Raw genomic sequence first — 288,358 nt, 5'->3', positions numbered from 1 at the left:
ACGTTCATACTAAATTTTTTTTTTGCTAAAAATAAGTGTGCATGCATTTTTATACGTCATTTGAATTACCGCGACATGACAATGACGATCGTTTGTTTTAATCAACACGGTGCTTCCGTTAAGATGATTTTGATATTACAGCTATGCATCATACAAACATTACAGAACACAATTAATATACAGTCTTTTAAATGTTCCCTGTAAACGATATGAGACAAAACAGAAATATTGAAATCAGGATATTAGAATTTGGCTTAAAATATCGATTTGCCATATAGTAAGTTACTCAAAGAATAGAGAGAGACAACTCTGAGACTATTACTCCCATGGTACTTTCAGATATTGATTTTTATTTAATTTTACCCATAAAATATGGTGCTGTATCAGTCAAATATATTTCAAATTTTTTAGAAATAAATATGAAAAATAAATAGGAAAGTGGGCGGAGTCAAAACTCATATTTATTTAAAGGGACTTCTTTCGCCATTTCGTTTGAAAAATTGGATAAATACAAAACAACGTTTTGTTGAATATTGTTTTGAAATCTATCTAGAATGATAGAAAATGGTCTAACTAAGAAAATAAATCCTAACACCAATATCTTTAATTCAGTCATTAACGCTGTACAGACGTAATAAAGAGTTGTTTACGTGACGTCACAATGTAGCGCCAAAAATCGCGTGCAAAACAAGACGCAATTATATATTACTGCGCAATGTACAATTGCAGTTGCGTAGCAAGCAAGGGGGTTCGTAACCATTTTTCTTTGATAATGAAATTAAATAAAAATGTTATTTTTTCGTTTATCGTGAAATATGGTATATATTTTCACTCAACATGATAAAATGCTACATATTTTCACTCGCCGTCCCGTCTCGTAAAAATATGTGGCATTTTATCATGTTTCGGGAGAACATATTCCATATTTTACTCAAACGAAAAAATATCCTCTTAATATTTTGTCTATCAAGCTTTTCTTTGAAACAAAATCAACAACAAAAATCATAACAGCAACAAAACAAATAAACAAACACAACAAAAAACCCAAACAAACAAAAAAAGAAATAAAAAAAATTAAAAAACAACAACAACAACAAAAAAACCCCAAAAGAACAACATAAAAAAGTTACGCAGCTTGTTGTCTAACTTGCTGAATAAATAAAGATAATACTCATCACTATATAAGACTACACATTGAATTTGTAATGACGATGTTATTTTCTCTTTGTGAATGTTAATCATTTATCGGTCGGGAATCGAATGAACACTGCTTTGTTCATATATTTCAGAAGGACATAAGATATAATTTCGAGGCTTAATTCAAAATATTCAAGCAATTTATATCTAGGAAAATGTTACTGTTATTTTTTTCTAAATTGGGAAACCGTGTTTTAATTCTGGTATTTGATTCTATAACTATGGAGCTGTGGTTTATAACTTCATTGGATTATGTCGTCAAACGTTGTTAAAAGAGGCTTGCCATTAGCCTGTATCCTTTTGTACCTATATTGAAATAATCGATTCATGGGATTCATTTTATTTACATTGTTTCGTTAAACAGGAACGTATAGGGACTAAGAGTGCTGTCAGTGACACTCCTACAATAGTTACACTCCCAATTAATAGTTGTACTACTGCCGTTTCAAAGCGGTACCGTCTGTGTTACATATTCTGCATGGCGGCACGTTTTTTGATGCTCTATCGTGATCACTGTCGACAGCAGAAAGTATTTCGATTCCTATGACCGTCATTTCCTTTTGTGCTCCTCTTCTTCTCCTTACATCCCACTCTCTCTATCAGTCCTGATGCTTTTACATATTATATTATGTTGACTTGAAACAGTTTTTAGTTTGGTTTGGTGCCGTGTTTGGTGCCCTGGCAGTGTGGCTGTGTTATGTCAGGGGCTGCATTCTATGGCCTGTCTTGTTTATCATCGTTCTCATATTGTTTACTGTAAAATAGAGCAAAACAGAATCCCTAAAGAAAGTCCAACACAACACAATTGAAAATGGTGCAGGCTCGGTTTGATTGAGCCTGTAAACATTTGAGCTTAAAATATACTTTTATATCTTTGGCTTCTTATGTTTTATATAGGGAATGTGTCAAGCATTTCATTTTGATAACAGGTTTCAAATACCAAACAATATGTCGACTGCATCCCTTACAAATGTTATTTGTTCCTATGCATTTTCCAAATAGAAAGTGTTTTTTTTACAACAAAACTGCTTAAAATATTCCTTCTTTGAATTTTGATTAAAATCAAAATATAACTTTTTGTTAATGGTACGAAAAATGTATATATAAACAGCAACAAATAAACTACATTCTCTATTCATCCCAAAATTGTCCATACTGAAATAAAACCGTATTTATGTAAATGTAATGTGTTTATTCGTTTGATTTAGAGATTTGCTTTATCTGTAGTATAATATGGAACATGCTTGTATAAGCAATTCAAGAGAAATGAAGATACTAGTTAGTAGGTATATTTTACATTGCCTTTCACAAATTGAATACAAAAATAAAACAGTTGATATAATTCCCGGCTATATGTTTCTAATAACTAGACTTCCTTACCATTTTTAGTTTCCTTTCGAAAGATATCAAAAGTCTAAAGATCAGTGTCGCATTCATAAATATTATGTTAGGTATATAGTGATATACTCATATAAGCTACGAGGGCATTTTTCTCATACACAGTACATTTTATCTAAATAAGTTATGTATAGCAAAAAAAATTCGTTGCTTTGTTTCAAAATAATGTGTGCAATGAAGTGCTTTATACTGCTTTAAACTGCTACAAAATGATATTGAATGCAAAGCAAAAGCAACATCTTTATAGAAAAAAGAAAATAATGAATATGTATATATATTAATTGACCAAATATTAAGTAATGACAGCGTCATAAAACGATGATAAAAGACCTGTTACTTCCTCAAAGGGGAGGAAGGTTTTTTTCATTGACATAATATAAATTATATTGTATTACATTATAACAATATGATCTGTAAACACTTTTTTTTCTAAAGAATTATCGAATTATGATTAAAGGTCTAAAAAGATATTCTCATAATAATAAATAGAATCAATACAAATTATAAAATAAATCGTATGCAAAATCAAGTCGAACAAACATTCATAAATCATTAATGTTGTTTATGACAAACGAAATAGTACAATAGTATATCTTTAAAAAATAACTAAATGCATGTCTCATTTAAGCAACATGTTTACAATAGATTTGATAATACTGAGTTTATGAATAAAAGAGGCCTTTACCAAAAGATAAAGATAAACCGTCGCCGACGGTGACGCCAACGCTGAAAAATGATTAATTTTTGTTTTCGAAATGTAAAAACAGGAAATTAATCACTACGCATGGTTTAAATTAAGCTGTTTAATTCACCTTCGTTTTCTTGTTACAAAGAATATTATCATTTTATCGACTGCTGTCTAAACTCAATATTATTACAGAACTACATGACATTTTTCGAAAAATATACATGTCAAATTTCCCGAAAAAAAATCCTTTGTGTAATAGTATTTCCCTTATACAATTAAAAAGGTGATTTAAACTAAAAAACCTGAAATTGTTGAAACATGGACATTGATTACAAGTTACAGAGAATGCGAAATACAAAACGACTTATGAAAGATTTTACCTCACTTAAAAATAATGACCAGATGATTGTGAATGCATATCATATCATATCATATCACAATTAATTTCACACTGCTACTTAATTCGCTCATTACCGATGTCTAACTTTCTATATAATTTAATTCCTTTTATGAGATATTAATCAACCTCTGCCTTCACTAAATATTGATCAATGGATATAACGTAACGTAATGCTGTATCAAAAAGTCAGTTCCCGATTTCAAATTTAAGATAATATTGACAATATCCTTTTCAATAGGAAACATTACATAAGAACCGGATTTTAAATGTTCTGATAATCCAAGTTACTATTCATCTACATAAGTAATAAACAATATAGGGGTGCTTTCCTCCTTTATCGATATTATATTGTTAGTATTTTGTCATTTAACAATAAAACTGCAGAACAAATATTTCTTCATTGTCTCTAATTTGGCTGGTTATTGAAAATATGTTATTTGTTATAGCAATAGTTATCGCTTAGAGTTACGCCAAAATATGGTTAAACTAATGGCTGAAAATAACACACTATTTAAGGTTTTAATGGCAATTATTATTTAAACTAAAGCCTTTCAAGAAAATCCTGATATTGAAGAAACACGATTTCTAAAGGACAATTTTTAAAATGGAATTGAAAGACATTTATGTTTCCCCTAGCGGAAGATCTGTGTAAATCATTATGAATTCCTGAGACTTACTTAAACACATGTTCATCAAATGATCTACGTTTTTTAAATTTGCAGGTATCTTAAATCAATTTGCAATTTTACTTAATACGGTAAAGATATCTCCCTTTTTATCATAATCGGATTTTGTTCTATATGGCAGTAGTAAAATTATTTTTATATTGTCATATTATTCATGAGATTTGAAAAAAAGATGATTAGAAAATATTTCAAATTTAAACTAAATTAAAAATTTAAGTTGATTGTAAGCCGGTGCTTGTGAGCTTGATATATTTTTTAATATTTTTATGATCTCAATAGCTCACACCTCAGTTTCTTAAAACTGTTTATTTACATTTTGTTTTACTTAAAGTTTTTAATATTCATTTATTTATTCAAAAATAAACTTTTAAGCAGACAACAAATCTTTCAGAAATGTATATTCATATTATTTTCAAAGAAGGAGCGTTTTATTGGATGTTAACCATCATATAGACAATATAACACCCTTGCGCAATCCTAAATCAATAATAGATTTAAGTAACTGAACAATAAATCTAACATAAATATGTTATACGAAGGTTCTGCTAAAAGGCATTCCTTGCACTTTCCTTATTCAATAAAATAAGAATGAGAATAACTTAAAGAGCTTTACTATATAAAACTGAAACATTTTCCGCATTAAATACGGAAACAATTTGAAACACCAAAAGTATTTGATATGACAGCAAAACAACAGTGCTTATGCTTGTGTTGTTTTTAGGCCTATATAGATCCAAACGTTTTATTTTGTTAACAGACAGTTTGTTCTTCATAAATCATAACTAGAAAGGAATAAGAAAATGATGAACATGTAAATATTTAAGGTAAATATTGTTTGAGACTACAGAAACTATTTCATGTAATCGAAAGTCAAAACATAGGAAATTTTGAAGAACAAACTAGTATGTTTAAACAATCACGAAAAAGACAAAGTAGATAAAAAAGGAGAAAATCAATAAGAACATCATCATAATAGCATTGCAGAGCATAGGCTTCGAACCTATGAGTGCAAATCATTAAAAGCTACAGTGACGTTGATTTACCAACCGAGCCACATAAGTGGTACAAATTTCATTAGAATTAAAAAATATATAGTTGCTGGCACTTCCAATCAAGGATGATATGCAGACTTACCCTTTGATGGCCTTTCCCAAGTACAGTTAAGACCAAGATTTCACCCCAGGACAATATATGACACAAGTTCCTATTATATAAACATGTGTAAACATGTGTTATATCTTAAATTATGTCTGACATGACCAGGCACTTGAGTAGAACCGCCGAATTTGAAGGCTTGCTAGAAAACATCCTCATATGCATGTGCCCTTTGTCCCTGACAGAGTTTTAATTCACCAGCCTCCACAGTATATAAAAAGATCAAGCCATAATATACTTAAACTTTCAAAACTTCGATAATGTACAGAAATATACTTATTTGGTTAACAATTCATAAGTTTTTATAGCACCTATATAAGTCGGTGATGCGGCGTGGTAGCGGTCTTTCTCCAACAGAAAAATCAAAGACAGTAGCACTCATTTTTCAAAATATTGAATTTTTAATTTTATCTAGCTTAACCGAATAATTACCACAACCATACACCTAAAACAGATTAATTGCATTTGCTGCTGAAAGCTTACCTATATTCTAGGCTGTTACAATGTGGGAGCTTTTCGTCTTCATGGCTAGAAACAGAATTCTTGACTGGTGCTTATAAATCTTTGGAATTGTTTAAAATTTAAAATTCGCTAAGTAAGCAAACTAAAACCAAATAAATTGTTGACCATCAGCATTTCATTTCGTTAACGGCGCTGGCGTTTATATGATATGTAATGAGTGTCAATTTCTTCATGTGGAACTTAAATTTCGCATTTAATTTGTTTGAGCACTCGTGCCTTACGTAATTAACAGTATCAGATTATCGTATTTGCGTAAGGCATATTCTTACATCACATTATGTGGCCGAAAGCGGGATATACATGAAACATTTTCTTATATTCGTATCAATTGTTCATTTACGAGTCATGACAATATTCACAGAAGTGTAAACAAATGACGACACTTTTTCTAATTATTTTTTGTGTTGGTATAAAAAAAAATTATCCGCCCTTTCTACATTATTATATTGCATGGTTATATTATACCATTTTACCATGTACAACAAATAAAGACTACCCATTGTGTGAGCTGTTTGATATTATATTGACTATGATAATTTTTATGAACCATATGAGAGATAATAAATATTCCACTGCGATTTGAAACATTTATGTCATAAGGAATGCAAAATTCATAAAAATACTTTACTAAATGCCGGCCGACTTTAAAATAAAGAGACTTTAGCCAAAACATAAGTCAAAACACTATGATTTATCACTATATGATTACAAAGTACCAGATATGAACCATAATAGATTCACTTGTTTCAGTTTTTAACATATAACATCATTGCTCTCCCTGGACCTTCTTGAAAGTTAAAAAATGAGAATAAAGATCAACAAGGCAAAGGGAAAGACAATTTAATATTTTAGATAGAAACTTATTGTATGAATGGGAATGTAATGTTAACTGTCTAATTGGAGTCAGATCCAAAGCAATTGTACACTATAATGCAATTTGAAGAAAACAATGCAATGTTGTATTGGCTGAGATCAACTTAAAGCATCATTTTATGCCGTCCAACATTTCTTATTTAGAAGAAAAACGTGTTTTGTTTTTCAGCGTGTTAATGAAACAAGAAATATATTCGTATACTGTTCAAACTCCAATGACTTTGAAATAAAAATGTTCATACTAATAGCTACAATTATCATATCAGACCATATCATATCATATAATATAGTAGTATTTAATATCATACCGTATCATATCATATCACACCATGAGATATTGTTATGCTATCCTTATCAAAAACATTTCAAATGTTCACAAGACAAAAATGCAATAAAATAAATATATGTATGGCTTGAAGCATTCGACTTACAATTAGATATATCCCTTGAAAACATCTGGCATGCTTATTGCTTTAGTTTAACGAACAAGAAAGTTATATAAAAAATTTATTGGGTTTTATTTCAAACCAAATCATAATTGTTTATTAAATGCTAATTTAAATTTAATTTGTAATGTTTCATTAATCATGAAATACTCCCACTCTTACGTAAAAATAAACATATTTTACATTTGTTTTGCAAATAAACTAATTTTAATTTTTTTAAATATAATTATGGAAAACTGTGAAATGTTCAGTCTTTTGTGAAATCTAATACTTCTTTCTTCACAAAAAAGTCACTGTTCTGAAATAAACGATTAGACAAACAATGGATTTGGCATTATAATGACTTGCTTAATATGTTATGCTTTGTTACAATCCGTTCTGCAGTACAACGAGTTTTGCAACGAAGTTATTGCAAAACTCCTGCTGATGACATTATTGTGTTGAAATTGTCTCAAAACCAGTTTTGCAATAAAAACGAGTTTTTTAATAAAATATCCAAATACAGCTTTTATATTTAGATTATATCGAGGCAAAATTATATAATATTCTAACATAAGACTAAGAATGTAATAGTTCAATAGTAAAAAAAAACAAACAATTGTTTCTGTTTTAAAAAACGCTATGTTTCTTTGCAAATAATATATTTTTTTTATAATGATTTAATGCTGAATTCAGCATCTCTTATTACCATGGTGGCGCATAGATGTTTGCAGTTGGTGGTGCGCGCTGAACGAGTGTAATTATTAGGTACTATAGACATGATCATTGTTATGGAGATGGTACCAATAGACACCACTCATACAGGGCTTGTCTGTCCGTGTCCTACGCTTCACAAATACTTACTGGAAAGTTCACAATAGAAGATCCAGTGTAATAATATTGAGTACTTCGTCTATACATATAACCTGTTACACTCTCTCTAACCATTGATAAATAGAAATTCAGTTATAACTAAATACCAAACATTGTATAAACCTTCTCGATCCAATAGTTTAAAGGTGGTCATACAGCTCTCGCTCGCCTTAGAGAATTAATGTTACTGGGAGAATATCATAGATATTTATATGGTAAATTACAATATACAGATGATTCTGTCGACACCTAGTTCTTTTCGTGATTCATAAAAGCTAGGTATTTATTACAAAATAGTATTTTACTACTGCCTTCTAATGTGCAAATCAATGATAAATAATATAATCTTTGATGTAAGTATTATCAATATTTTTTTAAGAAATTCAATATGAACTTACAAAAAATTGCATAACTTTGCGCTTAAATGCAATAATCTTTGACTTTTATGTTTGAATCGAATAAGAAATTACGTTAAATATTATACATGTGAAACTGATATGTAAACTGGATAAAACAATGGAACAACTAAATCTATTCAAACTGAAAAAATACACTAACGTTCATGTTTCACGTTTTTTTCCCTCTAAATTTTTGTGAACAATGTAAACGTCATTTAAATTATCGCGAAAAGTTAATGGAGATTGATTGTTTTAATGAACACGGTGCTTCCATTAAGATGCTTTTGTTATCACAGCAATACATCATACAACAAATAATATACAGCAATGCATATACCGTTTTAAAAGTGTGCTCTGAAGGTGAAACAATACAAAAGAATAAACTAGAACTCCGCGAGTCGGATGTGTCGCCTTGTGAACAATATAGTTTAGGAGAAATGGCCAGGACAAAAATGAAATATGAAAATTAACAAAGGGCAATAACTCAAAAAATAAGAAAAGCAGAGCAGCAGTTTCTGTGCACTGCACTTTTTATTACTAAGATCTATCATCCTATGATGTTTAAAGTCCATAGCTCTAAAAATTATTTAGAAATGGTCTGGACAAAAATAAAGTATGAAAATAAATAAAGGGTAATAACTCAAAAATAAGAAGTGCAGAGTACCGGTTCGGTCACACTGCACTTTTTCTTAATGAGATATATCAACCTATGAAGTTCAAAGACCATAGCTTTTATACTTTAGGAGAAAAGGCCTTGACAAAAATAAAGTCTGAAAATAAACAAGGGCAATAACGAAAAAAAAACAAAGAAATGAAAAGTACCAGTTTTTGTGCACTGCATTTCTTCTTAATGAGATCTAGCATCCTTGAAGTTTCATGTCCATAGCTTCTATACTTTAGGAGGAATGGCCCGGACAATGATAAAGTATGAAAAGTAATAAAGGGCAAACACTCAAAAAAAAAAAAAAGAAATGCAGAGTACAGGTTCTTGTGCACTGCACTTCTTCCCAATAAGATCTATTATCCTATGAAGTTTCAAGTCCATAGCTTTAATACTTTAGGAGAAATGGCCCAGACAAAAATAAAGTATGAAGATAAACAAAGGGCAATAAGTCAAAAAAAAAGGAATGCAGAGTACCGGTTTTTGTGCAATGCACTTTTTCTTAATGAGATCTATCATCCTTTGAAGTTTCAAATACATAGCTTTTATACTTTAGGAGAAATTGCCCGGACAAAAGTAAAGTATGAACATTAACAAAGGGCAATAACTCAAAAATTAAGAAGTGCAGAGTACCGGTTCTTATGCACTGCACTTTGGGTCATTATAAGAAGCATGCATACTAAGTTTGAAGTAAATCCGATTTATAATGACTGACTTATGCTCCGGACAAGCTTAAGGGCACGCCGACAACGACGCCGACACCGCCGACAAAAGTAACTCCTATATGTCGCCTTTTTTAAGGCGACACAAAAAAGAAAAAGAAAGAATAAAAAAAAGGACTAACTAAAAGAAATCACAGTATGAATGTAAGTTTGCAATATCGATACACAATATAATACTTGTGAAATGTTTATTCTTTAAGAATAGTGACTACTCTATTACTCCCAGGGTACTTTTCGGATATTGATTGATATTTTATCATAGTTGCTTTTATATGAAAAAAGAAAACAACATGACTTGTTGTCTAATATTCTATGTTTTATTTTGGATAAATATACAATTTATCACTGTAGAAGACAATGGTTACAAACGAGATTTTTCAAGATGATAGTTTTCCTTAACAACAGATAAAACTAAATGAACAGGAATAGATCAACACTGCTTTTTGCATATACTTAAGCATGACTATCAAAACAGTACTTCGAGGGAAGATTCAAAACACTTAAATAAATAAGCAGTATATCGCTCCTGGAAAATGTTACTGTTATCGTTAAACAATTTAGGAAATAATATTTTAACAATTTAGGAAAATGTGTTTTAATACTTATTAAATATTTGATTCTGTAAAGTATAAGCAAGGTAAAATTATATGAATCTGTGGTTTTATATCTTCATAGGATCATAGGTCATAGTAATTCCTCTTTTGGCGTCACCAGAATTAGCAACGATGCTAGATCCTCATCATTCTTAGGTATACCGCATGCTTAGTGTTTGACGCTACGGTTTCATGTGACGGGAGATGTGAAAGACTCTATGATGGACGGTTCTTAAAGCATTGGATACTGTATTGTTTTCATTTTCGTCTTCTGTCTTGCTTTGTTGAGCATGTATAGATGATTGTTTTGCAGCTCTGATTCCATTGATTAAGACATCGAAAACTTTTGACATTGTCATGAGCTTGTTTCCTTTTATATCGTTTTCAAATTCACGAGATTCATTTTTTATGCTGTTTCGTCTAAACAGAAACGTGTATGGACTCAGAGTGAGGTTAATGGAGCGCCAACAACCATTTAAAATCCCAAGTAATGGTTTTACTTCTTCCGTTTCAAATTGATATCCTTCTTTCTATCACTTCACAGGTGTGTGACTGACTTGTGTACTGTTATATGTTCTGTTTTGTAAAAGCTATGTGATGCTTTATTTTGTTCACTGTCGTCTGCGTAAGTATTTCGTTTCCAAGTTTACAAATCACCCTCATTTCTCTTTAATGCCTTACATCCAACATTCTCCCTTAAATTCCTTGATCAGCCTTTTTGCTTTCATATATAATATTATTTTTCTTAAAGGGATACTCAGGCAAATTTATGACAAAAATATCAAAGTTATCATAAGTACTCAAATCACGCTAAAATGACATTTGTAAAAGTCCCAGCAGGAATTTCTGTAAAAATTCTATATATTTTCTATATATTTTGGGTCTGAAGTGTAAATATATCTATATGTGTTGAACGAATTTAAAACGCCGACATACTCACCGAGTAGTTTTAAAACTAGTGATGTGACTTGAACAAGCCCTGGAAGTAACAATAACAGATATTACGGATATAGTATGATTGAAACAAACCTAAATCAATCATTTGACATGTTCTTTAACGTTCCCAGATATCACTGTGACAACTATTATGACATCTTAACGCTCTAACCTGACCCACGTGGGTCAGGTTAGGAAACCACCATTATATTCTTTATAAGAAGAAAAGTTTTGTTACGGTGACTGCCTAGCGTATTCATTTTGAGGACATTTACAGATAAATGAATGAAAAATTCAAAACGAAGAAGTGAAAATTTTGCCTGTATATCCCTTTAAAGTCCATGCCCATGCCCTTCATTATTCCGTACTTCAGTACTCTTCTCGGTTCATTGTCAATGGGTTTTCTTATGTCGGGACAGCATTATGGGAGCGTCACCTTGCCTTGTTTGAAAAATATACAAGATTAATATTATTAATATTTCAAACATTCTGACAAATGTAATTTTATACCTTTGGCTTCTTATGCTTTATATCAGGAACGTGTCAAGCATTTCATTTTGATAACAGGCTTCAGATTCCATATAACTATGTCAATTTGTTCCGTTACAAAAATCATTTATTCCTATAAGCTTTAAAAAGTGTATAATATTTGTAACAAAACTACTAAGGCCAATATTTTTTTATTAAATGTTTTACGGGACATTTTTAAAAAAAATTGGGTCGGGGGGATAAATAAAAATAAAACAAAATTCAATTTTTTCAGTCGACCACAAAATAAAAATAAAATGACAAAAGAGGTTAAAAAATTTTATTTTCAAACATTTTTTTAACACTCCAAAAACAGATTTTTTTGTTCATAAAATCAATGATTTTATAGTTTTGAAGTATTTCTGGCATGATTTTAAACAAAATAATTGAAAAAAAATGTTTTAAGTCACTTTTGCTTTTGTTTTTAGTAAATATTTAATGTTGATCTAGTTTTTATTAGTTTTGTCTTTTCACATTGAGGGCAAACATGCCACACAACCCAAAATTCATTGTTTAGTCCCTTCATTTCAAGAGTATCCAAACAAGGTCGTATTGCCACTCTCAAACTTTACTGACACAAACTTGCAACCAGGTAGAACCACCAACCTATTATAAGCTTACTGATAGTTTCCTCACAGGAATCCAAATTAAGTTCCTGATAGGATTCTAATCCACAACACCACACAGGGAGAGTGATTTAAAGTCAGAAACCTAAACCATTCACTGAGGTACAAACATAATATTGTACAATGTCAGTTTCACAAGGTAAATAGGATCAACAACTTCAAATTATCTGTAAGAGAGTAAGTTCTGTATGTGCAAAAAAAAGACATTTCTGAAAATTATTCATATTTCAAATGATTAGTTTAATGAATGCCACTGATAGTTTATAAAATCAAATGGCGTACATTGTTACAAAATAAGAATTTATTAAAGGCAATTTTTTTACAGAAATGTCAAAGAGGACTTATGCTCATAATCTTATATTTAAAAACAAGCCAATTTTCTCAATATTTATCTAGTAAAAAACTTCTAAAAAATACACATAACTACCTGTCATGATTAAACCTTATAAATGTTATAGATGACTGTGTCTAATTATAAACAAGCCTTGTATTTCAACAAGAAACAACAACAACAAAAATCTATCTACCAAACAACTTTCAGGAATTTATTATTTTCCTATAATAAATTAATCAATTGTTTTCAAAGATTCATAATAAAAAAATTTCACTATCAATTTACTAATGATAAATCTACAATGCAAGTAGAACTCGTATGAGTCGAATTCAATTACTCAATTTTCTCGATATGTCGAAGTAAAATGTAAGTCCAGATTTTCCCCTTATATTTCTATATAAAAACCTATACATGAGTCTAAATTTTATTGTGTCGAAGTTTTCTCATGGTCCATGGTAAATCGAGTAATATTTCATTTTGACACCTTAGTCGATCAACGGCTTTGATCCCGTGTCCATTTAATTTTTTTACAACTGTTCTGACAGGGAAGATAATTCAAATCAACTTATGCAATGGATGTTAATTACCAGTCGTGCTTTCTAACAGCTTTGCAGGCTATCATGTGTGATAAAATTCTCTTAATATTTATTGCTCATATTGCCATAGAACTTTGTATTGAAAACAAGTTTCGAAAAAAAAGTGAACTTCCGTGACCCGGTGTCGCATGATATTCACACGGGTCAATTTATTACAACCTTGTAAAGTTATTGCCCTTTCCTTTTGTTACGCCTTTTGTAACAAGCTTGTTAACGTCAAAGGGCCTTACTTTTGTCATTTGTTTTAACCAAGTTCCTTTGCTTTACCGAGGTTCTACAGTTAAGTACCGTTAATAACTACAGTAAAGTGTACCATACTGAGTAACTTTTAATTTTGACAGAAGTGGGTAAGAGAGGTCGGAGGGCAAAATGAAAATACAAGTTCTTAAATGAACTTTTATTTTTATTTGATTTTCTCTAAAAATACGGTCGGCGGTCCCGTAAAACATTTTATAAAAAAATGTTGGCCTAAAGCATTTTAATGTTCAATCATATCTACCTTGAATCTAAGGTAAATAAATAAAATATAAAAATACCAGTATAAATGCACGGTAAATCAGGTTACCGGCTATATGTTCTAATAACTGGACATCCTTGGGCATTTATAGTTTTCTTTCAAAAGAAATCATAAGTTCTAGACTAGTGTCACATTCATAAATGTCATATTTTAATGTACTCATATAAGCAATGAATGCATAATTTCAAAATTTATGTTCTTATTATAGCACAAAAAGGGGTTTTTGATTGGTGTCAAAATGATGTGTGCAATAAGGTGTTTAAATAGCAAAAAGTATGATAGACATTAATTTAGATAATTTGACTTTAGAAAAGGGAAATCATGGAATACCGGTATTTGCATTGAATGCAAAATGTGTAAATTGGCCAATTGACTAAATTGTTTAGTTATGATGAGCGTCATATTGCATTTACTTCATTTAAGAGAAATTAGATTTTTTCTTATTCTAGTAAGTTCAGAGACATTCAAGCAACTGTATTGTATATAAATATTGATTAGTATGAACAAGGTTTACTCTAATAAAACAAAACATCAAATAATGATGTCGAAAAATCTTCCACAAACCATCAATATATTTTTTTCCACAAACCATCAATGTATTTCATGACACAATAAAAGCAAAAAAGTACACACGTGTATCATTAACTAAATACTAAAGTAGATAGCATGTTTCTGGTAAACATGTTGACAATGGACTTGGTAATACTGATTTAAGGAATGGGAAAACAAATTGTTTACAAGCTAATGGAAAAATGTAAAAAAAAATGAAATATTACAATGCTAAAACATTTGAGACTTTGAAAGTATCACTTAATATGTGTATTTTAATTCAGCAATTACCGTTTTGAACCGTGACATTTAGAGCAAATAGTCTTGGAAAATTATCTCTCAAGGAAATGACACTAAAGTACTATTTTGTAAGCGTTCTCAGAGATTCATTTCCAATCATTATAATGTGACAAAATTATTATAATATAATAAATACCTGTTTAAAATATCAACAGTAGAGAAAAGAATATGAGCGGCATATGGATATTTGGTCAACATCAATAAGCATGAACTGAGAAAACGTGTTCAATTCTACTCTTATAGTCATAATATGACTTATTAGAAAGTCATAATATGACTATGTACAGACTCAATCAAACCGAGTCTGCAATTTTCTTGTAATTTTGTTGTGATTAATGCTTCCGAGGGATCACTTTGTTTCCAGATTTTTATTAGAATGGCAAGACTGACAATTAACTAAGTGAATATCTGAAGGCTAAGCAATTCCTTTTTTGGCTGGGTTTCAATTTACACAAACACAGTAGTTGTCACATGTAGACTTTCATCTTTACTGATGAAAGAAGACCTAAATGCCCGTCCATGAATCTTTTAAGGCAAGAGCCGGCACCCGAGTAAAACTTCTGGCGTAAGTCGGATAGTTTTCTCACATGAATGAATCTAGCGACAAAGGGCAGAATGTTTTAGTCAGAATCCTCGGTATAACTATCTTATTCTAATCAGCGCAAAACACAATGCAAGTATTGCAAACTCGGAAATGTTAAGCTTTTAGTTAAATTTCAATCTGTTTATGATCAAAATACGTTATTTTGCTGATTAAGCACTTTGCACTACATTTTCATGGAATTTGTCATAAAATCTAACTGTTGTAAAATTGATTTTGGATTTAAATGTTATCGTTTTTTCATGATGAACGGATTTTCTAAAAAAAAAAACACTCTAGGACAGTTGAAAAAAGATAGAGAACGGGCATGGAACTTTACGCTTGGATCTTGTTTTGCACTTAATTCACCGATGTTTTCACCTCTTTCATTTGAAACTGAAAATTCACATCTTGATCGATTGCTGTCTAATCTCAATGAAAATATTAGAACTACATGGAAGTTTTAAAAGAATAAATGGCAAATTTCCCCCTAAAAAACATTCTTTGTGTAATACTCCGTCCCTTGTGTATTAAAGATGATTAAACTGAAAATGTTGAACAATGAATCCTGATTACAAGCTGCAGAGAATGTGCAAAACGATTTATGTAAGACTGGGAGAATACTCAACATTTATTTCTGTGCCACTAGGACATTATGTCCAGATGATCGTGAATGCCTAGCATATAATAATTAAATTCAAAATGTTATTTTCATTTTTCGTAACTTATATCTTATTTTGTAAATGGTTGCATTTATTTTATGATATAAATTAACCTTTGCCTCCACTCAAATTAAATCAAAGGATATAACGTAACGTAATGGATACATTTGAAGGTTTAAATTACCTTTCGGCTTTTATCATGTGTTGTATATCGTAATAATGGACTAGAAACATGTCATTTAAATACAATAGCGGTGTATGAAATAATTTGAAATAAGGTATACACTAAATAATTTGTACACAATACGCCTAAAATTGCCCGGCTGTATGGAAAATGAGTAACGGAAACCGGTTTCGGAAACTGTAACAGTACACCATAAAGAAAAAAAGAAAAAAAAAGAGAAAACAATTACAATGTTCTTGTTTGGGGTCCTCCTGGGCTCCTTGCCACAGGCCCTTGTTGCTGCATCGTGTTGGGGTTGCCTTCACTGAACGCCACCTTTCTAAAATTCTAAATTTTACCAGTTCATGTTAAATGTCGAATCCTGCTTAAGCCGGTGCTAGGGGGCGTGGACGGTAGTTTGCATTTGACAGTACCGTCCATGAACAGGCTCAATCAAACCGAGCCTGCAACATTTTCAATTGTGCCGTGTTGGGCTTTCTTTAGGGATTCTTATTTCTATCTATTATCGCCACATCAGCGTTGTTTGTGCCGTGTGGAGGCTGTAAAAAGTCGCCCCGTACATTCAATCAGGTATGTTATATTTCCGATCCTTAAAGATCGTTCAGCACGACATTATTGTTGTGCTTGTGGTTTTTTCGTTCTTTCTATTTGGCATCTTTCTTGTTGGGTGGTTCCAGTATTCCTCACTTGAATACTGTTGAATCACCCTTAGGATATGTGGCCTGCTTTTTAAATGTGTCCTTTTGACGTCATATCTGTGAATTGCAGGCTTCATAACCTCTGAACCCCTTTCAAAATTCCATTTTATTTAGTTCCACCCATTCTCGTTTAGGGCACACGCATTTTTACTTGGGGACCATATGCCACTTTTCATGGAATGGCACTCACGTGTCACATTGAAGGTTCCATGATAACGGCCATAATTATGAACACATCTGCGGATGTTTCAAAATTCTAAATTTTACCAGTTCATGTTAAATGTTGAAAACTGCTTAAACCGGTGCTAGGGGCGTGGACGGTAGTTTGCACTTGACAGTACCGTCAATATACTCAATATACCCGATACTCTCATATACGCACTAAAAAGAAACATGCACAATATCAACCAGAGCTCCCTCGCTTGCAATACATCGGGTCTTGATTTGTTTACAATGACATTATACGAACGGTATTTGCGCGGACATTTAAAATGCTGTCAATCATTATCTGTTAGACATATGCATTGACAGTAACACAAAACTTGACTTTTGTTTGTATTGTACGCATGGTATATTACAAAGTGACATGAAAGATCCATAATACTCTTAAACAACACTGTATAAAATCTATAAACGACTAGAATCGCCACTTTAAGTGTGTATACTGCATAAGTTAAAATGCATTCTTGTGACATTTAGACAAAAAAGTGGATGTTACATCTTTTAGTATAAAAACTTGTGTTTATTCTCAGACGTTTCTAGGGAAACATGAAAAATATCAACAATGTCCTGGTTTATTACAACATCATAATTTAAAAGTTAATTTAAGTATTCCGTCAGAGTATACTGCTACGTGTGCTTCCAGTTACAAGCATAATATAATGATATATATTTTTTCTTGAACAAATAGGACGAAACTGCTCGGATAAAGGCATTTAAATGTTTATCTCTTGAGGCACATTATAATACTGAAAAGAAGAATTCCAAAAGAGCGCACAAAAAAACGGCAAAATTAAAATGTTGCAAGCTCGATTTGGTTGGCAAAATTTAAAAAAAAATGAATAAAATTATACCTCAGAATTGTAGATGTTTCTTTAATATGAGTTGAATAAATTAAACATGTAAATGGCTATAGAGCATGTTTATTATCTGACGAAAGTATCACTTAATATAAACTATTTTTCATTAAAGTACCAAAATGATATTTTCAATACAAAATACTTATCAAAATAAACACTACAACTGTACTAATTGGAAAAAGCAGGAGCAAAATACTCATAGTTAAGTTAACAAAAATATATTTTAGTTCGATTGTGTTGGAAGCTATAAGCTCGAATCCGTTCCTAGAACTGACCAGTATGATAAAGGTAAATAAAAGCTATTTTGGAAACTATGACGGGTCATCAAATTAGAGAAAAATACAGCAACAATAAAAACAACAAAAACATAAATAAAGCATACATATAAGCATATCTGGGCCATAATGGACCTATTATTCCTGCGATGACTATGTCATTTCTTTCATTTGTTTCTGGTAGTAAACGTTAATTTACATTCTAAGGCGGAGAAGCGTAGACAAAGACATGGCGTAAATTAGGCGCCATAACACTGACTTCTTTATTTTGTAGGACTGAGAAAGATGCATTGCTTCTCCAGTAATTCAGGCATGACAATACTGGAAAGATATCAATAATATGTATATATACATGTATTAATTGTTTTTAGACGATTGGTATACAAACCGGCTATTTGTCTTGCTTATTTGCAGCACGCATAAAGTATCTTTATTTCTCTTTGAAACATACTAAAAATTGAGATAACATTCACAGTTACTAACACATACAAAGTAAAACAGGTTATAGAACGTGTATTCAGTTACTTATAAATATGAAAGCATTGTTTAAAACTCTAAGCATCTGTTCACAGAGGCCAGTATCATGGCAATATTGTATTGTACTAAAATAATACGTGTTCAAAATGTCAAAAGGAATATACATTTATTAATTTATTAATTTAATAAAATAATACAACATCAGAAAACCCTTTAAATAGACATTGATATCGGAATGTAAATTTAAACCCATCAAATATATTGAATCTAAAGGCCTTTTTAGTACAAGGTGGTCTCCTTAGATATAAAGCATGACATTTATGTCCCAATGTTGTTTCTTTATAATATAAATCAATAAAAATAATCTTAGAAATAAAAAGAGTCCAAAGTAAAATCTGGCTGATAAGATATGGAGGTTTAAAAAGAAATATGTCAAAAAGTAAACTATAGGCGGATAATTGGATTACTTGTACTCGTTAACAATCATATCGTAGTCACGTGACTTCCTCTTTTACAGATACGTCTAAACGTTCTGTTGAAACCAATGATTATTTTATATTTTTCTGTTACATTTCCTACATGTTGAATCATTATCATGTAAAATTTTCTTAATTATCATTAAAACAATACTCCAATTAAGACGTATCTAAAACCTATGCGAGAAAGTTTATATTCATAAAAAATGCATAAATGGCAAAATAAATAGATAAAACATATATTTCAAAATAAAGAAAATAGAATAACCGAACAAAAAGAAACCAAAAAACAACAACAAAAAACGCAAAAAAAAGAAACAAACAAAAACAAAGATCAAGTAAATTTGAACACAAAAGACCTGTACTTTGTCTTGTAATTTGTCGGACATATACTGATTTTACAGATGAGCAAATATATGATAAGATCATGCATGGTCTGTACTGTTGGTTATAAAGTCAGTGCATATTTTGACATTCTCCCTAAAGTGATGAATTAGACGGGAATTGAATAGTTCAGCAAATCAAACAGTCATTATCGTGTGATACAATTTTATGTACATACATTTTTGTACAAAAAGCTTTGTTCGTTTCATGAAAATTTCGCTTTGTCCTACCCTTTTATGGCAGTAATTTCAAAAACAAAAAGAGGTTGGGAAAAAAAACATATTCACTTTTCTTCTACACGTCCAATGATATGCTGATGACCCCAAGTGTTACTAGTATTCAATTTCAGAACTCTAGTCTTAATATCTTGGCCTAATACTGAACGTTTTAAAACATAGAAGTAAGATATGTTAAAACCGTTACAGTTTTGCGTTATTAAAAATTATTTTATATCAACCATAATATACATTTTCTTATAATTTAGTACTATGCTTTATTATAAAATAATCGACTAGTGAGCCATTGAATGTGATGTGATATTCTCCGTGCAATGTCATATTGACCGGGCTGATATATAAATACTGTTCTATTATTCAGCCTAAGATAAAAGAAATTACACGCAAAATGTAACGCCACGTATAAAATCAATCGATTTAACATTGCGGTGTGAATTCAACCAATTATTGTGGACTAATTTTTGAATCGAGAAATATACCATAAAGAAAGAAAATGCAACAAGTTTAAATAGTTTTTGCTGTATTGTTAATTGCTTAATGAGTCTGATCCCATTTTAGATAAAAAAAAATCAGGCATAGTTCCTCAGGGCAAATAATCTCGAGGTTGAACTCGCCTAGGAACCGTAACGGTGATAAACGTCAAATGACCCTAATTTACTGAATATAAAACAATAGAAAACAAAGGCTATGTTTTATATGTTCATTGCTTGCCAATATCTCTTAAAAGCGAACAAATAAATTTCATCCCGACACGTTCCTGTCATTAGCAACTTAAACTTAAATTAATTTACAATAAACGCTTTGTTTTTGTGTTAAGCGAAATGATGTTAAAATGTGTTTAAAGTAAATTTGGCTAATAAATATAGTACTAGATATCTTTGCCGATGTAAGGAAACTTCCGCGTTCCAAATATTGTAATGTATTGCTTAAAAGGAGGAAATTCGGTATGAAAAATGGACCTTTCACTAAATCTCTAAAACCATAGCAATTGATGTTAAAGAATGGTTTGATTTGAAGGCTTTATTCACTTTTCACAATTTTTCCGTGCAAAGTGTGACATGTACTACAATACATGGATCTTTAATAAGGATTAATTATATTTGTATGAAAGGAATTGACATAATATGTCGTCATTGTCTTATATCTTATGCAATTACGTGGATTCACTTCGTGCCAGACGCTCTTGTGTGATAAAGTGTGTTCACATTATATTTCATTACAGTAGTAAAACCTCTGAAATGATTGTTCCTTCCAGGAATTCTGCAACAATGTCCTGACATTGAGGATAAAATGTTCTCGTACTTTAATTCATCAGCGAATTATAAGTCCCTTACGATCACCTTTTTCATATGAAGTAATTGAGATAAAGGAAATATGACTATAAACGCTATTTATTACATACATTACTTAATAAGCAAAGAAAAGGTAAAATATTAACAGATATTTTATTTACCAGCTACACACTAAATGTTAAGAAATATGAATATAGTGGTACTATTCTAAACCCATGGTTATTAATAGTTATAATTATTAATGAACGATTACAACATAAATGCTTCAAAAAAGAAAGGAATTTAAATAAAAACTATTAAACATGAAGTTGATATAACATCTCGTAGTACAACTGTCATTATGGAAAAAGATCCACACTTTAAAAAAAATGGTTTTCTACGTCTACCAATTTCCATTAAATATAGAGTAAGAAAATGTTCCCGATCCCCTTCGTCATTACATCAATTTTCCACAATTTTCTTGAAATCGATACGCTGCTTCCATTAAGATGTATTTATTTTAGAACCGATAATATCATGTCAAAGAGAACATCAAACAATTATGGTTCTGTCTTTAAATTGTGTTTTTACTGCAATTGAAGACAAAAGGATAATTATGTTTGGCACTGTAATTGTAAACATTTAAATATAAAGAAAGTATTCAACCGGAATTGTCTGAAGCCAGTGTACTGAAGATTGAATAATTTTCTCATATTTAACCGTTAAACTTGAAATTGAAAAGAACAGAAAACGAATGTTGAAAATTCATCACTGAAACCATAGCATTTAACACTGATGTCAACTGGTTTTATGAAATCAAGAAATATACTTCGTATGAGATGATTTAATTATTTCTAGATATCGTCAGAAGTTAAACTCTGTAATTTCTTTTATATATAACTCGAAGACATCAATATGCAAGACCAAAATATTTTAAATGTTTACTTGAAACATATGAGATCGTCTGTATGTTCTTGTCACTAATATTCGTACACATGATGGTCTATATTGAATAGATAGAAATAACCAGGACGAAAGAATTCCCAAGTTTAAAAAAAGCATATCTCGATCGCAGAACAGCGAACTGTCTGTTTTTCAGGCCAAACATGTATAATTATATAAGAGATGCAATAGAAGAAATTTAAAAAAGTATACTTTTATTGACATGAGATAAAACAAAAGAAAACACCTATTACAGTGTTAACTAAACCATTTCTTGCTAGGTAACTAACTGAGAATGTTTCAATTATAAAAGTGGTGCTGCTCTGCCTCCATATCTTGGGAACAATCGGAACGTTTTCGGCTATTGTCTATAATAACTTCGAAGTTAATATAGATTGCAAAATGTTATACTACGTTGTTTCACATGTAAACAGACACAGGGAGCGTAATCTTTGATCATGTAAAACGAATAAATATATTTGACATCCGAAGAAAAATAAGGTCTGTTTTGGTACAATTATGATTGGAAATATGTCTGACAACCATTTTTAATTTAAATATGTCCACTCATGTACAATTTTAAACAAATCCAATGTAATGTCAACAGGTTAGCATTTTTTACTTTCAGTTTTTACAACCACAATAATAAATATATAAGTAATACATTGTATGAGTTCACTTATTTCAGGTGGATTTTACTTGATATATTGGAAATAACCTTGTCAACAAATACCTATTTGTTTACATGTTTAGTTTTTTAGCATAGGTCAGAAATACCGTATCCATTCTTTGTATTCATACTATTGTGTTCGAGGTCCTTATCCGGAAAGGGCCGAAAAGTAGCGATTGATCTCGGGAATTGCTGAGATTAAATAATATCAAAGCCAGCCATTCTCCTGACATCATGTGAAAAATGAAGAATATATATTCTCCATAGAACAATTTTATATTATCATATATATCCTTGTTCGACATGTACATGTAGCTCTATGTATTGCTTCAAACTCTATAAAAAAAAGAAAACGGAAATACGAACGCTAAAACCGGAAAAAATGAAATTAAAAATGTTGCCGGCTCGGCTTGATTGAGCCAGTTCATTGACGATATTTAAAATGTTAAGTTGTGAATGTAGACCATTTAATCTTTTTAAAACATAATTATTTTCTTTTACTTAAAGCATAATTATGTTCATCAATCTATAAAATGCAATTAGTCAATTTGTATGTCTCTATAATATATGTTGCATTCATTTACTGAAAGTTACACTGATTTACTGAGAAACTGTTTCCAGCACAAGTGTCTATATAATCATAATTCCAGGCATAAACACAATACAAATAAGACGTTACCATCTAGATAAAGGTACATTATCTAAAACGTTTTATGTTGTGAAGCAGCTTTTTTATAAAACTTTCCTGAATTGAGTGCGCTAATGACAATTAATAATAAATCATAATTACACAGACTGCTCAATTTCTGGTTGATATTCTGATGGAAGTGTTTGGCCATCCATTTTTTATTTTGAATAAAATCTTATCTGACCACTCGTGCATCTCGCAAAGTTTAAGTCTACAAACCTAAAATGGTAGCTCTAATGTGATAATTAATATATCAAAATGTAATGGATAATGCAAAATATGTGTTCAATATATGAATAGAGCTTGTGTTAAAACTTGTCTTATATACAATGTATTTATAACAACTGAAAAGAGTGTTTTAAATGAACTATATATTTGATATGACTACATGAAAATGGTACCCAATTGTATATCTAAAAAAAGTATATCATTCTATCGTCCAGCAGTTTTTAGTTTTAGATTTGAGTCGGTGTTATTCAGTTTAAGACAGCACTTATCTACGTACACCCTTTATGTTTTAAAATATTTCATGCAGTTGATCTCATTAAATGTCTTTTATAAAACAGATATATCGTACTGATTGGAGGTTTTTTGTATAACATACTGTTGCATTTCATATACAAAAACAAACATTGTGATACATACATGATGCAACGCAAGATTAAACAAAACGTTATGTTTCTTAGATAAACGCCTTAAAGCATTTCATATCGAATAAAGAAGTCTTTACCTAGAACATGTCTCAATTTAACAAGCTACATGCTTAATAAAGCAACGTATACTTTACAATCAACCAATAGATATATATATCTGCTAATATAAAAAGTTAATAAACACTCATTGTGTATGAGTCATACCTAAAATATGATAAACAAGATCAACAAGGAAAGGCGGCGTTCAATGAACGCAAACCCAATACGACCCAGCAACAAGAACCAGTGGCAACCATAAATTTAAAAAAAGCATGAAATTTAACAATTTAATTTAAGGTTCAATATGGTGCATTAGTTATTGACAAGCGTTACTTCTTTCTCATTGAATACATCATGGAGATAATATCTGCTTCATTGACCTAAAATTTAAGTGATGCAATTCCTTTGTAATAAGAGGCATTAATCTGGCGAGACTAAATGCCATACTGTACCATGCCAACAATTGTCAAAACAAGCTAAATTAATTTGTCCTTTTTAATGATAATGTTCCCTCTCGGAAAATATTCGAACCTTGAAATTAATAGGATGTTGTCTGATATACTTTATATTTCATGAAACCATCTAGAACATCTATTTAGTCGTATAATTCTAATCGGCGACTAATTAAATTCTACAGTTGTAAATATAAGATTCAATTTACTATTCTGGCTTTCGCATATTGAAAAATGTTGTTTAGATAACATTGAATATTTTTCAGTTTGATTTTTTCATTTTGAATTGTTGTAACTCACATGCTTGAGTTTTTCACTGCTATTTGATAAGCAATGATTTTTAGTTTTTATATTATCATTCATAAAAATGATTTATACTTAAAGGTGCATGTAATTTTCGAAATTTGTTTGGGATATTAATAACAATGTACACTATGTTGCAACAAGTACTGTTTAAACAAAGAAAATGCGAATATTTCATGTTCAGTTCCATCTTGTGGAAGATAATACTTGAGCTTTTTGTTCAATGAATATTTCCATTGGAAAAAAAATTTAAATGTTTAGTAAAGTTTTTATTTATTTTTGTTTACAGGCTCTCTGCTTTTACTTAGAATACAGAAAATTAGCACATTATTAGAGTTGCAAATGTATCAGCACTGAATATTTTCAAAAATAATTTTCAAAATTGGTTACACGACTTTGTTTTATGCTACTTAAATGTGTATATTTATTAACTTATTGATATTTTATGTTGATCCCTTATGAAAACGTTTGTTTCCATATAGTTATTCGAATTGACGAAGTGAAACCTCTCGTCGCGTGTTTATAAAAAGAAATCGGCATGATCACACTGCAATTTTCGATAGAACACGAGTCATTCATATTATTGTTATTCACCTCCAAAATTGTGACGTAAATCAGTCAGGTAGATCAAATGTTTTATTAGTATAGACCATTATGTGCAAGTCATTTGCCTAAAATGTACGCGCCAAGCTCTGCTGCAATTGATGATCATAATTAGGTAATATTTCCCTTGGTAGGGTATGCTCTAATAATGTTTTAAATGTACAAGACACAAAAGAATATATCTCATTAAAATTGAAAGATCTTAGGAAAAAAAGTTTGATATTATGGTCTGAAATGTAAGCAGGATCAATAAAAATCGAGATTGTTTACGAGTCTTGGATTGAAAAATGCTATATTGTTCTTTGCACAATTAAAAAAATGAGAATTTTAATTATACGTCCGGAAACTAGTTAACAATTTGGTGGTACCCATAAAGAGAAATATTAAATTACAGTGAATATGACATTTTATTCAAGTTAATACTGAATGTTTTAAACGAGTTGTATAACATTATTAATTATATGCTTTATGTGGTTTATAAAAATATATCAGTGAAATAAAAACTGATAATTTCACTGTTTTAAACAACGAAAGTATCGATTTGATAATTTCACTGTTTTGAATATTTGAGCCCGTTACGTTGTTTCAGTGAAATAAAAGCGTTAACAGTACTGGAAACCAACTGAATGACGTGACGTCGTAAATGAAGGCACGTTGTTATATTATTTGGCGCCCTTTTCATTTAGTACTAGGTAAAAATGTCTTTTTAAACGTTTCTTTGCATATAATAAGAAGTAAATTTGTTTTGTTTAATGTAAGATCGAAATATATTTCACCTCGTGAACACCAAAAGTTCATATTTCACTCGTGGCTGCGCCACCCGTGAAATATACCTTTTTGTGCTTACTCGGCGAAATATATTCTTACACTGAACTAAACAAATATCCTTTATATGACGCGAGCCTCTATAATACTCTATTTATCACATATTCAAGACATAGACTGTTAAAAAGTTCACTCTACGTGTCAAATTCTCTCATGTGTAAAACATAAATATATCGTTAGATTAAAATTAACAGTTGAATCAAAATATTTATCGATTTTCGCCTACCATAATTAATTTGATAATTATTTATTTATGACACATGTATTTATAAATGATATATTTTTTTTGAAAACTCCCACTGATTAAATCTCACAAAATACATACAAATGTATAACTTATTACGCAAAGGCGAAAAACTATAATCTTTAGGCTAGGATTTCCAAACTAGCATATTTTATGGGTTATTTTGATAACAAAATTTGAAAATAATATGAAAGACAATATGGGTTAAATGTTAAGTATAATTGAATATTAAGATTAATCACGTAAATGATATGCATATGATCATAGTAATTATAAAAAAATATGACATGGAAATGAAATTTTGTAATTCCTTATGCACATATATCAATTCAAATTCAATGTGAATGAATGTTCAAGACTATTATTCTTTTGGAAATTCAGATAGATATAAATGTTACATAAAATGTTTTACTAGCATAAAACTTTATGATAATGTAAACATTATCTAAAACATGTCGGATGTCGAACGTGCACTTTTCACTTTGCTATGTTTTGGTACATTTTATCACTAAGAGAGCAATTTTTCTATAGCTTATATAATAAAAAGAACAATAAATCAGTCACAACACTTGTACTTCGAATATCTAAAAATTACATGTCGGCCTGTTTTGCCAAGATCGATGGCAGATGTATCGTTTATCACATCAAGTAATGCCCTTATAATAACAAAATGGTTTTAAACATAACTCTACATTTATCTTGAAATGAAACACACTCAATAAATACTATCTTCGAGACAAAAAGTCTCGCATTCCGTTTCTCTTTATTTTTATTTTATATTGACAGACACTTAAGCCTAAAAACTCCATCGAACCAAAGAGTTTATGTCAAGTGTTTCTTTTTTTGACATATGTAATGAAATAATAATGATAATTCTAGTAGTAATTACCTTTTTATGTGATCACTCATGTGTAATTGAATGTTTCATTGATCTATATCTCTTTGACTCCAACTAGATATATTACATATTGTGGTTTCTTGAGCATGAAGCAATAAAGCGGTCAGATGCGATACATGTTAGAATTTAAAAATGTAACTATAGTTGATTGTGAGTGATAAGTATATTCGAGGGTTTAAATATCAGAATATATATCAAATGTTTATTAAAAATTGCGTTAAGGCTTATGTTGCCGTTAGTATTTGTTTTGTTTCTATTTTACTCCTTGTCACAATTAACGGTTTCGTCATGTGATGAGCATGTGAGATGCTTTAAAGCAATGGTTAAACCTTCTAAACATATGTTTTCTTTCCTTTCGAGAAGAAGTCGTTTTCATTTTAAAAGGTTTTATGTTCCATTAAGTGGACTTACTTTATTAATGACTAGTTTTATTCGCAAAGTCTTGTCAGTTATATATCATTTAGATGTTTGTGTTTTACTTGCTTTAAGGCCCATGAAGCACCAGAAATGTATTTTGTTACCATTATTAAAACGCTAATCTTGTTAACAAATCCCTTAACAATCTGTTGTCTGATTTATTCTCGCATACAAACCACACAACTTTTAGATCACACACTCAACTTTATACTGGTTTGAATATGCCATCCAAGTATTTTTGGTCAGTATCCAGCTAACAAACAGTACATACAACTATAATTGCTTTATATTTTATGTATTTCCGAAAAAAATAACCCTCTTGATTCAAGGAAATATCATGTAAATGGTCATTTTATGTTTTCTGAACTTTCTAGTGATAACGAATGTAACAGTTATCAAGCTAATTTAAGAGCGAGAAATGAACCTTATATCACTTTAATTTTGATGAAAGTGTTGGGTTTGTATTTACAAAAGGAAAAGAAAAAGAAAGCAACTTTTAAACTCATGACATATATTTTATGGATGTAATAACGCTCTTTTTTCATAAAAAATACCAAAAAAATGTCACAATTTATACATTTTTGTATTACATAAACAAAATTAATTAATTTAACGCAAATCCACTTTACATGTTTTCACATTGAATTGTAAAAAATAATCTTAAAGCTGACACACAAATAACCGGCAATAAATTTGTCAAGATTTCATATATTTACAAGCAATGGTGCCATTTACAATAGCCTTGTCAGTATAATCTCCATCAGGAGCAAACAATTACCGTTTCACTGGTATATTCTGATTTACTCGACAATACAAGATCTTGGTAGATCAATAGAACATTTTATATCACTTATCTCATGTATCTTAACACAGGCTGTCATGATTTAGGAAATATATATATGGTGCACAAGTGAGATATATATACATGTAACACATTTTCAAAAAAACGAGTGTAGTACTATTTTAGTTTAAAGATCTCCTTTGTATATATAATCATTTAGTTATACATAGTTTGAAATATTCAGAATCATAAACTGTTGTTATATTGATATTTTGTACGACCGGTGTCCACCTTTCAAATTCATTACTTCGTAATGTTTAAATAAATATTAAAATAAGGATCAGAGCACTGTAGAATACACACAATTTCGATGATAGGTTCAAATATTTTATGTGTTGTAAAACGGACGGCATAAGTTAAATACGCGAGCTAACAAATACAAATGTTATTACTATAGAATATATGAAAACAGTAAATATTACCCCATTTGAGAATCTATTTGGCAGTAAGAAACGCTCATGGATAGCCCATGTTTACTTTAAAATACCGTTGATGAGTATACATTCAGGCACGCTAACAAACAGATGCATTCGAAAGTTTAACAGAATTGTATTGCAGAAACTAGTATATTATTTTAGGTGTGAAATTAGGAATATAGCTGCTTGCTCATATATTTAGTACAAAACATTCAAACCTGGGAACACACATAAAATAAATGAGAGACCGGACGTGGTTGTTATTGGAAAATAGTTTATATTTGGAGATTAATGTGTTATACTCCTATTATATAAATAAAGGGTTGTCAAAATGTCAAACATTTATTTACAGGCAGGGTGATCGTTATTCGGAGATGGTCTCTGAGACATTTTTGACAGTATATTTAACCTCTACCAATGAAAACACAAACGGCGGAAAGTGTTGCTTGTCTTGTATTTCCATTTAATTAATAATAGAATATCTAATGAACATTTTGAATTTTGCTAAATGTAGAGAATCATCATTTACGAGTATTATCTAATCGTTTACATGTATATAACACTATTATGCAGAGGTTTATTTATTAAAGCAAGACAATTATATAGAGGATATTTGTTTAGTTCAGTGTAAGATCGGAATATATTTCACCGAGTGAGCACCAAACGTTATATTTCACGAGTGGCGCAGCCACGAGTGAAATATGAACTTTTGGTGTTCACAAGGTGAAATATATTTCGATCTTACACTAAACTAAACAAATTTTCTTTTTATTACATGCAAAGAAACGTTTTAAAAAGACATTAAACCTAATACTGAATGAAAAGCGCGCCAAATAATAATACAACGTGACGTCATTTACGACGTCACGTCATTAAGTTGGTACCCAGTACTGTGCACGCTGGTATTTCACTGAAACAACGTAAGGGGCTTAAATTCAAAACGGTGAAATTATCAAAGTGGTAATTTCACTGTTTGAAACAGTGAAATTACCAGTTTTATATCCTGATATATTTCTATAAACCACCGAAAAGCATGTAATAAAACTGTAACACTTGTATAATTCCTAATATACCAAATATTATGTAACAATTATATGTGGACTTTTAACACAAGCCCTAAAAATGTCAGAAACCGGAATAAGTAGGGTTACATAGATGTTACAAGATTGTTACATAGTTGTTACATCATTGTTACATATGTTGCGAGAGTTGGGAGTGAAATGGAAAGTTCATATAGAATTGTTACAAATGTTACAGATGTGAACTGTTTTCATAGGAATATCAATATGTATATAATTATATATTTAAATTCAATAACTGATGTAACTATGTCTATCAAGGCTGTGTAATTTGAGTAAACGCTTCATCTCTAGAATTAATTGTTATCAATGCTACTAGTAATGTCCTTTTCATTCAGTGTGTTAGCATTTTATTTTTTTCTTTCTTTTAAATTGCTACACCGTTATCTTTTCTTTAGCCGTATTACCTGCAATATTCAATTAACAAATATATTTTGCAGGTGTTATGGCTACTTTTATGTGTAACCATTTGTTCCGTCAGCTTCATTTAACACCTGCCTGACATGTTCTTATTGGAAAATAGCTTTCTATATTAACAATGCCTCTATTATCTTTGAAGTTTTGTCTTATGAATGATCCTAGAAGAAGTAATATTACAATCATATTAGTGAAAAAAATCTAGCAATTATGAAGTAGCGGTATTTGTTACGTTGCCGTCTGTGTTTATATCATTAACAGTGAAACGAAAGGTATTGTTGTATTCTACAAGCGTCATACAATACTTAAACAGAAAATCATGAAACAAAAATAAACATTGCCCGAAGGAGAAACACTTTGATCATGCCCTGACTGAGTAAACATTCACATTTAATTTGTCAAGGTTTGATTCATATGCCATTTATATGTATAGTAGTGTGTTGCCGTTCTTATTTGAAATAAAAGCAATTATTGAGTATGTGTCCGAATACTTTTAAATCAAAATGCAGAGAATTTAGAATTGCAGACATTCAGTTGGAATCTATCCAAATCTGACACAACATCAACATGTCCGTCAGAACAGAACATTAATGCAGATGCGTGTTTCTATAGTTATAAAGCTTGTGGAGTAATATTTGATATTGAGAATTCCAGATAAGATAAGATAAGATATGCAACAGAGTGAATAATTTGCGTGTTGAAAATGAGCTCTTAAAAGTTTTCATTAAATTTAATTAAAGTATCGATTTTATCGGTATCATATTTCGACTTTTTTTGTATTTTACAATATCAATATGTATTTATTGTATCGTTGTTATATTTCAAATTTTGCGTATTTTGATAATCTGAGAATATTTGTTATGAAAGGTTCTTTTGTATGTGTTAAATTATAAGTATAATATTTTGTTAAACAACTCATACATTAGTGCGAGCCGTACCTGGGTCACGACTCTGCCTCTTTATATGATACCAGTACTGGTTTGTTCAAGAAAGCGGTCTCGACAGTGTTAAATATAAAGCGCAAATAATTGTTTTGTAAGCGAGTTTGAATAGAATATGATTAAACTAAACTTTACTATATACAAGCTGCTCATTTTATAAATATTATATATGATAGACGATTGATTAATTACTTAACGAGGAGTAAGCTACAGATATTCATAATGTTACAAATGTACTATCAAGGAATCTTCATACCGGCAACACAGATGAAATATACAAAAGATGAATAAAAATTACTATAGTTGGTGACTTTAAATTACCACCAGGAATTCAAGTGTAAGGGCATACATAAAGCATTGTGTGATGATTTCCTCATTACAAAAACCTCAGAAATGCATAAGTAGACATCTAGTAAGAGAGCAATTTAATGTAATAGCATTACTCATGTCACCTATTTTTGCTCCTCGAAGGGGCGCCTTGTCCGTCTGGAGCATAACTTGAAAGCCCTTTTTTAATAGCAAGCTCATTTACATACTTTTTTCATGACTGCCAGTTTGGCTCATTGTTATATTCCACATTTTGTTTCTTCTGTTTTTGCTTTCGTGTAAGATGAAAGATGTGATTGAAATATTCAAAATCAATACACTATGATGTTATTTTACTCTCAATCACCATCATCGTCTCAAATAAAAAGATGAGATCGGTCCCATAGGAGGCAATAAACCATTTTTAGAATTGGTAAATTTTAGAATCATTATTAAAACAAATGGGGTTTAATATCAAAAATACAATGAATTTCGAGAACGTTCAGTGCATTAGAAGTACATTCATTGTGCGATACACTGTTTGAGATGTAGTGTAAATATCATGTTTCAACACAGAATTATTTTTAAACCTCTTTTTGAGATAACAAATATTTTATGATCCTGCGAGTGTTTTTCTGTGACATTTACACTCTCTGAGTGTGTAACGTTTATTTTTCAGAGAAGAGAATTTTGTTGTTTAGAAGTGAATTTTGTTGATTTGTTGAAGTTTGTGAATTTAATTGTGGTGATCGCAATTGATCTGGGCTCATTGGTTGTATTTATTTGTTTTTAGTTGTCGCATTATATTTAGTTGTCGAGTTATATTTGTTGGGTAGGATAAATTTGGTTAATATTGGTCGAGTTGTTTTCAGTGATTTTTTCTTGTAAAGATTATAATAATGATGCTTTGATTTTGAAGATATTTGGGAATTTTGGTTGTTCTGATTTAACTTCTTGTCTGATGCTGATTATTTTGTGTGAAGTTAATACCTTTGGTTAAATGTTAGATGTCTATATTGTATCTTAAGAGTTGTAAAATAATTCATTGTGTGTTCTTCATTTTGTACAGTAGCGATTTGATTGTATTGTTTGATCATAACGTCACCTCAGTGCAATAACGTAATAAGTGCTTCTAAATTTAATAACAGTTATTCAGTTATTGAACTGAGGTGACGAATTAAGCTGTTTACAGCTTGGACCCGCTATGTATTTAGTATTGTTTCGTAAATAAAGAGTTTTTATAAGTGGTTAATGAATGATCTGTGTTTGTGTTGCGGTAAATAATGACCAAAATTTGTTGGTTTAATGTATATATGGAGTTGAGAGTGAAACATGAAGTGGACAATTTCTCCATTGAACAATTTAATATTATCATATATCCTTGTTCAACATATACATGTAGCTCTATGTATTGCAGTAAAGCGGAGCATGCCGGTGATGGGTACAACTAAGGAGGGTACAGATACCTCCTGTAAAGTTTGGTTAAAACCCCACCAGTAGTTTGACCTGTGAAGGCCGGACAATATTTTCCTATTTTTAGCTATAGCGGCCATTTTGTGCAGCGAAGGGAAACGTGTCGGTGGTGTGCACAACTAGGGATGGTACTGATCACTGCTGTAAAGTTTGGTTGAAATCCCACCAATAGTTTGACCTGTAAAAGCCGGACAAAATAAATGTGGACGGACAGACAGGCGGCGAAGGCAACAACAATATGTCTCCCAAATATTTTGGGAGACATAATAAGATAAAGGTACATTATCTTAATAGTTTTATATTCTGAAGCATTTTTTATTTTGGATAAAACTGTCCCGAATCGAGTGCCTAAATCACAACTTTTTATAAATAAATACTGGTCAAATCCAAAATAAAAAAAAAATAGTTTAAGACAGCACTAAACTACATACACCAATTATGTTTGTATATTTCATGCACTAGGTTTCATTAAATTTATTTTAAAAAAACAGATATATCATACTGATTGGAGGTTATTTGTATAACTTACTGTTGCCTTTCATATACAAATACAACATTTTGATACATACAAGATGCAACGCAAGAATAAACAAAACGTTATATTTCTAAGATTAACGCCCTAAAGCTTTGATTATCGAATAAAAGTCTTTTACTAGAACATGTCTTAATTGAACGAGCTACATGTTTGAATGTAGTAAAATAAAGTTATTAATATACTAACGTATACTTTACAACCAACCAAAATTAACATATCTACGGTGGCACAAAGGTGGCATGTGTGTATTTTTATTTACCTCGTGGCCATAAGATACTATATCGTGGCCATACTATTTCGTGGCCACGAGTTATTAAGTACTGGCCACGAGATAGATTAGTCGTGGCCACGAGATACTATGTCGTGGCACGAGTTACTAAGTCGTGGCCACAAGATAACTAAGTCGTGGCCACGAGATACTATGTCGTGGTCACTAGTTACTAAGTCGTAGCCACGAGATACTATGTCGTGGCCACGAGTTACTAAGTCGTGGCCACGAGATATTTTGTCGTGGCCACGAATTACTAAGTCGTGGTCACGAGATAGCTAAGTCCACACATAAGAGTTCACACATGTCACCTTTGTGCCACCGTACATATCTTCTGATATAAATAGTTAATAAACACTCATTGTGCACGAGTCATACCTAAACCATAAATGAAATAAACATGAAATTTCACAATTTAATTGGAGATTTGATATGGTGCATTAGTTATTGACAAGCGTTACTTCTTACTCATTGAATAAATCATATATGCTTCATCGACCTAAACTTTAAGTTAGGCAATCACTGTGTAATAAAAGGCATTAATCTAGCGATACTTTATACCATACTGTACCATGCCAACAGTTGTCAAAACAAAAACAACATTTCTTTATCTTATAAATGATAATGTTCCCTCTCGGAAGATATTTGAACCTTGAAATTAGTTGGATGTTGTCTGGTATACTTTATATTTTCAGGAAATCGTCTGGGACATCTTTTTAGTCGTATCATTAGAGTCGATTGGATGTGTTGATTGACTATTTAAATTCTACAATTGAAAATATCAATTCATTTTACTCTTCTGGCTTTCACATATGAAAAATGTTGTTTAAATAGTATTGAATATTTTTCAGTTTTATTTTTTTTTTCATTTTCAATTGTTGTTACTTTTAATTGGAAAAAGACATGCTTTAGTTTTTCACTTATATTTGATAAGCAATGTAATTTTTAGTTTTTATACATGTATTATCATCCTAAAATAATTTATACTCAAAGGTGAAGGCAATGTTAGAAACTTGTTTGGCATATTAAAGGGAGACACAGGCAAACTTTTCATTTCTTTGTTTTAAATTTTTCATTCATTAACCTGTAAATGTCTTCAAAATGAAAACACTTTGCAGTCACAGGAACAAAACTGTTCTCCCTATAAAGAATAAAATGGTGGTTTCCTAACCTGACCTACGCTGGTCAGGTTAGGGCGTTAAGATTTCACAATAGCTGTCACAATGAAAACTGGAAACGTTAGAGGACATGTCAAATGAATGATTTAGGTTTGTTTCAATCATACTTTATCCACCATATCTGTTATTGTAAGTTCCAGGGTTTGTTCAAGTCACATGACCTGTTTTAGAACTACTCGGCGATTTTGTCAGCGTCTAAATTTAATTCAACATATATAAAGTTGTTTTTTTGTGCTTCAAACCCAAAATATATAAATGTCATTTAAGCGTGATTCGAGTACATAACTTAATTTTGATATTTTGTCACCAATTTGCCTGAGTATCCCTTAAATAACAATGTTTCGTGTTTAGCTCCATCTTTTTGAAGATCAACTTTGTGTTTCTTTTGAAAAACTAACACTTTAAAATGTTAAGTTTTTATTTATTTCTGTTTGCAGTCTCTCTGCTTTCAATTAGAACATGAGCGCATTATAAGAGTTGCAAATATATCAGCAATGAATATTCAAAAATAATTTCCAAAATTGGACACTAAACGTTGTTTTACGATACAATTTTTGTTCTTATATTTATTAACATGTAAGTAGTTTATGCTAATCTCTTATGAAACAGTTTGTTTCCATATATATATTCGAATTTATGAAGTAATAACGAATTGTGACGTGAAATAATCACTTAGATCAAAGGTAAGATAAGTACAGAAAATTCTGTGTTTTAACCGTTAACGCATGCAAATCATTTGGTTATAATGTACGCACCAAGCTCTTTTGCAATTGATAATCATAATGAGGCAATATTTCCCTTAGTAGGTTATGCTCTAATCATGTTTTTAATGTACAAAACAACAAAAGAATATATCTGACTAAGATTGTAAGATCGTAGAAACAAAAGATTGATATTATGGTGTGAAATGTAAGCAGAATCAATTAAATTCGATTATGTTTATGTGTCTGAAAATATGCTATGTTGTTCTTTGCACATCGGATGGTTACCAAGCAAATTCAGAAGGTGGATAAATATGCTACGCTATTGGAATAAATTAATGAACATGGACGACCAAAGACTACCTAAAAAAGTTTTCACTGCAGACTATAATATATTCCAAAGTAATTGGTCTAACGATATTAAACAAATAATGATATCGTTGGGTCTCAGTACCTATTTTACAGAAAAGAGACCAGTTGATTTAAAACTAGCAAATGAAAAAATATTAAGTCTGTTTAACGAACAATGGTATACCTCTGTACAAAATAGCCCAAAACTACGAACATATAAACTATTTAAAACAAATTTTAAAACCGAACAATACATAGTATTAAATTTAGAGAAGAATGAACGCTCGATGTTAGCACAGTTTCGGTGTGGGATTTTACCCTTAAGAGTAGAAACAGGACGTTTTATTGGTGAAAATGTAAACCAGAGAATATGTACATTCTGTGACCAAGAACAAATAGAAAATGAAACTCATTTTCTCGTAGAATGCACAAAATATGATAATATAAGACAGCAAGTGTTCGAAGATTTATTGTCAGATCCATCCTATATTAATAAAAATAAAGAAGATAGACTGAACTTTTTAGTAAATGAAAATGCTAGAAAAACAGCAAAATATATTGTGAAAGCTTTTATGTTTAGACGAAGCCTTATATACTCATAGCGATTTGCACAGAACATATATGTGTGTATCACTTATATTTAATTCCATCAATTACTCATATATCTAATTTCTTAATTTACTTGATAATTATGAAAGTGAAAATATACTATTCTATGTACATCGTCCATATATTTGAAATTGAACTTGTACAATATTTGAGAACTATACATAGATACTGTATTAAATGTCAACAGTGACTAATAGGCCCATGAGGCCGGGTGTTTTAAATACCTCTATTAAAATATTTGTATATGATTATATTGTAAATAACACATGTCACTTTAATAAACAATTTACTTACTTACTTTCTTGCACAATTAAAAAACGAAATTTCTAATTATTGGCCGGAAACTTGTTAATTATTTGCTACGCATAAAGAGAAATATAAAATTACAGTGAGTATGGCATTTCATTCAACTACGTTTTACTTGTTATAGAACGCAATTGTTGAAGCAAAACAAAAGATAATTTTTAAGTGTAGGTTCAATACAGAATGTTTTGAACGAGTTGGTGCGAGCTTCTTTAATACTTCATTTTATGACATATCCTAAATTTAGACTGTTAAAAGTGGGGAAAATCATTTTTCACTGACGCGCCTATAGTGTTACGCTCATATTTAGCACCTCTTTACACTATGTTGTATAACAAAAATGACATCACAGGCAATGTTTCAAATTCATTTATGTGTTTAAATAATAATAATATATCGTTAAATTGAAGTTAACAGCTGAATGTGTTATCGATTTTCGTTAATCCCACATGGAAGATTGGGTAACCAAATGTGTAGCCTCAGTAAATAAAGACTTTACTTACTTTACTTACTAATCTTAATCAATTTAATAATTATTTATCAATGATACATGTATTAATAAATGATATATTTTTTGAAAACTTCCACTGATTACATCTCACAAAATACATACAAATGGACAATTTATTCTGCAAAAATAGATTTGTACCAAGGTTTAAAAACCCACTAATGCATGATGATTGTTTTTATTTTTTTTCTTTTCTAATTTTTTATCACATCATTTAACTATTGAATTAAGCAAAGTAGGATAAATATAATTATTTTCGGCTAGGATTTCAAAACTAGACTAATATATGGATTTTTTAAATAGGAAAATATTTAGAACTAATGTAAGAATATGGGTTAAAGGTGAAGTCAAATTGAATGATATTATCATTCACGTAAATGATATGCAACAGGTTCCTAAGAAGATGTATGTTAACAATTAGTTTTTTGGTGTCCTGTACTTTTCACTGTGCTATGTTTTGATGCATTTTGTCACTAAGAGAGCAATTTGTCCTTAGTTTAATACAAAAGAAGAATTCAGTCATAACACTTTTACACAAAACATCTCAAAATTACATGTAGGACTTTTTTGCCAAGATCGCAGATGTATCATTTATCACGTCAACTTATGCCCTTTAAATTACAATTATAATAGTTTTAAACATTACACTACATTCAACATAACTCATTAAATATTATCTTCGAGACAAAATTTATCGCATTCCGTTTTTTATTTGTTGTTGCTTATTTTGAAATGCCTGACACTTAAGCTTACAAAAAAACGTCGATCGAGTCTAATGTTTCTTTTACGACATATGTTATGAAATATAAAACAGCAACTTTAACTTTTTCTGTGATTACTCATGCATAATTGAATTTTGTTATCCCTTTGATCATTGAACTAAATCACTTTGGTTCAATCTAGTTATATTACAGATTGTGAGATCTTGGGCATGAAGCAATTAAACTGTAAGAGGCGACCAATTGTTAGAAGCTAGACTTGTTACTATAATAGAGTGTGAGTGATATGTATATAAGAGGGTTTTAATAACAGAAACAAAAGGAAAATTGTTTCACGTGAGTAGCATGTAACATGCTCTAAATCGAGTGTTTAAAACATGTTTGTCTCTCCTACCGAGATTTTTAGGCCCAATGTGCATTTAAGGTATTGGATGTATAATAAACACGTTTCCAAAAGGCATTAAAAACTTTATGTTGATAAACTGACATAAATGCAAAAACAGTTAACCATCTTGTTTGAAAAATATTGACAATTACAGTATACTTTTGTATCGGTTATATACATCAACAACAAAGGATATGTTTTTATTACCTGAAGAAATGTTTGTCTAGTTTCATATTTTTCTTAGTTGAAAAGAACTAGTAAAAAAGCATAGTTTTTAAATAACTACAAATAAAACCAATGACAAATGTCTATGAAAAGATTTGTTTGGGTTTATTGAGACAGGTACATGTACTTGTTATTTTACATCAAACAAGATGAGGGTGGGGTAAGAAAACCTGTTAGATTTGGCATATAAAATAGGAGGATCAAAAATTATTTAATAATTATTATTTTGATACAAATCTAGATCTATACATTTGTGAAAAATATAAATAACGTTTACCATGCCCATTTCAAATTATAATTCACAATTTTATAATTTAATCATTTTAAGTTGGTACACTAGTAAATTTCATACATTTCACAGTAAAAATATGCATACAACTTCAATTTCAGATTTTATATTAAAGATAAGAAAAAAAGATCAAAATCTGGTCAAACAAAAAGGAGACAAATACCCCCCTCCCCCCCCCCCCCAAAAAAAAGGTATATATATATAATTAAAAAATATATAAAAATGGCCTCTTGGGTTTACCCTATCAAAACTCAATGTCCTTACTGAAAATTATTACGCTGAAGGAAAGAAGAAGATTTTGCATTAGGCATCTAATACCTTACATCGACTTTGTTTGCCCCTGTGCCCTCTCCTGTTTGGTGTCCTGTTGGGCTCCTTTTCGGTGGTCCTGTGTTGATGGTGCCTTCATTGAATGCCCCCCTTCCTTGTTGGTCTTGTTTTCTTTTATATTTTTTATATTATTAATTTAATGTGTTTTATAAGCATAGTCAAATGAATAATATATCATTTAGATGTTTGTGTCTTACTTGTTTGAAAGCCTTTTAAGCACCAGAAATGCTTTGTTTATTTCTAAGATAATGTTCTAGTTTCCCAATAGTCACTCTGGAGATAAACATCTAACATGCTCTAACTCCTATATGTAATTATCATAAAAAACACATAGTAACAGTTTGAAAAATGTATTCGATTCTGAAGCTAGAAGCTAATTTAACAGAGACAAATGAGCCTTATATTTACTTTAATTTTGATTGGTCGCACATGCTCGGGTTTTTATTTCCGCAAAAATACTCTAACAATCATGACATATTTTCGATGTAATTACGCTCATTTTGAATGAAAAATACAAAGAAAAATTGTTGCAACTTTTACATAAGTCAAAATTAATTAATTAAACGCGAATTCACTATTCACGTTTTCATCTTTAATTGAGAACACACAACAAGACAAAAAAAAACAAAAAAACAAAAACAGAAACTCAAAATAAACATAACATATTTTTCTATAGATGTAATAACGCTCTTTTTGAATAAAAAATATACAAGAGAAAATGTCACAACTTAAATTACATAGGACAAAATTAATTAATTTAAGGCGAATCCACCATACATGTTGTCATCTTAAAAAACTTCTTGAGAACTATCTTGAAGCTGAACAACACTGTAATCGACAATAAATTTGTCAAGATTTCATATATTTACAAGCAATGGTGCCATTTACAATAGCCTTGTCAGAATAATTTTCATGAAGAGCAAACAATTACCGTTTCACTGGTATATTCTGATTTACTCGACAATACAAGATCTTGGTAGATCAATAGAACATTTCATATGCCTTATCTTATGTATCTTAACACATAGTGTCATGATTTTAGGATATATTAGTATACACGTAAAATAATGATACATTTTCATAACAAAAAAGGTTTAATATTATTTTGGTTGAAAAAACTTCTTTATATATCTATCTTATGTGTAAAATCAATAATGATTCTATAAGGTTTTAGATCCTTGCTCATATATTTAGTACAATACAGTCAAACGTGTGAACATAGGTCATCAAAAAGGGAGACAGAACATGGTCGTATTTGGCAAATGGTTCTTACTTGGAGATAACTGTGTTATATTCAATCAATAAAGGGTTGTCGAAAAGTGACCTTTATTCACAGAGTGGATGATCTTCATTCAGAGATGGTCTCTCAGACATTTGACAGTATATTAAAACAGTATCTATGAAAAAAACAGACGACAAAAAAATGCTGATTGTCTTTAAATTCCATTTCATTATCACATAAATATCTAATGAACTTTTTGAATTTTGTTATATGAAGAGAATCATCATTTACGCGCAATATGTATGCTATCATATAACACTATTTTATGGAGAGTTTTATTGTATTTAATAAGACAATTAGAACGGTTCAAAGACATATACCTCTTGTTCGCTAATAGAATAAAATAATTCAAAGAATAAAATAAATCTCATCCGTAATAAAAATTAAGAAAACTGCAAGCCATTGTGGATTGTAAATCAAAACGATAAAAATGCGTCTTGCTTTCTATGACTTAATTAGAATCTATTTAAATACATTTTTAAATGTTTGAAAGAAATAATATAGGAAGAAAGGAAGCACGAAGTGTACAAAATGGGCTGAGTTTAATGAAACACTTGTCATTAGTTACAACAGTAACACTAAGTACCACAAACGTAATGCTTGTAAATTCACTAACATTTCTAACAAGTTTGCTTGAATTTACTTTTAGCTTTAATTACAGCTTCTGAAACTTAAGTAACAAAGCTGTAACAAATATGTTACAACCTTGTAAAATCTGTGTAACAAAACGATTTTATACCTTTGTAAAGCTTGTGCTGTAACACGTGTACATTTGTAACAATTATGTATAACATTTTCATTTGAATCCATATTCCCGTTATATTTTTGACAATGCTATAACAACTACGTAACAACCTTGTAACATCTATGTAACCCTTCTTATTCCAAGTTTTGACCTTTCACTCCCATTTCCCAAACACTTGTAACACTGCTGTAACAACCCTATTAATTCCGATTTCTGACAATTTTAGAGCACGTGCTGTAACAATTAATTGTTATCCATGTTATCAGTGACGTCCTTTTCAGTCAGTTTGTCAGTCAGCATTTTTTTTCTTTCTTTTTACTTGCTTCACAGTTATCCGTTCTTACCTGCAATATTCAATTAACAAATATATTTTGCAGGTGTTATGGCTATTTTCATGTGTAACCGTTTTTTCTGCCAGTCTCATTTATCACCTGCCTGACATGTTCTTATTGGAAAATAGTTTTCTATATTAACAATGCCTCTTTTATCTTTGAGGTTTTATCTTATAATTGATTCTAAAAGAAGTTACATTACAAACATATGGGTGAAAAAAACCTAGCAATTATAAAGAAACGGTGTTTGTTACGTAAACCTATAAGCACACCAATTGAACAAAGAAAATGTAATTTTGCCATGTACTAGAGGATGAATTTCATTTCATTATTGCGTGTACACATTACACTGAACTCAGGCGTCAGTATATAAATAGAATTTACTGGGTTTTTTCAAATTATATTAAATTTGTAGAGTTGATTAATACCACAAATGTAGTCAACATAAAGAAGTTAGCAGGTTATATTTACTATGCATTTGAAAAAAAGAACATTGCTGCTGTCAACAATTAAGTTATATGTTTAAATGTTAATGAAGAAATGCACACATGTTGTTATAATATTATTCTAACTACGTTTACGTACATGTTTGCTATAAATAGATGTTTTGTCTCTCTCTACATGTATGTTTAGTATAGAAATGAAATGAGATTGGTATAAATCTGTCATTGATATATGATTACCTACATCCCTTACAATATTGTTAACACCTATATAATCATATTTTTTCAACATTGAATGTTATATTGCTGCATGTGCATGGGCCATAAATGGCTTTTACTACTTATTAAAAGATATACATATCATTAAAAGTGAATGGAAAGCTATTGTTGTATTCTGCAAATGTCATATAATACTTAAACAGAACATAATGAAAAACAGAAATGAACATTGCCTGAAGTAAAGACACGTTGATCATGTCCTGAATGAGTAAACATTCAAATATAATTTGCCAAGGTTTAATTTATAAGCCATTTTGTATAGTAAGTGTGTTGCCGTTTTTATTTGAAATTAAAGCAATTTATTGAGTATCTGTCCAAATAATTTTGAATCAAAATGCAGAGTATTGAAAATTGCAGACATTCAGTTGGAATTTATCCAGAGCTGTCAGTATTGCATAACACCACATCAACATGTCCTTCAAAACAGAACATTAATTCAGATGCGTGTTTTCTATAGTTTAAAAGATTCTTTAACTCTTAAGTTTGAAGAGTAATGCTGAATATTTTATATTGAGAATTCCAGATCAGATAAGATATTCAAGACAGTGAATGACTTGCGTGTTGGAAAAAAATTTCGTTCCGTGAAGATCGTTCAGCGCGACATAATTGTTGTGTATACATGTTATGTGGTTTTTCTAGTTTCTTCTGTTTGATCTTTTTCAACTTAGGTGGTTCCAGTACTCCTACTGGAATACTGTATAACCACCCTTAGGATATGTTGCCTGCTTTTTAAATAGTCTTTTAATGTCTTGTCTGTGATATGCAGGCTTCATAACTTCAGATCCCCATTCAATATTCCATTTTATTTAGTTCTGCCAATTGTTTTCTCGTTTAGGGCACATGCATTCTTTTATTTTAGGATTATACGCCGCTTTTCATAGAATGGCACTACTGTGTCACATTGAAGGTTCCATGATAACGGCCGTATGAACACATCGGCGGGTGTTTCTAAATTAAATATTTCACCTTTTTCGTGTTTAAATGTTGAATTCTGCTACCGCCGGTGCTATGGGGCGTAAACTGTAACTTGCACTTACCAGAACAGTCCATGAACAGGCTCAATCAAACTGAGCCTGCAACATTTTCAATGTTGCTCTGTTGGGCTTTCTTTAGGGAATATGTTTTTCTCTATTTTTATACATGCAACACAGATTAAAGATGGTTCTGCAATAAACAAACAAAATAAATAAATAAATAAATAATAATAAAATACTTAAATATCTTCATTTATAGCAAATTATATTTTTACTTGTCTCGTAGCTTTTATAAACCTAGAGTTGGGAAATATGCCAGTCCCGTATGTCATTACTTCAATTTCTTTAAATTTTCTTTAAATTTACAGACTGCAACAATTTAGATGTAGTTATTTTAGAATCAATTTGTCATGTTTAAGATTATATTTGAAAATAATGGTCTTTTGAATTGGTCATCGCTGGAATTGACGACATGTGGGATATACTACATGACTGTATATATCACTTTAATTGTGAACATTAAAATACCACCAGAAACGGAAGTGTAAGGGCATAAACAATGCATTGCGTGATGATTTCGTCAATGAAAATACCTCAAAAATACGTAAATAAACAGCTCATAAGAGAGCAACTTACTGTAATAGCATTGTGTTTGCTTAATCGATTCGATTACGAAGGATATATCAAGTATAAATTTAAAAAATAGTATCAATTAATTAGGAAACATCTGGTAATCACGTTATATATGTTGATAAAGAATGAATTTTTTAGGAAATATATAAAGGGAATAATATCAAATATGAACATATTTTCACAGTTTAAGTTTTCTTAATAAGTAAAACTAGCATATTATGTAAAGTAAAAGTATATTATTTCCGATGGCATGCCATACCATTTATGTCTGTCTGTTGATCATCTAATAAATATGGGGCGTCCGTGGCCGAATGGTTAAGGTCGTTGACTTCAAACAACTTGCCCCTCACCGCTGTGGGTTCAAACCGACAGGGACTTTGGATTCTTTCATGTTAGGAAGCTATCCAGCTAGCTAACGGAACGTCTGTGGTTCTACTCGGGTGCCTGTTCGTGAATAATGCACGGAAGGGCACCCGAGGTCTTCCTCCACCAGTAAAGCTGGAACGTCGCGATATGACCTATACTGTGTCGATGTGAAGTAACCCCCCCCCCCAAAAAAAAAATCTAATAAATATCTACACTTTAAAAAGCCTTAACTGTCTTATAATTATAAACCTTAACGTTGTTATGTCCAAATTGCAATATATTGAGTCAACCTTTCCTAATTCAATGTGCACTCATGAATTTATTGTTGAACCACCCTGATCTATAGTCAACTGAACAATATATGATGCCAATATGTCTTCATATGATGTCAATATATCATTATACGATGTGAATTTTTGAATATAATATGTGGAACCATCCTTATAAAGTCAAAACAACTATATATTATGTCAATCTGTCCTTATATGATGTTAGTCTGTCATTATAAGATGTGAAGTTATGAATATATTATGTAGAACCATCTTTATATAGAGTCAGCAATAAATGATGTCAATGTTTGCTTATAATATGTCAATCTATCAATATACGATGTGTATTTTGCAGTATATTATGTGAAATCATCCATATATAGAGTCAATTACCAGTACATTATAAGGAATCATCCTTATATAGTGTCCACTTAGCAATATATGATGTAAACATGGTAAATGTGTCATTATATGATGACGATATTTCATTATACGATGTGCATTAATGAATATATTATGGGGAACCATCTTTATATAGAATTCTGAAAACTGTGATTATTCGATCTTAATTAATATAAGATGCAGCCTTTTGATTGGGCGCATGAGCGGAAATGAATAGTGCAATCATTGGACGCCCCTAAGCTTAGAGCAAAACTACACTATATTATAGTGTTTTCATCAATGATTGAAGACCAGAAAATAAAACTGATTTAGATCTGCCCCTTTTACATAGGATGTCAATTTCCATTATACGATGTAATTGAATATACATCTATATATTATGTCCCCTTTCTTAATAGAGTCAAAACACATCTATATATAATAGATAATCGTCTTTAATGAAGAGGATTAAACAAATATGATTATGCATAACTGTGACTGTATTATAATGTTTATGATATCAATAATTATATATTACTAATAAATGCAACATCGTATAATAATAAATTCACATCGTATAATGAAAGATTGAAATAATATATTGATAACTTGACTGTATATAATGATGCTACCACATAATTAATATACTCATAAATGCAAATCGTATAATAATAAATTCATTTCGTATAATGAAAGATTGACATAATATATTGATAAGTTGACTCTATATAAGGTTGCTTCCTCATAATATATGCATCAATGCACATCGTATAATGATTGGTCGACATCATAGGAAGACACATTGACATCATATATTGTTCCATATAATATTTTCATGAGAGAAAGAGTGACACAACAACGTTCATTTTTATAAGACAGTCAAGGGTTTCCATTCTACACAATTACTGTGCTTCATACTCAGTAACATGTCTAATACAATATGTGGGCGACTGTTTTATGTTATTTTCCTTGAAGCAATTTACAAATGATAAACATTCTTTATCTGGTTAATAAGTGTATGTTCTTGTGGTATGAATTTTCATTGAAATAAATTGTGTTTTATTGACGCAGACTGTAAAGATTCTGAGGCCTTCTTTACTTTGATATGACGATAATACTATTATTGCATAATATAAGCCATTTAGATTTGTTTTAGTATGATCAGAAGAAACAACTGTGTTTTGAAATCAACATAACGTGCATCTTTAAGTGACGAACTATGACATATTTCCATAACAAAAAATATTTTGCCCGACTAAATCATAATTATTAGCGTATAATCATGAATGAATTAAAGTGAAATCAACAAAATAACAATAAGTATCACCTAGTACAACATAATATATTTTTATTGAACACTTTCTCGTTTATATTAATGATTCAGTTTAGAAAATGAAGCCAGAATAATGATTCAGTCTCATTTTCTTATTCATGGTTCACTGACACAAAGGTTCACAAACTGACCCCATGAATCAATGCATAAACAAACATAATCTGTAAGTCACTTCTCCTGAGAAGAATACAGATAAAAGACTGGTACAATCTGTAATTAGACAACCCGTTGCATTGTATAGCCAAATTATGTCACCTGTTTCCCTTGATTAGGTCCACCTTAATGTGATGAACTCATCTAGTTATATTTCTAGTATAAATAGCATCTTTTTATTTAAACTCTTTGTGTTTCTTAAAATGGCTGACCAAACCGTTATAAGAAATGTCATCGACATAATACTTCAACAATGCTTCAGACTAGATTTGCTGAAAATTCATATATAAGATCATAAGAAAATAAACACATTTCTAAAAGTAGCTGTTCTAAGAGGCAGATCATATTTATTTGAGGAAACTGGTTAGGGAAAAATTTAGAATACAAAGTTTAGTGACTACTCGGCCATTGGTTCATGGGAAGACGGGTAAATATTTTTCAATTTTTGCTGTAGCAAGACCCTTGCAAGGGTCAATTGCAATTACTATAACCATCTTGACAGATGGTTGTCTATGAAAGCTTCAAAAATTGGTAATCGTCAAGCCATTGGCACAGTGGATGAAGCTGTTGAAAGGCCTTTGTGTTTTTACTACTGCTGAGTCCTGATTAGATACCAACTGGTGTAATGCGCAAATTGAAGGTTTTTTATCACAAGAATGCTACACACTAATATTAAAGTAAAACTGACCAGCAATTGCATGGAAAGAAGACCAATATTGACACAAGAGGACGAACGCCGGATCATCCTTTTATAATATTAACAGTCCACATTAAACTTTCGGGTCTGGTGAATTAAAAAGACTTATGACTTAAAGTGACAAATTAATAAAAAAACCTAACAAATAATAACAACAAATAAAAAAAACCAACAAAGAACAATAACACTTTTATTAAATAAGTTTCCAACAGTAGATGATGCAAATGAAACTTTAAAAAATAAATTTAAAACTTAGGCAAATTGACAAGGTACATAACTTATTAATAGCGTTTTTTCTTAATCAAAACATTTAATCATGAAATCATTCTTCTGCTTCAATGGTCTAAAACTTGGAGCAGACATGCCCTTTAAATATAAAGGTCTGGTATTGATCAAGTGAATCACAATATTTCCCATCAGCATATCAACGGTAGTCAAAACAAATTGCTTTTAATATATTCTTATAATTGGAGCTGTATTATATCGTATGACATATGATGCTTGAAATTAACTTGAAGTTTGAACTTGATAGAATAAGCGTCATAAGAGCTCTTTTGGGACTACGAGTATGCTAATACTATAGCACTGTCTTTTTAGTAAATGAATTGGCCATATCGAGATACAATATGAAACCAAGGGTTTATTTCATCACCAGGACTGAGGAAGCGACACTGTTTAAGTGTACTCTTATTGTAATCTAATCTTTTATGTCGTTTTGATGATGATTATGATTATTTTTAGAACACGGTAAGAATCATCATCTAATGTACGTTTTGCTTGTGAACCGTTTCACATGTAAGATATATTGTGTTAAAATTATTTTTAAGTGATAAACGAAAAGTAGTTTTACCTTATCAATCATAAGTATGAACAGAATAAGAAGATGTTTTGTGTCTCGACATTTCTGAACGTTCCCATTTCTTTAGAGAAATCCAATTTTGTTTTTATTTTTTGTCAGTTATTGTTAACAATATTGCCTTACATTTTTTATTACTTTGTATTTTTGAGTTCTTATATTTACCCCAGTATAATGGCGGCAAATTAATGAATAAAACTTGGAAAAGAGATATATTTAATATGTACACACAACAGGTAATATTATGTTAATAACAGATTGTTTTGCTCTTATATTTTCAAATTTTATAATTAAAATATGTATTAGAAGGACAATTGAAATGGAATCATTTGTTTCCTAGAATAAAAGACATCGTCCCATTTTATAAATTCTATAAAGATATATGTCAGAAAAATAATATTACAGACTCTTTCTAATATATTTGGTTAAGCAATTATTTAATGAGCATGTGTTTATACAATGGAAAATTAGTTCAATCTAAAAAACCCAGCAAATTATCAACAGTAAAGATGTCATTGTACTACATCTTTACAAGCAATGGTGCCATTTATAACAAACTTGTCAGAATAGATTCCAGTAAGAACCAAATATTACAGCTAAATCCTAATGGGAAGCGACATTACAAGATATTTTGGTGCCAAGTATCGTAATCAATAGAACATTTTGCTCTCATGTATTATCTCTTGCTTTCATGCAAAACTCTGTAAGATTAAGATATTACAGTAAATGAAATGTTATTCGTCAATTGGCATGTTCCGTGAACAATTGAATAATCGGGAAGTGTGTCGAAAGAAGTAATGCAATTTATAAAACTTTATTTTATGCGTTGATAAGCTGTTTAATGTATATTCGATAGTGCAATAACTTGTAATATCTACTTTAAGAACGTACACTAACGTGTTATCTTTGTCGGTAAGACATTTATAGAAATTAGACACAGATGCATCAATTTGAAAAAAAAAAGATCAAAATTCACTTACCACAGCTCCTCAACAGTAACCAGTCACATAGGAACATCGATACGGCACTAAGAAAGGTTACGAATAAAATGGTTTAAATAGAAAATATGCTTAAAATGTTGGTACCTTAGGAATCCAAAATGTTTTCTTTAATTGTCATATCAGTCCTCCAACTATTTATTTAACATAAGTCTAAACGCAATAAAGTATATTCTAAAAGTCAGCTAACTAATGTCTTAAACAAAATAGTCATCATTTTATATTTCTGTGCTGGGCTTTACACTGCAGAGGTCATAAAACGACTTTCCAGCTTTATTGGTGGGGTAACCACAGGTGCAAGACCCTGATGGGATTCGATCACGAAGCGGTAAGGGACAAGTGGTTCGAAGGGAATGTTCATGACCACTCGGCCACGAATACATCTCATTTGATATCTATTCAGGATACTGACGCAATTACTTTGTCCTTAATATTTTTATCAGGTAAATTACGCTGTTGTTACTGTTATTTTCTAAACATTATTCAGCCGTCTGGTTTTATCAAGCGCTTGACATATTTCTAATTGTAAAACTATTTCTACCATTAGTTTCTTTGAAGTTATGAAGATGATCTTAGAAAAGGTTATGGTTCAGGTAGTCAAGTGGCAACAATAAATTAAAACGGCAAATAATACTTTCTTCGGTAGCAACCTATGCCCAGAGCATTAACGGAGAAAGTAAATATATATATAAAGTACATGTAACATAAATCTCTGCTGAAACAGGTTAAGTCCTAATTTACATAAAAATCATGCGGTAGAAAAAAAACTCGAATTAAACAAATTTAAACAATCGACTTTAATGTTCCAAGGTTAAAGATTAATTGTATAGTTGATATGTATAGTTTTGCTTCGTTTAAGTGTTGGTATGACGATGTTTGAAACTTAAAGTACAGGAATAGTTCTATGACCAAAGGTTATTTATTATAACATAAATAAGTGAAAACTGTAGGTTATTTTTTTCGTACATACCTAAGGTATATGATAAATAAACTATAGAAATAATCTAGAGCAAAGATAAAAACAACACATCATACAAAACTTTGCACTCAATTTTAAATCAGTGATATTATCTGAAATTGTATTCTTTGTGCGTCAGATTTCCGCACAAAAACAAAGAGATAAAATTAAATAACTTGATGATTTTCTTTCCCAGTGGCCATTGAAAAGCACATAAAAGTTTTTTCACTACTCCAAATCAGAACGTTTGAAAAAATTTTTCTAAATGACAAGAATATCCCGTGGCGCTCATTAAAATTATATCTTTACGGTCACTGAGTTGAAGTGGATATATTAGCACTTGATTTTTTATTTGCCGTGGTGCTTGCATACACTAAAATGAAAGGTGTCAACTAAAACTTATATTTCTATTTCAAATTTAATACCATAAAGTCTTGGTAATAAATCTCAGACATTGGTTAATGTTTTATAAACTTAATGTTCAGAAATATTTCATATAGCGGTTTTGAAAAGCTAAGTATGATTATGAAGTATCAGTAAACCTGGTTTTGTATATTCAGCGATCTTAAGGAAAATCACCTTTAGTTGGACGGCTTTTACAGACTATATGTACGTGACTTAAGCACTGCATTATGCCCGGTCTTGTTTTGAATCCTCCTGGCCGCTTGTCCTTGTTGCTGGGTCGTGTGGGGTTGCATCGATCACTTTCCTGGCTTATCATATTTTAAAAGTTATCATATTTTAAAAGGAATAAAAATAAATCAGTAATTTTACATATCGATGTGTACATGCTCGCAGAAATTATCTTGGATAAACATATCTTGACTAACAAACTGAACGAAAATTTCAGCGTAAACGTAAAACTTTCAGCGTAAACGTACAACAGAAGATTAAATAAAGCAACAGATCATCGAACACCTTGTATTAAAGGCAACATACAAATAATGACATTTATTAATTGATGAAAAAATATACTTTATATTGTTCTACGAAAGACAGGCGAGACATTTTAACGTCATGAATTTCCAAACTCATTTTCATTAATTTACAATTTTAGCTTTTTAAGTTTTCAACATACTTCAACTGTTTTGCACTTTTAAACTTCACGAATGCAAAATTTCATCTTTACGTAGTTAAACTCGTGAATTCACGAAGTTGAAACCGTGAAGTTCAGAACGCGAATTCATGAAGTTGAATTCATGAAGTTGAAATTGTGAATTCGTGAAGTAGATCGTGAAGTTATAATATCGTGAATTCGTGAAGTTGGAACCTTGATATCATGGATTCTGTATGTTGTACAATGTAATCGTGAATTCAGTTGATCTTGTGAATTCGTGAAAATGAAACAGAGGTTTCAAGAAGTTGAAATGTCACCACCCTTTTATCGTAATAGACAATATTTTCTTTCTTTTTTACCAAATTTAAGACAATGTGTTCCCTTTCGAGTGTGTATTAGCGATTTTATTTTCTTACGTTTTCAGCATACATGATCGATTTTATCCCTGGTTATTTAGCAGCCCATTTACATGAATGTGTGTATCATATTCGACGATTATCGAAATACTAAATGTAGACATTTTAGTTTAATCTATTTAATTGATCTTGATGACGGGGATATTTTCAAGTGACACCTAGCTTTATCTTCGCTGAATTACTAGTAGCTATTTGAAAAAGGCTATTATTATTTACCGATATTTAAAAATGACAATTGTTCAGGATATAATATAAAAAAACTGTCTTAAACGTAAAAGAACAGCCCGTTTCACAAAGTCCCACACTTTCTATCATTTGATGAATGGATATTTATAGAAATCATTTTTATGGCAAAAGTTATTTTAATTTGTGTTTACTTTTACCTGAACAGTAACCATTGACTGAGCATAATGTCAATTCAATACGACAGTGTAAAAAATGCCAGGTGATCACTAATCGTGTATATATTTAAATCTTGCATAAAACAATTTTATATTGTATGGTCAAATTACGTTGGCATAAGGGGTCATCAGAAATATTTTATCTACCACATGCGCATGCAATAGCTACTACGAGCGCGCGCGTACATGTACGTAGTAGCTATCGTGTGCGCACTATATAGTAGCTATCGCGTGCGCACACAGTAACTATCGCTTGCGCATGTAATAGCTGCCGCGTGCGCACGTGATAGATAACATATTTCTGATGTCCTCTCTATGCCAACGTATCAAATTGATCGCAATGAAAAATCATTATAAATAACATGAAAACAAAACTTACACTTGTTGCAAACGTTTATTTTTAATTACAATAATATTTTATTTTTATCACCCGTATTGATCAGGTTTCGATTTACGTCTAACACAGAGAGTAATTCATTAATTTCTACATTCCCGGGAAGCTGTGGCACTTCAAATACTGACATTATACGGAATAGCACAAACATGCTCTGTGCAGAATCATCTAAGTTCAAAACGTCTTAAATTACTAGAACAATTTAGAACACTTTTGCTTTTATTTGTTTTTATGTTTGATGTTGCTTCAATGGAACTTATTTTCATTGCCGTTTATGAGCACACTTAAACAGCTTATTAATGTTTTCATTGCATTAAAGAATCTATTATTACATAATTCTACTCATGAAAGGGACTATTATGAAATGACATCATATCATTTTAGTGCAGCTAATTATTGTAACGACCATGAAAGAAAAACTTTTTTACAGAGACGAAACGAATGAGTGGTACAAACCCGTCTGGTGATAAACTAGTAGCAGCTTAATTATAGAGAAATTGAAGTTTACACTCATACGATCGTAAAGAAAGGTTTTACACTCTCATTTATTCAAAGCCCGTTAAATTTATGCTGTAAAGGCGTACCGTGACTTTAGAAATAAAAGTGATATAAATTTAAGAATATTTACAGTGAAAAAAGACGTTTTGTCGATAGTTTATGTAACATTTATACACTAATAAAAGTATAATTTGAAGATAAACAAAGAAATTTGTCGTGAAGAAAACATTCCTAACGTCGTTCTTAATATGTTCATTGTAAATTTAACGGATAGACTAATCTGCGATAACCAATTTAATTTTATTCAATTTCTTCCATATTTTGATGATGTTTTTTCATACATTTCTTCTTATTTTAGAATCACCAAGAAACACAATTTTAACTTTCTCATTTTATTAAAAATATTGAAATAGAAGACAATTTCCAATGTTTTTGAAAAATAAAACAACACATGTAGATTCTGGAATGGATAATGAAACACTTTAAAACTATTGAAATTACATATTGCCTAAACAGAAATTAGCCGAGGTCCTCTATAAAATATTTGATAAAATAATAAAGCTCTAGCTGTTAAGGCAAGACCTGACTCAAATACTTTAAAATATCTCATGTTTCAATAGTTCTTATCATGTGGGCTTTTTTAAGCAAATCCCCCAGTACAACCGCACTTTTACAGTTATATCTTCATGGTGAACTACCTCTCAAAATAGACCAGTCACAACATGTTGCACTTGTTTTTGAAGCTATTGCCTGCAAACGTATGTTTGTACTCCAGAATTTGCTGGGAAAAAAACCAAATACACGTATTTCTTATTCCGGAGTAAAATATTTGTAAACCACGTTAAAATGCACGGACGTTCACAAGAAACATCAGGTTCAAAGATATACTATTCTCAGATGCTATAATTTTAAATAATGTTTTTAATTCTACAAAGTCTCTTTGTAAATATCAGATAAATATTTTTTTACTTCACACAAAGTAGATATCTTATGTCTTAAACTCTACACACTATAGATGGACACAATAAGAATATATAGTGCCATTAAATACTGGCAGTTTTTTTCAAGAAGGGACTAACTTTACTTGACCTTTAATGGGTTATGCAGCTTCCCACACGCAGTTTGTACATTTTTATTAAAACTAAACATATTCAGAGAGAATTACATTGATATCATTTAATTTCTGGGATAAAAATATTTTACTCTAAGATGAGCTTAGTATATCTTTAATACATCCATTTTTACTCTAAGATGAGCATAGTATATCTTTAATATATCCATTTCATCTAATTCGTTATATTTAACGTGTTTTCACCTATTGTTACATTTTAATTTATTAAAAATGAATTTCATCCTTGTCAAAAATGTAATTATACATACGCATAATTTAATATCATTTATTAAACAGTAGAAAAAAAACCCATAATGTTACAACATTTTCAGCTGAGCTGTAAGGCGATTGTTCAATAATCTAAGCAGAAACTATAAGCAGTAGAAATATTTTCATTTACATCGTCATATCATTCTTGTTGTATAAAAAATGATAGGAAATTTTTATCTTAAGGTTAATAATAAAGTTACTGTAAAGAAATATTTGTGAAGACTTTAAAAAACTGCATTAATTAAAAAAAAACAATAAACTTAAAAATAATTATAGATTTCAACAAACTAACCTTATCAATATACAAAATGAATATTCGTCATGGTCAACATTAATTAACTTTAATTAATACTTACACAAAACATAACATGATCAAGAGAACAATAATCAAGAGCTGTTTATACCACAACAAACTCTCTTACTTATAAAATAAAACAATTCAAATTCAAGTGAAATAATATCAGCGAATGAACACATTATTTACAAATGAATGAAGTAATTCAAGTGTGTTGATTTGTTGTAGAAAGGAAACTTATGTTAACAAATAGACTTAAACGTCATAAAATCAATTACCATTGTTAAGATTGTATGATCTGTAAAAAAACTAAACAATTAGAATTATTCAAAACTGGACACGTTGCAGTCTGGATGAGTCAATTGTTGGTGTACATTGCAGCATTGTGTGTGTCTTTTTTTCTTCAAAAGAATCAACACTTAATATTTTTTTCTGTTACAGATCTATTCGAAAAAAAAAATCAACATAAGACATCGTTTGAATAGGAAAAGAAAGATATAACATATGGTAATTTTAGACGTAAATAATATGATTTGTGATATAATAACATATAAACGTATGTACTATTGATATTAATAAACAAGAGGACAAAAACAAACTATCCATAAGATACCATGCACTTGGTACACTTGCTTTAAGTCCAAATTCATAACATTTTTCTATCATGTGTTTTTCTTTAAATCTAAATAGTTAAAAACGGGAGGTTCTTATATACTTTACGGATGTAACATTGTTTTCCATGTACACTTTATACAAACAATGTCTTCTACTTACAAGTTAGGTCATTACATTCATTCATTCATCGTTGAAAATTGAAAAAAAAAAAAGAAAAACAAATGTTTGAAGAAATGATAATATTAAGATGTCTCATTTTGTAATGAAAAAATGAAGAGGTAATATTTAGATTTAAAATTAAATGGAAATAGATGGATAATTGTGACTGACGTATAATATAAATGAACCAATAAATGACAATAGATTTATGTTACTTGTAATACGGTAAGTCTTTTCAACTTAATATTTTAGATACATGATTCATCAGATGGTTGTATATGTTATACTGAAGCATGGTGTATAGAAATGTATGAATTGAACTAACGAACACTGACACAAAAATACCTTTGATGACAATGAACATGATTAAGATTTTATTGTATCAATCAGTAATATCATACGGAAAAAAGTCTATGCTCACTGGCCGTGTATTTCTCTCTTGGACATCATCCTCGCCAAGTCGAAATCAAATTGATTCATAAAACACAACAAAATAATCTTAAATGATATGCAATTCAGTTTTTACTGAATCCATTCACAGGTCAATTAATGCCATTTCAGACGTGTGTCTGTCTGCCAGCAGTCATTACTTCTCCTGAAGTCTTTTATCAAACTGAAACCACTTTTCAATACAAATCTCCATCCTTTTAAACCTAATCACGAAGGCACTGTGTAGCAAAAATTATCAACTATTATATCACATCTCCTTACTTCATCTCCAAACAAGGGCGATAATTGCAAATATAAGAACGAAAACAGCGTCTGCACGAGTCAATTTTGTTGCATTTTCAGGAACTGTGTTAAATTCACTTCTCTCACCATCTTGACCTTCATTTCCAGACACTGTAGGCAGAAATACAGAAAATACAAACATAATATTTGCATGTATCAAGAAGAAACTGTTATATTCTTTCCGGATAATTTATTCTTCGACCACACAGGGTTGTTGGTTATTTCAAAATAAAATCTTATCAAATAGTCACCCGTTTTTCACAAATGATTATTATCGATATTATCATAATCGATTACATTTTAATGAAAATCTTTTTTTAAACATTAACAATAATAATCCCACAGTTTTCGTTTCTGAAAAAAGGTTGAAGCTTTTTGTTTTAACTCTAATAATATTGATACCCTTACAAAGTCACATGATCAATATGAAAACTGCATTTATGGCTTTTTTGTGCTAGTTGTTCATGAAAATCGTGATTTACAGGCATAAAATTTGCTAATTTATTGCAACGGATTAAATATAATAGCAGAATAAAAAGCCTAAACTACTAAGAGCAATATATATATATGAATCTTCTAGCTTCATGAAAAATGGTGCACCTAGGATTATTTTACTTTTGATGGTACTTGCTATTATAAAAGTTCAAATCAATACCCTACGTGGGACGAAAACTGTTATTTTTCATACACCTTTTTTTCCTGAAATTTATCACTGCTTTATCATTATAGCATAGTTAAGGGAGAAGACAGTAATTTCATAAATACTGTAATAGGAATATAAATAGATTTTCAAAAAGTATAGCTTGGAAAGGAAGGCTTTTTCGTGCAGCTTATTTTCCCCCAACTATTTTGTCTATGTCTAGAATGTTTGATATTAAGCTTTTTATGGCTTTTAAGCTGTAATGTGAATGATGTAAAAAAGGTAGTAACTTACACCTCCTAGTTAAATTGTCTTTGTCAGCTGGAATAAAAAATAAGCAATGGTTTTAATTTATTAAATACGTTATTCGTTTCACTTAGTGAAGCTAAATCAGTAATCTACTTTCTGAAAGAAGATATTACATCATTTATTACTATAAATTTATTGATCAATATGACATTCTCACAGATTACTTCATGAATTTTTTATATACCTTATCGGCCCAATTAAAGTAGCAATAGAGAATACTTTTACAACCAGTAAAACTTTTGATAGTTTTCTGTAAATAAATAGGAATGTGATATGTTATATGTAGGCAGTAGTAATGTCACCAAGAAGTTCGACGTGTATCTATACAACTGCAAGGAGTTCATTGCATTTATCCTAGAAAAATAAGTGCTATATTTATCCTAGAAAAATAAATGTTTAAATTATACGATTATGTCCCCATAACCTCAATGATTTTAAACAAATTTGCAATTCTAAATAAATAAATCAACAGAAAATAAAATCTAGAGTTTAATTTAACAAAACAGAAAACAAAATTATCTAAAATATAATCTTACCATTTAAAACATGTACTTTTAAACTGTCAACTGTAAGGTCTGAACTTCTACACACATAATGTCCTTTGTCCTTAAGTTTACTATGGTCAATTATCAATTCACTTATGAAGTATTTGCCTTCAAATGATTCATGTTTTAATACTTCAACCCGGCCTTTCCATATAGGATTTGAAGGGTGTATTCGATTTCCTTCGTAGAACCAGTCCACAGCTTCCGGTGCACGACTTGCCCCAGTTGCGTTGCAAACCAAGTGGATTTTCTCCCCCTTGTTTACGAACTTCGTTCCAGATAGCTTCAACGCTGCGAAATGGAATGAAAATCCGTATAAAGCCATTTTGTAACCAACAATACAATTGTTTCTTGTACATTTTTGTAATTTGTAAAGTACATTGTTTTACACTTGTTAGAAATACCACAACCAAATGTTACTGAACATGTTAAAACGATTAATTTAAATATGATGTTTGATCAAAACGGAACAAATGAAAAAGTCGATTAACACATGACAAAACAATTGTTTTTTATTTAAACATGGACCTTTTTACTTCTTAAAGCAATTGTTTTGTTTTGTTTGATAGTATTTTGATTAAAAATATCTATGGTAAAAACAAAGCCGCGATCATCTCATAATAATATAAATAATATTATAAAAGAACCTCTTGAAATATTTCAACAGGTTACTGTGTTACCTATCTAGCTGAATGAAAAAGCTCTCTGAAAGGATACTCGTATGTGTAACAATATGCATCTTAAATAAATTATGAAAATAATAGATGCCATTTTATACTACTGTTGCTTACCTGCTAAAATCTTAACAGCGGAAACGATATTTTAATTCGAGATATTTTGAACATATGACACCAAATTAAATTTGACTTTAAAAGTTTTGGTAAATGTCTTCAATGTTACCTCATCGGTTTTCTATTTTGTCTGTTATTTATTTATCACACATAAAACACTTGTATATTTAAATAGGTTCTAGCTCTCTATATCAATATCAGTGAGAAAACCAATGTGAAGTGTCATAAAGGGTAAAGGTAAGGATACACAAATAAAGGTTTCCATCATGCTGTCGCTTGCTCAGATAGAAAACTAAGATACTATAAATTAATACATAAAAAATAAAATAGAAACAAACAATGTTGTAACAAAATGACACAAATAATAAATGAAAAAGACAGATTTCAATTCAATAAAAACATAAATGTTTGTTAATTTTGAAATAATCTATAATTCGATGAAAATCGAAGTTTATTTTCAGTATTGCACGTCGATCTCCTTGTTGACATGCACGCCAATGTGAAGAGGGGACGAGTATGTAGTACAACCGGCCTTCGGATTGTTTACACTATTCTGAATTCTCTCAATAAAGTATTCGCATTTGCAACAAAGAACATATGCTATCACAGTAGGCAATATATATGACACAATCAGGAAAGATGAATTTTTGGATTAGTATTGACAATGACTCTAATTTTGAATGTATGGATTCATAGACAAGATACATGTATCTATATTGCAATTACATCGCATTATATTTTAACAAAAGATGCAGAACACTTTGAAAAGAGTTAAATGATGCATTAAATGCAATGTTTTATCTCGTGCGAAGAGTTATAAAAGCACATATATATGATAAGAATGTGTTTTGTGACACCACCATTAAAAAGCACAACAATTATCAATCAAATACTTACCAGATCTTATCTGTGATCGGTCTGTAAAAAATCAAAGTGAAATTATTACCAAAAAAAACAACATTTAAGGGGCATTCGTACATCCCAGTAGCAACACACGGAAAACATCGAAAGTTGCTTCTCAAGCGAAGGAAAATAAATGTTTTAACAAATTACCACTTTGACTAAAAAGACAATTAAATTTTGTGATACGAATATATCACCACAGAAGTGTTGACGTGAACTACTCAAAAGTACAAAAAAGTTGTTAGAAGACAAAAGTCAATAAAATGTTCGAGAAAATGATGGTTGATTTAATATTTTTTCTTTTATGACTGTTTAAAATATATTTGTATCATAGTTTGGAGACCTTTCTGTTGAAAAAGTGTCAGAGTTAAATCGTATACATATACATGCACAGTGCGGTAACTGGAGTGCGGGTATCAGTTACCCGCACTCCAGATAATGCCCGTGGATTGGTTCATTTTTGCCGGGGTTTACATATTGTGACGGCAGAGAAAGGGAAAGGGGCAGAACTATCATATTCAAATGCTCGTTCATTGGTTATTTTTTTCTAGGGTTTCATATTATGACAACAGGGAACGTGTTGTCATGTTTGACTATGATACAAAAGAGAAAGAACACCAAAACACTCGGCAATCTGATTTATACTCGGGGGCTACGCCCCCTCGTACAAATCAGATAGCCTCGTGTTTCGGTGCTCTTTCTATTACTTATACACCATTTGTACTGGTGTGATAGAACATGATAAATACTGTAGCTAAATAACAAGACGCTTATGAAAACAAAAAATAAAATATATTAAGCATAAACTATAAAATAAACTATTTTATAACCTAATGTGCAGTATCTAAACTATAAACAAATGTAAACCCGTCTGAGCAAGCGGCATCTTCCATAAAATTGTTAGACACTAATTCCCAAGAATCTCCTGTTTCATAAAATTCTTTTGATCTTACATATTCTTTACTTCAAATCAGGAAACCATTTTTTTAAACTTAAATTTCTATAAAAGAACAGAAGCGTGTTGTCATTTACAATACCACATTGCTTGGACATATACAAAAATGATATTATATATACATACCTACTACATGGAGTGTGATATATTGAGCAATAAGGTGGTTTGAGGTGACCTGACATTCATATACTCCTGCATGTTGGGGTTTAACACTCTTGATTAATAAATCCCAACTACTACTGCTGTGGGTCATCGGTGAATGATCTACGGACATACCGTTGTCAGGTGAAAATGTCATTTCTCCAATTGTTAAAGGGTACTCCATGTTCATTCTCCGCCATACAACCTACAAGTTTTGCATGAACTTAACATTATATCATATTAATAGCAAACGTGATGATTCAAGCTTCATTATTTTTATTAGAGAATGTTTAAAACTACGTTTCAATACATATCATGTCTTATATTTTAATTCATTCGGCTTGACAATTTCTTCCTATACATTTATTAGGTATACTATGTAATGAAAATATACAAATTTAGATATAAATTGTTTTCACGCTACAAATAAGTCAGCTGATATATAGATATAGATATATAGATATTCGTAAAGTATAACAAGACTTACTAATAACTGACAATATTTAAAATACAACTTAGATAAATGTACAAAAAGTACAGTAAAATTTCTATAAACAACATAAAAAGTCAATTGTCTGGCTATTTGTTTCACTTGATTATCTACTGATTTTAATGGATATTTAAAGATCTCCTTTTTATTTTATATCAAAAACCTAATATGATCAGGCAAGGTTTTGAAGCGCACAATACTGTGTATCGTATGCTTTATTTGTATACAGATAAATTATCATTATTCATAAACGAGTGCACTGCTGCTACTTTGAATTAATTCTTAAACAAAATTCAAAAGTATGATAAGACATCGATTAAATCAGATTTCTAAAAAAATAAATTAGCAAGATTGTGTATTTGTCTTGTTCGGTACATAATATCGAACTACAAATAGCACGAAATACATTATTATATTAAATGGCACACACATAATGCACGAAGTTTAACATTGATATAAATTTTCACATTAAATACAACCGGAAGAAAAATTTGAAAATTGCCTTATTTTTTGTGACCATTCTCAATCTGTAAGCCGTGCTAGAGCAAGTTTTTATTTAAGCATTGGCAGGATATTAAAATTTTTCCTGCGAGTGTAAACATTTTGTTTTGCACAGCAAATGAATCATAAAAATACAAATACACACTAGGGATTCATCTAAATAATACGTGATAGTGCACATTGACACACGAACTAGGATATTGTAGAATACAAAACATCAAACTGTAGAACTATTTACATGAACTGCATACATGTATATATCATATTGTGTTGAATTTATTTTTCATGCTGTATATGTGCATTATATAATGGGTTTAAGTTTCGTGCTACTTACGCAAATCTAGCTAAATAAGGTTATACTGGATTTAAATATATACTTCTTTTAAAGGATTTAATAAAATATGTGTAAGGGTATTGAAATATTTTAAAAATGAAAATAGAAAAGTTAACTCACGCACGCGCAGGTTCCTGCTTTGCTTTTTTCACAATTATTAATATCGTTTTTACTGATGGTCCATGTTTACTTTAAAACTTAATTTGTGAATACAATATCGTATTAATATTATTGTACCATTCATTTGAACTTATTCTTATGGACAATGTCTGTTATCACGCTAGCTGGTTTGTTGAGTTATGACTTTGCAGTGCACAAAATGATAGATGATATTTGCATGTTTAATAAATGTTGTTGATACAACATCGATGATGACTTTAATTGACCATCGAGCTGTTTTAATGATTTAGGAGCAACGTATATAAGATTATGGATAAACCAGACATGTGTTGACTTACAACACAGTTCTCTCTAGATAACAAGAACTTCTTCACAACATGATCGGAAAATTATTTTATTGTTGCTTGTTGAACCATTAAAAAGTTAATTCATTTTTTCATGGACACTTCAACAGCAAGGTAAACATTATACACACCTGTTTTTATAATACACTTAGACTTTTTATTTATCTCAAAATATTCAATAATCCACAAGTAAAGCAATTGCCGCTCCGCCAGTATACAGCGCTTTCAACATATATTATCGTCACAAATCAGGGTACAAATTTATTTCTTCACTTTTAATGCATGCTATGAGTTTTCAATAAAATGATATAATATTGTGGGAGCGGATTTTGTCATGCATATGATAATATGTTTTGTCCAAGTGTAACTGCAAAGCTACTTACATATAAAACGTATGATGAGCAATGGTCAAACAGAAACAGTCTCCGCACTAACAAGACCATACATGAACATGAGTCGTAAATATTACACTCGACTACATGCAAGCAGCCTATTCGAACTTTCGTAATTTTAAAATAAAATTATTCAATAAAAGGAAAATTAGCTCCATAAAAATGCAACATTGCCATTTCCCCCAAGACTATTGTGATACCGGAATATATAATATGAAAATTTAATAATGAATATACATCTTAGTACAATATACAGACTGGTGTTGAAATAATTTTTAATTTGGCATTCAGGTATATAAGTTAAGCATTGCAATCATTTGACGACATATGTATATCATTATGTCCAAGCTGAATATCATTTTGAATTGGGAAATCAAACGAATTAGAACAATAAGGTTAATTTATATCTTAAACATAGCGGCAATATATACATGACAATTAAGAAATTCCATCTGTGTAAATAGGTTCGTACTTATTTCAATTTTAGAAGATGACAATTCACTAGCACAAAGTGATGTTACCAATGCTATATGTATGGTTATGCTCCTTTTTATATTGCGAACTAATTGATGATCTGTTGATATATCTTATTTCCTTTCCAAAACTATGACAATCTTTGCAATTAAGATACATATGAAGGACAGTAATATATTATCAGATGATTTATGCCAAAATAAATAACACTGAAATAATTTTGTGTAAAACGTTTCTGCAAATAAACTTATTTTCCAACAAGTTCTCATATGCTACTTGCTGAGATCAAAACATCGTCTAGTCTTGGTCGATATAATCTCTTTATCGGCTTTGAAAATAGTATATTTGTCTACATTTACTTATGTATATAAACACCAAAACTAGATAAAAACAACGTTTCTTTTTAATCTGAAGGAGTTTGTTTGGTTCAAAATCGTATATATACATATATTGAAACTTGAAACGAATTAATATGAATTGTTAATAAAGGTGATGTGACCAAAATAGACTTTGTTTTGACCTTACAAAAATAAAATACACAAGACAATACGTAGCCTACCACGTTTACCATTTTCGGTCCAAGATTCGCCACCCGACATTTTAATCTAGCAAGATCTCCTTCGTGGACCGTTATATTATTTTCGGTGTTAAGAAAGTATGGCTCACCGTCGGTTTTCGTGCTGTAACTTGTCCCTGAAAAATAATAGCACTTTGAATCGATTGCCGTTGAGAAGATATCAATAAGAAAGCTTATTAAGAAATTTAACAAATTGAAATAAAACGAATAGCAAAAACACAAAGGTCCCTGAAAACAAGAGCAATATAAAGTGATTGAAGGTAATGCTCTTTCTAAGATTATTATACATTTTAAGATTAGAGTTTGGGAAACGATAACAGAGCGATATTGAACGGTTTCAACATGAGTATGTATATAAACAGTAGATACGCACAGAGTATAGACTATATTTAAATAAAATATGAGGAACAAAAATAAAATTGGAAATAACACTGTAGTATTTAAATCTATAGGAAATCCAGTCAATATAAACTTCTACAAATTGTAAATAAAACACAAATCTATTCGATCAATAAAATCCGGGATGAAGTGAAACAATGTCTAGAGTTAATTTACTTTTAGCGTTTGGCAGTCTTAAACTTACTTAACAGTTGCTTGAAATAACATGTGGATGAGAAGATGATGATATTTAAATAGAATTTATTGAACATAAATAGATATATTAAAATGCTATTTTTTTTAATTGTTTATGGCCCATAACTATTTTTTTCAGTCAATTATTTTAACCAATTTTTTTATGATTTCAATTTACAAATATCATGATTTTTGGACAACAGACAAAATCACCGTCTTCAACAAAGAGGTATAAAACTGTGGCTTTATACCTAACTACTCATTAAGTACAAAATTTGATAAAATTATACAGTATTGGTTGGATAGAAACCAAATGGCATCTTTCATGCTCAAGATTTGGGCAACCGTTGTGTTTGGAAATCGTTTGCATAATTAAAAACGAGTGTTATAAGCGAGCAGATGAAAATTTGATAGTTTGTTGTACTGACCATTTCAAGTCATCAAGCAATTTCATACAATTTATTTATTTCTCATTTCATTCTTATATATGTAAGGAAATTTAAAAAGAATTGAAAAGCTAATTAACACATTTCCTTAAATACAAGGGATAAGAATTGAACTTCCGAAGAAAATATTGTTTTGTCATGAACATGTTTGAAAGAGATATTTAAAATGTGTTATGGTGGTATTTTTTTTAAAGGGTTAAATGTTTACATTGTTAAATTCCAAGAAGAGAAAGCATATCTCCTTAAACTATTTGCAATTGTCAGGAAATATACATTTATTCATACAATGTCGGTACAGAATATATTTTCGTCTAATTCTTAGCCAGTTATGTCTATTATGGTACATTCAATTTGATAGTTTATGCACACAAGAAACAAGGCAAATTATGCAATATACAGTTCACATAACGTATTTGTCTATTCACTGATCAAACGTCTAGTTAATGCAGACATAATGCAGACAATGCCGACTCTACATTTGGCAAAATTCTTGCTTTGCAGACATGCGTGAAGAAACAGAAAAAAAATACTGCAAATTATATGCGGTCATACTATTAAATCGTCTGAATATTTCGTCAAGAACAAATGTTACATTGTTACAGTCATTATCACATAAAATAAATAAGACAAACGACATAAAAATATGATTGCATATTTCATTCAAAATGAAACAAGAATTACAACACTATATTATACAAATATGGATTTTTTAGCTGTTGAATATGATGTGATATGTACTGAAAAAATTAATATTGACCGAGGCGATAGCCTCATATTCAACTGCTAAAAAGTACATATCTGTTTTATTATATAATTTATAAATAGCTTATATAGGGCTTATCACATCTGCCATTGCATACAACGGAAATCATTATTTTTCAGCTTGTCTACTGTTTCCATAATTTGGCCCTTTCCATTGGCATGCTAATCCCTATTTTTCTTAAAAATGAAAAACAGTAACTAAAATAGACTAATTTGACTCTTATGTACACCCAACTCAACGTTTCTTCAGAATAATAACAACAAACTTGGCGTGACGTCACGCCAAAGTCTCGCGTCTTTTAGGGATTTCCAGAAAGTCTATTTTTAGAAGAAAAACCAATCAGGGAAAGGCATTTCAAAGCTATTTATAGATTATATAATAAAAGCCTTTATTGAAACATAGCAAAGTTCATTAAATACAATTATTTTCTATTTTAAATCACTGACCATCCTCGACAATTGAATTTGTCAAGTATTAGCAATTTAACAACAATGCCACTGTTTCTGCCAGTGACATATTCTCACATACTGATACATATTACAAACAAATTAGGAACTAACAGTTTCTAATAGTGTTTCCATTAAAACTTCAAATGTTTTACATGAATATTGTAAATATTATATTCCAGAATGTTACTATTGACTTGTTCAAATTTATAAATCTCTTCATAATTGATTCTGTGTTCGTCAATTAATATATCCGTTAATTAATTTTCAGTAAAGATCAAAATTGTCCAAGTTTATAATTATAATTGAAATTAACAGCATTATATAAAAAACTAACAAATGATACTTATTAAGTATGACATGTATTTTGATTTGCCGAACTTTAAATACCAAATGCTGAATGCATTTTACGAGGAGCGGATTTAGTTTAACTAAAATAGTATTTATTTTACAAAAAGAAACCCATGACTTTAAAGATAATCCTTTATGCTTAGCGAGTATTTGAAGAAACTATATATATATATATATATCTAATAAAATTTAGAAAAAAATCTATAATTTGCCGTATAAAATAAAACACACTAATTTGAACTAACCGTAGCTTTCGGCCTTTCTCAGTGGCATTTATTATATATTTGTATGTACATTACATGCCGGTAAATAAGGCCAAAAATTACTGCAAGTTAGCGTTTTAAATAGTAGAATTTATATATGATATGAGAGGTCATAATAAATTCCCATTATATTATAAATCCTTTCAAAATAATCAAAACAGAACAGAAATTTTATTAAAGACTTAAGCATACAGCTCATCGTCATACATACAATAATACACACAAATCATATAAATTATAAATAAACTTTACAACAAATATTTGTCTAAATTCAACAGTTGAGAGTGATCTGAGTAAGCATGTTATTAAAGTACATATATCTTTCATAGGAATATTATGACGTTGTTATAATAATAACAAAAAAGATTTATAAGTTATTTAATTGGTCAGTTCTCTGCCTAAAGCATTTAATACAATAAATTGCAAGATTATGTAGAGTCTTTTTACATTTTGAATTTAGCAGTTCTATAAATTTAAACATACTAGGACGTGTATAGTAGAATCTAGGAATATATTTTCTCCTGTTTTCATGATAAAAAGGGCAAACTAAAACAAAGTGGAATTCGTCCTCGATATCATTTGAATTGCAAATTACACATTAACGACGATTCCTTTCAATATTGTTATGTCGACCAGTTTCAATATGCAGGTTGTGTGAATTTAGTCTTAATCTAGCAATAGCATTTCTGTATCTAGGAATATCAACAATAGTGAGGTATTCAGAACGATTAAAAATAGACTTAATATGTCTATACAAAAATAACGAACTGCATGTCTGAACATGGTATAAATACATCTATATTAACTGACTCTGGAAATTCCCAGACATCACAAAATCCGGCATTTAGTAATAAAACACGTATTTTCGACGACCAATTAACAGTAGCAGTATTATGAAAAATGTCTAGTCTTTAGTCTGTAACAATAGTTCTGATTATACAGTTTTCCATTTTTCGACCATAAAATTTTAAAAAATATTTAACAATTCGAACATATCTATTAATGTACAATGGGAATCTGCCCAGTTCTGCATACATAGATAATATATTTGTTGTTCGTTTTACATTAAACAACCATTTACAAAAATTTTTATGAACCCGCTCTAAATTCTCAGCCTTTAAAAAGCCCCAGACTTCGCAGCCATAATTCATTACTGACAATACGTAAGCATCAAACAAATTAAACATTATATTTACAGGTACATTCATACCACGTGTTAGCATCAAACAAATTAATTCATTGCCTTTATTCCATTCCCAGCCAAAGTTTTCGTTGCATCGTTAAACAAAAAAACAACCCCTAAATAATTGAAGGAACTAACAATTTCTATTTCTTTTCCAGCAAATGTCCATTTATAACAATCACTTATTCTACCACCCTTCCTAAAATAACAATTTAAGTTTTCTTCAATATTGACAATAAGATTCCATTTTTTACAATAAGTTTCTAAATTATTAAGTGAGTCTTGTAAACCTTCTTTTGTTTCAGAAAACAATACAGCATCGTCTGCAAACATTGATAAATACATAGATAATTGGTCCAGGGTAATACCTGCACTGCTACTTTGCTGTAGATGCATTTCTATATCATTCAAAACATGGAAAATAGTATCGGGGAAGTTATCTCCCCTTGCAAAAGTCCTAAGTTACATTCGAAAAAAATCTGATAGAGAATTCGTATGACTTACACATAACTTGACACTGTCATACATTGATCGTAAAATAACAAACAATTTGCCATCAAAGCCTGAGTTAATAAGCTTATACCATAAACAGCTTCTATCAATCAGGTCGTATGCCTTTTTATAATCAACAAAACAACACATTTAAAAGGATTTATTCTTCATCTGCTTTTCAATAAGTGAATTCAATATAAAAACAGCATCAACTGTGCTAAATCAACATAATTATGTAAATGCTTATAGTTTATTGCAGGTTGCAATGAGGCTATTAACCCGAAATATTTTTCGAATGGATATCTTTAAGAAACTATATTGTGTCTGTGAATAATCTTTATGGTTATGTTTCAAGACATGACGTGTTGTTAATAAGTCAAAATAGTTCAGTTTTAGCATGAATTCATCCTTAAATGTATGAATTTAAATATTTAGAAAATTTGATACCAATTTAAAACGCTAACTATTGCAAACTAAAATGTTGGAAATATTAAAATTATATTAATTTAAAAGACTTTCTTAAAATTTATGTTTCCATGACATGTAAAGTTTATGTTTTAGTGACAATTTTAATCGAGCATGACATGCAATCGTGGATGAAACCAACTGTGTATTGACTTTCAAGCATAAGTCATTTATTTAATAGAAAAGTTCTGACATTCAACTTCAGAATCATATTATTCAGCTGTAGCATTCCACCATGTGTCAGAACATTTTAAGATTAATTCATCTTTATGAATGCAATGCGATGTCGCAATATATCTACGAGTAAATCTTAATCATATCTGCTTGTAAGAGAAAAAGAAGTTAATAAGTTGTATACAAATATAGTAAAGATGCCTTACCATTATTTCCAAAGTTCCAAATATTTGTTATAGTTACATAAAGTGTATAAAGCTATACATCTGCTGCCTGTAGTTTACAAAATAATCATTTGAATTTTTAAAAATTATTATTCTAAAATACTTGTATGACATAAATATTTTTTTATTTTTTTTAATTTCCATCAAAGCGAATGACACATGCATTGAAACCAAACATTTATAACTGCACAAAAATTTAACTTATTAATTTACGTAAAATATTCATGTGTTTTAAATAACAGATACACTCTATGTTTCGAGAATCGGACATAAGAAAAAAGAAACAACATATTTTTACCGTTCATAATTTTTATATAAAATATTAAATAGAAATCATATAGCCTACATGTACCTTTTCACTAGTGAACATTTCATTTAGAATCATATATATTTCTATGGAGGGTGATTAAAATGTCTTGCATGATATTGTGTTAAATATATTCACATGAATGTTTAAAAAAAAAAACATAAAAGAAAAAAAAATGTTTGCGACAAGTCAACGTTTCACAAATTTGTCAACTGAATTATGTAAGTTTTAATATAGAAATCAACTCCAGTTTCAATTTAAAAATGTAATTATTTTATTTGAAAAATATACAACGTTTCGACTCAAAAGTCTTCATCAGGTATACTTTGTTTACAGGAAATGACGTCAACGTCATACGACGTCAAAATGTAATACATAATTTGGCGTAAAAATGTTATATGTAGGATCTTTATAAAAGATACAAAACACTGGTAAAGATGCAGTAAAAAGCAATGTAAAATAAGAAAACCAGCATAAACTACATATTGACATGAAATTAGTTTTAAGTCATATTAAGCAAAAAAAAAGAAAATACAATTTTTATAAAAAAAAAATAAATAAATAAAAAAAAAATAAAAAAAAAATAATTGGCAAAGATTATTAAAAGAAACTTCATGGATGTATAAGCTAGGTACAATTATTCCTGATGGCATGAATTCCAAAATACTTTATTAATTTTGTAGATTATAATTCTTCATTTAATACTTTTATTTTTTTATTTTTTTTTTTTTTTATTTATTTTTTTTTATTTATAAAAATTGTATTTTCTTTTTTTTTGCTTAATATGACTTAAAACTAATTTCATGTCAATATGTAGTTTATGCTGGTTTTCTTATTTTACATTGCTTTCAACTGAATTATGTAATACGATATATGTATATACATGTATACATCTTACTACATCATGCCTGTTTCTGATATAGGTCATAAACTATGTTAAATTAATAAAGATTATAGTGATGGTATAGTAAAGCCCCAGTCACATTAGAGGTCACAACCAGTGAAGACCAGTTCACGATCACCAGTGACCTCTGGTCGCGGACAATCTTTACAACGTCTTAAGACGGTCATCGGTGATCTTTGACAGTCGCAGGTTATCTTATTTAGGTCCCACGACCAATTTCAGTCGTAGAGAGGTTTTTGAGCTTGCACAACAACCTCCCTGCGACCAAACAGGTCGCAAGTGATCTTATAAGGTCTTAGGCTGTCGCACGATAATCGTTCGGAAGTGCGACAATCTTACGACAGTCTATACAAATTGCCACTAGTCACTGATAATATTGAGTAACCTTGAGTTATCGTGCGATGGTCGTAGGACAAGTTGTAGGTGATTGCATGAGAGGTCACGGGTAGTCGTAAGTAATCCCACACAATCTTGAGACCATCGTACGTTTGCTTATGACCTGTCGTGCGATTGTCAATGATGACTTGTCTTACGATAGTCGCAGAAGTAAATTTATCTGTGCAAAAATGGTTTTGGTCGCAGACAATCGCTGATGATTGTAAGTTTTACAAGTCGCCGGTGGTCGCAAGTAATCGTAAGCTCTAGTGTGACTGGGGTTTAACATAAATAGATATGTACCGACATAACTTTTTAATCATTAAGAAGCAATAGTCGATATTGTGTTGCAGTAAAACCTACTTGTAATAAAATAGATTCACTGCTATAAAAAATCATATGATACACTCATCTCTTGTCATCTCTTGTTCCAACATTGAAATTGCTTGTTAAGATTGGAATTTATTATTTCTTTCACAAGGAGTTCTTATCATTATAATACCCATCATTGCTTAATTTGAGTTGCAAATAAATTGAACTTGAATTTGATGTGTTCAGTACATTCAAGTGAGAAGAACTTCCTTGCTAATAAAATATATGTACAATGTACAATAACTAAGTATGCATTTTCATCAGTAGAATTAGAAATGTTATGCATCTTAATTAAATACTTAAGAAACATGAGCTTCGTATTTATCATACAAAACAGTAGTAAAGGTGTGTCACATTAAACACAAAAAGGTAGATCTTAAAATGGACACTATAATAAAACTTATATAACCACGCGTTTATTCCAAAACCCTCTCTTATATGTTAATAACAACGGATCATAAACAGTTAAGTTGTTAACGCTGTACATCTCTACAAGCAAAGGTGTCATTTATAACAGACCTGTCAAAATAGATTCCAGCGAGAACCAAACATTACAGCTAAGTCCTAATGGGAAGTGACATTACAAGATATTTGGGAGCCAACCATTGTAATCAATATTATACTTTGTTCTAATTTTCTCATAGAGCTATTTCTAAGACGACTTATAGATACTCGTATATACATGAAAAGGTAAAAAAAAACAGCTTCATGGGCCAGTAAACCTGGACCGGAAAATATACACTCATTTAGATTGATATATGAAACATGCTTGCTATTCTTGTTTTAATTATCTTAAAGCAGCTGTCTAATTACATAATATCCAAATAGTAATGAAATGACCCTATGTGCACGCAATTGTTGCTGGAATTTTACCTGTTTCCGCAAATGTTCATGATCTAAATAGACTAGAGATTACCAATATAACTTAAACAGTAAATGTACAGAAAGTTCTTATAATACCTTACTAAGTTAGCAAACAATCGTACAAATTGTACAAAGACGTAAATCGAATGCAAATAGGAAAGTACGGGAAAAACAATAAAAATTACCAACAATAATTGTCAAGTAATATTTCCAGTTTTTACGATAATTCAATAGTAAATTTGAAGAACAAAAAATTGCTTTCTGAAAGTAAAACAAGAGAAAATATTATCACTAATGTTTCAGCTGGGACTAACCTTCTTTTTCTTCCCCATTTGATAGAAAACCAAGAAACGATAAAATCAGATAAACGAATTAAACCGGTTTCCCATTGGACATGAGATGACAAATAAATGTTTTTCATGACTCCAAATTACATTTTTATACTTCTAGCAATTTCACTTAGTTGACTTTTCTGTCTGTATATATGTAGCAGTAATTACATGTGATAGGCGGACAACCATACGTGATTAAATTACTAGTTAGATTTATGCATACATCGAATGACATTCTTTGAACAAAAATATAATTTTATTAAGTACATGACCAACTATCACAGTACATGAACGTAGTTAATGCTAGTTTCCGAGTATGCATATTTGCATACAGTTCTATTATAACTCAAGTCGAAGAGACATATAAGTAAGGCTTTTATACAATGTGTGTTAAATAGTAAAATTCAATGCAAAAGCTACCTTTATAGCTCAAAGTTTACAATAAAAATCTTAAATATTAAAATGATATATAAAGCAACCAAAAGTGTCTTGTAAAACATTTAAACAAGTTAAAATATATAACAGATGTAATCTGTATTTAATATTATACATTTCTGTACAATCTGTGACGGTTTTAATACAATAAATCCTTAAATAACAGTTAATCTTTCACGAACATGAAATCGGAAACACGTGAGAGTCGAACTTGTAAAAATGCTTTCTGCAGACCTTGTACTCATATATTAATATTATATTTAATTATAAAATATGTAGTTTAGTGATTCAATTATTATCATTATAACAGCTCCACAATCATCCGACAGGATTTGACAGCAAATAATTCAAATGAGCCGTGCCATGACAAAACCAATGTAATGCGTTTGCGACCAGCATGGATCCAGGCCAGCCTGCGCATCCGCGCAGTCTGATCAGGATCCATGCTGTTCGCTATCAGTTTTCCTGCTTGTAATAGGGTATGTAAGCGAACAACATGGATCCTGATCCTGCGCTGGTCTGGAACCATGCTGGTCGCAAACCCACTATGTTGGTTTTGCCATGACGCGGCTCAAATGAGAGTGAGCCTCATATGAACCTCTAAATTGAGCACTAGTTAAAAGTCTTTGAGAATTTCCACTTATCCAGATGCACTATCACCCTCATATATGAAAGCCTCAGTAAGTCACTCACATGGTAGGTTTACAACTTTTTGAACATTCAAAGCTTTACTTAATTGAGAATATAGAGACGTATCTGTATTTCGTTCAAGCATGTATCATGTATGTCAAGTATGTCAAGTAAAGTTAAATAATTTGTATTCACATAAACATTTATTTATTGTCTATCAAATTAGTTTGATACGTTAATGAAATACATATTTTTTCCCATTTATTGATATATAATTTGTTTTAATAATGCACTTTACATACATTGTAAACATTATTAACTTGAACAATAATTAGGATGTACGAATGCCGTATGTGTGTTCTTTGAACTGTGCAATATACTTGTGTATCTGTTGATTTTCAATCATAACCCAGTGTCTTCATTCATCATGTCAGACATATTCTTTATTAAAAGTAGTTTTCTACATCATCATTATCACCATTGTCTTTGTAGTTATGGTTTATGAAACAGATCTTACAATTTTTACGGAACAAACTTACAGGTAAAAAACAAGTAATGGGTAATAAGTAATAGTTTTGCATAGCTAAGTGTGTTTATATCATTAGCTGTGAAAGCAAACCTGCTTCTGTACCGAGCTCACGTCATACCATATTGCAAAATTAACTAATTTTCTTTAGTTCGTTTTTTCTCTGACCTATTTTTTCTTTGTTTAAATTGAAAAAAAAATATTAAAGGATATTGAATAGCTTTTTAAAAAAAAAAGAAACAAGAAAGCAGAAATAGCTAATGAGTTAATTTCATACACAATTTAATAGGAAATTATCAGTTTTATAATTATAATAGTTATATATGTGTATGTATCGTAACACATAGTGCATAAAGTTCATGAACATATACGAACAGACGAGCATAAATGGTCAATTATTCAAGCATTTAGCTGATTAAACATCAAGTTATGAAATATTAAAAAGAAATAAATTGTTTTCCTTCTCATATTTTATTGTTAAAAGTATATGTTATTTAAAAATAGATAAAAGAACAATATATACAGTGTAAATAACCCATAAGTTTGTGGGTAACAGTATAGAACCATTTGAGGAGTAAACTGTTGCCCGAGATTTTGGCAATCTTTTTATCAGGGATGGTATTTGTACTGTTACAAACAGCTATGTCTTATTTATTTTAATACCCCGAACAAATAATGTAACGATCTGAAATTTTCAACTTAATCCAACTGTTAGAATTAACCAGAGTTACAATTAGACAACTTCCAAATCTTCAGAAGTACTCATTTAGCAAATGATAATATCTACCAGTCACAAACATACAATAAGCTGTGTTTCATTAGAAATCAAAACACAGTCGCATTTATACGGTTATGATCTACGAAATTTGATCCTGTCCAGAATATGATTTTTGACAATGTGCAATTAATATATCCTAAATCTGAATAGTACTGTAGATCTATCTAACACACGTTTCACGTTTCACTGATTAAAATCGTTAAATAATCCTTTGTTGCATGCTTTAATGGCCTGCATATTCTGTTTTGACACAAGTTTATCCCCATGCAATATAACTTCCGGTGAAAACGGATGTTTACTTTTTGACTAATCAACCAAAAGATATGTCAGACGCGAAAAGCACTCAAGGTTGAAAAAGTCTCTGACTGTCATAGCCACTCTGGTTATAGGCTGATTTGAATGGAACAAAAGAGGCCATTTTATTCTTTAGATAAACAACCTGACGAGAATTTTACTGTTAAGAAGTACTGTTATCTATGTAACAATACAAATTTCTTAATTACGTGGTACAATTGCATTAACAGTAAGAATAACTCCCATTGACCTATGGGAAATTAACATTTCAAAAATATGAAATAACATATCATAATTATTCAAATCTACATGATGTTTATTAAAGCAGACATTCCATTCCATCCATTTCTCTCAATATATTGACAGACATGTAACAATCTATCACTGGCTTGTGCTCATCTTTTTTCAAACAGCAAGAAAGACAATCCAGTCAGTTTTTATTTGCTTTAGTACGGTTCATACGTCTTAATAGTAAAACAAGAGAATTGCAATATAAACATTCCTTATCTGGTGCCAAAGTTATTATGTAAATACAAATCATCAAAAACTATGTCTCAAAAGCGCCATAGAGTTAATGACATTTGCGTGATGAAAAGCTTGTAGGGTTATGCTTTTAACAATGTATTCATTGTTTCTGTGAATTTTCAATTCTTGCTAGACTGAAAATAATATATTTTACTGCAATCGCATAATAAATTTGTTGTTTCCGAGTGTTTTTATATGACATGAAAACATTTATGTTAGACTTCTTTCAATAAAATTTGATGAGTTTCAGTGTTATATAGCAACACTTGAATGCGAGGTATTTGTAATCGTAATGGACATTTTAAGAGACAACAGCCCAGGGGCAATCGTCTAAAGGTATACAAACAACTAAATATTTTATCACATATTGACACATGTTAAACTTCACATTCGTTGTAAAGTGCACATGTTAAACTTCACATTCGTTGTAAAGTGCACTCTATTGACATTGAAATATAACATGACTATATGGGGAAAATAGAAGTTTTAAGGCATTTATTGTGAAAGATTTCATTAAGTACATATGACATAGCATGAATATTGTTTATATGATGTTCGGAGGGAAAATTGCTCGACGTTTTCATACTTTTGCGAACATATAGTACATTTGTAATTCTATATGGCTTTTTGAAATAAACAAAAAAATAAAAGTAGTTGTTTTACTATACTGTACATACTGTATAAGTTTCTTTATTATATCAACGCATAAGATGCAGTCATCACTATTTTATTTATCTGTCAGATAAAATCACTTCTTGTCATATACCAATTTTCACACAAAATCAGAGACTTACATGTGTACTTCAATGGAATGTTAAAACATTTCTTGACACAATTGTATGTAAATACGAACAAAACGAAATGGTATAAAATAGACGAACAAACTGACAAACACACTGACTATCTTATTTTTCTGTTTTGTGATTTTCTAGCTAAAGGTTGTACAAAACCACTGTTTACCACATGTGCTGATGACATTTTGGAATGGCATTTATTGTTCGCACAATAGCTGATGAATAATGTAGCAATAACATATAATCTTTGGCATTCGTTCTTATCCTAAATATATGAACTGTATTGTGACTTAAACTGTACCAATTGTGTGTTACGAACAGGCTATTTCACTTAAATAAGATTAATAGTTAATGCATTTATTTTTCGTCTGTCTTATATTTTATAGATACAACATACATTATCAAAATGCATAATATGTTTTAATGAAAGTCGTCGGAACGTGCGGCGGGGAATGTTTTAACTGTCCTGGTTTCTGAATTCCTCACTACACTGAAGAAGTTATAGGGTTCCGATTTTAATCAGTAAAAAGTCCAACTGATGAATATTTCGAAATAGATTCGGATGAAATAGAATAATATTTATTTTTGTTTTAAATATTACATTCCACAATATTTTATATTTGAAATATAAATTTTCAGAGAAAAGTGTCTAACGAGCTAAGTAAGAGCTAAGTACGAACACCTTGTTAACTTTAAATAAACACTCTATGGCAACATCTTTTATGGAAAAATGGTTTTTCCGCCACACATAGACTTATGAAAATTGTAAGAATATCGTGGCTAGTTGGATAATATAGGTTTTTGGCAAGAATACCGTAGAATTCAATAAACTTACACCGGCGTGACTTTAATTAATATCACCACATCCGGAGCTTACTTAAAACATTACAAATATTAACAAAAATCATCATAATTTGCGATTTGAAGAAGAAACAAAGAAGACAAATTGAAATTTGGTTCTGAAATGTCACGAGATACACAAACAGAATAACTCAGCAGCCATTATTATAGGCAGTCTGGTCAGATTTTAATCAACTTCCTCTGTAGGTGATGGTATTCCTTTTTCAGATTAAGATGAATTATGCTATGCAGACTTAAACGATTTAACAGGCAAATTATTAATATTTAATATTGATTGATATTTAAAAGATGAACTAAGAGTAATGTCTTATGAAATTCTATCAAAATCACGTGTTTTGTGGTGGCAGCACTTTAATGTTTTGTTTTGTTTTTGTTTTTTTAAATTTATTTTGAAAGATTATCAAAAAAACATATGTCTAAAGTTAATTTCAATGAGCAGTCAAAATATTCAGAATGATCAGAAACAATGTATATACTTATATAAAATAACGTTAATTGAAATATTTTGTTGAAAGAAATTCGCAGTAAACGACATAATCGAAATAGAGATTTTGACACCTTATCAGGCGAGAGACACGAGAACAAAGATTTTTTTCATGGATATATATTGGCTTTACAAAAATTCATATCTTCCACGAGTACATATTACAAAAAACATGTGATGTGGGTATTATTTCAGACACTTATTAGTTTTCTGATGAAATTGTCTGAGTCTCAGAAATACGATAATCAAAAAGGCTTGTTACTGGCCCGACCATTTACGCAACAAAGACAAAAGAGATCCAGAATTGATAAATGCATCACAGGAAATTGCTATGGATTGGGGCCGAAGGTTTAGTCTGTCAGCTTTGTCAAGGAATTTAATCTCAGTGGCTGATACATCGCGTCATTTTCCCGTTTATTTCCTTAAATTCACTCGAGTTGTTCACGGGTGTAAATGTGTGATTAGAAAGTTTAATTATCATTATGGCAGTTCTCTGCAATTGAAGATTGTAATCAATAATTTTCTTATTATTTTTTTTTCTGAATAACTAAAGTCTTATTGAAAAAGGGTTTTATTTTCTCAAACAATAAATATTATCACAAACAGCGCTGACTTTTTAAACGTATATTCTCTAGGTTTATATTACGACTTAAAGCTGCATGCCTCCAGATAAGTCAAACTATTTCAATAGAGTCAAACTTGAGAAATATATACAAAGATTTTAGGGAAAATAAAATGATTCATGATTAAAGTAATAATCTACATGTTATGTGCAATTAATGACCGATTTTTCAGTAATTACAATTATATTTCTACTGCGTTACTAACGCAGTAAGGGCTATTTATGCATATTTTGACCACTTTTTGGAAATTTACGTTGGTTGTAAAGTGCCATTTATAATGTGTAAATTTCTTCTTTTTTACTAACATTCACATACATTTTCAAAATTTTCATGACAATAAGCTGGATGCGTGCTGCTTTAAACTAAAAGGCTGAACACAAACGCTTATTGCGTATAATCAGAATTTTCGTGCAATAAGTTTTATGTAAAAATTTTATCTTTAATATGCCATACATTCTTCCTCAGTCAAACAAATCATGCCTGAAGATATTACTAGATATGTCATTATAATTTTACATCACCATACTGTATAATCATTCCACAACTAGACATAGATAAATCAAGCATTAGAGATACACATATGTTTAATAATACGAATCATACAATTTACTATAAAATTGTTATTAATACCACATGATTACATAATTTATTATTTATGATCTATTGTTATCTCCTACGCATTCTTAGCAAACTGAATATATTTGTTTTGAATCATAGATTTAATAAGAGAAGAATTTGAAATACGATATTATATTGATGATTATCAAAGTGTATGCTTTCCATAAGACATCAGGTGACATTTTACAAGTTGCCGGTCATAGTCGTAAAATCACTGTAAAGAATATTTTGTCTAATCCCTTTTTGTGTTCGGCTTTAATTCACAATGTCAATATTATAGTCATTTAAAAACTATCCAGCGTAACTAGTAGGCGCTGACATTATCTCAGGCACGAGTTTGCATGTGAGTGAGTCTCTCGCAGTATTCGAACGCACAGCGGTGAATGGTTTGTGGCTCGAAGTCAGCTAACCCATCAGTTACATTATAAGGAGGTCCCGTTGTGAAATACTTTCATCATTATAATGTCTCAGATTAACAGTAGGAAAATATTTTCATGTAAGAATGCATATTATACATTACACCAGTGTCACAAAATAATTGTTTCAATTCCCCTTCCTGAAATAATAATATCTTAAAAATAGTGTCACTTAAAACTATAAAGACAGGAAATTCTTATTTTTTTACTTTGCTATTGTTGTTATTAGTTTCTTTTTATTTAATTGTTTTTTCTACGAATTAGTAACTTTAAAAGAATGCCATCTAAGAATGACTTTCATCAACTTTTGCTATTATTTTACATTAGTAATAGAATAAAGAAATAAAACCATTCTATAGAGCTCTACCATTTATCTGTTTTCATTTTTATATAGATTTTTGATAATAATGTTATTTTAATTTATAATCAATAATACCGTAAATTAGTTACTGGTATTGAATAAAATAGGACGGCACTGGGAGCGAACGCCCTATCATACAAAGGCAATTCGTTCTCTATTGACCTATTAGCATAAAAAGGATCAAATGTTAAGTATCGATTAATCAATAAACAATAATGGAAGGAATTATGTTTATAGTGCAATTACCCGTCCTTAACATTATTTCTACAAGATTTGTTTTGTCGCGGCGTAATTGCCTTCACCCATGAATCAGTTATAAAAAGCAAGAAAAAATAACGAACATGCCATCCCTAAATGTAACGTGTTACGTTTTCATCATAAAAATAGTTATGCGTTTCTATAATATCTAATGTATATAATTGGTTTAATATAATAATTATAATACTAAAAGGCAACGTTATGTTTTCGTTAAAACAATTTTGAATCGAAACATTCATTTAAATGCAATCCTCTGATCACGGTGATATAATTGATAAAAGTTGCATTACACTATTTGAGAAGTAAATAATCAATCTTAAACTTTCGGCTTTGTGAACAATTGTAAACATTACAAATACTAAAGAAAATGTTTAAGCGATGTTTGTATTTTTGGGTAAATTTTTTAAGTTACAACAATAATGTTAAAGGTACACGTAGTAGCCTCTCAAAAAATTAAATAAATAAATAAAGTTATAAAGAAAAAAATAAAAGTAAAAAATAAAAGTAAAAAAATATATAAAATAAAATAATAAAAGAAAATCAAACACAAATTGAACATATATATTGATTTAACAGTTATTATAAACAAAAAAGAATACTCTTCAATTGAAGACTGTTCTTAATCATACTTTTAATGCTAACTTCAAAATATATTTCAATATTAATACATCAATGTGACAAAATGATAACAAGGTGCTTTATTTTTTATGTTATAATTCTATTTGCTTTGATAATCGTTTACATATTTTTTTTTATTTTTCTTATTTAAGTTTACAAATAATTATATTTTACACACAGAGCAGATGTGATTACGCATTACATATTCTCCATTTTATTCTATATGATTGCCTTATAATAAAATTGGTTATAAAAAACTAAATTGCATTGGCTGTTGCATATACAATAATCATCTCCACAGTATTAGTGGTTGTTTAAAGTTTTAAAGAGCGACTTAATGATACAGAAATACTTTAAAAAAAGAATAATAAAAAAACAACAACAAAAACAATGACTTACCTATGTGTATAGAAATAGACAACAGGAATGTCAAAACAGCGGCCTTTGTCAGCCGGTCCGGTACTGGTATCCTTCCCATAATCGTGAGTCACGAAGTTCCATAAAAATATATCCACATTATCTATTAATAAGTCTCCGAATTTCAAAAATTTCGTTTACATAATATTAACACAAGACTATCGTATATTCAGAAATAATTTCCAATAACTATCTATAAATATATAGAACACTTTAATTTAATCCGTTCATTCCAGCTATGTGCATGCCATTTTAGACTTTTCACTGATATTTTCCAAAGCGTTTTCGGTTAGATTTGCTTAAGCATATTTTTATAATACTTGTGTTTTGGCAAGATAACCGAATTCGCTTCTCAGCGCATTAGGAAGCAATACAACTGACAAAATCCAATAGAATATCGGCCGCAACCACTTTTTCTCAAACTGGTATCCGAGTCGGTTATTTTCTCTGATCTGTGTACGGTTTTATTCCATTTATTTTTCACTAATTACCACTTTAAATCCAGCAGGTTAGGTAAAATACAACAAATACCTTCTGACGGCTGAGCAAAATATGTTTTCTCGGCAACAACAGCTGTTGATGCAGTTTTCTTATAAAATGCCTTTTGTCTATATCTTAGTCAATACCTTTGTTATTCGCTGCTCATCTGAACTTAATGGTAAATACTTGGATCAAAGATAGTCTGAAAATAGAGAAATATGTAAGAGTAATTAAACATCAAAACAATCGGTTTACTGCTGCAGTAATTGAATAAGTTAACTTTACCGCTTTCTTTATACCCGCTAAAACGTTTCCTAAAAACAATAAGAAATGCTTTTATATAATTTGCAAAACATATGAAACCAAATTTTACAGATATATTTTTAATTATCCAATGTATATTGATACTCGTAACATGCTGCGTTCTGCACAGACACATGTTAGCAACAAAAATCTATGTTTATGTAAAGGTGAAAAGTATTTTTAACACAAATAGCCAATGTGTTTATAATTCATTATCAAGCAGGAATCATGTGACATTCAGAGTAAACTATGTTTTGCCAACTTCTTTGAACAGAAATGAAAATTTGACCTGAATTATTATTGTCGACAAATGCACCACCAGACAAAAAATTTCTTATAGATTTGATAGTAATAAAACATTTACTCTTCCAATTTCTAGAACAATGGACATAAATATTGTTCTTGAGGCTGAAAATAAATTCCTGTCAATGGTATGGCACAAACGCATTATTTTTCGCCAATTTAACTCGGCTCAATACATAACCCCGTCTCTCTATTATACATAATGCTTTTAGTCACTTGGCACATTTGAGAATATTTTTTGCATTCCTTTAGTGTCTGATCTAGCATTACATCTGGTATGTCCTATATAACGCGGGAAATTATGAGAACAAGCGCCATTATTGTAATAATCTAGATTTATATTTTGTCATTCTCCAACCTAGAATGTTGGCACAGTATTATTCTACGTAATCAATTCATTCATATACATCACGTTAATGTCATTTATTTTACATTGAAATCTCAACATGTAACTTAAATATATTCATAATCGAGGAAAAAATCCTGCTTTCAAATGATTAAAAGTTGAAAAAAAATGTCAAAGAAGTAAAATTTCATACCAAGAAATTTTTGAAAGACAAATATCAAAATTTACACCACAGAATCACTTACAATTTATAATAAAAAAGTACTTAAAACGAAACGTCCGAATAAAATATTAATGTAAAAAAGGGAAACTCAAAAAGGTAATCCAATTTTTTTTAATTTATATCGTTTTTATATTTTTTTAAACTAGATTGGATGAATCGTTTTTGATGTTGCACTAATCTTTTGAATTAAAAAAATGCCCGGCATGTAATTAAGTTATTAAATTAAATTGATAATTAAATGGCTGAAAAATAGGAAGGGCTTCCCAATAATTTGAAAATGATCACTATTAAATACAAAAATAAAGCTTAATGTTCCCATTAATTAACAAAAGTGCTATCACATAAAAAGGCTATATGTTTTACTCGTAATTTCAATGAAATTACACTATATATCAGCAGGTATCAATTTAAACTAAATATTTTCTTTTACATTTAAGAAAATTAAACATAATTATTTCATCAAAATTCAATTCTAATCAAACCTTTCTTGTATTCCTTTATTTATTTGCCTAAAGTATATTTATATCACTATGATTCACCATTAAAAGTTAATGCTACAAAAGTCCTTTTACAAATTTCACTTCTCTTTGTGTGTTTTCTTTTTCAATTAACAATCCTTTCACAATCTCAATTAACCGTTAGACATGCAATAAAGCTGAATCAATATTTGATCTACGTCAGTCTATTTACTATTGAAACTTATCCGAAACATTCTCGCGAACAAATTGCCGCGTAGTAATATCTAAGTCATCTGAACAATACACTAATCAGATAACCGTAGAACGCTTCAGTAAGCTGAGCATCAGTACAATAAGAAATATTTTTTATTTCACTGGAACACACAGTAAGGTTCGTTTACAAGTGTATCAGATCTCGCTAAAAATAAATTGGCTTCTTCCTGTCTTTGTGCGCGTTGTTTTATTTTTTACCAGCGTTATTGGCATTATCGTAAATTTATGATTGTAATGATTGATCTGCGCCTTGTGTGACATGTATGAATCACAGTATAATAATAAATCATAAAACCATGGCCTTTGAAAACATTAAAACTCTGACTTTATTGATTTATAACTGTCATAGTTATCTAATATTTCATTATGTCATAATTCGTATCATATCATATATGCATCTTTGGCTACTAGTTACAAACAAAACTATAGGCCATTTTTTTTAAAAAAAGAAGGTTAATGTATTTATTTTTAGTTGAAATGTTGAAAATGATACTTGAAAAACGTCGTATTACATGTGAAGAAGTTTGTTTTGTGAAATACAAATGTCGCATAATACAGGTATTCATCAAAGTTTTATGCAATGAAAATATTATTATTTCCGCATCAGTTAATCTATAAGAACCTAATTTGTTGTAGCCGATACATCAAGGTTTAACATTGTAGACTAATGTTTCCACTGTCAATATTTTAAAAATGTAAGATCAACATTAGTTTAAAAGATTTAATTTGAAAACCAAATACTATAATTGAAAATTACAGATAACTAACTAACCGTAAACGACATGATTATATGATTTCTTTAACCCTTATCTATCATCTTGAATAAAAACATCCGATGTCATTTGTATAACGTCAGATTTAACGTATATAAAATCACAATAATGTTTAAATAAAAAATGCCGTGAACTGTTCGTTTTAATTAAATTTTATTTTCAATATTAAACACACATTTTGAACATGTTGTCTAATAATAACATCATACGAAATGATTTCTACATTATGTAGTACTATATTTAAAAACTTAACTTTTTATAAGAAGACTGAGATTGCTCTGTCGTTATACTTATGAATAAATAGTAAATCACAAGAGTAAGAAAGAGCATAATTTGGTAGAACATGATTAAGTTAGCATACACGGAAGAGCATGATTAAGTAAGAATGCCCAGAAGAGCATTATTATGTAAGCATACGTGTAAGACCATGAATAAGTGAGCATACATGGAAAAGCATGAGACAGTTAGCATAAACGGAAGAGCATGCTTAATTATATACGTATAAGTATATAAGTATAAAACGGAAGAGCATGACTAAGCATATATGGCAGAGCATGAATTAGAAAGTAAAAAGTAAAAATTGCATTTTATAGTCTAAGTTTCATGCTTACGCACGTTCACCGACTTTACAGCTATTACCCCTGGTCATCGGGCTACTGGTATCTATCTATCAATATCCCTAGGGAGTCTTTTAACTCCGCTTAGTGCAGCCAACACTTTGGCGCAACGGAATTATTCCACCCTCGCAGTTACCCATTTACACATGGGTGAAGTGAAGCAATCGCAGGTAAATTTGTTGCTCACGGAAATTAGCAGTGCCCCTGGTGGGGTTCGAATCCAGGACCTTTTGATCCCTAAGCGCGCGTCCTACCACTGGACTACTGCTCCTACTAAAGTATACACAGAAGAGCACGACTAAGTAATCATACACGGAACAGCATAATTATGTATGCATACACGGAATATCATGATTATTTTAGCATACATGGCAGAGCATGATTAAGCGAGCATTCATGGAAGAGCATGAATAAGTTAGCATACACGGAAGACAGGAGTAAGTAGGCATACATGGAAGAGCATGATTAAAACAACATGCAAGGAAGAGTAGGATAAGTATCCATATACGGAAGAGCATGATTAAGTAAGCAGTTTGCAGTCAGTGTGAAAACAAATATACCCAATAGATATAATAAAATCAGCTGACAATTTCAACAGGTCAATTTGCAACACATATTAAAAATTTTAAACATTGATTTAACATTGTATCTGATTTAAATTTCTTTTTGTTACAATAATTTCAGCTTTCACTGTTTTATGTAGTATACAAATTAGTAATACTATTACTTTATATCTTATATAGCATTTATTCTTACAAATGTCTTTGCTAATAGTTAAACATAATGACTTATTAAATATCAAAATCATCATAATAATGAAAGTTTAAAACAAATCTTTAAAGATAATGTATTTAAATTGTTTGTTTAAACAATTACATCATAATATACTTTGAAATGTATATGCTATTTCATTTTAGGCAAAATATGTATCTAATATTACCAAAAGAATACCCCTTCGCTAAACAACAAACAATATCATAACGATTTACTTTGAAATGTATATACTATTTCATTTTAGACAAAAACATCTATCTAATATAACCAAATAAATATCCATTCACTAAATAACTCAAATGGGAATTCAACAATTCGGAGTTTAGTCGATATGGGAATTCAACAACTCGGAGTTTGGTCGACATTCTTGACTTTATTGCTCTTGACAATGCTTAATACTTCTTTAGTTTCTTTTTCATTCCGATGGGAATAATGTAAGACAATGGCATTGGTGTCCTATGTAACATTAGCAAATGATTACCTCAAAACATAATATGTGATTTCCCATGTGTGACTGTAAGAAAGTCGCTGTCCGCTTTAAGTTGAATGATGTCACGTCATAGATAAGTCGTTATCATTAGTTATACCTGAACAAGGATTGATACATGCAATGATGTGATCACGAAATAGTTCAATATGTTAGTATAAGTAATAGTAAAAAAGACATTTACCATCTATATAACCATACAAGGCTAGCCACGTAAAATAAACCATGCTACCAAAGAAGACAACATAACATTTATTTATAAAACACATTTTCAACAGAAAGGTCCCCAAACTATGATACAATAGTTAAATGGTATACAATTAAATGGTAGAAAACAATATACGGAATGATAACTTATCTTAACATTTTGCAAGGTCTTTAAGTTCAAACATAATGTGACGAATAACCGTACTCCTATAAAGCTTAGAGTTATGTGTCTCATAAATATAAAGTCTCATTCCATTATATAGATTTCCGATAACAAAGAACAAGTTTGTATTTTTCCTCTAATTACTAAATTAATGATTCACCATTTTTGCCTCTGGGAATCTGTCGCATGTCATGGTTTGATCTGCTTACTTTCCACTCGGCAATAATGCATCATTACTCCGGATTGTTTTTTCAATGTATGAAGCACAATTATAGAATTCTTTTGTGACTCACATATGTTAAAGTTGAACAGCTGTTGAACAATTAGTGAAAGGGACTGTTTTAACAATCTGGAAAAAGGAGCAGATCCCTCTGAAGCATTAAAGTCAATAACACTATACCAATATTGCAGACTTGTCTTTTTATGAGAGATAATGTAAACGTGAAACATCTCTTACGCCCCCTAGCACCGGCTTATCTGTATACATTCTTCAACACTAAATGTGCATGAATCAATGACGAGATCCAAAGGACTAAAATAATATTGCACTGACGTGAACTACATGCCAATATTCTACAACTGCCACACAGCACTTTGACACATACTGTTGTGAAATATAAAATCGCTTTACAGGGAGTTCCTTTTGAAGCAATGCGAACACTGAGTTTATATGCAAAGTAAGCCTCCAAAACAATTCAACCATTCATAAAAGTATTTTTCTACATGTATGTAAGTGACAATATAGCTATCTGAGCAAATGATATCTATTGACATTCAAATTATGTAATTTCCGTAACGTAGATTACTTGATACACATGTATGGTCTCTGATGGACTGATGGAGAATCTTACTGAGTAATGCAAATTGATTCCTGTTTATAATATACTGAAATTTATAGTTACACTTAGATTACAAGTTTGAGCGATGCATGTTTGGTCACACAATTAGTTCTAATGTGTCCAGCTGATTGAATTGTCGTTTCAGTATTACACAGACAAAGTGCTTATTATTTATTTTACTTCTTAACAAAAAATTCTTCTTATATGAAACATGAAGGGCACATGCATAGACCATAAAAAACATTGAAATTGAGTGTATATATATATTAAATATTTTATTCAAGTTCTAAGCAAATGGTAAATAAATTGTGATCTTGTTCAATCAATCATATGTATTACATTTGAAATACTGTGAATCAACAATTATAATTATGTCAATTTTTATTAAATTTAAACCATAGTAGCATTGTTTGAATATTAAACTTTATAATAAAATTCATGTTCAATATTTTTCCGTTCAAATGAAGTTTGTTCTGTTATATAAAAATAGTAAAACATTTTTATTCCCGAATTCCAATTTAAAGAACGAATTTCTAAGTTCATGCTCACAATTGCAAGCTTTTTGTAACTTACAAAAAATACAGACAACTACCTAGTAATCAAAGTGTACCCTTCAAATAAAGAATCGTGGATTAGAGTCAAAATGGATAGTGAAGTTAGCAAAAAAAATTAATTGCATGATATTATCATTATATTTATATTCTGAAGGAGTATATATTATATAGATTTTTTTTAATATGTGAGTCGTTAATTGTGCTTTAACAATATTTATTGCCTTTCGGTATATTGGGAACGAGCCAATACATCATTACAAATACATCTCGGATGCACTGTAGCATATTAACACAAAATAGATAAACTGTTAACTTGAACATTACTTGAACATTACCAGTGTTCAGGTAAAAATATTAAACGAGCTAAATGAAAAGCGGCCTAGACTAATGCATGCTTTACTTATGGTGATAAAAACTAAAACGTCTAAACCGAAAGCAATGTTTGGAATTCGGGCGTCTTCACTTGTAAATTAGACACATGCATGTTGTTACATAGAAAAGTGTTTGGATGCGAGGAGACGCTTATAAATGTTTATACATACACAGTTAGTTGATAATGCAGATCTATAACACGAACCAACTAATATTTATTTCTCTTTTCCTATTACGAATAACATGCGCAGATTGCTTCAAAACAAAAATGTTTACAATAGATCGGCCAATTTAACTAATCAATATTGAACACTCAATGCTAACTAGATTTATCGTTTTGCATGGGCACTCCGGGATCATTGGCTAATTTTCTTTAAGCACTGAATAGTTTATAATGATCTAGCCTGTGCTAGTGGATTTAGAAAGTTTTTGTACATTTTATTATCTCTGATGATACAGAGTCTATGATCTTCTCTAATTTATGTTACTTTTATTGTTTTAATGGATCTTAACGGAAAGATAATATTATTATGGATATCCATAAAATACAACTATCAGACATTTAAAAAACAACACATAACAAACAACATCATCATTTCCATAAATGCTGGTCAAAAGTTTCAACTTTATCATATTATAATAAATAGTTTTTGATCGCTTAATTTGCATTTGCTGTATTCTACCAAATAATGTTGCCATATATCATTAAATAAATTGTATACTTCTAACTTCATAAATGGTTTTGAATATCCTCAGTATGCCAAATGTAATCAATTTTCAAAATGTATAAAGCTATATATCTGGTACCAATAGTAATTTTGGAAAAAAATATATCCAAACTTCCTGCATGAATGTAATATGGCTGTTCATTTGTTTAAAAGCCAAAGGCGCATTAACAAAATCTTTGCAGCCGAATATTTTAATCCAAACAGTTAATTCTGTTTACGTATAATTTTCATGCGTGTTAAATACCAGATATCCTATATTGCGTCTCCTTTGAACATAGACTATACGATTACTGAAACAAAACAAATTTACCACTCATAAATTTCATAACATGTTTATCATAATTTTAATTCCGCACTAAATTCAGTTTACAATTAATCAAAAAAAGTCAATGACTGTAAACCTTAAATAACTGTGCGTATTTCAGTTTCTGTAATTGATAATTACCCCCATTTTACCGCTATTTCCTCAACACATTATTAGCATTTTTTTCTATTTAAATTGAAAATTAGATATCTTCCAGTGCAAACTGAAATTAGTTACATGTTCCGTTTGAATGTGCAGGGTATAACAGGGGCATTTATGTCTTATCGATGTATCTTATAAAGAAGACGACCAAGATTAAAGACTGTACTGCCCTCGAACATACATCTTTAGGTTTGAAAACTACGAATGTCTGAAAAAACATTAAGCCACTGAGGTGATTTGTTTATATAATGCTTATGCATTTCTAGATGTAACATCAAAATGTTTTGCCTTAAACGACGGTAAATATTGTCACTCTCAAAACTCTGTATAAGGTGGTTATCCATCGGAAGAAATAACACAATAATGAAAGTTGCAGAGACTCTGTTTGATCGTGTCTTGATCGGCTGTTTCAAAATTCTAAATTTTACCAGTTCATGTTAAATGTTGAAAATAAGAATCTCCAAAGAAAGCCCAACACGGCAAAATTGAAAATATTGCAGGATAGGTTTGATTGAGCCTGTTCATGGACGGTACTGTCAAGTGCAAATTACCGTCCACGCACCCTAGCACCGGCTTAAGCAGAACTCAACATTTAACATGAACTGGTACATGAATTGGAAGTCAATATACTATAATGTACATTGTTTACTTTTTGCAACTTTCTTCATGTGATAAACATCTTTTAAACCATTATTTATTGTTTAATCCTCTTTTGCTTTTATGCATTTCTGGGGAAAGATGTTACTTCATGTTGTTGTTTTGTTCTAATTAGTAATTTGCCTGGATATGCAAATCAAATCACTTGAGCGTGTTTCAATAATGCTTCTTCCGGTTGAAACGTACTCTTGAATTAATGTAAAATGAAGTCTTTTCTACTGTGTGATTTATGTGAACTCTTCAAATGCCACATGTCGGCGGATGTGCATTGTCCAACGCCATCAGATTTGTCCCTTATAGTAATTAATATATATGTATATTAGGTAAGCTAATTTCCCTAATTCATACGTTTGTACTTAATTGATGAACCTTGTTTACTTATGTATAAGGTGTCCGTAATCCACACCGACAATAAAGTTTTTGTGTTCTGTAATGATGTCAATAATAACATTTAAAGAAATCATTTAGAATAGCCTATCACTACAGACGTTAGATAATAACATTTTAAATAGTGCGTCAATTCTTCGTTTTATCTGTTATACAATTCAGACATTGGTATTAGTAGAAATTGATTACCTCAAAACAACATAAGACAGGTGATTTCCCACGTGTTTCTTTAAGAAAGTCGTTGTCCAAGAGTTGAATGATATCATGTCATTTTTAAGTGTTTGTCATTAATTATACCTGGATTGGTTTGTTTGTTTGTTTGTTTGTTTTGGGTTTTACGTCACATCGACACAGAATAGGTCATATCGCGACGTTCCAGCTTTACTGGTGGAGGAAGACCTCAGGTGCCCTTCCGTGCATTATTTCAGGCAACCTGGATTGGTAATGACATTAGCTAGATTACAAACATAACTCATTTTATTACATTTTTTGTCTATTATCGCTATTCGATTTGTCTGATAATAACAACTTTATTATTACGGCAAAAGGCATTTAAGACATACCGATTTAGCCAAATAAACTGTATAAACTGTAATAAATAAGTATGCTGTGTGCCATACAAACAAATGAAAAAATTGATACTATGGCTATTTCAACTTAAATGTGCATAATAATTTTGCATAATTAAAATACAAGAAGAACTTAGAGCAAATTATCCGAACATCTGTTCTACTTATTTCTTTGATAATACTAAAGTGGTAAAATCGGCTACTGCATTAGTTAATAATCAATTTTACTTGTTGTAATATATCCTCTATGTCTAGTAAGGCTAACATAATACAACAATTGATTTCTATTGATATCCCAATTATGTAAATTCTATTACGTAGATTACTTAATACACATTAATGGTCTCTTATGGAGAATCTGACACCGGAATAATGCAAATTAACTACTGTCTAGAAAATACTGTTATCTACACACATAAGTAACCACCATTTTGAGAGACGATTCCACGCCCACACAATCTTTGTGATTATAGCAGCTTATACAACTGTAGTGTATTTGGTAATACCTGAGCAAAAATTTAGATTTTGTACAGCATTTTTGTTTCACTTTGATATTTACTGATACTGTATTAAATTAAAAGTCGACTAAAATTGTTCAAGCATAGTAAGCAAACAAGGTCTTCTTTTCACAAATACAGTTAAATCGTGTTGATGATGTTTTTTTTAACCTCTATATATATTCCAGTTATAGTGCGACGTGTTCACATAGATTATGACATACAAGTTTTGTTTAAACTGTAGTAATAATTGGACGTTTCCCTCACAATGAATATACAATATCCATAAATACGATATTAGTTTGAAATTTCCTAACGTGATAGAAAAAAAACAAGGTAATCATCACATTTGATGAATGTTTATCAACATTCAATCGTGGCTCTGTCAAAGATAGTTCGTTTCCATGTTTGATTATATTTCGTTAAGAAAATATTATTTCTCTCAATATTTACAATGCTGTCTGAATATGTAAATTTAATTACTTATGTTACTTACGTTTTATTGGTCTTTTATGGTGAAATAGACACTTGAATAAATGCAAATAAACTCCTGTCTGGTACAAAATGTGATTTGTTTGTACGATTTAATTGCCTTTCAATGACACTTGCGCTTGCGCATGAAGGCCTGATATAAATCTCTAAAAGGGATGTTGGGTAAAAGCTTTTTATTTGTGATCAATGCAAGTTACCGCCTACGCGCCTACCACGGCCTTTCAACCACTTTTATACATGACAATGATGTAAATTGGAATTTAGAAACATACACATACGGGACAGTTCAAGGATGTGACTTCAATGTGACATATTTTGACATTCAATAAAAATAGCATATGGTTGACAAGTAAAAGAGTGCGCTTGCGCGCTTGCTCTAGACGATGTAAACAGTAGGAGGATCATAACACAACGGATTAAATACATGGGATCAGAGGGAAAGAAGCATGAATATCAGAAGTCGGAAGTTAGAGCTTCTCAAAATATAAGAATCTGAAATAACCACAAACACAAATTACTGCCCAGTCACAGATTATTATTAGTTTACCCAACAGCATAATGGCATTGTGATGTCCATCTGTGAACAACACATTAAAACCTGTGAATAAAAGGTCTCCAAAGTGAGAGACTATACTTGACTTTTAGAGACAAGTGATCTTCATTTGGAAGTTATTTTGTTCTATTAAATTAATAGAGGGTTGTGGTTGAATGACCTTTATTTAAAGCTATCTTATTTGGATGTGGTCTTTAACGCTGGTTTGACTGGAATATGAGAAGCACTATAAAAATATATCCTGTGATTATGTCGTAAATGGATATAATATTGTAGATGTTATGTCAACATGATGGAATTGTAAAAGTACTTGTTGGGAACAAGTAAATAGTGCTTAAATAGCTAAACTGTTGAATAAATTTATTGTTAAATTTTCAAAATAAAGTTTAAGTCAATGCTTATTTTTTTTATCAGAATAAGCATTAAAAGCAGCAACTAGATCAGATCTAAACACCTTTTTCAATGATGCTAATTTAGATTTAAAAATGAAACTGGCACTTTTTGATAATATTGTTGTTCCCATTTTCCTATACGTTACATGTATGGAGGTGTTGTTATTTATAATAGGAAAGATATGAATGTTCATCAACTAAGATCTGTAAGGAAATTTAAGGGGTTAAGCAACAAATATTACAGTTATCGGCGAGTGTGAAAGAAGATACCCTGAACGAAGATACCCCCTGTTAGTCATTATATTTAAAAGAACAGATATACTAGTAGTACAACAGTTGCTGAATGGGTTTTTAAAGTATATAAATCATTGTAAAACATGTTGTATAAACGTAAAATAATAGTAATATCATAATAATGGTGTTACCATATTTTCATGTTGTATCATATGTTATTTCAAATGACATTGATTGAAAAATGTAAGTTGTCCCTTATAAAGTTGGTTTGAGTTAATTATACGATAATTGTTGTAAATGTTCAACTTTCTGCTCCATGTTTTCTGACAGCACATTAATCTTAAAGTATGTAAAGAATGAAAATAACAAGAGGAAATAAAATAATTATTCCAGGCCATTTAGCAAATTACGCTGTATTTACACAATGGTAATGAAGCATAGTTATTGCTTAATTGTTTTATCTTCAGGATACTGGAACATTTATTTCATACAATATAAAATAATTACTGTTTAAAAACATAACATTTATGTTGTTTATACATCACTAAATATAGAATCAAATGTTATTTGTCCAACAATTTGGTGCCATACATCGTCTTTATAACCTCTGACCCTTGTCAAAATTCCATTTTATTTAGTTTTGCCTATTGTTTTCTCGTTAAGGGGCACGCATTTCTTCCATGGAGACAATATACAGCTTGTCATGGAATGGCAATAACGTGTGATATTGAAGATTCCATGAGAACCGCCATTTAAACACAACTGCTCTGAGGATGTTTCAAAATAATCAGTTCATGTTAAATGTCGAATTCTGCTTAGCTCGATGCTAGAAGGGCGTGGACGATACCTTGCAATTACCACTACCGTCGATGAACAGGCACAATTAAACCGAGCCTGTAACAATTTCAATTTTACCGTATTGAGCTTTCTTTAGGGCTACTGTTTGTTTCTATTTACTTAACAGCTTAAAACTGAAACAATTTAAATGTATTTTCATGCCTTATTGAAATACAGGGCGAGCCTCATACACATGTACCCTTATTAACAGATTGATGTTATTATGCTCTGTAACACCGCACTTTGGGGTCAAACGCACTTTGGGGTCAAAATCGAGAATTTGACCCCAAAGTTCGTTAATATGCTACATATCAACGCACTTTGGGTTCCAGACGTCTAAAGGTGTAATCTGAGTTCTGCTTAAATACTGAGAACTGACTTATTTTCGATCTTCGACATTGAAATATTTGAGGTGGAGTTCAAGATGGCGGTCAATACTTTGATGATGCTTAAGTGATAAAAGTTTCATTAATTTTACCACTTAAAATATCCAATAATAATAATAATTTGTTCATATAACAAAATTACGGTGGCATAAAAGTGACATTTGCATTTATTTTTATTTAAGTTTTGCATACATATTTTTTTTCAGTTTTGCATTCATATTTTTTTTTTTGAGCTTTGCATTCATATTTTATTAAAGTTTTTCGTACATTTTTTATTTTGGTTTTTCGTACATATTTTAGCCAATCAAAACAGCCTTCACATCTCATAACAGCCCATAGTTGAGTATAAAACTAGCACAGTAGTTTGGTCACATTTCGGCCCATTTTTTGGAATCGGCCCAGTCGTTTTTGGCCGCGCAAGTCTGGTTTCGGCCGACCTTTTTCGGCCCATTTTTTAAATCATATGTATTTAATATAACTAGTGTATTTTTTTAAAATTATTATCTACTATTATATTAGTGTCTATTTGGAAAGGGCTGTTGATTGGTGAATGAATATGCACCACTCAACCCCACCCCCTGAGTATAGCGGGGGGAGGGGCATTGACTTTAAACCAAGCCGACCACTGGTAAAATCTTCGCCCTGCGGGGGATATTCAGATAATAACATTCCTGCCTTATGCCCCGGAAAGCGCAGACATCAAACGATTCTTTTTTAACCCGCACTCCCCCTGGGTCAAGGGAGGTGGTTACAAATGACTGGTGTATTACAATAATGCCCAATAAAAGATCTAAATTGGTCTTTATATTCCACTGATTTAGAAAAAAAATATATATATATACATGTATATACATGTACATGTATATATCAGAGACATAGATTATATCTATGTCTCTGTATATATATATATATATATATATATATATATATATATATATATATATATATATATATATATATATATATATATATATATATATATATACTAAAAAGTGTTATTATCTTTTTGATACCTCCAAAAATGAAAATGTTGGTATTTGCAAATGGCGTTTGCAAATGGGGTACTGTAATTTACAGATGGCGAAGTGTTTGAAAATGGTGTTTTACAAATGGCGTAATTATCCAAACCTCTACTTTGCAAATGGCGTCATGTAAAATTATGTACGAAAAAAAGTAAAAAACAAAACAAAAATAAAATATGTACCAAAAACTCAAATAAAATATGTATGCAAAACTAAAATAAAATATGTATGCAAAACTTGAAAAGAATATGTATGCAAAACTTAAAAAGAATATGTATGCAAAACTTAAAAAAAAAGGATGTATTCAAAACTAAAAAAAAAATGTATGACAAACAAAACAAGAGGGCCATGATGGCCCTAGATCGCTCACCTGAATTATCAAACTCATCCAAACAATTACCTAGACAAGCATTCTGACCAAGTCTCATGACAGGTGAGTCAAAAATGTGACCACTACAGTGTTAACAAGGATTATCCATATTTGAGCAGTGCGACCTAGTTTTTTACCCAGGTGACACATATTCAAACTTGACCTAGAAATCATCAAAACAAACTTTCAGACCAATTTCCAGGATACTTGGATCAAAACAGTAGCAACTAGAGTGTTAACAAGATTTTTCTATTTTTAGCTCCGGTGACCTAGTTTCACATGCGATTTCGAACTCATCCAAGCAATTACCTAGACAAGCATTCTGACCAAGTTTGATGATAATGGAGTTGAAAATGTGACCACTAGAATGTTTACAAGGTTTTTCCATATTTGGGCGGTGTGACCTAGTTTTTCATCCAAGATGACCCATGTTCGATCTTGACTTAGAAATCATCAAAACAAACTTTCAGACCAATTAACAGAATATTTGGATCACAACAGTAGCCACTAGAGTGTTAACAAGATTTTTCTATTTTTAGCTCCTGTGACCTAGTTTTTCATCCGAGATGTCCCATGTTCGATTTATTCCCAGCAATGACCTAGACAAGTTTCCTGACCAAGTTTGATGACAATTGAGTCAAAATTGTGACCACTAGAGTGTTAACAAGGTTTTTCTATTTTTAGCTCCTGTGACCTAGTTTTTCATCCGAGATGACCCATGTTCGAACTCATCCGAGTTATTACCTAGACAAGCATCTTGATCAAGTTTGATGATGATTGATGCAAAAATGTGACCGCTAAAGTGTTAACAAGGTTTTTCTATTTTTAGCTCCGGTGACCTTCTTTTTCATCCGAGATGACCCATGTTCGAACTCATCCAAGCTATCAACTAGATAAGCATCCTGACCAAGTTTGATGATGATTGATGGAAAAATGTGACCGCTAGAGTGTTAACAAGGTTTTTCTATTTATAGCTCCGGTGACCTAGGTTTTCATCCGAGATGACCCATATTCGAACTCATCCGAGCTATTATCTAAACAAGCATCCTGACAAAGTTTGATGATGATTGGGTCAAAAATGTGACCACTAGAGTGGTCACAAGGTTTTTCTATTTTTAGCTCCTGTGACCTAGTTTTTCATCCGAGATGACCCATGTTCGAACTCATCCGAGCTATCACCTAGACAAACATCCTGACCAAGTTTGATGAAGATTGGGTCAAAAATGTGACCTCTAGAGTGTTCACAAGGTTTTTCTATTTTTAGCTCTTGTGACCTAGTTTTTCATCTGAGATGACCCATGTTCGAACTCATCCGAGCTTTCAACTAGATAAGCATCCTGACCAAGTTTGATGATGATTGAGGCAAAAATGCGACCGCTAGAGTGTTCACAAGCAATTGTGGACGGCCGGACGGACGACGGACGACGGACATTCATCGATCCTAAAAGCTCACCCTGAGCAAGCTCAGGTGAGCTAAAAAAAACAACAAAAAATATGTACGAAAAAAAAAAGGTATCAAAAACAAAAAAAAAGTTGCAAATGACACTTTTTTGCCACCGTTCAAAATATTTTAGTACATAAATCGTGTATTCCTAAAGTTTGAAGATGCTGCGAAAAATATCCCGTTCTGTCAGTCATTTACTTGATAACTTTTGGTGCCATGTTGAGCTCCATTTTAAATATGTAAGGAATGAAATAACATGCAGTTAATATTTTTCCCCCTCCGTAACAACCGTTCGCCAGATGCTTTTTTAATGGGAAATCTTACATACTTCTTTAGAAAGATGAATTTTATAATGTTAAAATAATGGTATCAGAGAAATGTAAGATGCTTGTTACCTGAATAAAGTAGCGATAAATGTGAAATTATTTGTCATAAAAGTAGTCAAAACAATGTAGTATTTGACTTCCATATAAAACATGTAAACTACTTATCACTATAACAGTACTGTACTCATCATTGTCAAAAAGCAACAGATGAAAAAGATGGTTCAGGTAATTGGCCAATGTGTTTTGTTTTGTTTTTTGATAATATAAAAGAACATCAAAATAAAAAAGCTGAAGAAAAACAAATAAAAGCATAATGGGCCTGTAAAATGTTATTTTTAAACCTCGGGGAGACCGATATCACACAATCCCCTCTATACCCCCAGTGAGAATTTTACATTATTCTGAAGCTCGTTCTTAATGTGCGACTACTTAAATAGTTGATATTTTTTGACTGCCTGTACGGACTACTACTTAAAGCCGCATCTTCACCTAGTCAAGTTTCTAATGTGTCACATTTAGCTAAATGAATGGCTATTTTAACATATTATCAGGCAAATTTTTTACTGAAATGTCTTACTAAGATTACCCAGAATTTATACCTTTGTCTATGCAAAGACTATCATATTTCTGTAAAATGTGTAAATAACAAACGGGAAAATGATGCATTTAGCTAAAAACAATGGAGTTAATGAAAGGTGTACATTCTTTTAAAATAAATGGAAACTTTTAGAAAAACATATTTTAAGCTTAAAGCTGCATGCCTCCAGATGAGTCAAAATATTTTAATAAAATCAAACTTGAGAAATATGTACTACGATTATAGGAAATGTAAAATGATTCAAGATTCAAGTAATATTTTACATGTTATGTGCGGTCAATGACTTAGTTTTCAATATTTACAACTATATTCCTACTGCGTTACTAACGCATTAAGGGCTATTTATGCATATTTTGACAACTTTTTGGTAATTTACGTAAGTTAAAAGTGCCATTGATAATGTGCAAATTGCTTCCTTTTGGTTATTCCACAATATTATACATTCAAATAAATTTTCAAAATTTTCATGAAAATTAGCGTGAATCTGGAGGCGTGCTGCATTGATACAAATTCTTTTTTTGGTGATTTATTTTGTGAAAGTTCTTCACTTACTAATCAAGACCATTTAAATCCCTATTGATTCAGGGCACATGTTTTGTGTCTATTTAATACCTTGATTTTTGTTTACCATTGGCTTTGACTACACTATATTATTTAAAACATTATGAACATAAATTTTCTCTGACCCCAAAGTGCGGTCGTTTGCCTGATGTTGAAAAATGCATATGTACCTGTTTAACGCACTTTGGGGTCGAAATTGGACCCCAAAGTGCGTAACGCACTATGGGGTCCAACCCCAAAGTGCGTAACGCACTTTGGGGTTCGACCCTTAAGTGCGTTTGACCCCAAAGTGCGGTGTTACAATGCTCCATTCACTAAATTCATTACGAGTAAGGCTTTGGATAAAACCTAGACATGTCGCAAGTAGAGGTAATGTAATTTAAGTTGTTTAAGTTGTATTGACTGAACTAGCCATTTGTCGATAATTTACTTCTTTTTTCGTTATGATGTTAAATGGGCATTTACAAGGCATTGACTTAAACGAATGGTAACCTCAGCTGTAAGCTATTACGTACAAATGATGCATATGTTGCTTAAGATGATTAGTAAATATTGAAAATAATGTTGAAGAGTGTTTACTCGTACTTAACAAATCAAGTTATATAAGAAGAATTGTTTCAAACAGTAGCCGAATCGTGTAATTAAAAGCTCCTTGTATAAGCAAGCGAATTTGTTAAACACAGTAAACAAAGAAATAGAACACACGTTAAGTTTATTTCACTAAATCAATTGCTCGGTACTTGTAATGAATGATGATATATTAGGCCTTTAGTGATGAAACACACTTGTGAAGACTTTTGTAAGAGTTTAAAGAGAATGTATTAAAGAAACATCTTTCCTACCAAAGTACAATCACTTTTGATCTTAAAAAAACATAACTGCCTTTCATTTGCTATTGTTCATTTTCAAAGTAAATAATGATGAGAACTCTACTTCATTATTCTCATTTTAGTGAAAAATAGAGTGCTGCATTGCTATTTACACCACTTGTATAAGGAACTTGTAGCATGAGAAACTCAGATCAGTTTTCATGATACGCTGTTTTTACGAGTGACGACAATGAACTGCTGTTTAAATATTTCATGTGAAACGGTTGAATAGAGCAATAAATCCAACACCATGTCTAATAAAGTTGTCGTTTAAGAGATCGTTCTAAAAGTATCACCAAGAATTATGCACATAAAATTAATTTGAAGGCTTGAAATATGACAAGCAATATGCGATGTTTTTGTGATTATATTTGATATGATGTTGGCTTGAATATTTAATTAGTCAACTAAAAATAAAATTGTACTCAACATTCCGCATTATAAAGGAAACATAACCATTAGAAAACAGTATAAGACATTCCATTTTGCATTAATGAATGAATGAATGAATGAATGAATGAATGAATGAATGAATGAATGAATGAATGAATGAATGAACGAATGAACGAACGAACGAACGAATGAATGAACGAATGAATGAAAAGTAGATAGATAAAAAATATTCTAATAATGAAAAATATTAATTCACAAAAATATAAAAAAAAATAATAAACATATATATGAATAAAAATATATTTTTCAAAATAAAATCGCTTTTGAATATATCATAGATATCAATTGATTTTCTGATTTTTATTTGTAAAACAAAGATGCTACTTTGCTTGTATAAAATACAATTTGTTTCATATTCAAATGAGGAAATATCAAATTCTCAGACTTACGAAATACTGTTAGTTGCACATATCATTTTCCCAACCATATGCTGTACATTGCAAGTAAATAAGCAACAGGTAACGCTAAAATTATTATTCTTTAGATATATTTCCGTTTAACAACAATAACAACAATTTGAAACATACTAGTGTCTGTGTATTTAAGTTATTTATACAAAGTACATAATATACTTTGCAATATACTATTCCAACGTTTTCTAAAACAGACTTTTAAGAAACTTAGTTATATTCACTTTCCATACTGCAGTTCATAAACAGTAGTTTCTCACAAAAACATGCCTGCTATCAATTTTCTCTATAACATCTACACAGAATTACATGCGAATATGCAAATGTTTATAAATTCCATTATTATCCCGTCATCATGTCTCCAAAGTGTTATTTCAATGTTTATTTAAATTTTGAAACAGTTAGTTTATCCTTCATAAAACAAACCACGTACAAATATGTAAAGGACTTATTATGCACTATAAAATGTAATTAAGATTTAAGCTTAAAATACCAAATTTGGATTTATAAATGCACATTTAATTCGAAAGTTATAATGCAATTTAAAAGTAATGATTTTTCTATTTCGGCAGAAAAAAAGAAGACAGATTCCGGATTTTCTCAAAATAGAAACTGTTTATACATTTTGAAAGGATTTGAGGCAGAAATACACAATCGCCTTACTCTTTCATTTTGATATAATTTGTCGAAGCATGTAATTCACGAAGTAATAAATAAGATATCTATCTCACGTGATTTATTTAAAACATGTACGTAGTAATTTTTCAATTCTCATGGTTTACGTATGTTTCCCTCGCAATGAAATAAATAGCTAATCCAAGTATTAAAGACCCATTAAGCCTCAGGAATGCATTCATTTTCATTTTTCAAAATCGTTTTAATTTTTATGTCCTGTTTTCAAAAAGACATACATGGTCATTTGCCTTCATTTGCCTTTCTGACAATTAGTACAAGTAAGGTAATTAAGTATTTTGTATGGAAGTCAAACTACCGCTTTGTTAACATATTGGAATCTTTGTTACAAATATTTCTGTATTGTAACAACCATTTCTGTATCAGCGCTATTTTCTTCAGCTAAGATAAACAGGATATTAATAAGCTTCTGTTATAAGTGCATTCATATGAAGCCAAAACAAGGAGCTAATATTACATTGTTGTTATCACAACATATCATAAGCAAGGTGAGAATAACGTATTTTGATATTTTAGTTTATTTCTATTGGTTATAAATAGTTAATTAAAAGACCCACAAAAAAGATAGTATACTCATATTCAGTCTTTATAATCTTAAAAATCACCTCAAATCCTACAGAAACAGTTATTTTCCTATGCTGTTCTAAGAAAGTCATTGTCCGCTCACGGTTGAATGATATAAAGTCACTAACATGTCATTATCATTAGTTATACATGAACAAAGATTGATACTTACATTAGCAGAAATTGCCAATGATGCTACTTTGAAGAATAAGATGTCCTTCTTTTTACATTGTAGATATGTCTTAGAGGACATACATGTACCACTTTACAGCAGCTAAGTCTAGCCTATATGCATTCATTTGAATCAAGAGGTCAAGGAACTGTACAGAGAAAAATTACGTTAATCATAAAGAAATTGGGGAAAAAACAACAACAACAAAAGACAACTAAATCTACAATTTATGACATCATTTAGTTACAAAGAAAGCTTCTGGTGAGTCAGCTATTCAGCTAGAACTAGACTGATACGTCTTCTACATTCTTCTTTATACATGTTATATAGATTTCCGATAACAAACTGGTACATGTGATTATTCTACTAATTACTTTACAAACTCCACGTTTGAATCTGTCAGGTGTTAACTTCTGATCAGCTATTAATGTAACAGTCATGCATGTCATACATGATTTTTATATGCTTATTTGCAAAGAGAGGATTTCCTATGATTTCGTTTATTGAATAGTCAGTTTGTTACATCCGTCCTTCTTAGACTACTGTGCCCATTGTGGTCTTTGTGCGGTGAGCTACTGGAGTCCTTGTCAATATTGGTTCAGATAAACCATAAATGTCCGTCAGGAATAAAGTTATACATAATGCTATGGGTACTGATATTTTATATGATGGAAATAAATATGATGTCTAAAGTTTTATCTTTATCATTTTATCATAACAATTCAATATTTTTGTATCCATTTCACCTCAAACAACAGTCTATATTATTTCTTTTTCCCACATGAAAATATACGTATGTTCATTAATTCGTAAAAAGCGTTCGTTACACGAATTATTGATGATACGAAATTACACTTGTCGAAATAATCATTTAGAGCAAGATTTGATAAGTCCCTATAAATTACTTTTATTCATATCTGAATAACCTAAATTCAGTTACCTAAATTACTTAATACACATTATTGGTCACTTATGGTGAATTCGACACTGGAATTATGCAAATCAAATCGTGAATAGAATATAAATGTAATCTGGTGTTACACTTGGATCCCAACTCAGAGAGAAATATGCACGCCTCCGCAATTTTTCGATCAGTTGACCTGATTAGTGTTTTAACGAAAAAGTACACGGAAGATACTAACAAACTTGATGTATTGCTCTTATCTTTGTACGCATGATAGTTTATATTAAATACATGTGATTATTCTTTTATTTTTTATGTAAAAACATTGATTTGATTTGTGCTTACCATTCTTGTTATTTCCTATTCTGAAGTGTCACTCTTGCTGTAAGAACTAAGATAAAACAGTAGTGTGATGTCGGTTTGATCGTTGAAACACATTGCAAACATTGCATTTATATACACAAGATCATTACAAAAGAGATATCCGAATTCTTCCAGTTATGCTAGTGAAAAAAATTAAACTAATTTACGAAATTGATGTTTAGGGAAATAAGATAGAAAATGCTACCTAAGTATAAAAACGTGAACGACAAACCTTCGGTTATTAATGACGTACGAACAAATCTACCTTCTAATTACTGGGGGTTGGGCGTTAACCTTGTCTATAAGTTATTGTTAAAGCACTGGAAATGTGTTTAAATAAATAGTATATCCATCACACTTCCGTGCATTAACTGAAGAGTGTTTGTATCAAGTGTTTCTAAATACATGCACTTAAGTTACCTTTCTGTCTATAGATTAGCGAAACTAAATAAAATTGAATTTTGAAATAGGATCAGAGGATATGAAGCCTGTATATCACAGATAAGCTGTCAAAAGACGAATTAAAAAGCAGGCAACATATTCTAAGGTTGATTAAACAGTGTTTAAGTCAGGAATACTGGAACCACTCGCCTAGTAAAAAAACATAATTGGACAAAATAAAACACAATAAAGAGTTAAAAGAAAAATAACTGATGTTTGACGAGATCATACGTGCATGGAAATTAAATTTCAATTAAAAAAGTTAACGAGTTTAATCCTAAAAGCAATTACGCTTAATTTTGGCTCGGTAATTAATAATTAATTTCATTCTAGTTCAATTCCAATTGCAATGAGTTTTTTCCTTATTTTCCGAGTAACAATGAGTAATTGTGTTTCCCCGTGAAACCTGCCTTTTCTGCAGGATCACTGATTCTAATACATGAAGTGTTGAAAATTGGGTACTGTTTAAACCATCTTTGCTGCACTACACAAATTCCCTTTTGCCAATTCTAAAATTCGTATCATATTATATGTATGGATTTAAAGCTTCGTTAATTTGAATTCCATTTATTGATAATGGGATTAACTTACATACAGTCAGACAGAAAAGCAAAAAAAAAAAAATCTCGACATATCCAGCGTGCAAAGGTTTGTAATTATATATTTAAAATCCACAGTATCTTAAAGTGATTGAAAAACTCACTTCATCTTTATCTGTTTTGCTAACAGACGTATAACCAGACACTTTCTGTCAAAGTTAAGATTCTTATACAATAAAATGAAGCTTGATAGTTCATCATTGAAATAATTTTATAAAATGTAAAAACTCGATTAGACAAAAAGCAGATACTCTGTCAGATGTTCTGATATCAATTTACAAATGGGTCATGCCAATCAAATTGAAACAAATATGTTATTATAACAAAAAAAGATACGAATGTTAGACATATTGTTGAAGTGTTTATAACCTACAAATACTTTGAGATCGAAAATATTTGTAGAAACATTGCCTGGCATTGTTTAAATAAATTCTTTTTAGTCTAGAAAATTAATTTTAATTTCAAATTTTATATTCTTCAGTATAGTTTAGCTAGTGCACGTCGATTTGATTTATTTCAAAATAACGGATCTATATGTCTGTAGTAAATTTAATCTGCACAAACACTGTAAAGGATCATATTGCAAGTTTCTGTGTGTTTTATTATTGTTTTTGTTGAGAAAAATCTATGGTGCTTCGTTCATTATTTCTATTCGAACGGTTATCTGAATTGAACACCATCGACGTTCTGTAAGTTAGTTGGGTGGGTTCCTCACATGAAAGAATCCAAATATTCCGCGGAATACGAATTTGCAACTCGACTCGTCTACGGACACCCCTGTAACACATATGTTGTTGATAAGTCTCTTTTGAATGTGCTTTCAAAGTCATTATCTCATACCAACACTAATCGAGCAGATACACTAATAGCACCTGGGGTGTTGTCAACAACTGACACAGTAGCTGAACTCTCTCGATAAAATATTCAAAAAACTGTATAAAATAAAAATTGTTGTAGATTGATCATAATGACTCTAAAGTAGCTATTATTTTGATGAAAAATTACATGAACAACTACATATAATCATATTTGTCTCAGTCACGTTGATTTTGTCAAGGCATGTCAAAATATATCTAAAATAGAATAAGGCTGAGAAATAGTTTAAAGGCACATAATGCGACAGAATCCAACTTTTAATCATTCTTTAGCACAAGCTAAACATGCTGTTGTTTTCATAACGTTAAAATAATTTTTAAGTGTATGGTATAGTTTTAACATCTGAAGAAAGTAGCCCAGATTGTGACAGTGAGTATGTGTCATATAAGTAGCAAAATGTGAAAAACAAATAGTTTGACTTTCATATAAAATACTTAATCACAATTATTGTACTAATTGCCAAAAGGCAACAATAACAAAATTGAATTAGGTATTCGGTCGGTATCAACATTTTCGAAACAAATAAATAAAGAGACACACAAAAAACAACTAAAAATCTTTTGCGAAATAAATTAAGATCATTTTTAAAGAATAATTTGCCTAATCCCAATGTGTACCTTTTAATCAATTTTGCAGTATTTAAAGGGAAAATAAGAACACTAATTTAAAATGTATACTTGTATTTTACAAAACGAATTTTAAAACTTTTTACATAAAAAAAAACTAAAACAAGCTAAAAACTAAACTCAAGACAAAAGAAAAATATCCTGTTTTACTTCTTTATGTCGCATGTATATTATTTAAGACGTACAACGTTACGGTTATCCAATGACGAGAATAAATTTGCTATTTTTCGGATAATACCCTCCAAAAAGTTAACATTATCTTCACATAGAGGTAATTAAAATGAATTGCTGTTAAATATTTCATGGAAAACAGCTAAACGGAAGAATGACTCCAAGGCTTTATCGAATAGTGTTAAAACTAAATGCCAAAATGTTGCTCAGTGCATCGTCACTTAGCCGGAAGGTATCTGTTTTTAGCTAATACACAGAGTCGAACTGTATAACTGTGTTATTTTCATTGGTCATTTAACACTCTCTTTACGAGCGCCAGAAGAAAGTAACAACGCCTTTTACTAGGGTCTTAGACAGCCTTAACAGAGTATTTGAAAATATGTTTCTTAGATTTTATGATAGTATTATATAAAACAAATTTCTTACATTAAGTAGCAGCTGAATATATAATGACGTAAAAGTAATTGATATCGACATTTATATTTTACTATTCAAGTATCTATTTCAGTATAGGACTATATTCTTTATTAGTTATATTAAATAATGTGAAATTAGGCAAAGCCTATGAACGAGGAGGTCAGACAACAATTAACTTGAAAATCAAGGACTATGTTAAGAGCGTTATTCTTTTCATTTTTTCTTTTAATTTTTTAAATTACATACTTCATTTGTCTCCATGCACTGTTTTATCGTACTTAGGAAAACGTTGCCGATTATCAATAAGTTATATCGGAAGGACCGAGAAGTTGCAGTTCTTTGGAAACATAGTCTTATTGACAAACGATAATTGTCTCATAAACGAAACAATTACGTCATTTTTTACATTTGGATGCGATTGTCTAAAAAATAGAAAAGTAAAAGCATTTACAACAAGAAAAAAGGCCAAACATGCCGATTTTTAAAAAAAAAATCTCAAAATTGTTTTATTTTTGTTGTTCTGTTTCAGTTTAAATAAAAGTTACTTAGTGGCCAATTAACTGAACTATCTTTTGCTTTTATTGCCTGTTAGTAATGAGTACGGTTAAAGTGATTTAGTATTTTGCATGGAAGTCAAAACAACAATGTTTTTATTTATATTTTGCTACGCTGATGATAAATAAGTTCACATCCATCGCTACTTTCTTCTGGTGATAAGCATCTTACATGCTCTAAAACCAATTATTTAAACGTTATAAAATGTACGTTTTCAATACATACACTGAAAATTACATTGATAAATATTTTTTTATATTTGTTTTCTGTACTTTTAAATATTCAAATGTAGTCTATATCCAGGCAAGCTAAAGCCCCAGTCTGCTATTGACGTTCTAGTATAACTATATAGCATATTGCATGTTATAATTTATAAAAATATGTCAAAACGAATTAGAACTTTGAACTTGTATAATATTGTATATGACATTGTTGCGGTATTAGTCTAGTCATCTTATTTATACCTACACTTTTCTTTTACGAGGTATTTATGCAATTCTTGCTTCTCAGACAGTTTTTATTCAAGACGTATTGATATCTCAATTTAATGCCAACATTGTATTAAGTGAAGTTGCTCTCTGCTACAAATATAGGTCTATAAAAATCTGTAGGGATTATATCTACATTGAACCACATGCAAATATGCAAATATCGGTATATTCTATTATTTACCAATCTTCACGTCTGGCAAATGTTATTACAATGTTTATCTAAGTTTTAAAAGCCGCCTTATGTGTATCGTGCATAGGGGAAAATATACACCCGGAAATAAGTAAAGCACACCCGGCATTTTGCCTCAATTTGACATGAGCACAATTGACATTTTTAAATTTTATTTGGGCAATGGTACGAACCAGCTGTAGTCAACCTGCAACAACTGGAACAATCTCTGCACCAAGAATGGTATAATGTACCTCAAAATCGCCAGAGTAGAAGTGGTAGAGGCTATCATCCGGGCACTTGGCGGTTACACACGTTATCAAACATTTGGCTATATTATGTCATTGTATATAACGAATCGTCAACATAAACAAAAGATATCCATTAGTAAATGTTTTGTAAATGCTCAGATACCATACTTATAAATATATGATTAACAAGATCAATAAGGAATGCTGCGTTCAATGAACGCTATCACAACAAGACCCAACAACACAAACCATTGGCAAGGGGCCCAGGAGGACCCAAAACAAAAACAGGACAGGGCGCAATGCAGAGCACGGACAGGCTAATCTGATAAATAAAATGAAATAAAAGTACATATTTTCTGTAAAATAAAACAACACATTTGCTTATGTTTCAAAAAGTTGGCTAAGAATAAAGTAAACTGGTTTATGATCATTTAATCAAATTACTATTTCTTAGCTCAATTTAGTCGTCATCTAATGACAGTGCTTTCAATAACAACCAATTTTAAATTTCTGAGGTGTGCTTAACTTATTTCCAGGACTGTGTATAGAAACAAAGATGAATATTGCAACTGCTTGTTGGAAAGATTAACCTCAAAGCGTTTCAATGTGTTTTGACTGATAAAATTACGAGAACTGAGGAATTCCTGCGATAACAAACTATCATGTTATTAAATCAAAATTAACCATGGAATCTAATAAGGCAAGTACAATACGCAATATCAAAAAATACTGTATTACATACATCTTAATAACCATAAACTATCGAAGTTGTAAAATACCGTTATAAAAAATTATATCGAATTTTGATGGAATTATTAACCAAATCAAAATCATAAAACATTGTTATAGCAACAATAAAACGAACACTCACACGCATTCCAATCTATTATGTTTGCTATACTTACAAAATGAAAATACAATATTAAAATATGAAATCATGTTTGTTTGAGCTACGAAGATTATGATATATATAAACGTCGTTATATATACATTTTCTGTCAGATCATGTTGGTATCAACCAATATAACAGTTTATTGTAGCATTTAGTAATAGTGTCAACATTCCTTTTATATTAATTGATGTCTTTACATTTATTTGGATAAGAACGAAAATATGGAAATGTGTGCTTTTATTCACCTTTTTACGCATTCCGTATTTATGTTATGTAAAATGATTTTGCTTGATTTGCGTATGCCATAACATGTTATTTTGTATAAATAAGCTTAGAGTTCATCTGATATATTTTCTGGTATAGTAAAAGTAAGACAGGCTTTCACAAAGCAAAACACTTGTTGTCTTTTTGTTACAAATATTATCATGATCGGTCATTCTATTGAAATCTTTTACCTAATAACATGTCTCATGCCTTTTTACGAACGTTACCAATCTTTCTTACATTTTACTGAGTCAACATTCTTATTTTTATTGAGCCTTAACATCTAATTTTCATGTTGTGCTCGTAGCACTCTAATAATCTTGGTCGAACAATGGCAATTAACGAATGATCAAATTTCATATTCGTGTTTTTTAACGATAGGGAACAATGAATGGGATCATCTTGTAGGGTAATTCTTCACAGCATATTCTCATCGGACAGACTTGCGTGCTTAACCCATATCTGTTTGTCTTCTTTGAGGCATTAATGTTCGAATGCAGAATAATTAATCATCCTGAATAAAAATGCAGAGTCATGAAATGCAGAGCATTAGAAATATTTTCTCTCACGGTTTGAATATAACCATGTTTTAAGTTGCAGACAAAGACAATGCATGTAGTCTTAATTTATCAGACGTTTGATTGTCTCTCAAGTTGAAAGTAACTGTTCTTGATAATTTCATTCGATGATCTAATAACCTGTCAATGACCCCCGGATAGGTTGGTAAAGACGTGTTATAACACATTTTAAACAAAGCTGAACAACCCATCGGCTATAATTAATTAGTTTGATATATGAGATTTAAACATTCATTCAATCTTTCAGCAGCATGTTTCATCATAAAGGCAGAAGTTCATATCTTTTCGACTTAATTAACGAAACAACATAAAAAATTCGGCACTACATCATGCTAATGCAAGAACAAACTGTCGCCTTGATAAATGTCACTGTTTACGAGACAACAACACCAAGGACACATATTTTTTAGAGGTCATATAAATCCTTTTGTAAGATATAATAATTAAAAAAATTAACGCCGATTTAAGCCGATTCCTGCATACTGTCTATGAATAGGGAGCATAATGAAACATTTTACATATATATTTCTTATCAGAGAAACAGGAACAAGAGGCGTGTTGAAAAAATATAAATTAGACAAAGCATGAGTTTATTTAATAAAGTAGTCTGTTTCTTTTTTTCTTTCCAAAAAGCAATAATTATAGAATATAAAAGGATGAAACGTAGCCCGTAAGTATGAACCTTTTGGTCGGCAAATGATAAATTGTCTGACATTTAGACACTTCAAGGAATTAAAGGACACATACGGGCGATTGAAAATATTTCTATCTGAATTAAGATGTCCAAGGGGAAATCATCGACACAGTATAGGTCATTTCGCGACGTTCCAACTTTACTGGTGGAGGAAGACCTCAGGTGCCCTTCCGGGCATTATTTCATGCACGAACGGCATCGTCGGTGAAGATCAAGGTTTCCAAACTTTAGCAAATAATTAATTAGATGCATGTCTCAATTCAAAACAATTTATTTAAGAACATTCATGTACAAACGTGTTATGGTTTCTAAAATTAGATATAACGAATAGTTCAATACGTAACGGAACATTTAATTAAAAACAACATTTGCAATCGTACAGATGCCCTGATGTACGGAATGTTCGTTTAAATTACCCTCATTAGTTTTTTCCAAGTGCAAAATGTAATCAAATGGAACCTCCAATTGATGAGATTAAAGAAGCATAAACGGAAGTATCACGGCATGTGTTACAAATTGAAAACAGTTTATATTCCAATACCAACTATTATAACAGAATGTAACAAAGTTCCAGCTGAAACAGCATGTCATTCAATATCCGCTTAAATATATACTATTATAAATGGTAGTGGCTTGACAGTAGAAATCATTCATCATAAAAAGCTTTAATTGTTCTTTTATTAAACATTTGATTGAACAGATGTTTTGATCGCAAAACAGAACCACAAAAAATGATCTCGCGTAAAAGAATTTAATTTCTTGGTTTAAAATGAAATTGCAGTAGAAAAGAAGAAAACAAACTCCAATATTAAACTTTATAGCACTTAAGGTTTACATGAAATAAAACATACTAACCTTGAAGGGTACGTGATGTATAAAATTATCGAAAGCTTAGACATTATTTAACCATATGTAAAGTCTATATTGAAATTTTGGTGTCTTTATTGAGTTGATGTAGACAAATCTAAAAGATATTATTGGAAGACTTCCTGACAAAAAAGTGAACATTGCAAAGTATTTCCTTCATGACCAAGATTTTCTCATTTCCGTTTCAAGTTTTTGAAGCAGTCAGCTAAAATTACCCACAACGTGTATCGAAGTAAGCACAAACATATCTAACCTGAGGTAAACATGATAGAATACTACAAGAACATGATTCATTATTATTTGTTATAACGAAATGTAAAATACTTTCAATCTTTCCAATCCTTTCTCTTTAAATATTTATTTCTGTATCATTCACAATTGATGCTTCTGCAAGTTTAGTCGATTGTAAATTTGGCAAATAATTCACAAATCAAGACATTATCAGACATTTCTCATACATCGTAAATTAGAGTTTGAACCAAAAAACATTTGTATAAATAACTTATACCAACACGTGTACAACACGCATGCTGATTTCTAATATTGTTACTGTCAAAATCTGAATTATACATTATATGCAAAAACGAACATAATTTTCAGCACAAACGAGATGGTTCGTCGATTCACAGAGATTCGTAAACTCGACATTTTGAATTATAGGTTCTGTGACTCCTAAATATTTTACATTTAAAGCATACGTTTAACTTGGTTCATTTTTATGTTCTTTCAAACATTAAACAAATTGTGTATGTCTAGTCCAGCTCTATTTCTTAAAAGGGCATTGATTAATTGCAATAAAGTTAAAATAAAATTGCTTAAAATGTTAAATTGACAATATTTATTCTTAAAAGGTTTTGAAATACGAAAGTCAGATTTTTTTTTTTGCTAAAAGCTTTTCAATTTTAAATCAAATAATAGATAGCGACACTGTCTCCAGTTTGACATCAGAAATTTACAATGAGAAAATATTTTTTAATTTTACTTACAAAAAAATAACACAAAAATAAACAAAAAAACACAGTACAAAAGCATCATAATAACTTTAAACACAACATTAAACTAAATTCAAAAGCGAAGCAAAATAAAAAACAACATAACTTTGTAAAAACAAAATGAAATAAAATACAAACTAGAACTCCGCGAGTCGGATGTGTCGCCTTGTGAACAATGTAGTTTAGGGGAAATGGCCAGGACAAAAATGAAATATGAAAAATAACAAAGGGCAATAACTAAAAAAATAATAAGTGCAGAGCAGCAGTTTCTGTACACTGCACTTCTTATCAATAAGATCTATCATTCTATGATGTTTCAAGTCCATAGCTTTCATACTTGAGGAGAAATGACCAGGACAAAAATAAAGTAAGTAAATCAACAAAGAGCAATAACTCAAAAATAAGAAATGCAGAGTATCAGTTCTTATGCACTGCACTTCTTTTTAATGAGATCTATCATCCTATGAAGTTTCAAGTTCATAACTTTTATACTTTCGGAGAAATGGCCTGGACAAAAATTAAGTATGAAAATTAACAAAGGGCAATAACTCAAAAATTTAGAAATGCAGAGTACCGATTCTTGTGCACTGCACTTCTTAATAATGAGATCTATCATCCTATGAAGTTTCAAGTCCATAGCTTTTATACTTTCGGAGAAATGGCCCGGACAAAATTAAAGTATGAAAATAAACAAAGGGCAATAACTCAAAAATTAAGAAATGCAGAGTACCAGTTCCTTTGCACTGCACTTCTTCTTAATGAGATCTATCATCCTATGAAGTTTCAAGTCCATGGCTTTTATACATTAGGAGAAATGGCCCGGACAAAAATAAAGTATGAAAATTAACAAAGGGCAATAACTCAAAAAATTAGGAAGTGCAGAGTACTGGTTCTTGTGCACTGCACTTCTTTAATAATGAGACCTATCATCCTATGAAGTTTCAAGTCCGTGGCTTTTATACATTAGGAGAAATGGCCCGGACAAAAATAAAGTATGAAAATTAACAAAGAGCAATAACTCAAAAAATTAGGAAGTGCAGAGTACTGGTTCTTGTGCACTGCACTTCTTAATAATGAGATCTATCATCCTATGAAGTTTCAAGTCCATAGCTTTTTTAGTTGAAGAGAAATGGCACGGACAAAATTAAAGTATGAAAATAAACAAAGGGCAATAACTCAAAAAATAAGAACTGCAGAGTACCGGTCCTTGTGCACTGCACTTCGGGTTATTGAAAGAAGCATGCATACCAAGTTTGATGTCAATCAGACTTATAGTGACTGACTTATGCTCCGGACAAGCTTTAGGGGACGCCGACAACGACGCCGACAACGACGCCGACAACGACACAGACGCCGCCGCCGACACCGCCGACAAAAGTAACCCCTATATGTCACCTTTTCAAGGCGACACAAAAATAAAGATAAAAGTTAACGTTGGTGTCGTGAAATGCTAACATTTTGCGATCTTTGTCTATCTTTGTCTGCATTAAAATATTTTGCAAAGCTACACTGTTTGCTCCTTTCCTCGAAAACAAGCCATATATTATGACAATTACGTATTTATTCATAAATGCTTATTCTGATTTCCTTAAACAAGTTATGATTAAATATTGCATTATATGCCCGTTTTTATGTGTGTATTTGCCCACAATAATTAACAAGAGAATAAAAAAAAGAAAAATAATTTAAATGTACAAATATAAATGCAGTTCTACATGTACATCATGTATGTTGAAGTGTCTAAGAATCCAACTACATGACTGCCAATATGTAATTTGCTATTACAATAGCTTTTATTTCTCGTATGTTCTTGTACAATGTTATATTTCGACATAATCTTTTGACTATGAAGAGAAAATAGAAAAGCTCTAGCCAAAATAATGGCTGTCTATAATGACGGTGTTAACATTTGTGTCTGAAAAAGTGAAATGACGGTTAAATAGAAATTCGATAAACAATGATTTGAAAAACTTGCAAGTTTATCATTAACCCAATAACTTCTTTTCCAATTGCATTTAATAATTGTTTTGCCCATTTACCACATGTCGTAATATCCCAAATGTTTGATTTTTCTCATTTGAACTTGTCATCAGTTCCGATAAGAAATGCACAATTCTTAAATTAGCATGAATACAATTCAACCTGCTTGATTTTTTTCTGTAATAAATCATCTGAAAATCCATTAATGCATTACAAAGCTACAACCAACAACCAACAAGAATAAACAATAGTACGACTAAGACAATCGGACAAACAATCTTCGAGAATATACCATGTATTGCATTTGGCTCGTTATTCATCATTTAACCGAAATGTAACGATTTGAAAAGAGGTGTCACTTCTAAAACATTTATTTATTTTAATTGAATATCTTATATTATCTCACAATGATGAAAATCGAAAACTTTGAATGCCCCCTTTTACATCATTCACGTGGAAACACATTTATAACAAAGTATAATTAATTTATCAGCGATGAGATAAAATCAAGAACGTAATCATCCCTTTTGCTATCTGTACAAGTAAATAAGTAAACAGATAGTGTTTAACTGTTTTCACATAAACGATGATACCTTTATCGACTTAATTTATGTTAAACAATCATGTTTTTTTACAAAAACAATGGCTGATTAATATGCATGTGTTTTTTTTAAATTTCATGTAAAACGTACAGTAGATAAATAAAAGGCAATCTGATAAAGTTAAAGAGCATCTAAACAACTGTATACTATACAATTGATCATGTCATTGCATTTATGTGACCTGATTGTAAATTAAAATATTTGTTGTTGTTGTTATATAGTCTTAGAGTAAAGTTATTGACAGAAATCGTAGATAGTGACGGTTAAAACCTATTGTATATTCTATGAGTATTTCGATTTGTAAGATTTTCGTTTACAATTCTATGAAGGTATTTACACTATATTATTCAACCATACTTATTTGCTTGTAACAATATATAGCTCAAAACATTATCAACAGTATGCAATGACTTGTGATATAAATACCTTACCATTTAGTAAAAAGGTCCACTTATAATTCAGAATCTATGAATAGGCCTATGCAATTATATCAACATCTTGTAATAACTGTAAAATGAGATAAATAGCTACAATCTTTCCACCCATTTATCTCTTTCTTACATATACTATTTGCTTGTGTGTATATTTGCAATTTATCGTTTTGTCATTTTACCTATAAGTAGGAGAAATAACGATAATAAAGTAAATTACCTCATTCATTTTTTTACATTTTTCAATATAAAAAACGGTCTAGTTTTAGAAATAATGAGTATTGTATGTATGCAATGTGTTTAATGTATTCGGTATATTTTTCTATGAATACGTAAAAACCGCATTTGAAGAAACAAAAATGCAATTAATCGATCACTTCATGACAACATTATATTCATTAGATGAAAAAGACACAAAAAGTATTTCAAATTGTTCGTGTCTGTCCAGACCGTGTTACTTATGTTCGCCTCAGGAAGGCATTCATTTTTTTAAAAACGTATTATCTTTTATGACCTGTTATAATTTTCAAAAAAAAATACACATTGGCCATTTTATTTTTTGACAATTAGTAAAAGTAAGGTTATTAAGTATTTTGTATTTTGGAAGTCAAACTGCTACCTTATTAACATATTGTAATCTTTGTAACAAATATTGCTGTATTGTAACAAACATTTCTGTATCAGCTTTATTTTCTTCAAATGAGATAAACAGGATATTTTAATAAGCTTCTGTTATAAGTACATTCATATAAAGCCGTAACAAGGAGCTTATATTACATGGTTGTTATCACAACATATAATAAGCATGGTGAGAATAACGTGTTTTGATATTTTAGTTTATTTCTATTGGTTATAAATAGTCAATTAAAACACCCACAAAAGCATAATATGTATATTCAGTCTTTATAATCTAAGAAATCGTCTCAAGTCCTAAAAAGACAGTTATCTTCCAAAGTGTTGCTCTAAGAATGTTATTGTCCGCTCACGGTTGAATGATATAAAGTCACTAACATGTCATTATCATTAGTTATACATGAACAAAGATTGATACTTACATTAGCAGAAATTGCCAATGATGCTACTTTGAAGAATAAGATGTCCTTCTTTTTACATTCTGGATATGTCTTAGAGGACATACAACTCTTCAGATGCTAAGCCTATATGCATCCATTTGAGTCAAGAGGCAAAGAGACTTTACAGAGAAAAAATACGTTAATACAGATATATCATACAAAAACAATTAAATCTATAATTTATGACATCATTTAGTTACAAATAAAGCTAATTGTGAGTCAGCCATTCAGTATCAATTAGACTGATACGTCTTCTACATTCTTCTTTATATAGATTTCCGATAACAAACTGGTACATGTGATTATTCTTCTAATTACTTTACACATTTCACGTTTGAATCTGTCAGGTGTTAACTCCTAATCAGTTATTAATGTAACAGTCATGCATGTCACAAGTCATGCTTATTTGCAAAGACAGGAGTTCCTATGATTTCTTTTATTGGATAGAAAAAGTGTTACATTAGTCCTTCCTTAACCAGTGTGCCCATTGTGGTCTTTGTGCGGTTAGATACTGGAGTCCTAGTCAATATTGGTTAAAATTAACTAGAAATGTCCGTTAAACTTATACATAATGCTATGTGTACTGTTAGTATATATGTTGGAAATAAATATGATGTCTAAAGTTTTATCTTTGTCGTTTTATCATAACATTTCAATATGTTTGTATCCATTTCATCTCAAATAACAGTCTATATTATTTCTTTTTCCTACATGAAAATATACGTTTGTTCATTAGTTCGTACAAAGTGTTCGTTACACGAATTATTGATGACACGAAATTACACTCGTCGAAACAATCATTTAGAGCAAGATTTGATAAGTCCCTATAAATTACTTTTATTCATATCTGAATTACCTAAATTCAGTTACCTAAATAACTTAATACACATTATTGGTCACTTATGGTGAATTCGACACTGAAATTATGCAAATCAAATCGTGAATAGAATATAAATGTAATCTGGTGTTACACTTGGATCCTAACTCAGAGAGAAATATGCCCGCCTCCGCAATTTTTCGATCAGTTGACCTGATTAGTGTTTAACAAAAAGATACTCACAAACTTGATGTATTGCTCTTATCTTCGTACCCATAATAGTTTATATTAATGGAATATAATTTATATAAATGTGATTATTCTTTTATTTTCTATGTAAAACATTGATTTGATTGGTGCTTACCATTCTTGTTATTTCCTATTCTGAAGTCACTCATGCTGTAAGAACTAAGATAAAACAGTAGTGAGATGACGGTTTGATCGTTGAAACACATTGCAAACATTGCATTTATATACACAATATCTTTTTTTTACACTAGAGATATCCGAAATCTTCCAGTTATGCAAGTGAATAAAATGAAACTCACTTACCAAATTGATGTTCAGGGAAATAAAATAGGGAATGCTACTTAAGTATAACTAGAATGTGTCCATAGGACACGGTGCCCCACACACGTGACTGTCCTGTCAATCTTATTACTCTATGTCAAATGTTTGTTTTGATTACATGTGCCATAAGTTAAGTTGAACACTAAACATCTTTTACTAAGTAAAGGGCAAGAACTTTACAAATACTGAACAAATCCACTAGCAAAACCCAAGGTGCATTAGTACACTTTCAGGTCTAAAAGCAATTACGTTTTGTGCTATGCATGAACAATTTGAAAATTGCAATTATATACTTCTGTAAGTCAAGGGCAATAACTCTAACAAAACTGAAAACATCCACATGCAAAGTCCCAGATGCATAGCTTCACCGTGATGTTGATCATCATTACTGTAATTTAGTGATGTTGATCATTATTCCTGAAAAGTTGGTTGATTCCAACTCGAGCACTCAAGGAACAAATAACACAACATAATGAACTAGTTTTTACTAAGTAAAGGGCAATAATAACTCTACAAATACTGGATAAATCCACAAGCGAAACCAAAGGTGCATAAGTACATATGCAACATTCCCGTAATGTTTCGTGACTCTATGTCAAATCCTTTTTTGAGTTACATGCGACACAGGTTGACAAATTGCAAAAAAAATCTATGTCAAGGGCAATAACTCTAAAAATATTAAATAAATCCACACGAAAATACCCAGGTGCACAACTTCACATGCTGGTCAACATTCCTGTAAAATTTCATTACTCTAGGTCAAATCCTGTTTGAGTTACATGCGACACAAGTTAAAAATTGCAAATTTTTACTAAGTCAAGGGCAATAACTCTGAAAATACTGAATAAATCCGAGCGAAATACCAGGTGCACAAATATACATGCTGATAAACATTCCTGTAAAGTTTCATGACCATATGTCAAATACTTTTTGAGTGACGTGCGACACTAGTTGAAAATTGCCAATTTTATACCAAGTCAAGGACATTAACTCTAAAATAACTGAATAAATGCACACGAAAAACTTAGGTGCACAACTGCATATGCTGATCAACATTTCTGTTAAGTTTTATGACTCTAGGTCAAATATTTTTTTAGTTACGTGGACACAAAAGAGAACGGACGGACGGAAGGACAGATGTACAGACGGACAAGGGTAAATCTAAATGCCCCCCCCCCCCTAAAGTGGGGGCACAAAAACGTGAACGACAATTCTTCATTTATTAATGATGAAGGAAAAATCATCTACCTTCTAATAACTGGTGTTTTGGCGTTAACCTTGTCTATATATTTTTGGTAAAGCACTGGAAATGTGTTAAGATAAATAATATACCCTTCACAGTACTGTGCATTTAATGAATACATGCACTTCAGTTACCTTACTGTCTCAAGTTTGGCGAAAGTAAATAGAATGGAATTCTGAAATAGGATCAGAGGATATCCTAAGGTTGATTAAACAGTGTTTAAGTGAGGAATACTGGAACCACCCGTCTAGTAAAAACGCTAAATTGGACAAATAAAAGAAAATTAAGAATTAGAAGAAAAATAACTGATGTTTGACGAGATCATACGTGCGTGGCAATTAAATTTCAATTAAAAAGGTTAATGCATTTAATCCTTAAAGTAATTACGCTTAATTTTGGCTCGGTAATTAATAATTATTTTCATTATAGTTTAATTCCAATTGCAATGAGTTTTTTCATTATTTTCCGAGTAACAATCAGTAATAATTTTTTATTGCGTTTCCCCGTGAAAGCCTTTTCTGTGGGATCATTGATTCTAATACATGAAGTGTTGAAAATTGGATGCTGTTTAAACTATCTGTGCTGCACCACACAAATTCCCTTTTGCTGATACTCAAATTCGTATAATATTTGAATTCCTTTTATTGATAATGGGTGCTGGAGCTGTACCTAGAGGCATGTTCCAGAAATCATGATCACAAAGTAGAAAAGTATCGTTTTTCCCCATTTTTTACATCTTTCATTGACTATCGTATATAAGTAAATTGGTGTGAAGAGATCAATTAGACTTTTTAAAGTTCATTCTGTTGGGAGAAAAATGCGAAATTTAAGCACGTCTTTTCCGGGATATACCGGTGTACAGTATCTTAAAGCGATTGAACATCTTACCTTACTTCATCTTATCTGTTTTGCTAACAGACGTATTACCAGACACTTTCTGCCAAAGTTAAGATTCTTATACAATAAAATGAAGCTTTATAGTTGATCATTGAAATTACTTTATAAAATGTAAAAACTCGATTAGACAAAAAGCAGATACCAGTTTACAAATGGGTCATGCCAATCAAATTGAAACAAATATGTTATTATAACAAAAAAGATACGAATGTTAGACATATTGTTGAAGTGTTTATAACCAACAAATACTTTGAGATCGACAAAATTTGTATTAACATTGCCTAGCATTGTTTAAATAAATTCTTTTAACTCTAAAAAATAATTTTAATTTCGAATTTTATATTCTTTAGTATAGTTTTTCTTGTGTACGCCGATTTGATTTATTTCAAAATAACAGATCTATATGTTTGTAGTAAATTTAATCTGCACAAACACTGTAAAGGGTCATATTGCAACTGTCTGTTGTGTTTTATTTATTTTTTGTTGAGGAAGATCTATGGTGCTTTTTTCATTATTTCGATTCGAACATGTATCTGAATTGAACACCATCGACGTTCTGTAAGTTAGCTGGGTGGGTTCCTCACATGAAATAATCCAAATATTCCGCGGAATACGAATTTGTATCTCGACTCGTCTACGGACGCCCCTGTAACACATATGTTGGTGATAAGTCTCTTTTGAATGTGTTTTCAAAGTCATTATCTCAGACACACAATAATCGGGCATATACACTAATAGCACCTGGGGTGTTGTTACTTCGCGTTTTCCTATGTATACGTTCATATACATGCATATACTGTTCTCAACATGTGACTACATGGACTACTTTAAAAGGATTTCCTGTTACAAAAACTAATTACGAAAAATTGACATTTGTAGCTTAAGGTGACAATAAAACGAACATAGTTGATTAAACAAAGACGTTTGATTTCCCAAATGAGTAAATAAGAAATTACTTTACTGTAATAGTTAATTTACTGTAGAAGGAAGACTACTGTGTTATTTACAAATTAGAAAGGCAAAAAGCAACTAATCACAATAATTGGTTTGTATTAGTGCTTTTCGCTTTATAAATTTCTTGAAATAGCTGTGCACATGTCAACAACTGACACAGTCGCTGAACTCTCCCGATTTAATATTCAAAGATTAGTATGAAATAAAAAATTGTTGTAGATTAATCAGAATGACTCTGAAAACTGTTCTTTTGATGAAAAATTACATGCACTAATAACTTAGCTATAATCACATTTGTCTCAGACACGTTGATTTTTCAAGGCATGTCAAAATATATCTAAAATAGAATAAGGCTGAGAAATAGTTTAAAGGCACATTATGCCTTAGAATCTAACCTTTGTTCATTTGTTTAATAAAGGCCAAACATGTTGTTGTTTTTCATAACGTATAAGTAATTTTAAAGTGTATAATATAGTTTTAACATCTGAAGAAAGTAGCACCGATTGTGAAAGTATATGTCATATGTGTCATAAAAGTAGCAAAATGTGAAAAGAATTAGTTTGACTTCCATTTAACATACAAAATCACCGTTATTATACTAGTTAACAAAAGGCAACAGCAACAAAGTTTGAATTAGGTATTCGGTCGAAAAAATTTCGGAACTATAAATAAAGAGACACAAAAAACTAAAAAATCTTTTGAGAAATAAAAATAAAAACATTTTTGAAGAATCATTGGCCTAATCACAATGTATACCTTTAAATCAAATTTGCAATAGTTAAAGGGAAAAAAAGAACATTAATTCAAAATATAAACTCGTATTGCACAGAACGATTTTTTTCACGTTTTACATAAAAAAAACTAAAATAAGCTGAAAACTAAACTGAAGTCGAAAGAAAAATACCATGCTTTACTTCTTCATGTTGCATATAAATTATTTAAGACGTACAACGTTACGGTTATCCAATAAAAAGAATAAATTTGCTATTCTTCGGATAATACCCTCCAAAAAAAGTTAACATTATCTTCACAAGGAGATAATTAAAATGAATTGCTGTTAAATATTTCATGGGAAACAGCTTAACGGAAGAATGAATCCAGAAAGACAAGGAAAAGGAACAAAGGGCAATAACTCTATAAATACTGAATATTGAGTTATGGTTATTTTACACTGCACTTCCTCTCATTGCGCTTGACCATTGTATGAAGTTGTATTGAATTCCAACTAATAGTTTTCAAGTTATGCACTGGACAACAAAAAAGTAACAAAGGCAACTAGACCTATCACTGAAGGTGATTAATACCCCCACCAGCAACTTTTTGAAAAATAAGTAGTCTGAAGAAAAATTTCAACACAAACTATCAACTGTGTACAAAGAAATATTTAAATTAATTGTAATCCCAACTGGGGTCTCCAAATAAGCTTGCTTTTCACAAAGTTTGATTACAATCTCTCATTCCTAACTCTAGTTATTGTCCGGAAACCATTTTTCTATATTTAGGAATGGTGACCTTGACCTTGACCCCAGGGGGTCCAAATGCATTACCAACCCAGGTCTTCATATAAGCTTGCTATACACCAAGTTTGATAACAATATCTCATTCCTAACTCTAGTTATTGTCCGGAAACCATTTTTCTATTTTTAGTAACGGTGACGTTGACCTTGATCCCAGGGGGTCCAAAAACAATACAAACCCAGGTCTTCATATAAGCTTGCTATACACCAAGTTTGATTACAATATCTCATTCCTAACTCAAGTTATTGTCCGGAAACCATTTTTCTATTTTTAGTAACGGTGACCTTGACCTTGACCCCAGGAGGTCAAAATGCAATACCAACCCAGGTCTTCATATAAGCTTGCTATACACCAAGTTTGATAACAATATCTCATTCCTAACTCTAGTTATTGTCCGGAAACCATTTTTCTATTTTTAGTAATGGTGACCTTGACCTTGACCCCAGGGGGTCCAAATACAATAACAATCCAGGTCTTCATATAAGCTTGCTATACACCAAGTTTGATTACAATATCTCATTCGTAACTCAAGTTATTGTCCGGAAACCATTTTTCTATTTTTAGTAACCATGACCTTGACCTTGACCCCAGGGGGCCTAAATGCAATACCAATCCAGGTCTTCATATAAGCTTGCTATACGCAAAGTTTGATAACAATATCTCATTCCTAACTCTAGTTATTGTCCGGAAACCATTTTTCTATTTTTAGTAACGGTGACCTTGACCTTGACCCCAGGGGGTCCAAATGCAATACCAACCGGAGTTTCCACATAAGGTTGCTATATACCAAGTTTGATTACAATACCTCATTCCAAACTCTAGTTATCGTCCGGAAACCATGATGTGGACCGACCGACGGACGGACCGACCGACCAACCGACCGACCGACAAGCTGACTCCTATATACCCCCCCTAAACTTCGTTTGTGGGGGTATAATAACTGTAATCAGTCCAAATAGAGTTAGTGTTCTTGTGCACTGCACTTCATCTCACTGCCCTTGACCATTGTATAATGTTTCATTGAATTCCAACCATTAATTTTCAAGTTATGCACTGGACAATAAAAAGTAACAAAAGGCAATAACTTTAAAATAAGTCAAGAAAGAGTTATGGTTTCTGTGCACTGCACTTCCTCTCAATATACTTGACCATTGTATGAAATAGTTTTGAATTTCAACTAGTAGTTTTTAAGTTATGCTCTGGACAAGTAAAAAGCAATGGAAAATTAACAAAGGGCAATAACTCTATAATTACACTGGACAGAGTTATAGTTTTGTGCACTGCACTTCCTCTTATTTCGCTTGACCATTGTATGAAGTTGTTTTGAATTACAACCAGTATGTTTTAAGTTATGCACCGGACAAGGAAAAGTATCAAAGGGCAATAACTCTGTAATTTGTCAAAATGGAGGTATAATTCTAGTGCACTGCATTTCCTTTTAATGTGCTTGACAACTGCATGAAGTTGTACTGAATTCCAACCGGTAGTTTTCAAGTTATGCTCCAGACAAGGAAAATAAAAGGGCAACAACTCTGTCATTAGTCAAGATAGACTTATGGTTCTCATGCACAGCACTTCCTCTCAATGTGCTGGACCATTGTATGAAGTTATATTGAATTCCAACAATTAGTCTTCAAGTTATGCTCCGGACAAAAAAAGCAATGGAAAAGTAACAAAGGGCAATAACTCTGTAATTAGTCAAGATGGAGTTATGGTTTTTGTGCATGACACTTCCCCTTTATTGTGCTTGACCATTGTATGAAGTTGTTTTGAATTCCAACAAGAAGTTTTCAAGTAATGCTCCGTACAAGGAAAAGTAACAAAGGGCAGTAGCTATGTAATTAGTCAGTGTGGAGTTATGGTTCTTGTGCACTGCACTTCCTCTTAATGTGCTTGACCATTGTAAGAAGTTATATTGAATTACAACTAGCAGTCTTCAAGTTTTAGTCCGGACAAAAGAAAGCAATGGAAAAATAACAAAGGGCAATTACTCTGTAATTACTTTAGATAGAGTTATGGTTCTTGTGCACTACACTTTCCCTTATTGTGCTTGACAATTGTATGAAAATGTTTTGAATTCCAACCAGTAGTTTTCAAGTTATGCTCCGGACAAGGAAAAGTAACAAAGGGCAATAACTCTGTAATTAGTCAAGATGGAGTTATAGTTCTTGTGCACTGCACTTTCTCTGAATGTGCTTGACCATTGTATGAAGGTATATTGAATTCCAACCATTAGTCTTCAAGTTATGCTCCGGACAAGGAAAATGTAACGGACCGCTGGACCGACCGACCGACCACATCGTTTTTAGGGTGAAAAAACAAGGGCTGGGTTAACGGTGTTTCTTCTGTTTAGTTTTCATTTTACATAGATCGTTTTTATGTGTCTCTTGTTAATTTCTATTCACTGTTTTATGACTCTTACGAATACCTTGACAATTGTCCATAAATTGCATTGGAAGGACCGAGAACTTACCGAGTCTTTTTGACATAAACAAAACAAAGGCGACAGGGTGTTTTTTACATTTTTAGATTTGTATGCGCTTTGCTGAATAAAGATAAGTTACAGCATTTTGTTTTGTATTTTGACTACTAGAATAAATTTTAAGGCCCGTCATGACAGAGAAATGCTTTTGTTTTTATTTTTGTGTTCCTGTTATAGTTTCCAAAACGTTACTAGATGGCATTAATCAATTACCTTAAGGATATTTTGCTTTTAGTACCAGTTGATTATAACGGTTATAGTGATTCAGTATTTTGCTAGGAAGTCAAAATACAATTTTTTTTTTATTTATATTTTTCTACTTTGATGACAAATAGTTTCACAGCCATCGCTACTTTCTTCTGGTGATAAGCATCTTTCATTAAGTCTGCCATTGACGACCTAGTATAACTATATAGCATATTGCATGTTATTATTTATATAAATATGTCAAAACGAATTAGAACTTTGAACATGTATTATATTGTATATGACACTGTTGAGGTATTAGTCTAGTCATCTTATTTATACCTACAATTTCCTTTCGCGAGGTATTTATGCAATTCTAGCTTCTCAGACAGTTTTTATTCAAGACGTAATAATATCTTAATTCAATGCCAACATTGTATTAAGTGAAGTTGCTCTCTGCTACAAATATAGGTCAACATTGAACCACATGCAAATATGCAAATGTCGGTATATTCTATTATTTACCAATCAACACGTCTGGCAAATGTTATTAAAATGTTTATCTAAGTTTAAAAGCCGCCTAATGTTTATGGTGCAAAGGGGAAAATATACACCTGGAAATAAGTAAGCACATCCGGCATTTTACCTCAGTTTTGACATGACCACAATTGTATTTTTTGAATTTTTATTTGGGCAATGGTAGGAACCAGCTACAGTCAACCTGCAACAACTGGCACATGCTCTGCACCAAGAAAGTCAAAATGTACCTCAAAATCGCAGGAGGAGAATTGCTGAGGCTATCATTCAGCCACATTGCGGTTACACACATTATCAAAATTTGGCTACATAATGTCATTTTATGTAACGTAATCGTCAACAACATAAACCAAAACTATCTACCAAAAATATGTTTGGTAAACGCTCCAAACCCATACTTATGAAATATGATTAACAAGATCAACAAGGAACGCAATTCCAACGCGACCAAGCAACACGAACCAATTGTCAAGGAGCCCAGGAGGGCTCAAAACAAAACAGGGCAGGACACAAGGCAGAGCACGGACAGGCTAATCACTAATTATAAAATGATGCATAAAAAGAAATAAAGGTACATTTATTTGGTAAAAAACAAGACATTTGCTTATGTTTCAATAATTTTGTTAAGAATAAAATAAACTGGTCAATGATTACTAAATTGGTATCGCCAATTATCAAAACACTTTTTCTTAGCTCAATTAAGTTGTCATCTCATGACAGTGCTTTCAATTTTAACCAATTTTAAATTTTCGAGGTGTGCTTAACTTATTTCCATGACTGTGTATAGAAACAAAGATGAATATTGCAACTGCTGGTTGGAGAGATTAACATCAAAGCGTTTTATATGTTTTGAAAACATCACCAACTTCACATTTAACGAACTGATAAAATTACAAGAACTGGAGAATTCCTGCGATAACAAACTATCACGTTATTTTATCAAAATTAACCATGGAATATAATAAGGCAAGTACAATACGCAATTTCACATAATACTGTATTAAATACATCTACATCTTAATAAACAGACTATCGAAGTTGTAAAGTATTGTTATAAAAATTATTATCAAAATCAAAATCATAAAACATTGTTATAGCAACAATAAAACGAACACTCACACGCATTCCAATCTATTATGTTTGCCAAACTTACAAAATGAAAATACAATATACAAAAATATAAAATAATGTTTGTTTGAGCTACGATTATTTATCTTTATGATATATATAAACGTCGTTATATATACATTTTCTGTCAGATCATGTTGATATCGACCGATATATCAGTTTATTGTAGTATTTAGTAATAGTGTCAAAATTCCTTTTATGTAAATTGAGAAAATTACATGAATATGGATTAGAATGAAAACATGGAACTGGGTGCATTCATTTACTTTTTTCACGCATTCCGTATAAATGTTTTGTAAAATGATTTTCCTTAACTTGCCTTTGCCATAACATCTTAATTTGTATAAATAAGCTTAGAAGTAAGACAGTCATGCTTTCACAAAACAAAATACTTTTTTGTCTTTTTGTTACAAATATTATCGTGATTGGTCATTCTGTTGAAATCCATTACCTACTAATATGTCTATTAATTCAAAAAGTAAAACCGTTATCGAACTTTGCCAATTTTTCTTACATTTTACTGAGTCAACATATTCTTTTTTAATGAACATTAACATCTAATTTTCATGTTGTGCTCGTAGCACTCAAATAATCTTGGTCGAACAATGGCAATTAACGAATGATCAAATTTCATATTCCTGTTTTTTAACGATAGGGAACAATGAATGGGATTATCTTGTAGAGTAATTCTTCACAGCATATTCTCATCGGACAGACTTGCGTGCTAAACCCATATCTGTTTGTCTTCTTTGAGGCATTAATGTTCGAATGTAGAATAATTAATCATCCTGAATAAAAATGCAAAGTCATGGAATGCAGAGCATTAGAAATATTTTCTCTCACGGTTTGAATATAACTATGTTTTAAGTTGCAGACAAAGACAATGCATGTGGTCTTGATTTATCGGACGTATGATTGTCTCTCAAGTTGAATACTGTTATCTAAAAGTAAAAGTTCTTAATAATTTCATTAGATGATCTAATAATCTGTCAATGTCCCCCGGATAGGTTGATAAAGACGTGTTACACCACATTTTAAACTAAGCTGAACAACCCCTTAGATATAATTAATTAGTTTGATATATAAGATTTAAACATTCATTCAATCTTTGAGCACCATGATTCATCATAAAGACAGAAGTTCAGATCTACAAGACTTAATTAATGAAAAAATATAAAAAAATTGGCAAATCATGCTGATGCAAGAACAAAATGTGCGTTAATAAATGTCATTGTTTGCGAGACAACAACACCAAGGACACATATTTTTAGAGGTCATATAAATCATTTTGTAATTATAAGATTTACGCCGATTTAAGCCGATTCCTGCATACTGTCTATGAATGAGGATCATAATGAAAATATTTTACATATATATTTCTTTTCAGAGAAATAGGAACAAATGGCGTTTTGAAGAAAATATTAATTAGACAAATCATGGGTTTATTTAATATAGTAGTCTGTATCTTTTTTTTCTTTTCAAAAGCAATAATTATAGAATATAAAAGAATGAAACGTAAGCCCGTAAGTATGAACCTTTTGGTCGGTATATGATAAATTATCTGACTCTTAGACACTTCAAGGAATTAAAGGACACATACGGGCAATTGAAAATATTTCTATCGGAATTAAGATGTCCAAGGGGAAATCATAGACACAGTATAGGTCATTTTGCGACATTCCAACTTTACTGGTGGAGAAAGACCTCAGGTGCCCTTCCGTGCATTATTTCAGGCACGAACGGCATTGTCGGTGATGATCAAGGTTTGCAAACGTTAGCAAGTGATTAAAAAGATACATGTCTCAATTCAACACAATGTATTTAAGAACATTCATGTACAAACGTGTTATGGTTTCTAAAATTAGATGTAACGAATATTTCAGTACGTAACGGAACATTTAAATAACACAACATTTGCAATCGTACAGATTCCCTGATGTACGGAATGTTCTTTTAAATTACCCTCATTAGTTTTTCATTTTTGCAAAATCTAATCAAATGGAACCCCCAATTGATGAGATTGAAGAAGCATGAACGGAAGTATCACGGCATGTGTTACACATTGAAAACAGTTTATATTCCAATATCAACTATTTAAACAGAATGTAACCAAGTTCCAGCTTAAAAAGCATGCCATTCAATATCCGCTTAAATATACAATATTATAAATGAAAGTGACTTGACGGTAGTAATCATTCATCATAAAAAGCTTTAATTGTCCTTTTAATAAACATTTGAATGAAAAGATGTTTTGATAGCAAAACAGAACCACAAAAATTGATCTCGCGTAAATGAATTTCATTCCTTGGTTTGAAACGAAATTGCAGTAGATAAGAAGAAAACAAACTCCAATATTAAACTTTATAGCACTTAAGGTTTACATGAAATAAAACATACTAACCTTGAAGGGTACGTGATGTCTAAAATTATCGAAAGCTCAGATATTTTCTAACCATATGTAAAGTCTATATTGAAAGTTTGAAGTCTTTATTGGGTTGATGTAGACAAATCTAAAATATATTATTGGAAAACAATTCTGATTAAAAAGTTAACATTGCAAAGTATTTCCTTCATGACCAGAATTTCTAATTTCCGTTTCAGATTTATTTAAGCAGTCAGCTAAAGTAACTTATTACGGTACTTACCGAAGTCAGCACAAAACAAATATCTAACTTTAGGTAAATGTGACCGAGAACGTGATACATTATTAAATGTTATAACGAAATGTAAAATACTTTCAATCTTTTCAATCCCTTCTTTTTAAACATGTATTTCTGTATCATTCACAATTGATGATTCCGCAAGTTTAGTCGATTGTAAATTTGGCAAATAATTTACAATTCAAGACATTATCAGACATTTCTCATACATCGTAAATTAGGGTTCGAACCAAAAGACATTTGTATAAATAACTTATACCAACACGTGCATAAGACGCATGCTGATTTCTAATATTGCTGCTGTCATTTTTTTTCTTCTGAATTACACATAATATGCAAAAGCTAATATTATTTTCAGCACAAACGAGATGGTAAGTCATTTCACAAACTCGACATTTTGAATTATAGGTTCTGTGACTCCTAAATATTGTACATTTTAAGCGTATGTTTTACATGATCCATTTATGTCCTTTCAGAACAAAACAAATGTTGAATGTCTAGTCATGCACTGTTTCTTAAAAGGGCATTGATAAATTAAAATAAAGTTAAAATAAAATTGCCTAAAATGTTAAACTAACAATATGTATTCTTAAAAGGTTTTGAAATACAAAAGTCTGGATTATTTTTGCTAAAAGCTTTTCACTTTTAAATCAAATAATAGATAGCGACAATGTCTCCAGTTTGACATCAGAAATTTACAATGAGAAAATATTTTTCATATAACTTACTAAAAAGATCACACAAAAACAAACAAACAAAAAAACACATATAAAACTTCACAATAACTTTCAACACACAATAAACTTATTCCAAAAAGCGAAGTAAAATAAAAAGAAATACATAAAACAAAATGAAATAAAATACTAAAAATAAAGATAAAAATTAACGTTGCTATCGTGAAATGCAAATTTTTTGCATTAAAATATTTTTCTAAGCTACACTGTTTGCTCCTTTCCTTGAAAACAAGCCATATTGTATGACATTTATTGATTGATAAATACTGATACTGATTTCCTTAAACAAGTTATGATAAAATATCGCATTATATGCCCGTTTGTGTGTATTTGTCCACAATAATTAACAAGAAAATAAACAAATAAGAAAAATAATTTAAATGTACAAATGTAAATGCAGTTCTAGATCATGTATGTTGCAGGGTTTAATTATCCAACAACATGCCTGTCAATATGTACTTTGAAATTACAATAGTTTTTATTTCTCGTACAATGCTATGTTTCGACATTATGTTTTAACTATGAAGAGAAAATAGAGAAGCTCTAGCCAAAAGAATAGCTGTCTATAATGACAGTGTTAACATATGTGTCTTAAAAAGTGAAATAAAGGTTAAATAGAAATCCGATGAACCGTGATTTGAAAAATATGCAAGTTTATCATTAACCCAATATCTTCCTTTCCAGTTGCAATTAATAATTGTTTTGTATATTTACTACACGACATGTTTAGATGACGTAAGATCCCTCATGTTTTATTTTTCTCATTATAACTTTTCATCTGTTCCGATAAGAAATGCACAAATCTTTTACATTGATCTGACTACAATTGAACCTTTTTGGTTTTTGTTACGTTATAAATCATCTGAAAATCCATTAATGCATCCATCACAAATCAACAACCAAACAAGAATAAACAATAGTACGACGCCGCGGAAAACAATCAAAAGGTGGGATTTGATATTTCACCTTCGGGAATATACCATGTATTGTCTGTGACTCGTTATTCATCATTTAACCGAAATGTACAGATTTACCAAAACATGTATCTATCTTATTTGAATATCTTATATCATCTCACATTGATCAAAATCGGTAACTTCGATTGCCCTTTTTTACATCATTTACGTGGAAACACATTTAGAACCAAGTATAGATAAGCTGAAATCAAGAACGTAATCATCCCTTTTGCTATCTGTCTTCGTCAATCCTACAAGTAAATAAGTAAACAGATAGTGTTTTATTGTTCTCAAATAAACAATGATACATTTATCGACTTAATTAATGTTCAACAATCATGTTTTGTACAAACATAATGGTTGATTGATTTGCATTTAAAATTGCATGTTAACGTACAGTAGATAGATGAAAGGCTGTCTGACAACAGTTAAAGAGCACCTTAAACAACTATATCTTATACAATTGATCATGTCATTGCATTAATGTGGCCTGATTGTAAATTAAAGCATTTGTTGTTGTTGTTATAAAGTCTTATCGTCAGAAATCGTACATAGTGACGGTTTTAAATCTTTTTGTATATTCTATGAGTATTTCGATTTGTAAGATTTTCGCTAACAATTCTATGAAGGTATTTACATAGTTCAACCATACTCATTTGCTTGTAACAATATATAACAATATATAGCTCAAAACATTATCAACAGTATGCAATGACTTGTGATATAAATACATTACCATTTAGTAAAAAGGTCTACTTATATTTCAGAATCTATGAATAGGCCTATGCAATTATATCAACGTCTTAAAATAACTGTAGCATGAGATAAGTAGCCATAATTTCCCAAATAATCTAAAAATGTCACACGATTCATGATAACATTAATGTGTTTCCTGTAAGCATGTAAAATTTCCAGAATACGGAGTTGGGGTCTTACGGAATCTCAATAATTTATAACATACTTTATTCATCGACATTTCAATTTACTTCGGCTACAGTGAAATTGTGTAAGAATAACAACTTTACTTTCTTCTGGAAAGCATTTAAAAAGTCTTTCAGTCATCATGATAATTTAAAATATGATACAATTCGAAATTATGTATACGATGCTTTAATCCTGTATGTTGTAATCAAAGTTGTAAGCCACACTAAGTGAAATTATATATATGTTCATAATTATGCAGATAAAGCATTTTTTAAACATCGAAGAATTTAAAAAACATGTACTGCAAATATTTGTTCATATTTTATGTAATCATTAAACTATATGCATTCATTTCATATTGTAAAAGTTGACTTAAACTCTATAGAAAATAATCTTTTTATTACCTCCCTTTATTTACATGAAATGTTAAATTCGGTAATATCTTTATAAATAATATTATATTTTTTGAAACCTACAATATTGATTAATCTTGAGAATCATATTTATGATTTAAAACAATAAAAAATTGTGTTACCGGATCATTTATTTATTTTTTTGCTACAAAATATGTTGTTTTTAGAATTTTGTGTAAGTAAAGAGTAAAAAAATGCCTCTTAAGATCATGGAAGTTCCGGTTTTGTCCATGAAGACCAATAATATCTTATATTAATATGTGATACTTGAAAATCCGGTGTGACAGTGTCTCTTTGAGAAAAGCATTTAAAAGTGCATCTTCGATCTCTGGAGACAAAAGCACCAGATAAAGCAGTGCTCAAACATAACTTGAATTAGAAGTCATAACTATTAGTTATTTAAAGCATTTTACTATGATGACAACTTTCTCTCAAATGTACGATATACATTGTTTTATAAAATTTGTTTTTGCGTTCATAAAACAAAATGAAATCATTTACCTTAAGCTACAAATATCATCCCTGTCATATAATGTCCTTATGATTCTTGGAACTTATTGTAATTTGTTTCTTAGCATTTTTAATTCAGGCGCACTTAAGGTTAATTGGTAGGTAAAGCAATGCATATATACCAAACCGTATGATATTTCAAAGGGTCATTTATAAATATATAGACAGAAAACAGAACAATCTCATCGAAAGCTAGTGGTTTTTCAGACAAACCGACGTATTAGAAGCATCAACGGATAGAATGGGCTGACTTTTTGACAGGTCAAGCTAACGTGATTTCCCATAGGAATTACTTCCGACTGTATTTTGCTTTCATTATTTAACATAATATTGTAACAAAAGTCTACAAAGCCATCGGTATTTCTTTCCATTCGTTGCTCTAATCAATTGCATTTGGGTTTGATAACAAGCAAAGAAACAGTTAAAAAACAGTATTTTTATGTTTTACCAACCAAGAGCAACCAGCGTGCAAGTAAAATAATACTGACTAGAGCTGAATGAACTGTGGTCATTATGTACATGTTATATGCTTTTCGATGTAATTTCTTAGTCCTATAATTGCGCTGACAGAAAATAATAAAATAATAAGTCAATGTGTTTCAAATCAATTTACGACTAAAAGGCGTGCACGCTTTACCATAAACATTTCTCGAGACTGGAATTATGCACAGCATTTCAATGCTTAAAATATCACGGTAGTTGGAACAGCAAAAAGCGTGTTCCTACTGTATTTCTTTTTTTACGGACGAAACAAAAATCTGTAAAAAAACAACAACAAGATGCAACTATGTGGATCTATGATGATTCCTTGATCTCCCACAAAAGAAGGTAAATTAATTTTGTGAAAAATTAAGTGAACAGAAGAGATAAGTTCTTAACTTTGTATCTTTACCATTTATCACTACGTAATATAATACTGTGAAGAAATTTAGACAGCAAAATGAGCAACTTCGTCCGTAAATGATCGCTGGTCTGACATTTAGACAGTAAAAAGACATTAAAGAATACATACGAAGGATTTGTAATATGTCTGTCTAAATCTGATTGTCTCTCGGGAAATTATATTATATTCCAATATATATATTAACAACTGATACGTTAAAAATCCTGTAAGGGACACATTTTACATATCATTTGCTATTTTGTTTCTTATGTTAACTAATGTTTAGATATAATATGCAAAGGAGATTGAAATCATGTTATTTAATAAAAAAATAATATCATTATTCTAAAGTGGAAGCAGAAAAACTAGAATCAGAGCAATAAAATGCACGTCTGGTACAGAACCTTATTGATTTACACGCTTTGATTGTCTTTCAAAAGCCTTTTTATGTTTACCAACACTTTACAAAGATCTGTAGAACACTATTAATTTGATATGTTTACGCTCAAAGACAATGTCTCAATTTCAATCAACCAATAGCGAACATGGTTGTACTATTTATTTTCAAACGTGTTCATTCTTTTCTTTCCTCAATTAGTTCTTAAATAAAACGATTTAAATTATTTATCACTAAACATATTTTTTATTTATCTATACAGCATTTGGAGCAGTATACATTATTCTACAAATATAATGTAAGCTTATGCAGTGCAACGGCACCATGTTTCTTCAGCTTTAGTTGGTTTTCTCAGATTGATCTTAAAATTAATCATTAAGCAGGAAATACATTACAGTTTCAAAATAACAAATAATGATTTTTCTATTTTCTAAAGAATGTTTAACAATGTTTTCGCAGGGGACTTGTGGCATGTTAAGGTGTGATGTCCTAAGGATATTCTGGATTCATTAATATGAATTGCTTTTTTAATATTTCATGTACATGGGCACAACAAGCTTCAGATCGATCAATACATTCGTCTAATCAATTGTCACAAAACATAGATTATTTTAAAAAATGTAGTATCATAGTTTTTTTTTAGCTTTTGGCCATTATTTTGATGGCAGGGGGGGTTTTGAAAAACCCCCTTACCACCTCCCAAAAAAAAAAAACCAAAACACAAAAAATTTAACCCCGATGAAAATTTTTCCAAATTTTAAAGAACAAGTTCCAAAACTAAATGCAAAAAAAAATATAACCCCGGCCAAAATTTTTAATTTTTTAATTTTAAACACAGGGATAGAAAATAAAAATTAACATTATTTTTTAAAATAACACAGCAGCCAACCGCAAAAATTTCACATTCCCTTTTTTTCAATAATAAAAATAATAAATATTTTGTTTCTTTACACTTGCTTTTTTAGCCTTTTTTAGTTTTTTTGAACATTTATGCTCGTTTTATATTGGAGAATAAAATTTTAATCCATTAAAACAGGGCAACTCAAAATGAGAACAAACAGAAAAATCCATACATTCATTCTAGGTTAACTGTGGTCACAAGCCCAAAAAAACTCTTGTAAAGATACAGTTTAATAACTGTTTTATATTTGGTTTAAAAAATAAATAGTTTAACAAAATACAAAAAATAGTTTTAAAAATTTTATCACTTTAATTTTAATCATTAAATATTTTCTACCAATGAAATGTAAATTGTTTTGCCCATTCCCAAATTTTGTGTTAATATTAATTACCCCTATTTTTATTTTCCTTTAAAAATTTTCATAAAAAAAATGCAAAAATTTTTTTACAAAAATTTTAAATAAAACTAAACCTGTTTGGGTTTTTTTACGTAATAAATCACTAAAAACCCTTTTAATTATCACAATTTACAACCAACAAGAAAAAACAACAATATAGACAAAGACAACGAACAACAAAAAAAGGGGGGTGACTTTTACTTTCGGGGAAAATATACCTTTATTTTTTGCTTTTTTTCTTTTAACCGAAACGTACTTTTTAAAGAGATGTCATACAAAATTGTATCTTTTTTATTGAAATCTCTTATTTCACATTTTTTAAATTTTAAAAAAAAATCAAAAAATGCCCTTTTACATTTTTTAGTAAAAAAAATAGAAACAATAAAATTTTAATTTATCAGCGATGAGCTAAAATCAAAACGTAATCACCCCTTCTTCTTTTTATCAACCCACAAAAAAATAATAAAATTAAAGGGTTTAAACATTTTATTTCTATAGTATTTCCTTGAAAGGGTTTCCTTACTTTTGGGAATTTTTTTAATTTATTTTTGCCCATACTTTTTTGCTTTTAAACAAAATGTATAACGCCATTGAAAACCCTTGTGAATAAAATAATTTAAAAATCAAACCCTTGAATAATCTTATGTATTTATATCAACGTCTAGAAATAACTGTAAAATGAGATAAATAACTACAACCTTTGCAACTATTTATCTCTTTCTTACACATACTATTTGCTTGTGCATATGTTTGCAATTTTACGTTTTGTCATCTTACCGATAAGTAGGTGAAATTACCTTATTCTATTTTTACATTTTCCAATATAATAGGTCAGGCTTTGTTTAAGAAATATGAGTATTGTGTAAATAAAATGTTTTTATGTATTCTGTATATTTTTGTAAAAAAGCAATGTAAATTACAAAACCAGCATAAACTACATATTGACATGAAATTAGTATTAAGTCATAAGCAAAAAATAGAAAATATATTTTTTATTAAAAAAAAAAATTAAAATGTAGAATTGTTTTCTATCTTTTTTGTCAATAAGTCCTTAGTTTCCATTCTGGAGGATGCTAGAGAATTTTATGTAGTAGTAATAATGTAAGTTTGAATATAGTAATCAACTCCAAATTCAATTTAAAAATGTAATTATTATATTCAAACTTTCAGTATATTTTGTATGAATACGTAAAAACCGCATTTGAAGAAAATGTAATTAATCGTTCAATTCATGACAACGTTATATTTATTATGTGCAAAAGACTCAAAAATAAATTCAAATTGTTCGTGTGTGTCTAGACATGTAACTTGTGTTAGCACTTCGCTTTTTATATTATATTCATACAATAATCGCGTGTCAGATATTTATTTCAACAACATCTATCTGTAAGACCCTAGCCTATATCTCATTAGCTGAAGGTACAACTTGTTACAGACTCTCTATATCTCACGATAGTTTATATCTACATAGAACCACGTGCAAGTATGCCAATGTCTGTAAAGTCTATTATATTTCTGTCATTATGTCTGGTAAACGTCAATAAAATGTTATTTTAGGTTTAAAACAGATCATACTTTCCTCATGTCAAATGGGTAAAATAAAAGTATATTCATAACTGATGTTCAATAAACTGCTTTTACTTTAAAAGACAAATTAAACAACATTTCTCTTATTCAATTAAAAGAAATCATTGAAATAAAATGACAGCAATGGTCTTAATTTAGATGAAACTATATAAACGACTTACTGAAGCTCACCAACATTGCTTTTTAATCTTAATACCCTTCTCAACTGACATTTGTCAGACATATTGCGGCTATATAACATGCAACACGGATATATGTTCTATTTTTTTCATTCATGACGCCATCAAATTATGACGTCAAAAGACAAATTAAACAACATTTCTCTTATTCAATTAACAGAAATCATTGAAATAAAATGACAACAATGGTCTCAATTTGGATGAAACTATATAAACGACTTACTTAAGCTCACCAACATTGCTTTTTAATCTTAATACCCATCTCAACTGACATTTGTCAGACATATTGCGGCTATATAACATGCAACACGGATATATGTTCTATTTTTTTTTATTCATGACGCCATCAAATTATGACGTCAAAATATTCACGATGAAAAATAATTCCGTAAAATTTCTCAAAAATTTTAAAAATGTGAAACGATTTATGGAAAAAAATGTGTTTCATGTAAGCATGTAAAATTTCCAGAATACGGATTGGCGTCGTACGAAATATATATTATTTTTAATATATTTTATTCATCATCATTTAAATTTACTTCGGCTACAGTACTGTGAAATTATGTATGGGTAACAACTTTACTATCTACTGGAAAACATTTAAAAAGTCTTTTATTCATCAAGATCATTCAAAATTTGATAACATTTGAAATTGAGTATACGATGCTTTATTTCAATTAATTTTCTTTTTATAAAACATGTTGATTTTTAGAATTTTCTGCTGTAAGTATAAAGACATAAAAATATTCTCCTTGGATAGGCATTAAAAAGTACAGCAGTGATAGCATAAAAACTAGATGGAAACTGAATTGGAACGAAACTAGTTTCAAAATGCTTGGTATAACATTCCATGTGGATCTTGAAAAAATGGTAGATCTTAACTTTAAAGAAAAAATATCCAATATAGAAAAAATGATTAAACAATGGAAAAGAAGAGCTTTGACTCCAATCGGTAAAATAACAGTAATAAAAACAATACTTATCTCACAACTAAACCATCTATTTATAATGTTGCCGAATCCTTCGGATAAATATATACAATAAATTAATGATAAATTATATGCTTTAATTTGGAATGGAACTTCAAAAATTAATAAAAATGTGTTAGTTAAAGATTACATGGAAGGGCGTTTAAGAATGGAAAATATAAATGCTTTTATAAATGCGTTAAAACTTACATGGATAAGAAGAATTATTTCAAGTGATGGTTGTTGGATAAGCATTTTAACACAGGGTATTGATGTACAAAAATTAGTCACGTGTGAAAAGCATTATGTCGAGAAAATGTCAAAATCTATTAAAATGAATTCTGGAAAGACACTTTAAATGCATTTTCAATGTTTATTGAGCATCAGAAATTTGATAAAGAAGACATTAAGTTTTGTAACTTACTTTTATTTTACAATCTGGAAATCTTGGTATGATAAGAAAATTCGTTGTATTTATGATATCTTACAAGACAATGGCTAGTTTTATACACCAGAAGAATTAGGCAAGATCTACAATATAAATATCAATCATCTTTTATATTTAGGAATTAAAAAAGCAGTTACAAACTTTTTTCAAAATGTCGGCTTCAACCCTTTAACTTTTAACAGAGAAAAATTGCCAACAATTCCAATACACATTAAAGGGATTATTAAAGACCAAAAAGGCTCAAAATATATGTATGATTCGCTTAATGTCAATTTCAGCAAGCCCGTTTGTCAGGTCAAATGGTCACAAAAACTATGCCTCCCAAATGATGATGAATACTGGAAGAATATATATAATTTACCATTCAAATTGACAAAAGATACTTATTTACAATGGTTCCAAGTAAGACTTATCCATAGGATTTTGGGTACAAATAATCTTTTGTTCAAAATGAAATATATTAACAGTCCCTTATGTAGCCTTTGTAATCTTCATGATGAAACTATAGAACATATCTTTTGGGAATGCATTCACAGCAATAAATTAATACACGAAATTTGTATAGATAAACTAAACATGCCAAACTTGAATAAAGAAACTATGCTTTTTGGTTACACTAAAGGAAACAATACAATAAATATTGTAAACAATTTAGTTCTTTTATATGTCAAAATGTATATTTTTAAATGTAAAACTAATAAAACAATGCTATCTTTTGCTGGTGCTATAAAGTATATTTCATATGTTTTAAAGGTAAATGAAGAAAAAGCTATCCAATGTGGAAATCTTGACCAATTTAAAAAAGACTGGCATACTATTTTAAATATATGTCATTAATCATAATATAATAGAGACCTATCCAAATGTTTTGTTCCAATCTGATTATGATTAATATGAATCATCAAAATACTTGTTCGTATGTTGATGTTAGGAGCGACCTTTGTCTTTTCAGTTTTCATACCTAGCTTTGTTTGAGCATACATGGAAGAATATATTCATGTTTGTAGTATTTTTGAACTTGCCCTGGCCGCAAAGTATTTGTCTTGGATGTTTTTGTTGTGATATACTCTTGTTTTTCTTTTGTAAATAATCATCCTTTTTCGTATGTCTATTTATTCTATCGTCAAGCCTCCTAGCTAACCCCATTAGTATCATTAGTTTGTGTATTACTCATAAATATAGAAAAAAGTAATTATGTTTTTGTTTAAGGCAGAATGTAGATTTAGTAATATTTTTCTGTCTTGAACTTATAACCTCCTTTACATATTCAATTTTTCAAAAAAAAGTTTTGCCGTAAATTACTTTATGTTAATACTATGTTAACTTTTCATGTTTTAACACATTATTGTAAGACTGTTAAGGGATGACCTCCGACCCTTAAATAGTCATGCGACGGAGGCAATAAATGGGGTCACCTTCGGGGCCGGAAAAAAAAATAATATTCTCCTAAGATCATGGAAGTTCCGGAGTAATTTTGCCCATGAAGACCAATAACATCTAATATAAATATGTGATCCTTGCAATGCCTCTTCGTGAGAACTTATGAAAAATGAAACATCTCTGGAGCCCAGGGCACCAGAGTAGTCGGTGTTCAATCATAAGTTTATTCTTTATAGTCATAACTTTATAATTAGTTATAAAAAGCATTTAAATGTTGACAAACTTTTTGTTCACGTACGATATACATATACTTAAATATCCTAACCTTTAGCTACAAATATCATCATGCCATATCATTTCCATAATCATAGATACATGTATAATTTATTGTAATTTTTTCTTAGCCTTTTTTAATTCCTTAGGTCGCACTTAAGTTTAATTGTAAGATTAAGCAATGAATATATACCTAACCGTATGATATATCAAAGAGTCATTTATAAATGTATAGACAAAATCAGAACAATCACATCGGAAGCTAATGTTTTTTTATTTTTTTCAGACAAACCGACATATTAGAAGAATTCACGGATAGATTGGGCTGACTTTTTGACATGTCAAGTTTACGTGATTTCCCATAGGAATTACTTCCGACTGTATTTTCCTTTCATTACTTAACATAATATTAGAACAAAAAATATTGGTATGGAATTTATTTATAGTGAAATCACCTGTGATCAAGATTTGCATTTTACAAGCTTTTAAATATGTACTTATAAATCCTATTATTGTTGACAGAAAATAATAAGATAATAAGTCAATGTGTTTCAAATCATTTTACGAATACCAATAACTAGGCGTGCAGGCTTTACCACTAGCATTTTTCTCGAGACGCATTTTATATCTGTTGTCAATACTGCACAACATTTTAATGCTTAAAATACCAATCTAGTTTGAACAGCAATGTGTGTTCATACTGTACTTGATTATTACGGACGAAACAAATAAAAAGATGCAACTATGTGGACCTATGATGATTCCTAGAGAAATTATATCGCCAACAAAAAGTAAATCCATATTGTGAAACAATAAGTCAACGAAATAGATAAGTTCTTAATTTTATATCTTTACCATTAATCACTAGGTAATATTATAGTGTGAAGAAATTTAGACAACAAATGAGCAAATTCGTCCGTAAATGATGGCAGGTCTGACATTCAGACAGTAAAAAAGAAATTAAAGAATACATACGAAAGATTTTTAATATGTCTGTCTAAATCTGATTGTCTCTCGGGAAATCATATTATATTCCAATATATAGATTAACAACTGATACGTTAAAGATGCTGTAAGGGAGAGATTTTAAATATCAGCTGCTATTTTGTTTCTTATGTTAAATAATGTATAGATAAAATATGCTAAGGAGATTGAAATTATGTTCTTTGATAAAAAAGTAATTTCTGGTTGCATATTTCAAAATTTTGAGAAAGTTGAAAACCCATCAAAAGCAATGAAATTAATACAAAAAGTTGCAAATGACGTTTTTGTTTCATGTGAGATAATAAATTTTATAATGAGCAACATCTTTTACCTTGATATTGCAGGTGCGGTAAAATCAAGGGGAACTTAAAAAAAGAAAACATATTCGGAAAATATTATTGGGTTAATATATCTGCCCAGAATAAATTTTGTAAATCGAAATGATAAGTAATTCTGCATTTATAAGACGTGATTTCAGTATATAAATGGAATTTATTTTTTTACATCTATAGGGTTCCTGTTATGGCATCTTAGAAGAATATACTTTCAAAGTGATACGTACTTTGTATTTATTTAATCTGTTATTATTTCAAGGGTGCAAACTTCGTACATTTCTTTATTTAAAAAAGTTATTTAAAATATTGGCGGTACGACTGATGTACGAATTTGAGTAAATTGATTTATTAATAGTTTTGATGTTTAAATGTTGAAATTATACTTACGCCGTTGCTAGGGTTGGGAGCGTGGACGATTTTTTGCACTTGACTGTGCAGTCCATGAAAGGCTCATTCAAATCGAGTCTGCAACATTTACAATTGTGTTGTTGGGATTCTTATTTTCTCTATTTTATAACGGTTCAGAGAACGGTATGTTGAAATATCGTATACAACCCCCGTTAATGTTAAATAACGAAATACTGTCTTCTGACGAAATTGCAAAGACTAAATCGGCTTTTATTTAACGTTCGTTTTCTCATCAGAGCAATACCATGCACGTCAGGTACATAACTAAATTAAATTACACGCTTTAATTGTCTTTCAAACGCCTTCTTATGTCAAACATCTGTTAAAAAACTATTAATTTGCTATGTTTACGTCTAAAGACAATGCCTCAGTTTTAAACAATCAATAGCGACCACGGTTTTGTGTACTACTTATTTTTAAACGTGTTCTTTTCTTTTCTCAATTAGCATTTGCAATGAAAACATACAATAAAACTTATGCGAATACTTTAAAGCCTTTTAATTGCACTGAACTGACGTTGAAGCCGATGTTCTTGGAAGTAATAACTCATTGTAACATAATAAAGCAACATGTCTCTTCAAAGTCTGATCTAAAATAGATCTCCAGTAAGAGTATTAACAATACTGCAATAAGCAATGAATAACACCAGTTCAGTTTCTCGTGCCAACAAGCTCCTGACCTTGATACTGGTATAAGGAGTGTTCATCTTCAGAAACTTATCACCGAAACAACGGCGAAAATGGACAATAAATTTCACAATACTTTATAAAATGAGAGCTCTTACGCAAGTGAACATAATTATTCAACTTTCTGCGCCGAATTAATTAATTCTTAAAACGCAGGGATAGGTAAATAAAAGATAAAGTAATTTATCTAAGATAATGAGTTTTAACATTTCAAAGAATATAGCTTTCATTACACGTAGTATTAAACTATCAATAATAATTAACAGTTTTATTTGATTGTCCAATACTTTGTAGATACATTCAATAAAACAAATATAGATTTAAAGTATTTTTCTCTAAATATTTCTTATTTATCTATAAAGCATTTAAACAGTATATGCATTATCCTACAAATACACTGTAAGCAATTTCCAAAGCAGTACAATGTTACCATGTTTCTTTAGCTTTAGTTTGTTCTTCAGATTGATTTTATAAATTAATTATTAAGCAGGAAATACATTACAGTTCCAAAATAACAAAGAATGATTTTGCTATTTTCTGATAATTACCTAAAGAATGTTAAACAATGTTTTCACAGGGGACTTGTCTAGGTGTGATGTCCTAAGGATATATTGGATTCATTAAATTAAATATGAATTGCTTTTTTAATATTTGATGTACATCGGCAAAACAAGCTTCAGAACATCAAGTTGTAGCTACAAAACGTATTAGAAGTTATATAAGGGCCAGAATACTAGTAACTTTTGTTTTAGCAATTCGCCATAACATTGCATTATAGCGCTGGGTGTTATTGCTTTTTGATCAAGTAAGCAATAAATATATTTACATGGCGATTTAGAACATGTTGTTCTCCCCCTTCTAAAACAAAAGGAAGATAAAACAATACTGATGCAGACACACACGCGCACGGATTCGGATAACTTTGTCTTGGAAATATTTTTAAGAACAAGTTCCGAAAATTGTGTGTGCGAAAAAACATCATGAAACCGGCCGATATTATATATTTTTTAAATTATATAAGAATACACATGTCTATAGCTAAATGCATGTAATATTAAGTGGATATTCTTTCGTTTTTCGTGAAATATGGAAATGATGATTTTATCATATTTCGTGAAAATATATACCATATTTCACGAAAAACGAAAAACTAACCTTTTTATTTAATTTCATTATCAAAGAAAAAATAGTTACGAACCCCCTTGCTTGCTACGCAACTGCAATTGTACAGCGCGCAGTAATATAATTATTGTCTTGTTTTGCACGAGATATTTAGCAGTCCTTTAAAATAAATATGAGTTTTGACTCCGCCCACTTTCATATTTATATTTCATATTTATTTTTAAAAAAAAATGAAATATATTTGACTGATATAGCACCATATTTCATGGGTAAAATCAAATAATATCACTAATTATATCTTACATAAGACGGCACATGAGATATTTATCATCAAGTTACACATATGTCAGTAACCTGTCAACGTTTCATTAGATCTAGTGTGTTGTCTTTAAAAACTCCACGAGATATGTGAGTATCTAGAAATATTCAATCGCTATGTCAATCTAGATAAACACTTATTTAAATATTCAAATATCGTCAATAATTCACCATTATGCCATGTCTGGCAAACGTCAATTCTAAAACAGATATTAAAGTTTTGAAACTAACAAGAATTTATTACTAAATATTAATGGGAAATCAAAATTGTCAATACTGTTACTTGGCATTTACATGAGATACATTTAAAAATTCACAATGCATACATTATTATCGACAGATGATACAAAATATTAATGCTTTTAGCATTAAACATTTTTCATTTCATTGAGTTTTATTAATTATGTTTAATTCATGTCTTATCTCTAAATATATACATCAATGGATACTACTGTGTCCATATACTAGGCATTTATCTTCATGTTCATGCAATGCATCCAGAAATTCAGATAAGGCATTACGATTCTTTTAGTTAAATTTAGTTTATACAAATTTATTTTAGTTCGATTGTGTTGGAAGCCATAAGGTTATTGAAACAGTCTCGAATCCTTTTCTGGAACAAACCAGTACTAAGCAATGGATGTTAAGTTTATTGCTCAAGGAAACAACGGCTTGCCCCCTGACAGGGTTTGAACCCACGCGTTTAGCAATCTCTAGATTACTAGTCCGACGCGTTCTTTTAAAATAATACAGAAACAGTATAATACTAACTGTTGGACCGAATTGCAATATTAACGGAAGGGAGAAAATGAAGACTGAAACCTATTTGCAAAGTTAATACGACCATTTTTCGTGGACATGTTCATTGGCCTTTACAATGTAGACACGCGGAAAATATAAAATCGCAAGTCCACCTTTAAAATAAGTTCTGCAAAATAATTTTCAGCTTCATAAAGGTTTAATTTGCCAATACATGACAACGCATTCGCATACATTGCTCTTTTTTCTATATCTAGTCTCCGGATTTATTTTAATGTGAAATGTCATTATTTAATTATTGCGTTACGTTCAATGAATACCAGCTATTGTTGTCAAAAATTGATGATAAAATTTCACAGTTCTGGTTTTTCAATAATACGAAATAATGAATTGAGTATTTTGTGAACATCTTGCAACGTTATTCTTCACGGTGTATTCTCATTGGACAATATTGCGTGTTAAGCTCATATCTTTCAGTCGTCTTTGAGACATTTATGTTCGGTTGTTATAGATTGGAGAATAATAAATCATTCCATGTAAAACATGGCATACTCAATAAATGAGAAGAAACAGAAATATCCATACATTCAGTTCTAGGTTAACTGTGTGTCAAAAGTCATTTTGAATTTGAATATCATTGATCATTCAATTTCTTGATTTATTGAATATACAATACATCATAAGCTGCCACATGTACATTAGGTGACTATCTTTCACATATTCATGAAATAAATTCGGCTAAAATATTTGAATGTATTCATATAAAACGTTATAAAGATTCTCTATAGAACACAAAGTATACGATTTCATTTTGATTAATCTTGATTGTAATACATATTCATCTGAAGGTTAAAGAGGGCACCCTACATTAAAGTTTTAGCCTATCTTTTCCGTAAATGCGGTATACCTAAGCCAAATCAACTTGTGAAAAAGAAATTAAGATTTATTGTAGCTATTTTGACATCCCGAAGATATCTCACGGGAAATTATATAGCAAAGTAACAAAATAATACAATAACCAAAAGATTAAGAATCGTCAGTTCAGGCTTTCAGGCTGATTAAAATACAAGCAGCATAATTTGAATTGCCTAAGACAGGAGAGAGACAGAGAGAGAGAAAAACGAACCCCTAAAGAATGCCCAAAACAATGAAATTCAAACTGTTGCAGGCTTATTTCAATTAAAATATGATAAACAAGATCAACAAGGAATGGCGGTGTTCAATGAACGCCTATAAAAGAAAAATACGGGAATGTTTCAAGGTACCGTTCACGCCGCCTATCACTGGCTAAAACAGAATCCAACATGTAACAAGAAATTGGAAAATTCTTGAGTATAGAATCATCGGCAGATCTGACGATTTTCATGGAATATTCAATACAAATTAATTCGATTCATTGAAAAACGGTGCACAGTATTTGCAAGAAAAATATCTTTTAAGAACAACATAAAATCTAAATAATACATTTATCTTCCTAAATGGTAAAAATGTAAACACTTATATTTATAGGCCAAAAGGAAGCTGTCTTTAAATGCCTCAATGTCGCTGAATTCTAGAAGGCCTTATATTAAATGGTATTTAAAGCTGTATTAAATGAAATATTTAAATCAAATTTATATAGTTTTACATTAAAATGTTGTTTCCATACTCTTACGGTAGGTTCACAAAAGAGTCGTAACATAAAAATGTCTCTGTTATGTAACACACATGCATATTTTACGAAAACAGAAAATTAATATTTCGAATCAAAACAGTATGACGCTATTTACAGTGGGATTTTAACCTCTAAGGTTAGCAAATATATACATGTAACTTTTATGCATTTATTTGTTTTTTTATCTATAAACTAACTTGTATAAACATTTATTCAATGCAAAGTGCCAGTCTATTGAAATACGTTAACTGTGAAACTGATGGTGTGAACATATTGAGACGGGTTTTGACATCTCAGACATTTTCAGGATGTCTCAAGGGAAATTAAAGGTCTTTTAACATATTGATACAGTATAAGATCTTATTGCGATTGTCTGTCAATGTCCCGCTTGTCAGGTTGATATATGAATGTAAGACTCTACTAGTCTTTTCTGTCCGTCTTTATGGTCTTTTCTATCTGACTTTGTCAATGTTATATTGTTATCTTTATTAAAACAGCGTTACATAAGCTCATGTTTATGCATTAAGTTAATTGAAAATGACAAAAAAACTCGTTTACAACAACTAGGTAGTGATACAGAACAAATTCATAAACATTGTTTCATTTCCTATACAGAAATTTGATATAACAGTGTAAATATGGTTGTTATATTGTCATATCCTACGACATATAAATCACTATTTATGTCCTAAGGTTTGCAATTAGAACATATACTTCCCTTACAAACGGGTCTTGAGATTTCGCTATAATACATAATGTATGACCATACGTCGGAGAAAAATCACATATAATTGAAAAAATATATCGGGAAACGATGACTTGTATGCCATTTCAACAGTAAGTTGTAAAAAAACGAGATGTACAGAAATGTGTCTGTCGATTGGGGAATTATTTATATTAAAAGCCAAATTGCCGAATGTATGTACAATTCAACAAAGATGGTGTGTATGTAGGTACAGAATACGTAAGACCATAGCTGAAAGTACAACTTGTTACAGACTGCCTATACCTTACGATATTTTTTTCCCTTACAGCGAATAAACATGCAAATTCCAATTTTGAAAAAAATTTCTTTTAAATATTTTGCTTTGGTCTGACAAAACCCCAAAATAAAATGTTATTTTGGGTTTAAAACAAAATCTTTATTTTTTCCTAAATGTCAAGGGGGTTAAAAAAAAAGATATTCAAAACGCTGTTCAAGAAAAGGTTTTTTATTTTAAAAACGAAAAATTTAAAAATATATTTTTTAAAATTTTGGGAAAAAAACCCCAATTTTTTACACCCAACAAAAAGTTGATATTCATTTTAAAAAAACTCTACACCATGGTCGCCCAACAATATGAATATATAGTGTCTTTAAAAAAAATGCCATTTTTTTTTTAAAAAAACCCACCAACTTTACGTTTTATTTTTAAAAAACGTACATCAGATCATATTTTTTATTCTTTTTTTTTTTCAAATTAAAACATATTCAGTATGAATTTATGGGTGTTAAAAAATTTTCTTCGTTTAAAATTTTTTCCCCCAAAAAATGAGCATAAAATATTTTAAACAACTTTTTCTCTGTTTAAAAAAAAAAAAGTCATTAAAAAAAACGACAACAATGTTTTTCCAATTTAATTGAACTATATAAACGACACACTAAAGACCCAACCACTTTGGGTTTTTTTTTTAATCTCAAAACCCATTTTAAAAACTGACTTTTTTAAAACGCATTGCGGTATCTACATGCAACAGGGATGTATGTTCTTTTTTTTCTTTCTTTAACCCATCAAAATTATGACGCCCAAAAAATCAAATGAAAAAAATTCTAAAAAAAAATTTTCCCTAAAATAGTTTAAAAATGTGACACAATTTAGGGAAAACATTGGGTGGGGTTTCCTCCCAAAGCAAAAAAATTTTCTTTTCCAAAAATTTAGGGAAAATTGGGCGTCTTCCCGAAAATATATTTTTTTATAATATAAAATTTATTGATAGTAGCCATTGAAATATGATGTATATTCCCCGGGGAAAGATAAAATATTGACCAAAGGGCGATACCCGGGGTCAATTGACTTTCTCCCCGGGGTGAAAAATCACAATATTAAAATTGGCTCACAAGTCAAAAATTTTTTTTATTTAGAAAAAGGCCCCTTCAGAATTTAAAAAAAAAAAAATCACGAAAAAAAAAAAACCCTTTATATAAAATTAAAAAATTTTGCCTCGTTGAAGGGGGGAAAAAAAACGAAACTTTTTAGGCGTGCAACAAATACCCCAACGCGTGCATACGAAAGAAAATTTCAAGTTTAAAAATTCATCGATGGGGTTTTTACCCTTTAAGTAATAAAAAGGAAGTAAAATTTTTCAACGAGAAAATGCCTTTAAAAAACAAAACCCAACAATTTTTTTTTAAATTAGAAAACACTTTTTTGCCGGCTCGCCACGGCGAGCCGGTATTACGGTAGGATTTTACTGAGAAACAACCTAAAACTCCGAAGCTATCCAAAAATTTAATCGAAGCTTGGCTTCCAGCTTTCTTCAAAAGTTATCTATCAGGGCTAGGATCCAAAATCATTTAGCCAATCAAATTTAATCTTACATAGCGTCAAAAAACCTTTAATTTTCACGCCATTTTTAAAAATCAGCAAGTATTGTTTTGAGCGCAAAGATATAATGATGATTAAAATGTTTGTCTTTATGAATTCTTTTCAATAAATCATATTTACACTGACTTCTGATTTAGCGATTTCACCTGTTTTCTCTGTAGTAAGTTTTCGTTTGGTTAATTAACATAAGTGTACATCTGGTTCTGTGCATTTTTTATTTTTCCCTTTTTCCGGTCATTTTATCCTTTTCCGGTATTTAGTGTATGTATTTACTGGCCGGGATCCGGGACGCCCGGGATCTGGGATCTTATAAGATATGGAGGAAAAACCTAATGAACTATATTTGTGTTGATTGTTGTCGTAATGAAAGGCCATTAAACGTTGTTTTTTTTTATTGTATATAATGAACGTTAAATTAATTTAACTTAGAATATAGATATATTTAGAGCTATTTATTAACAAACTTAAAATGCGGAAATCCCAATACTTATAATTATATGCCTAATTAATTGGAAAAATCAATGACTATTTTCTGAATTGGTCAATCCCGGGATCCCAATATGTTTTAAAACGATCCCAGCTTTTCTGAAAACTATACACTGAACTGGCCAATCCGTGAGATCTATTTACATTTTAATACGATCCCGGCTTTTCTGAAAACTATATTCTTGAACTGGTCAATTCCCGGATCCCTATATGTTTTAATAGGATCCCGGCTTATCTGAAAAACATCTTCTTAGACTGGTCAATTTCCGGATCCCTATATTTTTTAATAGGATCCCGGCTTTTCTGGCTGAATTGATTGACAACTTGTGTTTACTTTAGGACTTGTGCCTCTCATTCCAATACTAAATAACATACATGTATTACAACTTAATTTTGTATAAAGAGACATCTTTATGAAATCTACCTATCTAACATTTTGTGGCCAAGGTCAACAGGCCATATAGTAAATGTGCATAGACATAGGTTCTTCATTCAATCTGTTTACATGCACCTTCATATATACTCATACTCATCTTGGTTAAACTGAGAGAACTTTAATATGTCACTTTCAGTCAATGAGTTTAAGATTTTGAATTTACTGGCCCGAATTCCAGTTTTGAATTTATTCTACTAAAAAATTAACAAAATTTTTTTTTAAAAAATTTAAACTGCCTAATTATATACACGGGCCATGGGGCCCCGGGCCCCAAGTTTTTGGATTTAAATTTTTTAATTTTTATGTTCGCTAAAAGTCTTTTCACCCTAACAGAACTGTTTTTTTTACTTTTAAAACCCCCTTAAAAAAAATTAAACCAAAAGCGAGTCGCAACTAGTTTTTTTAAAAAACAAACCCTTTTTAAACCCATACCCCCGGGTAAATTGGTCATTAAAATTTTGGATCTGAATTTTATTTTTAGCCCTTGGAAAAACCCCAAATTTAGCCAGTTAATATAAATACAAACCCCCATTGAAAAATCATTTTTAAAAAATTTCCCTGTTAAACTCCCATTTTGGCCCCAATGAGATTGAAACTTTTTTTTAAATTTTCAATAATAATAAAATTTTAAATTCATCTTTCATTTAAATTTACTTCCGCTCCCATACATTTTTTGTATGAAAAAAACAATTTTCACAAATCTTACGGGAAAAGGGCATTTAAAAGCCTTTCTTTCATTAATAAAAATTTTCAAAATTGTACATTTTAAAATTTGAAGATCCCCCATGCTTTAATTAAATTTATTTCTTTTACAAAAAATTTTTTTTTCTTTTCAAAAAATTTTTTCTGAAGTAAAAATAATAAGAATTTTTCCCTAACACCCCATGGAAGCTTTTGGGAGTAGGGGTTCCATGAAGCCCCAAAAAAAAATTCTAATACCCAATTTAGGGGTAAAACTTTTTAAACCCCGATGTGACAAACTTTTATGAGAATTTATACAAAGTGAAAACATCTTTTGGACCCCAAAGAAAACATTTTAGGCAGTTTTGCAAAATAGTCAAAACAAATTTAAATTAGTTTTAAAAATTTCCCTTTCTTGGGATAAAACGATGTCAAAAAATTGAAATTTTTTACTTTAAGCAAAAATTACCCCCTGTCAATTTTTTTTCGTAAGGGAATTCCTTTTGGTTTCTAAGAATTGGGAATTAAATTAAACCCGTACCAAAGGGTTAATTTTGGGGTTTTGAAAAAGGTTTAATACCCAAACCTTTATGATTTTTCCCAATTTTTTCCCCATTTATGATTAAAAAAATTTTAAAAAAAAAACAGAACAACCCCATCGGAAGCAAATTTTTTTCGGGAAAAAAACCGGGACATTAAGGGAAAAGATTGGGCTGATTTTTTGGACATTCAACCCTAACTATTTCCCATGGGAATTACTGTTTTTTCCCCTTTCTTTACTTAAAATAAAAATTATAACAAAAAAAGTCTAAAAAGGGCCATCGGCTTTTTCCTTTCCAGTGTTGTTTAAAACAATTAAATTTTTGGGTTTAAATTAACAAGAAAGTAAACAAAAAAAACAAACAAATTTTTTTAACAATCAAGAAACCCCGCTTCCCAAAAAAAAATTTATCCCTGATTTTACTTTTAAATGTATTCAAGCTAAAAAAACTGTGGAATTGTGTACATTTTTAAAATCCCTTTTTGATATGTAAATTTTTTTTTTCTATTATGCTGACAGAAAATAATAAGAAAATTAATCAGCGGTTTTTTCAAATAAAATTTTACAATACAAAACGCTAAAAATGTTTTTAGCAAAAAACTTTTCCTCGAACACTTTTTATGTTTGTTTTTTGAATTCTCCCACAACATTTATATTTTGTTATTTACGGACTAAACAAAAAACAGTAAAAAAAAGCAAGATGCAACTATTAGGACCTACGATTATTCTTTTATCCCAAATAAAAGAAGGTAAATTGATATTGTGAAAAATTAAGTCAACAGAAGAGATAACTTCTTCATTTTGGGAAATTTTATTATATTCCAATATATAGATTAACAACTGATACGTTAAAAATGCTGTAAGGAAGAGGTATTACATAAGAGCTGCTATTTTGTTTCGTAATTTTTAGATTTAATATGCAAAGGAGATTCAAATTATATTCTTTGATAAAAAAAACTCTGGTTGCATATTTTAAAATTTTGAGAATGGTGTAAACCCATCAAAAGCAATAAAGTCAATACAAACAGTTGCAAATGAAGTAATAGTTTTATTTAGTCTGTTCATCAGAGATAATACTTTTTTATAATGAACAACATGTGGTAAAATCAAGGTGAACTTAGAATTTAAAAAAAAAGAGAAAATATTCGACGCATATTATTTGGTTAAAATATCTGCCCAGAATATATTTTACAAATCGAAATGATAACCCAATCTGCATTTATCATGTGTTTATAAGACGTAATTTCAGTACATAAATTTATGTCATTTGTATACATCTAAATGTATAGGGGTCTCGTTATTGCATCTTAGACGAATATAATTTCAAAGTGTTACGTACTTTGTATGTAATTTATTATCTGTTAATATTTCAAAGGTACTTACTTCATACATTTTCTTATCTAAAAAGCTATATAAAATATTGGCGGCACGACTGGTGTACGACTATGAGTTAATTGATTTATAAATGAGGTTCATGTTTAAATGTTAAATTCCACTTAAGCCGGTGCTAGGGGGCGTAGACAATAGTTTGCAATTTACAGGAATTCGTATGTTCTTTATTTTATAACGGTCCAAAGATATCGTGTACAACCAACGTTGATGTTACATAACAAAATACAGTCATCTGACGAACTTGGGACTAAATCAGCCTGTACCTAATGTTGCTTATCACTCATGCACTATCACACGTGTATGTTATTTCCTGATATAAATACCAATAGAATTCATTTTATATCCCTAAAATAAAGGATATGTTTTGAAAATTGGCAATGCTGCATTAATACATGTTTAAGAATGATATATCAGTTGTGTCCGTGTGTTTTTCATTCATTATTCTAAAATGGGAGCAGAAAAAAATAGAATCAGAGCAATAACATGCACGTCTTGTACAGAAAGTAACTAATTTACAAGCTTTGATTGTCTTTCAAAAGCCTTTTTATGTTTACCAACACTTTACAAAGATCTGTAAGAAAATATTGATTTGCTATGTTTACACCCAAAGACAATGTCTAAGTTTCAAACAATCAATAGGGACCACGGTGTTGTGTACTATGTATTTTCAAATGTGTTCTTTCCTTTCCTCAATTAGCATTTGCAATGAAAATATGCAATTAAACTTATGCGAACACTTAAAAGCCTTTTAATTGCACTGATTTTTAGCCGATGTTCATGGAAGTAATAACTCATTGTAACATAATAAAGCAACATGTCTCTTCAAAGCCTGATCTTAAATAGATCCATCCAGTAAGAGTAATAACAATAATGCAATAAGCAATGAATAACACGAGTTCAGGTTCTCGTGCCAACAAGCTCCTGACCTTGATACTGGTATAAGGAGTGTTCAACTTAGAAACTAATCAAAGAAACAACGGCGAAAATGTGCAATAAATGTCGCATTACTATATAGCAAAGGATAGCTCCTGCGCAAGTGAACAGAACTATACAACTTTCTGTATAGATTAAATTACATCTTGAAACGGATGGATAGGTAAATCTCTTCAGCATATCATTTGTAACAACATATTTTTCTTTCAAAATTTCTAATAATTAGATAAGAGTAAAAGGTTTGTTTTTTATTTTGTTTTATAAAATAAAAGTATTTCATCAAAGATTATGAGTTTAAACATTGAAAAGAACATAACTTTCATTAAACTTTGTAGTAAACATTTAATAAAAATTTACAAGATTATTCGATTGATCCTGACTGTGTAGACACATACATGCATAAACATAGTTTTGATTTGTTTGCGCTGAGGGAATGAGGAAAGGGTTGTTATTTATCTTTTGTATCTAAATGCACAGAAAAGTTCACACTGAAAGAACAATATTGTAAACAATCTTAGAAAACGTCATATCAGTTGTATAAGATATTTCCGTCAAACATAACAGTGACGTATTAATCACAATTTGAATATGCACCAAGACAAGGATCACAAATTGTCACTTTAAAAGAAATTCACTTACACGTACTTAAATCAAACGAATATAGATTTAAATTATTTATCTCTAAACATGTTTTATTTATCTATAAAGCATTTTAGGCAGTATACATTATTCTACAAATGAACGGTAAGTCAATTCCAAAGCAGTGCAACATTAACATGTTTCTTTAGCTTTAGTTGGTTTTCTCAGATTGATCTTACAAATTAATTATTAAGCAGGAAATACATTACAGTTCCAAAATAACAAAGAATGAGTGTTCTATTTTCTGATTATCACCTAAAGAATGTTAAACAATGTTTTCACAGGGGACCTGTGGCATGTTTAGGTGTTATGTCCTAAGGATATTCAGGATTCATTAATATGAATTGCTTTTTTAATATTTCATGTACATTGGCAAAACAAGCTTCAGATCAATACATTCGTGTGCTACAAAACGTATCAGGAGTTATTTTACGGCAAGAATACTAGTATTATTTGTGTAAGCATTTGGCCATTACACTGCATTGGGGCACTGGGTGTTACCGTTTCTGTATCGAAACTTTCAGAGTGTCTATTTTATGTTGTCTGATCAGGTAAACAATAAATATATTAAAATGACGATTTAGAACAAACTGTTCTCTCTCTCTTCCCCTCCCAAGACAAACAAAGAAGATAAAACAATACTAACATATACACACTTATACATGCGCACGGATTTGGATAGCTTTGTCTTACATATAGTTTTAAGAAAAATTTCCGAAAATTGAATGTGCGAAAAACATTATGAAACCGGCCGATATTATATAGCATTATATTAAATTAGAATAAACATGTTTACAGCTTAATGCATGTAAAATTATCGCTTACTATATCTTTCATAAGATGGCAAGCGAGATATTTATCATTAAGTTACATCTCTCAGTACCCTGCCAACGTTTCTTTACATCTGGTGTGTTGGTTTTTAAAACTCTACGAGGTATGTAAATATCTAGAGATATTCAATCGCTATGTCAAACTAAATAAACGCTTATTTAAATATTCAAATATCGTCAATAATTCACCATTATGCCATGTCTGTACACTGTCAATTCTCAAACAGATATTAAAGTTTTGAAACTAACAAGAATATATTACTAAATATTAACGAGAAACCCAAATTGTCAATATTGTAACTTGGCAGTTACATGAGAAACATTTAATGAATCAAAATACTTAAACTATAATCGACAGGTGATACAAATGATTTTAGCAATAAAACAATTTCATTTCATTGAGTTTTACAAGTTATTTAAATTTCATATGTTATCTCTAAAACATACATAAACTGATACTACCGTTTCCATATACTAGGCAGTAAAGCTTCATGTTCATGTAATGTATCCAGAAATTCAGAAAGCATTACGATTCTTAAAAAATGAAGTATAATAATTATGACTGTTGGACTTGACTGCAATATTACGGTAGGGGAGAAAATGAAGATTGAAACCAAAAGCTAATACGACATTTTGAGTGAACATGTTAATTGGCCTTTAAAATGAAAAGAGGCTGAAATAATTCAATCGCAAATCCACGTTTGTATTCATTGTTGCAAAAGAATTGTCATCTGCATTAAGGTTTAATATGCCAATACAATACAAAGCATGCGCATACATTGCTCTTTCTTTCAAAATCTAGTCTCCTGATTAATTTTAATGTGAAATGCCATTATTAAATTATTACGTTACGTTGATGAATACCAGCTATTGTTGTTATAAATTTATGATTAAATTTCACAGTTTCGGTTTTTCAATAATAAGAAATAATTGAATAGAGTTTTTTGTGAACATCTTGTAATGTTATTCTTAACGGTGTATTCTCATTGCGACAATATTGCGTGTTTAGCTCATATCTTTCAGTCGTCTTTGAGACATTTATGTTCGGTTGTTATAGATTGGAGAATAATAAATCATTCCATGTAAAACATGGCATACTCAATAAATGAGAAGAAACAGAAATATCCATACATTCAGTTCTAGGTTAACTGTGTGTCAAAAGTCATTTTGAATTTGAATATCATTGATCATTCAATTTCTTGATTTATTGAATATACAATACATCATAAGCTGCCACATGTACATTAGGTGACTATCTTTCACATATTCATGAAATAAATTCGGCTAAAATAAATATTTGAATGTATTCATATAAAACGTTATAAAGATTTTCTATAGAACACAAAGTATACGATTTCATTTTGATTAATCTTGATTGTAATACATATGCATCTGAAGGTTAAAGAGGGCACCCTACATTAAAGTTTTAGCCTATCTTTTCTGTAAATGCGGTATACCTAAGCCAAATCAACTTGTGAAAAAGAAATTAAGATTTATTGTAGCTATTTTGACATCCCGAAGATATCTCACGGGAAATTATATAGCAAAGTAACAAAATAATACAATAACCAAAAGATTAGGAATCGTCAGTTCAGGCTTTCAGGCTGATTAAAATACAAGCAGCATAATTTGAATTGCCTAAGACAGAAAGCTAACTAAAGAGAGAGAGAGAGAGAGCCCTAAAGAATGTCCAAAACAATGAAATTCAAACTGTTGCAGGCTTATTTCAATTAAAATATGATAAACAAGATCAACAAGGAATGGTGGTGTTCAATGAACGCCTATAAAAGAAAAATACGGGAATGTTCAAGGTACCGTTCACGCGCCGCCAATCACTGGCTAAAACAGAATCCAACATGTAACAAGAAATTGGAAAACTTAGTATAGAATCATCGGCAGATCTGACGATTTTCAGGGAATATTCAATACAAATTAATGCCTTTCATTGAAAATTAATGCCATTCATTGAAAAACGGTGCACAGTATTTGCAAGAAAAATATCTTTTAAGAACAACATCAATTCTAAATAAAGCATTTATCTTCCTAAATGGTAAAAATATAAACACTTATATTTATAGGCCAAAACGGATCTGTCTTTAAATGTCTCAATGTCGCTGAATTCTAGAAGGCCTAATATAAAATGGTATTTAAAGCTGTATTAAATGAAATATTTAAATTAAATTTATATATTTTTACATTAAAAATGTTGTTTCCATACTCTTATGGTAGGTTCACAAAAGAGTCGTAACATAAACATGTCTCTGTTATGTAACACACATGCATATTTTACGAAAACAGAAAATTGAAATTTCGAATCAAAATAGTATGCCGCTATTTACAGTGTGATTTTAACCTCTTAGGTTAGTAAATGTATAACTTTTATGCATTTATTTGTTTTCTTATCTATAAACTAACTTCTATAAACATTTGTTCAATGCAAAGTGCAAGTCTATTGAAATACGTTAACTGTGAACCTGGTGGTGTGAACATATTGAGACGGGTTTTGACATCTCAGACATTTTCAGGATGTCTCAAGGGAAATTAAAGGTCTTTAAACATATTGATACAGTATAAGATCTTTTTGCGATTGTCTGTCAATGTCCCGCTTGTCAGGTTGATATATGAATGTAAGACTCTACTAGTCTTCTTTTCTGTCCGTCTTTATGGTCTTTTCTATCTGACTTTGTCAATGTTATATTGTTATCGTTATTAAAACAGCGTTACATAAGCTAATGTTTATGCATTAAGTTAATTGAAAATTACCAAAAACCTCGTTTACAACAACTAGCTAGTGATACAGAACAAATTCATAAACATTGTTTCATTTCCTATACATAAATTTGATATAACAGTGTAAATATGGTTGTTATATTGTCATATCCTACGACATATAAATCACTATTTATGTCCTAAGGTTTGCAATTAGGACATATACTTCCCTTACAAACGGGTCTTGAGGTTTCGCTATAATACATAATGTATGACCATACGTCGGAGAAAAATCACATATAATTGAAAAAATATATCGGGAAACGATGACTTGTATGCCATTTTAACAGTAAAATGTAATTAAACGAGATGTACAGAAATGTGTCTATCGATTGGGGAATTATCTATATTAAAAGCCAAATCGCCGAATGTATGTACAATTCAACAAAGATGGTGTGGGTATGTGGGTACAGAATACGTAAGACCATAGCTGAAAGTATAACTTGCTACAGACTGCCTATACCTCACGATAGTTTATATCTACATATAATCACATGCAAATATGCCAATGGCTGTAAAGTCTATTATATTTCTGTCATAAGGTCTGGAAAACGTCAATAAATAAGAAAATAGTAAAATAAAGCTATAAGTCGAAACTCAAAAGTGACCCTCCAAGGCTTCCATAATAAAATGTTATGTTGGGTTTAAAACAGACCATACTTTCCTCATGTCAAATGAGCAAAAGAAAAGTATATTCATAACTGCTGTTCGAGAAACGGCTTTTACTTTAAACGACAAATTAAAGATATACTATGCTCAAATTTGATATCAGAAAATATTATAATTGCTATACAGTCTCTTTTTAAATATGAAATAAACATGTTTTGACTTCACACAAAGTTGATATGTCATGATATAAACTCTACACACTATAGGTCGTCACAATATGAATATATAGTGTCGTTAAAAACCTTGCAGTTTACCAACTTTATTTGTCCTATTATAGAGAACGTGACATCAGATGCATAGTTTTATTCATTTTTTTATTCAAATTAGACATATTCAGTATGAATGTCATAGGTGTTAATAAATTTCTTCGATTAAAATATTTTACTCAAAAATGAGCATAGTATATCTTTAAACAACATTTCTCTGTTTATATTAAAAGGAATCATTGAAAGAAAACGACAACAATGTTCTCAATTTAGATGAAGCTATATAAACGACACACTGAAGATCACCAACATTGTTTTTTTTAATCTCAATACCCATCTTAACTGACATTTGTCAAACGCATTGCGGCTATCTGACATGCAACACGGATATATGTTCTATTTTTTCCATTCATAACGCCATCCAATTATGACGTCAAAATATTCAAGATGAAAAATAATTCCGTAAAATTTTTCAAATAGTTTAAAAATGTGACACAATTTATGGAAACATTAGTGTGTTTCCTGCAAACATGTAAACTTTCCAGAATACGGAGATGGCGTCTTACGAAATCTCTATAATTTATGACATATTTTATTCATCGTCATTTTAATTTACTTCGGCTATGTACAGTGAAATTATGTATGAATAACAATTTCACTACCTACTGGAAAGCATTTAAAAAGTCTTTCAGTCATCAAGATCATTCAAAATATGATAAAATTTGAAATTGAGTATACGTTGCTTTAATTCAATTGTTTTTACAAATCATGATGTTTTTAGAATTTGCAGTAAATATAGAGTAAGTAAAAATATTCTCCAGAGATCATGAAAGCTCTGTAGTGTTGACCATGTAGACCAATGACATCTGATATAAATATGGGATACTTGAAGATCCTGTTTGATAATGTCTCTTTGTGAGAATTCATACTAAGTGCTACATTTCTGGAGCCCAAAGCACCAGTTTAGACAGTGTGCAATCATTACTTGAAATAGTAGTCATAACCATTAAATTTAGTTATGAAAAACATTTAATATACTTTGATTGGATATACACTGCACAACAAATTGAAATGATTTACCTTAAGCTTCAAATATCATCCCTGTCATATAATATCCAGAATGATTCTTTAAACTTATTGTAAATTGTTTCTTAGTCTTATTAATTCATTTAAGTTTAATTGTTAGGTTGGGCAATGGATATATATCAAACCGTATGATATTTCAAAGGGTCATTTGTCAAAAATAGACCAAACAACAACAACAACAGAACAATCTCGTCGGCAGTTAATGTTTTTTCAGACAAACCGACATATTAGAAGAACAGATTGGGCTGACTTTTTGACATGTCAAGCTAACGTCATTTCCCATAAGAATTGCTTCCGACTGTATTTTCTTTTCATTACTTAAAGTGACATTATGCTCATATTTTCATAGTCAAGTTGAGCTGAACTGACTATATTTTTCAGAAGTTTGGCTGTTAAAATGGTGATTGACCAACAGTTCATATTGGAAAATGTTTAAAAAGGAATTTAAATATGCCTAAATTATAATAAGAGTAGGGTAGTCTGAACATTCGGATAAATTCTAATGGACAGTTACGAAAAAATCGTTTTGATCCATGCGTTGTTTATTGTAAATGTGAAATAAATTTATATATTAAAAGGAATGAAATGGCAAAATGAAACTTTATTTTGAATTTCACCTGTTTACCCATTTATACCCTTGGCTGGACATAATGACTCTTAAACATAATCCTGTTATAAAAAAGTTTACAAAGCCATTGTCATTTATTTCCATTCGTTGTTCAAATCAATTGTATTTTGGCTTGATAACAAGCAAACAAACAATATTTTGTTGTTTTAACAATCAAGCAACCCGCTTGCAAGTAAAATAATACTGACTTACATATTTGTATGTATTTCATTTATTGCTAATTGAACTGTGATCATTATTTACATTTTGATATGTAATTTTTAAATTTTTAAATATGCAGCAGAAATTATCATTTTTTATCAAACAAAATAATTTTAATCTCCTTTGCATATTTTATCTAAACATTTGTTAACATAAATAACAAAATAGCAGATGATATGTAAAATCACTTCCTTCGAGCATATTTAACGTATCAGTTGTTAATCTATATATTGGAATATAATATAATTTCCCGAGAGACAATCAAATTTAGACAGACATATTACAAATCCTTCTTTTGTATTCTTTAATTTCATTTTACTGTCTGAATGTCAGACCACCGATCATTTACGTACGAATTTGCTCATTTTGCTGTCTACATTTCTTCACACTATTATATTACCTAGTGATAAGTGGTAAAGATACCAAATTAAGAACTTATCTATTCCGTTGACTTATTTTTTCACAATATGAATTAACTTTTTTGTTTGCGATATCATTTCTTTAGGAATCATCATAGGTCCACATAGTTGCATCTTTTTATTTGTTTCGTCCGTAATAATCAAGTACAGTATGAACACACATTGCTGTTCAAACTAGATTGGTATTTTAAGCATTAAAATGTTGTGCAGTATTGACAACAGACATAAAATGTGTCTCGAGAAGTTTAATGGTAAAGCTTGCACGCCTCTGTATTCGTAAGATGATTTGAAACACATTGACTTTGTATCTTATTTTTTTCTGTCAGCAATAATACAAACAGTTGCAAAGGAAATTTAAGTTTTATTAAGTCTGTTCATGAGAGATAATAATTTTTAAAATGAACAACATCTTTTTTTATATTGCAGGTGTGGTAAAATCAAGGTGAACTTAGAATTTTTAAAAAAAGAAAATATTCGACAAATATTTGTTTGTTAATAATTATATCTGCCAAGAATAAATTTTACAAATCGAAATGATAACTCATTCTGCATTTATAAGACATAGATTCAGTACATAAATTTATGCCATTTTTGTACAACTATAGGGGTCCCGTTATTGTATTTTAAACGAAAATAATTTCAAAGTGTTTCGTAATTTGTATGTATTTTTTTTGTTCGTATTTAAAAGAAGCACACTTAATACATTTTTTTATCTTAAAAGAAGCTATAATTAAATAATAGTTCAAATATTATATGAGCTATAATTTGAATCGTTAATATAAACTAACTTTTAAAATATTGGCGGTACGACTGATGTACGAATATGAGTTAATTGATTACAAATGTTTTTATGTTTTAATGAAGCCGATGCTAGGGGACGCGGACGGTAGTTTGCACCATGAACAGGCTCAAACAAATCGAGTCTGCCACATTTTCAATATTGTTGTTTCGGACTTTTTGTAGGGATTCTTATGTTCTCTATTTTATCACGGTCCAAAGAAAGGTATTTTGAAATATCGTATACACCCCACTTTAATGTTACATAACAAAATAATGTCATATGACGAACTTGCAAGGACTAGATCAGGTTGATATAACGTTTATTTTCTCTCATGCACTATCATCATGTACGAAATTTCCTGATATAAATATAAACAGACTTTATTTCATATCCGTAAAATAAAGCATATGTTTTGAAAATAGGCAATGGTGCATTAAATCATGTTTCTGTTTGTTTGTTTGTTTGTTTGTATGGGTTTAACGTCGCACCGACACAGTATAGGTCATTTGGCGACGTTCCAGCTTTACTAGTGTGGGGAAGACCTCAGGTACCCTTCCGTGCATTATTTCAGGCACGAACGGGCACCGACGTTCCGTAAGCTAGCTGGATAGCTTCCTCACATGAAAGAATCCAAAGTCCCTGTCGGGATTCGAACCAACAGCGGTGAGGGGCAAGTGGTTTGAAGCCAACGACCTTAACCACTCGGCCACGGACGCCCCTACATGTTTCTGAATTATATATCACTTTTGTCCGTGTGTTTTTCATTCATTATTCTAAAGTTGGAGCAGAAAAATTAGAATCAGAGCAATAAAATGCACGTCTTGTATGATAACCGCCGTATGAACACATCTGCGGTGTTTAAATGTTGAATTCTGCTAGGGGCGGGCTTGGACGGTAGTTTGCACTTAACAGTACCGTCAATGAACAGGCTCAATCAAACCGAGCCTGCATCTTTTTCAATTTTGCCGTGTTGGGCCTTCTTTAGGGATTCTGTTTTTCTCTATTGTACAGAAATTAATAATATCCCGGTCACATATTCACGGAATACGCCCACGGAAGAGCCACGGATTAATTCCGGCATTGTCCGTAGCTACCCGTACTGGTCAGTAGCTCTCCGTATTGTAACCGTAATCAATCGTAGTAGTCCTTGTATATCCGTAGCGATCCTTGACCATTTTTGAACATGCACAAAAATTTGCTACGGAAAAATCAACCGTACCGTATCCCTGCTAGTCCGTAATAAAACCGTACTGATACGTACTGGTCCGTACGAAAACTGTACTAGTCCGTAATGATTCGTAGTCCACCAACTTGTAAAGGATTTCCACGGTTAGGTACGGAGAACTACGTATTTGTACGGTTACCCTACGTATAAGCTACAGTTTTAATACGGATTAATACGGAATTGTCACGGAAAGCCACGATCGTAATACGTTGTACTACGGAGAGGCAAGGATTAGCACGGTCTTATACGGTTTATTGCGTTTCAACACGAAACGGTACGGAATGGTACGGTCCACCACTGTTTAGTACGGATGAATAATGTATTGTGTAGTTTTTCAAGGGTATAAATGCTATCTTCTTGTTAAAAACAGACATATTTGCGGGAACATTCAATAAATGATAATTGCCATTTACTGGCTGCAACTTTATATTGAAATGGCTCAGAATGGGAAGGCAAGTGTCGAGCTGCTTGATGATATGCATAGAGGTAAAAATATATTAATATCGTACTACAATTCATAAGTAATAGAATAACATTTAATGTTATATATTTAACAAACATTAATTGGATCGTGAAATTGGAGTAAATATGTACATAAAACGAAGTGTCTCATAATTAAGCCTCGAACGCTGGCCCTTGAGTGATAATAAGATTAATTAACAAGCTTTTTTACATACATGTATTTTTAAACCATAAACATTCACGATTATTCATGTAATTGTAAAATGAACAGCACATTTTAAAATTAAAAGAGAAGCAGTATTGATCAACATTTTACATTAATGATAACGAGTCCATATCTGATCAGGTAAGAGAAGACAGACGAGATGGTGGACTAGAGATGGGCTTTTACGAAGACCGCTTTATGTTAAGTATGAGACTCTCATGGCCGAGCTTGTTGAGGATCCAGCGTCTTTCAAGAAATTCACTTTAATCGGACATGATGTGTTTCGGGGGTCGGACGCGATTAGACCGAATCCTCTCCGCCAAAATCATTGAACTCTGCAATTCGTTTTAAAGGAGTTCTTTTATAGTGAGGCATTTTGAAAATGAGCAAGCAAGAGTTTGTGTACGGATGTATTAGGTCCGTATAGATCCGTGGCAATTCGTTCTTCTCCGCATCAATCCGTTCTTCTCCGGGTCAGACCGTACTTATTCGTACTAACCCGTGCTTATACCGTAGCAGACCGTAGTGTATCCGTAGTGCGTCCGTCCTGATTCGTGTCGCTCCATATCAAACCGTGTCGGTCCGTAACAATCCGTGTCTCTCCGGGGGCTTTTGGTGGTAAATCCGTCTGACTCCGTACTCATAACGTTGTGTGTCCGTACTGGAACCGTAGCGGACTACGGAATTTCACATTTCCGTAGTAATCCATGAACGATTAGACCGTAGCTCTTCCGTGGCATTATCCGTGAATATGTGACCGGGGCATTAATTTACACGCTTTCAAAAGCCTTTTATGTTTACCAACACTTTACAAAGATCTGTAAAAAAACTATTGATTTGCTATGTTTACACCCAAAGACAATGTATCAGTTTCAAACAATCAATAGGAACCACGGTTTTGTGTACTATTTATTTTTAAACTCCTCAATTAGAATTTGCAATGAAAATATGCAATTAAACGTATGCGAATACTTAAAAGCCTTTTAATTGCACTGATTTTTAGCCAATATTCATGGAAGTAATAACTCATTGTATCATAATAAAGCAACATGTCTCTTCAAAGCCTGATCTAAAATAGATCCATCCAGTAAAAGTAATAACAGTAATGCAATAAGCAAAGATTAACACGAGTTCAGGTTCTCGTGCCAACAGGCTCCTGACCTTGATAATGGTATAAGGTGTGTTCACCTTAGAAACTAATCAAAGAAACAACGGCGAAAATGGGCAAAAATGTCGCATTACTATATAGCAAAGGATAGCTCCTACGCAAGTTAACAGAACTATACTTTCTGTATATATTGAATTACATCTTGAAACGGATGGATATCTCTTCCGCATATCATGTGTAACAACATATTTTTTTTCAAAATTTCTAATAATTAGATAAGAGTAAGAATTTTTTTTATTTTGTTTTATAAAATAAAAATAATTCATCAAAGATTATGAGTTTAAACATTTAAAAGAACATAACTTTCATATAAAACTTTGTAGGAACCTATTAATAAAAATTTACAAGATTATTCGATTGATCCAGACTATGTAGATACATGCATGTATAAACATAGTTTTCATTTGTTTGAGGATGGGTGTTGTTTATCTTTTTGTATCTAAATGCACAGAAAGTTCACACTAAAAGTACAATATTGTAAACAATCTTAGAAAACGTCAAATCAATTATATAAGATATTTCCGTCAAACATAACAGTGACGATTTAATCAAAATTTGAATATGCAGCAAGACAAAGATCACAAATTATCACTTTAAAAGAAATTCACTTATACGTACTTAAATCAAACGATTATAGATTTAAATAATATTCACTTATACGTACTTAAATCAAACGAGTATAAATTTAAATTATTTATCTCTTAACATGTCTTATTTATCTATAAAACATTTTAGGCAGTATACATTATTCTACAAATGAACGATAAGTCAATTCCAAAGCAGTGCAACATTACCATGTTTCTTTAGCTTTAGTTGGTTTTCTCAGATTGATCTTACAAATCAATTATTAAGCAGGAAATACATTACAGTTCCAAAATAACAAAGAATGATTTTTCTATTTTCTGATTATCATCAAATTAAGAATGTTTAACAATGTTTCACAGGGGACCTGTGGCATGTTTAGGTGTTATGTCCTAAGGATATTCAGGATTCATTAATATGAATTGCTTTTTTAATATTTCATGTACATCGGCAAAACAAGCTTCATATCAATACATTCGAGCTACAAACCGTATGAGGAGTTATTTTACGGCAAGAATACTATTTTTATAGTATTATTTGTGTTAGCAATTGGCAATTACATTGCATTAGGACACTGGGTGTTACCGTTTCTGCATCGAAACTTTCAGAGTGTCTATGTTATGTTGTCTGATCAGGTAAACAATAAATAAAATGACGATTTAGAACAAACTGTTCTCTCTCTCTCTCTCTTCCCCTCCCATGACAAAGAAAGAAGATAAAACAATACTAACATATACACACTTATACATGCGCACGGATTTGGATAGCTTTGTCTTACATATAGTTTTAAGAACAAGTTCCGAAAATTGAATGTGCGAAAAACATTATGAAACCGGCCGATATTATATATCATTATATTATATTAGAATATACATGTCTACAGCTTAATGCATGTAAAATTATCGCTTACTATATCTTTCATAAGATGGCAAGTGAGATATTTATCATTAAGTTACATCTCTCAGTACCCTGCCAACGTTTCTTTACATCTGGTGTGTTGGTTTTTAAAACTCTACGAGGTATGTAAATATCTAGAGATATTCAATCGCTATGTCATTCTAAATAAACGCTTACTTAAATATTCAAATATCGTCAATAATTCATCATTATGCCATGTCTGGAAACTGTCAATTCTCAAACAGATATTAAAGTTTTGAAACTAACAAGAATATACTACTAAATATTAACGAGAAACCCAAATTGTCAATATTGTAACTTGGCAGTTACATGTGAAACATTTAATGAATCAAAATACTTAAACTATTATCGACAGGTGATGCAAATGATTTTAGCAATAAAACAATTTCATTCCACTGAGTTTTACAAGTTATTTAAATTTAATATGTTATCTCTAAAACATACATAAATTGATACTACCGTTTCCATATACTAGGCAGTAAAGCTTCATGTTCATGTAATGCATCCAGAAATTCAGAAAGCATTACGATTCTTAAAAAATGTTTGATAAGAAGTATAATAATTATGACTGTTGGACTTGATTGCAATATTACGGTAGGGGAGAAAATGAAGATTGAAAAACCAAAAGCTAATACGACTTTTTGAGTGAACATGTTAATTGGCCTTTAAAATGAAAAGAGGCTGAAATAATTCAATCGCAAATCCACGTTTGTATTCATTGTTGCAAAAGAATTGTCATCTGCATTAAGGTTTAATATGCCAATACATGACAAAGCATGCGCATACATTGCTCTTTCTTTCAAAATCTAGTCTCCTGATTAATTTTAATGTGAAATGCCATTATTAAATTATTACGTTAAGTTGATGAATACCAGCTATTGTTGTTATAAATTGATGATTAAATTTCACAGTTGCGGTTTTTCAATAATAAGAAATAATGAATAGAGTATTTTGTGAACATCTTGTAATGTTATTCTTCACGGTGTATTCTCATTGGACAATATTGCGTGTTTAGCTCATATCTTTCAATCGTCTTTGAGACATTTATGCTCGGTTGTTATAGATTGGAGAATAATAAATCAATCCATGTAAAAAATGGCATACTCATTGAATGAGAAGAAACAGAAATATCCATACTTTCAGTTCTAGGTTAACTGTGGGTCTACAAGTTATTTTGGATTTGAATATTATTTACCGATCACTTTCTTTATATTGATTATACAATATATAAGTTGTAACATTAAGTGTCTATCATTTACATATTCATGAAATAAAATCGGCTAGAAAAAGTGATAACGATTCTCTATTGAACATAAAATATACGATTTCATTTACATTAATCTTGATTGTAATATATATTCATCTGTAGATTAAAAAAGGCATAATATGTTAATGTTTTAGCCTACCACTTCCGTTTTTAGTTTAGCCTAGTAATCCAAATCAACTTGTGAGATTAATTGTAACTATTTCGACATCCCGAACATATCAAGGGAAATTAAATATCAAAGTAACAGGAGGGAGAAAAAACGAATCCCTAAAGAATGCCGAAAACAATGAAATTCAAACTGTTGCAGGCTCATTTCAATTAAGCTTATGAAAGAAAAATACGGGAAAGTTCACGCTACTGTTCCCGCCGCCTATCACTGGCTTTAGCAGAATCCAACATGCAACATGAAATGGGAAAATCCTGAGTATAGAAACATCCGCAGATGTGCTCATATGACGATTTTCATGGAACCTTCAATATGACAAATTAATGCCATTCAATGAAAAACGGTGTAGAGTATGGTTCGAAAGGTAAAACATGCGTGAGCACAAAAGGAGAAAACGATGGACATACATATTCAACATTACATTAACAGGTTGAATCAAATATGATAAACAAGATCAACAAGGAAAGGCGGCGTTCAATGAACGCAACCCAACAAGAACCAATGGCAAGGAGCCCAGGCGGACCCCAAACAAAAACAGGACAGGGCAAAGACAGAGCACGGACAGGTTAATCATAAAATGATAAATAATTTGTAACTGATTAGGAATTCGAAGAAAATAATAATAGGCCCGCATGCGACATGTTTAATTTTAATGTTTTGGGCATACATTTTCTCTATCTTATATTTCTGAACCTCTGAACTGTATTGCAATTTGTGTTATAATACTTCAATATTAGCGATAAAAACTAATTGTCGTAAAAACCATAGCTATAGTATGTTTTGAAAACATTGACACGGTAATAGTTATAACAAAAAGTATGATCCGATTAGATTTTTTCTCTTTACATTGTTACTGAGATAGTTATGCTTGCGAGTAAAACAATTCGTTAGTTTGTTGAAAATAAAGATCTGTAGAAACGGTGATCCCTCGGACGCATTAACTACAACGATTGCAGACTCGGTTTGATTAAGTCTGTACATGAGGGATACTAAAAAAGCGCATACATCCCTTTCTACATCAGCACCGATTTTATATTCACTTTATTTCATAAGCTGATGTACATCTTTATAGTTTCGTATATTCAATTATAAGCATTAAGATTTCCTTCAAGAGTTATGCTCACATAGAACACTTCTATATTGGGATACAGAAACATATCTTTTAAGAACGACATAAATTCTAAATAATTCATTTATCTTTCTGTAAACGATTCTATTTATAGTCCAAATGAAGCTAGCCAAAAGGGCGCTGTCTGTAAATATCTCTATCATGTTGTTGCGAATAAATGAGTCCTTTAACTTTAGAAGAGCTAATATGAAATGGCGTTTAAAGCTGTATCTTATGAAATATTTTTATTAAATTTATATATTATTACGTTAAAACAATGCTGTTTCTATAATCTTATGGTAGATTCACGAAAGAGTCGCAACATAAAAATGTCTCTGTTATGCAACACACATGCATATTTTACGAAAACAGAAAATTAATATTTCGAATCAAAACATTATGCCGCTATTTTCAGTGGGATTCTAACCTCTTAAGTTAGTCAGTATATAACTTTTATACACTTAATTTGTTTTCTTATCTTTAAAATAACTTGTATAAACATTTGTCCAATGCAAAGTGCCGGTCTATTGAAAAACGTTAACTGTGAAACTGATGGTGTGAACATATTGAGACGGGTTTTGACATCTCGGACATTTTCAGGATTCTCAAGGGAAATTAAAGGTCTTTAAACATATTGATACAGTAAAAGATCTATTTGCGATTGTCTGTCAATGTCCCGCTTGTCAGGTTGATTTATGAATGTAAGACTTACCAGTGTTCTTTCCATCTTTATGGTCTTTTCTATCTGACTTTGTCCATGTTATATGGCTATCGTTACATAAGCTAATGTTTATACATTGAGTTTCTTGAAACTGACAAAATAACCTCGTTTACAACACATAGGTAGTTATAAAGAACAAATTCATAAACATTGTTTCATTTGTTTTACCGAAATTTGATATAACACTGTAAATATGGTTGTTATATTGTCATTTCCCACGACACATAAATCAATGGTTGATAATAGGACAATCACGAAAAAAAGTAATATACTTCCCTTACAAACGTATTTTGACATTTCGCTATAAAACATGAATGTATGACAATATGTCGGAGAAAAATCACAAATAATTGAAAAGATATATCGGGAAACGATGACTTGTCTGCCATTTCAACAGTAAAATGTAATTAAACGTGATGTACAACAACCTTTCCCTTGGGGAATTACATATATATTAAAAGCCAACTTGCTAGATGTATATACAATTAAATAAAGATGATGGGGGTATGTGGGTATAGAATACTTAGTTGATCAGTTTTTAGGAACTGTTAGGATATGTTCCCTAAAGATTGATATGAATTATTTTGGGATATGATGAAATATATTTATTGCGTTGCATATCTGGAATGGTTTTTATATATTGTCAGAATAAAATATTTCAAGAGACAAAAATGCTAAAAGCTGAATAATAATACATATGTACCCATTCCCTCTTATTTTTGAATGCAGATATAATCCTTGAGAAAAAAACACTATGAAAATGTACAAAAGTAATTATGATTTCAACCGCTTAAAACGTGACCATACATTATATAAATTGTTTGTGAATATAAACTGTTTGTAAATATCAATTGCTTGTAATTACTTAGACTGAATCTACTGACAACGTACATGTATTTCTTAATTATTACCGTATCATGTTTGGTGCACCATAAAATAAACAATGCTTCTTACCAAATAAAATGATAAATGATCACATTACCCATATTCTCCAACTGTTCTGGTTGAGAAATACCTAACGTGCCCCTCCGTGCATCATTCCATGCACGAGCGGGCTTCTACAATTTGTTGTTCCACATTTTAATTTGTAATCTATTATTTCAACTAAACCATCACCAGCGGTCATGCATCAATTCTTCATTTTCGGTTTTATAATTCCATTTTTTGTGCTAGATTCTATACATTTATTTGAATTATTCATAGATTATTTTATTGGGAAAGTAATTATCTTGTTTTGCTCCCGAGAGATACCTAGCACGAAATTGTAACTAATCGAGCATACATCTAACATATGTAAATGTTAAAATCATTACAGTAAAGATTCTATAAAACCTGGTAAGAATTGATAAGAAGTGTAAAAATCAGAGGTAGGTATGAATATATCACTAACGATACAAGCATACAACAATGTAGAACTGTACAAACGATATGGCATTTAAATGCATAAAAGAACTCGTTTGAAATGTAACTAAATAAGTACTTTTTAGTATGAACTATAAATGTGTCCATAGGACACGGATGCCCCCACCGCGCCACTGTTCTGTCAATCTTATGACTTTAGGTCAAATATTTTTTGAAAACTAAAAATGTTTTACTAGTAAAAGGCAAGAACTTTATAAATACTGAATAAATCCACAAGCAAATTGAACCCAAGGTGCATAAGTACACATGCTGACTAACATTCTTGTAAACTTTCAGGCCTACAAGTGAAATACTTTTTGAGCTATGCATGAACAAGTTGAAAATTGCAAATTTATACTACTGTAAGTCAAGGGCAATAACTCTAACAAAACTGAAAAAAATCCACATGCAAAGTTCCAGGTGCATAGCTTCACAGTGATGTGAATCATTATACCTGCATTTTAGTGATGTTGATCATTATTCCTGTAAAGTTGGTTGATTCTAACTCAAGCACTCAAGGAACAAATAACAACATAATGAACCAGTTTTTACTAAGTCAAGGGCAATAACTCTACAAATACTGGATAAATCCACAACCGAAACCCCAGGTGCAAAACTAAATATGATGAGCAACCTTCCCGTAAGGTTTAATGACTCTATGTCAAATCATTTTGAGTTACATGCGACACAAGTTGAAAATTGCAAAAAAATTCTAAGTCAAGGGCAATAACTCTAAAAATACTAAATAAATCCAGACGAAAATACCCAGGCGCACAACTACACATGCTGATCAATATTCCTGTAAAGTTTCATGACTATATGTCAAATCCTTTTTGAGTTACATGCAACACAAGTTGAAAATTGCAAAATTTTACTAAGTCAAGGGCATTAACTCTTATAATACTAAAAATATCCAGACGAAAATACCCAGGTGCACAACTACACATGCTGATCAACATTCCTGTAAAGTTTCATGGCTCTAGGTCAAATACTTTTAGAGTAAAATGCGACACAAGTTGAAAATTGCAAAATTTTACTAAGTCAAGGGCAGTAACTCTAAAAATACTAAAAATATCCAGACAAAAATACCCAGGTGCATAACTACACATGCTGATCAATATTCCTGTAAAGTTTCATGAGTGTAGGTCAAATGCTTTTTGAGTTACATGCGACACAAGTTGAAAATGGCAAAATTTTACTAAGTCAAGGGCAATAACTTTAAAAATACTAAAAATATCCAGACGAAAATACCCAGGTGCACAACTACACATGCTGATCAACATTCCTGTAAAGTTTCATGACTCTAGGTCAAATACTTTTTGAGTTACGTGCGACACAAAAGTGAACGGACGGACGGACAAGGGTAAATCTAAATGCCCGCCACTAAAGTAGGGGCACAAATTGTAAATTTAAAACATCTTTAAAATTTATTCACTGAACCTTACTAGCCTTTTTCACTGTCAAAATGATATGAGGAATACAAATGAACCCTTATTTAATAATTCAATAATACAATATAATGTATCATATTGTTGAAGGTAACTGACCTAAGTATGAATATCACACATAATTATGAATGTATTTAAAAGGCATTTTTTGTTTTGGATAATATTATATATAAATGCCATGTTTTCGTAGACTGCTTCTTGATTAATTGGAATATTTGTCGAAAGTTATGAATACTATAGACGCATGAATGTCTAATCATATCATAAAATATCTTTATTCCTAATCATATGATTAAGTATGGAATTTTGTGCATTTATTTCATATTTGTATTTGCTCTCATCTCTTCACTATTCGACTGGTTGGCTAGTAAGAAACAGTATTACATAGGTTTCATCTTCTGTAAGATTTCACCAGTATCTTTTGCACTGATTATTTCTTCAGCAAATTATCTTGTACATGTAACATATTATGTGACTTAATTGTCATTGGCTTTCTATAATATACCTTATATGTGCACTGAAACAAAACAACAGATGCGATAATATCTAGGACAATGAACCTCATTTGTTTCTCTTGGCCTTTAAAATCTCAACGATGATGCTACATTTTTTAGCTTGGTTGTTTATCTTACCTGCTATCTCGATATTATCACTACTTACTTCATAACAAAGATTGATATCCTTAGAACAGGTACATTAATCACTTTGAACATATTATGTTTTAAGAGATTTGCAGTAAAATTTGTAAAATGTCGAGTTATGAGGGCATCATGTTTTATAGCTAACACGAAATGAGAGAAATATTCACAGTTTCAGAGGGAAATTGGTACGATCGTTCCGAAATAATATTTCTAAAAGATAATTGCATAAGACGATGTTAACTACATTAAAAAGTAAAAGCAAAGATGGTTATCTAGGATATGTTTTATTTTTCAGAGTAAATGTCAAATATAATTCCGCAGCGCAAAAATTGTTGTTGATTTTGATAGCAAAGTGAGAATTTCTCTATATTGGCATAAAACGGGCTGATTTTTTATTAAGTTTATCGTTTATCGACATTTGATCCTTCCCTACAATGCCACCCCGACCGTCCCAATTAAATAATACGAGAGATGTATTCAAGTCTACACTGTTATTTTTAAGCAAATTGTTCTAACTACATATTTGTTTCTCATGCACAAATAAAGACGGGAACATTTGAACTATCTTGCCATATAAACTACAACTATAATTGTTGGCGTCCGCGCCGAAGCCCGGCGCCTTTTATGTAATGAAATTAGATTTTGTGAAAGGGCGACAGGAACTTCTCGAGCCTTTTATAGTTGTTCATAATAATAGCCGATCATTCCGATTGGTATGAGGGTGCTTGATTATTAATTAGTCGCGATTTGTATATTAGTTAGGAAACCTTTCTATTGAAAATGTGCAAGACCCATACGTGCACAGTGCGTTAACTGGAGTGCAGGTATTAGTTAACAGCCACCCATTTACCGCATAACGATAACATAAGCGTGGTTTTACGCTAAGCTTGAATTAGTTGATGCAAATGACGACATTTTAATTTAAATTACACAATTTTATTAAATGAACATTTTAGTACCGCTCAAGCCGGTGCTAGAGGTCATTATGAATGTTGCTCTTTTGTTTAGCCTAAATCAAACCGAGTCTGTAGTTAAATGTATTTTTGTACTGATACATGCTTCCGAGGGGTCTCCCTTTTTCAGATTTTTATAACATTCCTGCGCCGTGGTTTATGTTTTAAATAGTAGTACATGTTTTATAAACCGTGTCATAGATATTTTGTTTCGTATAAATATACTCACTCTGTTTTTTAATCGCTGTTTTATCTTTTTTTCAACACATGTGAGTAATAAACTGACATCGTATTAATCAAATATTCATAGGGCTTTGTCATATGTATCAATTGTTTTCAATTATGATGGTCGATGAAATCAAAATAACAAACTAATTAAACCTATGCTCGTAATGCACTAACAGAGCAAGCAGCAAATTAATATTTCCTTTCATCTTCAATTAAAGCAATATTTCCTATTCTTTGTGACTTAACTGCAATGCACCAATGCCAATGAACAGGACGAACATTGTAGAAATATAATTACGGAAATTTTGAATTATTTAAGCTACTTTACATCAGTACATCAGTACAAAACAATTGACAAGTGACAAAAATAAAATAAAATTATCCGAGTTGAAAAGATGTACAATTTATGTCCAAATGTATCGTGCATTTATGATTTTCTGATGATGATTTCAGTAATATTTTATTCTTTATTCTTAATTAAAAGGCCAAAATAGGTACGTTGTTTTTGTAATTTAAAGGTTGCAAACACAAAAATCATTCCACTGTAAACTACAAACAATTTGTTGCAAACAAAACATGCATCTTGTATATATGGAAGTCGATACCTACCCTGAAAAACAAACAAAACAACAAAAAACAATAAACTAACAAAAACAAACCCCAATCAAACAACAAAAAAACAAAACAAAGTAGAAAACAGAAAAAAAGGAACCCCAATAGATCGGCCAAAACGGCAAAAATTAAAATGTTTAAGGCTCGGTTTGATTCAGTCTGTTCATGAACGGTAGTGGTTATTGCAAGCTACCGTCTACGCCCACTTGCACCGGATTATACTACTTTACAGTATACGTTAACTATATACATGTATATATGTGTGTGTGTCAGTCTGTCCGTCTGTCGCAAGCAGAATCAACCTCTTAACTTTTTTGAGGTGCTTTCATTTGATGATTGAAGCGTGCCTAAATTTTAGATACTTAAAAATAGCCAAAATGCATGCGAAACTGTATATTAATTTAAATTTTGTTCATAAAACGGATACAAAAGCTAATTAATGTAGTCGTTTCCAACTGCCGTGATGCAAGAACAACCGTATATAAACAATCAGTTGCATACGGGCACACATGGGATTTCTTGGAGATACCCGGTATCGCCATACCACACATAAAAAGAAATGTATACACATTCGGCATGGATATTTACATATAAAAAAATTCAACTTTATTGTAATGAACCGTTAAAGGCACATTATGCCTCGGAAATGATTTTTTTTTTGTAAATCCTTAAGGAAGGGCAATAATGAATTTCATAACGTTTAAATAGTGATTTCAGAGCATGTTAGATATTTATTACCTGAAGAACGGAGCGATAAATGTATAATAGTTTTTAATATTAGTAGCAAAATGTTAACAAAGTAGTATTGTAATTTCCATACAAAATACTAATTCACTATAAATGTATTAATGACCAAACAGCAATAGATAATAAAGATTGTTCAGGTACTTAGCCAATGAGTTACTTTTTAGAAACTATAGCAGGACACCAAACATTAGAAAAAAAGAGAAATAAATAATTTCTGAAGCATAACGGGCCTTTAAAACACTTGAAGATCTTAGGTATTTAGGTCAATAATTTAATAAATAAAGTAATTGATCAACAGTTTATACTATAATACAAAATTAAACATATGACATGCATGCATAAGACATTTTGTTACACTACTTTTTGTCCTTACATATACCGTTACAATGGATTAATGTAAAAAAAACTCTCGAGTGTTGGTAAGCGAACAGCATGGATCCTGATCAGAATGCGCGGATGCGCAGGCTGGTCTGGATCCATGCTGGTCGCAAACCCATTATGTTGGTTTTGTCGTGACACGGCTCAAATATCTTTAAAAAGTTAGAGCGCCTTGGAAAAGTTTAACCACAGGAACAGTTTAGAATCATAAAAACAGAATGACATATCGAACTCACAAGGTACACATAAAACATAACTTACCATTTTAAATAATACCGACAAATTTTGAACTTACCTCTTTATAAATCCACTATCTTAAACAAACGCTAACAGTTTTCTATATGTGACCATTGTGTTACATATTTCTATTATCTTAATATTGATGTTCTCGTGTATCTAATATTATTAAAAAAGCACAAATTTAATTTGCAAGTTATCACTTTAGTTCTGCTATAATTATCACTTTGATACACAACAACTCAGCGGCTGTAGAACAGATAATTGCAAAGCACATTTATGATATAACTGCGTGAGTATTTCACAATTCCCGATGAATGAGTAGTGAATGCCAGCTGCTATAAAATCCCTTTGACTTTTATTTAGGAAGGGTTTGCAGTGAACTCTGAAAACAGATAGAAGCGTGGAAGAGCTATTTCATTTCATATAGAGTATGTTGGGTGTTATAAACTACGATTCTGTTGCTCATATCAGTAAAACGAAAAGAGATATAGATAGAACAAAATCAAATATAATTATTGATGAATACAAATGATTAAAGAAGTATATGTCTGTTGGCACTGAACAAAAATATCTGGCGACCTAGGGACATACTGTGCGAGTTCTATATATATTATTATTATGTTTGCTTTTATTTACTTTTTAAGATGTGTATATAGGCTTGAATTGGAATATAATTCATTGTGTTAGACTGGACTATAGGAAAGTTATCCGATAATGATATTGATTAAGGCAATGTTTAGTTTCGATACCTACGCGAGTAACAAAATAAATTATTTCGTCGAGACTGCACGGTTCCATCGTCTACACGAAGAACACGCAATTCTTGCATATGGGTTTAATGCAGTAATAAATGTGTCTGTCAGGTAACAAACAAATGTCACGAATTCAATTTTGTTTGAGGTCTATCTAAATAATATAATCCTTGTTTAGTATTTCATAAAAACACACAATGATGTTAATTAATCGATCCGGAGTGCTATGATTAGAGTTAGGTTTTTTTTTGTAAATCCACTCCGAAGTTTCTGATTCGCATATAGTTAAAACTTGAATAAGGACAATGTACATTTTCAATAACTTTAAAATTATCTGAACATCCATTTTATTGTTCATTTTTTATGAAAGCTAGTAACGCAACGTTATGTTACTATTGCTTTTGATATCTCTGTACCTTTATATCGATTACAAAACAACATTCGTTTCCACACGTGATAATACACATCTTACATGTTTATTGACAGCTAACCAAAAGTAAATTAACATAAATAAATAAAAACAAAAAATAAATAAATAAATGAAGAAATACATAATAAATAAATACATGAATAAATAAATAAAAATATATAAATAAATTATTAATAATAATAGTAATAATTAAATGAATAATAATACTAGAAATAATAATATTATATTGTTTTCTTTAGGTCTTCTAGAGCTTAGTATAAGCTATAGCTATGAACTGTTTAATTTGCTAATGTGCAAGATGCCAGATAAGATTAATAAAAATGTAAATAATGTACCTTTGTAATGTAATTTAATCCCTAAATAAACAAACAAACACAGAAAACACCCAGAATGCGTCTCTATAGCACTTGTCTGAAACTATGTTAAACAAGGATTTATCCGTTAAGATATCAGTGTTTTTCTAAACTCATTACGGCTTCTCAAGACACATGTGTTCCGTAACATAAATTGCCAAAACAATGTTTCCGTACTGTAATTACGTCTGTGAGATACATTCACACAAAAACATTAATTAGGCTTTACAACACCTTTCAAATACTTGCATCGTTTCCAAATCGTTTAGCTGTTACCTTTGAAAACGAATATTAAAGGCGGTTCTTGAAATTAATCGTCCGTTAAGCACAGAAATCTGATTATATCTTTTTATTACAGAAGATATCAATTAAATATAAAAGTGTTATAAAACAAAAGTATTCCAATCGCTTAATTAATTAATTTTAGTCTATCAAAATAATTATTTCCTTTTCTTATTTTTTATATTAGACTTAATTATTAATGTGATAACTAAGCTTATGAAAGTAAAACAATCTGAGGAATGCGATAATTAAAGACAATCTGCGGTCGCTGTAACCTTCAATTAATATATAAACGATATCCATTTTTTTTTATAAATACAGGATTTATTTTTATCGAGCGGTATGGAAATAAATATTTCATGATTGGCGGTAGCCACGATTGAAATATGATAATTTTCATACTATAAGATGGAAATAAATTATGGATTTATAGAAAGAAACTTGAATGTTTTGTTTATTATTAACATTTTCCTCTTCTTTTTTGACATTACAATTCGAAACATTTCTCTTATAGTTTTGTGTTTTGGCTGAATTTAGAAGAAAGTAGTACGGCAAGACACCAGTGAAAATATGTTTTACAGCAGTGAAAAATATTTTTTACAGTGAAAATACGGAAAATGAAGATACGCATTTTCTTTCATCAATACTTTTCAATATTTCATTTGATATAAGAATATAATATAACAATTTCTTTAAGTTATAATATTTGCAGTCTAAAAGGTGGTATTACTTTTTTACAAGGTTTTAAAAATGGTGAGTAAAACAAAAAAGGGAACATCTTTATGTATATAAATCATTCATAAAAACCAGCCACCTGTGCAGATGTCAATTATAACACAACAAGGATAGATGTGATGTTTCGACAGCTAAATCATGAAGACATATGTGTTGATATGGAACGCACGTGCCATGCCACAAAGTCATGAATAGGTCATAACACTCCCTGTGGTGTAGGCAGCATTTTCTTATTTTGTTTAGTATTGTGAGGAAAAAAAAACACCGTTTTCATTTATGGCAATTTTCGCAAAAGAAAACAGGACAATTCAATAATCTAAACGTTTAATAAGTAAGCTATATTATTTTCTACTAGTTCACTTAATCATGTTATCAGTGGATACAGATGTGACATTAAAAGCAATTACGTGACACATATAAACAAACATACAATAAACAATTCATAATAAGTACAAATAGATAGTAAAAACACAAATAATACTTCATGATCATTGCATACTACATGAATGATATTTGCAAGTGCTATTTTGTGTTATACAATAGTGTATGGTAAATTAGAAAATGAAGTCATTAGAGAGGAATTAAGAAGTAATCTATATGTTCCACAAAATAATTTGAAAGTTATATTCCTTTTTAATACACATCCTGTCAAAATTGTTCGTGTAAACATTAGTTTAAATTAAGATAAATATGTTCCTTTAACGTGCAATGTTGTTTTTATCCTGAAGAGTAACCGTGTGTGTTAATTTTCCGACATTTTCTGTACATTCATATGGTCTTACCTATTATATTTTGATAATTTCCTTTACATTACATCTGATATTTTTATAGCTTTTGGAACCAACAACTGGATTTTCGGTCAAACGCTATACATGTACATAAACACAAACATATATGTATTTGCTATTAAATTGCAATTCATACTCTAGTATATTTACTTTTTCTGTGCTACGGTAATGAAGCTAGGCACGAACAGAAATCGTTTGGAACTGTTTTCAGAGAGAATAATGTATACAAAATATTATTTTCAATTGTTATAAATATTTTCTGATAATTACAATTTCAATCTTCAGCTTGTTCAGATTAAATGATTTATGTCTGCCTAATTGTGCAGAAAACCTAACTTGAAGCTTATTCAAACTGCTATCCAGTCCGCTGCATTTAACTAACCAGTACAAATGGAATATAAAGTAACATTGTTATGACCTAGAAAGGGCTCGAACCCTCGATCGATCCTTTGGACGTGAAGCAGATACATTTAACTTACAGAAAACGGCATCGCATGGGCAGATTAACTTGAACACTGTCTTAACAATTTGAAGCTTACACATACTTTATACTGAGAAATATCGTAGTGAGCATTTGTAAGTTCCATACAAAAAGAAGAGACACATAGAAAATCATAAAAAGTTGAAGATTATTACAAAAAAGTCGTGTTTTGTATTGTGAAGTATGCGGAAAATGGCTATTAATGGAACTTAATTATACAATACTTAATGTTTTTACCAAGTGTTATATCTTTGTTAATATAATAAGAATCTTTTCATTTCATTCCTGCTAGAAATATGTAGAATATCGTGTCACTGGTGTGTTAGAAAACATATCGAAATTTTAAATGCAAGAAATAAAATTAATAAGGAGGGTAAGAAAGTAATAATGTCAAATCTGAACAGGTTCAATCAAACCGACCGAAATTCTTTTCAACGATCAGATTAATGGTTTTTAAATCATTAATTACTCACAATGTTTTGCAAGCGAACAGCCCTGAGATCGCGTGTTGTTACACTGAATTCCTTCTCTTGGGATACCTAATCATAAAGTAAAACCGCAAGTGTTCTTCACAATTTGGCATTCTTTTAAAGTTGAATACCAATGGATTGCTCATGTGTGAACTGATATTGTGGTGGTTCCCAAATCAATTATTTCCATATCATGTTTAGTTTATAGGGATTTATTTTAGTACTATGTTGAAAGCTATAAGCTTATTGAAACACTCTCGAGACTATTCCTTGAACCAACCAGTACTAGGTAATGAGTATAAAGTTTCTTGCTGGCGGAAACAACGGCCTGCTTCTAACATGGTTTGAACTCACGCTGTCAGCAATACTTAGATTACTAGTCCGATGCCTTAACCACTAGGCCATTAGATAAACAAATTAAATACATTTTAAAATACATAAGTAATCATGTACAATAATTTCTGAGCAATAATGAAATCCCTCAATTCTACTGTTCTTGTTAAAAACGACCATATCATTGCTTAAACTATGATACATGTTGATTGATTTAACGTTGTGATACCACTGCTTCTACACTATCAATGCTCCACAAGACACAAGTGTTGCTTAATGTTAATTACAGAAAACAATGTTTCCGTACTGTAATTACATCTGTTAGGTACATACATACAAAACCATTTATTATGCTTCAAAAAACTTTTGAAATACTCGTTTTACTTTCAAAATGTTTAACGTTTACCTTTGATAACAAATGTAAGAGGGCAGCTCTGGTATGTAATCATGCGTATTAACATAACAAAATACTTATATAATTTTATCATAGGAGATATCATTGAGATACAAAAGTGATATAAAACAAGCACATTCAAATCGTTTAATTTCTTTCTTTCTATGAACAGCGTTTCTATTTTGTTTGAAGCGTTTTTACGATGAAACAAAGATATATTACATCAGTTATGTTATGTAAATGATAAGAAGTAATCGGATGTGAAGAATGCAACGGTTTAAATGTATGCAATGGTAAAATTGTCTTTGTAATTTTTGAGTTTTTACAATGGTTTAAATATAAAAATGGCAGGCAAGGTCCTCTTTTACGAATTCGTTGTAATATGATCACAGATAACATACATGTAACATAATTTGCATTAATTGATTGATAAAGGATTATGCCTGCAAATAGGGAAGGAAATGTATTAAGGATTGTTTTTATTAAATTGATATGCATGCCGGGTATTGATGAAGATAAAGGTGATCCACATTGTTTTATATAAATATATATCAGTACTATATAACTTTGGTTAAATTACTTTCGAATGATCACCCCTTTTCCAGATTATCACTGTACTTATCTTTTCATATTTTAAATTCTGTTTGAATATCTTTATCGGGAATAATAAAAGAGTATAATGTCCTGAAACTGATTATCTATTTAGTATAATATAATATTATCAAGTCAAAGGGAGAAATGTATGACATTCTTATCATCTTTGCATTTTTGATTATATAGTAATAATAAAATATCGAATGTAGTAAGAAATGTCTAAATAGAACGTTATATATTTGTACTAAAATATCCCCTTTTGTTGATTTTGAAGGATATATTAAGTACTTTATTTTTTCTGTCATCGTAAATGTCTATTTCTATCATAGGAATAGACAACAACAAGCAAATAATGCTGAATAATACACTGCTCAAATTAGGTATTATTCCTTCTAGACAAAATAGCCTACATAAAATTTTCATAACTCTGTAATAGTAGTTTGCAAATAATGCCTAACATGTAATAACTATGTGCTATTGTCATAAGCATAAATTGTTTTACAGAGAAAAATATTGGCACATTAGAACATGACATCTCGGCTAATCTATTGTGTTATTATTACCCATGACATGAATTTGAATGAGCCATATTTAGAATATAAAAAAAACAACATTAAAACAATTCATGTAATTAAGACAAAAAGTTTTGAATTGATTTTTTTTCTTATGCGAAATTAGCTTCAGATATATGGTTCTGCAATTGTATATGATTCTTTCATTTCCATGTAATTTTATGTTGATTTTTAAAAAAAATCAAGTTCTATCGCTATAAAAGTTTATTTAGCTAGCCAGTTGCATCTATTTAAGAACACATTTATATTCAGATGAATTATTTGTAACACCAAACCTCATGGATATAGAGGAACACACTGGTGTTTTATACTGTTATACTGAATTCTTTCCTGGCGAATACCCCAAAACATATTTACTAATTCCACTGGACTATTTGTATGGGGACTGACAGGGGAGCGAAATCAACCTTTGTCATTGAAAAAAATGTAAGATCTGTAATACCATAAAAAATTAATAATAAATGTTGTCAGTCAAATTGAACCACGAATGAATTTTCTATGGATGTTATTGGCAAATATTAGATATATGATCCGATATGACATATCACTATAGCATATTACAGTGTTGTATAATATATAAAATATTATCCATCATGTATATGTGTGTAATAAATTAGCACTCTTAATAACATTTTGTTTTCCAGAAATATTTCATAACATTATCAAAATGAAACGTTATTGTTTAGATTTTAAAAACGACCAATCCATTTTAACAATAAATTAAAATATATGGACAGACATCACGATACTAGTATGAAATTAAAAAATAAGTTATCTAAAATTCTTTTAAAACATACAACAGTACACAACATCGTTATAATAAATAGACAAGAAATTTCGTAATTTTGACTTACCACCTGGTTTTAATTTCCCTTTTTTCTGTCTCACTACCGACAAAACCGCCTGCTGCTTATCATCCAGATATTTCACTCTGTTTTAATCATATCCCTGCTATCTTTAAACAGCATGTATTTTTCAAATGATCACTGTGTCTCTCACAAATACTCAGCACGTTTTATCCCGAGTGACTAAATGTATGTGGCGGCGTAAACTGCAAACCACTTTCATAGCACGCTCTGCGCTTTAAAAACAGGCAGTTAATATAAATGATATTTTTTTCACAATTGCATAGTCAACTATTATGCTTGTGGGCTTTATGTGTTTTTTCACTGACCTCTGAAAAAGATAAAAGAAATGTTGTCTAAATAAAAGAAATGTTATCTTTAATTGATTAATTACGTCAAATTATTTTAAACTTTAAACAGCATGTGTTTGCATGTAAAAATGTAAAACAAATTTGCACGATTCATATATATTATATATTACGTATATTTAAACAACTGTGATACAAATCCGAAAACAAAGTGATCCCTCGGAAGCATTATTCGCAACAAAATTACATGAAAATTGCAGACTCGGTTAGATTGAGTCTGTTTATAAGGGATAATGAATTAGTGCAACATTCCTCACGCCCTCTAGCACCGGCTTGAGTGGTTCTCAATTCTCAACACAATAGGGCTTGCATCAATGATCCCGAGGGACCAGAAAAATATAACAACACTGAAGTGAAGTACGGGGCAACGGTTTACAGTTGCGACACGGCACTTGACACCTGCCGTTTTGAAGAATAAAAATCCGTAATCAAAGTGATCCCTCGTAAGCATTAATCACAACAAAATTACATGCAAATTAGATGAAAATTGCAGAGTCTTACCATCTATCATCTGTAAGAAATAAACAATTTACTAAATTGAACGCATGGACTGACCTGTATATCTGTGATATGCAGGCTTCATAACCTCTGATTTCAAAATTGCAGTTTGTTTAGTTCCGTCTTTTGTTTTCTCGTTAAGGGCACACGCTTTCTACTACTTTAGGACCATACGCCGCTTTTCATGGAATGACGCGGAAGTGTCACATTGAAGGTTCCATGATAACTGCCGTATGAACACATCTGCGGATGTGTCTAAGTTCAAAATTATACCACTTCATGTTTAAATGTTGAATGCTGCTTAAACCGGTGCTAGGTGGCGTGGATAGTACATTTTGTAACTTGCACTTTCCCGTATCATCTACGAACAGGATCAATCAAATATGATAAACAAAACAACAAGGAAAGGCGGCGAACGCCTGCAACATTTTCATTTTTTTTTCATTTTTTTCTCTATAAATGTACAAATGAAGTATTCTCTATAAATAAATAAATGTAGAATTCTCTCTTTTTAGCGAGGTAAATTATTTCTCAATAAATACGATTATTAACTTAAAAAATGGTTGAAAGGCATAACAAATTCATTCAGAGGGACCTAAATTGTATATATCAAACCCTTTACAAACACATAAACATTCAACATATCTTATAATTACACCCAGTAAACTTTGTTAAACACGCTTTTACCGGCAAGGATATGAATGCTTGTAACCTCGTTAAGACCCTTAACATCCATGTGTTACGTAATATAAATTACCGAAACAATGATTCCGTACTGCAATATACACTCATACAAACACATAAATCTAGTATTTTCAACACCTTTCAAAAACTTGAATCGGCTCAACATGATTGATCATTTAGCTGTTTCATTAAAAACAAATGTTTTAGGCGGTTCTTGAAATAAATTGTTAGTTCGGTCTGAAAAGTTTAGTTTATCTATTTTACCCCAGGATGTATAAAAAGGATAATAAAACGAACAACATTGTATCGCTTATTATATTACAGGCTCTTATTCTCTAATTTGTGTTCATTTTTAAGATAATTCTTACAATAACATCAGTATACTATATTTATTACATACATTATGAAAAGTATTGAAACCCATTAAAAAGGAATATCATACTAAAGATATTTGAAACAAAAAGTTATTACATTTTAAATCAATAAGATGCCAGTTTTGTGATATTATGTCAGTGATTGAATTTCTGCTGTTTAGAAAGATTTATTGGTGTTCAAATAAGAAAGAAATTAAATTAAAATAGTTTGGATTATGTTAGCATATGAATGTTATGTATAACAATCTTATCGCTTTTATTTATAAACTTTCATCAAACGATTTTTTAAATATGAATAATACTGTTGGAATTCGTGCTGTCCTCAATACCACCCGCTTAGTGGTAAGACTGAAATTCAAAAGCCGCTATTAACTTTTTTTAGTTGTATGTATGTCACCTGTATGTTACATAGCTTATTCACATATTTTTTGCAAACCAATGATTCAATTAGATCTGATTTTCTAAGCTATCATAAATAATTTGAAAATATAGTGAAAATTTTGTTCGCGTTCTATATTGTTACGTAAAAGTTTGAAGATAAACATTTCGTCGAAACTAATAATGAAATTACACTAAAAAGATACCTCATATCCCCCTGAAAACAATTGCAAAAACAAAACAACAAACAAACCAATAATGATGATTTATAAAACGACAAAGTTTTTCAATTAAATGAGCTAACACTGCTACAATATTATCTACAGTCGTTCTTATCATTCAAAACGTCTGTGGGGGGAAAGCCTATTGAATGTACGAAACAGTATTGAAATGTTCTTTAAATTTGCATACAAAGAAGTACCATTGAACCGTCTAAGCTGTCACTATATATCAATCGTTAATCATTTACACCAAAGGAGAATCAGTAGCGCATTTTACGTTCAGCTCAATAATTGTCATGCCATCAATTATCAATAGCCAACAGCAAGTGAACCTCACATTCATCACATAGATTGTTACGAAAGTCAAAATAGTTAAAGAGGAACATACAATGCAAAAGCTTTAAACAAAGCAGTAAAATAACTTTGCATTATGCATATTAAAGATATAAAGCGATGCATTTATAGTATATTGAATAAACTGTCATGAAATGAATACTTAATGAAGAAATGTGAGACCTATGTAGATATAATGTAAGTACAATTGTCATTAATCTTCACAAAACTATTCCATAATTGTAACATAAATTCCAACATTTCAGCGGTTTACAAATTATCACCATCTGCAATACACTGTTAGTGCGTATATTAAAGATAAAGCATTTGTTATCAGCAAAAAGAAATATTATATTTCAGCGGTATATGAATTTGCATACAATGAAGAACCATTGAACCGTCTAACCTGTCACCTAATATCTAGGTGGATGTTACGTTCATGGAACTCCACCATTCCTTGCTGATCTTGTTCACATATTTTGACACATATATTTGTATATACGTAAATCATTTAACAACAGTACATTAACTTTATGCATGACCTGTGCAATAAGTACATCTAAAAATGTACACAAACAAATTACAATATTTCTTTATCAATACTACAATGTCATACATTAGTCTCATAACAATGAAACAACAACTTGCCTTGCCTTAAAAAGCTAAGGCATCGCAAACAAAATGAAAAAGATAAATCATGAAAATAACCAGAGCACGATATAGAAGTAATGTTGAATTTTGTTAGAATGCTAAAAATCTGACACGACATTTATAAATACCAGCCATCTCTTGATAACGTTACACAATACCACGATAAGAATCTACAATTAACATATTTCAACAGCACATTATGGATAGACAGGAGAAGACATATCTAATATAATGCAATAATAAGGCGATCACATCTAAATTTTTAGTGATTTCTTTCGAAACTTACAATTATAACTTATTCTGCATCACAAGGATAATTACATCGTGCTTACTAGAATTGTTATAGATTTATTAATATTGTATAATTTACTTGCTAAAATTAATCATAACCATTTCAGACGTTGTAAATTTTATTCTGTTATGTAACTATTTATTGACCATTCATACAATTACGAGGTGGTTTCATTACTATTTTTGAACTTGTTATCAATGAAAATGAACCATGAATGAAAATAATTCATTGCTCAAGTTGTCTGTCAAAAGGCTAAAGTCACTTCATAAATACATGTGAGTTTGACAAATACATCTAGCATGAATTAATTGAATATGTGGTCATATCCAAATCAAGAGTCAAAAAAATAAAGCAGGGATTTTTTTTCTATCTTATATTGTTTACTGTCGTTACTTTGAGGGCGTAATTTTTTCCGATTTTGTTTCACCGCGACTGCAACATGTAATTATAGGTAGATTAATCCTTAACTCAACTATTTGTTGTATTGTATTACATGTATTGTTTCCATATGATTGGTATAATGAACAACATACATGTATGCGTAAATAAATTAAGACAATAATATTGTTTAAGCCAACTCGAGAGTCAATTTATCTTGTTAATCGCCTTGTTTATCGTCTGCAAAAATCAAATATTTGCTAACATTTATTCTTAAAAATACTATTCGTAAAATAAGTTGATTTCAATCGGATTTGTATACAAATTTATATTTTGTAGCTGGTGAATATGATGTTATATACCGAGACGATAGCCGACATTTGTTCACTTTTTACTTTCAATTACTGAGCGCAAGAACGCACAGTAACAGGCAGGAAGATTACCTCTACATGGGGCATTACTGCAAGAACAGTCGCATTGTAAACAGGATAATATACTGTCAAGATATGAAGAAAGGAAAACATAAATAACATAAAATACCTTCATGTTACATATTTCGTCAAATACTATATTATAGATTTTCAATGCTAACCTTTATTGCGGTTTATGAAAACACTTAAGTATGAACTTTATGCCATACAATTACGGTTTCCTTTAAATCCCACAAGGTATTCAATTTTGATTATTATCACAATCAGTTATATCAGTAAATTGTTTGTACTTCGTACACCTTCATACCTCCTTCAAGTTGATCAAATGATTTGTACCTTATAGTACGTTTCACCAACATACAGTTACGTTAACAGCAGAATATGCCTCTCTGATTATTAATTTATTTAAAGAGGTGATCCTTTGACAGCAGCATAACCAAAATATAATTTGAAGATTACAGACTCGATTTGATTGAGTTTGTTCATGACGGGCAATGAAAGTGTGCAACATCTCGCAAGCCACTGACATAAAAAACACATTAACATTGCGTGATAGTTATGTTTAGCCTGGCTGTTCATTCAAATGATAAACATTAAAAAAATGTAAAACCGTATTAAATATACAATTTCGAGGCAATATATGGAGGATGAGATCCCCAGGAGCCTAAGTTATTAAACATTAGAAATAGAAAATATGAAAACTTAGTTTTAAGCCAAGGTTTATTAAGTTATATAAAAATATCTTCGACATATAATGAAAACCTGTTTTTTTATTGTAAACTAATAATTAAATAGTAATTATGTTGAACATAAATGAGGGACTGATTAAAAATAATTATAATTCAATTTGTTAATTTTTTAACGAAGTAGCGCTATATTTGTTATCAAATCATTTTAATGGACTCAAAAATTATTGCATCCCGTTAATCACGATTCAACTCATATGCATTTCTGCGTTCAATCAAAATAAATTGCTTCGTGTTTTGTTCTGTACCGAAAATAAATAGAGAAAGATGCTATCGACATTTCTGTCAGATTCAGAATTGAAATTCTGATATTAGCTAGAGAATCAATATCGAGAAATTCGGAAGTTATACCACCAACATTTAACAAATCAATATTAAAGAGTATTAAGCTATATATAATGATTTTTATGAACACATTATACGGAAAAGTTATGTTGTTTCCATAGTTTAATGATTGATACTCAATAGAATTGTAACATATAATGCATCTGTTATTTACATGTTTCATACATGAATATTGCTTGTAAACCCGATCAATATCTTTTGTTGTTATTTTAAGTAGGGTTTCAACAACTTAGCAATGATTTCCTGCTTGCTGCATTCGCAATTTAGAAAACATACCCGCATATTCATTTATCTTTCGTACAGATATTTTGGAATTTTCGTTCTCAATATTCAAACAATACATTTTTTTAATTATTGACTAAATTGTTTAACAGGTTTCAGGTCATGACATTTAAACTAACAATACCAATTACCACGTTACCACCAAAATTAATCGTATAACTTAGTTGAGGAATAGTGTCAACCTTATTACGCCCTTGCAACAACAGGAAGGAGAAGAATTCTATAAGACTTGTCTTTCATTCTCATCCTTTTCCATTGTGTAAAAATGTTTTGTTTGTTATATATTTGTATGTAGATCATATATACTTTCGGGAATAAATATGTTTAAACTAACAACAGGAACATTTTATTACATTCGATATTTCTTTAAACCTTACGAAGTTATGCTACTTATAAGACTAATTTTTTATTTGCCGATGATGTTACAAATACTCAACGAAGGAGCACAATATATCAGTAATGGAAACAAGATTATTTCAATTTTGTGATGGACATTAAGTACAAAACCAAATAAAGAATGTTCTGTTATTTTCATATTTACACATATATATTATTCATTAAGTTTGTTTTTAATACGTTTTTATTTTTCTATTTCAAACTGAATAATTATATAGTTTTGAATATGTCTTATTGAAGATATAAATAAATAGCTATAAAGAATATCTTAAAACGTTTTGGCATTGAAATGAAATTGTCATTAATCATTTCCAAACCGCAAGCGGATTTGGACTGGCGGATAATAATTGAGCCATATATTGACAATATTCCGCAACCATTAAACCATTCTTTCGTGATTTATTGTATTGTGAAATTCCTCTCCATCTGGGATAAGAAATGCATTCTTGAATACTTGAATACAAGTATTTAGCAAATACAAAAGGGCGGAATACTATCATGAAAGCCTGATGTTTAATGTTAAGCAAGTGACTCAAGTAATGTTGTCTGCAGTATAGATGTGTGCTTATCCATATGCTGTACATGTATATAATGGGTTATATAGTAAAAACATCGTACAATATCTAAAAATGAATAAAAGAATGTATTTACCCTATTTCCTTCACCCTTTAATGTTCTAATTATATCCATTCTGTTGAAAATGGATATTTTGCATAATACATTTAGAATTTAGAAATTTAATAAACACATTTTCTCCATTTTATAATTTATGCAATTTTCAATTGCAAGAGATTCAATTACTTTTTTTATGATTCGGTTTAGTCATGTGATGCTAGATGTTGATGTTATTTGAAATTGAAAACACGATTTATCAAAATATATTTCGGTTGTTAATAATGAATTTGTTTCAATAAATAAACAAGAGAACTGGAAAAAAACCTCAAAGAAATGGTCGATTAAAAGGAGCGAAATAAAAGAACAAAGAATATGAGGATTGATTAATAAGTTTGATTTGATATCGTTTTAGTTTTAAATTCAAACTTTACATTTCATTAAAACTATGGGGCACAGTTCATTAAGCTATGGAAATTCTTTAAGAAACAAAATTATAATGTTCCCTATTCTCATTGGGGGATTATCATGTTCTTGTTCTTCGGAAATACTGAGGCATTGAATAAAAACTTAGATTAACGATTTATATCCATTTTCCTGCAAATTGTAATAACAGTCTAGGTGATATAAATATAATTGCATATAAAGCAATCATTACGAGGAATAATAACGGACAAATATGCTACAAATATTTGAGAATAAAATACATAATAAGTTTATATATTAACACATAACTGGTGTACGCTAAATACAAAATAAATTAATTATGCACATTATAAGAGCAGGAATTTTTATATGACATTTTAAATTCTAATCCATGTTTATGATGCAGTCAATACTGAGACAGAACTGTTCAGAGTATCCAAAACTGCAACTTATTTTTTTTTAAATTGGTGTGTGTTTTGTTACAATTTATTAATTTGATAAAGTAAAATATAAAGTCGATATAGACAAAGCCAAAAGGTAAATTGCAAGATGAATATTGAAAACATTTGTAACATAAATTTCATGGTGTTTGAATGTATGACAAATCTTAACAAAAAACATTCAGACTAGAAAGAAAATGGTGACATCATTGCTTTAACGTGCTAGTTCCAAAGAAAGGTATATGTTACATGTATGATTGGAGAAAAAACATCAAACATACACTATGTAAAGGTAAATGTTCTTGGTTACAAGAAAAGCATATGGAAATGTGCACATATTATTTTGAAGATGTACCAAAATTTCTGAAATTGTACAGTATTATGTTCCAACAAGAACAATGTCATTTTGACGTCATGATTTGATGACGTCATGAATAAGAGCGCATGTAGTTACGCGACAAAATTAACTGAAAACTATTTAAAATATAAAATAATAAAACATTTGTTTGTAAGTAAGATCAAATAATATTTCAACCGCGAACCACTGCCTCTTATATTTCACTCTTGGCTACATCTGATGTTCTCTTTGTTATAAATACTTCGATCTTACGTGCAAAAGAAACAAATATCTTGTATATATATTACACTTTGTTGTACTAAACCAGTAATAAAAACAATAGTCTTTTGTTACTAAATATAAGACTAACGAGAGTGCAATAAGTGTTGTTAAAATATTAACACTTCCCACGCAAGCTTTCCCAACCAAACAATGTGTAATCATCATTCCCTGGCGCACAAATCTGGCTTCGTAAACGATTTGATAGTTGTAAAGGCACTGGGAACAATAGCAAGAATGCCAGAATAATTAGATGCAAGTATATGAAATATTTTTTCCAGACGTAATAACATTTCTTTCATAACCTTTAAAGATATAAACTTACCACTAGGCCTTCCTTACTTATATTTTTTGGCATCTTATATTTTAATACAAACGGTATGGACATTTTGGAAATGGCCAAGGAAGGTCAAAATATGTTAACATCTTTTAATGCATTAAGGCAAGATAAAACAACCTATAAATTGGAATTATTAATACAAATTAAAGAGCATATACATGAATATGTTCTTCAATCGATCTGTTGTTGCAGCTGTAACAAGAAGACTCCAAAACATATTCCACATAGTGGATCACACTTCTCAAAGACCTATCCTGGTCTGTAAATTACCTTTATCATTCTCCCGGGCATATAGGCAAATGAATAGCGATAAAAATACTTGTCTCACCATTATGTAAGTACATTAAAATGAAAATGGCGAAACTGCGAGCTACTTAAGTGTTTTGAAAATAATAACATGTTTTTCTATAAATTTCCATCCATATAGAACAGTTCATTTTGTCATAATAGTCCGTTCAGATTTCTTTTACGTCATCTTGGTGTTATTTATGCTTCCGAGGGATCACTATTAAGTGTTGAGAATTGAGTAACGCTCAGCCAGTGCTAGGGGGATGTTGCTAGTATTCATTATCTCTCATGTACAGACTCAATCAAACCGAGTCTGCATTTCTCTTGTAATTTCTTTGTTATTAATGCTTCCGAGGGATCACTTTGTTACCAGATTTTTATACTTCAAAACAGCAGGTGTCAAGTGCTGTGTTGCAGCTGTAAAAAGTTGCCACGTACTTCACTTCAGTGTTGTTATATTTTTCTGGTCCTTCGGGATCATTGATGCCAACAATTGAGTACCGCTTAGCCGGTGCTAGGGGGCAATAGGGATGTTGCTAGTATCCATTATCCCTCATGTACAGACTCATTCAAACCGAGTCTGCAATTCTCTTGTAATTTTGTTGTTATTAATGCTTCCGAGGGATCACTTTGTTTTCCGTTCGTTCTTTATAGGTTCTATGTAATATAGCAATTTCTATTTCAACAGTTAATTATTGCAATAATATACTTAAAGTTATATTTTACAATAGACATTTCTAAGCATTTAAATGCTTCAAAATACTTTATATGTGTTTATATTTGCATTATTACCATAATAAGATATATTTCCTGTCAAAGACAGCACTTTAAGCTGTTTGATATAAACGTGTTACATACACAAAATCTTTTTAAAAACAACGACAAAGACCATTATCTACAAAATGTTTGATTAGGACCAAAATACAAACTTTTGGGTAAATTATCTTCAGGATTGTCACCTACCGAAAATGTATGCTTCATTTCAATTTCAAAGGTCGTTTTTAAATGTTTAAAAAGGGTAATTTTTAGGATAATATTACTGATACCGCGATATATTAGTTCCAACTAGAGGTAGTCAAATTTGTCACAATTTTATTAATTTAATTAACTAGTCACACACTATGAAACTTTATCTTGTTTTTGTCTTAATACATAAACTTTTGCAGAAAATACATTGAATAGAAGAATACAAGATTATTTATAAATAAATTCAAAATAATTAAGGAAACTTTTATAGAGGATGCAACAAGAGTTACTGATACTCCAACTCGATGTTAATATAAACAAACAATTATGTACAATGTTCACCAATGCCGTAAAAAATATAACGTAAACCTTTTTTTATTTTGTCGTTAAAAGAATCTACATAGTCAATAGCTTTAATACGATTTTTGAGAATTACAAAGATTAAGTGAAGATTTCTAATTTATTAGATTAAACTGAATACCTAAAGAAAGCCCAACACGGCAAAACTGAAAATATTGCAAGCTTGGTTCGATTAAGCCTGTTCATGGACATACTGGAAAGTACAAGTTACCTTCCAGGCCTTCTTGCACCGGCTTAATCTGAATTCAACATTTTAAAACACAAATGGTTAAATTTTGAATTAAGAAACATCCAAAGATGTGAAGATGTGTTCATACGACAGTTATTATGGAACAGCTAGAGAATGCCAGAGAATCAAGATTTCGTTTAATTTTAAAGGCCTTCGTGTTAAAGGTTCGTTCAATAAATCGTTTCTTTTCTTTCAGATCAATGCATTTGAGACCTAAATGAATTTATACATAGTTAACATGTACTCAAGAATTGTATATTTACTAAATCATATACTGTACGATTATTGTATAAATAACGTGATTTTAAACTTGTTTACAAGAATTATTACAGAATTTGCATTTCAATAAAACAATGAACGATTTAAGGTAATACACCCCTAATGGGCACTATAAGGAATTGTAAATTTGACAACATAGGACAGTTATATGCCTTAAATGTCACCTGTTTGCAAAATTTAAACAAAATTTACCGTGTGGTTTATGAGTTATGGACATTTTTATGAACTAAAACTTTGCCATTAGAAGGGATTTTTTTCAGAAATGAGGAAACTCTAAATAATCTATAATATCATCATTATGAAAAATGTTTTCCTTTTGCTCATTGTTAAGAAATAAACAATGACATATAGGTAACAAATTAAACAAGCAAAATGATTGTTTTTAAACGAAATGTTTTTAATATGTATAAAAATGTAACCCTACCCCACCCACTTTTAACACTAATTTGACCATTTCCCTATGTAAAAAGCCTTATTTAAAATATCCCTAAAATTTTCCAAAATGAGGGGCTATTTTCAAAGTTTGCCTAAATTTTCTTTAATGTATATTGTTTGGTCTTGCATAATATAAAATACTTTTACCGTTTAGTTTTTATTTTATTAAACTTTGAATATATCTGGTATCATATTTGCTATTAAATTTGGCATTATTTAGTAAATAAATACCTACAATAATTATATAATTAAAATAAAACACTTTTTTCTTCCATAGGGGGTCTGAGAGATTAATAAAAAATGTTAAAAAGAAAAAAAAAAGAAAGAAAAAAAATTGCCCATTCTGGGGCTTGAACCCACGCCCCCTCAGTTTCAATACACTTTACAGTGATTTAAGCCTATTTGAATACTCTTCAAAGTGGATACAGTGCATTAGGGGTGTACTACCTTAAATGCAAACGTTTAAATCTATGTAAAATGAGGCTTTTAAGTACGCCCAAAATTGAACAATCATCCATAAAACAAAATTTATCTACTATTTCAAAAAAAAAGATAATGCAAGTTTATTATTGTCTGATATTTATTAGACTAATTTAGCGAAGACTATAAATCCTTTGTTATGACACAACTAGTAATATTACAGTCTCTTAAAACACAAAGAAACATTTTATAATTGAAAAGTAATTGGAAACAGCAAATAGGTTTAAAAGAAAACTAGCAGGGGTTTTATCTTCCTTTTTGCTGAGAAATCAAATTTTAAAAGCTATGTCAAACCTTAGAACAGTGATAACAATTTAGGCATTCTATACCCCGGTATATTAAATAGTTTTGAAACAAATTATCATGACAGACTCTTGGCAAATGTCTTGAAGAAGAAGATTAATTAAACAAAAACATTATGCTACTTTTCAGACGTACATTTACATCAAGTAAACCATCTTTGAATGTAATGAATTCAATAAAAATATACCTAAGAGTTTCACGCAACCAACATGAATGAAAACATTGTATCTATTAATTGCCTAACAAGTAATATCGCTGTTTATCGCACAAATGTAGCTAAAATTGTGATGAAGATAAACAATTTAAAAGCATATTTTCGTAGTTGTTTAAAATGAGAATAAAATGCTTTGATGTTGACGGGTTACTTTTATGTATGAAAATTACAATCACAGTATGCAACTATTCCATGTAAAATTAATAAATGCCAGTAGCACTGGAATTGTCAAAGAATTTTTTTCAGTTTTATTTCCAACAATACTATACATAACATCAAATTTAACAAATTATATTCCTGTCAACTGAAGAAGCTAATCATAAGTTGATAAATTGTGTTGATTCAATATCATATATAAAATATGAAAATATATATTCAGGTTCAAGTGAGAAGTGGTTAATTTTTTGAATATTTAAGAACAAGTCCAAAACATCAAAATCTTGTTATTAACCAAAGATGTTATACATCTAACAATCATAATCTTCATGTGTTTCATATTTCGGCATTTGTAAAATATGCTTTTCTAGAGAGAAAAAAAAACTAATAAACTTCCGAAGTAAAAATTATTCAAAGTAACGTTACTGAGTGCAACCGGAGTTACTGAAAGGGAAACTTTAATGTGATTATATAAAGCTGTTTTATTTACATTAAAGAATTCTTCCACTGCATGAAAACAGATGTTCGTTATTTCTTTCCTCTTGAAATATTTGTAAAGTATCTAGAAGAACTATAGAATCGACGGTTACCAATGTTTATCATTTAATCAGATATATGTACAAAACAATCAGCGTACTGGAAAGTTAAATCAAAGATAATAACATAATGAAATAAATATTCAGAGGTTCGTAATTTTATTTTTCTCTCAAGTGCTCCATGATATTATTAAATGCAGTCTTATCTATTTATCAACGGTAATAATAAAAATTATTTTCAGTGATATTAACAAGAATTTAGCATTTCACATTATATTATTCTTTTACTGTATTTAGAAAAAATCATTTAAAGTACGTAACACATAATTTAAATTAAAATAAAACAACAAAATATGTAAATTATACAGATCAAGACAATTATGTAAAATTGAAACATTTTGTCAGGGAGCCATTTTCTCAGTCACGATGTATTTTTATTTTTAAGTTCGTCCATGGGATAGTTTTAGGGGTTATTCTCCGCAACAAATCAACCCCTTTGACAACATACCATATGGTGTGTCCTTTCCATACCTTTAAAATTTGTTCGTTTTGGTAATATAACGTCTTTTATAACACACGTTTAAATATATACTTGAACCTTCGGCATTCGCACCACGCGGCGATGTTCCAATATCATTACTGGATCCATATGTATCAATTTATCCTCTTTTTCATTTCAAGACGCCAACAAATCCAGATTAATGACATATTGTTCCCTATATAGCATCATCTGTGTCATTACAGAGGAAAGACATCTATATAAAAATCCATAGTAAATCATATTGTCCATAAAGTTACAAAGCTCAGTTAAAATATCAAAAATGGTGATGCGGAATAGAGAGGTCATTATAACTAGGTGAGAACAATACTGATTCTGTTGGACTTGTACGCGTGAATTTGTCAATTTTGATTTGTACTCAATACTGTATAATAACCTCACAATCTCATAAAATTCTAGTAATCACAAGAAGCCTAATTACGTAAGAGCTTTCATAAATATATAGTTTTGGGGACTAACTAGTTGTTTAAAATGAGAACGGATAAACAGACATAAACATTCCTGTATTATTGGATAAGAATAAATGGGGCAGAAGACATAAAACACTGTAAACATAATGTCTAAATTGTTTTCTGCAATGGTTTGGTACGTGTTCATGAAATGCATTACATTGATCAAAATAACATTTTAACGGCAGAAGAAACTCTTAAAAGTCATTAACTGCTAATGAAGAATGCAAACGCTCTCATTCAGTAAAGCTGGTATTAATGGAAGCTATCTTACCGATGTTAAATCCATGAAAAACATCATTTTATTTCCGTGACCAAAATTGTTTGTTAACTTTTGTAAAGTGTGATCAAATTATGATATACAATCATAGTATGCAATCATCTTAATATGTTTAATTATATTCGCAAAATAACACAAGAACAGATATAAAAATAGTGTTGTATTAACCCTTTTATAAGATGTCTTACCATTATTGTATGCACTGTTTGCTTTGCAGCCGCATCTCTATACTCGTAATATATGAATTACCTCGTTAAACGGACTTCATTTGAATTTCAAAAGACATATTTCAAACACTTTGTCGATGAGATAAAATCATTATAAATCACCAAGCATTTAAGTATAAATTATTCTTTCGGGATCACACTTATCTAGTCATCAATTAACCGTACTCAGCAAATATGAAGCTTAAAAGGTCCTATCTATTGCACGGATTATACCAATTGAATATGTAAGAATAGTAAAAATGTAAGGGAAAGAAACTAGTCGTTGCGTATCTATCAATTATGAACTGACTTAAAATAGTATAAGTATTAAAACAGAGTAGTGACTATGCAAACACAATCTGTTAGGAAACCAAACTTGATTATATGCAAGGCACCGCCATTATACCAATGATGTCAATAAACAAAACATAAAGCAAATGAGATGCTCGGAAATTGACAATATTTTGATAGTTTCTTTAAAGGCACATTATACCTAAGAAATCAATAACTTTTTAATTCTTTGAAAAAGGCATACAAGTGTAAAGTTATGTTTTTACAATGGATTGAGAGCATATTAAATGTTTAACAATTCACAACAGTAGTGCTGAATGTGCAATAATGTGTCTTTCATGTAGCAAAATGTAAACAAATTAATATTTTGACTTCCTTACAAAATACTGATCCACTGTAATTATACTGAACAGAAGTTGCAAAAGATAGTCAATTAAAACCGCAAATGGGATTTTTTCAGAACCTGTAACAAGATTTTAAAAAATGTTAAAGTTTTTGGGAAAGGAAATTCATATCATTTTTGAGGCATAATGGACCTTCAAACTTGGTCAAATATCTTTCGGATGGAAATGAGATATTAAGTAAAAGTGCTTGTATAACCCTGTAAAAACGTATAAATAAATACAGGCATTATTCGTATCATAATTTTACAGGCTTATCTATTGTTTTTTCATAATTATTTTTAATTGAATTCCAAATAGTCTTATTCCATCATACAATCTTATGTACTGCACTGTTTGATATTGGCCTGTGGAACGAACTGACAATTAGACATAATCCTTCATCTCTTTAAGGTTCAGTTATCTCTAATCAAAAATGATAATATTATTATTCATGGTTTTTGACTAAAATGTAATACCTATCAAATACAGGTTGTAAAATATTATATCTACTTAATACAATAAAATTTAACATTATGGCGTCTACAGATGTTGCAAAGAAAACACAAATATGTTATATTTGCAATACTTCATTATCATTTGGATCTATATAAAGACCTGTATCAATTTTATTTTATCCACGAATATTATACTATTATGGATCTCATTATTTTTATGGCAAAATGCCAACCAGTTATACATTTTACAATCACATCTTACATATTATGGCAGGTTTATTATCATTTGCAATTGTATGGAACTAGTTTACAAATTACCGAAGACTGTAAATCCTTCAATCTGACAGGTCTTGTAATACATTCTCACAAAATAATAAGTGAACATTTAATTGAAAATACTTTTGGAATAAAGTGAGTATGAGCTATTTACAATTTAAAACATTAACATTTACCCTTAAAAGACATAGTTACTTTACAACACATTAAGATGATTTTTCGGAAATTCTGAGTGCAACACATATCTTAGTCGTTTAATGTATAACATAAAATTATATCTTAATATGATCTACCTTTCATGAAATAGTTGCTAGATTTCTTTAAGCTTAATGTTTAATTAAGAAATTCACATGAGTAAAGAAGAAATGTTTTAAAATCAAAAGAATTTTTATTTTAATGGAAATAATTTTGACTTTTTTCAATTTCAATAAATGTGAAAGCTAATGTATTTTGTGCAAAATACAGAGCAATACCTTCTTAAAATAAGATTTAAAAAAAACAATCTGTAAGATTAATTGTTTGCTAAATTTGGAAACTAACATTATACCAGTTCTGTCTATGACATTCAGCCTGGAACATTCTGACTTTGACCATGTTAGCCGACTTTTAACGATTCTGCTTCTATTTACTGTCTTATTAAAAGAAGGCCTCTGTTTGTTACATTATGACATAATTAATATATTAATATTTGTTCTAAAAAATAATACTGAAGACAGACATACTTTTCTTTCTTCATAGAATTAACTTGTCTATTTTGGAGAAGCATCAAAATTATTACAGAGCATCTACATTATTTCATACGTGAAGTATAATTATAAATATTGTGTTGTATCAGTTACAGGACATAATTTCTGTCCTTTTCTGTTCGTTTCCTCTTTAGCTATTTCCTTTACATAAGACAAAAAGAGACAATTAATTAAAAACGTATTTTGTAAGAATTTAAAAATATTAACTAAGAAAATAACAGACAGTAGTGATATTTTGTTTAACTTAAAATGTAGAAATCAAAGATTTAAGAAAAATACACAACGGCTGATATAACCTAAATGCACTATAATAATTATACATTCGTAAATAATGATATTTTTTGTAAATGTTGTAGCCATCTTATAGCATCAATTTGTAAAAGACTTTTGAAAAATTACCTTTCGGTGTGATAATATTTATTGCTCAAATTCGTATTTAGTTTCACAAGACGTTGTATATTCTCAGGTTTACTAGATAGCTGCAAGGTAAAATAAAATAACTCCGCACGACATTGCATTTCTAAATCCAATGTAATAAATGATCCTCATTATATGTTTTATTCAACGATTATGATGAAATATCTATTTTATCAGTAGAAAATCTAGCATAGCCAAACGTAACATTTATTTAAGAAATTGTATGAAATGACTCTTTGTTTTCAATTCACAGCTTTCATGTAACGAAAATAAAGCTTTAAAGTGACAGTTTATGAAAACTGCAATAATTATATTAACACTACCGCCATATTTATAAACATGTTTCCATTATACTTTCCTACAGTCGGATTTCAAAGGATAAGACACTTTGGAATATAACTCAGACCGCTTACATACGATATGAACTACGGTAAAGATATTATGCCTTATCGTTAATGCTGTTGAAATATACTTATGAAGATAATCGGTAATAAAATTAAACAAAACACGTAACTTTTTAGATAAATACAAAATAACATATTGATTTTACAAGACAAACATAGCAATACTAAGACGGGTTATGAGAAATTATGATAAAATTTGCTACAAAAACTAAAATTATTTATAAACATTAGCATCATCAACTTTATAAGCGCCGATTGAAGGTTAAATGATCATTTTTGTAAGAACATATCTACAAATGACTCTACGTTCTATCATAAAACACCATTTTCAATTAAAGAGCTTAATTCTGGTGAAAGGTAGCTTGCATTTGATACTCTCATACATGTCACATATAAATATAATGAACTGAACCGAATATGCAACATTCTGAGTCAAATAAGAATCAATTTCCTGTTTCATCACATTATCTGAATTTAAATTTCTGTTTTTATAGGGAAGAGAAAAACAGAATCCCAAAGGGATGCCAACAATTGTAAATGTTGTAAGGTACCGTCTACACTTCAGGCACAATTCAACATTAGATTATAAAATTGGTGAAATATGGAAGTAAGAAACTAGTTCAATACCGATACGATCGTATATAGCTTTTCTGACAATTGTTCAATAAATATGCACATTTTTGAGAAATTATATACTGCAAAATATATTTAAATAGAAATGAGATCTATGTGTCTGAAAATTGATTGAATGTAAATCGATATATATATTACATTTTTCTCCTGCAATAAAATAATGTTTTGTATACATCTATAAAATAGTTCACAGAATACGAATTATACATGCCAAAACTTAATAGAGCCGTATATATTCATCAAAAAAGATATGCACATTTAACTGATTATTGTAAACGGTTTTCTAAAGTATTCAGCTACGTAGAATGCATTTCGTTTATTTAATACCCATTTGATCTGCAGGCGATGCTCATAAATGTCTAACCGACATATCCAAAAATGTTAATGTTTTCATTATTACAAGAAAGCATTTATAAGATGTGTCTTACCAATGCCAATTTCTTCAAAGTGCACTGAATTTTCTCATAGACTGATGAGTATTTTATTAAGTAACTTGTTTTCAAATGTTTAAGGTGATTTAAACTCCAGCATACAGTAAGGGTAGGCGTTTTATCGCTCAACTCAGGATACAGTGTATGGAAAAAAATCATATATAAGAGTTTTATCAATATATATCAGACTGTTATTATATCGATTGGTACAATTAATATATATATATTCATTGAAACAGTAGTGTAAATTAAAACTTGCTCCTTTTAATCTTAAGAGGCCGCCCTATTTGCTGGCAAAATAATTTTATCTTTCTCCACAGATAATCATTCGAGGACGGATAATTCATTAAAGAACTTATCTATATTATAGCATTCATAAAGAATTTGGCTATTATTTATACATTCACAAACAAACAAAAAATACAAGTCCCATATAGAACTCACAAGGAGTCGTTATTTCAGGCACGAGTGGGCATTTGCATACAGCCCTATACGTTCCGTTTGGTCATACAAAATTTATTTTAGTTGAATTGTGTAGGTTGCTAGGAGCGGGATTATAAACACACTCTCGACTAACGAATCCAGACCTTGAACTAACCAGTACTTATTAATAAATGTGAAATGTCTTTTTCAAGGAAAAATTGGCTTGACCCATATGACCAGCAATCGTTAAATATCGAGATCGTTTATGGTACCAATGCCATTATATTGATATAGTTACCTATGAACATGCAAATATAACATTTTACCGATATATTCGTTTAATGTTCTGCACAACTATCACAAATGAAATATGATAGGTAAAATAGTTTTATACATGGCCTTCATCTGTACATTTGTGTTTCGTAATTTCGATTTGTGAACCATTGGCACAATCTATTTTAAAAATTTCTACTTGAAATTATTTCAAATGAATTTAGATATATGTTTACCGAGCAATTTACCGGTTCGGTTATATTTCATTTAATAGCATATTAGAGAATTGTTATTCAATTCATTCAGGGGGCTAAAAATCTGGTCATCAATTAAATATAGTCCACAACAAGCAAACGATATTGTCATGATGTATTATTATGGTAAATTTGTTGTACACAGTTAAATATGAAAATAAAAACTATATTTGAGATTATGTAAATATAAAAATAAAAATTGTAACTTTTGAGAAAATATACTTAATCATCATCATCATCATCATCAACAACAACAACAACAACAATGAATAAAGAATTTTAAAAAACCGGAATATTTACGAAAATATTTACCTATTCACCTGAGTGCACTATTTAATGACACACAAATGGCGTGAAACGAAGAAAGATACTAAACATTCTTAAGATTATTCATTTTAAATAGATTGAGCAGCAGTCATAGTGAACACATAACATATTGTCTTAATTATTTTCTGCAATTTGCCGGTACATGAAATATATAACATTGATTAAAATAACATTCAACTTGCAAACGAAACTCGTTAAAATCATTACCTGCTTATGAAAGGTGCAAACAATGCCATTGGGTAAACATTGTATAAATACTATGTATCCTATCTTTGATATATGTCCAATTTGCGTTGTTATTTCCAATAAAATATAGAAAAAAGTGGAATCCCTATCGAGCGCAAAAACACACTGTTGATCAATTGTCTACCGTTGATGACAGATGAAGAGTTTAAAAAATCAATTGAATGTCAACCAAAGTAAAAAGAATTGATTAAACCATTGATTGCCATTTTGTGTGCACTTCTTTAATTTTTACTGTTCACTCGACTTTGTAACCACAGCTGTGAACGTCATTTATATAATATATTTTTTCTAAATTGCCTCGTTAAGGACACCTCATTTACATTTCAAAAGCCATATCTCAAGCACACAGTTGATGCGATGAAATTGTTATAAATCATCTTAATCTTAAGCATATAAGAATAATTGATTCTTTCGGGTTCACAATTATCTAGCCATCAATTAACCTTACAAAGCAAGCTGCATTGGCGAATAGTTTTGTTATAGTAAATTCTTTCACTCAGGATACCTTAAGATATGTCAATAATACTTTTTTTGAATCGCAAACTTTATAATACATTATTCTTGTATATAATTATAAAGAAGCGTCTATGCACACACAATATTTCCAAGACACGCATATAGCCTTAACAATATAACAACTATGCCCCCAAAACATACTACAAAGTTTAATATAACTAGGGACAGGTTGGAAAAGCAAAAAGAAATAAAATCAAGGATATATTGTTTACTTTGAATGATATAATCAATGCAATGCACGAAATGTGCACCGACATAAGTCTACAAGGGAAAATACAGTATGAATGTGTACGATTGTAATACTTTCCATTTTAAAGTGTAATAAAAACTTGAGAAAATGTTTCAATGTGCAATATACAGGTTATTTGTAATACGCTCTTTCAATTTGCCTTAATCCATAGAATATTTAGCAATCTCAGTGAATGCTGAGTGACAAAATGATAGTTAAAGGCAATATCATCGCCAATGAACCTACGTTAGAAAAAAATACTGTTTATTTTTTGGAAATGTCTCATATGAAAAAAGTTAAAGATTAAGACAATCTAGATAGTGTGATACATGTAAGACCATTCAACTAATTCTGTTTTGTTTTTTTTTTTCGTGTTTTTTTTTGGTCAAAATAATATTTTATTTTAGATTATTACTTTAAATGCACATAGTTACTTAAGACAGTTAAAAGTTTAGAGTGTAAAATTGCCAGATAAATTGAAATAAACATTTTGAAGCAAACAAAAGATATGTTTCATTTGGATTCCGACAGTATAAAGAGATCTAAACATAAACAGTGTTTTCTATTTCGATTTTATTCGCGAATTAGGTGAGAATATGTAGTTCATTATATGAATGGTAAAATGCCAACAAGTAATACAGTTTACAATCACATCGTACATATTATGGCAGGTTTATTATCATTTGCAATTGTATGGAACTAATTTTACAAATTACAGTAGACTGTAAATCATTTAATCTGCGGCCTCGACAAGTCCTGTTATACATTTGTGCAGAACATTAAATTGATGATATAGTTTTGAACCAAAATGAGTGTTTTTGAAATCAAATTTCCATTTCCAGCTATTTACAGCATTTACAAACTACAAAACAATATGCATGTTATAGTGACAGATTGTGGAGATAAATCGCATACAACTATAAGTAATTATTAATAAGGTGAAAAATTGTGAACTTTTGTGCAAGCACCTGTGATTTCTTTTCTTAAATTGATAAAAAAGAAACTGTAAAGACTTTCCGCATTTTGCGAGAAGAAAACGAACATATATATCTCAAATTGTTATATGAAAAAGAATGTATCTAAGTTATCTTATTCGTATTAAAACATACAGTTTTGAGTGTTGTGAAATACTTAAATGATAAAACATATTTGAAATTTGAGAAAAGAACACATTTGAACCGTCATATTGCATTGACTTGTACAAAGCTTTCTAAAGCAGGTTGCTCTACAATGGGCAACTTTTCAATAAGTATTTCAAATGTTGATAATAACAATAGAAATGTGTCACATATGATGCTAAATATTACAAAAATAATTGTTTAATTGACCAATTCACATTCATGATAACCCATCATTGTAAAACGACTTACAGCCATACTTTACACCAACCCAATGAATGTAACAGAATTCTTAATGACATATGAAACATAGTTCAAATGATTGACTATGTAAAACTTTAACTTTTACTATATAAATATTCATATCTTTCAAAAAGTAATATTACCCTAAATGTTTTGGTGTTATACCTTACTGAGTTATGTACTGTAAAATATAAAAACGCAACGTCTATAAGAAGAGAACAAAATATTGATCGTGGTAAATACTCGCGTAATACAATGTATATCCAGTTGTTCATAAAATTTAAGTGCAATTCAAATTTATACGTCGTGACATTCCGTTAAGTTGTGCAAATGAAAATATTAAAAAAAAAATGTTTAATGTTCTCAAACAGAATAATCATTCCAGAAAGTGCGAAGATGTTTCATCAAGCCATCAAGCCAAATGCTAACATTATAAAAAGTTAAGATATGAAACAAAATATATGTGCTTATTAACTTATTATTTTAAGTAAATAAGTGATTTACTTTGTGTAATGAATAGAGTGATATTCTGTACATCATATAAACATTCTTTATGTCATTTAAGAATAGCTAGTGACAAAAGAGTATCTTTATTTGTTTAATTGGTTTCGTTTGAACAAATTAAATCTTTCAACTCGCGTCTTGCATCCTGAAGATAACCTTTATGACCGTTATTTGTATTAATGAAAAAAATGTCAATATATCTGTAAGTCATGGTGAAATGTTGTGGTGATCAAGGAAAGACAGTTTTGCATACCTGCATATTTAAAAAAAAATATAACTCCTTTCTGTAATATATTTTGCAATATTGCTTTTATTAATTTACAAAGTCGTTAAGGTCAGTCATTGTGTGAGGCATGTTAATACACGAGTTCAAATTGCACTTCAATTGAACATGTGTTTAATAAATTAAATCGAGAAATTCAGACTAAATATATACAATACTGGAGGGCATTTACAAAAAAGCATGCATCATTTGTGATGATAAATGTGTTAAATTCATATATCAGATTAAAATATCAAGTCATTTCTTTTTTACAATAAATAGAACATATGAAACGGCTATAATGGATTACAAAAAGAAAGAAAAACAAACAGAAACAACATATAATTTAGAAATACTGTACTACCAAATAGTTATGTTTAATTTTCCGTGTTACAATAACATAGTGAAAATAAAATCTTTTCAAATACCATCATCTTAAGTATTGTAGTCGTGATCTAGCTGTGAACATATTCTATACCTAAATCTATCCCGTTAATCAGATATCACTTAAATGCAAATATGCATTTATGATTGCTAAGCGTTTCGCCCGTTTGATCACTTAATCATTTATCATTTCACCGCAAGCAGATTAGAAGAGTTTTACAATTGAGGTCGACAATAATTTAGACATCAATTAACTATAGTCCGCACTAGCAAACACATCATTTGTAAACATGATAGATTGTTATGCTAAATTCTTTCCTTTAGGATACCGCTATATATTTGAAAAAGGGCAGAATGAGATAAAGTCATCAGTTATAAAACCATTTCAGTTGACAAGTGTTAAAACGTGAGGTTTAAAACTAAAATAAACATATCGATTGACATCTCTGACCTGAATAATTAAGTTTTTATTGTAAGGTTCTTGATGTGAATTTTATGGTGATAGTACTGATAGGAGATAAATGAAAACCATAAAAAATAACTATATTTAACATCAAACTGAACAAATCAAATCTTATCCTCAGGGTATATTCTAATACACGAATTATTATTTATAATCTTTACTCCATCTAAACAAAGTCGGAGTTAAACACATTGTGCAAATGCAAAATATATGAAAAAATGAGGAAATTTGATACATTATCAAGTGTACATAAGAATATTGCTACTGGTTGTCATAAATGTAAAACAAAATTAAGTATTGTTCATTATGAAATAGTTTAATATTTTCAGCAGTGTAAACGTATAGATATACTTCCTTCGCACTCTTTTTTTTATTGTCAATTTTTTTTATCTGAAATAATTCTATTTAGACTTTGAGCTGTTTTGATTTAAGATAAATGATCATAAAACGAAAGAAATGAGATTTCTCATAAAAAAATCATTCGCTTACTGTAATATTAAATAAGACCGGAGATCATAATAAACGAGCGAAATGAAACGTAAATGAAAAATAAATTACAAAGATAATGTTCAATCTACAAGGTATATGTGAGCATATTAATATCATTATTACCCGTGTAAATGTAAAATCGTAAGCGTGTAATATATTTTAACCACGCATACATACTATCGCCGTTTCGAGTCAATCTTTTGTCAAATATTATTCACGACATTGACTAGAAAATCCGACAAGAACATATTGGACCTACTTTTTAATCCTTTTTAATATTATCACCATGTTTGAATGTCTAAATATAATAAAAATATATTTAGGAAAAAAAACAGTGAAAGTGATTTTATAGCTCAATAAAATCAATAATTGGAGTTCGGATGCTAGGATATGGATGTACATTATATTGAAGCGTACTTCAAACAAATATCTAAAAGGAACCTAATATTAGGACATACGAATTGTAATTTAAATGAAAAACTTACATAACAACCAAAATAAATAAAAACGTTATTAATTGCTTTGGATCCAACAAAATGCTATCATTTCCTAATAGATATTACTGTTTATATTGTTTGGCTTTTGTTATCAACTTTATACATTTTGTTAACATACATTTTCAAAACGTCGATTTTTACAAAGTTAAATTGAAAACTTTTGTTCCTAATTTTTAAACACATGTCAGATATAAGAAAAAGATACCATTTAGGTTGAACAACAATACATTATTGGCCAACTATTAAAACAGAAGATTTTTTTCACTTTTACTTAGGGGTATACGTAGTAATCAATATTTAGCGATAAGGTATGGATAAATTTTACCCTTTAAACAATCCCAGTTTTGACAAAATCCTCCCCTTTTTTCAAAATCTTTTACTGGAAATTTGAAATGTACAAATAAAAAAAAAACAAATAATAAGGGTTGTTTTCAAAAAATACATTTTAAAAAAAGGTTTCAGAAAAGAATGAGTTAAGAAAAATTTCTGTCAACGTATAAAAACGTCAATAATGTACCCACAATATAAAAAACCAGTAAAAGTCCCCATTTGTATAAATTAAGGGAGTAAAAATTCATAAAATTCTTTATAGGCGTTCTTAAAATGGCTTTTTTCTGGTACACATGAAAATTTTGAGAAAAAAAGCTTTTTTGTTCAAAGCGATACAATACCCATTTTTTTATTTTTTAAATTTTAAAAAGGCAGGGTTCTATGATTTGTATTTAATTTTCGCTGAAAAAAAGATTAAATCAAATAAGATGGACATTTATACGTTATATTGTTTTATTAGTATTTTTACTGTCAATCTGACATCATTTTTTATTAAATTCCTCAGTTCGAAATATTATTAAAGAGGTATAGTATTATTAAATTTAAAAATTGAAACTGATGCAGGCTCGGTTTTATTGCGTGTCGGACTATCCTTTGCGACTTGGTATTGTTCGAAACTACATTTAGCGGAATTCGCTCGCTTTACCTGATTGCTGTCCTGAAACTAGTGCATAAACCATTTCCATTTTTGAATTCCGGATAATGTAAAATTAGTTAAATAAAACGCAATGTTTTTTCTTCAGTGGAATATATGTTAAATATGTGCCATAATCAGTACATATTAATTAATTTGAATCTTGATAATCATTCAATCTTGATAAGATATTTCTCAGATGCCGATTGTTTCTCTAGGCCCAGAAAAACACAAGAAATTCTCCAGGTTTTGCACAATGTCAATGTTAATGAATGAAGATAAACAAGAATTCGAAATCCAATAAGGTATAGCTTGTTTTGCGTAACATGCTCGTGTAAATGATTTACACAAATTCTTTTTCAGAGGCTAATAGCAAATAGAAGGGCAATGAACCCAAATGTTCTTTATAAACAAATCAGTAAGGAATGACAAAGTTTAAAAAGAAATGAATTGTGTAAACCGATTAATAGGTAAATCATAGTTGTAGTGTACTATAACAATAAATTAAACATTATACTACGGAATGCCGTTAGGGCCATTGCCTATGAATGTGTTGATCTGAAACGCAATAGTCGATAGTACGATGGTGAAAACGCGAAATCACGAAACTACGATGGTGAAAACGCGAAAGCACGATGATGTAAACGCGAAAGTACGATGATGAAAGCGCGACAGTACGATACTACGATGATGAAAACGCGATAAACTATCGTGTTTTCACCATCGTACTGTCGCGTTTTCACCATCGTAGTTTCGTGATTTCGCGTTTTCAGCATCGTACTGTCGTGTTTTCACCATCGTACTACAGCGTTTTCACCATCGTACTATCGCGTTTTCATCATCGTACTGTCGTGTTTTCATCATCGCACTTTCGCGTTTTCACCATCGTACTGTCGTGTTTTCATCATCGTACTATCGCGTTTTCATCATCGTACTATCGCGTTTTCATCATCGTACTATCGCGTTTTCACCACAGTACTATCGCGTTTTCATCATTGTACTGTCGTGTTTTCATCATCGTACTATCGCGTTTTCACCATCGTACTGTCGTGTTTTCATCATCGTATTATCGCGTTTTCATCATCGTACTATCGCGTTTTCACCATCGTAGTTTCGTGATTTCGTGTTTTCACCATCGTACTATCGACTATCGCGTTTCAGATAAACACATTCATAGGCGATGGCCCTAACGGCATTCCGGAATGCCGTTAGGGCCATCGCCTATGAATGATTTGATCTGAAACGCGATACTCGACAGAACGATGATGAAAACGCGAAATCACGAAACTACGATGGTGAAAACGCGACAGTACGATGGTGAAAACACGATAGTTTATCGCGTTTTCATCATCGTAGTATCGTACTGTCGCGTTTTCATCATCGTACTATCGCGTTTTCATCATCGTGCTTTCGCGTTTTCACCATCGTAGTTTCGTAATTTCGCGTTTTCACCATCGTACTATCGACTATCGCGTTTTAGGTCAACACATTCATAGGCGATGGCCCTAACGGCATTCCGTATTATACACATATAACATTACATGACAAAGTTATTGCTAAATGTATTTGCCATTACATGCCTTAAGGTATTACCACCCTAATGGGCAGTATAAGGAACTAAAAAATTGACATCATAGGTCAGATATTTACCTTAAAGTACACCTGTATGCAAAATTTAACCAAGTTTACCGTTTGGAAATCAAGTTATGGCCACTTTTCTGAACTCAAGCTAGGATGTTATGAGGGCCCTTTTTTAGAAATGAGGAACCTTTAAATAATCTGCAATAACATTCTAATGAAAAATGTTTTCCCATTAATTTTTGGTAAGAAACAAATAGTACCATTCGGCTAACAATCCACATATTAAGCAAAATTATGGTTTCTACTTAAAATTTATGAAATCTGTATAAAAATGTTACCCTACCCCACCCATTTTTACCACGTGTCTCACCATTTTCCTACTAAGGGAGCCTAATTTAAAAAATCCTTAAAATTTACCCAAATGAGTGCCTGTTTTCAAAGTTTCCCTAAATTTTTAAAGAAGTATATCGCTCGATCTTGTAAAATACTAAATACTTTTACCGTCTAGTTTTGACTTTATTACACTTTGAAAATATCAGGTACCATATTTATTACTAGATTTAGCATAATTTAGCCAATAAATACCTATATAAATTAAAAAATCAAAATTAAACAATTTTTTCTTTCCAAATTGGACATGAGAGAAACATAAATAATTTTAAAAGAAAAAAAGAAAGAAAAAAAAGTTGACCCTTCTTGGAATTGAACCCACGGCCCTCATTTTCAATGTAGTTAACAGTAGTTCTAGCCTATTTGAATACTCTTTAAAGCGGAGGTAATGCATTAGGATGGTAATACCTTAAATGAAAATACCATAGACAATAGTATCCGTAATACATTATAGTAATGTTTTCTTTTCAACACTTGATAATTATATGTAGAAAAATCATTTATTTATTTTCAATAAACCAAATAAACAAGTGGTCATTCTTATGACTTTCAAAAGAAGACATTGAAGATAATCTTGACCATTACCAATATAGGCTTTTGTAGGATTTTGTTTTATTGACATGTTTTTTTTATAGTAATTCATTCATTTTACTAAGGTTTGCAATCGCAACTATTCGGTCATTTCCGTCAACTTTCGGATAAGGACCTCGAACACAATAGTAAGAATTCAGCAGATAGTTTAACATACGCTAAGAACAAATAGTATTTTAATGCTAGTTTATTTCAATATATCGTGTAAAAGTCTACCTACTTTTATATATATCTTTTAAAAAAAAAAAACAAAAAAAAAAAACAATTCATTGTTTGTATTCTTATTATTATGACTGTAGAAACCGTACAAAATCTATACCTATTGTCATTATGTGGAGTTGAGTTATAATTGTACATCAGCAGGCGTTTTAAATTGATTATGAATGTCATACATACTTTCAATTATGATTTTACGGACACAGATTACATGTTCATCTAGATGTCATAAAACTAACCGGCATACATTATACCAAGACTACGTTTGTTTTTGTTTACATATAAAATCACACGGTAGAACGATTTTTAATCCTTGTTTAGTGAGAGATAAGTCAAGATGTTCCGATTGTTAGTTTTCTCAGTGTCTGCTTACGATTAAGATGGAGACAAAGGGCGTTTGTTACTGCTATATTACATACTTTACGCTTTTTAATCTTAATAATCAATATTAATTGTCTTTGTTTAAGTCCATGTTTTGCATTTATACCGATTTCACATCTTTATTATTAAAAACGCTAATAAAGGTTGCATAAAATGAATTCTGATGTTACACAATTATTTGAAATTCTGCAAAAATCCCCTACGCATTTTATTTTAAAGACATTATTTAAAATACCATTAAACAACCGTCAATCACTTACAATACAAAAGCTATAAAATTCTCAAAGCCCCCGCCAGCCATAGCGTTTTATCATAAACGGATGCTTTATATTTATCTTTTCAATGAACACCTGTCTGTGAGGCGGTTGTAAACAAGCGTGTTAACCTGACAGTTCATTTAAACATTTGTAGTAAATATTTCCCCACTCCCGCAGTGAAGGGATGGAAATCTGCCTATGGTTCAAGTACGTTGCACGCTATGCATGATTTAATATTGAGAATGTAAGGAGTATCTGTTTACCCCTGATACTGCAATGACATGTTGTTTTGAAGCAAACAATCTGGTTTAAATGTGTGTTACAACCAGTTTTGCAATAAAAACGAGTTTTGCAATAATTTTATTGCAAAACTCGTTGCGTTGACATGATTTTATTGCAATTTGATCACAACCGATTTTGCAATAAAAACGAGTTTTGCAATAAAATATTTTTTCTATCGGATTTTATTGACATTATACAAAAGACATTATAAAATTTATCTATGTATATTAGGATTGACATTCAGGAATTATTTCCAGGGATAATGAGTATATATGCACATGATCAAACATTAATTTACATTCTCAATTTCATTAATCTTTTTCCTTTTTATATATATGATGAAAGGATGATCATCATGAAATATCAGGACAGGTACATTTACAGCAACAACTGTATTTGCTCAAATTTCGGTGATATACATACAGTCAAGAACTTTTAGTAAGGTCTTAACTTACCAGTTCTTTGATGAAAGAAAAAAAAAACGAGTTTTGCAATAATTTTATTGCAAAACTGGTTGCGTTGACATGATTTTATTGCAATTTGATTACAACCGGTTTTGCAATAAAAACGAGTTTTGCAATAAAATATTTTTCTATCGGATTTTATTGACATTATACAAAAGACATTATAAAATTTATCTATGTATATTAGGATTGACATTCAGGAATTATTTCCGGGGATAATGAGTATATATGCATATGATCAAACATTAATTTACATTCTCAATTTCATTAGTCTTTTTCCTTTTTATATATATGATGAAAAGATTATCATCATGAAATATCAGGACAGGTACATTTACAGCAACAACTGTATTTGCTCAAATTTCGGTGATATACATACAAGAACTTTTAGTAAGGTCTTAACTTACAAGTTCTTTGATGAAAGAAAAAAAAACGAGTTTTGCAACAATTTTATTGCAAAACTGGTTGCGTTGACATGATTTTATTGCAATTTGATTACAACCGGTTTTGCAATAAAAACGAGTTTTGCAATAAAATATTTTTTCTATCGGATTTTATTGACATTATACAAAAGACATTATAAAATTTATCTATGTATATTAGGATTGACATTCAGGAATTATTTCCGGGGATAATGAGTATATATGCATATGATCAAACATTAATTTACATTCTCAATTTCATTAATCTTTTTTGAGACATTTTGAAGATTTGATTGGGTTTCTTTTTAAAATTATTTTGTATGAAATCATTTTCTTATATGATTTAAAATCTGCTGTTGTACGTTGAAGTTACTCAGAAAATCGAAGTGCGTCTTAAATGATTTAGCTTTAATGTTTTAACTATAAAGAGTATTTGCCATTAGCATGAATTTACATTATTGCAATTTATGGAAGAAGTTATACATTACATAGCCGTAAAGTTTTGTAAATTATTCATGTTTGAAACCATTTTGTGCTGTCGTTTTTTATAATTGATAAGCCATGAATAATCATAAAGAATGTTAATTTGATCTATTTTGCTAATTTGCCTCTAAATAAAACTGTCACGATATTATTAAGAAATATTATATGTCTGTTGCAGTGAGATTAATAGAGGAATATGGTTCAACCACAAAAGTTCTAGCTCAAATCGTTTCAAGCATAAAAACAATCTGAAATCCGGTATGTTAAACTTTAATCGGAGAAGTTTAAAACAATGACCATTTTAAGATTTGTTTCTTTCAACTAAATGCAGAGGAATATGTATTTACATTAGAATATACTGTATTACCCTGATATATGAAACAAAGATACCAAAAATGTGTTGGATAATCGGACGACAAAAGTTAATGTGCAGCGATAAAGCATAAGTTGAACGTGATATTTTTCAGAAATTGAGGCTGATTTAACCGTACTCATCATGGTGTTTTTATTCATAATGTATAAAGCATTATTGTCTTTCTTCATCTTACTGACAATGGAATGATAAACGATAGTTAAACACATTTTGCTCATATTTCAAAGTCTATGATGTAATCTGTAAAAATACATTGAAATACTTGAAATAAAACGGCGTTTTTTGTGTTGATTACAAACTACAAATGTATATCATTGCATAGACCATTTTGAAAATTTGACATAAAGACGAGGCATTGCATATTTTAAAGTATATAACGATTCATAGATCTAGACGTAAACTCACAAATGTGATTTGGTAATCTAAGAAGTTCGAATAAGGTTCTCAATACTCGCCATTATATTACTTCTCCATGCAGCAAAACGAAGATGTTCGTACCACTGACGATATTTACATCTGAAAAAATTCGCACCTTTTCTTTATGACAAAACAAAAATTAGGCAAAAAAGAAATCAAAACAAACATATAAAAAAGTACGCACACACTTTATTACGATACACATAGTTGTTTTAAATTGGAACTATTATATTATCATCAAAACATACATTTATAGCATCAAAACAATACATTCACTGCCCGATAATGTCCGTACTTAAATTGATAATTTAAGACGCTTGTAGATAAGTAATTAAAAGATACAAAAACCGAGATCAGTTTTACAGTTATCAATCTAGCCTCCTGGATGATGGTTTTCTAATTGACATTTAATTATTCATAGATTTTACTAAAGTTTATTTTTGCGAAGAACAAAAACCGCGTCAGCGATCAATTTAGAGAGCGGCAAAGGGCATTCATTACTATCTTATTACATTAATTACCCAATCTTAATACTCAATATTAACAGGTTCAGTTAAAGTAAGTTTTGTAATTAATTGATAATTTAAAGATGTAAACCAAAAAAATAAAAATATAGAAAAGAAGTATTTTCTTGCGCAATGATAGTTTAGTAGTAATGGAAGAAAGTTGAATATCCGACATCGTTAATTAAAATTAGTTAACAGGATCCGTGTTAATTAAGGATAAAGAAAAAGATGGGTGAAGCACTTATTATTGCTAGATGATGCACTTTCGTGATGTGTAGCGTCTATTGTTTTTAGAAAATCATTTATTTGAAAGGAACATGACTTCTTGAATTTGTTGAATAATGTTGTGGTGGTCCTAACTGATTTGTGATCTGTTATGTTTTTTGGTTCTTTGATTGGTTTGTATTAGGTGTGATTTCGCTTTGTCAAGATGTTTATTGTTTTATCTGTTTAATAGGTAATATATCAATAAATATCAGTTGTTTAGGGTTGAAGCTGATAAGCTTTAGTTAAAGTACAATTTTGATTGAATGATAATGATTTATTCTGTATTTATCCTTGTGTGATGGACAGTTGTTTTAAGATTTAGATATTTGTTTTGTTTCGTTTGATCATGATTTCTTAAAGGCAAATGCTCTTTTATTGTTTTGAAGCAAAACTAGAATTTATGAATACAACTTTTCTGTATAAATGCTATTAAACTGAAGTAAATAATGATCATGAGTATTCGTTTAACCTTTAATGTAAAATATTGGTACCAAAAAATAAGGAAACATACAGTAAAAAACATTAAGTACGTAGACGTGATGCAACTGAGCACTTTAAAATATAAACAAGTGAAGCGATGCTGATCTGCAGTTAATTGTTTGCAAAGACATTTAATGCCTGTCAATCATTAAAATATACAAAATAAGGTAATACTTTTGCAGCTTCATCGGTGTTCTATATACCGAACACCTGTCTGTGAGGCAGTTGCAAACAAGATTGTTAACCTGACATTCGTTTAAACATTTGAAGCAATTATTTCACCCTCCTGCAGTTAAAGAATGTTAATATGCTAAAGGTTCAAGTACATTACATGTCAGACACGGTTTGATTTGCAGATTACTAGGTTTTTGAAATCTTCAAAACAAACATCTAAGATACAACAGTGTATAACAACTAGGTATCTTAACATTATCATTTCTATTTCGGTATATTTTAAACGTATTTAACTTATTATGCTAAATTTATGCTGTCATAATTTGTCATATCATATATCTAATTATTTTCCAATTCCTGTCAAGCTTATATATCAACGAATCGTTATAGAAATTGATTTTATAAATAAATATTACCAAATATATAACGTTATTGAACAAGGCTTGATTATTGTAAACGAATTACGTAGTATATTAACAAATTTTAATGAAACATTATATTGTATGTGCAACAGGTAATTCCAAAAATTCAACCATCACAATTATGAATTTGTAATATGCGAATATTGTGTTTAATTACTATTATCGAATAAAATATTCTACTTAAGTTTAAACGATAAATTGACATAGAGATAACTACAGCCCAAGACGTTCTATAAAATATACCTAATAGACCTTATTGACTTTCAATTAATTACGCACCTCTTAGCACGTTGAATAAGCTCATAATAGACAATGTTATTTATAGAATACAATCTAAGACAATCATTCTTAATAAATTATAATAAACTCTTTCGCAACAATTCGTATTTATTTTTGACATTGTTCAGAAACGAGAAAATGTTTCAGTATTTAAGTTTCAAATAGTAGCACTCAGTTTTGTCGTTTGGGTATACTACGCATGTACGTTTTATCAGATGCCTGATAAGCTCTTCATGAAAATAATAAAAATTGCAATCATCACGAATGTACATGATCAACGAAACAGTTTGATAATTACGGTATATTGAAAAGTAAGAAGTGTCCAAATTAAAATAATGAATATTTCCTCAGTCGCCACCAAAACTATTTCCGGTGAATGTAATCTGCAACATAAGCAAATAAAAGATTCTGTATGCCTTAAAGTGATACACCTTCATTATTTTCTTTTATTGTCACAATGTTAGTTTATACTTGAAAATATTATGCCTAGGGTTGAATACAGATTGTCTTATAAGCACAGATATCAAAAGAACTAAAGTTATAAAAGTTTTATCTCCATTTACTGAAGCAGAAGGCCTGGAATAACGTAACAACCATGAAGATAATATTAAGAATAAATAAATACAAAACAGCACAGCAAAAAAGATATACGTATAAATGGATGTTGTTGATATTTGCGAGGTACAAGATCCGCTAATTCAATATCTATTTATTGCAGAAATTTCATATGTTAAAAAGAGTAAAATTGCATAAATAGTTTTCACAAAGGCACCGTACTTAATGATACAGTTATATCAGTAAGTTGCATATAACGGTAACAATACAAGTAGGTGCACATTCCATTTCGACCGATGCTTCAGATATTAATGGCTACCATATGCTATAGGCCTAAAAATAACGTTATCGATACTGCATTATATAAATGTAGCAAACAAAATATCATTGTAACACATCAAAAATAAAATAAGTTTATGTAATAACAACTATTATTATATAATCTATAAATAGCTTTGAAATGCCTTTCCCTGATTGGCTAACAAGCAACTTTTTGTAAAAAATAACAGGTCAATATCAGAGTATATTCCTTGTTTTTTTCCTAAAAATAGATTTTCAGAGTATATTCACCGGTTTTTCTCCTAAAAATAGATTTTCTGGAAATCCCTAAAAGACGCGAGACTTTGACGTGACGTCACGCCAAGTTTGTAGTTATTATTCTGAAGAAACATTGAGTTGGATGTACATAAGAGTCAAATACTAGTAATTAGTCTATATTAGTTACCATTTTTCAGTTTAAAGAAAAATAGGGATTAGCATGCCAATGGAAAGGGTCAAATAATGGAAACAGTAGACAAGCTGAAAAATAATGATTTCCATCGTATGCAATGGCAGATGTGATAAGCCATATAAAAGCTATTTAAAGATTATATAATAAAACAGATATGTACTTTTTAGCTGTTGAATATGATGTGATATGTACTGAAAAATTAATATTGACCTCGGCTATCGCCTCGGTCAATATTAATTTTTTCAGTACATATCACATCATATTCAACAGCTAAAAAGTCCATATTAAAATTTTGTATAATATTACTAGTTCCTTAGAAATATTGCTTTTTTCGCCCATCGTATGAAATAGAAACAACTAAAAGTAAAAAAAAACGAAAGAAAAAAATTCTAACCTTGAATGTTCACAGGCAATAGCAAGGTGTATATTCCAAAAGTTTCAAGTAAGCAACTTCTTATATATAATTTGCTTAAGTTTATTAAGTAAACAAGCGGCATTCACCATTTCATCCGCTGATTATAACACGCCAGATAGTGCGCTGAAATATGTTAGGGGAACAAACGAACACGGGAGAAAAAAGGAAACGGAGAGAGAAGAAAAGGAATCAATCTTCATTTTACCCTAAAATATACTTACTATGTTGTATTACTTCAATAAAATAAACTTGAATTTACCGTCAACGTAGATGTTGTTTTATTACAAATAACTGCTGGTATTATAGATCTTTATTAAAGACTTTTTTTCCTCTAAAATATCGGATTTTAACGTCCATGCCTGGATGTGAAAATTTCAAATTTGTAGTAAGTGTTTTATACCAATCTAAGTATGTTAGCTTGTGCTTTATTTATTGAAACAAAACCAATTAGTCTACATTTACTGCTGGCGTCATTTGTCTGGCATGTAATGAAAATTATCATAGAAATTACACATAATGTGCATTGTATTTGCATAATGTGGTCTCTATGAGCAGTATAATAAGAAAATAAATTAAAGCTTGATCTATCAAAGGCATCTATTTACATAATACACATAATTGTGCATAATATTAGTCTATAGTAGCGGATTTATCATTTTTCTTATTTCTAACACCAGTTAATAATGATTATGTTAATAAACAGAACATTACGAGATAATAACACATAGCTACTGGCCATTGAATATTTAAAGTCTTTTTATTGTTGAGCAGCTTAGATTGTCATTAGAATACGTTTTAAACGATAAAACGGTAAAAATAATATTCATGCTAATCGCTTAAATCTACGTGCGTTGAGAATTCAGAACAGTAAATGTTACTGACTAAAGAGAAATATAGGAGTTTAAAGTGTACTCGATAAGTAACCATTCTAATGTTATTTGAAGGCTGACCGTGATCAAGGTCATAAATTTAAAGAAAAAAAAAGAAAAAAGAAAAAAATACAGAGAAAAAAGGTTTTTACCTGGCCGTATCATTTGAGTAACAATCAAAAAAGCAATAGGGGTTTTCTAAATGGTGAGACATGAAGCATGTTATGCATATTATCATATTTTTCTCTAATACTTGAGCAAAAAAGAATGTGCTTTACTACGGGATCGTCCTGGTGCCAATTTGACATGTTCTTTAAAAAAATAACTCCTACGTAGGACATTATAACTCCTACGCAGGACTTTATGACACCTACGTAGGAGATAAAAAAGCATAATTAGGAGTTTATAACTCCTACGAAGGGCTTTATAAGTCCTACGTAGGACTTTATAACTCCTACGTAGGACTTTGTATAAGTCCTATGTAGGAGATAAAAAATCTAATTAGGAGTTTTAAAGACCTACGTAGGAGTTTATAACTCCTACGTAGGACTTTTTAAGTGTTCTTCTACGTAGGAGTTATAAAGTCCTACGTAGAATTTATAAACTCCTGATTAGGCTTTTTTATTTCCTACATAGGAGTTACAAAGTCCTACGTAGGACTAACAAAGTCCTACGTAGGAGTTAAAAGTTCTACGTAGAAGTTAAAAAGTCCTACGTAGGAGTTTAAAAGTCCTACGTAGGAGTTAAAACGTCCTACGTAGGAGTTAAAACGTCATACGTAGGAGTTTAAAAGTCCTACGTAGGAGTATTAAACTCCTAATTAGGCTTTTTTTCCTACGTAGGAATAACAAAGTCCTACGTAGGACTTATAAAGCCCTACGTAGGAGTTATAAATTCCTAATTAGGCTTTTCTATCTTCTACGTAGTAGGAGTTACAAAGTCCTACGTAGGACTTATAAAATCCTACGTAGGAGTTATAAACTCCTAATTAGGATTTTATATCTCCTACGTAGGAGTTTTCAATTTTTATAGAATATGTTTAATTGGCACTAGGACGATTCCGTACTTTACTGATAAAGAGAAAGCGGTTTTCCTTAATCTTACAATACATCCTAGAGAAGGAACATACAAAAGATGTTGCATGAAGTTTTGACAATATGTCCGATTTAAATATGAAGGATAAATAATACATTGTAAGTCGTGCTAATTATTTGCTGCTATAACTTCTTTATTTACTAAATAGAGAAGTTCACATCAAATGTACTGGTAGCTACCATTAAAGTAATAAAAGGCAATTGCAAATCAATGAGAAATGAATATCTATCTACGACGTAGAGACAACTTTGAACTTTTAAGTCAGTCCCATCAAAATAGCTGACCTATATAAGTAACTAACAATATATAATATTGTTATAATGATTATCGTCAAAGACTCAGAACAAACGACACAGCCCGTATCTTGTCAAAGTAACATAACATTTAATGCTTTCAAATTTCTTGTTCTCTTCAAGATTAAAGAATTACAATAGTTCACAGAAATGAGTGTGCTTTTTTCTGCATAACCATTGCTGTGCATTAGCGACTTATTTCACAAACATTAGATTCATCGAGTATATCATTAAGCGTTTTGCTTCTCGGCCTAAAACGTCTAGACCACATAGACAACTATCAATCTACTCGATAAAGTAATCTGTAATAGCAAATAAAAATGTATAATCTTTTCGTGTTCTATACAAATATAGACAAAGAATGAATCAAGGTAAGAAATATGTATTATTAAGTAAAGTTATATGTTGTTTTATTTATATTATTAAATACCTTTTGTTAATTCTGAATATAATTCTTGTTTTAGCTTTCCAAATAAATGGCAATATCTGATATGGCATTATCATGATGGTTAAAATTTCCAAAGCTCTTTTCATTCAAAAAACAATTAATGAATTTGGTTTTTATGTTGAAAATGATTAAAACAGTATTACAATCAAAAAGCTTTTATGATTCAAAAACATGCACGCCTGTAATATAAATTGTTTAGCATTCTTTTTGTTGTAAAAATTCCCCAAAACAATTTAAATTTATAACAATTTAAAGTTAATGCAATACTTACTGAAATTGCATTTGTAACAGAGACTGTTACAAGTAATTGCCACTCTTTTCTTAGATATTGGTTTATACAGAATTTATTTTTAGTTCGATTGTGTAGGAAGCTATAAGCTTATAGACACACTTGGAACCAACAAGTACACGAGTGTAAAGTTTCTTGCTCAAGGTATAAATATAACAAGTCATGTAATCATATAAATGTGCACATTCATTTTTTGTTTTGCCTGCAAATGTTGATTGCAGCCATGTGTTCTCGTCATATTATTACTATAATTAAATGCAGATATTATTGTAGTAAACATTGCAGTTAAGGAGGAAAAAAGGAAACGGCAATAATATGTCAACTAAGTCCTAATCATCATTAACTATCATAATTGACCCAAAACCGCTGTGCATACATGCTATGCATATACCTTAGTGTAAAAACTGTAACGTCTACACTATCTCGTATGCAATTAGGCCAAATCAAATTAAAACTTGTTGTTGATCATCGTTTTGTGCTTTGATACTATACAAAATCAACAGTATGTAAACAAGTATTGCACTTACACTATGTCTTAAATTTTATTTTACTCAGAAGGCAACCAGCGGTTCAACAGTGATATCATTTCAAGATAACTATCAAAGTTTAAAGTTCTAACTGTTTACTAAATCTAAGATTATGAAGCTCAGAAGTCGCAATTGGTATGACGCTAACATATAAAATCACCCACACTTGTATTGCATTCTTAGAAATACAAGACAATTATGAATGATGGAATAATTATGATTCTCCTACGAGCGACGTTGTGATTCATGTTAAACTGTTTGGTTAAGTGTATACAAAAGTACATGTTCATCAACGGATACAGATTAAAGAAATGTCTAAACCGTCAAAAGTTTTGCATTAAGCATTATTATGATAGATGATGATCGTTTTAACTGTCTAAGCTCTGTTATGATATCAGGTATGAGCGAAATGCCGGAATACTATTACAGTTTTACTGTTACAAATGTGATTATCCATCAGCACATTGGGAACTCATTTTGATATTTGATACTTAAACTTGACAATGGTTTCAAAGATATACCTGGGTATCAGACGCATTCGATCTTCTTAGAATTATAATGTTGTTAAAATCTGTATCTGAGTTTCCTGAGTGTTCGAAACATATTAAAATGTACATTTATTTTAAGTTATTTTTATTGTGTTTTATAAGACGTATATTGTAGTTATTTTATTATCATAATATTAAATATGATCGATTGATCGATATGATAATTCTATCCTCTGTATCGCAATGAAAAAATTGAATTCTTAAACAAAATAATTGAATGTTTTCGGTTGAGAAATTTCAATTAATTTTACGCTAAAATGAGTATTTATCCGCTCAATTGAGCACATTTGAGAAATTGAAAATGAATTTATTGATGTTTCCTTCTAGTGGTTTGGCTCACAAAATATCTTTTCCGGAAAAAATAGCAGTTTTTATGTTTAGCAAATTATTCTCTATTGTAACTCATTTGTGAAGCACTCTACAAAGCATAAGAGAAACGTACTTGCGTCTGATAAGTATGTCCATTTGAAACTAAATTTCAAACTTATCTCGAACACAAGCTTCTTAATCAGATATCATTGTCAAAATATCGTTATTGTAATATTGTGATTGTTATATTAAATTGGCATTTACGCACATTTAAAGTTCTTGCTTCAGTATCCATTAATATAACAACTAAGTGTTAATATATGTGTATGTGTATTGATTAATATCTTTTTCGAACGCGTCTGCTCTCAATTTACATAAGTCGTTGTAATTTGTTATTAGATAAGAGTATTCGGGAATATTCATATCTTAGTTGTGACCCTTTATCATATATCATCTTAGAAATAAATTTGTTTTGTCTATATTGTCTAAGTGTCTGGCAGGAAAATAATAGCACATTGTTATGTATGATTTACCAAAATAATTTGCAGCTTGCATAACAATATTTGTCTTGTAGCAGATATCTTGGAAAACGCAATACAGGAATTAATAAATTTCGATAAATTTGATAAAATACATATTAATTTTGTATTTGAATACTTTAGATTGTTGGTGCTTTCTTTAAAACATAACAAAACAAGACATTTATATTTATAAATTTGGTAATTTTATTTATACCTGTCAAATGTTTATAATGTATATTATTTTTCTTCAAAATAACCCATTACAAGCAATATTAATTTCTCAAGTTGTGTGGATATCATTTTGCTCAATGTCATTCTGTATTTACGTCTACTCTAAAAGAAGTTTTATCATATTAATTTTTGTTTGAACAATGATGTTTTTAACAGCATTTAATGTAGATGTTGAGAGTCGCATTCTTATATTATGAAATATTTAAAAGACATCTCTAATCCGTTAGCAATACTAAAGAAAGAACAATTTAAAAACAAACTACCGATTCATCAGATTATATCTAAGTTATATTTACAGTATGTAGTATGTTGCATTCTTTTGTACAATATTGTTAATATTTAATGTCTCGGTTATTTTGTTTACCATCATAATTATTATGGGTGTCGTTACTGTTGAATGTATTCATCGAACACAAATTGGAGATTTTACGTGGCAGTTATTCATTTTTAACTGTACAAGAATGTACTTCTAGAAAAATAACAAAAAGTCAATTAATTCTGAAAGTTTCCATTTGCCATGGGCAAAACAATGTTTCTTTCTGCAAAGTAACAGATAAAAGTATTTTGTTTCATGTGAATTATTCTTTTTTTCTACAATAGAAAAACTTCCTCCAAATTTCCTGCAATATGAACATTACTCATGTTTGCAGTATGCATGAGCATTCCAGATAGTCCTAATACATCCATATATGCATAAAGTCAGAGATGAAATCAAGCTTGGATGATTTGTTTCTAATTAAATCAAACTTAATTGTACTTGTGCCTCTTACATGATGTTAATTTATCATGAAGCAAGGTGGTTGGTTTATGTAAGTAATTGATACTTAAGGCTACTAATTGATTTTAGTGGGAGACCACTTCTTCTTCATCTAAATAGATGCGACTTCAAAACCCCTTATGCAGTTACGGTAATCTTATTAACTTTTTAAATATACTTTAGGATATTTTTTTTCTTTTAAATAAAGAACAAACATGTACAATGCTCCGTGGGACTCATTAAGCTGATTTTATTAACAAAAATATAAAAAACATAGTAATGACAGCAGGTTTTGTCTTCAAAAAAAAATATATGAAATCATATTATAATCTGGATGAAAAATTGTCCCTAAGCATTAATCACAACAACAAAATTACATGAAAATTGCAGACTCGGTTTGATTGAGTCTGTACATGAGGGATAATGAATATGTGCAACATTCCTTTATGCCCCTTAACAACGGCTTGAGCGGTCCTCAATTTTCAACACTTAAAAGTGATGGAATCAATGATCCCGAAGGACCAGAAAATGTAACAAGTACGGGCATCTTTTTACAGCTGCCACCTATAAAGCCATTATTAAGCTATTATCTATTACTCATACTCATTCGTCATGTAGATATGCATATAAATGCTGAAACACGTGACTATATACATATAACATTAGGATATAAATAATTCATACCCATAAGCATGCATGTATTTATATAATAGTATTTAAGTAAATTTAAATTTTTATAAAGTAAAGAAAAAAAGAAAGGAAGAAATTGTCTACATTGTGGTACTTTCAGGGCAAATTATTGTATTTTACATTAAGCGCTACTTGCATCATGTGATAAGCAGTGATAAGCATAAAACATGGTATGAACCCATTTGTAAATTATAATAAAACATATATATTAGCCTTCTCTTGAGAGTAACGTTTCAGCCATGTCTGAGGTTAAGTGTGTTAATTTAATTAAAATATAATTATTCAAGGAGTAAACATTTCAATTACTCACCAGTATGGCGGGTTCTATTCATATGTCACAGGACCCCCACAAGCAATCTGTTCACACGCATTTCACACATTACACATTATTATCAAGAATAACTCGTAATATAATAAAAGTAAATAAAAGTGTCACCTAAAATACTTTCTTGTAAAAATAGCCAGGTATATACATATCTTATATTTGCTATGTCACATTAAACACAAATGAAAAAAGTCAATTTATTGCCTTCGCATTACCGATATATAAGATCATTTCTATTAATGAAAATGATTAGGATATTTGCAGGATTTCATAAATTTAGATACTGATTCTTTCGTTTGTTGAAAATTATGTTATGTTAAAAATAAGCGTCGAAAATTCTATTCAGTTACTGGTCGTGTTAGAGGCTGAAGAGTCTAGTGGTCGAAATGTTATAAAAAGATCAATAGGGCAGCGGTTTGAAATATCTTCATGGCCTAACTAACCTTGCAAGGGTCATTGTTGCCATAACAACACAAATAAAATCAGTCCTTAAACATAACTTGATCATGGAAATATTTTAACCCAAATAAATATGAACATTTAAAATGTGAATTAATATATTGTTTTGTTCTTTAGTTTTTTATTTATCTGAAATAAATCATTTATCTTTTAAACTGAGTTTCAACCAAGTTAATTCGACGATCTGTTTTATATAAGTTAAAATGATATTTACCACTCTTATATTACTCACAATTTACCCAGATTGAATGTTTTCTCAATTTAAATATTAGTCTGTAACTTTACAAATAATTATCTACCTAATTAAATAAGCATTTTTTATCTAAGAATGAACAATTGCGTAGACTATAATGAATAAAGAGATTTAGATAATTCAATGAGCTTAAACATGAGGGTATGATTACGTAATGTTGGAGAGAAATTTACATAAACTTACAATGGTTTTATACGGGCTTTATTGCTACATAACTCACTAATATAACTTACTTCACATACATCAGGGTATCTATTTGACATGTCTTGGTTTTTTGTTTGCTTTAATAATTCAAGTTTTAAAGTCTTTTTATCACATAAATATCACACAGAAGAGAGCAGTTTTAATTTGACAACCTTAAAACTTATTTCTATAAATGTATGCGAGAACTAAACCTTCAATGATATACTCGGTTTAAGAGATGACGAGACGTAATGTGCCTTTGTCTTGGATATTAGGGTGGTTGTAAGAGTAAAAGTGCATGATAAATGCTTTATGCTTGTATTAGAAATGATTTAAGAGACAAACCACTCATTTATCTAATCAGTATAACATTATTGCAATTGGGTGAAGTCATTCGTTACAGAATACAAATTAAAATAACTGTTTTAAACATTGTCATTCAGAAAGGTTTGTATCTTTCCAGTAAATGGCTGGGTTCAACTAAGTTTAATTGCAATCTAGTAAATTAAATGTAGAACATTTCCACACTAATCGACATAGTCACTTTGTTTACCATGCAGGGGAAAAGAGGAGAGAATTAAATTGTGTTTCGTGGATAGCTTTCATCATGGCACTTTAAATATTTAATCAATACCATCTCATGGGATACAAACACAATAAACGCCTACTTAACTATTTGCAAAAAAATACGTGATCTTTTAAATTGTTTTGCAAATCAATTTATATGAATGGTGTTGAGTGTGATTAAACGCAAACTTTAAATTAAACAAAATTACTCTTTACCTGACAAAAAAGGTTTACTACCACTATGAAAAAGAAAAGTATTTAATTTGACTGTGTTGTAAATGGTGCTGTATTTTAAACATTTTTTTAAAGTATATTTACCAGTTATTTAAACTTTTATATTCTTTTCTTTTATCTCGTTACAGACACTTTTACATATATCTTAAAGTTTTTTAATAATAATAATATTGACTGGCAAATTTTATAATTGAATTTCAACATTGTTATGATAAGTGCATAATAAAAAAATTCATTTTTAGTGTTCAAAAGAAATTCATTTATAGTGTTCTTGTGTTTTTGTTCAATTTTTGAGTAAAGAATTATTATACATGTATTGTTATATTGTTGTCATATTGAAACAAATTGAGTGACAATATGCTCATCCATATGCAACTTGTGACACATTATATATTAATTTTTTTCAATAACTTTTCTTTAATTTTGTGACACATAAATAATCAATAATTTACCTGATATTATATTCAAAATATTACTTTTAATGGAATAGGGTAGTCATTTAAAAGTACAATTATAATCAAAACAGGTAAATTTAACACTGTATTAGACTTATCATAGGGAAACAAAGAATCAACTGACCATAAACATAATTGTGAACACATACGACAATTTTTACACATAGTTTGGTGAATATGTTACTCGTTATTGCATTTTTCGGTAGAAAATATTGTACGTTATACAGCTATTGTTAAATGTTCAAACTGTCTTAATCTTTTCAAAAAAAAAAATTTTTTTGGGGAAAAAGGGAAAAAATATAAAAACAAAAAATAATATTTTTGCTACAAAAGGAGAACATATAGAAAACAATTTTTTGCGCTTTTTACCCCCCCCTTTTTTTTTGGGGTTTTTTAAACATATTAAAAAAATGTTATTAAGTTTTGTTTGGAACCCCTGGGTAAAATCAAATTTGAATTGTGAAAGAAAAAAAATGATATCAATGGGCAAATATTTTGACAATTGAAAAAATTCAAAAATTTTAAAAAAATTTTGAAATCGAAAAAATTTTTTAAAAATTTTTTTTTTAAATTTAAAAAAAAAATTTTCAATCATGAAATTTTGTTTTTTTATATTTTTTTTTTTAAGGATTTTTTTACATTAATGAAAAATTTTTTTTTAAAAATTTTTAAAAAAATTTTAAAAATTTTTTTTTAAAATTTAAAATTTTTTTTTAAAAAATTTTACAACAAAAAAATTTTTAAAATTTTTTTTCTAGAAAATTTGAAAAAATAGTTTTAAAAATTTTTGCAAAAAAAATTTTTTTTAATTTTTATTTTTGTTTTAAAAGTTATTTTGAAAAAATTTTTTCGTCAAAAAATCAAAAAATTTCCTTTTTAAAATTTTTTATTTTTAAAATTTTTAATTTTTTTTAAATTTTTTAAAATTTTTTCCAAATATTTTTTAAAAAATCTTTAAACTTTTTAATTTTTATTCCTGTTGGGGCCCCCTCAAAAAAAAGGGAAAATTTGAGATTTAAAATTAATAAAAATAAGGGAACTTTAGAAAAAGTTTTTAATTCTTTTTTTTTAAATTTTAAATTTTTTTCTTTTTTTTTTTGTTTTTTTTTAAAATAAAAATTTTATTTTTTAAATTTTTCCAATACCCAAAAAACCCTTTATTTAATTTTTTTTTAAAAGGTTTTGGGAAAAAAATGCTAAAAATAATTTTTAAAAATCAACATTTTAAATTTTTAAAAATTTTGGGAAAATTTTTAAATCAGGAAAAAATAAACGGGGGAAACAAGGGAAAAACCTTTTTTAAAATTTTTAAAATTTTTGTTTAAAAAATTGGTTTTTTTTGTAATTTAAAAGAGAGAAATTTAAAAGTAAATTTTAAAAAGGGTGGTCCTGAGAAAAATTTAAAATTTTTTTCAAAAATTTTAATTTAATGAATCAAACAAAATTTATTTTTAAATAAAAATTATTTTAAGTATTTTGGAAAAATAAATATGTTTCTTTTTCCTTTAAAAAAATTTTTTAATTTTAAAATTTTAACTGTTAAAATTTTTTTCAATAAACAATTTTTTTTTTTAAATTTAAAAAAAAAGAAGGAATTTTTTTTCCCCTTTTTTTAAAAAAAAAATTTTTCCCCTTTTTTAATTTTTTTTTAAAAATTTTTTGTTAACAAAAATTTTAATTAAATCCTCAAAAAAAGTTTTTTTATCAAAAAAGGGTTTTGTTTTTTTTTAAAATTTTTTTTTTAGAGACAATTTGTTTTTTTTAAATTTAATTTTGTTAAAAAATTTTTGGGGGTTTTTTTTGGTTTAATTTAAAAAAAAATTTTTTTTGGAAGAAAAAAATTTATAATTTTGATTTTTTATTTTTCTTTTAAAAAAACCAATTTAAACGAATTGAAAAAAAAAAGTTTTTTTTTTTGGAAATAAATTTTAAAAAAATTTTAAAAAAGGGACCCCAAAAAAATTTTTTTGGAGAAATTTTTAAAATTTTTTTTTCAGTAATAAAACAAAAAAAAATATTAAAAAGGCAAAAAACAAAAAAAGAAAAGTTTTAAAAAAAAAAAAAAACAAATAAAAAAATTTTTCCAGTTTTACCTTTTGAAATAAAACCCAAACCCCAAATGGGAATTTAAAAAAAAAATAAGAAAAAATAAATTTCCCAACCAACCCAAACAAAAAAGTTGGGAAAAGTTTCCCCCAAATTTAAAATTTAAATTATTTTTTGGGTTTATTAATTTTATTTAAAAGTGTTTTTTGAAAAAAATAACTTTAATTTAATTGCATAAGAAATTTTAAAAAACCCATGACTAAGGGGGTAAAGAACAATTGTGGAACGTTTTTAAAAGGGAAAATTTTGATAAATAAAAAAAAGGGAAAAAATTTTGGGGAAACAAATTTTGTAACTCAAGTTTTCGGAAAAACGAAAACCCCTTCTTTTTCAGGAAAATTTGAATCCATGACAAAACGGAAAATAATTAAATAAATTTAAAAAAAAAATTTCCCCATTAAAAAAAACTTTTATTTTTATTTTTTTCATGAAAAAAATTTTAAAAAAAATCAAGTCTAAAATGTTTACTAACATATATTTATATTCTGCTATGAACATGACATGTTTTGTGAACGTTTCTCTTTAAATCATTATGTCCAACTTTAATTTATCGTAAATGAACATAAAACATGTACATATGTTTGTATGTATGCAGTAAAAATATATAGATGCATCACATGCGGCTTAAAGCTACGCGATAATTTAGGATATAGTCAATATTTGATTTTAGATTGTAACGTCTAACATCAACAGCTATTCTAGTGTCACGTCATACAGACAAGTTGTCCTGTAACAACAGGAATATAGCACATGAATTGTATGAAATGTTTAGAAAATAAATAATACTTAAACAAGAACGAAGGATTTATGTTAACCACTCTGTAACATTGCAAACGTGTTTGCTCAGCTGTGTTTCGGAAATAGTTATGTCAGTGAAGATTGTGAAAGCTCTTGTTTTTTTTAACAGACAGTTAAATATAATGAATGGTGTTGCATGATTATGTAAACATAAGAAGCGTACTTTGTATTAAATTTTGAGATAAGTGATTGCTTAAACATTTATCCAAATAATCTAGCTTCATTTACTTTATAATGATATGAAAAGACCGTTAAAGAGTGAAGAATTGATACGCAGATACAATGAGAAATTGTATAACAGTTGTATTTTACAAGGACAATAACAACAAAATAAGATCTACAGTTTGACATATGACGTTCAACACATGTTTCATATGTTAAATTATTTTTGTTAGCAATATTACTACTAGAATCTATAATTATATTTTATTTTACGTTACACAATTGATTTAAATGTCTGAGAAAACATCTGCTTTACGATAAGAAATTCAAATCATTGTATTACATGATCTTACAAAACATGATGTTTAAATATATTAATGGAATTTCCGTTGACGTATTAATAGATAGATAATTATATTTATTTATTTAAAAGATAGATTCAAATCTAGACAACAGTGTGTATTTTGTATTACATTTAGACATTTGATCTAACCTGCATATAACCTGTCCTGGTACATCCATTGAATCAACTTCATCTATCAAGTATCTTGGGATTACTCTAGACCAAAATCTGTCATTTTGCTCCATGGCCGAGTCTGTCCTTAAGAAGGCCAACTCTCGGTTAAAATTTCTTTACCGCAAGAAAGAGTTTCTTACTCAGCATACCAAGAAACTTCTGGTTACGTCTCTTATTCAGTGTCACAATGATTACGCATGCTCTGTTTGGTATAATAGCTTGACACAGTCTTTAAAAAATAAGTTACAAACTTGTCAAAATAAAATAATGAGATTTGTACTTGACTTGGATTCCAGAGCCCATATTGACCCATCCCACTTTAAGTCCCTCAACTGGTTACCGGTCCACAGAAGAGTTGAACAGATAATGTTGTGTCATGTTTTTAAGATACAAAATGGCCTGTCTCCGGATTACATGTCTGAACACTTTATTTCGCAAGATTCCATACATAATTATAGTACAAGACTTAGTCAAAAGGGTGGGTATTGTCTACCTAAGGTCAAAGGTCAGGGTTCTAAATCCTTTGCTTTCGCTAGTATTAAACTATGGAATGATTTACCTGTAGAGTTAACGGAGATCAACAGGTTACAAAATTTTAAGGTTGCCATCAAAAGTCATCTTATGAACAGTATTTAATTTTTTTTACTATGTTTTTACATATTTCGGCTCAGGATTTTAAATTGTCTGCTAATTATCTTTTTACAATTTTAGTAATGTGTTTTAAATCCTAGCTGTAAACAGGAGTATCATTAACTCAAGATTTGACTGTGATATACATTTTTATGATTTATTAGTATTTTTAAACATGATTATATTTAGGTCTGCCTCTCTATGTCATGCTGCAAATACAAAGGACCACAATGGAAATAAGAGCTTTTTTTGCCCTTTTTTTGTGTTATCCTTGATTTTGGTGAGCATGTCATAGTTTTCTCGTATGTGATATAGTATTTAATAATGCTCATTATTTTATCCTATGTTATATTGTCAACTATGTATATGCTTCCTTTGCCGAAATAAATCTATCTATCTACGATATAGATACAAAAAGCCTCAATGACTTATAAGTTTATTAAAGTGCTGATGACTTTAGATATAATTAGATTAGTTTTACTAGTTTTATCTTTTTAAATGCTGTCAGTTTGAATGTAACACATAGTAAAACGGAGTTAACTTTGATAATACTGTATTGCATAAACATGCATTTTACGTGTATGTATACATTTCTATTTTATATTCAAAACGGTTAATCACGATAACAGATCTACAATGTGGCGGCACAAAAAGGTTACTCTGACTGATAATACCCCTCATTCATTCATCACTTGGTGCTGATTCACAACAAAAAGTTCCAAAACCAAAAATATTAACGAATTATTTGCTCTCGTAAGTTCACTTTATCAATATAAAAAGAACGCGTTCAAGTAATTTTTTTAAATCATCAGCAGATGTGGAAATTAAGTAAAGGTCTACAAAATTGTTTCTCAGCTAAGCAGACATATGAGAGATTAAGCAAGGTCAGATCAAAAGGATACACTTTTAGCTATTTAAAAAAAGCTTGTTTTGCCATTTGGAACAAAAAGGGGTAACATCTAAAACACATTTCCAAGCGTACTTTAGTTTTAAAAAAAATATTCGCCGCTATCCCATAAACTATCTTTTTTAAACAGGGTTATTTGAAAGGTATTATTACATAACAAAACAGTTTTGGGTGTGTTGAGCTTTGACATTAAAGATTAAAGGACCTTACTCTTTGCTCAAACCAAATTATAGTCATAACAATGTAACAGAAATATTTCTCATGGCAAGTGTTGTTTCAAAATTGATTCTGATCTATTTTAGTCACAATAAGCCTCTGAAAGAATGGCATGTCTACTGTAGAAGGGCAAATATGCGTTGAATAAATTAGATATTGTAACAATATAATAAGTAAAGATGCTTATTACCTGAAGGAAAAAAAACACAGAATGGATAATAAATTGCCATAAATAAAGTTAATGTAAACAGAATGTGACATAGACTTCCAATAATATAACCAATACTACAGTGTGCTAAGTTACTGCCTAAACACAAAAGGAGCGAAAGATAGTTCATGTATGTGGCCAATGAGTAATTGTTTGGACAATGAAGCAGGATACTAAAAAATAAACTGTTAAAAGATATACTATGCTCATCCTTGAGTAAAATTTTTTGAAATCAACAAAGTTCTTACTGGAAATGTCTGATATGAATAAAAGAATGAATAAACTATGCAATGGAAGCTGTATGCACTATAAAATATCAAGTAAAGTTTGTCTTTAAAAAAACTGCCAGTTCTTTTAATGATAATATATATTCATAATGTGACCAACTTAAAAGTGTAGAATTTAAAACATAACAAACATACTTTGTATGAAGTCAAAACATGTATATTTTATGTTTATAAAGAGGCTGTTTAGTAATTATATTTCAGCAGAAAAACATATACACGTAGAAAGTACACGATGACGACAATAACATCAATTACAATTCACTTCTTTTAATGTTATAACAAAATTAAGTTTATTTATATTATTTTCAGCTTGACAATCGTGGAGTAATGATCTGACGTTGTCATGAAGGACGGCGCATGACGTAAGGCGGACAGGTAAGTCTACCGAAAAAATAAGAAAGGAAATAGCTTTGTGTAAAATAAGATTTGTGATCTTCAAAATATTATCATGTTACCTTTTAATCAAAAATGTAGGAAATAGTCCTAATTTGTTTTATAATGTAACTTTTTATATCAGCATCTTTATAAGTATCATAGCTTGCAGACAAGGCGTCATGTTACACACTGAAATGCCTGAAATGTTTAGACAATAAATACACTTAAACAAGAACGAATGATTTATGTAAAGAACACGGTGACACAACAACGTGTTTGCTCAGCTGGGTTTCAGAAAAAAGGAGAAGATTGTAAAAGCTCTTGTTTTAACAGATAGTTATTTACAATAAATGGTGTTGTTTGCTTAATATATGTAAAAATAAGAATTGTACTTTTAAATATGGTGTTAGATAAGTGATAGCTTAAACATATTCCAATATAATCTAGCTGCTGTCACTACATTCTCAATTGTAGAATAGGTATGGCGTGAATGTATTATTTGTCCTGTTCTATATTCCAGATTAATACTTGTTATCGTGAAAAAACTTATGTTATCCCAAATTTAGGTGTTTTTTTTCGCTAACCAAATTTAAAAAGTTTTGACAAAAAATTGAATTGACTCTGTTTTAATTTATGGTAAGTATTTAATCCAAGTGTCATTTATTTCAATGACTATGTATTGGCTTCTTAAATGATAATTAATAACCTATTATCTGTTAATATATTAAAGATAGTCAAATGTTATCATTTCTAATTGACAGCATTTCTAACAGATATTGAAGAAAAAGAATGATACAACTATCTTTTAAGATATGTAATACAATGTATTAAAGTTATATATTAATATGATACTCCTCCCCTTGTGTAGCATCGTCTATTAGAAAGCGTTGTTTATTTATAAGCATTGCTTATTTAGGTAATGATAAATAGTGGCCGTAAGACGTAATTGGGTTAGAAGTCTTTGATTTTGCAGATGCTATGAATACCATGTGTACATACATGTATATAGTATGCAAAAGCAACGTTTGCATGTAATATAGCTATCTAATTCAATTAACATTCCGACACGTCACAGTCATAGTATTGCTTTATGTTATACTGTAAAAACTTACCTTTTACTCCAAATATCTTATCTGTATTGACATTTTTTAAATAAATGCATAAAAATGCTCAAAATAAAAGCAATTTGTTTTAAAACATACATTAGTTTTTATACCTAAAACCTTTCGATTATGTTGCCTTATTATGCTATATGTTTAACGTATGTATCAGTAATTACCTTTATATTACCTTTGTATTTTTAATTTACTAATTTAGCGATATAGAGACAACGCTGTCATTATGATGATCTCGGAGCTTGAAGTGATTTTTTCTAGCGGCTAAACATTAAGCACTTAACAAGAGGTGCATAATTACTTTGGAAAAAATTATTTGCGAATAGTCGAGTTTTAACAGAAACTAAAGAATACAACATATTGTTATGAGAATATTACCACAATTTTAAAGAAATATTTATTTCTACAATTCACCAGAGTTTCTTTTTGACAACGACTATCAGTTAAGATTTGTTCTAAATCAGAAATAATAACAAAAAGGGTCCTTATTTTGATACTTGAATATTTGTTTCATATGTTTAAATTTTTGTTGTGAGTAATATGATTATTCTAACATATTATTCTATTATATATAACGTTAAACAAAGAGTTGTTCTGTTTGTCTGTGAGAAAACATCTGCTGTACACTAAGATAGTTAAATCATAGTGGCATGTGATTTCAAGAACCATGACAATCAAATAAATTAATGTGATATATATCTTTTGACAGATTGGCAATAGTTATATATATTTTCTATTTGTTTATATTGTTGTTTCTTTTACTGTAATATTAAGACATTTGCATTGTTTGTTTTTATCATTATTATACTACTTATTGTGGGGCTAGCTTTGTTTTATACGTTTTTTGATATAAAACTGTGGCATATAAAAAACATTTTATAGTTGCAGAAAAATTACAAATAAGTGTATATAATGGTACTGTAAATATTATTGAATAAAACTGTAATCATTTAATCGCATTTGAACAGCAAACGCTAAAGTGGAATTAAGTTAAATAATATTTTATTGCATACATAAATTTACATGTATAAATGATACATGTATAAATGATACATGTATATATCATTTTATATTGTAATTATTTACAAAAGGTCATAAAAGATCTTCAATTTGACTTTAGCACAATGTTATTTTGACGATTAAAATCACCATACTTTCATCACATTGTGCTGAATTAACATAAATTAATTCTTACCTACCTAATTGATCGCGGTACGTTTTTCATGTAAATTCTTTTTATATAAATATAAAAACAAATGCAACATATCCAAATATTTCGACATTTCTTAACATTAAATACACATGTTACACATGTTGGATTATTGTAAGGGCTACAAACACATTTGTAAAGACTAAACATACATAAAAGAGATTTTGTTTGTTTGTTTTAGGTTTTACGTCACATCGACACAGTATAGGTCATATCGCGACGTTCCAGCTTTACTGGTGGAGGAAGACCTCAGGTGCCCTTCCGTGCATTATTTCAGGCACGAACGGGTACCTGAGTAGAACCACCGACGTTCCGTAAGCTAACTGGATAGTTTCCTCACATGAAAGAATCCAAAGTCCCTGTCGGGATTCGAACCCACAGAGGTGAGGGGCAAGTGGTTTGAAGTCAACGACCTTAACCACTCGGCCACGGACGCCCCATAAAAGAGATTAAGCAAGGTCAGATCAGAAGGATGTAGCAATTGCAATAAGATTTGGGAAACCAGTTCGAACAAAAAAACAGGTGGATAGTTATCTTAAAACAAACTACCAGTGAGCAGTTATAGTTAAACAAATACTACACAATTCTCTCGCTTTCTAGAATCTTTATCTTCTATAAACAGGTGTTTTTTGTACAGATTTTGTTACATAGAAAACAAGTTTTGAACTGTTAAACTCTGACATTAAAGATAAACGAACCTTACTGTTGATTGCTCGTCAGTAAAACAAAGATAATATACCATTTTTATTACATTTTGTTACGTGTCAGTGTCATAGGGTTGTAATCATTAATAAATAAAATATGAATTAATACTGTTTGTTGTTTTCAATCATTAATCTGTAAACAAAAATTAGGTCTCGTATTAAGTCAAACATATTTCTCTTCTCACACCAAGGTGTACTTTACCTCAGTCATTCAATAACTAATAGTCCCGTTATCCTTTTATTATACTCCTATTGTAAGATGTACTAACCGTTCACAAGTGTTTACACAAAGTGATATTTACGGGTACGGTAATGCATCGTTGCATGTCGTCATTGTTCTCACTTTGTAGAGACGTATTTCTGTAATGTATAATAAATTATCTATGATAATATTATATTGTTTTCAGATAAGTAATGATACATCTTCCTGGTTTTTCATATGCCTAATTTGTAATTGTTTTGTAAAATGTTGTTATTAATAAACTGTTCACTATTTATTGGATATGATGTGTAGGCGGCCGGATAGCACAGTCGGTAGAGCCGCGGTACGGTATTCCGAGGGTCGCGGCTTCGAGTCCCTGTCAGGCTACACATTTTTCTCACCATAACTGACAATAACTGAGTTTTGTCTAGTAAACAACCAGGTTTTAATGCATCATAGTGTCAGGTAGTAAAACACAAAGCCAGTATGTATTTATCTTGCTCCTAAAATAATATAACGTTTCTACTATGTATAGACTGTAAGTCAAATAAATGTAAAATATTTGTTTATTAGATTATTAATCGTTTTGAATTTTCACATAATAAAAGTAAGTGGATTTATCATAGGGAAGGTTATGAAAATTGTGTTCTATGATTTGGAAACATGCAAAAGCGATTAATATCATATGAACTCTTTTTTTCTATACTAATGCTTAAATAACTCTGCAAATGTTGTCTTTATACTATCTAATAAAATTAATTCAAAAGTAGTAATATCTGTAAAGGTGTTTTCGCTCGTATATTTTGTGTAATTAGAGGACAGGTAAATACAGTAAAATGTGAATTGTCGACTGATTTCAGACATCACTCTAAATATTTAATGAACAGTATCCCATGGGACACAACAATAACTGCCAACTATATTTGTTATAGATAAACGGTTTGATTGATATTGATAAACACGATGTGATATTCACTAGTAATGTGTGAACTGCTAGTTGATAATATGAATATGCAGTTGAATAAAAGACTTAGTGTGTAAATGAAGTATTAATAATAATTACATTAAATATTGAACGGCGATTTATTTACGTCATGAATAACATATATGTTTAATGGTGAGAGATTAAGTAAGTTGCCTTGCATCGCAATCGCTACAATAAGTATTTTCATTGATAAAGAATGAGTACAAAACATAAAAGCATACAAAGGAGCGAATAAGTATGTCAAATTTTAGATGCAAACATAGTTACGTGACTTTGTGACTTGTTTACATGTAACTGGCAATCTAGATTTGTGCATAAACTGACTAACAGCTGTTTGTGTAACCATATTTAAGGATTTAATTTGAAAATAAACCATAAAAGAGGACGTGAACTTTTTGTCATTATTATTTACGGTTATTGCAGTCTAGTAAATTAAAAATATATCTTCTGGCCATGTTTTTAATTAGAATGTCTGATTCAGACAGTACAATAATATCCAATGAAACTGTACATCTGTATTGTAAATGTGGTTTATATGATTTGGTTTACTTTGACGAAATATTGTAAGTCATATTCCTTGTTGCAATATTGCGTTCAACAGGATAATAATTTCCACCTAATATATTGTTAGTCAATTTAGGGTCAATTCGACGCATTTTGATATGTTATAAAATCTTTAACACATTAATGTTCATCCTGTATATCTTCTGATTTGTTAAATAGGACAAAAAGCAATACTTGTGTTTTTCATGTATTGACATGTTTAAAAAACGTAACATTTATCAAACCTTTTTCACTTTAATGAACTGAAAATGGATGGTGAACACACTATATTTTTATATCATTGATAATACAATTTATGCAATCATATTTCTATGGTGGAAAGAATACAAAGTATGACATTGTATATATTTGGATGTTTTTATTTTCATTTATAAAATACAAAACATAGAAAAGCAAATATGATCAATTCAAAACTTCGAAGATAATATTAGATACAACAAAGTATTGATCTACTATAACCTCAACGATATTTACATAGTGTAGGCTTGGTTGAAGAACTTTATTCTGTATCAAGTTTTTTAAACTGACTGGTTATTATGATCATTTTAAGATTGTTTAGATAAGCAATGTACAGTTTCACTTCCTTATATTACAACCCGCGAATTTGCAACACCCGCTTTCAACCAGACATATCAATATTTTTATCGCATTTAGACTAAGCTATGCATTTAGCATCGAAACAACAGCAGTTTACAGTTAAACAAAACATTCTTTTCGTACCAATGGATTACTATTCAGTACAGGTAACTATGTATATTCAAGACAACAGCAAAGGCGTACAACCTTGAACACTCTTGACATTTTACCTCTTGATATTATTGTAAGTTATTCAAGCATACGCATTTAGAAATCCTTTAATGCAAAGAGAACAGTATTGATTTGTACTTCCTGTTCATTTTTTTGTTTACCATTTTAGAGATTACATTTGTCGAGAACGATATAATGAGTACATTTTAAGTACTAGATATTCGTTGTGCAAATAAACGAAGAGCTTGTTAATTAAAACCTGTCCTTAAATTGCATGCATATCGATGCAATCTAAAAAAATATAATTGTTTGTTTGTTTGTTTGTTTCATTTTACGCCTTTTTCCAACAGTATTTCAGTCATATAGGCGGGTAGTTTCCTAACCATCGTTCCTGGAGAGTTACACCAGTACTAGATAACCTTCCACCGCGCTAAACTACCAAAGCATCTCCCGGGGATCGAACCCACGCCAGAAAGGTAACTGGATTAGAAGTCATCGACTCTAACCCCTCGACCACGGAGGCGGTGCAAATATAATCGACTGAATAAGCTGTTCATACTGCTTTGGGAATAACCAGTAGTCAAAGTTTTATTCTTTGTCGTTTGTACCTTAATTGGTATTTAGTTACGTACGGCATAGGATTACAAATCCAATTGGTCATATTTATTGAATGAAATGATTGATTTTGAATGATTGATTGAATAACTCACTGACTGATTAATGTCATGAATTTATTTGAGAAACATAAACTTATTGAATCACTTTTGACATTTATTGATAATGACACTTGATAATATTGAACTACTTTGTGTCGACTGATACAAATAAAATCGTTATTCAATTTGTCAATTATATCTTTTCAACTTTAACCGAAATTATTTGATTCTTTATTATAAGAAATTTGATAAATTTTATATAAACTGCAAATTTTGATAATTGACAACAATTTAATTGCAGGTTCTGTACAAATGTCACAGGAATCCATTATTATCAACAAGTTTTCAAATATAATAAAAGTTAACAATACTGACTCCTAAATACATTTTATATAAAAAAAACTCAAATCTAATTTATTTGCTGTGTAACATTAAAATAATTGAAAGGAAAAATCAATTTCTTGTCTTTTCTTTTCCAAAATATAATTTTAATTATAGATAAGAAAATGAAAATAAGTTATTAAAAAAATTATATATTAAATTTTTCAATTTAGTTTAAGTAAGCGTAAACATGTCTATTCATTAGGGGTGGACAAATCATGAAAAAGAGGCTGAAGAGTCATCACAGTGAAGGCAGAAGTTGAAGTGCCTTCCTAGTCTTTTAACGGTAATTGTTGCCATAACAAAACAAGTCAGATCAGTCCTGTAACATAACTCGGTCATATTAATTTAAAATATGAATAGATATATAGTATTGCATTGTATTTTATTTATCTGAAATAAATTATTTAACTTTTAAACTGAATTTCAACCAAGTTAATTCGACGGTCTGTATTACATAAAGCAATACGTTAATAATCACATTTATCACTATAGCGTAATTATTTTTATGTTACTCAAAACCTACCCAATAAATGTTTTCTCAATTTGAATGTTAGTATGTTACGTAAACAACTAATTACCTACTTAATTTTATAAGCATTTGTTTATCTTAGAATGCACAATTGCGTAGACTTTAACGAATAAAGAGATTTAGATAATTCAATAAGCTGAAACATGGGGGTTTTGGCGAGGAATTAACATAAATTTACAATGGTTTTGCTTCCGAGGGATCACTTTGTTTCCAGATTTTTATACGAGCTTTATTGCTATATAACTCACTTATATAACTTACTTCACAAATATCAGGGTATCTTTTTTGACATGTCGTGGGTTTACCTGTTTTGATTATTCAGGTCATAAAGTCTGTTCATCGCGTCAATTTCAGAGAAAAGCAGTTTTGATTTGACAACCTTAAAACTTATTGCTATAAATGTATGCGAGAATTAAACATTATATGACATACTTGATTTACGTACGAGACTTGATGTGCCTTTGTTTTACGTATTAAGGTATTTGTAAACAACAGTTGCTTAATGAATTTCATTCATGCAAGTATAAGAAAGTTTATCAGGCAGCAACCACACATCGAATCATTTATCTAATCATTAAACAAATTGCAATTGAAAGAAGTCATTTGTTACAGAAAACATATTAAAATAACTGCTTTAAACATTGCCATTCAGAATAATAATATCTGTCATATTTTGCGGTTCGGATCGGAATATCCGTCCCGAGGTGACCCGCCCATTGGGCGGTAACGAGGCTTGCCGAGTTACCGCTCATGGGCGGGTGACCGAGGGACGGATATTCCGATCCGGACCGCAAACATATGTCAGATATTTTTTCTTGCATATTCTACCATATTCCATTATACTTTAAATTCTTTATCTTTATTTTCAATGAAAATTAATATCATTACAACCATAACTACTTTCTTACAACGGCGTATGAATTACAACTTCATTCATAACGGTAAAATGACGTCATCCTTATCGTGCCATTGTACAGCACGCGACTCATCTGGAACCCCCCATGCCAGATGAAATTTCCGGCATGGGTAAAACTCACGGAAACGCCAGTCTGATATGCAAGAAATGTTTGTCACGTTTCAATTCATAGCTGGATTCAACTAAGTTTAATTGCAATTCAGTAAATTAAGTGTAGAATATTACAACACTAATCAACATAGTGACTTTGTTTACCATGCAGGGGAAAAGAGAAGAAAGTTAAATGGTGTTTCGTGGATAGCTGTCATTATGGCACTATAAATATTTAATCAATACCATCTCATGGGATACAAACACTTTAACCGCCTACTTTAACTATTTTCAATAAACACGTGATCTTTAAAAAAAATTGCAAATCAATTAATATGAATGGTGTTGAGTGTGATTAAAAAGAGATTTTAGATTAAACAAATTAATAAATGGTGTTGTCTTAAAAATGAATTTTATGAATAAATGAGTTTAGATTCTAGTATGTTTAAACTCTTATATTATCATCCCATTACAAACACTTATGCATGCATATGGTCGAGGTGAGGTATAGAGATGTGTCTATGTTCGAAGTCCGGCGTCGTCAACATTGAAGTTCTTAACACTCTAGCAGTCACAGTTTTGGTCGGATCATGCTCAAACTGTATATGAAATACAGCTCAAGTTTGAGTATGGGTTATCTCGGGTAAAAAGAAGGTCACAGGAGCTTAATATATAAAAATATTGTTATCACTCTAGTGGCTACTGTTTTGATCCAAATATCCTGGAAATTAATCATGTAGTTTGTTTTGATAACTTCTGAATCAAGTTTGTATATAGGCCACCTAGGGTCAAAAACTAGGTCACACATCCCAACTATGGAAAATCAGGTTAACACCACTGTTTGGAGGACTTAAAGCATCTGGTAATTTTATGTATTTTATGCAATTTTTATTTCATTTGTCATTGCCAATTATTGGTTAATCCCCATTGTTATAGTTAATCAGCTAATTCAGCTTGACTTATATTCGATATGTTACTTTTGACTAGAATAATCAAAACAGATAAATATAAGACTCCTCATAGATTGTGGTAGTAAGGATTTATACCAATTAGGGTGAAAAGAATTAACTGACCATAAACACAATTGTGTACAAATACTGACAGCAGTTTTTTACACATAGTTGGGTGAATGTGTTAGTCATAATTGCATTGTTCGGTAGAAAATACTGTCTGCTATACAACTAACCTTTTCAATACAAAATCATATTTCTTTCTATAAAATGATAACATTTAGATAACAATGTGTGTAACAGGACGAACATTTTTGCAGAAATGGGTAGACTGTTGTTTATTTCCACTATAATCATATATTTGTTAACAAATATCGCTAGAACTTCCGTTCTCTAGGTGCATTACTTTAAAAGGTCAAATATGACTGACAAAAAAATCACCTGCCTTAAGGAAATACATCATTACCGTTACGTTAATAAACTAACTTGAATTAAGTGATGTTGATTAAAATGAAAATATTATACTGAGCCAATGGCTTTAAACTCGAATCCGGCGACCTGAAAAATTCAGACCCGGAACAACATGGGAAGAAATCTGAACAAAAAAACATTCACCACTAGTGGAGATAGATTGGCCACATTCTCCGAAGAGAAAAAACAAACATCACAAATGATCACTGAAAAGGAACCCACAGGAACATAGAAAACGAGGAAAACCTGCGAGCACATGGAGAAGGACAATAGAACCTAAATTGAAACATATTCGAATGTCATAGAATGAAGCAAAGCACAAAGCCTTCGGCCCAGAATATTTGTTATCCGGAATTCAGCAAATGTGAAGTAATGTGAAGTTTTACAAGACAATCCCCAAATACAAACACACGTTAATGTTATAACTTCACGGTGCAGTTACGTTCAAAGTTGTTTCTGTAAATGTTTGTACCGCCGGATATTTCGTAATTATGTCATTAGAGTATGTTTGTACCTATAGTTACTCTCCCACACAAAACGGGTCGAAATACTTCAACATATTTCTTTACAGTTTTTTAAGAAGAAGAACAGAACATATCTTTTATTCACCCAGGTACAAGAAGATATCATATCGTATAACATAGGGTTATTACAAAATTTACAATAACACAGAATGATACAGTATCCAGTCAATGAGTATTAAAACGCTACAATATTACAAAAAAGAGAGAAAGAAAAAAAAACAGCATGAAATATAACTTGTTGCAAAAATGATTATTTCTTAGGAACACGTTGGTGGCTGGAGATTGGGAATTGCTCACTTTAAAAAAAATGACGATTAGCTTTCAATAGTGCTGATGTTACTCGGTTGAAAGATGCTTGAATCTCATTGTTGAATATTTATTATGAATCAAGCACGATTTTCTTGATAAAAAAATATACATAGAAGTAAAATCAGCAGTTTTCACGAGATTACTGTGACATATAGCTAACGGTTGTTATGTTTCACTGGACATCAATATGAACAACCCTTTTTATCACACATGTGAAATAAACAAGACCAACAAGGAAATGCGGCGTTGAATGAACGCAACAATATGAACTTACAATATGAATGTCAGTATTAAACCAGGTTACCGTAACCAGCGGATTTACATGCAAACAGTTAACGGGGGTGTCTCATATAGAATGGGACAATCATACGATATTTAAAGTATTTGTCTGTCAAAGCATTGCAAGAATCTATATTTATTTCGCACCCTTTCATAAAAATACATTACATTATTGTAATATCAAATTACGAATTAATTAGAATTATTGATAAATTAACCAACTCTTAAGCTCTTCTGACAATAATTAATAAAGCTTAAATTGTGAATATCTTATATTGGAACTGTATTATCAAATTATTATCCCCCGCCGAAAAGGCGGCGGGGGATATAGAAATAGTCTCCGTCCGCCCGTCCGTCCGACCTTCCGTCCGTCCGTCCGTCCTTCCATCCGACATTTTTGTCCGGAGCATATCTCTAAAAGTATTTGAGTAATCAACTTGAAACTTCATAGGTGGATAGACCTCATTGAGGAGGAGTGCAGTGCACAAGAATGATAACTCTACCCTGCATAATTTTTGAGTTATTGCCCTTTGTTATTTTTCAAAATTGATTTTTGTCCAGAGCATAACTCCAAAAGCCTATGAGATATCAACATGAAACTTCATAGGTGCATAGATCTCATTCAGGAGGTGTGCAGTGCACAAGAATGATAACTCTACCTTTCATAATTTTAGAGTTATTGCCCTTTGTTATTTTTCATACTTAATTTTTCACCTGAGTGGAGCATAACTTAAAAAGTGTTTGACATATCAACATGAAATGTCATAGGTGGATAGATTTAATTGAGAAGAAATGCTGTGCACAAGAATGATAACTCTTCCCTGTACAATTTTTGATATATTGCCCTTTGTTCTTTTTCATACTATTTTGTCCGGAGCTTATCTAAAAAAGTATTTGAGGTATCAACTTGAAACTTCATAGGTGGATAGACCTCATTAAGGAAGAGTGCAGTGCACAAGAATGATAACTCTACCCTGCATAATTGTTTTGTTATTGCCCTTTTTTATTTTTTCAAAATTAATTTTTGTCCAGAGCATAACTCAAAAGGCCTTTGAGATATCAACATGAAACTTCATAGGTGCATAGATCTAACTCAGGAGGTGTGCAGTGATGACCCTACCTTTTATAATTTTTGAGTTATTGCCCTTTGTTATTTTTCATACTTAATTTTTCAATTCATTTTTTTTCTCAAAAAGTATTTGAGGTATCAACTTGAAACTTCATAGGTGGATAGTTTTACTAAAGAGGGATGCAGCACACAAGAATGATAACCTACCCTGCATTATTTTTCAGTTATTGCCCTTTGTTATTTTCAGCCATCAGTATTCACATAGGTTTCAAATCTGTAATCACTATAGCCATCAGTTTTCATTACCAAAAGACCTTTTAAAATGGAATTATTCTGCTGTACTACATATACATTCTTCCAATGAGCAAATACATTCGGCGGGGGATGGTCATGTTGACATGGCTCTTGTTTGATTTACACTCTACACTATACAATACTGTAATTTATATTATCTCTCTTTAATGTCTAGATAAGAAAGACCTAGATTCTTACAGAAAAGGGTAAATACCTGACCGTCAATATTATTTATTGATGCTTCTTCAATATATCGTATATAGAGGATATTGAATGAATGTAGTTTAATACTAAATTTATTGAACGAGTTGAATAAAAGCACATTATGCGAGCCTCTGGCGAGTATAATATTGTTTTATTCAACGAGTTCAATAAATTTAGTATTTAATCTACACGAATATAATATTCTATTTATCACATAATATAAAATAAGAACAATAAACTGTAAAAATGAGTAACTTTTCAACTACCGCCTATAGTGCTACGCTAACATTAGCGCGCTTTAACGCTATGTTTCTATATAGCGCAAATGACGTCACGTCAAAGTGTTATTACACTAGTGTAATATCGTTTTTATTAAATGGCTTTATTACACTCCTGCGCCGTGGTTTATGTGATAATATGATGAATGTAATTAAGTGTTTTGTTTCTCGGATTAAAACGTCTAGACGACTATCAATCAAGCTGATATTGTAATTTGTGAGAGTAAATAAAAGCTTGCATATCAATATGGGTTCAATATAAATCTAGACAATGAATGTATAATATATTAAACAAAAAATGTAATAGTGAAAGAGAATATGTTGCATCAAAACTATTTTTTGTTTAGAGCAATATTATTTTGTTACTTTCGGTATGTGTAATGGTTACGATTACGGATGATAGTCCAAATAAATATGCGCAAGTCTTCTTTTACCGTTCTTATGTTCAGGTGTTTAATTACACTAATGTCACATCATGTATTCTAAACTCAAAGTACATTGTGTAAGTATGGTACAGTAATTTACAATAATTCTTTAACATAATGTAAAAGCAGAACAATTACATAAGACTACAACAATTTGCAGCAAGCAAATAAGGAAGTATAAACGTTACTGATACAGTGGTATAGTTGACCAGTGGGTTACCATGAAATGTTAGAATGAAAAACCTTTCGTCCTTTCTAAACTAAATGCATCGAAACGTCATGCCGCTTACGACATTGCAAATATGCCCCGGGATAGTTTTACATGACGCTTTTAATATTCTATGCAAACTTTGATTAAAGACAAAAAGAGAAAAAATTAACTATGTATCTTTTTCTAGAAGTTGTTAGTAAATTGCAGCAGTACATATCATGTAAAGACCATTAGAAAAAACAATCATATTTTTCAGACGTCATCCATTTCAGCTTTGCACATGTTTTTAGTATTTTTCCATCTCAAATTATGTATATCGAATCAGACTTTTTGTATTTATACATTTGTAAAGTATGATAACTAAAAACATCTGGTCGTGATTACTTAATTTCAATTTTCCTGAAATGAGGGACGTCGAAAAAAATGAAAAATCAAATAATTCGTTAGTATTGTTTTGTTTGTTTGTTGTTCTTTTTATTTTCACAGAAATTATCCTTAATAGTATAAAAGCAGTCTATTTATTTTCCAATAATATCTTATTATACTCTGATTTATTCATATTATATTTACTACATAAACGCTTTTTTTTGCGAAAACGGTAATGCAAAATTATAAGTATCGCTCTGATAAATCAGCAGTGTCTAAACCTTAAGTGTACAACATATAGGACATTCAGGATTCAACTTACATTAATCTGAGGAAATGCAAAAACGTAACACTTTACCATATGATTTTAATAATATTATCTAAAAGAATATACAGAAAATATGCGTTGTTTTGAAATATATTTCACCAAATAAATACAAAGGTATTATTTCAATGACTGCAGTAGACGTGAGATATCCAACTTGTGGCGCATAATAGTATGACGTCACAACATGTTAATATTGAACGATAAATTTGTAAACATATAATTTCGACGTTACATTAAAAGCATAAATCGTTTAAAATGCTATAAGTGTTTACTTTTTTGTGATTCAGCTATCTATAAAAATTCTATTGACTGCATAGATGTTGTTGCTTTAATTGTTTAGCTTTCGTACAAGTTAATAAATTTAAAACATAAAACGTTTCTTACTAACTTCGATGTTGTTGCTTTAATTGTTTAGCTATCGTTCAAGATAATAAATTTAAAACATAAAACGTTTCTTACTAACTTAAACCATATTTCATCTTACAAAAATATTTTTTTCTTTGTGTTTAACAGACTGTCTGGCAGACAATGCACATTGTAATGGATGTGTTACAAGACTATTAATGTAAATTCCTCAAATAATGTATGCGTTTGTACTAGATATAAGGTGTTGTTGATTTTCTACAGACTCATTGGCTTTCTTTAAAAGATATGAAAACTTACCGTAAAGCACTGAGGTTATTCAAGAGTCTTCTCGTGTAATTATTGCGTTAAGTGGTTATTTAGTTGAATAAAATCATTACTGCTTGATATTCGAAAAAAAGAAGAAAATATACCTCTAAAAGTCAAGTAAAAGTGATAACAATAAAGATCATAATCTAATAAATCAATCAGGCAACTCATGATAATTCTAAAAATTCCGAAAAGCGAATACCCCAGGAGAACAATGAAAGAGGACTTATCAGTGAAGATCTCGAAATAATTTCTGTCAGTGAATAGGAGGTAATAAAACTACCTTGCCGACAATGGCGCAAAAAGGAACACACGTGAATATACAATTCATAAACACACACACATAATTTTCAGTATAGTCTTTACCATTGTTGTACGTAAAATAATCTGTACATGCGATTTAGTGTCTTTTTGTGAAAAATTATAATTCAATGAAAATATAAAAACATGTGTATGCGACCTCTTTTAGCCAGCAATTTTGTAATATACTATATGCTGAGTTGCAAATTTAAAATGAAAATGGCATATATCACATATTTATATTCTGCTAATTCTGCTATGAACATGACATGTTTTGCTGAGGTTATTCTTTAAAATTATCATGCCTAACCTTAATTGCGCGAGAATCAACATTAAACATGCACATTTATGCATACATAATAATATAGATACATCACATGCGGCAAATATTTTCGAAATAAGGTAGATTATAGCCAACATTTGATTTTAGATTGTAATTTTCCGACACCAATAGCTACTTTAGTGTCACACCATACATAATTGAACAGAAGAACAGAAAAAACAAGAACACATAGAAATGTCTGAAATGTTTTGAAAATAAATAATACTTAAACAAGAACGAAGGATTTATGTTAACCACTCAGTAACTTAGCAAACGTGTTTGCTCAGCTGTGTTTCGGAAATAGTTATGTCAGTAAAGATTGTGAAAGCTCTTGTTTTAACAGACATTTAATTATAATGAAGGGTGTTTCATGCTTATGTAAACATAAGAATCGTACTTTTTAATAAGTTGTGAGATAAGTGATTGCTTAAACATTTATCCAAATAATCTAGCTACAGTTACTTTATAATGATATGAAAAGACCGTTTAAGAGTGAAGAATTGTTGTTGCTTGCTGATATAGACTTTCAAGACAAAATTCATACGCAGATGCTTTGAGAAATGGTATAACATTTGTATTTTACAAGGACAATAAATACAAAAAGAAGGTCTACAGTTTGATATATATATATAGTTCAACACATGCTTCATGCGTTAAATCATTTTTGTTAGCAAAACTGCCAAAGGAATATATTATTATATTGTACGTTATACAAATGTTTTCAATGTCTTAGAAAACATCTGCTTTACGTTAAGAAATTCATTTCATTGAAATAAATGATCTTACAAAACATGATGTTCAAATATATTAATAGAATTTCCGTTGACCTATTAGATAAATAATTATATTTATTTAAGTTTGTATTTTGTATTACATTAAATTTTATACATTTGCTATATATATCAAAAGCCTCAATGACTCATTAGTTTATCAATAGAATAGTATCAATAGAATGGGTTCAGAACATTTGAGGTGTTTATCACCTTAAGAGTCACCTTAAGAGAAAAAACACAGAATGCATTAAATATTCCCATAAATATAGCAAAATGTAAACAAAATGTTATAGAGACTTCCAATGATATACCCAATACTAAGTGTTCTAAGTTACTGCCTAAACACACAAGGAGCGAAAGATAGTTCATGTATATGGCCAGTGAGTAAATGTTTGGACGATGTAGCAGGACACCAAAAATTAAACTATTTAAAATATAGCATTTTGTTTACTTAATTCGCCTTTAATGACACAACAAAAAGCAATTAGTTATTATATTTTATCATACAGGAACGCTCAAAACAATGTTAGAAAAAAGCTTTAATTTGAAAGTAAAATTGAAATGTATATAACGTCCAGTTAAAAAATGTTATAAAGTAATATTTGTAAAATAAACAAATAACGTTATTATATATGTTTAAGGAATATTTTCTGTAAAAAGAAAGAATAAATATAACCGAATTAATTCAATCACATACATTTTAAATCAATACCAATCTGTCAATTTTATTTGGTAAACAAGTTTATTTTTACTAATCAAAGCTATAAGTTATTAAGTTTTCATGATTTTAAACTTCCTCACTTAAGGCAAGATTGCACGTTTTTGTTTTTGACAAAAAACCAACTAAGTCTTGACTAAAACAGTATCAAGAAATGTTCATACTATTATCCCTATGCATATATAGACCATTCGATATATATAAATATATCGTATATATTTCCCATGCTTTTTACTGATTGTGTAATTTTCGCTGTCTGCTACCACCAAACATCATGCACTCCTGCATAACGTCGTCCAATCGTGACGGTACAATGCTTATGTTGAAGAACAATTGTCGATTATATACTATTGCAGCCTTCTTTCAAACGTTAAGTGTTTGCTGCGTAAAGTTGGTCATATATAAACTGATATAATGACTTGACTATGTTATTGACATAACAAAACGTTCCTTACAAAGAGGTCACACTTATAATTAATCTATTGTACAAACTTTCAAGTAAACAGTGTACTTTCTTTAAACAGACGTTTTCATCAATGATGTAAATCCGTCAAAAAATGCTTTTATATATATTTTTTATATTTGTATTTTGTGCTTGCGCGTAACACTATTTATCACACTAAGGATATATTACCTCCTTATTGGCTGCATTGTTTTCTTCTATGATTTAGCTACCCATTTGTTACTTAAATTGTTGTCGACGAGTATGTTGTTTTGTTAACATTACGGAAAACATAATGTGCATCATATTAGCATGTTACCTTTTAATATAATGTAAGAAATAGTCAATATTTGTTGTTTTTTTATAATGTAACTTTCTGATATCAGCAACTTTATTATATCATAGCTTGCAGACAAAGCGTCATGTAACACAATAACACTTCTGAAATATTTTGATAATATATCCACTTTAACAAGAACGAAGGATTTATGTAATGAACACGGTGACACGACAACGTGTTTGCTCAGCTGTGCTTTGGAAAAAACAAAATGTGTTTTGGAAAACAAAATGTCATGGAAGATTGTTTAAGCTATTGTCTTAACAGATAGTTATAGGGTGTTGTTTGCTTATGTAAAAATAAGAATTTAAATATGGTGTTAGATATGTGGTTGCTTAAACATATTCCAATATAATCTAGCTGCTGTCACTACATAATTAAGTAGAATGAGAATGACTTGATTGTATTATTTGTTGTGTTCTATATTCAAGATAAATACTTGTTATCGAGAAGAAAAAACTTATGGTATCCAATTTTAAGTTTCTTTTTCGCTAACCAAATTCCAAAAGGTTTGACAAAAAAATTGAATTGTCACGGGTTTAATTTATGGTAAGTATTCAATCCAAGTGCCATTTATTTCAATGATTATCTTTTGGCTTCTCAAAAAGATAACTTAAAACCTATCAGCTGTTAATTAATTCATCGATAGTCAAATGTAATCAGTTCTAATTGACAGCATTTTTAACAGATATTGAAGACAAAGAATAAAAATAAAAAATATTTAAAGATATGTTATACAATGTATTAAAGTTATATTCTAATAAGATACTACTCCCATTGTGTAGCATCCTCTATTAGAAAGCGATGTTTATTTACAAACATTGCTTAATATGTAGATAATGATAAATAGTGGCCGTAATACGTAATTTGGTTAGAAGTCATTAATTTTGCAGACGCTATGAGTACCATGTGTACATATATAGTATGGAAAGATAGCTATCTTATTCAATTAACATTCCGTCACGTCACAATATTACCATTGATTTAGGTTATACTGTAAAAACATACCTTTCACTCTAAATATTTTATTTGTTTTGACATTTAAAAAAATGCATAAAAACTATCAAAAATAAAAGCAGTTTTGTTTTAAAACCTACATTAGACTGACTTTACCGCAAACCTTTCGGTTCTGTTGGCTTATTATGCTATATGTTTAACGTATGTATCAGTGATTACCTTTAGTTCTGATCTAGCGATATAGAGGAAACAATGTCATTTGTAATTATCTCAAAGACAAGCTCAAAGTTGTTTTTAGCGGCTAAACATTAAACACTTAACAAGAGGTGCATAATAACTTTGGAAAAACTGTTTGCGAATAGTCGAGTTTTAACAGCACTAAAGTATACAACATATTGTTATGAGAAGATTATCACAATTTTAAAGAAATATTTATTTCTACAATTCACCAGAAAACGTAAGTTAACATGTGTCTTAAATCAGAAATAGTTACAAAGAAGGGTCTTCATTTTGATAACTTAACATATGTTTCATATGTTTAAATCTTTGTTTTGAGTAATATAATTATTCCAACATATAATTATCTTATCTATAACGTTAAACAAAACGTTGTTTTGTTTGTCGATGAGAAAACATTTGCTGTACACTATGATATTCAAGTCATAGAGATATGTGATTTCAAGAAGTATTTGCCATATAAAAAACAATATATTATAGTCGCAAAAATTAAGAAAGATATCAAAGTGCTATAAAAGTTATTGGATAAAAATGTAATCTTTAAACTCATTTGAACAACAGGCGCTAAAGTGGAGTTTAGTTAAATCATATTTTATTGCATACATAAATAAATATGTATAAATGATACGTGTATCTATTAATTTGACATTGTAATTATTCACAAAAGGTTAATCATCATACAAGATCTCCAATAAGATGTTAGGAAAATGTCATTTTGTGGATTAAAATCATCATTATTTCTTCACATAGTGTTGAATTAACATGAATTGGTTCTAAAATACAAAAATGATTGCGGTACTTTTTTCTCGTCATTTCTTTTTATAAATATAAGAACAAGTGCAACACATCCAAATATTTCGACATTTCGTAACATAATTTACACATGTTACAGATGTTGGATTATTGTAAGGGCTACAAACACATATTTTCTAGTAAACAGAAAGGAAGTTCAGATCAGAAGGATAAAATTATAGCAATTAAAAGAAGCTTTGTGAAACCAGTTCGAACAAAAAACAGGTGGATAGTTATCTTAAAACAAATTACCAGTGAGCAATTATAGTTAAACAAATACAACAAAATGCCCTCGCTTTATAGAATCTTTATATTCAATAAGCAGGTGTTTATTTGAACACATTTTGTTACATAGAAAACAAGTTTAGAACTGTTAAACTCTGACATTAAAGATAAACCGACCTTATAGTTAAAGGTATAGATAGACGCTATGTTTGTCAGTTAAACAAAGATAATGTATCATTTTTACATCATGTGATGTGTCAGGGATGTGACTTAGATGACAATAATTGTGTTTTCTCTAAACAAGCAGGGCTTAATGCATCATAGTGACAGAGCCAGTATTTCTTTACCTTGCTCCTAAATTGATATAACGTGTCTATTATGTATGGACTGTACGTCAAATAAATGTTAAAAAAAATTTCTGTATTAAATGAATAATCGTTTTGTATTTTCACTTAAGTAGTAAGTAGATTTATGATAGAAAAGATTATAAATACTGTGCTTTTCGATTTAGAAACATGCAAAAACGATTGATATCATACGAACTCTCTTTTTTCTATAATAATGCTTAAATTACTTTGCAAATGTTGTCTTGGTACTATCTAATAAAATAAATTCAAACGTAATGATTAATACAAAGGTGTTTTCGCTTTTATAAAATTTTCTTATTAGAGGACAGGTAAATACAGTAAAATGTGATCGGTATTCACTAGTAGGAATGTGTTTACTGCTAGTGGATAATAAAAGTGTGTAACTGAAGTATTAATAACACATTAAGTATTGAACGGCGATTTTTTTACGTCATGAATAAAAAATAAATTTAATGTTGATAAATCATAATTTGCCTCGCATCGCAATCGCTCCAATAAGAATTTTTCATTCATAAAGTCCCATGAGTACAAAAAGTTTTCAAAGGAGCGGAAAAGTTAGACAAAGGAATCATATCTTACAAGACCTTTTGCGCAGATGCGGTAGTACTGTATGTGAATGATTTATTCACACACCATTGTGTGGGGATGGTTTGTGAATTTCTATTTTAGATGCAAACAAATCCCCTTACAAGAGTTATCAAATACACTTTCCTGAAAGTCAATTCAAGGCATTACATATAATTTATTATCATAACTTGTATATATATTTAACTGGCATTCTTGATTTGGCATTTGACTACAGCTGTTGTGTAGAATATGTGAACAACCCCATTTAAGGATTTAACTTGAAAATGAACCATAAAAGAGGTGAACTTTTTGTCATATTTATTTCCGGTTATTGCATTCTAGTAAATTAAAAATATATCTTCTGGCCATGTTTTTAATTAGAATGTCTGATCCAGACAGTACAATAATATCCAATGAAACTGTACACCTGTATTGTAAATGAGGTTTATATGATTTGGTTTACTTTGACGAAATATTGTAAGTCATATGCCTTGTTGCAATATTGTGTTCAACAGGATAATAATTTCAACCTACATGTATATTGTTAGTCAATTTAGGATCAATTCGACGCATTTTGATATGTTATAAAATCCTTAATACATTATTGTTCATCCTGCACTTCTTCTGATTTGTTAAATACAAAAAACCTCACATGTGATTTTCATGTATTGACATGTGTAAAGAATCGTAACATTTCTAAAACGTTTTTCGTTTTAATGAACTGAAAAATGAATGGCGAACACACTTTATTTTTTAAATCATTGATATGAAAATTTAAACAATCATATAACAGTTACTATGGCGGAAAGAATACAAAGTATGACATTGTTAACATTCATTTAGAAAATACAAAACCAAGAAAAGCGAATATGATCAGTTCAAAACTTCGTAGAGAATATTAGATACAACAAAGTAATGATGTACTATAACCTAAAAGTGCAGGCTTAGTTAAAGAACTTAATTCTGTATCAAGTATCTTAATACGACTGGTTATTATGATCATTTTCAAAATTGTTTAGATAAACAATGTGCAGTTTCACTTCTTTATAACACCCGCAAATTTGCAACACCTGATTTAAACCAGACAAATCAATATTTTTATCGCATTTAGACTAAGCTATGCATTTAGCATCGAAACAAACAGCAGCTTTCAGTTAAAAAAAACATTCTTTTCGTACCAAAAGATGCTATTTAGTAAAGGTTACGCTGTACATTCAAGACAACAGCAAAGAAGTTCAACCTTGAACACTCTTGACATTCTACCTCTGGATATAATTGTAAGTTATTCAAGCAAACACATTAAGAAACCCTTCAATGCAAAGAGAACAGTATTGATTTGCACTTCCTGTTTACTCTTTTTGTTTACCATTTTAGATATAACATTTGTCGAGAAGGATATAATGAGTACATTTCAATAACTAAATATTTGTTGTGCAAATAAACGAAGAACTTGTTAACTAAAACCTTGCCTTAAATTGTATGCATATCGATGCAATCTAATAAAATTAAAATAGGCTAACCAAACTATTCATAGTGATTTAAGAATCACTAGGAGTCAAAGTTTAGTTTATTTAACTTAGTATTTCTTTGTCGTTTGTACTCCTATTGCTATTTACTTACGTACGGCATCAGACTGTATTAAACCTGGATGATAAACTGATTGATTTTGAATAATTGATTGAATAACTAACAGACTCATTAATTGTATAAATTTATTTGTGAAATTTTTGATTGAATATTAAAACTTATATTGAAGTTATTCATCTGATATCGAATGATAATGACAATTGATTATGATGACCTAATTTGTGTCGACTGACAGGCCATATTCCTCCACAAATACAACTATGTAACGGTTTAAAAATCTTTAGGTTGTCAAATTCATTTCCGGGATAAATACAAATACGTGGCAATTAATGAATACAGTTTGGACAATACTGATGAACACTTTTGATTTAAATATCCAATGTAATGCAAATATAATGTTTAAAGTATTTTAATCAGGATAGTATGATTTTTTTTCGTCACTTTAATTATCAGTTCCATAGAACATTAGTTCGTAAGTTTAATAATATGATTATTCATGGTATTCATTTAATGATAGTAAAAAAACTGAATCTTTAGAAAATTGATGAATAAGTATGTCTTGCACATCAGTTGTTCTTCAGTGTAAACATTTAATAGTTTTGGTTGTTCAATCTTTGCCGAGCATGCAAAAATTCAAATATATGGGGTTGATTAAGCATGTAAACTACAGTCTCATTTGCTTTGCTGAAACATTATCACAGAACAAGATAGTTGTAATGTAATTTAGAACAGATTCTTGATGTTTCAGGGAAATTAAATGGAATATAGTTTAACAACTGTTCTTTAAGTCAAATATTAACAAGCAAATGATCAACCAGTTTCAATAAGGAATTATCACCCAATCAAACACCAATGGGAGAAAATGAGCTTTCACTTTTAAACCCGATAACCAGTTTTAAATATATTGAAGACAACCGGTAGAACAGCATGAAGTACAACTTATTGTTCCAACGATTGGATTGAAAAGAAAATTGCAACTAGGTTCAATGCATTTGTTATGTCTTCGTCTCAAACGAATAGCTATATTTGAGTTTGTTAAGCCTTGTGCAGACAACCAAAACGTCACCCTTAAAATAGTTCAAAAGAAACTTTGATATCATACTTGCTAAAGTGGAGCACATCTTTAAGAGCATCCGGTATTGCACATAATGTAATGTATTGCTATGTTAGAGTCAGAAAATTCAAAATGACTTTGTTTTCAAGTCTCATGATATTAAAGAAAAGAAAGCGTCGCACACACTGGCCGTATCTACAATTCTTGTAATTTATATTTGTTATTATAAACACTATAGTATATATGTATATTACTCACATGGCCATTATTTATAACCGATTTATATATACTATGTGAATACAGTCATGTTGTTCTGTATATTGTCATTACTATTAAAGTGTTATTCACAAACAAATACCAGAAAGCTGTTGGTTATTGTTATTGCTTAATCTCGTATTATACAGAAAGAACAAGGCCTCCAATAAATACGCATGAAATAACATGAAAAATCAAAACTTAGTAATATGTGATAAGAAATGATTATGTACGAAAGTGCAACGTACTAAAGTATTATATCAATGAGCCAAGAAGGAAAGAATCATGATGGATGTTTATTCTTTTCTAGTTGGCATGCTTAAAGTGTTGATATACATCTACAAATAAGCCTCTCTATTCTTAAACAATAGATTAATGATACATTTGACTTGACATTTCGTTATATACTTGTGAGCTATTTAACGCCTATAACAAATACTTGTTCAATACGTTTTAACAATATTTGAATCAACATCACATAACCTTTACATGCGAAAGTGTTGTTATATGTTCAAATTGAAATGATACGAATCTAATTTTTATCGACAGTCAAAAACATTAAATTTGTTGCAGTTATTGATAAATATTTGGTGCTAGTATTAAAAAGCCAAAACATTGTTTATACGTAGTAATAATATTTGACTGCATTAACATTCATGACCGTGCCTTACCGTTTTTACCTTGTTGGAAAGGCAAACTTTTTATTTGATAAAATAAAACAATAAAAAGGGCATAACTAGTTGATCAATACGAATATGATTACGCTGATAAGCAAGTATTATAATGATTCAATACCAACAGACATTGCTTTCTTAATGAATGAAGCATTGATACTTTTAAGAACCAATATTTACTATTTCTTTGAAAATTTGCACATTAATTTCCGGAAAATATGTTTGAGAAACAAGTAAGTAAATTTATGCTTGTATATAAATTGTCCATATTTGATATCAAACTTAATTTCTATTGTGACTATACGACCATATGCACTCACTAAGATATTGTAGGCTTATCATTCATGTTTATGGTACCGATATTAATGTTAGAGTTACTTAATTTCTGTTTATATATTTTACAATATAAAAGCAAATATATAGACAAAACAAATAAAAAGGTATTTCTACCGAACGCAATAACAGATATTTCTGGTGTGTACAGTAATTGGCAGACACAAGAAAGCAACATTTAAATATTACAATTGACTTGATTGTTTTATACATAATCAAGAAAGAAACATACAATACATTGATACAAATAAAAGCATTATCGCATGTTTCACTGAATAGCTTTCCAATGATAGACGTTTTAATTACACTTTGAGCCATCTCTTATACATCCTTTTCATTCGACATGTTAACGACTGTTAAAGTGTAGTATTTGTATCAGCTACTCGTTCTAATATGAACAGGTCAATAAACGTATAAAGAGTTCTTCTTACACATGGGTATTAGTATCAATTGAGAGAAGCTTCAGGTTTATTATAATATTATATGCTATATTCATAGCGATTATCCTCCTAATATTTTATGGAAGGAATAAGAAATTTAGAATGATAATCATTACAAGAGCAAATCGTAAATAAAGAAATACATTTTCTTTTAGTTAACTAATTCTAAGTTGTAACGACAAATAAATTACCTGTTATTCTTTAATGTTGTCCATTTTGAATACACAAATCAACGTAAATATACCATATAAAATATCTGGACCCGTTTTGCACCTGTGTCCCTATCCTATATTCAAATAACATTGATATCATTTTTTCAGTATTTTTAGTATCAATATGTTTCAGACAATAAAGCGGTGTTAACAGTAAAAAAGACTAACGTAATTTTTACCTAGATTATATTGATCACTGACATAAAATTTCTCCGTTATCATTTAAAGAACTCTTAAACGCCATTATTGACTAAAGCAATTATACCATTTTCTGAACAAACACCATATTTTTCGCATGGACTACTGATTCATCGCTCTTATGATCATATCATTTCATTAGTGTTAAGACTCTATTCACTTTTATAATGAAAGCTTTATATTTTCAAGAATATGGCAACAGCTGCAAAGCAATTTCAATTGAAAGCAAGAAATGAGAACATTTATCAAACTATGTTGTCAACACACCAATCGAAGTAATACAGTCGGTGAGAAATTTCATAATAAAGATAGGAAACATTGTAATGTCAATTCATGACTGAAAAAAACATTATATTTACATACAACATACAGTTGTATAACATGAAAAAAAAAACTGAATTCAAAATGATTAACGTTTCGCACGGCGCTGTTTATAATAGGGAACCTTAAGTAATATCATTAGTTAAATATATAAATGCCTTTGCCTGAGGATAGTCGAAAATAATTTATTTACCTTGTCCAGGTATAAGTTTATCATTTACGTATTATTGACCAATATATCATCAATGTAATATGTTTATTATATTCTATTCAACGAACGAAATACATAACAATGGACGAGTTGATATATTAAGATTTTAAAACGATGTCATGTTTGCAAATAAATGAAAAGCAAAATAAAAGGATTTTATTGCACAATATTTGATGTCATCGAATGCAACTGACTTGTTTTACGATATAGGGGTTCTCTGATACGTTCATCGATAGCAGTTATGTTTATAGAATTCTTTATGATTAATGAATCATCAGAAATAACTAAAATAACTATATTTTTTAATTCGCTACCTCTAAAGTCTCAAAAGTAAAGTTTGAAACTGAATTGAGAAGGGGTTTTTACACTCAGAAAAAAAAAAGGAAATTAATATATAAAAAAAAATTTTCAAAAGGTTTTAAATTGTTTGAAAAAAAAACCCTTCCCCTTATCAACCCAAAATCGATGTCTATTATGGGGGCATGACATCAAGAACCGCCAAACATTATTTGGCTATAGATTTGGGAAAAAATGTTGTACCATATGGCAGAACAATTTGTTCTTGAAAATTTTAACCCTGTAAAAATGTTTTCCATTTTTTTATTGTCCATATTTTAAAGGAATTTATCTAAAAAGCCTCCCAAAAAACCCCCATCATTTTGTGTGAAACAGGCAAAAAATTAAAATAAATTTTTTTTTCAGGGTTTTACGGGCTGATTTAATAATTGCACTAACGCAAAGATTGCCTTCATTGTTATGCAGAATGATACAAAATTTTTAAAGAACTGATGCTAAAGTCCCAAAGGGGTGTGATTAAATTTGAATTTGGAACCAAAGCATTTAAAAATTGCAAAGGTTTGTTTTTTGGGAAAATTTGAATAATGGATTCATTTTTTATTTTTTTTCTAAACAAAGAAAATTTAAAGTAAAATGCTAAAAAAATTGTTTTACAATTTACATCAACCCCTTTTTAAAAGCTTTTTAATTTACTTCATTTTAAACGGGGTTTTTTTAATTATAAGTATAAAAAACGTTTGATAAAAAGTTTGCTTTTCTTAAAAATCTGCATTCCGAATAAATTTTAACATGTATGATTTTCTTCTTCAAAATACACTAAAAATTTGTTGGGTTTTAAGTAACTTTATTTGAAAAAAATTATTTTCAGTACTTAAAATAAGTAAAATATACATTCACTTTTCATGTTTTCGAAATCAAACCAAAAAATTTAAATGTATGGAAAACATAGGCGTTCAGAGCATAAACCAAGTTTATTTGATGCTTGTTCAAACAATTGACTATAGTTACTTTTTGTTAAAAGCTTTTGTTAAAAGCATTTTATATCATTATAAAACAAACTGATATAATCCGAAACAAATGTTGTTTTTAGAAAAAAATTACTACTTTAGGCGGATTTTTCCCCAAAATTATTTTTTAAAGGGTTTTAAAAACAAGACATTTCCCTTAAAAGAAACCCCCAAATCAGATTTAGACAAAACCCCAAAAAATTTTTTTTCCAAAGCAAAAAACATTCTAACGGTTTTTACAAATACACTTTAATATAATTTTTTCAATTTTTTATAAAATTCAATGAAAAAAAAGTTTTTTTCCCCATATTTAAATAATTTTCCTTTTTCAAAAATGATCATTTTTTGTAACAAAAAGCACATTTTTAGAAATTCCCCCTTCTATATAGGAGAAAAGTTTGAATGATGTAATTAAAATTTTGTTATATTTTTTTAAATTATAAAATATTTTTTCCGATTTTAGAAAAATTTTTGAACAATTAACAAATCTTAAACGGTTTTAAAAATTTTATGCTTATTTTTATGAAAAATTTAAAACACTTTATAAAATCTTATAATAATTTAAAAAAAACCAAATTGCAAAAAATTAAGAAAAGTTTTACCAACCGCTTAAAAAGCATGTTTCAAATCGAAAGTAACCATGAATGACTTGTTAACCCAAAAAATGAAATGAAAAGTATTTGTTTTTGTATAAATTTTTTTGGTAAAAACCACCTGAAAGGGGTTTGAAAAACAGAAAATCACCGGATTTGGATGCGTGGTGTTACTAGCAATCGGTAAAGTTAATTTAAAAACAAATGTTTATGTTTGTTTTATTATTTCTTTTCTAATAATATAAAGACAAAACAACATTCCCAAACTAATTAAAATCCAGACCAAAACAATGAAAACTTTTGTTTTTCTTTTTTTAAATGTTTGTGTCCTTCAATAAAAATATATTTCATATTACTTAATCTAAATCCACGACACATTAATTGTTCTAATTGTACATATATCTTAACGATTAGAACACTCAATATTATAATATCTTTGCAGACGTTACCCATGTAATATAATATTGTGTTAATTATAGAACTGACAATATAAGACGCGCCTGTTTATAGTAAATGACAAGTTGGCAAAGACTTTATCGTGACTAAAATACATTTCACAATCCTTTGTCAACCCACAAGGATAAAAAAGTTCGTCTAGTACCTTACTTGATAAAATATGTACTTGAGTATTGCTTTGACTCAGTTTACATTGATTTGAAGATTGTTATTATATTATTATACAATTATTGACTAGTGAGCCATTGAATATGATGTAATATTCTCCGGCAGATGAATACCTGAACACTGCGCATACAAAAGTAATTCAAGTGTTTATTCATCATTGTGGTGTAGTCTTTAAGTATAATAGTAAAGTTATGATATTTGAATCGAGAAATATGCCATAAAGAACAAAATGCAACAATTAGTTTTTTAATTAGCACGCGTAATTCACAGTCTACGGTCTCAATCTATTTCTAGACTGGGGAAATCCAATTCAGCCAGTGAATATGATACTACACAAAGGGAATATGATTTTATAAAAAGTTCTGTTGTCTACTGAGATTGCAGCTATATTTGGATCGTATAATAATTAAATTTGTGTTTAAGCTGGCGTATCAAAACCTCTCGATATTTGAAACAAATTATAATGTCGTTGCAGAACTAGTATTTTAAAACGACTGAAATGTTTTTTTTATTCTGTAGTTTATTAAAAATGCTTAATAATATTATGTTTTACCATTTGCCTGTACAGTATTTATCAATAGTAGAGATCAAAAGCAATGAACAAGAAATAAATTCTTTATTTCCTCAAAACTTTTGCATCAGATATAATAATCCGACTAATTGTTGACATGAAGCTGCTGTCAAGTGTTATCGGATTTACTTCAATTTATGTCAATTTGCACAATGAATTGCATAAGTTGTGATGGGATTATAGTGTAGGAGTACTAAGAAAAGCAATGTGTGTTTAAACAAGCTTGAAGTTAACATGGTTATTCAATTCCATTTCAACTTCGTTTCCTTTCTGTTGACACAATGGTAGCTGTTTGAAATAGCTTCAAAAACACTATGTCGCTTTGATTTGCTTTCTTCCTTTTATTTATTTTTATTGGTTATGTGTAAAGAATGACATTGATTCAACGACATTGCATGTGAATGTATTTTACTTTTAAAGCCCAAAATAATAGATACTGTTTCATATAGAAAACGGCTACCTTTTAATACCTTCTAATTGAATAAATCTGCTATGGTTTACTGATCGACTCAGTTGTCATTACACGTATCGGAAAGTTTATATTTAGTCTCCACCAAAGAAAGCTGACCTATCTTAATTATGTACGTATTTTATAGGACACTTTTAAGCTTGTTACGTAATTGTTCTGCACTTCCTGAGTTACATGCAATGTGAAAGTGACGAGGTCGATGCAAATCGATTGCATGATATAAACAATGCATTTTTGAATCAGTTAATGCAAGGTATTGCAATAAATGATAAATATATTGATAAATACAAAGGGTATGTAAATGTAAATCCAATTTTGTAGATGACAATATTGCTTGTCGACATTTGAGACGCTGTATTAAACAACATTTATACATGCATTAAATCTTTCCAAATTACTATCACATTTTATGAACCAGGTGTTTGTTAATCTGTGGTGCATATGACCAAAATAAATATACCTTTAGAACACTTTGCATTTTTTTACAAAAGACCGTTGGAGACATTTCAGCGTAATGAATTCCCGATTACTTGTACATATTTGTGAATTCACAATTTTAAATTCGTGAATTCACGTGTTCAATAAACGTTATGTATAATTCGTGAATTCAAGACGTTGTTGTTGTAAATTCGTGAAGATGAACCTGAGAATTTAAGAGATTGAAATGTCACCACCGGTCTTTCGTATTTTTGTTAAGATTATAACTTACAAGAAGATTCTTATTATATCATTTCCATTGCTTTCAATTTTGCTAACAAAGAAATATCAAGTGTTATAGCAAGTTATGTTTCTTTATATCTTTCCTTTGTAAATTAAAAAAAAAACATAATAAAGCAAAACATATTCAGTGAATGTGCCTTTAATCTACCGCACTTTGTGACAAAAGCATTCAAATTATATGTCCTAAAGCTATTTCATACATAATTCGTAGATATGATTACTGCAGATAAAACTTTCTCATTTTTTAAATCTTGTAACGGTATCGTTCTGAAATAAGTCTATATCGAAGGAATTGTTGCGGGGATCAAAACTTTTTTAATTCAAGTTTAATGAAGAACCGTTCTAGTATTGTTTTAATGAACAACACTATAGCCTGATTTTCTATATCGGTATTTAATATCAATTAAGTTTGAAAATTTGAAGAATATGTGTGTATAATTTGACTAATGTAAAACCTAACACTTCAGTATTTCAATGTGTAATCATTGTTTGCAAATTACAAAATGTGATTAAAGTTGGTTAACAGTTAGGGTGTATAGATAACATTTTCATTTCAAGTTAGAGACTTCAATATAAAAAAATACCAAGATTATGATCATCTTGTGTAATACTTTATTCAAGGTTATAAAATATTGAACAAAACGGTGTGGAATAATGTCCCGTTTATGCTTCATTATAAGTCTTTGAAATGCATTATTTCATCGCATCTATTTATATTCTTCAATAGTAAGTCAATTCTTAGTTCTGTTTCAAATTACATTTGATATGCATTTCATTGCAAATAAACTTAATGTCCTGTGAAGATATAGCGAGTACATTTCAATTAAGACAGCAAAAATAGATTTCATTAAAAAACACACAACAATATAACACTTTATAACAAACGAAGCATCTCAGGAATTTACATTGATTATACTGAACATTAAAAACAAAGATACTGAGAATAATGGAAAATACCTATAAACACACATAGTTGTTGTACAGCGCAACCTTCAAACGTTCAAACGGAACAGTCTTTAAACACGTTTTTCACCTTCACTAGAAACCGTAGAAAGGAAACGAGAATATGACAAAATAAAATGTACTAAAAATAATTTCTATTACAAAATCAAAGAGGGTACAATACAATGACAAAACAATTACTTCCAAAATATTACACATCTTGGCTCTTTCTTAATAAATTTGTTACCAAATATGTTATATCTCAATCCTCCCAGTTCATGGTTTAAATTCATAGGCATTAAGAATGAGATAAACTAGACAAAACTTCTAACCTTTGACATTTATTTTAGTTATGACTCAATTTAAAGGAACATTCCAGAAAATGTTGTACATTACGCAATCTCATTAATTACATGATGAATGACACAATGGATCTAATAATTACACGGCTGATTACAAACCAACTGTTTTAAGCTTGCGCGCATTAACGATCTGCACGTGCACATAATCAAATTTAAATCAAACCACACTTAGTGTCGATAGAAAATAACGTTTGGTAAACGATTTTGCAGCAATGTTACAGATAAGAATAGAAAAGAGCATACCGGCAATCTGAATGATCCGACCAATAATAACAATAATAATAATGCGACAGACTGAGCTCTTCACTGTGAAGCAATATTCAATGAATTCGTCTCCATTGTACATGTGATACATGAATAGGTTATGCTTGAAACGGCGGTAACATTTGCACTAAGATTTGCACAATATTTTAGCCATTCTCTCCTCAGTTAAATCTTATCAGATGTAAAGAATGTTTTCGATAAGAGTTTTGTTTCATTAAATAACCAGCCAGTTATATTTCATTTAAAACAAAGACAACCTAATAGAATAAAAGAAACAACTCGTTTTTGTTCTGAAAAATAATGTATATGCAGCTTAAACATTCCCTAAAAAGGCAAAATTTTGATAGTGAATTGAATAAAATTTTGTTCATGAACAGAATGCGCATAAGAATTGTAGAATTTATGAATTTAATAAGCTGTCGGCACTTTACACAATCAGGAATATGACAGGAAGCAGAATCTGTTGTCAGAGATTTTATGAAATCCCCATATGACCAGTGATTACGCGAAGTGTCTTAATTTAATTTTTATGAATTATATTAAATTCCTTATTATACAGTTTCCGTGAAGCATATGCATATCTTGTATAGTGATAATTTTCTTATAATGAATTATCATTGTTCTGGCAAGTCTTGCAAAAGGTTCTAGGATAACTTTCTTCAGCTGATGGACATTTATTCGTACAAGATGTCCCCTACATGTGACAATTAAAATGCCGACATCATTTAAACACTTAATAATTGAATAGTACAGTCCTTTGTTAATTTATGAACTGAATACACCGGCATATATAAAGAATACAAACAAGGTTAAATCAATATAGTAATTTAATAACGGCAGGTGCAAAAGATCATTTTATTACACTGATACCTTTAACACTTTACATTCACAAATAAAATTGTTATAATATCTATACTCTTTGATACTGCTTGGTATCAGCAAATAGTACTGGCAATGCATAATACATATCCAAATAATGATTAAAAGATTTTACTTTGATTTAAGGATAAGAAATGGCGAAATACAGGATATTGACATTTTGCTAAATTAAAGTAAAAAATTATCAGCTATAATTTAATTGAAATACAAAAAGGGTATAAAAAACTTCATACCACAGAATAAGTTTGTTGGTAGAGAAAATGCTTTCGAACTGTAGTCACGTTTAGGAGAGGACAGTTATAGCACTGAAACTTAATTAATTGTAACCGACGTGTCAATATTATATTGTAGAATTAAACATGGCGTTTGAAACCCTATGAGAGCAAATTACTGATTGTGAAAACTTTTAAAGTGCCTATAATACCTCGATATAAATATAGATATACAATTTATAGAAAGAAATCCGTTTATGCATAAAATAGCAAATCTAAATACAGTCGAATTTGTATTTTTAACTTGTTGTTAAGCCATATACTCTTTATATGAGGTGAATTTTTAGTTTCTTTGTTTGTTTTATTTAACGCCTTTTCCCGACAGTATTTCGGTCATATAGGCGGGTAGTTTACTGGAGAGTTACATCAGTACTAAACTACCTCTCTACGTGCTAAACTACCAAAGCATCTCCCGGGGATCGAACTCACGCCAGAGAGGTAACTGGATTGGAAGTCATCGACTCTAACCCTTCGACCACGGAGGCGGTCTAAATTTTCAGAATAATGCCACTTGAAAATCAATTGAGAATTTCCCGCATTTTCACCCTGAAATTAACGTATATCCTAAATATAATAGATGTATAGTTTAGGATCCTCTTTTTAATTTTAGATTAGATTTCTGAATTAAAACAGTCCAAACAATGCCCATAATGGAAAACTATTTTAATTTGTTCAATGTTTCCTTTCTTTTAAGCGTATCTGACCATTCCTAGTGCTTCTTTATTGTTTTTATATTATTATCCACACAGTCATATTAGTGAAGCTTTTCATAATTTATAATATGTGTCTTCTAAACAAAATGTATGTTTTTTCTATATGTTGCTTCTGTTTGACAACGTTAAACACCAGTTTCTGTTATAAGCCTTATTTCATTTTACATACGCCGAGAATATAGCCACATTTAATTACGTCAAGGCTGATAAAATCATTTCATTAATACATGCCAGTGCTGATATTTAAAAGCATAATATAATTTTAAATGGCTCCGAAACGCATTTCTATAATTGGTTGAAAAGTAAATGTTGAAAAGAATAAAATTGTTACTATAAGAGTATATTCGCTCTATTTATTAGCTAACAAAGAAACAAACAATCCTGAATTGCATAATTTTTTTAACAATGCACGCAAACATGCATTTATAAAGGAAACTAAAAAACATTAGAAGCTTGTGTAATGATGAGATCATATGTTCAGGGGATAGTCTTTGATGCATCTTATTTTATTATCTGAAGCCACACACTGCAAACAAAACGAAACAGATAAATCCTTTTGCAGTTAATTAAATATAAAAGAACGAATGAACCGTTTTTAACATCTGCTACTAGTTATACAAACAATAGTGAAATAAAGACTTTAGATTACGTTAAACAGATAAGGGAAAAATGTTGAATATTTCGTTCAACAGACACAAATGGTTTGTACATTATATGCATCCTGTAATACTGTAACCACCATTTGAACTAGTTTAATCTGTTCCATTTACTGCAATTGTATTATATCAACGAAAGGTCCTCAATAAAATAGTTATTTGATAAATGTGTCATTTAAAATATCTCATGCTGTTTGTGGTCCTACACCACACGTTATTCATTTGTTGATGTTTTTTCCTCAAATAGTTTCATCCAATATAAATAATTTTCAAGCATTATTGACTCTGATTAAACGTTCCGCATATCGAACACATTTAAAATAAATCATGCCATAACAAAACAACATGCATTGTGCTGTTGGTATAAATGTGTTTATGTATGAATGAATTTCATTTAATTTTCAACATGCTATCTTTTTATACAATTTTTAAAAGTATATACTGACTGCACTTTAACTGATCAAGTATTGTGAAACAACTTCTAATCTTGCTAACGTAACATAAAAGGGTAAAATGGAAACCCAAACCCCTAACGAATGCACTTAACAAAAAAATAATGGAATGTTACAGGCCCGGATTGATTTGGTCTGTGTAGAGACAGTGGTGATTAACGCAAGCTACCATCGACGGTTTGGTGTCCTGCTGGGCTTCGAGCCAGTTGTCCTCTGTTCAAATGTCGTATGTCTGGGGAATGCCAACATTCCTGGTTGGAACTGTTTTTTATATTTTAAGAACAATTCGACTTTTAAACATAAAAAGGATAAATGTAGAAACATAATTATGTGTGTTTATATATAACTACCACAGGTGGATTTGTAAAGGGTTAGAGTTTAAACAGATATCACATGTTTGCTAAATATATATCAGTTGATAGATAATAAGATATTCATTAACTAGATCAACTTGAATATTGTAAAGTCAAGTTGTAAAATTGCTTTTGCAGAATATCAATAAACTTCGCGTCAATGTCAGTATCTAAATTAGGCTCGTGCCTGAATAACTTTTATCAATTCATTGCATTATTATCATTCATACCTTCAGATCTATTTTAATACTTTTCATTACATGTATTGTATACAAATGATTTATAGCCCATAAACCATCGTAAAAGTAAACAAAAGAAAACGCATTTTCATTAAAAAGAACGATACAGATTAACCCATTTAAAGCTGTATAAATACCATGCTTTTGATATGATTTTTACAATAGGACGAGTGTACCGTTAATAATAAAACGGTCAGTTACAAATGCAATAACACAACATATAAAACACGGCTCTATTCTTACATAATTGTATAAAATAATGATACTGCATGGGTGACAAGCATAGTAAACATATAGTTACAATGAACGCAAGTGTCTGTTTTAAACGCCTATGTTAACTATATTCCGTATCATTTTTACAAAGAAAAGAGATGATAAAGCAATTACTATTCTGTTATAATTTTATTTTGTAATTATTTTTTTTACCTATCAGTGCGTTTTAAAAAGAGAAAGAGCTGATGATGTTATAAAAAAACGGAAAAAGATCAATCGCAAACAACAATTAAAACAAAAGATACTTTTGTCCTCGGGTTTTAATTTTTTTGCAAAGAAAACTATTTAATTTTAACGGTAAACTACAAAAGGCATGTACATAAAATGTAAGCTAGACACTGTCGGAATTAATTAAATACACAGGTTATATATTTGTATCATTACAAACGATTGCCGAGTTGTAACATTCACTAGCTAGGTTATGTCAATTGATATACATGTAAGTGACATGCTAAATGTTAGAATGAGTACAATATTAACAGTCCACCAATAATAGTAATTAAGTAAAGACAATCACATCAAATATTGTATCCTACTTTTGCAAAGGTTTGTTGGCTGTATGCTTTCAAATGCAAGTGTACCTTATGTAAAATAACTTAACTGTGATGTTATCTATTGTGTATATGATAAATTTACATATGTTCAGACATTCTGTTAAGATAATAAAGTCTTCAGATAGTTAAAAGCTCTACTGTATCTAATATTTAAATGACAACGAAAAAGACATACCAGAAGGAATGATAATATATTTCATCTGCTTTTATTATGTAATTTACTTGTTATAACACTGTCATACAAAAGTGAACTTCGTAACAAGCTGATGACAGAAATTTTAAACCATGCCTAAATGAATCATTGACGGATGTTCGCATGAAACACACTTATGAATTGCATTTCTATAAATAAACGATAAGTATATTTATTTAAAACTGCAAAACAAAATATTTAAAGATCCTGTAACACAGTTTTCTATGGTTTTATATAATAAATATGATGCTCAAAATAAGATTTATCAATTTTGTAAGTTCCAAAAAGCATTATTTATAAAAATATTACCGAATTTAACAGTTCATGTTAATAAAGGGAGGTAATAAAATTTTTATTTTCTATATAAAGTCTGAGTCAACTTTTTCAATAAGAAACGAATGCATACATTTTAATGATTACACTTAATGTGTACAAATATTTGCAGTACATATTTACATATCCTTCGATGTTTGGAAATTGTTTTATAAGCATTATATTATACATATATATATAATTTCACTTGAGTGTGGTACACAGGCTCAATTACAACATACAGGATCTTTAAAAATTGAACTGTATGAATGATAAGCATATGTTAGTATATAATCTGGTTATCATAGCAAAGTATGTATTGACTTGGTAAAAATATCTTCTGTAACAAATCCAACGCATTTTAATAAAGAACAATACAAAAGCTATAAAAGCTCCCGAAGCCCACGCCATCAAAAGCGTTTTATCATAAACGGATGCTTTATATTTATCTTTTAAATGATCACCTGTCTGTGATGCAGTTGTAAACAAGATCGTTAATCTGACAGTTTTAAACATTTGTTGTAAATATTTCCTTACTCCCGCAGTTAAGGGATGGTAATCTGCCTATGGTGCAAGTGCGTTAAATGCTATGCATGATTTAATATTGAGAATGTAAGGTGTATCTTTTACCTCTGATACTACAATGACATGTTGTTTTGAAGCAAAAAAATGGTTAAAACGTCCACATTATTGCAATTTCCTTTATAGAGATACAACTAAAAAGCGTTACTATAAATTTTCTTTGAAAATCCTAATCGCTCTTTATAAATTTTAAAAAGGATTTTCAAACCATATATTGCAATGTAATTGTGAACCTGACATACTTATCTAGTGAAGATTATCAGTTTTGATCGTTAAAAAATAAATTGTGAAATCGTGCTATAAATTATACTAAGGAAACCAACTATTTTTATCACTTCGATTTGTATAAAAAGATTAAAAGAAATTGAATGCGTATGTAATTTTATTTGTCTTTCATTTAATATCATTCAGAATCCCAATTTGAAAAGACCACGATGTAATGCCAACTAAAGTCATCTCTGCAGTATGTGCAAAGCGTCTCTTTCATCTTCAATCCGAAAGCCATTATTTCTGTCATTAATCGTTTGTTTTTATGTGTTTTATTTTAAATTACACATTTAAAAAAAACCTTTGTTGATACTTTTTTAAACTGTTATTTGTTTGATATACAGTTTGTCTATAAATTTTGTAAAAAATGATATCAAAGTGTAGGCTTTGTATTACACCTACATGTATATTTACATGCATATATTGTTACATAACAATCAGACGTTCTGTCATTTATAACTTTATTCATATTTCAAGATTGTTTAATATTTGAATTGACATTGAATATTCATTTCGTAATGTTCTTTGAGAAGGAAAGCATTTTCGACCCCGCATGTTTTCTTTCTTGTGAGTAAGTGTGACAAAAAGCTATTTATTTAGAAAATAATTAAGCATAGTTAAGGAAAGACAAAACACATGGCACAATTCAAGAGTAAAATTCTGCTCGAGATTTCTTGAGGAATTTTGACTATTTAATTGGGTTTCTTTTTAAAATACTGGAGGTCTGTTGTAGTAAATCATTTTCTTACATGTGTTGTAAGAGCTGTTGTTGTATGTTGAAGTTACTCCGAAAATCGAAGTGCGTCTTAAATGATTTAGCTGAAATGTTTTAACTATAACGAGTATTAGCCATTAGCATATATTTACATTATTGGAATTTATGGAAGAAATTAAACATTACATAGCCCGTAAAGTTTTGTAAATTACTCATGTTTGATACCATTTTGTGTTATTGTTTTTTTATAATTGGAAATCCATGAATAATCATAACGAATGTTAATTTGATCAATTTAGCTAATTTGCCTTAAATAAAACTGTCGCTCTGTTATTAAGAAATATATCATGTATGCTGCACTTACATTAATCAAAGAATATGGTTCCTCCACAAAAGTTTTAGCTCAAATCGTTTCAAACATAAAATTAATCTGAAATTCGGTATTTTAAACTTTAATAGAAGAAGTTTAATGCAATTACCAATTTAAGATTTGTTTCTTTCAACTATATGCAGAGGGATATTATAGTACACAAGAAAATACAGTATTACCCTGATATATGAAACAAAGGTAGCAAAAATGTGTTTAATATTCGAACGACTAAAATAAATGTGCAACGAAAAAGCAAAATCTGTACCTGTTTTTTAGTCAGAAATTGAGGCGGATTAAACTATACTCACAATGGCGTTTTTATTCATAATGTATACAACATTTGCCTCTTTTTTATCTTACTGACACTGGAATGTAGACATTGTTTAGGTAAACGATAGTCAAAGACATTCTGCTGCTAATGCAAAGCCCTTGATGTTATCTAATACAAAAAGGCTTCAAATAAAACGGACTTCTTTGTGTTGAATACAAACTACAAATATCATTGCAAAGACCATTTTGTAAATTTGACATAAGAACCGAGGAATTGAATAGTTAAAAGCATATAAAGATACATAGATCTAGACGTAAAACGCACAAATGTTTGGTTATTTAAGAAGTTCGAATAAGGTTCTCAATATTCACCATATTCGTACTTCTCCCTTCAACATAACGAAGGATTTTGTACTGCTGGCGATATTTACGTCTGGAAAATGTACACACTTGACCTTCTATAACAAAATGAGCCTTGCACACGGGCGCGTGATCATACATTAATACGATACACATTGTTGGGAAGTTATGACTGTTTAAACTTGACCTGTTGACATTGTCAGATCATGATAACAATAAATTCACTGCGCAAGAAAGTTCGTACTTAAATTGATAATTTAATAATTAAAAGGACAAAAACGCAGATCAGTTTGACAGTAATCAATCTAGTCTTCTGGAAGATGGTTTTCTTATTGACATTTAATAATTCATACATTTTGCTGAACCTTATTTTTGCGATGAACAAAAACCGCGCAAGCGTTCGATTAAGGGAGCTCAAACGGCGTTCATTTCTTTCTTATTACATTAATTATCTTGCTTAATCTAAATCATCAATGTTAACAGGTACGGTAACAGTAAGTTATTTGCAAATATATCGATTTTACATCTAATTAATAGGTAATTTATTATAGACTGATGCATAAGAAATGTAAAAATATGAAGAGTTTTCTTGCGCAAGAATATTTTATTAGTAATGGAAGTAAGGTGATAAATCGATATCGTTTATTAAAACCAGTTAACAGTATCCGTCACAATTTAGAAGAAAACTTGGGTGAATCATTTTATTATTGTGCAGTATTGAATGAAATGAGTTTTGCTTAGTTATTAACAAATTGTGAAGCATGCTAGAACAAATATAAATTTGTCACATTCAACATATTTTTTTTAAACTGTTACTGCTAGTTTTAAACTGCTAGACCGTTAAAACCTACGAGTTTGTTGAATAATGATGTGGTGATCCTATTTGATCTATGATCGGTTGTGTTTTTGTCCGTCGATTGGTTTGTATTATTTTCATAGTTTTATCTGTTTAGGTAATATATCAGTAATAATCAATTGTTTTGGATTAAAGTTGATAGGCTGTAATTTTGATTGAATGATAATGATTTACTCTATACCATTTTTTGTATGATGAACAGTTTTTTCGCTTATTATTATTATTATTTATGAGATTTGTTTTGTTTTGTTTGATCATAATGTCTTGAGGGCAAAGGCTCTTCAGACGTAATTAATTGTTTTGAAGCAAAAGTAGTATATATGAATTCTGTTTTCCTTTCTGTATTAAACGGAAGTAAATAATGTATGTGTTCGATAATATTTGGTGTAAAAATATTGATACCAGAAGGGTAGAATAATTATAGTGAAAACTAATTAAGTACATAGACGTGATTCAACTGATCACTTTAAAATGTAAAATCGTGACGCACTGCTGCTCTGCCATTAACATATTGTTGAGTTAACAAAGTAAGTAATTTTCCTGCGAACTGACAAGAAATTCATTATATGATTACAGTCAAGAAATCAAGTGTAACAAAAATACCAAGAGATTGTGAACAATAACATTAATCAAGGTTCACCGGTGTTCTATACACCGAACACCTGTCTGTGAAGCGGTTGTAGACAAGATTGCTAACCTGACAGCTCGTTTTAACATTTGAAGCAATTATTTTCCCCTCCTGCAGTTAAAGAATGGTAATATGCTTAAGGTGCAAGTACATTGCATGTCAGACACGATTTGATTTGAATATTATAAGAAGGATTTTGAAATCTACAGAACAAACATCAACGACACGACAGTGTGTAACAACTGGATATCTTACCATTATTATTTTCTATTTCTGTATCCTTTAAACATAATTGACTAATTGTGTTAATTTGTCAAATTATATTTTTCGTTATCTAAAATTTTAATCTTTAATTAGCTAAAAAATCAACTAAATGTTATAGAAATTTATTTTATAAAAAATATTATCAAATATATAACGTTTTGAACAAGGTCCGAGTATTAGTAACGAATTAGTTGGTATCATATGAACACAATTAAACGAGAAATTTGTAATGTATGTACAAAAGGTTATTCCAAACCTACAAGCATCACAATTAGTTATTTGTAATACATTGAAAAAAGGAACTAAATACGTATTAGAAATATTATGTTCAATGACTATTATCGGGAAAAAAAATCTACTTTAGTTTAAACGTTTAAATGACACAGAGGTAACTACAGCCTAACGTGTTTTATAAAATATACTAAATAGAACTTATTGACTTTTAATTTCGGTATGCATCTCTGAGCATGTTGAATAAGAACATAATATACTTTTTTTATTTATAGAGTGGGATCTAAGACAACCCTTCTTAATAAATTATAATTAACTATTTCGCAGTAAATTGTATTTTTCTTGACATTGTTCAGATACGACGAGATTTGTTTTTTAAATATCTAAGTTTCAAATTTGCACTGATATAAAAAGTAATAAAATAATACAATATACAATTTCGTGGATGGCTTTCATCATGGCACTTTAAATATTTAATCAATACAATCTCATGGGATACAAACACAATAACCGCCAACTTAAACTATTTGCAATAAACACGTGATCTTTCAAATTGTTTTGCAAATCAATTCATATGAATGGTGTTGAGTGTGATTAAAAAGAGATTTTAGATTAAACAAATTTACCCTTTTTTCTGACAAAAATAGGTTTACTATCATCATGAAAAAAACGATATATTTTATATGACAGAGTTATAAATGGTGATGTATTTTAAATGCCTTTTAAAGTAAAGATTCTAGTATGTTTGAACATCTTTATTATTATCATCCTGTTACAGCCAGTTCTGCATATATCTTATGGTTCTTTAGCTCACTTGTCGACGAAGTTGTCGAGGTGAGTTATAGTGATAAGTCTATTAGTCTATGTCCGGCGTCGTGGTGCGTCGTCAACATTGAGGTTATAAACTCTTTAGCAGTCACATTATAAGTTGGATCTTACTCAAACTTTGTCAACATGTTTGTCTCAATTAAGGACAGTTCAAATTGAATATTGGTTATCTCCGGTCAAAAATAGGTCACAGGAGTAAAACATAGAAAATGTTATTAACCACACAGTGGTTACTGTTTTGATCCAAATATCCCGTAAATTAATCTAAGTCAAAGTTGAATATGGGTCACCTAGGGTTTAAATCCATGCCACAAACCACAACTATGGAAAACCTTGTAAACACCCTAGGAGCTACTGTTTTGACTGGAAGCATATGGTAGTCTGTATTTTATGCAGTTTTTCATCTTTTTTCATTATCAAATATTTGTTAAGACTCATTGTTATAGTTAACCTGCTAATTCAGCTCATTATGACAACATTTATCAGAAATATCTAGAATAATCAAAACAGATAAATATAAGTGTGTTAGACTCCTCATATATCGTGGTAGTAAGGATTTATACCAATGAAGGAAACGCAGAATTTAACTGTTAACAAGAGCGGGTTTCGAAATAACACCGCAATATTTGTGAATGGTTCCCATATTGTTATAATGATACAATGTAGTTTTATAATATTACTGCATAGATCAGACACATGAAAACGCATAAAGGCACATAATAACAAACTCAAAAAAGTCTACGGAGGTTTCGAAGAATCCTATGGCCACAAAAATTCTAACCAGGATCAACTTTGGAGGAAATCTGATCAACAAACAATTACCAAGAGTAGAGATATATTAGCCACATTCTCAGAGGAGACAAATCAACCATCGCTAAATGGTTGATCCTTGAATTGGAACTTACAGGGGCATAGAAAACCGGTGAGCACCTGGAGAAGGACATTATAACCTGAGCGGAAACCGATCCGACTGTTGTGGAATGAAGCAAGGCATTAGGCACAAGGCCCAGGATATTTATTTTTAGGAACTCGGAAAATGTAATAAAGTTTTACAAGTACAAACAAACTTTAAAATTGTAACTTCATAGTGCGATTACATTCAAAGTTGCTACTGTAAAAATTTATTTGTACCATCGGATAACCTGAGAAAACCCTGGGAGTATGTTTGTAACGTAATTTAGTAACAGTAATTGTAAAATACAAGTACTAGTAGCACAATATATGTCTCATATATGATGCTACAATTATATGATATTTTAAGGATTTGTTTGTCTTACACTTGACACCAAACAATATTTCTTTCGCACCCTCTCATGAAAGTATAATACATAACTAATACAAAACCCGTGGGAGAATTGAAAAACCCCACGGGAGGTCACACTTTGAACGCTCACCCAGCGTTTAATTATTTCGCTATCTTTGTGTAAACGGTCAATAATCGTTAATTTTTATCCAAATTACTGTTTGATTTAACTTTTTGTATTGAAACTATGTTAAAAAGGGTAGTTGAGTTTGCGAAAATTCCGGATTTGCAAGCTTATTCCGGAGGCTGTTTATAATCAAATAACGGATTAGTTAAAGTAATTGATAAATTAGACAACAAAGCTCTTTTGTCATTCAAGCTTAAATTGTAAATGTCTAAACTTATATTTGAACTGTATTTTCGAACTCTACACTGTACAATCACCATATGCAATCTGTCGTTTATATCTAGATAGGAAAGACCTATATACTTTTAGAAAAGTGTGTATACCGTCACTATTATAAAACTATTCTGATTACATGTATGATGAATGTTATTAAGCGTTTTGTTTCCCTGATTATGTACTAAATTGAACTGTTTGTATTAATATATTTGCAAAATATGATTACTGGAAACATCTGGTCATGATTATTTAACTTCATCATTCATGAAATGAGGAACCTCTTATGAGGAAAGATGAAAAATCAAATATTGATGACGTTGATTTGCAGTAAAAGTCACTCGCCTTAACCAAATTTAATTAGCAACTTCTTTAATAAGATCGGTGTCAGAATCGATTTCTCTTCTTTTTTTCGTTTCTAAATAGTGCACATCACGGTCTGTTTATTTTTACATAATATTTTCATAAAACGCTGATTTAATCATTTTATATTTACTACTACTACTATTTGCGCAAACAGCAGTACCAAATATTAAGTATCATTCTGATAAATCAATAGTATCGAAAACTCACGTGTATAATATTAAGGACATTCGGGATCAAACTAAAAATGTAATAGAAAATATATGTAGCATTTGTATGAGGTAATGCAATGACGTTACACTTCACTTTATGATTTTAATTATATTTTCTCAAACAATACATAAAAGCATGCGTTGTTTTGAAATACTTTTCACAGAGTGAATACAGAGGTATTATGTCAATAAGACTGCAATAGCCGTTTTCTTCACAAATGAAATTTCAGTTGACCGTACGCCAAACATATATATGCTTATTATACAACTTCTAGTGGTTTAGTTATTTTACTGACTCTTGGCGCATAACATTATGCTCTCTCTTTCGTAACATCACCATATTTTTATATTGAACAATAACTATGTTCGCCGTTTCATAAAAAGCATGAATTATTTAAAACGCTACGAGTGTTTACTGTGTTTTTTGTTTTAACTGTTAGTTTTCGTACATGAAGTTAATAATTCTAAATTAGATAGTAAGTTAATAATTCTAAATTAGAAAACGTTTACTACTTACTTTTACCATATTTCATTTTACAAAAGAAATATGTTTTCGTGTGTTTTACAGACTGCCTGGCAGACAATGCACATTGTAATGTATGCGGTACTGTAAAATTAATGTCAATTCCTCAAATAGTGTGTGCTTTTGTATTAGACATAACGTATTGTTGATTGTCTAAAGACACATTGACTTTCTTTTAAAAATATATAGATTTGCCGTAAAGCACTGAGGTTATTCAAGACTTTTCACGTGTGATTATTGCGTTACATTATTATTTAGTTCAGAGAGAAAAAATAATACCTGTTTGATGTTTGAAAAAATAAATTGAAAAGATACCTATTACAAGTCAAGTAATAGTAATAACAATAAAGATGATAATCTACTACAGTTTATCAATCTAGCAACTCATGATTATTCTAATCACTCCAAAAAGCGGATACCCCAAGAGAACAATGAAAGTGAATTTATCAGTGAACATCTCTAAATAATTTGTGTCGGTGTATAGGAAGTAATAAAAAGTTTTTTGCCGACAGTGGCGTAAAAAAACTCAAATAAACATACAATTAATATACAAAACAAACAATTAAAGTAAGAAAGAAAGGGAAAATGTCCTGTGTATATCATTTTGTACTTAATAAAAAATGTACAATCGATTAAGTGTGTGTATGTGAAAATTGAAATATGAAAATATTGACGAATATGAAAACGTGTTTTAGCCAGCACTTTTGTAATGTTGAGTTGCTAATTTATGAATATAAATCATTACATTGCATGCTTTTGTTATTTTACTGAAATAAAGCAGAGAACTTTAGTTTGATTATTGCACATTGAATGTATAAAAATAATACTAAAATGTAACTATTCTATGTTTGAATGGGGATTAAATGAATACATCGTGACAAACGAAATTACAGAGGAAATACACCATCATCGTAATTGAAAAATACAACGTTGTACGTAGAAGAAATCTTTACTAGTACACTCAATATTCTGCTATGAACATGACATGTTCTGCTAAGGTTTTTCTTTAAAATTGTTATGCCTAACCTTAATTGTGCGTGAATCAAGATTAAACATGCACATTTATGCAAATATAATTATGTAAATACATCACATGCGGCAAAATATTTTTGCAATAATGTAGGATATAGCCAATATTTGATTTTATATTGTAACTTACCGACATCAATATCTATTTTAGTGTCACACCATACAGAAAAGGTGTCCTGAAACAACAAGAACACATATATTTGGGTGAAATGTTTTGTAAATAAATAATACTTAAACAAGAACGAAGGAGTTATGTTAACCACTCAGTAACATTGCAAACGTGTTTGCTCATCTGTGTTTCGGAAATAGTTATGCCAGTGAAGATTGTGAAAGTTGTTATTTTAACAGGCAGTTAAATATAATGAAGTGTGTTGCATGCATATGTGTAAACATAAGAATCGTACTTTTTAATACGTTGTGAGATAAGTGATAGCTTAAGCATTTATCAAAAAAAATCTATCTACAATTACTTTATAATGATATGAAAAGACCGTTATAGTGAAGACTTGTTGTTGCTTGATGATATTGACTTTCAAGACAAAATTCATTTACAGATGTTATAATAAATTGTATGGCAGTTTACACACAGAAAAGTATAATCTTGAAATGTCGTATTATCCATGAATGTAAAACATATACATTTTATTCAAAACATTGTATTTTATGTTTCAAAATTAAATTGGAGCAAATAAACACATAGTGTGTAATTTGAATAAAGCAATGTTTTACTTACATAAGATTTTATTCCACCTTCAGCTTAAAAATTCTGAAATGGGCAGATGTTTGAGCACTGTTACAATAAAAACAAATCAAACATTTGTCTCTGATTTTTAAGTCCGTTCCTAATTTTTAGTTCGTTACAGTGCTTATCCTTATATGATTTCTATATCGCATATAACTTTTTAAATTTGCAAAAAGTGTAAGTGAAAATCCATAGTAGTATTATTAGACTTAGATAATGATCTAAAAGACTAGTGCGAGCTTAAAGTGAGTCTACGTAAATATGAAGCAACACGTAAAACACAAATAGACCGTAGCAATAACGACCAGAACAAGTACGGAATATAATTTTGAATAAGCAAGCTTAAAAATAAAGCTACATAAAGCTAAGTTAGAAGATTACGTCTGAAGAAGTGTATTTGACGCATTTAATAGTAACCTTTAAGATAATGTAGCAAAAATTTAATCAGTTAAAAATACAGTATTGTGTTGTCTTAATGGGACTTTAAATGCAACAACAAAAGGCAATTTCTACTGCAATTAATAAAATGTTTACTTGGAAATATTAATTATAAAACGGTTCATGTTGGGTATGTTTTGAATTTAAATGATGATTTATGTAAAAGCAAGCATAAATACAAACGAATTAATCTAATCACATAAAACATTTACTCAATACCACTCTAATTAAAACATTGATAATTAATTTTGGTAAACAAATTCATAAATATCTGTTTGAATTCACTCATTTAAGGAATGATGTATTTATAAAGAATATGATATTGATATATCGTGCATGTTTCTGTTGTTTTACACGATATACCCAAATCGGAATATATTTTACATTAATTTTTGAAACCAGATGTGATGTTTCAATGAGAGTACATAAGCTATAATATGTAAAAATAAAAGTACGATCTCGAGTGAAATGCAATATTATCTCACGTGCACTTATTTTTAATTTATTCCACGCCTTTCTATGTAAAATGGGACGATTCTGAAATAACTTTGACTTTCTTTTTTGCCGGCGTTTTAATGAGAATTGAAAATCGGATGACGAACACAATTTATCTTCATATCGTTGGAATGAATACAGACTATGACATTGTATACTTTCAGATATGTATTTTTGCTTTATAAAATACAAGAACTTGAAAAGCGAATATGATCAATTAAACACGTCATGACAGAAAAAATGGATATTTACTATTACCTCAACGTCATTTACCTAGTGTAGGTTTAGTGGAAGATCTTTATTCTGTATCAGGTATTTTAAAATGACTGGTTATTATGTTTATGTTAACCTTGTTTAACCTTGTATAGATTAGCAATATACAGTTTTACTTCTTTATAACGACCGCAAATTTGCAACACCCCCTTAATCAATATTTTTGTCGAATTTAGACTAGGCTATGTATTAGGCATCGAAACAACAGCAGCTTTTAGTTAACAAAACATTTTCATCCAATAGATGCTATTCAGGAAATGATACTCTGTACATTCAAGACAACAGCAACGACCGTCAACCTTTTACACTCTTGCCATTCTAGCTCTTGATATAATTGTAAGTTATTCAAGCATTTAGAAATCTTTCAATGCAAAGATAACAGTATTGATTTGTACTTCCTGTTTACTCTTTTTGTTTACCATTTTAGAGATTACATTTGTCGAGAACGATATTATGAGTACATTTCAATTACTAGATATTCGTTGTGCAAATAAACGAAGAACTTGTTAATTAAAAATCGAATGAGTAACCTATTCATACTGTGTGGGTATCACCCGTAGTCAAAGTTAAATTCTTTGTCGTTTGTACGTTAATTGGTATTTACTTATGTACGGCATAGAATAACAAATCAAATTGGTCATGTTGATTGAATGAAATGATAAAACTGATTGATTTTAAATGATTAATTGAATAACTAAATGACTGATTAATTTAATGAATTTATTTGAGAAACATAAACTTATTGAATCACTTTTCAGTTGATAATGACAATTGATAATATTGAACAAGTTTGTGTTGACTGACATAAATAAAATAATAATTCAATGTCATTTATATTTGTTCAACTATATGTGAAAGTATATTTGATTCTTTATTATGAAAAATTGGTAAATTAAATTTCGAACTTATTATTTCTGGTTAAGAAGTAGTTTCTGGCATACTGATAAATGATTTAAAGATTCTGATTTTTGTGATTGATATTGTTACTGTGTGTGTACCACACTTCCAAAAATTATATATGTAATGTTTTATGCAAATAAAACAATTTTCAAACATCTAAGAATATGTAAAATGTGTACTGCAAATATTTGTGCACATTATATTTAATCAATAAATGATATGTATTAATTTCTTATTGGAACATTTTACTTAGAATTTATAGAAAATAAATTTCTATTACCTCCCTTTATTTACATGAAATGTTATATTCGGTTTTATCTTTATAAATAATGCTTATTATAACTTACAATATTGACAAATCTTAATTTGAATATCATATTTATGAAATAAAACAATGAAACAGGATCTTACAACTTTAAAAAATATTGACATATAATGAATCCGCATACTATAAACGGCAAATTTTGATAATAATTGCAAATGTCAATTGAATCCACAAGCAAACTCTTCACACGTACTACACAAATTACACGTTATTCTAAACAATTATCCGAAATATAATAAAAGTTAATAAGACTGACTCCTTAAATACTTTTTATAATAAAAACTTGTATTTTATTTGCTGTGTAACATTAAAATAAATGAAAAGAAAAGTCAATTTATTGCTTTTCTTTTCCAAAATATAAGTTTTATTTTCTTAATGAAAATAAAAATTATTAAAATATTTGCATACATTCTTAAATTTCTTAAATATATATATTGACTCTTTTAATTTAGTTTGAAGTAAGCATGAAGATGTCTATTCATTAGGGGTAGAAAAATCATGTAAAAAGAAGCTTAAGAGTCTAGGTGTGGAAAAGTCATCACAGAAAATGCAAGGGTTGAAGTGCCTTCCTAGTCATTTAACAGTCATGTTTGCCATAACAAAACAAGTAAGATCAGTATTGTAACATAACTCGGTCATAATAATTTAAAATATGAATAGATATATATTGTTACCGCATGTATTTTATTTATCTGACAGAATTATTCAACTTTAAAACTGAGTTTCAATCAAGTTAATTCGACGGCCGGTTTCACATTAAGCAACTACGTTAATAATCGCATTTATCACTATAGCGTTATTATTTTTATCTTACCCAAAACCTACCTAAATAAATGTTTTCTCAATTTGAATGTTAGTATGTTACCTAAACAACTAATTACTTACTTAATTTATAAGCATTTGTTTATCTTAGAATGCACAATTGCGTAGACTATAACGAAAAAAGAGATTTAGATAATTCAATAAGCTGAAACATGGGGGTATGATACCGTAATGGTTGCGAGGAATTTACATGAATTTACAATGGTTTTATACGGGCTTTATTGCTATATAACTCACTAATATAACTTACTTCACTAATATTAGGGTATCTTTTTGACATGTCGTGGATTTACTTGTTTTGGTTATTCAAGTCATAAAGTCTGTTCATCGCGTCAATTTCAGAGCAAAGCAGTTTTGATTTAACAACCTTAAAACTTATTGCTATAAATGTATGCGAGAATTAAACATTATATGGCATACTTGATTTACGTACGAGACTGGATGGATGTGCCTTTGTTTTGCATATTAAGGTATTTGTAAACAATAAATGCTTAATGAATTTCATTCATGCAAGTATAAGAAAGTTTATCAGGCAGCAACCACACATCGAATCATTTAGCTAATCATTTTAACAAATTGCAATTGAAAGAAGTCATTTGTTACAGAAAACATATTTAAAAAACTGCTTTAAACATTGACTTTCAGAAATGTTTGTAACGTTTCAATTCATTGCTGGGTTCAACTAAGTTTAATTGCAATTGCAATGTTTAAAGTCATATATAATTATCCCATTACAGACACTTCTGCATAGATCTTATGACTTTTAGCTCAACTGACCAAGTGATCTATGCCCGTTGTCCATCCACGTCCGTCATGCGTCGTCTTTTTCCAAATGTTAGTCTCAATAAAATACAGGTCAAATTCAAATATGGGTTATATCGGGTCAAAAAAAAGGTCACAGGAGCTAAATATAGTGGTTACTGATGATTAAATATCCTTTGAATTAGTCTAAGTCGAGTTTGTAAATCTAGGTTACACAGGCCAACTATGGAACACCTTGTTAGCACTTAAGGGCTACTGTTTGGACTGGAAGCATTTGGTAGTATTTTTGTATTTTATGCAGCTTTTTTATAATTTTGCATTATCAATTATTAGTAAAGATCCATTGTTATAGTTAATCTGCTAATTCAGCTAAACTTTTATCAGAAATATAACCCGTGACTAGAATAATCAAAACAGATAAATATAAAACTGTGTTTGGCTCCCCAAAGATTGTGGTAGTAATGATTTATACAAATGAGGGAATCGAAGAATTAACTGACCATAAACATAATTGTGAACACATACTGAAAATAATTTTTTACACAGTGATGGGTAAATGTGTTAGTCGTTATTGCATTTATCGGTAGAAAATACCATGTCATACAGCTGCTGTTAAATGCTCAAACTGTCTTAACATTTTCAACACAAAATTACATTTTTTCACACAAAAGGAAAACATTAAGAAAACAACGTTTGTAACAGGATACAGAATTTTAACGGAACAATTTTGCAGAAATGGGAACACTGTTGTTGTTGTTTTCATAAAAGCATACGTTTGTTAACAAGTTTGGCTTAAACCGTTGTTCTTTAGGCTTATGGCTTAAAAAGGTCAAATATGACCGACAAAAACACCTGTCACAAGGAAAAATGTAATATTGCCGTTAAATAAATGGACTTATTTGAATTTAGTGATGATGATTAAAATTAAAATAATATACTGAAACAATAGCTTCAAACTCAAATTTAGTTCAGTGTATTAACATAAGTTCTGTTATACACAATATTCCCCAAATTCACTTCTTTCTTTTCAAAATAACACAGCAACAGTTGTCAGTGGTTTAATTATTTTTATAATGATACAATGTGGTTTTTAAATATTTATTTATTGGTCAGAGACATGAAAACACATAAAGGCACTCAATAACAAAGTTAGAAAAGTGTCTACCGAGGTTTCGAAGAATCCGATGCCCAGAAACATTCTAACCAGGAACAACTTTGGAGGAAATCTGAACAAAAACGATCACCACGAGTGGCGATGAATTGGACATATTCCCCGAAGAGACAAATTAAACATCACAAATGATCGATGCCTACAGGATCATAGACAACCAGAGGGCACCTGTTATCCGGAATATATTCTAAATATTCCGGTGTAAGAGTATTAAGTAAGTGAGTAGTTTGAAAAGCAAGATTCGTATTTTTCCGATCCAAAATTCGTAAGTATGTCAGTAGAGTATGTTTCTAGCTATTTTTATAAGTGTAAAATACAAGAATGAATCGCTCAATGACATATAAAATGGGACAATTATAATATGATAGTTATAGAATTTGTCTGTCTAAACTCTTTGCACAAAACGATATTTTTTTCGCACCCTCTCATAAAAATATAATACATTATTATAATCAAATGACGGATAAGTTAAAATTATTTATACATTTTTGACAATCAAGCTTAAATTGTAAATGTCTTAACTTATATTTGAACTATATTATCCAATTTATTTAACTTACACTATGCACTATACAATGATTGCATGTAATGTCTCGTTTATGTCAAGATAGGAAAGACCTAGATTCTTACAGAAATGTGTGTGTTCCTCACTCACAGAATTATAAAATGATGATTCTTCAATATATCTGTTTATGATGAATGTTATTAAGCGTTTTGTTCCTCAGATTAAAGCGTCTAGACGACTATCAATCAAGGTGATATTGTAATTTGTGAGAGTAAATAAAAGCTTGCATATCAATTTTGGGTTCACTATAATTCACTATAATTCTAGACACTGAATTTATTACTGTACAACAAAACATAATAGTTAAAGAGAATATGTTGCATCAAAAATATTTTATGATTAGAGCAATATTTTTTCGTTACTTTCTGAATAGGTTATTGTTACTATCATGGATGACAATCCTAATAAATTTGTCTTCGTTCAGATGTCCAGGTGTGCTGTAACATTAATTTCCCATCATGTATTCTGGAGCATTCAAAGTACATTTTGAAATTATGGTACAGTAATTTACAATAACGTCTTTAACACAGTATAAAAGCACAGCAATAACATAGTGAACGTACGACGACATTTTTGTTTAGTTGAAGATTTGAAGCAAGCAAATAAGGACATAAAATAGTTGCTGCTACAGAGGTATAATAGACAAGTTGGTTACCATGCAATATTTGAAGGAAAAACTTAACTCTACGACATTGCAAATATGCCCAGGGCTTGTGTTTTTTTTACAAAAATAATCCTTAAAAGAACAACGCAACGCAGTATGACTTTTTTACCATGATATGTTTTCAAAAAACGCTATTATGTTCATTTCATAATCACAACCTAAATGTATCGTTCTGATAAATCAATAGTATCTATAATTCCATTGTATTATATGTCGACAATTCATGATCAAACTAACATTAATTTGAGGAAAGGCAATGACGTAACACTTAATTATATGATTTTAATACTATCAAATAATTTATAGAAAATATGCGTTGTTTTGAAATATATTTAACAGAGTATAATACAGGGGTATTATTTCAATTAAACTGCAGTAGCCTAGATATAAAATTACAGTCTTCTTCACAAATGAAATGTAAGTTGATCCTACGTGCAAGTCAAACATATATATGCTATTACAAACGTTCTCGTGGTTTAAGTCATTTTACTGACTCATTTGTATGTTTGACAGACTGCCTGGCAGACAATGCACATTGTAATGTATGTGTTACAAGAATATTTATGTTAATTTCTCAAAGAATAAATGCTTTTGTACCAGATGTAACGTATAATTAGTGTGCTACAGACACAAAGGCTTTCTTTGGAAAATATGTAAATTCGCCGTAAAGCATTAAGGTTATTCGCGTGTGATAATAAGCTAAATTATTTTTAGATAAATAGCAGTCAAGAGAGACAAAATCATTAACGCTTGATATTTGAAAAAGTGAAAATATACCTCTTACAAGTGAAGTAATTGTAATAACAATAAAGATGATAATCTATTTAATCAATCAGGCAAATCATGATAATTCTAATCATTTCGAAAAGTGGATACCCCAAGAGAACAATGAAAGAGAACTATTTAGCGAATATCTCTAAATAATTAATGTCAGTTAATAGTAGGTAATTAAAAGTGCTTTGCCGACCATGTGGCAAAAAACACACACGTGAATATACATTCCATAAACACACACACAATGTCAACTTAGTGTTTAACATTGTTGTATGTTAAATAATCTATACATCCATGAAAAATGATTATTCAATGAAATTATAAATACGTGTGTACGCGACCTCTTTTAGTCAGCTCTTTTGTAAAATAGTATTTTGTGAGTTGCTAATTCAAAATTAAAATGACATATATCATTGTATTTCATGCTTTCATTATTTTACTGATATTAAGCAGTGAACTTAAGTTTGATCATTGCACATTGAATGTACCAATATAATACTCAATTGCTATTCTATGTTTAAATGGGGATTAAATGAATGCATTTTGACAAAAGAAATTACAGAGGAAATACACACCATCATAAGTGAAATATACAATGTTTTATGTAGAAGGCATAATTATCTTTACTAGTACACTCAATGTCCTTCTGGACTTTACAACAAGAAACTCGTGCCCTCATGATTTAAACACGTTA

General features: G+C 30.0%; 1 protein-coding gene across 7 annotated transcripts; it reads right to left on the bottom strand.

The window, feature by feature from the left end:
* Window positions 1-53,319: 53,319 nt before the first annotated feature.
* On the bottom strand, window positions 53,320-183,634 carry LOC132751790 (MAM domain-containing glycosylphosphatidylinositol anchor protein 1-like). Of its 7 annotated transcripts, none has more exons than XM_060742046.1 (8): window positions 183,329-183,631; window positions 81,225-81,924; window positions 64,062-64,186; window positions 60,824-61,043; window positions 59,737-59,757; window positions 58,040-58,339; window positions 57,489-57,515; window positions 53,320-56,665 (listed from the first exon to the last, which is right to left on the bottom strand). In XM_060742046.1, the coding sequence occupies exons 2-8, from the start codon at window positions 81,301-81,303 to the stop codon at window positions 56,535-56,537; spliced, it is 903 nt and encodes a 300-aa protein (XP_060598029.1). In that variant the 5' UTR covers window positions 81,304-81,924; window positions 183,329-183,631; the 3' UTR covers window positions 53,320-56,534. The 7 variants fall into 7 exon arrangements, with proteins under 7 accessions (XP_060598029.1, XP_060598013.1, XP_060598016.1 ...); XM_060742030.1 differs by having other exon boundaries at window positions 64,053-64,186; window positions 183,329-183,630; XM_060742033.1 differs by lacking the exon at window positions 183,329-183,631 and adding an exon at window positions 177,808-177,970 and having other exon boundaries at window positions 64,053-64,186.
* Window positions 183,635-288,358: the final 104,724 nt, after the last annotated feature.

The sequence above is a fragment of the Ruditapes philippinarum genome, unplaced genomic scaffold, assembly GCF_026571515.1.
Source record: "Ruditapes philippinarum isolate M1 unplaced genomic scaffold, ASM2657151v2 ctg297_1_1_1_1, whole genome shotgun sequence".
NCBI lineage: Eukaryota > Metazoa > Mollusca > Bivalvia > Venerida > Veneridae > Ruditapes > Ruditapes philippinarum.
The sequence above is the reverse complement of the archived record's forward strand: the minus strand, read 5'-3'. Positions and strand labels throughout refer to the sequence as shown.

Coding starts and splice junctions, on each gene's coding strand:
- LOC132751790 (XM_060742030.1), bottom strand. CDS start 81,303: ATGGGAAGGATACCAGTACCGGACCGGCTGACAAAGGCCGCTGTTTTG. Junction 64,187..81,224: donor GTCTATTTCTATACACATAG/GTAAGTCATTGT, acceptor ATTATTTTTCAG/GGACAAGTTACAGCACGAAA. Junction 56,666..57,488: donor AGACAATTTAACTAGGAGGT/GTAAGTTACTAC, acceptor TTCTGCCTACAG/TGTCTGGAAATGAAGGTCAA.